Genomic DNA, 288,358 nt, shown 5'->3' with positions numbered 1-288,358 from the left:
ACAGACTGAAAAACCACTGGTAAGCATAACCCCCTGCCCTGCAGACCTGCATATAGTGAAAAAATGATACTTCACAATGATTTCGTGACCAGATTTCCTGTCCCCCCTCAGCAGAAACGTTCTAGGAATGGGAATGAATTTACTGTGTCTCTGAGGAAACCCATAACATTCCTGGAGACAAGATCCTCTGTCTTGCATAGAATCTGTGCCGGAAAGTGAAATTTCAGTAGAGATGCTTTCGGCTCCCCTCCCTTGAAGTGATGGTACCAGAAAAATAATTTCAGAGTGCGAGAAGGAATTTCAATTAGACTGCTACCGGTATTACCAAATGGCATTCATTCGGTTAAGTTGAAAAACAGTGGTGTCCTAGTGAGATCTAAGCATCTCTGAAGACGCAGAGAGTCTCTCTGTCAAACGAATCCATCGCACCTGATTTAGCTACTATACAATGTTTGGCAGGATCCCGGAGTTTATTTTCCATCCAGTGCTTAACCTCTTTTTTCCCCAAGACACAAATGTCAATATTGGATTTACTCCGCTTGAATGAATGTGTCAGAGGGAAGATTAGTGACCGGCAGTCAAAGGATTTTTCAATTGGCAAAATGAGATTTCTCACAAATGAATCCAAACAGTTTGAGAGAGAAAACAAGCAGGAAAGGAAACGTTGCCAAATTTAGTCATGATGCCTCATTAAATGGATTTGAAGACCTCAGCGTGGGCATTTTATCCAGGAGCTCCCGGATTCATCCGGCAGGAAGCTGACTTGGGCAGCAAAAGGAAATTCTACTTGCTAATCTCAACAGGGTGTTTGCCGTGAAAAGCCAATTTCTCTTTGGGGTATATTGGCCTTTTTTTTTTACAGCATAAATCAAAGCCGCCCCCTAGCTCGGACTCAGAAGATGGAGCCCTGTTTCTCTAGGCCAGTGCACAGCTCGGAGCCCTAGAAAGAATAAGATCATATGGCGACTCTCTTGTCTTTGTGGAGTCACAATCACATGCGTAGAGTTTCCTGCAGGCTGGTTCAATGGGAACTCTGCAGATGGCACAGCGTGAAATGGGAAAAATTCCCAAGGAGTTCCCACACTGTCCCATTTGCCTGCTTCTATACCAGGCAGTCTGGTTTTCGACTTGTCCATCTCAGCTGGGGTAGGGATCAGGTCTATTCCCTCTGTTCTTGCTCAACTATACTCTCCCAAGCGATTACTTGGTATGGGACTTGGCGGAGAATAAATGCTCAATAAATGTTATCATTTGAGTGATTGATCTGCCATCTTGGATACTGGACTGTTTCCCATTATGTCCAGTATTTTTATTTCAGCCATTAACCTCCCTCTGCCTTGGTCCCTCCTGCTGAGTTTCCCGGCTTGGAAGTGGCATTCATGTTTATGGGGATCTGAAGGGGAACCACATAGCTTTGAAGCACTTAGTACGACGCTTGGCACACAGCAAGCGCTCAGTGAATATCAGAGTTTGAGTGATTGTAGGAAAGAGACTTATCCACTTCTATGTCGGATCCAAAGCTGAAGTAAAAAGAGAAAACTAGAGTTATGTTTTTTTCCTCTAGGCTGTAAGCTCAAAGTGGGCAGGGAATGTGTCTGTACAGCATCAAATTGTAATAATGATAATAGTGGCATTTGTAAAGCGTATACTATGTGCCAGGCACTGTACTAAGTGCTGGGGTAGATACAAGATAATCGGGTTGGACACAATCCCTGTCCCACGTGGGGCTCAGAGTCTCAATCTCCATTTTACAGAAGGAGGGAACTGAGGCACAGAGCTGCAAAGTGACTTGTCCCAGGTCACCCAGCAGACAAGTGGCAGAGTGGGGATTAGAACCCATGACCTTCTGACTCCCGCGTCCCTACTCCATCCAGTAGGCCACGCTGCTTCTCTTGTACTCTCCCTAGGACTTGGTACAGTGGTCTACACACAGTAAGGGCTCAATGAAGCCCGCTAATCGATCGATTGTCCCGGAGCAGGGCAGCCTCCTGGATCCGCTGTAGGCGCTCGATAAATGCGACTGACTGACTGATTGCCATCACTCCTGTTCTCTGTAAGGCTGGGGCCGTTTCCTTGCTCCAGCCCTGACGGGATTTTCACTACGCAATCTCACCATCTAATGGGCTTCATTAGGAAAAATGAAAAACGTTACGGAGCCCCAAGCCTTCGTGTCCCTACTGTGCCCTTCGGTGCTGTACTTTTCCAGAACATCTGCCAACTGGATGCTGTGATGACATTCCCATTAAACCCTTGCTGAATCGGTGTGCTGGTCGACTTGTTTTCTTCCATCAGGAGCTTGACACTTCTCCCAGATCTGCAGTTTCATCTCACCAATGACCCGCCTGCGATCGAAGGAACTTAGCTCAGAGAGACGGGAAATATCGTGAGCTCCAGATTGCTCTGACTCGTAATGCGCTGGGTTTGTCGGAAGGATATGCGAGTATAATGTCAGGGGAGGAAGCAGTGTGGTCTAGTGGAAAGAGCACAGGCCTGCGAGTCAGAGGACCTGGATTCTGAGCCCAGTTCTGCCACCTGCCTGCTGTGTGACCTGAGACAGTTCACTTCACTTCTCTGTGCCTCACTTTTCGCATCTAAAATAGGGATTCACTACCTAGCCTTCCTCCTAGTTAGGTGGGAGCCCCGTGTGGGAAAAAGATCATGTCCAATGAGATTTTCTTCCATCTACCCCAGTGCCTAGTGCAGTGCTTGGCATATAGCAAGCACTTAACGAAAATCTCAGTGATCAGTAATTGATCATTTTAGCCAACTCTTAAAAAAAATAAAACCCCAACTTCTTGAAGTGTCTCATCTTTCACACTCCAAGAATATCAAAATGCAATTTTCCTCTTAGGAATTCGTTACCATTTTCTCTCCTTCGGCTTGAAAATGTCTTCTCGTCTTTTCAGAGCTTAAAGTTGTAAAAAGGCTTTTTATTTTCTCAAAGGACTTCGACATGGGGACCTAATTTTGAAAGCACGAACCCCTGGGAACAGGAGGTATTACAGATGGGGAAACTGTGGCTCCGAGAGGCTAAGTGACTTAACTTCAAGTCTCACGGCACTTCTCCCTTTCTGACTTCCACCTACCTTCTCTTGTCTTGTCTTGCCTTGTCTTTCTTCCTTCTCTCCTCGTTACTGGTACCCTGGACTCGTTTTGGTGAAATCACCTTTTATGATGGGTCTTGGCTTAGCCTGTCCCGTGATCTATGCTGGTAACTACATCCGTAACTATCTCTGCCTCATCCACTTTCCTAATATCATTGTGCTTCTAATCAATGTTCAGTAAATTGTAAGCATCTCCTATGTGTCAAGCACGGTACTATGTGCTTGGGAGAATATGATAGTGATAGTAGATATGATCCCTGCTTTCAGTGAGCTTCCAGTTTAGCTTCTCGAGACCTTTGCCTTTTCTCCCCTACAGGCCTTGGTTGATTTCTGGCCTTTTCCTTTAGTTGAAAAGCTCTGTAATGCCATGGTAGATAAATACTTTTCTTTTCTTTTCTTTTCTTTTCTTTTCTTTTCTTTTCTTTTCTTTTCTTTTCTTTTCTTTTCTTTTCTTTCTTCCTTTCCTTTCCTTTCCTTCCTTTCCTTTCCTTTCCTTTCCTTTCCTTTCCTTTCCTTTCCTTTCCTTTCCTTTCCTTTCCTTTCCTTTCCTTTCCTTTCCTTTCCTTTCCTTTCCTTTCCTTTCCTTTCCTTTCCTTTCCTTTCCTTTCCTTTCCTTTCCTTCCCTTTCCTTCCCTTTCCTTCCCTTTCCTTCCCTTCCCTTTCCTTCCCTTTCCTTCCCTTTCCTTCCCTTCCCTTCCCTTCCCTTTCCTTTCCTTTCCTTTCCTTTCCTTTCCTTTCCTTTCCTTTCCTTTCCTTTCCTTTCCTTTCCTTTCCTTTCCTTTCCTTTCCTTTCCTTTCCTTTCCTTTCCTTTCCTTTCCTTTCCTTTCCTTGGTCAGTGCTCTGCACACAGTAAATACTTAAAAAATACTATTAAAACAGTATTATTACTGATAAATACTATTAATACAGGCACTGTATTAAGCACTAGGATGGATACAAGCAAATGAGGTTGGACACAGTCCCTTGTCCCCTGTGGGGTTCACAGATTCGAACCTCAGTTTACAGATGAGGTAAATGAGGTACAGAGAAGTGAAGTGACTTGCCCACGGTCACACAGCAGACAAGTGGCAGAGCTGGGATTAGAATCCCTGACCTTCTGACTCCCAGGCCTGTGCTTTTACTATTGATTGATTGGTTGATGAGGTTGGGAATAACGTAAGTGTAAAGAGTGGTTTGGTGGGTCGATCCATCTTGAAGTGCTATGAGGCAATCGGGCAAGCCTTTCTGGAAGAGGTGGGATTTTTAGGAGGGTCTCGAAGGAGGGGAAAGCTGTGGTCAGGTAGGTAAGGGTAGGGAGGATCCACAAGCCGGGGACATGGTGTGAATGTGGGATCGGAGGCAGTAGAGTCAAGATGGAGGTACGTTTGGAAGGTGAGGATGGGAGAACAGAAGAGCCAGGAAGCCAGTAGTTAAGCATTTTTTCTGGATGCAAACAGTCAATGAGCTGAAAAGGTTGTGGCTTCCCTGCTGACTGAGAAGAATGGCACACGAGGGTCAGGAAAGTCTCTTCCGTCTTGCCGCAGCCACCCTTTGCCGCTGGAGATGGGCATGTTGGCATCAAAACGGAACAAAGGATAATCTTCACTAAGAGCCGGGGATTGCGGGAGAGGAGAGGAAAGGGGCAGGTCTCGGCGGTATAAGCATCAGAGATCAAAACATTTTACGTGAACACAGTATCTTCCTCTGCTCCCAGGGTGCCTGACATTAGGTGTGTTGGTGGCGGACCTTGGGCAAACACTGTGCAATTAGAGGTTAATTAAACCTCAAGTCAACACGCTGGAAAGAGATTTTAAAAGCGGCCAGCGGGAGAGAATGTTTCCTTTAACAAGCTTCGCGGAGAGTCTAACCGCTCTAATAATGCTCTTTCTCCTAAAAAATGGCTGATTTTTTTTTGTTATAATCTTTGTCTTCACAGGGTGAACTCCTCTGGGTTTTGTGTTCATTTCTGCAATCAATCAGACAAACAATGGTATTTATTAAGCACCTACTGTGTGCAGAGCACACTGCTGTGTGCTTGGGAGAGTGCAATACAACAGAATGAGCAGACACATTCCCTGCCCATAATGAGATTGCAGTCAAGAGGGGGAGACAGATAATATTAATACATTATTTATAATAATAGAGAGTTAGTAGACAAGATGACTGTTCCCCAGGAGCTTAAAGTCTACTGTGGATTGTAGTAAGCACTCCAGGGAATTGAAAAGGATTAGAAGACACAATCCCTGACCTCAAGTAGCTTCCAGTCTAGCAGGATTCCTGTTGAGAAACTTGAGAAGCAGCATGGCCTAGTGGAAAGAGCCCAGGCCTGGCAGTCGAAGGACCTGGATTCAAATCCTGACTCTACCAGTTCCTTGCTGTGTGACCTAGGGCAAGTCACTTGACTTCTCTGTGCCTCAATTCTCCTGTTCTCCCTCCTACTTGGACTGTGAGCCCCATGTGGGAGAGGGACTGTGTCCAATCTAATTAACTTGTATCTGCTCCAGCGCTTAGAACAGTGACACATCATAAGCAATTAACAAATACCATAAACAACAACAACAATAAAAAGCAAGCTTGTACAAATGTTGGGCCAAATATAGTAGGGTTTGAGAGGTTGACAGCGGTAAACATTCAAAATAACTAATCACCCCTATCTCACCCTCTCCTCACACCTTCTCTGTCCAGCACCAACCTAGACCCTACACTCCTGGAGGACAGGGAATTTAGGTCTGAATTCTGTTGTACTATCCCAAATGTTTAGTACAGTGTTCTGCACATAGTAAGCACTCGATAAATTCCATCGACTGATAGTACAATGCTTTGGATTCAGTAGCATGCCATGCATTGCAGGATGCAAAAAACAGGGCGGGGTATGAGTTGGAAAGCTTGCTAGATTCTCCTTCCCATATTTCCCACTTCCACTCGGATATAATCCCTGGTTCGTCAAGGACTGAGTAGATTCCGGGCTCCACACTAGGCCGGGCTTGTTATTGCATCTTATTTTCCCATCGTCAACTTTTGCCAGTGCAGAAGGCTGTGGGCATCTCACAGAAGTCCGAAGGCATCTTCCTCTCCTTCTAGGCCTGCCTCCAATATGGGCTGGGTTTCACCTTCTTTGGCTGAGGCTCTCTAGTTCACTTGAAGACCCAGAAATAGCTACTTCTCCTGCAAGCAGCCTCTTAAATCATGTGTGGACATGTGTGAAAAATCCTTACAAAGTTTGATCTTGAGGAGTAAATGAGAATTTGCAGGGAGTAGGAGTGAGGACGAAGAAGGAGAAAGAGGAGAGGGAGAAGGAGGTGATGGGGAGGAAGGAGAGGAAAAAGTGCAGGAGGAAGAAGAGGAGGAAAGGAGGAAAGGAGGAGGAGGAAATGGAGGTGGAGGAAGAGGGGAGAAGATTCTGAGCTCTTGGGAAAGAGCTAAAGTGCAAGGAAGAGATGAAGCTGGCTTCAAATGCTATTGCTTTTAATAATAATGATAATAATATTTTATAATTACCGTGTATGGAACTTTTCATTTGGAAGTCTCAAAGGGCTTTATAAACATTAATTAGTGACATTTCATAACACCCCAGTGAGACTGAAAGCTATTATCCTTTCGCTTTATGCCTCCAGGTAGGATGAAGTCCAAAGTGGGGGGGATGTGGCATCTTTAAGGCCAAGCCAGTGCTTCAGACTGGGATGTCCATCAGACGGTGAGTTTGCCTTGGGGTTCACCAACCCGATGCTCAATGGTGCAAGAATTACCCACCTTCCCCAGGCCCCTCGGCCATCTTTGAAAACCCAACCTAAGTCTAAGGAGCCCAAGCGCTCCCCTAATGGACTGCTCGAAGGGCAGAAGGGCGTTCGACTGGTAGAGCAAGGAAGTGAGATTTAGAGCTTCGAAAAGATCTCTTGAAGGAAGTCAGTTTTCCCAATCTATTGCCATCTGTAAATTGCAGTTTTTCTACTGAAGGGATTTTGCTCTTTCATCATTACCTCATGTCTGGGTCTCTGCCTCTGAGGTGTCCCGCTAGATTGATTGGACATGATCTCTCTAAAATGGCGGCAACTTTTGGGTGACTATAAGCTCGCCGTGGGCAGGGAGCGTGTCTACCAACTCTGCTATAGTGTGCTCTCCCAAGTGCTTAGTGCAGCGCTCCGCACAGCGAAAGTGCTCAATAAATACGATCGACTGATTGTGTCAAGATCACTCCAGAGAAATCCCTCTTTGGCCGATGTAGGAAGCCTCTGAAATTCTTGGTGTTTGAGGTCTTCTCATTCATTCTATCGTATTTCATTCTATCGTAGTTATTGAGTGCTTACTGTGTGCAGAGTGCTGTAGTAAGCGCTCGGGAAGTACAATTCAGGAACAAATAGAAACAATCCCTGCCCACATTGGGCTCACAATCTAGTACCTATATCAGAGGCCCGTAATAACTCCACCGGAGTTTAGCTCTGGATAATTCAGACTCCCAACATGCACTTTGGTCTCAATTATACAGATGCCTCAGGTAAAAGAATGTTTCCATACAGATGACGGAGACTAGTTATCCGGCTTAGTTGGCTAGTATTCGCCACAAGGCTGATAGACGACCCGGCTTCTAACCCCAGCCCCAGCACTTGTCTGCTGTGTGACCTTGGGCAAATCACTTAATTTCTCTGGGCCTCAGTTTCCTCAGCTGTAAAATGGGGAGAAAACACCCGTTCTCCCTCCCTCTCAGACTCTAAGTCCCATGTGATGGAGGGATGGTCTCTAAAATGACTGTCTCGTACCTACCCCAGGGCTTACCGTAGTCTTTGGCGACATAGTAAGCTTTTGACAAATACAAACATTACCTAGAGATACTGTTCATCTCCTCCCCACTTCATCCTGGATCTCTGATAAAACCACCTCAGAACATCAGGAAACTAACTCCATCAATCAGCCAGTCAATCTATGGTATTCATTGAGCGCTTACTACGTGCAGATCTTGGGAGAGTACGATACCACAGAATTAGCAGACACATTCATCTCAACCAAGTTTATGTTTCTGTTCCTTCAGGGGCCCCAGAGCCGATATCAATTCACATCTTCATTACTTTCTGGGTAAGGAGGTGAAAGTTAATGTCGTCAATCAGTGGTATTTACTGAGTGCTTACTATGTGCAGAGCACTGTACTAAGCGCTTGGGAGAGTACAGTAGAACAATATAACGGACCCATTCCCTGTTCACAAGACTGTACTGAGTGGCCGGAAGAGTACAATACAACAGAATGAGCAGACACATTTACTTCCCCTACGATAAATTTCTGTTCCTCCAGGAGCCCAAGTACCGGTGTCAATTCACATCTTAATCACTTTCTGGGTAATCTCATTAGAGATAATCCCATTTACCCAATTGTGTGGGTATCTCCGCTCCTGCAGAGGATGGGATTCCTGCGACTGATTCAGTAACTCCATCCAGCCCGAAGCTCATAAACAGCACCTCCACAGTCAAAGTCTGACTGGCTGTCAAACCTGGGGACCATCCAATAGTGGGATTTGTTAAGTGCTTATTATGTGTCTGGCACTGTACTAAGTGCCGGGGTGGATATAAGCAAATCGGGTTGGACACAGTCCCTAGCCCACGTGGGGCTCTCAGTCTCAACCCCCCATTTTACAGATGAGGGAACTGAGACCCGGAGAAGTGAAGTGACTTGCCCAGCAGACGAGCGGCAGAGCGGAGATTAGAACCCATGACTTCCCGACTCCCAGGCCAGTGCTCTATCCGCTAGGTCACGGACTCACCCACGCAACTCCTCTGCACCCTTGGTTTTAGATGAAGATGGCATATCTGGAATTTTGTTTTCTGGGAAATACAGCCGAGTCCCTCTAAGAGCTCAGTGATGGCCTTGGGATGTAAACCCAGTCATTCCACCCTCTAGTAATTATCCAGTTTTCCAGATGCAGTGTGAACTCCCTTCTCTCGATCACCCGCCTAAGAGTAAGTCATCAATTAGGCCGGATACTGTTGAATTCCAGTTCATTCAGTGCGTTCCATTTGGCAGGCAGGGAGCTGAGCTCACGAGAGGCTGAAGGTTCACCTATCACGGAGGCTGGTTGGTGTTAGCAGGACGGAGATGCAGAGAAAACCCAGGCCATATGGTGTCCTGTTTCACACAACATGTGAGTCATTAAACTGTTGTGTAGACAACTCTCACTGAAAACAAGCCAATCCCTCAAAACCCACAGCGAATCCAAATCCTTGCCTTTGTTAAGGAAAACATGCAAACAACCACACACGGACACACACACAGAGACAGACACACACACACACACGCACACCAGCAGTCACTCTCCTTTGACGGTTTGAAGGGAGAAAAGATGTTTGTACCGCTCACGGACTGGCTAATGAATAATCAGATTTCACAGCTTGAGTACTGGGGTGGTAATTTGGTAGCACACCATGCTCCAGATCCATGGAATACTGCTTCATTAATGTGAAGACCTGTATAATCAAACAATTAGCAGTCTCTCTGCTGCTAAAGCAGCTTTTCATCAGCATATATACTTCGCTGTAAAATGAGTCTCAAATTAGAGAATCTGACAGCAACTTGTCTTTTACTAACACACTGCAACGGGAAAGAGGAGGGTGGAAGCCATGTTTTCCAGCCATGAGGCGATGAACTTGAGCCTTTGAGACTTTACACATCACGTCAAGACATGGCTGGGTTAGGACTCCAGCTTCATTCATTCAGTCGCATTTATTGAGGGCTTACTGTGTGCAAAGCACTGTACCGATCACTTGGGAGAGTACAATACAGCAGTAAACAGACACATTCCCTGCCCACAGTGAGCTTACAGTCTAGAGGGGGAGGTTATTTCATTTTTCTGGATAGACTTGGGTTGTGCCACCCCACCCCCAAGCCTAGGTCGTAGCTGGAGGTGGGCAGGGGAAGGGACAAATGAGGGATTGCTCAGAAAAGAATCCCTGCATCCTTTCCCAGGGACCCCCAATTTTGTTGTTCTTTCTTATCATTTTTCATTTGAAATTGAATTTTACCAGGCAATTCATTTTTTTCTTCAAAACTTTTCATTCAGCTGCTTTTGGAAAACAACAGCGCTGTGTCCTGCTATGAAAGAAGCAGCTTGGTCTAGTGGAGAAAGCACAGGTCTGGTAGTCAGAAGGACCAGGGTTCTGCCACTTGCCTGCTGTGTGATCTTGGGCATGTCACTGAACTTCTCTAGGCCTCAGTTACCTCATCTATAAAATGGGGATTAAGACTGTAAGCCCTATGTGGGACAGGGACCGTGACCAACCTGATTACCTTGTATCTACTTCAGCACTTAGTAGAGTGCTTGGCACATAGTGAACACTTAAAAAAAACCCAAAGCAGACAAATGGCAGGACCAGGTCTGCTCTGATTGGAATTTCAGATTGTTCTTTGAATTTTCTTCCTATTTTCCAGGCACAGGGAGGCTAAAATCTTTCAATCGGTGCCTGGTCTTTGCTCCTGTCACTTTTTTAAGAGAAAGAGCCACTGTGTAGTTGTGATATAATGTGGTGCTTTGGGCTCTTCTTTGACACAGATCAGAAAAAATGACTCGGAGACCCTTTATAATAATAATAATAATAATAATGTTGGTATTTATTAAGCACTTACTATGTGCAGAGCACTGTTCTAAGCGCTGGGGTATACAGGGTAATTAGGTTGTCCCACATGAGGCTCACAGTCTTCATCCCCATTTTACAGATGAGGGAACTGAGGCAGAGAGAAGTTAAGTGACTTGCCCACAGTCACACAGCTGACAAGTGGCAGAGCTGAGATTCAAACCCATGACCTCTGACTCCCAATCCCGTGCTCTTTCCACTGAGCCACGCTGCTCCTACATTGAAATTGTCTTTTAGAATTGTTAGCAATACTCATTAGAAATGCACAGTGTGTACTTAGAACAGGGTGGTGAAGTGATTGTTCAGAGAAATCAGGATTGGGAAAAGCATATGTGCAGAGAACATACTATATTGTGCTCTCTCAAGCATTCAGTACAGTGCTCTGCACACAGTAGGCGCTCAATAAATACGATTAAATGAATGAATGAAGCCTCAGCACATAGCTCTGCGTGAGCTAAGCACTCAGTACATACTGTGGGCTGGAAACTCATTACTGGCAGAGATCGTGCCTGCTAATTCTCTTGCATTATAATCTCCCAAGTGCTTAGTACAGTGCTCTGCACGTAGCAAGCGTTCGATAAATACGATTGATCGATAGATGACAAACGGCTGTGTGTGAAAAATGACTCTTTTTCAATCAATCAAAGGTATTTATTGAGCTCCTTCATGTCTGCAGAGGACTGTGCTAAGCAACTGAGAAAGTACAATACAATAGAGTTGGTAGATGCACTCAAGGAAGGGCTCATTCGCCTACCTCTTGGTTCTTTTTTTCAACTCTTTACTTCTAATCTGGTGATATTAATGTTCCTGTGAAATATAATTTAGAAATAACTCTTATAGATCCAAATGAACCAGAAAGCCATGTTGTGGTACTCATGCCCCCTATCACAGGGACTCATTTATTCAGCTATTTCATCTTGATATATTTGTATTCTTTCCCATTATAACCTTGTCCTTCTGCCTACTCTCACAATTTGGAAATGATTTTTGTCTGCCTGCCATCCCCATTAGCTGTAAATTCTTAGAAGGTAGCATGTTTGCGTCTTCCTCCCCTCGTAGTCTCCCAAATACTTAGCACAATGCTTCTCGCTCAGGAGGCTTCGTAGAAAAGCAGTGTGGCCTAGTGGTTAGCACATGAGCCTGGGAGTCAGAAGGACCTGGGTTCTAATTCCAGCTCCGCCACTCGTCGTCCGTTGTGTGACCTTGGGCAAGTCACTTCACTTCTCTGGGCCTCAGTGACCTCATCTGTAAAAGGGCGTTGGAGACTGTGAGCCCACTGTGGGACAAGAACTGTGTCCAACCTGATTTGCTGGTATCCTCCCCAGTGCTTACTACAGTATCTGGTGCATAGTAAGCGCTTATCAAATACCATTAAAAAAAGGAGGCCCTCAGTCAACAACCCTGATGATGAGGATTATCACATCTGTATAATTCGACATTTCCCAGCACGGTTTTAGATGAAGTCGCAGTTGCTGGGATAGTGTGATTGAAAGTGTGGCACTGTGAGTTTGGACTGATGGAGCATTTGGACTTTTCTGAACGCGATTAGCTTCACTGTTTATTGATCTCAAACAGGAACCAGACCGTACATGCAGTTGGCAGGGAGCTCATTATTTGTTTTTGGTGAACCATAATGGGAAGATTAGATCCTCTAAATTAGCAAGGCCATCCTAATCCTATTAGAGAGCTTTGCTATTAGAACCACACTGGTCCATCATCCTCGCTTCAAGGTGTCCTTGTGTACGTATCTGAGACGGGACCGGTATGAACACTATCGGCCTCGAACCGGAAGACTCGATGAGGAATCGGACTCTCCCAAGGGCTTAGTACAGTGCTCTGCCCGAAGTCGACATTCGGTAAATGCCGCTGATGGATTGAATCAATGGCGAAAGGCCGGCAGAAGAATGAACAAATCTATTTCTGAGGAGAAATGATAATGGGACACGGATTGCCCCTGTTAGATTTACACGGTCAAACCGGCCTGCGTCGATTTCCAGAAGCAGCTGCGTTGGGCTGTGCTTTCAAAGTGATCAGAGAGTCGGCAGCGGCGGCTTTAAATAAACATTAGTGCCGCTGAAGTGGGAAAGAATTCAAAGATTGGGACCTCTTTCAAAAATGTGATTTCTTGGGAAATATCCACCACGGACACCCCTTTCTGTCTATAGCTGGATATTTGTGCACACCTGAACCTCAGACTTTCTGCACTGATTAAAATATGCTTGCCTCTAGAACACACCATAAACCTGTGTGACCTCCCTGGGCGTGCAGTGAACTCACACTTCTGACACTTCACTTCTGAGGTGAAGGGGATCTCTTCGAAACTGCAGACCCCTAAAACTCCACAACTTTGTCAGAAGACTTGCTCTTTTGGCCTTCTGTTCCCCAAAGCGAATTAGACTTCTTGCAGAAAACTTGTGTCTTAACAAATCACTGCCAGGAGCAACTCCACATCTGACTCCAGAAAACGCACTTGGCATTATCCTTCTCGGTTCACATATATTTGAAGCAAATTACATCAAATTGTATTTGAAATACCAAACTGGCATTAATGGAAGCTTCTTCTTTTTTTTTTTTTTTGCTCCAGGCCCCATTTTAAAATAGATGAGCATAAAAATGCAGTCTGCATCATTAAGTTTATATGAAACTAGTGAGAATAAAAATCATCATATAAGTTCTAATAAGATGTGTTTTTCATTCCGGTTTAATAACCCAAGACTATATCCATCTTCCAGGATAATAAATACACCGAAAGGAATGCATTCTTTTGTGGGTTTAGCTGGTGAGGGTTTTAGAAGATGGAGTTTTCTGAGAAGCCGGGTGAAGAAAATTCTTTAATATGGCAGTGTGGGGTATTATTATCATAAATAATTAATGTGCACAGCAGAAGAAAGCCAGGCTTCATTAATAATTCTTATTTTTAGTTGGCATAAGCTAGAGGTGCTGCATCCTCTTTCATCCCATCTATGCCAATTTCCTTGATTTTAATTTAATAGATGTTAAAAATGTTAAAGGGACGGCGCATTAGGTTTTTGTTTACGACTGACTGATAGCGTCGCTAATTCCTACCTGCCAGGGTATTTTTAGTAACAGGCAAATGGAAGGAGGGCAAGGAAAAAAAAAAGTCACCGTCAGGCAAGGTAATGTGGGTATCGATGTCAGCATCTTTCATCTTCCAGCTCCCTGTGGGACCAGTTAAGAAACCTCTTTGATTTGGACCTCAGGAAACGATAGAACGCTGAGCTGGAGGCTCAAGCTCATCAGAATGGTCTGTTGATTTTTCCGGAAAACGCAGGCTCTCTCCAACACCACCTCACGGCTGGGATCCACCGAGTCGCTTGTCAAAAACGTCCCACGATCTGAGAAGGGGCCACGCCTGCCTCTCCTTGGCCCCACGGTGGGAAGCGTCGGGGGGCATGAGGAGCCTCGGAGAGGGAATCGAGGCCTGACTTTGTAATTATAATAATAATAACTGTGGTATTTCTTAAGCGCTTACTACGTACCCGATGCTGTAGTAAGGGCTGGGGTGGATACCAGTAAATCAGGGTGGACACGGTCCCTGTCCCACGTGGGGCTCAATCCCCATTTTACAGATGAGGTAACTGAGGCCCAGAGAAGTGAACTGACATACTCAAGGTCACACAACAGACAAGTGGCGGTGCTGAGATTAGAATCCATGACCTGACTCCCAGGCCTGCCCTCTATCCACTATGCCATCTAGACCCCGGTCCAAGGAATGTGCCCCTTGAATTCTGACAGGATGGAGGGACCCTCTTCGAAGGAGAAATGTGAGCCGAGATGTTTCCGAGGGGTGTTTTTCGTTCGAACCAAGGAAGGACACCCGCCCAGGAGCCAATACGGTCTGGGTTTTCTGTTTTCGCTCTGCTGGAAGTGTGATTTGTCTGCAGAGACACAGTTATTTATTTCGTGCTTGGGTGTCATCAGCCAGTTACTTGCAGTGCCCACAGGAGACTGTGATAGAAGGAATCACATTTGTTCAGCTGTTTCTTGGCCAGTGAGAAGCGGCGTAATATGGTGGATAGAGCTCGGGCCTGGGAGTCCGAAGGACCTGGATTCTAATCCTACCTCCGCCACCTGTCTGCTGTGTGACCTTGAACAAGTCACTTCACTTCTCTGTGTCTCAGTTGCCTCACCTACAAAATAGGGATTCATTACCTGTTCTCCCTCCCACTGTGACCCCCATGTGAAACCTGATTATCTCGTATCTACCCCCGTGCTTTGGCATTTAACAACCCAAGTTCTTAGTACAATGCTCTGCACAGAGTAAGAGCTCAGCAAAAACCACTGATTGATAGGTGAAGCAGATCCTTCTCTCAGCTCTTGCCCATCACGGTCTCAGCACCTGGTCCTCGTTGGAGTCAAGAGAACAGAGCCCAGGGTTTCTTCAGTACTGAGGCATTTTCTCCTCTCAACCAGTTGCTCAGAGGAGAATTTAAGAGTGGAGGGATGTCAGCTACTTCAAGAGGCCAGACGGTAGGTGGTGGTGGGGTTGAATGCCCAAGGAAGCAGGTATAGAGCTTTTCCCTACCTCCAAAGCCTTATTAAAAAGACATCTCGTGCAACGGGGTTTCCCCCACTAATCCCTCATTTCCTCTTTTCCCACTCACTTCTGTGTCACCTTTTATTCCCCCTCAGCGCTTATATCCATATCTGTGATTTATCTATATTAATGTTCTCCCTCTGTAATTTAAGCTCCTTGTGGGCAGGGAGCTCGTCTATCAACTGTGTTATTGTATATTGATGCTATTGATCCCTGTCTACTTGTTTTGGTTAGTTGTCTGTCCCCCCGCTTCTAGACCGTGAGCCCTTTGCTGGGTAGGGATTGTCTCTATTTGTTGCCGAATTGTACTTTCCAAGCGTTTAGTACAGTGGTCTGCATACAGTAAGTGCTCAATAAATACGATTGAATGAATGCTCTCCCAAGTGCTTAGTAGAGTGTTGTGCAGACAGTAAGTACTCAATAAATATGATTGATAGGCCCTTCTGACATCCGGCTGGATAGACCAGAGCCAAAGGTGTCATGCCCTAGCCAATCCCTATTATCACTGAAATAAAGCAGGGAGGTAATTTATTGATTTTTGAATATGACTTGTTAGCCACCGTTCGAGGATGTGGGGTACATACAGACTACTCAGCTTGGACACAGTCCATGTCCTACGTGGGGTTCACAGTCTTACTCCCTGTTCTACAAACGAAGTAACTGAGGGACAAAAGTGAAGTGACTTGCCCAGGATCACACAGCAGAGAAGGGGCAGAGCTGGGAATAGAATCCATGTCCTTCAGATGCCTAGGCCCCAAGGTCTATACACTAGATTTAGTTACTTCTCCATGGGAGGCTAAGTCCTGTTTATCTCTCTCTAAGCAGTATCTGAGACGGGACCGGTATGAACACTATCGGCCAAAAAGAGAATGGGATACTTGTCACATCCCTGGGAAATTCTTCCATTTCAGTGGCCTTCAAATATCATCCAAAGTTTTGGAAACAGTCATTCAAAATTTGAGAAGTTTCTCGGCTCCAGGGCGAAGACCTGGGTTCTAATCCCTGATCTGTCACTCGTGACTTGGATCGGGTCACGCCACTGCACTTCCGTTTCCTCAGCTGTAAAATGGGGATGAAATAATAATGATGATGGTATTTGTTAAGCGCTTAGTATGTGCCAAGCACCGTTCTAAGCACTGGGGTAGATACAAGGTAATCAGGTTATCCCACATGGGGCTCACAGTCTTAATCCCCATTTTACAGATAATTTAAGTGACTTGCCCAAGTCACACAGCAGACAAGTGGCGCAGCTGGGGTTAGAACCCACTACCTCTGACTCCCAAACCCGTGCTCTTTCTACTAAGCCACGCTGCTTCCAGGGACGGTGTGTGTTCTTATTGCATTTTATCTATCCTAGGATTTAGCACATAGTAAGCACTTAAAAAATACCCCAGGTATGTTAGAAGCACTCACACCTCTGGAGTAACTTTATCCCACACCCTCTCACAGGCTCCCAGAAGAAACACCAGAATCAAGCCTCCCAGCGTGTTTGCGGAACAAAATTTATCGCCGGCGCTGGCTTTCTGTCTCCCGGACTGGCCCTTGGTTGAGCAAAGCGTCGACTCCTTCACCTCGGCCACCCTGCCCACCTCACCTGCATGTGAGGGGGGTTGAACTTTCAGGTAAACAGACTCCGTGCCTGAATCAGCTGCGAACACCCACTTCCTGCCTTCTGCTGCTTCTGGGAATGGGGGACCTCTTGTCTTATCCTCTGCTCTGTTTACTTCACCTGTTCAAAGACACTTTCATGGCCAACTCCCCACCCTTTTCAGATGCTAATCTGGCCGGGAAATGAAATGATCACTGCCTTGGCTTTGCAGCAGGAAAGGTTAGTTAAGAAGCTGGTGAAAAGTCAGACCGTGAGGAGAGGAAAAGTTGGGCTTCGGGAAAGAGTCTTTCTTTACCTTTGAGACGTGGTGGATCTCATTTGCTGGTCCATGACCAGCATTGGACCTGGATTGATTGATTAGATTGTTGTATCTGTTATGGTCTACTCTGCCCAGGGTACTTCATAAATATAATTGATCTTAGCATGGCTTCTCTGGGTGGGAATACCTAGAGGCTTTCCAAATAGAGATTATGATGATGATGATATCTGTTAAGCACTTACTATGTGCCAGGCACTGTACTAAGTGCTGGGGTGGATACAAGCAAATTGAATCGGACACAATTGCCGTCCCTTGTGGAGCTCACCGTCTCAATCCCCATTTTACTGATGAGGTAAATGAGGCACAGAGAAGGTCACTGTGTGCCCGAGGTCACACAGCAGGTAAGTGGCAGAGCTGGGGTTAGAAACCTTGACCCTCTGACTCCCAGGCCCACGCTCTATCCACTGCACCATGCAAGGGGCCTAATGGAAAGGGCCTGAGAGTCAGAGGACCTGAGTTCTAATTCAGCTCCACTCCTTGTCTACTATGGGCAAGTCAGTTAACTTCTCTGTGTTTCAGTTCCTCAGTTTCTCAGTTCATCTGCAAAATAGGGACTAAGACTGTGAGCCCCATGTAGGACTACGTCCAACCTGATTATCTTGTATCTATCTCAGAATTTAGTACAGTGACTGGCAAATAGTAAGCGTTTTACAAATACAATTTATTTTAAAAGGGGCCCCAAATAATGTGGCCTAGTGGATCAGTTTGCAGATCTATAAAATGGGGATAAAATCTGTTCTCCCTCCCTTTTAGACCATGATCCCCTTGTGCAACAGGAACTGTGTAAATCAAACAAGTGATGCTTCCAGTGCAGATCACGGTTCTAAGCCTCTGGGAGAGTACAAGAGAGTTTGGAGGCGTGATTTAGTCTAGAGGGGAAGACAGGCACTAAACTCCCAGTAGGAGGAAGAAACAGGAGAGGTGGAGCAGGAGGAGGGGTTGAGTACCCACGTGCTTAGGTGATGCACAAGTTCTGAAGCACACTTTGAAGGGGGAGGATAGGTGGGTAGGAAAATGAGAGGTTAATCAGGGAAGGTCTTCCGGAGGAAATGGGATTTCACAACGGCCTTGAAGATGGAGAGAACCATAGTATGCAGGGTGTAAGCTCCTCCTCTAGACTGTGAGCTTCTTGTGGGCAGGGAACTTGTCTTCCAAATCTATTACTGTACTCTCCCAAGCACGTAGTACAGTCCTCACTACTTAGTACAGTAAGCATTCAATAAATACAATCGATGTGTCCAATCTGATTAGCAATACTTAGTGCTTAGGTTTAGTGCATGGTGTGTGCTTAATAAATAGCAACATATTATTTTTATTGAGGAGAGCTTTAAGGATGCGAAAAAGCAAGGCTTTATAAAACAAGGTTTTGTAATTCATGCTGGGAGATAGTCTGGGGCCCTGCTAACGGTGGTGAAAAGGCAAAGCGTGAGGAAAGAAACACTTGGGTTTCAGGAAAGAGTCTTCCTTTATCTTGGAGATGGGTGGATCTCCTTTGCAGGTGGACAGGTCCAGGGACCAGCTTTGGAGCTGGATTTTACTAATTAGCTCACGTCTATTGTACTCGCCCAAGCACTAGTTCAGTGCTCTGCACACAGTAAGTGCCCGGTAAATACGTTAGACCCCGGCTTTTCTGGGCGGGACATCTGTGGAAAATAAATACCTAGAGACTTCCCAAGTAGAGATGAAGTGATCTAGTGGAAAGTGCCTGGGAGTCAGAGGACCTAGTTCTAATTAGGAAAGGTGAGGCTCTTTTTGAGAGAAAGCTTCCAGTGGGTTGGGAGACCAAGAGGCAAAAATGAAAGTGAGCAGCGGACACTGCAAATTTGCCAGCAGTAGAGGAAACAGTCTGTGACTGAGGTGGAGGAGATTTCAGATTCGCTCCCAACCATGGGTAAATATCCCCACCCATGAAAACCTGGGTTTTGAACATGAAGGAAGCCCAAGAGACAGTCCAGCAAGGGGTCTCTCCAAAGCAAATCCATTCAACCTGCTTCAGTCGTCTCTTCTTCTTAATATTAAAAAAGCATCCTCGTCAGGACAGAACAAAGTGTTCTGGGAAACCAGTAATCAAATGGCCTAAAGTTAGTGTTTGCTCTTTGGAATGTTTTAAAGAGGTATTACTTAGAGATGTAAAAAAGAGAGAACCTAATAATAGCTTTTCAGGGACAGAAATAGCAATGTAACAAGGACATGATAATCGAATTTGGTAAGGATGGTTAAAATCTGGGCTACTTCAGTTGTATTTTTCCAAACATCCCTCTTGACTTTTAGTTTGCCTTCTCCATCAGCGTTTTTGCTTCTGGCCAGATCTACTCACCTCCCAGCTGGGAAGGATCCTCTTCCCCTTCCTGGTCTCCCTTGTTTGTTATTGACTCTCTTTTGTGTTTGGCAAGATTGTGGCTGAAAAGCAACGTGGCCCAGAGGATACAACATGGGCCTTGGAGTCCCAAGAACCCAGGTTCTAACCCTGGCTCTGTCACTTTTCTGTGTGATCTTGGGGGAGTCCCTTAGCTTCTCTTTGCCTCTGTTCCCCCATCTGTAAAGTGGGGATTAAAACCGTGAACCCCATGTGGGACACGGACCGATTAGCTACCCCAGCACTTAGGATGCCTGGTTCATAGTAAGTGCTTAACAAATACCATTTAAAAATAAAATGGGGTGGTCTTTCCCTTTTTTCGGGGGCGGGAGGCATCAACCCTTGTTCCAGTAAGGGAAGGCAGAAGAAACTCTTATGGAGGAAACTCTACCCAAATTTTGGAACGTTGGGAAGACTGTGGCTGTGACTTTTGCTCTTTGGTGTTTATTGTCGTCCTTGTCTTTATATTTTTGCTCATCTTTCCTTATGTCTGCTTCTAAACACCTCCCACCACTCACCTCATTCTTCGAGGGTGAGTTCCTTGGGAAGACTAGAGACCAGCTCTATGCCTCAACGGTGTATTTTTTCCCACCACTTAGAATAGTGCTTTGCACATAGTAAGCACTTAGGAAATAGTTACTTCTTTTATAACTGTGACTTCTCCCCCTCTAGACTGTTAACTCTTTGTGGACAGAGATCATGTCTACCAACACTTTTGTATTGCATTCTCTCAAGTGCTTAGTACAGTGCTCTGCACACAAGCACTTAATAAATACCATGGATTGATTTATCGATTGCTGGACTGAGCTGACAGATTGCTGGCCCCTGTCTCCTCCTTCTCCTCTTGTATTTATCATCATCCTTGCATCGTAGGTTGTTTTTGCGTTTCTATTATGTCTCCTCTTTCCTTATCAATCTGTCATTAATCCCCTCTCCCCTGAACTTAATTCTAAGATTGGGAGCCGTAACTAGGGGCCAAGGACTGTGTCTATGAGGTTTATACACATTAGGTGCTTAGTAAATAAGTACTTCTGGTTTTTCCTCCTCCTTTAGAGTATAAGCTCCTTCTGGGCAAGGGATGTGTGACTTTGCTATCCTGTATTTCCCAAGCACCTACTACTCCACAAAATGAGCAGTCAGTCTATGCTGCTGCTTCTACTTTTATTGCTATTCCTTCTGCTTCTCTTATCTGCTTTCTCTGCTTCTGTCAGTGCATTTTCTGACAGGAGTGTCCCCCTCAACATAGCAGGTGGACAGAGGGCTCCGTGGATCGAGTCCCAAACTCTACAGAGCTGGCATTTTAGGATATACTGCTTGGGAACTGCTTGGGAATCCACACCCGTGCCTTCTCCCTCCCTCAGAGATGACTGTCTTAGGCCTGGGCCTCCCCACCCTCCGCCCGACACGCTCCAGCCCGGCCCGCACTACCCGTAAACCCTCGGAATGGCGGAATCTCTGTCGCTCTTCATCGTGAAGTGCCACTTGAATTATGGGACTGGATTCCCAAATCGTTGGGTAATTTTAGCTCATGCAGTCTGAGTTCTGACTGCGTTCTGTGTAAACATTTATGTCCAGAAGCATTTTCAAAGCAACCAAAAGGGAAAGCTTGAAGGGGGAGGTGTCTGGTTTCCACTGGGGCCATAAGAGAGACGCCCAACCCCTAGATCCTCTCACAGCCATGCTGTTTGGGGCGAGACCACCGGGAACTTTGGTTCAGTCTGGAGTTGGCGATCAGTAGCCCAGGGGTGAGACCTGCTTTTACGGAGTGTGTGTGTGTTGGGGGGTATCTTCAAACACAGTAAGAGCACCAGAGGAAAAGATCAAATCCATCTCAGCCTGATGCAGAAGAATCGTGTCCAGAGTGATTATCTTGCCTCTACTCCCAAAACTTAGTACAGTGCTTTGCATGTAGAAAGCAGTTAATGAGAAACTCTTTAGTTAAAGGACCAGCCTGTGAACAGGCTTCTCTCCCAGCTCAGGCAGCACAGAATATCCATCAGAAGATTTTCAGTACGTAAACAATGCCATATTGGGTCAAACATCGAACTGGCCAGCTGGAAAGAAAGGAAGTTTGTAGGGACCTTGAGATGATGATAATAACTGTGGTATTAAAAGTTTACTAAGGGCGAAGCACTGCACTAAATGCTGGGATAGATGACAGGATTCCCAGTCTAAGGGAAAAGGAGAACACTTATTTCACTCCCATTTTACAGATGAGGAAACCGAGGCCCAGAGAGATGAAGTGATTCGTCCAATATCCGATATGTGGCGGAGCCGGGCTTAGAGCTCTCCTGATTCTGTCCTGGGCTTTTCCCACTAGGCCAAACTATTGCCGTTCCAGTGTGGGGTGTCCGGCGAACAGGTGTGTACTGATTTCCCCGCTAAGGAGTCCGAGGAATGATTTCTAATCAGTTTAAACATCCGGAATGGAGCAGTGACACCTTGATACATAATGGAAGGAAGCCAAAGCACCTCGGTGATGCAAGAGGGGAAGACAAGCAGTTAACCCCAGGAGACATTTGTCAAGGGTTGGGGGGCAGAGGGGGAGAAAGGCAAAGTTAATTTTTTCAATCTGGATAAATTGCTGCTGTGGAATGCTCCCTGGGTGGCTGAATACTCGTGGGGTCTCTGAAGGAGTCCAGAGTTCCAAATCCATCGCTAGGAATGGGCCTACAGCGGTTCAATAATGGCTTATCATGCCCCGATACTTTTAGCCCCAGATCCTCTTGTCCTTTCAGTCAGTCAATCAAATTTATTGAGCACTTACTGTATGCAAAGCACTGTACTAAGCAATTGGAAGAGTACAATATAACAATAAACAGACGCATTCCCTGGACACTACAAGCTTACTCTCTAGAGGGGGAGTCGGACATTGACAGAAAGAACTTTATGATGGTGGCCACAATTGAACACCTGTGGGGAGAACCGGGATGAGGGTGACCAGGTGTCCTGTTTTAGATCGAACAGTCTGCTCTTCAGTTGGTATTCCCCCTGTCCTGCTGCCTTTCTGACTGTTATTTTTAATTTCAGCACCCAGCTTCCCTCTGCCACGGCTACTGAGGCCAAGGCCCACAGCTTAGATATGGCGCTGGATTCACGGGACTGGGAGAGAAATTAAAGTGCTTTGGAGCAGGTGGAGAGGAGTCAGTAGTTCCCTTGGTGAAACGTTCTCGGTTCCGGTTGACCCATTGTGTTAGATTGAGTGTCCAGAGCCCTGTATGTGATGTTGGTTGCCTCTCGGCCCGTATTTTCAAGGGTCTTCAGTGGCTTCTTTGGGCAGAAAGTCGTGGAAAATATTAAACTATGGGAATCCTGATTATATTCCCATTCACTTTTCTCCCTTCTGGCCCCTTTCCCCTGAGTACTCACTTCAGCAGAATATTAAAGTGTCTTCCGTGGATTGCAGTCTCCCTGGAAATGACTAAGAGGTGATATTTTCAATTTAGATGTCTCTTCTTCTATAGTAGAGAATTATACCTATAAATGACTTCTTTTTTTCAAACAAAGGTGTAGGTGATGGGGAGGAGAGGTGGAGGAAGATTTCACCACATACGGAAAATGAGTTCTTTGCAGCTCTCTCCTCACGTTCAAATCCTTCCCCCAAATTTCCCTGATTCGTTTCCCAGCACCGTGAGCCTTATCACCTCTTCAACCAACTCTAGCACTTTTGAATTTATTAACACCCTCTTTAGCATGTATGTATGTATATGCTTAGTTTATTTTGACTACTCTAGTTACAAATTTTAGTATGTCTCCTCCGTACAGTGGAAGCTTTTTGTGTTGTTGTTTTTTTAAATGGAATTTAAGTGCTTATTATGTGTTGGACACTGTATTAAGCACTGGGGGAGATACAAGATTGTCAGGCCGGACTCAGTCCACGTCCCACACAGGGCTCATAGTCTTAATCCCCATTTTATGAGTTAACTAAAACACAGAGAAATTAAGTGGTTTGCCCAAGGTCACACAGCAGACAAATGGCAGAGTCAGGATTAGAACCCAGGTCCTCTGACTCCTAGGCCTTTGCTCTTTCTACTACGGCCTGGTGGTGCTCAGAGACTCCCCATGTACTTCACTGAGAGAAAATCCACAACTCGTTGGTAATAATGATAGTATCTGTTAAGCGCTTACTATTCATTCATTCAATCATATTTTTTGAGCACTTACTGTGTGCAGAGCACTGTACTAAGCGCTTGGAATGTACAGTTCAGCAAGAGACAATCCCTGCCCAACAACAGGCTCACGGTCTAAAACAGTGTCGAGCACCATTCTAAGCCAAGCCAAGGCCGACGAGTCTATTACCACTCAACCTGGGTAGATTTTCCCAGTTTGTCGCGGCCAGAAGACTTTAACAAAGCGGCCACGGAAGCAATCCACCAATCAATCAATGAATGATATTCACTGAGCACTTACACTGTGCAGAGCACTATACTAAGTGTTTGGGATCAATCACTGGTATTTATTGTATTGGCAGATCACTGTACTAAGCGCTTGGGTGGGTATAATGCAAATGAATTAGCAGACACGTTCCCTGCTCACAACGAGCTTACAGTCTAGAGGGGGAGACCGACATCGATATAAACAAATAATTTATAATATAGAATTTAAAGATATGCAAGTACCAATTAACTTCCTGGGCAGGCAGCAGAGTAGAAACCTCAGTTTCATAGAGGGACCAGTGAGCTTTGCGAAAGGCAGCGATGCGGAAAAGAAAATACAAGCTTAGCTGATGCTTGCTCTCCAATTCAGACAACTCCAGGGTATTAAACCAATGGCCATCTGCCAGTGTTTGTACTGGCAGGTCACTGTACACTGACATCAGGCAAATTGATATTATCTGTTCTACGTCTGTGTTTTATGAGTTTCTGCTCTTGCTTTTCAAACCTAAATGCATCAGCACCTTCAATGTCTCAGCACCACGCACAGTGCACGGCTAAAAAGATTGGACCCCGAATGGAAAATCTCCGTGTGACTACAGAAAACCATGTTTATAATTATTATCCTTATGGTCCTTGTTAAGCACTCACTATGTTCTAAAGGCTGGGGTGGATGCAGAGTTGGTCAGAGTCCCTGTTCCACATGGGGCTCCCAGGCTAAATGAGCTCCATTTTTGCACAGGGCATATTTTTCTAGGTTATGGTACAGGCCGTGAACCTTAAATATTGCTTCTCCTTTCAACTGAGAACCATTTTATGATCTAGCTCCAAATAGTTGGACCAGAGACCTTGTGGTTGGGGTTGGGGTGAGGGTGGTTATTGAGAGGGTGGGGCAAGGAAAAGAACTAGTTTGCACCATAAAGTTTAACAAGGAAAAGTCAAGCAGTAGGAGGACTCTTAAATCTAAGGCTTGACGAGCTACATGGGGCTTCGTCCTGAGCGGTGCCCTGATGTGGAAGGGAGGACATAAAAGACAGTAGTATTCACAGATAATGATAATAATGATGGCATTTGTTCAGAGGCGCTTACTAGGCGTCAAGAACTCTTCTAAGCACTGGGGTAGGTAGAAGCCCATCAGATTGGATACAGTCCCTGTCCCACATGGGACTAATAGTTTTAATCCCCATTTTACAGATGAGGTAACTAATGATGATAAATTATAACAATTGTGTTATTTGTCAAACGCTTAGTTTGTGCCAGGCACTGTACTAAGCACTGTGGTAGATACAAGCTAATCAGGTTAGACACAGTTCCCATCCCACATGGGGCTCATAGTCTTAATCCCCATTTTACAGATGAGGTAATTTAGGTACAGAGAAGTGAAGTGATTTGCCCAGGGTCACACAGCAGATAAGTGTCAGAGCCAGGATTAGACTTGAGGTCCTTCTGACTCTCAGGCCTGTGCTCTTATCCACTAGGCCACACTGCTTTTCACAGATCATCCCAGTGGACGGGATGACAGCAGAATATCCATGTAGTTTCTTACTGAGGAGCTGTATTTGGGGGACTGTAAGATGGCTGACGGGCCCTATTTCTGTCTAGATGTGGGGAGAACTGAGTAGACCCAGTGAGAACTCCTCTACCTTGAACAGCATCCAAAGCCATTCAAGCTCCCACAACATCAGCCATTTCTCCTTTCCTCCCCCGCCTGCCTTTCCGGAGATGAGGTCCCGGAAATGGGGCATTCAAAATGGCCAACGGTTCTCGCTGAGCTACACGTCTAATGCATCTTGCGTGGAACCGACTTGCAGACAGGGCCAAGCTCTTGTCGCTGTGGAGAGTTTTCTGTTTGCTCTGTACATAAAAGGGAATTAGATTTCTGACAGAATGTCCACAAAGGGCCTCTTGACTTATTTGCTCGATCCTTGCCCTGGGCTTTCTAGATGGCAGCGGTTGGTAGTCGGGAGGTGATTGTATGTCTTCAGATGGCTGAGAGGGGGCAAATTTTCCCTCCAGGAACAAGCCACCTTCATCCGCAGCTTTGAGACAGGAAAGCTACTTATTTGGAACAACTCCTGGCTGCTTCAAGGATTGAGGCAGAAAAATACAAAAGGGAAATGGAACGGGTCGGGGACGAGTGAACCTTTGCCTGTGGTCGATACACAAACGCTCTCTAGGACGGGATTTTCGGTAGCATTGAGTGGAACTGCGTCCAGGCCCAGAGCAAATTGATTCAGCGGAAACCAGGTTCTTCGAAGTTGGCCATGTGAGGGAAGGAGGGGGAGGTCTAATTTGAGGTATGTTTTAAATTTCCCCGCTGGTCTCCAAGCTCCTCCAAGGCAAGGATGGTGTCCACCAACTCTATTATATTCTTCCAAGCACTTAATACAATGCTGTATACTCAGGAAGCACTCAGTAAATACCATCAATTGATGAATATTTTTATCCAGATATAATAGTCAGGCTTGTCTCTCGGGAAAATACATGGGGCACTGGGCTAAGGTAACGGAATGGACACTCAGTTCAAAATCTGCCTTCTTGTGTTATAAACAGTCAGTTGTATTTGAGTGCTCACTGTATGCAGAGCACTGTACTAAGCACTTGGGAGAGTACAATATAACAGACACTTTCTCTTCCCACAACGAGCTTTCAGCTTAGAGCAGGAGCAGACATTATTATAAATAAATAAATTATAGATAGGGACAGTGGGACCGGGGGGCGGTGGTGAATCAAGGGAGTAAGACAGGCTAATGCAGAAGGGAGTAGGAGAAGAAGAAAGGAGGGTTTAGTCAGGGAAGGCCTCTTGGAGAAGATGTCAATAAGGCTTTGAAAGTGGGGAGAGTCATTGTCTGTTGGATATGAGAAGGGAGGGTGTTCCAGGCCAGAGGCAGGATGCGGGCCAGAGGTTGGTGGTGAGATAGAAGAGATGGAGGTACAGAGAGTAGGTTTGCATTAGAGGAGTGAAGCGTGCAGGTTGGGTTGGAGTAGGAGAGTAGCGAGATGAGGTTGGAGGGGGCAAGCTCGTAGAGGGCTTTAAAGCCAGTGGATAGGGGATTTTGTTTGATGCGGAGGTGGATGGGCAATTACTGGAGGTTCTTGAGGAGTGGGAAAACATGGCCTGAAATCCCAAACGCTTAGTACCGTGCTCTGCACACAGCAAGCTTTCAATAAATACAACTGATTGTCATATTTGGGCATGCCTGCATTGACTTGCGGTGGGGAACTCTCCCTTTCCACTTGCCCTCCTCTCCTTGTTTTTTTTTTTCTCCCCCATGCATCCTGACATTCCTGCTTGGTGGGCAAACTCTCTGGCCACCGCTTGCAATTCCGGTCCTGATTTCGTAGCGGTATTGAGGATAAAGTTTCCAGTATAGATGGAGGGGGTTGGGAGGTGATTGTGAGAGGAGAGAAAGGAAGGAGAAGTTGGAAGAAGGTGTTAAGGAGCAGAAGAGAAAGTCCAATTCTGGGCACAGGTTCTGTGGCGGGCAAGGCCCAAGATGGGTGCGTTCAGCCATCACTTCTACTATCAGGTATTATCAGGTATTTGGTGGTGTTATTGAAACCTCAGCTGCATCTTGCAGAGTAATGACCATGGCAGAGAAAATGGCGGCAGATAGGGTGACACCCCGCTTTTTCCTCCTTGGTTCATCCTTCCCCCACCTTCACTCTCCCACCTTTCTTTCCCTTCTTTCTATTTCTTCTCTCCGCCCCCTTTCTTCTCTGTCCCCTCCCCCAAACAAATTTAGTAATAATAATAACTGAGCTAGGGTAGTTACAGAATAATGTGACATGCCCTGTCCCACATGGGCTCATATTCTAAGCAGGAGAGAGAATGGGTATTGAACCCCCGTTTTACAGATGAGGAGAAGGAAACACAGAAGTCAGATGACTTGCCCAAGGTCATACAGCCTCCAAGTGCAGGAGCAGACATTAGAACCGAGGCCTTCTGACTTCCAGGCCCCTGCTCTTTCCACTAGGACACACTGCTTCTCATGCTGCTTCTTTCACTGCTCATTCTAGGCAGAGTGCTGTACTAAACACTTGGGCAAATACAGTGCAATAGAGCTGGTAGACATGATCCCTACCCTCGAGGAACTTAACCTCTAATGAGAGCCCTTGATCAGTTCCAGATTTTTTTTTTTTTATCAAGTAGCGTTGGAATTATCTAGCTGAAAGTCTGTGCGTCCTCTATGTCTGTGGAGCCATGATTACAAAGGAGCCACCCTGCCATTTAGCCTTTTTATGGAACCAGTTCTATAGAAAAGACATTTTCCTCACGTTGATTGGCTCTCAAAGATAGACGCAGACCCACAGCTCGAGCACCTTGTGGGTCTTTATTTCTACACCCTCACATGCTCCCTCATACGCTTCCTCTCACGCTCCCTCACATGCTCCTTCACATGCTCCCTCACTCCTTCACTCACTCCTTCACTCACTCCTTCACTCAACCCACTCGCTTTTTTACTCACTCCTTCACACACTCCTTCACACACTTCTTCACTCCCTCCTTTACTCCCTCCTTCACTTCCTCCTTCACTCCCTCCTTCACTCCCTCCTTCACTCCCTCCTTCACTCACTCCATCATTCCTTTACTTACTCTGTCCTTTACTCTCTCCTTTACTCCCTCCTTTAAACCTTTCTTTACTCCCTCCTTCACTCCCTCCTTCACTCACTCCATCACTCCTTTACTTACTCTGTCACTCTCTCCTTTACTCTCTCCTTTACTCCCTCCTTTAAACCTTCCTTTACTCCCTCCTTCACTCCCTCCTTCACTCACTCCATCACTACTTTACTTACTCTGTCACTCACTCCTTCAGTCCCTCCTTTACTCTCTCCTTTACTCCCTCCTTTACTCCCTCTTTTATTCCCTCCTTCACTCCCTCCCTCACTCCTCCTTCACTCACACACACATAGACTACGTCACCCTTCTTAAGAGCAAAAAACACATTTCTTTTATCTACAGCCCCACATGGTTTCCTTCAGCATACCCGGCAATCGCACCTAATAGAAACCTAGATCGCGTTGACGATCAACTAGGGCCACGTTTCTGTCTCATTTCCCCATTCCCAAGCCCCCCGGGAGACCCCTGGGGTCCCGCTCCCCTCCGTAAGCCCCCGCTCCGAAGCGAGCCCACGAGGAGACGGCCCGTTCGGTAGCCGGCTCACAGAGGTCGATCATTCGCGGGGCCTATTAAATTAATGAGATCGAAGTCAGCCGCCAAACCCGTTATTGGTGTAGAGCTCTGGGGCAGCTACAGTGTGCCTGCTCTCTCTCTTGGGACATTTAATTTCCGCTTCTCAAATGAGCTGCAAAGCTGTGAAGTCTGGCACTGTTCTGCCTAGACACTCTGATGCAGATAATGAGAGTACTGATAGGTGCCTAGGAGACAGCCATAGCCCCGCGCAGAGCTACGGTCTGATAATGCTTTATGCCAGTAGTATCACAGTGGAACCCGCTATCACTCCTCAAGGAACGGTTCATCTTTATGGGTAATATAGCAGCTGTCAACTAAATGGCTAATGGGGAAACCGAGTAGAACCTCAGCGCTAGTCATCTTTGTCACTTAATCATTTTAAAGGGATCGAGTCCCCGCAAGTTCGAACGGAAGGGCGCTTGCCATTTGGAGGGGGCCGACGACGGGTTCGCTGCCGCTGGAGGAAATCCACCGGGCCTCTCTGGGCGGATCTAATTTAGCGTCGTCGGCATAGCCGGGCCATTAAAATATATTAGAGGTAGAAGATCCCGGGATGGTAAAGCGCCCGCCTTTCGGGAGATTTTTCGGGCTCGGTGCGTAGACGGAGAACCGACCGTACCCACGTTAGAGGGACCATCTGTTGGAAAATGTTGGGTCGTGGGGCACGAATGTCCACGTCGAATGCAGGCTGGAGGGTCTCCGAGACCCCAGAAAGGTGGAGCTGGACTCGTAGGTTAGACTAATTAATAACTGGATCGGGGCTGCTGCCCCGCGCACACGGATGAGTACGTGCCAAGCGTGTCACGGGTGGTGTTTCTGCACGTGTGCTCGCAACTATGCCTTCTTTCGGGTTCATGGTGGTCCCTTGCAGTCCCCACGTTGCCATTTGACTGGATTTAGGAAGCTAGGTAATAATAGTGGATACAAACATGTCTGTGTTGACATGACATCATTAGTGTTTAGTGGCAGATTACTTTGTTTGCTTTGCCTAAATGCATGAGATTAGAGGGGGTGATTTAAGCGGGACAGGGGCCTGAATTGTGAAGAGAAGCCAAGAGAATTGCTCTCACATCTTCAATTGGACTGTTACTCTTTAGGGAGTGGATGTGTTTGGCAGAAGAAGGGGAGGAAAGTGAGGGAATACAAAAATCCCACTCTTGACCAAAGAAGGAGCTAGGGATCCCCACATCCCATAGTCCCCTGGATGGGATCAATCGAAGGCTATTTCTGCACGGCGATTATAAAATCAAAGTCTATTTCTGGGTTGGGCTCTTATCATCCAACTCTACTGTCTTCTCTCAAATGCTTAATCTCTGCTCCCAGTAGATGCTCAGTGATAATCATAAATAGGTTATTTATTAAGAACATACTTTATAATTGTGGTATTTACGAAGGACTGTACTAAGCGCTGGGGTAGATTCAAGCTAATCAGGTCCCACCTGGGCCTCTCACCGTCTTAGTAGGAGGAAGAAGAGCTATCAATTCCCCCCCTTGTAGATGAGGGAACTGAGTCACAGAGAAGTTAAGTGACTTGCCCAGTGTCACACAGCAGATAAATGGTGGAGCTGGGATTAGAAGTCAGGTCCTTAGCACAATGCTCTGCACACAGTAAACATTCAATACAGACCACTGACTGTTTTTCTCCAAGTAGCAATCGCTGACTCTTTTCCTTCCATACTATATCACCCATGCATCCCCTAAGCACTTAAATGCTCCCCCCAACCCTAGTCCCCCCAGAAGCATTTTTGTGTGTATCTTTATACTCTGTCGTTTCCTCTTCCTGTCACTTATTTTAATGTCTGGCTCCTCCACTAGATTGTAAACTCCCTGAAGGCAGAGATCAAGGCTATTTTTGAAATGGTATTTAAACGCTTACTCTGTGCCAGGCACTGTGCTAAGTGCTGGGACAGAAACAAGCTAATCAGGGTGGACTCGGTCCATCTCGTACTCGGGGCTCACAGTCTTCATCCTCATTTTACAGATAAGGTAATCAAGACACAGAGAGGTTAAGTGACTAGCCAAGGTTGCATAGCAGACAAGTGGTGGATCCGGAATTTGATCCCAGGTTCTTCTGACTCCCAGGCCTGTGCTCTATCATTTATTGATTCAATCATAATTATTGAATTAAAAAAAAAAACAAGAACTCTGTGCATTAGTTACTTCACCTGTAAAATGGAGATTAAGAATGTGAGCCCCGTGGGGGAGATGGACTGATCTACCCTGACATTTAGTACAGTGCCTGGCAGATAGTAAGTGCTTAACAAATGCAATATGAAAAAAAAAAGTCAGCCCTTCCGCGTGATTCGGATTACGAGTGCCACCCCGGCCCTCAGAGAAACGTTGAAGAAACGTTGCAGAAGCAGGGGCGTAGTCAGGATTGTCAACATAAAAAAAATGCTCACGAAGCAACCCCATAGCTGATTCTTTTTAATTTTCTCAGACCCAGAGCTCTGCGATACATGTAGTTCTGTGGTAATACGGTGCATCTGTTGCCATAATACAGCAAACCGATAAGAAGTAACTGTGGGCAATTCAATAAAAGTATATTTAGCCAATTTTCACTGCACAAAAATATCAGCTGACCCCCTTCTTATTAGTATAAATGGCAGAGATTAGTGTCAGGCATTGTCAACAGTGAAGAAATTACAGGAATCTGTTTGCTTCATTAGGCTCTTGTTCCATATGAAGGAGGGCCAGATCTTATTAATAAGTGGAAAAGAGAAAAGTAAATGAGGATATGAAAAATCCACACCCTCTCTTCAAATTCCAAACTCTTCAGAATGAGAAATTATCAGGACCGAGTGGTTTGTTTGTTTGTTTTTTGATGGTATTTGTTAAGTACTTTCTATGCGTCGGCACTGGGACAAATACAAGCTAGTCAGGTTGGACACCATCCTTGTCCCACATGGGGTTCACAGTCCTAATCCCCATTTTACACAGAGAAGTGAAGTGACGTTCCCAAGGTCACACAGCCGATATTTGGAGAGGCTGGGATTGGAATCCAGGTCCTTCCGACTCCCAGACTTGTGCTCCATCCACTAGGCTACAGTGCTTCCCTTTGTACTTGCCTACTGTAGATATGAGGACCTAATGGTTGGATAGATTTTTCAGCCCAAACGACTTGACTCTGTCCCTCTTAAACCATGATTCCCAGGGGGGCAGAGAGCATGATTAGGCTGTGAGCCCGTCACTGGGCAGGAATTGTCTCTATCTGTAGCCGAATTGTACATTCCAAGCGCTTAGTACAGTGCTCTGCGCATAAGAAGTGCTCAATAAATACTATTGAATGAATGTCTGACTCCTTCCTGGGTATCCTCTCCCAATGCTTAGTGCTCTGCACGCAGTAAGCACTTAAAAACTATTATGACTACAAATAGTGAATTGGTTGGGCAGGGGAAGAAGCAGCAGACTCTTCCTGCTGCCCGAAACGAGGAGAGGCGAGCCGGTTTTTCCAGAGCTTCCCCGCTGCCCCTCCACACAGCGGACCTTGCTATTTCCACGTTTGGATCTGAAAATGAAGAAACGGAAAGATTTGACTGTCAACGTCCCCGGCTTCAGTTTCAAAAGACCCAAACAGGGCCCAACCTGTTTCTCTCCTCTGTGCCGGATCTCTTCTATTCCTCAGGCTCTCTAACATACCAAGATGTACATTAAAAATATTTCTCTTATTGTTACATTTCAGGCACGTTTACTGTTAGCTGCTTAGCTTCATTATGTATCATAGTCTGAATCTACAAATCAAGTATAATTAGACTTAGAGAACTGATTGGATTTCTAATTAAGCTACATTGGAAACAATGCACAATCAGTAAATATTCTGACTAGGTACATTTTAAAGAGCAACTCTTGGGCTTTTTGCTGATACTAGACACCAATGTCATTAAATTTGTTGGTGGCAAGCAAATTTTAAAGCTAAAATAGAGGCAATTAGTAAAGATCTTGAAATATTTAATCACGTTTGTTCCAATTAGTGTGCAATTAGGCAGTGGCGTGGTGGGGGACAGGGTATTCAGCTTCACTGCTTGGTACAGAAGGGTCCCTTTGAAATTTTGCTGTTTAGTTTATTGATATATAAAAAGGAAGTTATGGTTGTAATTTCCAATTTAAAAAAAATACCGTGCAGATGGTCTGACTATATATTTAACAATGTTAAACAAATCTAAACAAGAGAAGCATGTTACCTGAAATTACACAGCTGTGATCTGTGAGTAGGCTGCAGATCACGGTAAATTACAGCTGTGGATGTCCTGATGGAGGAAACAGCAGGGCAACTTAGACTGGGGGAAATCGGAAACTCGACGAGCTTTGCTCTGCGGGAGCTCTGCGTGGGCGGTAGCTGATTTCTTGACCAGATGGCCCTCTGGATTGTAAACTCCTTGTGGGCAGGGATCCCACCTACCCACTCTGTTGGGCTGTACTCTCCCAAGCGCTTAGTACAGTGCTCTGCACACAGGGGCTCAATAAATACCATTGATTGCTCTGTATACGTAAGGGCTCGAGAAACGCCACAGATTGATAACGCTGTTGGATTTTTCCCAACCGCTTAGTATCACACAGTAAGTGCTCAATAAATACCGCTGATTGCTCTGTATGCAGTGATCCCAACCTCACCATTTGTTTGCTGTGTGTTCTTGGGCAAGTCACTTCACTTCTCTGTGCCTCAGTTTCCTTCTCTGTAAAATGGGGATTGAGACTGTGAGCCCCATGTGGGACAGGGACTCTGTCCACCCCCTTCTAAACTGTGAGTCTGTTAAGGGCAGGGAATGTGTCTGATGTTATATTGTACTCTCCTAAGTGCTCAGTACACTGCTTGGCACACAGTAAGCACTCAATAAATACAATTTTTTTTTAAAAAAAATTGCCCCTATTCACCCCAGCCCTTAGTACAGTGCCTAGCACCAGTAAACACTTAATAAATATTTATCTATATAAATGTCTGTCTTCCTTTCTAGACTGTGAGCTCGTGGGCAGGAATATGTTATATTGTACTCTCCCTAGCATTTAGTACAGTGCTTTGCACACAGTAAGTGCTCAATAAATATGATTGAATGAATGATATACCACAATTATTATTATTAAAGGAGTAGAGGGGAGGGCAGGAGGAATTAGGGTATGATGTCAGATAGCTGAGATTCAACAGAATGACAATGGAAAAGCTCTCTGATTTAACCACCAGGCTGGTACCATTCAGCTACTGGAGGACCAAGAGTGGATTCTAGTAGTGATAGTGGTTCTTTCTGGCTCAGAATTTATGGTGGGGAAGAGGAAGAGAGGGAGGGAGGAAGATATGGAGCAAAGAAGGGAAAACAGGTAGGGGAGAAAGAGACAAGTGGAAGAAAGGAAGAAAAATGGAAGGGAGGCATCAAAGGAGAGGGAAAGAGAGGGGGAGAACAGGTGTCCCAACATCCAACTCTTAGCTCCCTATTTCATCACCTCTCAAGCCCCCCAGGTGACTCCAGACCTGGAGATGGTGGTGGAGAGTGAACTTCCTGATAAAGAATAATAATGACTGTGGTATTTGTTAAGCACTTACTAAGCACTGAGAGGGAATACAAGCAAATCAATTGCTCCCATATGGGGCTCACAGTCTTTATCCCCATTTTACAGACGAGAGAACTGAGGCCCAGAGAAGTGAAGTGCCTCGCCCAAGGTCGCACAGCAGACAGGTGGCGGAGTCAGGACTATAACTCACGTCCTCTGACTCCCAGGCCCGTGCTCTTTCCACTAGGCCACGCTGCTTCTATTTCCCTGTCCCCTCCCTCCCCCAGTAGCAGACAGAACTCAAGAATTTGCAGAAAAGGTCTGTGAAATTAATTATACTGGGAGTGCTTGATAACCAATGAATTGTAAATTGGGGATTATTAAAACAGCATCAGAGCCCTGACTGGTCTATTATTCTTTGGGGAATGAGTGAAGATAAGAGCTTTATGGGCTCTGGGAATCTCTGTGGTCTCTCTGCGGCAGGCGAGGGGTGGAAAACAGTATAGCGATTTGGGTTTGGATTCTCTGTGAGAACGAAACAGTGCTGAATTGCTTGTGACTAGGATAATTTGGGAATACTTGTCCACACCACCCATCCAGCTTTCCTGTAATGTGGTGGTGGTTTTCTCGAAGCTCCCCATGCTTTGGGAAAAGCGGTATAATGGTAAGGATTGACTCAGTGAGAATGGGTTAGGGGGCAGGTGGCTTAAAGATTCATTCATTCATTCAATCGGATTTGCCACCCAGAGCGACATTTTACAGTACAAATTCTCGTATTAGTGATTGTCATATTTATTGAGCACTTTACCGTGTGCAAAGCACTTTACTGAGCACTAGGGAGTATCCAATACAACTATGAAGACGCATTCCCTGCCCACAATGAGCTCATAGTCTAGAGAGTTAGTCTAGTAGTATTGTTGAGTCCCCCAGTAGCAGCAATCTTCCCTCTAGACTGTAAACTTTTTGGGGCCAGGGAATGTTTCTATCGACTCTGTTATTCTGTTCTCTCCCAAGTACTTAGTACAATGCTCTGCACACAGTAAACACTCAATAAATACAATGGATTGATGATTCAGTCATGAAAAGTGGCACCAAAAAGGCCTTGCCCGATTGAACCCTCTTTTCCCTGGCTCCCTCTCAAACAATTGCATTTATTAAACACAAACTGTGTGCAAAGCACTGTATTGAGAAGCAGCGTGGCTCAGTGGAAGGAGCCCGGGCATGGGAGTCAGAGGTCATGGGTTCGAATCGCAGCTCCTCCACTTATCAGCTGTGTGACGTTGGACAAGTCACTTAGCTTCTTGTGCCTCAGTTACCTCATCTGCAAAATGGGGATTAAGACTATCAGCCCCACATGGGACAACCTGATTACCTTGTTCTTAACCCAGTGCTTAGAACAGTGCTTGACACGTAGTAAGCGCTTAACAAATGACATCATTATTATTATTTATTACTTACTAAGCGCTTGGGAGAGTACCATACAACAGTAAACAGACACAATCCCTGTCCACAATGAACTCTTCTTTGATTAGACTGTAAACCCGTCAGACGGCGGGGACTGTCTCTATCTGTTGCCGACTTGTTCATTCCAAGCGCTTAGTACAGTGCTCTGCACATAGTAAGCGCTCAATAAATACTATTGAATGAATGAATCTTCCTCATCTATGCCCTTGGACCTGTGAACGTGGGGCACTTGATAGTCACACCACCCTCAGCTCCACAGCACGTTAGGTACATACCTATAAATTACATATTATGCATTTATTTATATTAATGTCTGTCTCCCCCTCTAGACCGTAAGCTCAGTGTGGGCAGGGAACATGTCTGCCAACTCTATTATGTCGTACTTTCCCAAGCGCTTAGTACAGTCCTCTGTTCATAGTAAGTTCTCAAATACCATTTATTTTAACCACGGAGATACACAAAGTCCTATAATAGTTGCGGTAAGATCGAGGTGAAGTCCGGGAAGCATAGCAGCATCGCACCCTGGCTAGCATCACTCTCAGCCCACAGTGGTATATTTCCATCATCTACTACTGGGGTTTGTGAGCCCCATGTGGGACCTGATTTTTTTGTATCTCCCACAGCGCTTAATAGAGTGCTTGGCCCACCTTAAGCACTTAAAAAATACCACGGATACTTGTACCAACCCGGGGATTCTATAATTCTAGAACAAGCTCATGTCATGAGAAGATTACTGCCTAGTTCTTCTACCGTGCCCCGTCCAAATCGGGAAATGAAATTCGGGTTATAGGGGAACCGATTGTCGGGGTCTGCGATGTGTCATGGTGCCATTGGCTATCCAAGAGATGTTTGTTACTTGTATCTGTGAGGAAGTAAGTTCAGATGTGCTAAGTTCTCTGTCCACTTAGTGGGAATGAGTGACAGTTAACATGTCGCCCGGCAGAGCGATAAAGCATCCCTCTGCCAGAGCTCAGAAATCACCCATAGAAACTCATGAATTAGCTCTCTCCCACCCGCCCCCTCTTTTAATGATATCTGTTAAGCTCTTGCTATGTTTCAAGCACCGTTTCAAGGACAGATGTGAGGCAATCACGTTGGACACAGACCCTGTCCTACATGGGGCTCCCAATCTAATCAGACTTCTGCATTTTCTGCCTCTGCAATTGTTTTGTTTTTTTTTATTTTGTTGGGTTTTTTTGGCATTTAAGTCCTTACTGTGTATCAAATACTGTTCTAAGCTCTGGGGTAGGTACACGTTAATTAGGTTGGTCACAGCCCCAGTCCCACACGGGGTATACAGTCTAAGTAGGAAGGGGAACAGGAGAACTGAGGCGCAGAGAAGTGAAGTGATTTGCCCAAGGTCTCAAAGCAAGCAATTGGCAGAGGTAGGATTAGAACTCAGTCCCGACTCTGAGCCTGTGCTCTTTCAAGTAGGCCACTTGGCTTTTCAGTATGTTTAGAGAGCTAATTTCTCCAATTACTGGCTCGGAATTCAGGAGGACAGAGGTTCTAATCCTGGTTCTGCTCCCTGTCTGTTGAGTGATCTTGGGCAAGTCACTTAACTTCTCTGGGCCTCAGTTACCTCATCTGTAAAACGGGGATGAAGACTCTGATCCCTATGCAGAACTGTGTCAATTACCTTGTATCTACCCCAGCACAGTACCGGGCACATAGTTTAAGTGCTAAACAAATACCACGATGATCATTATTATCATTATTATTATTCCCTTCTGCAGCCCACGGAACCAACCTGCAGTCCGGCCCCACCCCCACCCCCAACCTCTAGCAGCCAGGCCCTCCCCGGCAAGAATTGGGAAGGAAGAATGCCCTACCTGATCCCACCATCCTAGTGGGAGGGAGGATTCTTCCCTCTGAGAGCAAACCTAGAAAAAGGCAGGGCAGGGGGACTTTTGCTTAAGCCTCCCGAAATTCCACCTCCTCCAACAGGCCTTCCTAGATCACTTCCCATAAAAACCCTCCACCCAACTCCAGGACTTAGGCTGTTATTTATAGCCCTTCTCAGCACTCTTAGACCGTGCGTTCAATTATTTCCTCTGATTACATTCTCGCTAAATATATTTTTAGGGCTGCCTCATTAGAGCGTAAGTTTGTCGTGAGCAGGGAATATGTCACTTCTCTGTTTTGTCCCTCTCAAGGGCTTAGTTCAGTGCATTAAACCCAGTGGAGTCATTCATTCATTCAATAGTATCTATTGAGCGCTTACTATGTGCAGAGCACTGTATTAAGCACTTGGATAATCAGTAAACACTTCTGCTACGACTCTTACTAGACCTACTGACGGATACTGATTCACTTAGACAAGAAGCAAGGAGTAGGGGGTGTCTAAGACCAGACTGAGGTGCGTATGTGGGGTGCATGAACGTTTTGTGGTGTGTTTTTTTTGGTATAAGTGTTCTGGGTGTGTGGGGTATGTATATGTATATGTACATATATGAATATTCGTATATATGAATATATATATATTCATTCAATTGTTTTGAGCGCTTACTGTGGGTAGAGCACTTTACTAAGCACATGGGAGAGTATAATTTGTACATTTGTGCCAATTTGTACATTCCAAGCGCTTAGTACAGTGCTCTGCACATAGTAAGCGCTCAATACTATTGAATGAATACAATACAACGACATTCCCATATATAGCTATCTAATATAGTGAGTGTCATGTGTGAAGTGTGTTTTGTGTGGGTGTATAGTGTATTTGTGCCGTGGCTGCAGGGAAGTGGATGTGGTGTATCTTCTGTCTGTGGTGTGTGTGTGCCGTGTTCGGTGTGAGCGTTCTGAGGGAATGTATGTGGCATACAAGTGTTTTGTGTATTTATGTGGGCGCGTGTGTGTGTGTATCTAGACGGTAAGCTCAACGTGGGCAGGGAATGTCACGGTTTATTGTTGTGTGGTACTTTCCCAAGTGCATAGTAAGGTGCTCTGCCCACAGTCAGCGCTCAATAAATACAATTGAATGAATGAATCTGTCCGTGGGCTGACGAGGGACAAAGCTGGTCTTCTTCGGCCTGATGATTTGGAGGGCCAAGTCAGGCAGGGTGGGCCTTGCAGTCAGACCCTCTTCTTGCTTTTCCCTCCCTGCAGCCTGAGGGGGCCTCGGGGACACCCACGTTCGAAAGCTTTTCAGTCAGCTGGGCCCGAGGGACCCCAAACGGGGGAGAGACGGGATGCGGGCCAGCAGGAGGGAAGGCCCCGAAAATGGCAGGGCTGCTGGGTGAGCGGTTGGATCGCTGCTCTCTCCTTTGCAAGCTGTGGAAGACCACCAGTCTAGGAGGAAGACCTGAAAGGCCCGAGTTGCGGGGGAGGGGGTTAAAAAAATCTTCCTCTGTCCTCTCTCCTTCGCCCTTCCCAAAGAATCCAGAAATGAGGAATCCATGGAGGGCAGTGGGCTCAATGCAGTGAACCACGAGACTCAAAAGAGGGCAGTAGATAACTTGGGCTGCTTACGAGGAGGGAGAAGCCGAGTGACCTCAAGGATTTAATAATAATAATAATAATAATAATGTTGGTATTTGTTAAGCGCTTACTATGTGCCCAGCACTGTTCTAAGCGCTGGGGTAGACACAGGGGAATCAGGTTGTCCCACGTGGGGCTCACAGTCTTAATCCCCATTTTACAGATGAGGGAACTGAGGCACAGAGAAGTTAAGTGACTTGCCCAAAGTCACACAGCAGACAAGTGGCCGAGCCGGGATTCGAACCCATGAACTCTGACTCCAAAGCCCGTGCTCTTTCCACTGAGCCACGCTGCTTCTCTGATTTCAGAAGGGAAACTTCCCACTTGGGAAATAAACCGCCTCCTTTTCCCCAAACCGACCAAAGGTATTAAGAATCTCCACAGTGACGGAGAGGCTGACCTCTCTTCGAGCGGCGATGACATCGTGCAGGACGATTCCCAGGATCCTCAACCCTTTGGGTGATGCCGAAACGCAACAGGGACAAAAAGCGGAGTTAATCTTAAAGGGAGAAGAGTCGGGCAATGCTCAATAAATATCAAATATCAACGGCGGAGAATCGGCATACCCCGGGAAATAAGCGGAGGGAAGGTGTTTTTAAAGTCACCCTTTCCCCTCTTCCCTATTTCCCCGCTCCCTTCTGCGTCACCTTTGCCTTGGGTTCGTAACCTGTACTCACCCCAGCCCCACAGCAGTTGTGTACGTATTCATTATTCGTTTATATTAAAGTGAGTCTCCCACTCTACACTGTAAGCTCTTCAAGGGCAGAGATAATCTACTTTCTTTTACTATCTCAACTGTTTAGCACAGTGCTCTGCACACAGGGCGCTCTCAATAAATACAATTGATTTCCCAGCCACCGCAGGAGGCTCTCAGATTCAGGTTTGAGACAGATATCATTAGGGGGTTTAAAATCTCACCTCACATTATTATGCCTCTCCCCTTCCTGCCTCTCCTCATTGATTTCAGAGTCAGGTTGATACCCCGGGGTGGAGCAAAATGACATCTTTTTTTTGGTAAAATTTATTTCTTGTAGATTTCCTGCTCCTTGTTGCACTAGTGCACACCTTTTTTATACTCTGCTGCTTCCTCCTATCTGTAATTTATTGTAACATCTGTCTCCCCCACTATATTATAAGCTCTCTGAGGGCAGGAATCACGTCTATTAGTTTTATTATACTTTCCCAAGGGCTTAGAACAATGTTCTGCATATACAGTAAGCCCTTAATGCCACTCACTGATTGAATCTGTATAATGCTTTTTTGGATAGTTTTCCGTATTACTAGTCCCATTTTTCCCTTCTCAGTAGCCCTGTGAGATAGGGAAGGCGTCATTATCCTCGTTTTTCAGATGAGGAAAATGAGGGCTAGAGAGGTTGTGATTTTCTTGAGGTCACACAGTAAGTGGTGGGGGGAGGTTGGATTAGAACCCAGGTCCATTGACCCAAAGCCAACTGCCTTCCTAATACCTCTAAGCTCTGAAACAGTCTTAGTTATCTGAATGACAAGGAAATAGAAGGTAAGACATGGAACATGATGCCCGAAGAGGATTTTAAAGATGATTGGAGAATTAAGGAGTCTGATAAGAGCACAGAAGAGTCCAGAGACCCAGATCCTAATTCCAGCTCTGCCACTTGCCTGTTCTGTGACACTGAACAACTCACTTAACCTCTCTGGGCCTCACTTTCCTCATCTGTAAAATGGAGATTAAAAGCCTCTTCTCCCTCCCCCTTAAACTGCGAACCCCAAATGGGACGGGGCTTCCGTGGTGTTTTTTTAAAAATTTTCATTTTTTTAGTGATTTTTGTTAAGCGTTTACTATGTACCAGGCAATGCTAGGGTAGATACAGGCAAACCCGGGTTGGTTACGGTCCCTGTCCCACATAGGGCTCACAGTCTTAATCCCCGTTTTACAGGAGAGATATCTGAGGCACAGAGATGTGAAGTGACTTTCCCAAGACGAGTGGCGGAACGGGAATTAGAACCCAGGTCCTTCTGATTCCCAGCCCTGTGCTCTAACCACTAGGTTACGATACAGTCAGCTCAAATAGAGAAGCAGTGTAGCTACCCCAGTGCTTAGCACAGTGTTCTAAATACCACAATCATTCTAGCCTCAGGACTGAGATTTGAAGAAGATTTTAAGCTATATTTTGAGGAGCAGACTGTCCTGTATTCAGACCTGAAGTCTCTTCTCCTCCCCTCAATCTTTTCTCTATTTCTTTTCCACGCCTTTCTCTCCTCATTGCTATCTCTCTACTGGCCTCCTAACGGCCATTTGTGAGGAGAGAATGGAAGTATTATTCAGAAATGAAAGGTTGGATACCCTGACAAACCAGGAACTTCTTGACCCAAATCATAACTTCCCTTCTGGGTCCCTGCTGCTCAATAATCTTGGAAGTCAGTTTATTTGAAAGGGGAGCGTATTGCATAGAAGAAAGCGATCTTTGGCTTATTAAAAAGAGGATACCTTCTCTCCCGCTTTAGCGTCTGTTCATTATTTTGCGAAATTTGATTTCTGTCAATCATAAGCCATGTTGTTAACACCTCTGACGAGTTAGACAACTTGAGATGTTAAAGCGCCTCTGCTAGGATGTGGAAGATATCCATTATGGTGCTGCTTTTTGTTTTCGGTTTTTTGTTTGTTTTTTTCCTTTTCCAAGAAAATAACAGATGCTATGTGTCTGGGGGGATAGACCTGATGCTAGGCAAAGACTTTCCAAGAAACATACCCTAAAATCTTGAAGAATTTGAAACTGACCTATTATTCTAGAGGACGATAAATCAGTACTTTTGGAGAATATGGTCGCCAAGGTATTACTCTCGGAGGTAAAACAGTAAAAACCAGGGTCAGTTAAGAGCCAACAACCTGTGATGATTGTGTATGTCTTGGTATTTCCTAAAATCTTCCAGAAGTGGGTTTTGGGTTTTTTTGTGGCTTTTTCAAGAGACGCAGCTTGGCTCAGTGGAAAGAGCACGGGCTTTGGAGTCAGAGGTCATGAGTTCGAATCCCAGCTTTGCCACTTGTCAGCTGTGTGACTGTGGGCAAGTGACAACTTCTCTGTGCCTCAGTTCCCTCATCTGTAAAATGGGGATTTAGACTGTGAGCCCCACGTGGGACAACCTGATTCCCCTGTGTCTACCCCAGCGCCTAGAACAGCGCTCTGCACATAGTAAGCGCTTAACAAATACCAACATTATTATTATTATTATTTTCACCTGCTCTGAAACAGAGGTGCCATCTTTCCACTTTAACCTGAGAGCAAAAAGAGGGGGGGGGATAGTTTTTGGATGGGGAACGAAGTGTTACTCTCCAACTACAACCTAGCCCTCATACTTTGCTCCTCTAAGGCCAGTCTACTCACTGTACCTCAATCTCACCTATCTCACAGCCGACACCTTGCCCACGTCCTGCCTCTGGCCTAGAACTCCCTCCCTCTTCCTCTCCGACAGACAATTATTCTCTCCATCTTCAAAGGCTTTCCCTGACTAAGCCCTCTTTCCCTCTTCTCCCATTCCCCTCTGCATCACCACTATTTGCTCCCTTTATTCACCCCACACACTTACGTATCCGTAATTTATTTCTGTTAATATCTGTCTTCCCCTCTACACTGTAAGCTCGCTGTGGGCAGGGAATCTGCCTGTTATATTGTTGTACTGTATTCTTCCAAGCATACAGTAAGCATCAATAAATACGATTGATTGATGGATTGGAGGGGCCAGGCTTCAAAGAGCAAACAGGCCAGAAAGCTGCCATTTTGGATCCCTTCAGCCCCGATGGGAGACTCTTGGGTCTCGTCAGAGGCCTGGATTGAGCGAGGCTGGAAATCCAGCTCAAACTCCTGCGAGGGTCCACTCTTCCATCGCCCCCACAGAGTGACCACCTATATGCCTCAACATGAAAGCTGCGAATTGATCACTGGGTTGATCAATCAGCGGTATTGATCGGGTGCCTACAGAGAGCTAGGCACTCTCCGAAGCACTCATGAGAGAAAAATGACAACAAGACCCTTTCCTCACCTCAAGGAGCTTATGATCGAATGGGAGAGAGAAGCCAAAATTATTTACAGAGAGTGAACGCCATAGAAAGAGGAAGGATAAAGGGTGGCCTAGTGGATAGAGCATAGTCCTGGGAGTCAGAAGAATCTTGGTTTTAATCTCATCTCTGCCACTTGTCTGTTGTGTGAGCTTGGGCAAGTCTGTGCCTCAGTTACCTCATCGGTAAAAGGGGGATTAAGAAAGTGAGCCTCATGTGGGGCAGGGACTGTGATCAACTTGATTAACTTCTATCTAACCCAGCACTTAGAACAATGCTTGACATATACTAAGCAAATACCTTTGTTACTATTTTTCAATCAATCCTATTTATTGAGCACTGACTCTATGGAGAGCACTGTACTAAATGCTTGGGAGAAAATAATATAATCTATCGGACACATTCCCCGCTCACAACAAGCTTACGGAATAGATGGGGAGACAGACATTAATATAAATAAATGACGATAAGAGCTGGGGGCAGGGGGTGAATAAAGGGTGACTTGCTAGTCAGAAAAGAGCGGGAGGAAAGGAAATGAGGTCTTAGTCAGGGAAGACCTCTTGGAGGAGATGTGCCTTCAATAAGACTTGAAGGTGGGGAGAGTAATTGTCTGTCGGAGATGAAGAGGGAGGGCGTCCCAGGCCAGAGGCAGGATGTGGGCGAGTGATCGGGGGCGAGATAGACGAGATCGAAATACAGTGAGCAGGTTGGCATTACAGGAGTGAAGCGTGCGGGCTGGGTTGTAGTAGGAGAGTAGCAACGTGAGGTAGGAGGGGGTGAGGGGATTGAGCGCTTTAAAGACGACTGAATATTCCACCGAATATCCTTGCCCCAAACTGCGGATCACGTTATACCAGAACAGACTCATGTTGAAGGAACCAAGGTTCCCTAATACTTCCTTTGTGTTAGATCTACACTGCGCAATCCAGATCCAGGTTATATTAAAGCCGATGGTGCCTTTACTCACCGTTCCTTGATCAAGATAGGCTAGGGAGGTGGGCTTTGCTTTTTAATTATATTTCACGGGGCTTATTCGATCTCTGAACCAGTAGTCTAGCTCAGATCCGTCTTCATGTTTAGAATTTTCTTCAGTTTGAGGAGAGAGGGAGACGAAATCAATTTGCAAATATCTAAACTTGGGAATTTCGGCATTATTCTGGTAACTGTAGTAATGGATTTTATTGCGCCCCTGCTGCATGCAATGTACTGTTTGTTCTCAACCTGAAAGGTCACCTTTTCCAAGCACTGACCATTTTTGATCCAAATGTGGATCACTGGACCATTAGCTGCCTTGGCATTCAGTACTAATAATGTCTTGCACTTTGTTGGATGTTTTTATTATTGCTAAAGCACTTCTACCTTACTTATTTTATCTTTCCAACATCTCTGTGCGGTAGGATTTATTAGCCCCATTTTACAGATAAGGAAACCAAGGCCCAGAGAGGTTAAGTACCTTGCCTGAGGTCACGGAGCAGGGCGGTGGCAAAAACTGGAAGGAGAGCTCTGATCTCTCCATTAGACCAAAGAATCAGTCCATGACAGATACATCTACTCTATCCCCACTGCGAGAAGCAGCGTGGCCTAGCGGAGAGACCACGGGCCTGGGAGTCGGGAGTCAGGAGGACCTGGATTCTAATCCCAGCTTTGCCACTTTTCTGCTCTGTGACCTTGGGCAAATCACTTCACTTCTCTGGGTTTCATTTCCCTCTTCTGTAAAATGAGGATTAAGACGGTAAGGTCCATGTGGGACAGGGACAGTGTACAACCCAATTATCTCGTATCATTCATTTTCAATCGTATTTATTGAGCTTTTCCTATGTGCAGAGGTCTTTACTGAGCACTTGGGAGAGTACAGTACAACAATAAAGAGTTACATTCCCTGCCCACGTCAAGCTCACGTAACATTACGATTATTATTATTATTACTTTAATGTTCACATGTAAAAGTTAACACACCACAAGAGACTGAACAGCATCTAACTATAACATAACCATAGTGAAAAAACATTTTGTATAAAAAGATAATCCGGAATCGGTCATAAGATTTTTTCTTTTGGTCTACTCCGTCTGTTGTTGGTGATAAATGACGACAAACATGTCTCAATGGTTGGGCTTCGAATATCCTCTCATGGCGCATTCCACTTATCTACGTAACACCTAGTGAAGCAGATCAAGAGAGTATGTGAATCCTATACCTCTCATTTCTACCATCTTCATAACCTTTCTTAGATTTTGAACCCTTAAGGACCTGGGGTGCGTATAATTTCCACCCATGTACTCTTTCCCAGCACTTAGTATAGTGTTCTGCACAGAGTAAGAGCTTAATGAAAATGATAATAATAATAGCAATAATTGTATTAACTTTTTACATTGTCTGTCTCCCCCGATTAGACTGCAAACCTGTCAGAGGGCAGGGATTGTCTCTATCTGTTGCCGAATTGTACGTTCCAAGCGCTTAGTACGGTGCTCTGCACATAGTAAGTGCTCAGTAAATACTATTGAATGAATGAATGTGTCATGTGCTGGAGTAGGCACAAAATAATTGGGTCGCACATGGGGCTCACACTCTAAGAAGGAGGGATAACTGTTCTAAGCTCATGGGAGAGTGCCTCAGTTACCTCATCTGTAAAATGGGGATTAACTGTGAGCCTCACGTGGGACACCCTGATTACCCTGTATCTCCCCCAGCGCTTAGAACAGTGCTCTGCACATAGTAAGCGCTCAACAAATACCAACATTATTATTATTACAAGATGTTCAATATAACAGACACATTCCCTGCCCACAGTGAGCTTACAGTCTAGATGGGGAGACAGACAATATAAATAAATGACGGATCTGTACGGAAGTACTGGGGTGGTGGGTGGGAGTTAATAAAGGGAGCAAGTTGGGTTGACAGAGAAGGGTGTGGAAGGAAGGGAAAAAGAGGGTTTAGTCAAGGAAGGCCTCTGGGAGGAGATGTGCCTTCAATAAGGCTTTGAAGTGGGCGAGAGCGGTTTTCCGTCAGAGATGAAGAGGGAAGGCGTTCCGGGTCGGGGGCGGGATGTGGGCGAGAGGTCGGCGGCGGGATAGATGGAATCGAGATACGGTGAATACGTTGGCAATAGAGGAGTGAAGCGTGTGGGCCGGCTTGTAGCAGGAGAGTAGCGAGGTGAGGTAGGAGGGGGCGAGGTATCTGTGACGTACCTTTACAGTGAATTAAGTCCCCAGGCGAAATTTAAACGAGGGCATGAAAAAGGAGAATTGGTTTCACGTGTAGCTTTCAATGTCATCATTTTCTTGTTAGGATGTGTAATGTGTTTCTGAAGATACATGGCTTGACGTAAGAGCTAATTATTATCGATATCATTACTGGTACAAGTATTTTATTTCGCTTATCTAGAAGCGTTCTCTCCTCAGCTCTCGAAGCTGAATCTAGACCCGGTGCCTAATCCCCTGCTGGATATGAGAACCGCTGCCACATGCTTCCGCGAACTAGATAATTTACTATAGTAAACCACCAATTTACTAAATGCTGTAATTTACCTTAACGTCTGCCTCCCTGGATAGAGTATAAGCAGAGATCACGTCTATTCATTGTGTTGTACTTTCTCCTGCACTTAGTACAGGGCCGTGCACAGGGTAGATGCTCAGTAGATGCTCAACTGATCGATCGATAAGGCAGTATGTAAAATGCACCCGGAGGGACCTAACAATTAAACAGAACACCTTTGGAGTCCAAGCACAGCTGGACATTTTCAAGAGAGGTGAAGAAAATTGGAAAATGACAACTACCTTAAAGACAGACGAGTTAATGTCGATGGGAAGATATCTCGCTATGAAACTCCCTCTTTAAAGATAATTTTGCATTTCAGTCCACCGCACTTACTGAGCGCTTACTGTGTGTAGAGCACTGTATTAACTGCTTGGGAGAGTACGGTGTAACGGAGTTGGATTCCACTGGGGGAAAAAAATGACCTAAAATCACATTTATATAAAAGCTCTATCTTCCGAGTTATCTTTTAGCAAAACAGCTTGTATTTCTAAAAATACAAATTTACACAGAGGGATCCCCGGGGGGCCTCCAAAGAACCAATGACTGACAGCTTCACTTGCCACGTTAAAAAAAAAAAAAGCAAAACCAGTTGAAATTTGATTTTCATAATGTACAGACAGGGTGACGAGTCTAAAGTCTTTAAGGAAATGATGTATGTGTTGTAAAAACGCTATAAGGATTTATTTCATCGAGGACTCCACCGCATCTGACATCCTCCTGCAACGTATAGATGGGTCTCATCTTTTTTACGAGAGCATTCTGAAGAGACAATTCCAGACATCCAAGATACATTCATTTGGAAGGATTTTTGCTTCAGAAGGAAAGCCCTAAATTGAGATTCTGTGTTTCCACTCTATTCTGAGTTATGCGAAATACTTCTAATGCTGCAGAGGAAAATGTCTGTCCCACCTTCTACACGGGCGAGGGCCATGTGGAATGGAGAGCGCCTTCTCGGTCAGCGGGGTCAGCGTTAGTCGGATTTGCAGGACTCACCTCTGACTTAGAGAGGGTTGGTACAGTGCCACCCTTGATCTTTTTTGGGCCGGTCCCCTTTCCATATTACCGATGGAAGGTAGCCCACCGAGGCCTAAAATCGGTACTGAATTGCCAAGCCGGTAGTGGGTACCGGGATAGCAGCAAGAGAAGTTCCCAAGGGAAAGCAGGTGATAGTAAGCTTTGATACCCAAGTGGAACTGCTTAATAATTTATCAAGGCCGGGCTCCCGGGCTTACCTAACTGGCAAGTGCATTTTACTGGGGCACCTTCTGAAAAGGTGCAAATGTGAGCTGATTTTTGACCAGATTTGGGAGAGGGCAAAGAGGCAGCGATTAGATCCAAAAAAATATTTCAGCCCGGCCCCAGGGAGGCATTCAGTGGTTTTCGTTTTTTGAAAAGACTACTCTATGCTCTGCCTAATAAACCTCTAAATCTGGTTTCTTTCCAAACGGCGCAGGTTTCTTTTAGTCCGTCAAACGTGGGAAAAAGGCGGGAAGACCGTAATGTCGTGACAGGGGATTTTAGGTCACGTATCCCAGAAGTTTGACACAGCCAGAGTAATGATCCCCAAAGGAAGTTTGATTTGTATCTGAAACAGGGTCCATCAGTATTTGTCCACAGGCATCTTCCCTATTAGGAGGTATTTTTCTATTCTGATTCCAATCCCTTGACCACAATTCTCCCACACTGACCCTCTGGTCGGGTGATGAACAGCAAACCGATCTCACGGATGAAAACCACCCCCCTTCTCCACTGATATCCGACTGGAGCCTCCTTTCTTTTGTATCGTGTCTGAAAAATGCAGGTAGATTTTTTTTTCCCATCTTGTAGGAAAAGGCACTGTAAGCAGTCGAGCTAATCAATCAAGCAAGCCCTTTCTTGAGCACGAAAGATCGTATAACTCTGTCGAAGTCAATTAAAACCCACAAACTTACCAAAAATCCTTTGCACTGGAAGTTCATTGTTCTGGAAACGGTGAGAACAATGTGTGTTCAGAAGAAAACGGTCTTATAAAGCTGTGAGGAAAGCTAGACGTGGAATCTGATAAGAAAAAAATTGCCCAAATGGAATAGTTTCTAAAGCAAAAATACCACTGCTTGCGAGTCTTTTTTTTTTTTTTTAATCTTAGATTTTTAGGGTGTCATTGAGTTTCCTGAGAAATAACACCGGGAACAGCATCCACTGCTGATGTGGTATATTTTTTTCTCTGAGACAAAGGCCTTTGACTCAATCAAGTTTTCAGCTTGAATAGGACTTAGTCTTTAAGACACTGGCTTACTGCACAGATAGTTAATTCAGACGGGGACAATTTATTCTGCGTTGCTTACTCAAGAAGGGGCTTTCATAGTTTTCCACAGGCTGTTTTCCCACACATTCCTCCACATTTTTTTTTTTTAGGAGAGGCAGGTTAGGGGAATAGCCCAACTCTTTGAGAGGGCACGCACTCTATAACTTTTATCCCCCCCGCCCCCCGATAGACTGATGGGACAGGGACAGGAAAGCAAAGGGCAGAAAATTTCATTTGAAACGAAGAATGAGCCACCCCGACATATAAACCGATTCCAGAGAGCGCTGGAATCCGATAGTACTCAGCAGCCGGGCGCGTTTGAACGACGCAGTGAAGGAAAACACACCGAACCGTTTCAAAAGGCAGTCAACCCCCACCCCAACACAACTGTCCACTGAAAACGCTCTGCTCAAGAAGAATTAAGGAAAGAGACTCCCTGCTGGAATGCTTGTTGGTCTGTGTCTTCTCTTGCTGACACTTGGATAAATCAGTAACACTACAAGGTAAATTGCCAGCAGTAGTGCTTAGATGGCCTTGAAAATATCTTTGATTCTGTTAATATCTAATGGCAGGGCAATGTCACAGCTAGAGGAGGCAATCGGAGGTGTTAAGTGTTAAAAACAACAAATGTTTTGGCCTGGCTTGATCCTCCGCCACTTGCTGTGTTTGATTGCAAAAAGGACCCAAATTTTGTTTGTCCTTCTTTTTCCACACACTGCCACTTTAGCTGATAACTAGTGACCACGGTATTTAATTTCCTCATAAATATTTAACTTCAATTTCCAATAAAGGGTCCCCTGGGCCTATAATACTTCTGACACTCATATAATCTGAAACAAATCCCCTCGCTTTTTTTAATCAAACAGACCATGTTACACACACAGTTGACTAACTATTTACAAAGCACCCAATTAAATCCTACTTAATTCTCTCCCACTCTGAAAATTCCATCTGACTGGTGCGCAGATAAAATCCGCCACTTTCTCACAGCCTTGTCAGTTTCTCCATAATCCAAAAAAACCCACCCAAACCAACCAAACCCCCCCCCCCCCCCAAAAAGCAAAAAAAACCTTCCGGCAACGAAGAAACTGGGAAAAGGGAAAGAAGACTACGCATAAACAGTTTAAGAGTAGAAAAATAAAGCCAAAGAATCGGTCCGTGACAGATAAATCTACTTTAATGTTCACATGTAAAAGTTAACACACCACGAGAGATTGCACAGTATCTTAACTGTAACTAACAAAGCCATAGTGAAAATCATTTAGTATAAAAAAATAATCTCGATGCGGTCGTAAGTTTTTTTTATTTTTTGGTCTACTTAATGTTTTGAAAACTCTTTTTTATACCCCTGCTTGAAGACTTCACCATTACACTTTTTCCACCATCAGCTATCAATATTCTTTGGAGGAAGGAAAAAAAAAACCACCAGTATTTTCATTTGAAAGAGTTTGCCCTTTGGTTGCAAGCAGAGTACAATTTTCCATTTCTATAATTGAATAATGCTGTACAGACATGAAAGCTTGCGATATTAAGCTTTAGTGTGAAATGAAGTTTGATTGCAATTTCTTTTCATTTTGATGCAACAGAGGAGTTCACAAACCGCTTAACCCCCTCACCTCATACGCAAAATGTATTTTGATTCCATTTTCAGTTCTCGGTTAAAAAATAAAATAAAATAAAATCCCCCCCCCCCCCAACCCCTCCCCACCGGATTATCCCTCAGGTCGTTCTTATATAATCGGCTAAAGGAAGAAAAACAAACCCCGTCTGTAAACCGAGAAAGCCTATTTTCAAAACGTATGATACAGATACAGATATCTTCGTCTAGATGAAAGGAAACACATTTGTCGACTCAGAACAAGTTTATTCGCAATGAAACATCTCATGCAGCCATGCAGGACCCCTAGCTATAACTGTTAACTTCCGAGTTGGGCGAAACGAAAACAAACCAAACCGAAGACATTCAAGGTATTTTCGCCGGGGCCGCCCCGTCCCCGAGCTGAAACACAATTTTCCAAAAGAAATATTCCCACATCTTAAAAAAAGCACACGTGGAATATTTACAAAAAAAATATTTAATTAAAAATATCTTATAATTACAGGAGTCTATTAAAGCATATACTCTCCTCACACTTATAGAACATCTCTATATATACACAGTATGAAATGTCACTCAATCTATACAGTATGTAACATTCTTGCGGAGGGAAAGGATTTCCCTCCCTAGCCCCGATATAAGCATCTATTTTAAACAATAGATGTCCCCCCCCCGCGTCCCCCCCGCCCCCAAAATTATCTACAACGCTCCGGTAGATTAGTAAAGCTTCGAAAAAAATCGACTTTTCGGTCACACTTAAAAAGTACGCTTAGAAAGTCGGAACTCTTCTGGATCCGGCCTACCCTCCCTTCCCGCCCCCAGCGCTCTCTTGGGTCCCAGCGTGCTGCTGCAGAGATGCCCACCCCTCTCTCCCAAATCCCCTTCCCGGGACCGGATTTTTCCAAATGGCGGCGATGGAAGGATGGACACGCGGAGGATGGGGGTGGGAAGGATCCTGCTGGATGTGCAGGATCGCCTGGGTCCTCTCCCGGATCGGGGGGGGGGGGGGGGGAGGTCTTCTCCCCTCCGACGGCTGCGTTTTGTTTTGCACCCCCCTCCTCTTCCCCCCCTAATCTGTCTCTCCGGGCTCCTTTGGCTCTGCCGCCGCACACCTGTGGAAGAGGAATGAATAAGAGGGGGTGTGTGAACCATTCCGCTCCAGACTAACTGGCGCCACCAACAAAACCCAAGACATGCTTGATCAACAACCCAAAACAAACCGGGTCAAACAACAAGCCCGGCTCCCAGGCTGGGCCGGGGAGAGGGATGCACACAGCTGCCGGCCCCCGCCAGGAGCCCCGGAGGGGAGGGGGCGTGTGCGTGGACGTGTGGACGTGTGCGCTCGTTTCACCGGCCCCTTGAGAGGGGTGCACGCAGCCACTGGACCCTGCTAGGAGCCCCCGAGGAGAGGGGTCGTGTCCCTGTGTGCGTGTACACGGGTGCTCATCTTACCGTCCCCTCCCAGAGAGAGGGGTGCACGCAGCCGCTGGACCCTGCTAGGAGCCCCCGAGGAGAGGGGACGTGTCCGTGTGTGTGTGTCCATGTGTGCTCACCTTACCGTCCCCTCCCAGAGAGAGGGGTGCACGCAGCCGCTGGACCCTGCTAGGTGCCCCCGAGGAGAGGGGACGTGTCCGTGTGTGTGTGTCCACGTGTGCTCATCTTACCGTCCCCTCCCAGAGAGAGGGGTGCACGCAGCCGCTGGACCCTGCTAGGAGCCCCCGAGGAGAGGGGACGTGTCCGTGTGTGTGTGTCCACGTGTGCTCATCTTACCGTCCCCTCCCAGAGAGAGGGGTGCACGCAGCCGCTGGACCCTGCTAGGAGCCCCCGAGGAGAGGGGACGTGTCCATGTGTGTGTCCATGTGTGCTCATCTTACCGTCTCCTCCCAGAGAAAGGGGTGCACGCAGCCGCTGGCCCCTGCTAGGAGCCCCCGAGGGGAAGGGACGTGTCATGTGTGCGTGTGCGCCCGCCTCGCTGTGCCCGCTAAGAGCCCTGGAGTCGAGGGGGGGGGGGGGGGCACGTGTGCACGTGTGTGTGTGCACGCACATGCAGGCGTGTGGGCGTGTGGCCGCTCGTCTGGCAGACCCCTCCCAAAGAGAGGGACGCACCCAGCCGCCGGCCCCCGTTGGGAGCCCTGGAGGTGAGGTGGCGTGTGCACGGGTGTGTACACGTGTGCGGCGGGGGCAATCACCTCGCCGGCGTCTCCCCGTCGACGCCGGCGAAGCCCGGCGGGGGTCCCGGCCGCACCTGGCCCCCGACCCGCTCCGGAAGGCGGTCGATCGGTCGAGCGACGGATGATGGATCGATGGAGGGCCGGACCCGGCGGTCACTCACCTGGAGGGCGGCTCAGCGGCACAGGATGCTGTCCCCTTGCTTGTTAACCGGCCCGGCCTGGATGGGACGATAAGAATAAGAGCCATGGGGCCTACCTCTTAACCGCTCACCGGGTGCCGAGCCCTGTTCTAAGCGCTGGGGCGGACACGGGTGGTCCCGCCTGGGGGGCTCACGGTCTTAACCCTCCTTTGGCGGATGAGGTGACCGCGGGCCGCTGGGGTTCGGCCAGTCGCCCCAGGTCGCACAGCGGGCGCGTGGCGGAGGCGGGATTGGAACCCAGGTCCTCCCACGACGACCCCCACCCCCCCCCCCCGAGCTGTCGCCACTGAGCCTCCCTGCAACACGACGGGGGCGTTAAGGGGGTGGGGTGGTCAGCCCCTGCCCGAGCCTCGCACACGCGTTTGCACACGCATGCCTGTGCACCCAGCTCCCGGGAGGAGCTGGGCATGGACGGGGAGGGCGGGGGAGGGGTTGGGGGGGGGGGTCCCCGGTGGGCAGGGCCAGCCCCCCGCCACCTCTCTGCCCCCCCCCCCCAGCACCTCCTCCCCCTCCCGCACAGGCACGCACACATATGCACACGCGTGCACACAAACCCGTGCTCGCGCATGCACGCACACGCGTGCAAACCCATGCTCACCCAGGCGCAGTTGCACCCGCATGCACGCCCACCCATGCACACCGACGCCCCCCCCCCCCCCCCACTATGCCCGCTCACACGCACGCTCACGCCCAGCTGCACACGCATGCTCAAGCCTGCACATGCGTGCACGCACCCCCATGCTCACCCACGCCCAGCTGCACACGCATGCATGCACACTAACGCTCCCCCCCCCCGCACGGCCGCACACGCTTGCACACGCTTGCACACGCTTGCACACGCCCGCCCGCCCCCCCCCCCCCCCCCTCCTGCTTACCGGGTCGGCGTTGAGGGCGGTGAGCGGGGTCCGGGCGGGGGGTCCGTTGGCGGGGGCGTGGGGAGGCTGTGCGGGGGGCTGCGGGGACCTGAGCAGCGCCGGGTGGGTGTCGAGGGCCAGCTGCAGGTCGAGGATGTAGTCGATGACGTGCTGCAGGATCTCCACTTTGCTGACTTTCTTGTTGGGCGGGATGGTGGGCACCAGCTTCTTCAGCCGGCTGTAGCAGTCGTTCATGTCGCACTGCAAGCAGAGGGTGGCGGCCGCCGCCGCCGCCGCCGCCTCCTCCTCCGGCCCGCCCGCCGGCTTGCAGCGGGCCACCGCCTCGCCCGAGCCCCGCAGGCCCGGCTCCCCTCCCGGGCCCGACGGGGCGCGACGGCCCGACGGCCGCACGGGGCTCACCGCCTTCATGGCCGGCCGGGGGCGCCGAGCCCTGCGCTGAGCGCTGCGGCCGGCCGGGAGGCGCCCCTCTCCTGCGCCCCCGGGGAGGAGCGCCCCCTCGTGGCGCTCTTCGGGCGCCCCCTCGCGCCCCGCGGCGCCCCCTGGCGGCGCCCTGCTGCGGCGCCCGGGTGCGCCCCCTTGCGCCCGGGTGGCGCCCGGGTGCTCCCCCTTGCGCCCTAGTGCGCCCCCTTGCGCCCCTGGTGGCGCCCCGGTGCGCCCCCTTGCGCCCGGGTGGCGCCCCGGTGCGCCCCCTTGCGCCCGGGTGGCGCCCCGGTGCGCCCCCTTGCGCCCGGGTGGCGCCCTAGTGCGCCCCCTTGCGCCCCTGGTTGCGCCCCGGAGCGCCCCCTTGCGCCCCTGGCTGCGCCCTAGCGCGCCCCCTGGCGTTCCCCCTCTCCCTGCCCCGCCCTCCCACCTTGTCGCCCAACCCCCCGGGTGGATTTTCGGGGGGTCGCGCAGAAGCGACCGAATCCGAGCCCCCTCCCCCCCCCCCCCCCCAAACAAAGAGACGCCCCCCGGGCAAGCAGGGCTCCCCGCCCCCCCCCCCCCGCCGCCGTGGGCCTCCCCGGCCGGCCGCCTCTCGCCCCCAGCCCCGCCGCGCCGCCTTATTTCTAGGGGCCGGAGTCCGGGGCGGGGGCAGGAGGGAGGCGGACGGACCAATCGGAGCGGCGGGGCCGCCTTCGGGGGGGACGGCCTTTGGACCAATGGGAGCGAGGCTTCATTCCGTCAACGCCGGGGGGCCGGGAAGAAAGGGGGGGGGGAGGAGGAGGAGGAAGGGGAGGGGGTGGGAAAAAGGAAAAGGGGGGACCGAGCGAGGACGGGCCACCAGCGGGTGAAGGGGAGAGGGACGGAGAAGTTCCCACCGAGAACCGGGGATGGGGTCACCCCGAGATCGGCCCGTTTCCCCCCTCCGCATCCCGGCCCTTCCAGGGGCTCTTCCGTCCTTCCCGGATCCCCGCTGTCCAGTCCCTCCAGGGGCCCTTCCGTCCTTCCCGGATCCCCGCTGTCCAGTCCTTCCCGACGGGCCGCGGCCGGGCGGGAATCTCGCCTCCCCCTCCCCCGTGTCGGCCCACCTCCAGGCCGCTTCGCCCGGCACCGCTTTCCCCTCCTCTCTTTGGCCGGCGTCCCCGGCGTCGGAGTCGAGCGCGTAGGCTAGCCGGGGATTCGCGGAGGATGGAGGATTTAAAATTCCACCGCCGCGTCGGATATCAGTCCCTTTTATGTCACATTCATGCCGGGAACTTCGTCGAGTCCATCGAGGCCCCGCGTCACGTCTGGGCCGGTGTGCCGAGCTTAGACGGGGGAGGCCGGGAGGGTCCCCGTTCCTCCACCTCGCCCTAGATCGCCTCGAGAGTGGGCATTTACTCTTTCGACCGTATTTATCGGGTGCTTACTGCGAGCAGAGCGCCGTACTGAGCGCTGGGAAAGTGCAGCGGGGCAACAGAGAGAGACGATCCCTGCCCGAGAACGGGCTCGCGGTCTGGAAGGGGGGAGACGGGCGACGGAACGAGTAGACGGGGATCGGTGGCGTCAAAGTAAATACCCCCCCCCCCCGCCCCCCGACACACACACTCGACTTACCCCCTCCCCTTCCGGTCCCTGGATCCTGCCCTGTATCCCACTTGGGTGATAACCGCCACTTTGCATCGCTTCTCTGTGCCTCGGTTACCTCGTCTGTAAAACGGGGGTGAGGATCGTGAGCGCCGTGGGGGACGGTGTCCGACCCGATACGTTCGAATAGGAATAGTAATCATTATTCTGACGTTGGTTAAGCGCTTGTGGGGTGCCGGGCACCATCCTGAGCACCGCAGGTCGGTCCCGGTCCCGCGGAGGGGCTCAAGGTCTTAATCCCCATTTCACAGATGAGGAAACTGAGGCACAGAGAAGGGAAGTGACTCGCCCAGGATCACACAGCGGACGGGTGGCCGAGGAGGGATGAGAACCCACGGCCTTCTGCCTCCGAGGCTGCTTCCCAATCTTCCCCGGCGTTCAGTACGGCGCCCGGCCCGTACTAAGAGCTTAACGAATGCCACGATTATGATTATTCTCGGGCACAGGTTGGCCCCGGGTTTCCACCTTGCGCTTGGCAAAAGGCCATCTACACCTGGCGGGGAAGTGAACCGTGGGAACAGGGAATGAGACTGAGCTCCTGGACGATACGTGCACCCGTGCCCTTGCCCGCCCCGAGTCAGAGCGACACGGCCGCGATCGCGAGGGGCACCCGAAGCGGCGTGGCTCGGTGGCAAAGAGCCCGGGCTTCGGAGTCAGAGGTCGTGAGTTCGACTCCCGGCTCTGCCCCTCGTCAGCTGTGTGACCGTGGGCGAGTCACTTCTCTGTGCCTCGCTGACCTCATCTGTCAAATGGGGATTAACTGTGAGCCTCACGTGGGACCACCCGATGACCCTGTATCTCCCCCAGCGCTTAGAACGGTGCTCTGCACATAGTAAGCGCTTAACAAATACCAGCGTTATCGTTATTATTACTATGTCCCTGTCGCCCAAGAGCGAGAGTCGATTCTGGTCTCTTCCATCGCCTTCACGCCGAGCGGGCGGGCTTTCTTACTGCCTGTTTATCGCACACAGGTCTTCGCGCCGTCTGTGCCGCTTGTGTACGCTATAACGGGCACATTTCCCCGGAGCGTTTCCTGTACTTCTGATGAAATGACGAGTAACCATTCAATGCAGCTTTCAGGGGTTGATAAGTTAACGCTATCTATCCTCCCCCTCTCCTCCCAACCTCCTCCCTCTGTGTGGAGATCTTCTAATTCCACGCCTTGGAATTTCACCTCCCCGGGTCTTCAGGAATACGACCGATGGGCCTCCGTCGAGCCCGTTTCCCCGGCACTCAGTTATCGAGCTTTAAAATTCCAGTTTCAAACCTTAACTGGGCGAGAGCAGCTAGGTGAGAGCCGTCCTTAGGCAGCGAATGTCGGACCATCTCGACTTGAGTTAGAAAGCGGAGGGAAAAAAAAAAATGAGTGGGTGTAAGGAGCTGTTTTAGAACCCGTCTCATTGATATAAATCCTAATAATGACAAGGACGCTAATAATGAAATAATAGGAGCGCTAATAATGTTCCAACGGGAACACTAATGATACCGTAACCCCTTATATTTATATGCAACACTGCTTTTCTTCCACAGAGCTTAAAAGTACTTTGCCGGGCTCACCGTATTTAATCCCCTTCGAATCTGTATTTCGAAAAATTTTGCCGAGTTGATAGAGAGATCAAATCTAGATGCATTTAAAATATGCTCCATGCAATATATGAGGCTTAGATTTCTACATCTCCCCCTCTGGACTGTGAGCTCACTGTGGGCAGGGACTGGGTTTGTTGTATTGTTAGATCGCAGTCGCGCAAGCTCTCCGTACAGTGCTTTGCGCACAGTAATAATAATAATGATGATGTTGGTATTTGCTAAGCGCTCACTACGTGCAGAGCACTGTTCTAAGCGCTGGAGAAGATACAGGGGAATCAGGTTGTCCCACGTGAGGCTCACAGTCTTCATCCCCATTTTACAGATGAGGGAACTGAGGCCCAGAGAAGTTAGGTGACTTGCCCACAGTCACACAGCTGGCGAGTAAGCGCTCAGGAGATACGATCGGTCGATTGACCTCCATCAGTCCCGTTTCCCTGGCTCTCAGTTATCAATGTTACTCCCTCCTTCAAAATTCGAGTTTCAAACCTTAAAGGGCAAATATTCACAGCCGCTTTCCTCTTCTACTTGTTTCTGCCGCTTTTCTGAAACGCGCCTCTCCTAGGGAGGCGGTTAGGGCCAGAGGTTGGTCTCTTCATTCCGCAGGTGGGGAAACTGAGGCTCGAAGAAACCGTCGTCGAGCTCCGCGTCGGAATCACTGGGTAATCACCGGAATTACCCAGTGATCCCGGTTGAATCGGGGACCGGCCGCTCTCCTTTTAACTCTCCTCGAACTCGAGAACTTCTGAAAAACCTCAGAGTACCATCCGAGGCGTACTAATACCGGCCTCATACGAGCCTCTGAGAGGGAGAGAGTAGATTAGCTCGTGGTGGGCAGGAATGTGTCTCTTTTTATATTGTACTCTCTCCCGCGCGCTTAGAACGGCGCTTTGCCCACAGTAAGCGCTCAATAAATCCGGCTGAATGAATGAGTGAATCGGGGAGACGCGAGCTGGGCGATTTGCAGGCACCATGTCGGGGATTTGAAGTCATCGGCCTAAAGTCCCTCTGCAGATATAGAAGAAGGGAGTCCGAGGGACCCGGCGAAAGCGGAGCGTGTGGCCGAAGGAAATGGCCCTTTGAGCCTTGAGATCGGAGGCACAGCTAGCTTAGCCACTTAGAGGGGGGAGCAAAGCTTCCGGAAATAAACCACGCAGAGGTGTGTCTCACCCAGAGGGAAGAATCGCATTAGTTTCATTCCCCTGACCAGACCTAAATGGCTCTTTACCCTGCAAGACTGCCTGAAAGTCTACTTTGCACGGCTGCCCTAGTCGTCACCCTTTTTTTAAAGAAAAGGTGAACTCGAAGAAACAAAATGAAATCACAGTGAAAAATGGCCTCAACTCCCGGGGGGGAAGATGCTAAGGCAGCCCAAACCAGCGGTCTCTCTGATTTTCATATTGTGGATGCATCTGAGAGTGACAGGCTCTTAGCGCGGAGATAAAACTTTCTCCTGGTACTTTTATCTGGGTCATGGCTCCTCGGTACAGATATGACGGCTAGGAATAGTTGCAATTCTCCCAAGCGCGAAGCGGGAGGCTTATTTTCCATAGGCAGGGCCCCGTACATTCCGTCCTGGGGTACGACGCGTGGTGCAGCGGATGGAGCCCGGGCCTGGGAATCAGGAGGTCATGGGTTCTAATCCCAGATCCGCCTCTCGCCTGCTGTGTGACCTCGGGCAGGTGACTTCACCTCTCTGTGCCCGTTACCTCATCTGTGAAATGGCGATCGAGACCGCGAGCCCCACGGGAGACGCGGACTGTGTCCGGCCCGATTTGCCTGTATCCACCCCAGCGCTTAGTAAGTGCTGAACGGATGCCGACCGCCATTACTGCTATTATAGTTATTATTGTCGTTATTAATGTTGGGTTACGGAGCTGGCAGCACGATGACAGTGAACCTGTTATTATTAATGTGTTGCAGAACTGGCAGCAAGATCCCAGTGAACTGGCAGTGTGATCTCAGTGAACCGGCAGCGTGACTGCAGCGAACTGGCAGCGCGATCGCAGCCGGCAGCGCGATCGTCGCGAGCTGGCTGTGCAGTCGCGGTGAACCGGCGATGTGATTGTATTCGTTCATTCATTCGATCGTTATTTATTGAGCGCTTCCTGTGTGCAAAGCACTGTACCGAGCGTTTGGGAGAGTACGAGGCAACAAGAAAAAGACACATTCCCTGCCCACAAGGAGCTTAGACTGTGGATTGTGGGTGTAAATTGGAGATTATAGACTCTCGACTGTAAGTGCGTGCTGGGCCAGGAACTTGTCTACCAACGCTGTTATACTGTGATTTTATACTCTCTCAAACGCTTAGTACAGCGCCCTGCACATAGCAAGCACTTGATGGGTTGCCTGGTGAACCGTCAGCGTGTTTGCAGTGAACTAATAGTGCACTCGGCCTGCAGAACGTTTACAGTGGTGACTCAGAGCAGAGAAAACTTTGAAAAACTACCTCTCGCCCAGAGCGTGGGCTATAATGAATTTAACATTTGCGTTCTTACAGACACAATCCGATACCTGTCTTGGCGTGGTGATAAATGCATCAGATAATTTCCTGGACCCAACAAGGGGTAAGAGCTTGTTATAACAATATACAATATTATCATATAATATCGGAGAGGGGTTTAATGCTTGAATCTCCGGGCTTGGAAAGTGGGTATAGAAGGAAATAATAATGTTGGTATTTGTTAAGCGCTTACTATGTGCCGAGCACTGTTCTAAGCGCTGGGGTAGATGCGGGGTCATGGTTTTACTGGGACGACTCTCTAGACTCGATCGGTTCCTGAAAGCTGAGTGTTAAATTGGAACCAGTGTTCCCATAGAAAGAGTGTGATGAATGGGTGATTAGAATCTGAACCGATTCTATTTATTGTGATTAAGTTGTCTTGTTCTTGTCCGTCTGTCTCCCCCGATTAGACTGTAAGCCCGTCGATGGGCAGGGATTGTCTCTATCTGTTGCCGAATTGTCCATTCCAAGCGCTTAGTACAGTGCCCTGCACATAGTAAGCGCTCAATAAATGCTATTGAATGAATGAATGGTCATGCTGTTCTCCCTCCTACTTAAACTGTGAGCCCCGCGTGGGACAGGGACCGTGTCCGCCCTGATTAACCCGTACCTAGCCCAGCGCTCAGAACGGTGTTTGATACCTAGTAAGCGCCTAACGCATGCCATTAAAAAAAATGAAATTTGTATTTTAATACTGCTAAAGTAAGTTTTCATTCCCAGGAAAACATTAAGTCAAAGCGTTTGCGGACGCTGCCATTTTTAGGGGATCGGATTAGAAAGAAAAGGGCCAGAAGCGGCCCCAGCCCCGCTTCTTTTCGACCGGGTGATGGGAAAGAGCCCAGTTCAAGCAGATCCAACTTTTTTTGTGGGTGTGAGCGGGATTATTGGCCGGGTGAGTTTCATCTGAGTGAACATGAAGCTATTTGTAAATCTTCAGGGTCCAGGAGCTTACTGACTGACTGATAGTTAGATAAAAAGCTGTCTGTTTGGACTGTTCAAACTCACATTCAATGGCAGCCCTTCCCCAGATTGGGATTGGCTGGCTCGAAACACATGTGGTGTTTTAAAAACATCTTGTCCTCCAGATGGGGGATTTTGTTCTTTGTTTACTCTGTGTTTTGGGAAACGCAGGTAAAGCATGCGACAACAAACAGTAATGGTCATTTACTGTTGTTTAGTGCAGAAATACAGCATCTTTGTTAAGTGTCCAATTTTCCAGCTTTAAACCGGACAGCCTGCTTTTCAGCCGACAGTTCTCCTGTATGATACAGATAGGGCCCTGGGTGCCTTTTTTTCCTACTGTTTTTATTTTCGGCGCATGACTTCCCTCTGGCTCAATGCCTGCTACCAATTTCCCACTAGATTGTAAGCCCCTGCTGGATGGGAATTGTGTCATTATTGTTATTATTATTACTATTAACGACGACGATACTAATACTAACAATCACAATAATAATCTAAATTTCAAGCTCCTTGTGGGTGGGGGTTGAGTCATAACAATAATAATTGTGGTGATAATTCAAGACTTACTATCTGTCAAGCCCTGTACTGTGCTGGGGTAGATTCAAGGAAATCAGGGCCCCCATGGGGCCCACAGTCTAAGTAGAAGGGAGAACAGGTATTGAATTCCCATTTTGCAGATGAGGGAACTGAGGCACAGAGAAGTTGTATCTTGTCCAAAGTCACGCAGCGGATGAGCGGCTCCCAAGGCCCGTGGTCTATTCACTAGGCCACACTGCTTCTTCTTCTAGTGTACTTTCCGTAGTGCTTAGCTCAGTTGCGGTACGTTTAGGCAAAGAAACTGGTTTGGTTGAGGCCAGAATTGGTTTTTTTTGTTGTCGTTTTGTGTTTTTTTAATGGATTATGTTAAGGGCTTACTATGTGCCAGGCAGGCACTGTACTAAGCGGTGGGGCGTATACGAGCTGATCGGGTTGGACGCAGTTCCTGTCCCGTTTAGGGTACCTGAGGCTCAGAGAAGTCAAGTGACTAGCCGATGATCCCACAGCAGATAAGTGGTGGAGCAGGGATTAGAACCCGGATCCTCTGACTCCCAGGCCCGGGATCTTTCCACTAGGCCAAGCTGCTTCTCCTCAGATTATCTTGTCAGGCCAAATTGGCTTTGCAGAAGAGAGCTGACAGTTTTCCAACGTATCCACCAGCCTGCCACACTAATTAAAGGAAACATATCCAAGCGATATCAGCACAAGGTACTCACCGTCCAACGAGCGGAGAGCCGCTAACTCGCGCCTCGCAAACTCAGGGGACGTAGGCTGGTTCTTTCACCAACCAAATAAAATGACATGCGTCTCGACGTGGAGATCGCTCTCTACCTGGAGGAGCCATGTTGAAATGGAAAGCACACCTGATCTCTCTCAGGCATATTGTACGCTCTCAGAACGAGTGAAAACAAAAGAAAACGTTCTTTAGTATCAGATGCCCTATGAAGTAGAATTTCCCAGAAGTTAAAACGGCCCTAATATTTGCACACTTTGGATCTAATTAGGGTTTTAAGACCGGTTATCAGGGTGCCCATAACCTACCACTCCAAATTAGAGGTAATTAAAGCTCTAGGGTCTGAAATCTTTTGTTGATCAACAGAAGACTGTCTCATCTCCCCAAACCCATGAGACCTAAAGGATTTCAGGGGAGTTGGATCACATGTGCGCACACACACGTGCGCGCATCTTCTTTTCTAGGTCTCTGACGAGGTGGAGAATTTTCTGATAAAGGTGAACTGCAGGAATCTGGAAACAGAGGAGCGTTTTTGTCTGGCAGCCCAAGAGACTTCATGGAACACTGGGCCTCTGTCCAATCTATTTCCATTATATCTACCCCGGCACTCAGTACAACGCTCCACGTACAGTAAGCGCTGAACAAATATCACAGTTATTCATGGTGGGTAAAACAGATTACAGACAGTGGCCCCCCACCCCTTGTCCCGGCATCTCCTAGGGCTGCCTCTGGCTCACAAAGCTGTTCCTAGCCGCAGAATGCCCCAGCGGTCAGTCATTCAGTCGGTCGAGCGTTTTGAGCGCTCAATAAATACGCTCGACCGACTGAACGACTGATTGATCGACCGGGGTCTGACCAGCTGAAAACTGGACAACTGGTCATCCTAGACCATCTGCTCCCCCCGCGGTCTGCTGGCTGGGCTTCTGGGACGCTAAGGAGAGCTTTTAGTCAAGGAATTTAACACTTACTGTGTGCAGAGCACTGTACTAAGTGCTTGGGAGAGTTCAACCCAACAGAGTGGGTAGACATATTCTACAGTCCGGAGGGGGAGAATTTAGACCTACCTAAATGTCTGAAAGGCAGACGAGATATGCAATCACCCAGAATCCCCAGGAAGAAAACCAAAAGTTAAGGAGCCCAGATCTGCCCCTGCAGAGAAATGAGACCAATGAGGCCAAAAGCCATTAACCAGGACAGTTGAGCCTACTGGCTATTTTAACTACAGCAGCTGAGAACATGACTCAGTTGCTTTCCTGGAAGACTAGCGGGAGGGAGAAAACATCAGTCGGGATTTTCCCTGTTTTTTTCCATCTCCTGGGGACACCTGGTGAAACTCTTGGGTCCCGGGGCTTCCCCCAGATCCATCTGGAAATCATAGGAAGGGAAGCTCGGGGAGGGAAGAACTCAGTATCGGTCACCTCCTTGATCCGGCCGACAGCCTCGCTCTCCTCCTACCCGGGATGGCAAGAATGGGCTTCTTAAACCTGGATGTCTGGCCAGGGGGTGGTCAGCTGAAAAAACTGCAGCCTGGTGGTCTAGCCAGGTGAGGTGGGATTTTCAGAAGGCTTTGAGAAGCAATGGGTCCTAGCAGAAAGAGTTTAGGCCTGGGGGGGTCACAGGACCAGTGCTCACTACAGGTCTTGGCATATAGGAAGTGCTTAACAAATACCTCAATTATATTATTGTTATCATTATGATTAGGAAACCAGAAGATGGATTTAAGAGAGTTCCAGGATGAGGACAATGACCGCATTCACCCTCCCTTAGGGATGGCCCCGTTAGTACAGTCTCTGGTCGTTTGCATCTTTCTCCCTTTTTTCATGGTATTTGTTAAGCACTTACTATGTGCCAAGCACTGGTACTAAGCGCTGGGGTAGATACCAGATAATCGGGTTGGACACAATCTGTGTCCCCCATGGGGCTCACAGTCTTAATCCCCATTTAACAGATGAGGTAATAGTGGGATCTGTTCAGCGCCGACTACGTGCCAGGCACCACACTAAGCTCTGGGGTGGACGCAAGCAAATCGGATTGGATGCAGTCCCCGTCCCACGTGGGCTCACAGTCTAATTCCCCGTTTTCGACCGATGAGGGAACTGAGGCACGGAGAAATGAAGCGACTTGCCCAAGATGACCCAGCAGACAAGAGGTGGAGCCGGGATTAGGACCCACGACCTTCAGGCCCACGCTCTATCTACTTGGCCACGCCGCTTCCCCTTTCCAAGCCCCATTGCAGCCGTCTCTTCTCCCCAACGGAAGGGTCAATCGATCAGTGGAACTTACTGGGCATTGATTGCGTACAGTTCAAAACAGCACCGGAAGGCTGTAGGACTGGTATTTTTATTTCCGGCGTCCATGTGGGCAGACCATGCCGATGCCCTTCTCACGGCCGCTGCCATACTTGGCAAACTTGGCTGGCTAAGCCCTCATTTCCTCTTCTCCCACCCCCTTCTGCGTCGCCCTTGGATTTGCTCCCTTTATTCACCCACCCGCAGCCCCACAGCACTTCTGTCCACATCTGTAATTAAATCATTTAAACTGATGCCTGTCTCCCCCTCTAGACTAGAAGCTCATTGTGGGCGGGGAACATGACTACCAACTCTGTTATCTTGCACTCTCCCGAGCGCTCACTACGGTGTTCTGCTCACAGTGAGCGTTTGATTAATGGATTGACTAGGGCGCTCGAGCCTCGCTTCTCGCTGGGGCTGAAAAGCAGTGTGGCTTCGCGGAGAGAGCACGGCCCGGGGAGTCAGAAGGATCTGGGTTCTAATGCAGGCTGCCACGTTTCTGCTCTGTGACCTTGAGCAAGTCGCTTGACTTTTCCGTGCCTCAGTTACCGCCTCTGTAAAATGGGGATTAAGACAGCGATCCTCATGTGGGACAGGGTCTGTGTCCAACCTGATTACTAGTATCTACCCCAGTGCTTAGTACAGTGTCTGGCGCACAGTACGTGCCTAACGAATGTCGTGGATCGTGGATTTTTTTTTTCCAGGACACAGATTATCTTTTAAACAGGAATCACTGGGGAACCTCTATTGTTTGCAGGAGTAAATTGTGCCTTCTCCAACTTAGCATAAATAAATCCAGAGGGGGCTGGAGGGGGAAATTGTTCAAACAAACCCCAGCAGAGAACCGAGTTAGGCTGGGAAAACAGGTTTTCCAAACCCAGTCATCTCGCTGAAGAAAGAGGAGAGTTGAAGCAGCTTCCTTTCATTTTGGAAGAGAAATTAATCTCTAACCATAGTTTGGGCTGTGTCCTGGCTTTTTATACCTCCCACAGGGTGTGTAGACAGGTCTGTTTTCTTTCTGGAGAACATTTAGATGTGAGGACCTTCTGTTACCTAAGACATTAAAACTCCACCCTAAGAAAAAGGTCAAAGCTAGGACAGTTCTTCAGAAGTCAGTTGTGAACCCAGCTAACAACTCTTTCTGGGGTCAAGTGTATATTATTACTTTTATTATTGTTATTAGGCAAAGTTGGAGGAAGGTCCAATTTTATCCATCTGATCTTAAAATATGATTTTTTTCTAATCTCCTCCGGACCTGACAGTCTCTGGGAGAGGTACCGAAAGACTGACGGTGTCATCCTAGGTCATTTTGACCTTCAGACCCACTGAGGAAGAGAACAAAGCCCAAAAAGTGGGCTTAACCCCTGAGTTGCGAGTTTCCACGAAGGGCAACAGATTGCCCAGAATCCTGCCCAGAATCCTCCCCAGAATCCTGCTGCATTTAATCAATCAATCTTATTTTGTGAACATCTACTGTGTGCAGAGCACTGTACTAAGTGCCTGGGACAGTACCATATAAATGAGTTGGTAGGCCCGTTCCCTGCCCACAACGAATTTACAGTTCGGGGTGGGGGAAACAGGAATTAATATAAATAAATGAATAATGGAGGAATACATAAATTTTATGGGGCTGAGGGAGGGATGAATAAAGGGAGCCAATCCAAGTGCAAGGGCGATGCAGAAGGGAGTGGGAGAAGAGGAAATGAGGGCTTAATCAGGGAAGGCCTCCCGGAGGAGCTATACTTTCAGTAAGGCTTAGAGACTGGCCTTCCCATTAATAAAATGCCCCAAATCATGCCCTGGAATTGAGGGGGTGGGGCCGGGAGTGGATGGTGGGGTTTTCCTACTGAAAAGTCTCGGGAAATGTTGCTTTTGGGGTGTATCTGCGAGGTGGCACCGGGAAGGGAAAGAAGAGGCGAAATCTTGAAGTAATGACTTGGGGGCTGGAGGCGGGAGCCTTGGGGCTCTGGACCAGCTGTTTAGAAATGCCCAGGGCAGAACTCGGTCTTCCCACTCTTTATGTCCCTTTGCGTAGGACTTGGCTCTCCTGGGTTTGATTGTTTATTGAGCCCTGTTGAGACAAGAGAGGTCTAACTGAAGGGAGTGAAGCCGTTTGTCTGGAGAGCTGAAGGCCCAGGGGTGACAATCCATCTTCAAGAACACGGCGCTATCGTAAGCACCTTGCGGGCAGAGTTTGTACCTTTAACCTCCCCTGCGTGCTTCCAAGCCCGTCCGCACTAGGTGACGAATAAACACTAGTCTTTCTATTGGAAGGATCAACATGGACTTAGGGAAAGAGCGTGGGCCTGGGCATCAGAAGACTGGGTTCTAATCTGCCTCTTGCCCGGTCTGTGACCTTGGGCAAGTCACTTAACTTTTCTGTGCTTCAGTTTTCTCATCTCTAAAGTGGGGATTCTCTCAGTGGCATTTATTGAGCGCTTACTGTGTGCAAGACAATTCGCTGAGCGCTAGGGAGAGCACAAATGATAATAACGATAATTATGGAATCTGTTGAGCACTTACTATGTGCCAAGCACTTTCCTGAGCACTGGGGTAGATTCGAAGTAATCAGGTTGTCTCACGTGGGTCTCAGTCTTAATCCCCATTTTACAGATGAGGTAAGTGAGGCACAGAGAAGCAAAGTGGCTTACCCAAGGTCACACACCATTTTGGGCACGCGAGTGGCAACTTTCAAAATGGCACCTCAGTGGACTGGGTCAGTCCCCCCGGCTTCCTGGTCACCCTGGGGCATAACCAGCCTCTTTCTTAGGGGCCTCTGTCTTTGAAAGCTCATTCCGCTTAGCATTCAGGACACGGTGTTCTTGGACTTCCTTGCCACCAATATACAAAAAGCGGAGGATGAATTGGGGTCAGCTGGGTGTTTGGCCTGGTTTGTACTGAGAAGTACTGAATCACCCCATGGATCCTGCCTGAGCTTCTCACCCTCCCAGGGGCCTTCTGTGAGTTCCCGCCGTCTCCGCGTAAGCCACCCTTTGACCTAATAATACCAAGTACGGCATTTGCTAAGCACTCACTCGGTGCCAAGCACTGTAGTAGATAGAAGATACTCCATCTCAGTAGGAGAGAAAACATATCTCGCCCCTTTTTACAGAGGCTCAGAGAAGCGAAGTGATTTGCCCAAGGTCACACAGCGGGCTCATCTATCTCACCGCCAACGGCTCGCCCACTCCCTGCCTCTGGCCTGGTTCGCCTTCCCTCCTCAGACGGGCAATTTATTCTCCGCCCCTTCAAAGCCTTATTGAAGGCCCATCTCCTCCAAGAGGCCTTCCCTGACTAAGCCCTCCTTTCCTCTTCTCCCACTCTCTTCTTCGTCCCCCTGACTTGCTCCCTTTAATAATAATGATAACTATGTGCAGAGCACTTTTCTAAGCGCTGACGTAGATACAGGGTAATCAGGTTGTCCCACGTGAGCCTCAGAGTCTTCATCCCCATTTTACAGATGAGGGAACTGAGGCACAGAGAAGTTAAGTGACTTGCCCACAGTCACACAGCTGACAAGTGGCAGAGCCGGGATTCCAACCCATGACCTCTGACTCCCAAGCCCGGGCTCTTTCCACTGAGCCACGCTGCTTCTCCAGCAGCTTTTATTAATGAATGCTTTATTCATTCCCCCCCCCCCCCCAGCCCCACGTCACTTATGCACATATCTGTAATTTATTTCTATTAATGTTTGTCTCCCCTTCTGGACTGTAAGCCCACTGTGGGCAAGAAATGTGTCTGTTTACTGCTTGATTGTACTCTCCCAAGTCCCCATTACAGTGCTCTGCACACAGTAAGTGCTCAATAAATACTTTTCAATGAATAAATAGTGGTGGAGCAGGGATTAGAACCCCAGTCCTCTGACTCCCAGACCCGTACGTGGTCTTTTCGCTAGACCACACTACTTCGCCCAAGCCGTTCGTTCATGTATGCTTCCTTCCCCAAATCAGCTGATCACTTACACCTTCGAAGCTTGCACCCCTTTAAATCTCCCAGGACCAGGGATCCAACCTATCTCCTTTGATGGTCCAAGGAGCGGGAAGCCCATGGATATTTGGGTGTTCGGGCCACTAAAACCCAGAGGTTAACAGGGCAAAACCTGTTCCCAGAAACCCTGAATTGCCAGGGTTCACCTGAGGTTTGACTGTTCAGAGATATATGCGCATAAGAAACATCTGATTATCATAATAAAAACCAAAACCTTTCATTGCAGGGGCTTTTCCCACCCACTTACTCAAATGTCATTGGGGGCTCCGAGTTAAAGACGGGAAAGAAAAAAGGAAAGTTTTTCCTCTTACTGGTTTTCTTAATTAAAAGAGAAAAAAAAAAAGCACTCCAAAGAACTGTCTGTTCTCTGGGCCCTAGCTAAGTGTGGTGATTCAAGAAGAAATGCTTTTCACTCCGTGGCTTTTTTTCTAGCCTAATGAGGGATCCTGGGAATAGAAGCCTTGGGGTATCGGTAAATGAATAAAAACAACAACAACAACAACAAAAAAACACACAATGCCTTTGAATTTTCTCTGGCACCAGGACTCAGCCCCACAGCACTTATGTACATAGCTGGATTTCATTTATTTATATTAAAGTCCGCCTCTCTCTCTTTCTCTCTCTCTCTCTCTCTCTCGACTGTAAGTTCACTGTGGGAAGGGAATGTGTCTGTTTGTTGTTATATTGTACTATCCCAGATGCTTAGAACAGTGCTCTGAGTACAGGCAGTGTTCAATAAATCGTTAGACTGACTGACAAGAATATAAAATTCAGGAAGGTCAGAAGGTGGGCATCTGTGGGGAGAGTGGTCATGATAATAATAATAGTAACTGTGGTATTTTTTAAGTGCTTACTATATGCCAAGCACTGGGATAGATAGAAGATCATCAAGACCCACATGGGGCTCAAAGTTCAAAGAGGGAGCACAGGTATTGAATCCCCATTTTGCAGATGAGGGAACTGAGGCCCAGGGAAATAAGTGACTTGCCCAAGGTCACACAGCAGTTCATTCATTCAATAGTATTTATGGAGCGCTTACTATGTGCAGAGCACTGTACAAAGCGCTTGGAATGTACAAATCGGTCACAGATAGAGACAGTCCCTGCCCTTTGATGGGCGCACAGTCTAATCGGGAGCAGTCCAGGGGCAGAGCTGGGATTAGAACTCAGATCCTCTTGACTCCCAGGCTCGTGCTCTATCCACTAGGCCATACTGCTACTTCTTTGTTAAGCACTTCATGCCCAGCACTGACTTGAGTGCTTGGGTAGATCCAATATGAGCAGGTCCGAACCAGTTCCCCGTGGGACTCGTGGTCTACGGAGAAGGGGCAACAGGTCCTGGAGCTCCATTTTACAGATGAGGAGACTGAGGCCCAGAGAAGTTAAGTGACTTGCCCAGCAGTCAAGGGGTGGAGGTAGGAATAGAACCCAGGTTTCCTGAGTTCCGGGGATGTGCTCTTTCTCCAAGACTGTACAGTTTGAGGCACTGAGCATAGCTGAATATACATAAATGCTAACGGGTTCGTGATTGAGTCTTCCCAGGTGAGTTTGGCATGGCATGGTGGATGGAGCACGGGCCTGGGAATCAGAAAGGTCGTGGCTTCTATTCCCGCCACTTGTCTGCTGTGTGACCTTGGGCAAGTCACTTCACTTCTCTGGGCCTCAGTTACCTCATCTGTAAAATGGGGATCGAAACTGTAAGCCCGATGTGGGAGTCAGGGCCGGTGTCCAACCGGATTCGCTCGTATTTAGTACAGTGTGAGGCATGTAGTAAATGATTAACCAATACCGCATTTATTATTATTATTGTTATTCTGTTTCTACTCCTGGGTGGGTGGAGGGAAGGAGGGAGCAAGAAATCATCTTCTATTCCACAGATGGTCTCTTCCACGGCTAAGCATGTCTGGGAAATCCAGCTATATATAGTGATGATTTGCTCTGTACTTTTTTTTCCCACATGAGTGGTGAATTGCCTGTTAATATTTACCATTCAGCATGTAAAGTTTGCCATTTCCTGCGCTACTGGACATCCTGTACTTTGGAAATGCTAAAAGCCCAAACACATTTTTCACCCTCTTTCACACACATCTATTTAATTCATTTTATGGGGAAAGAATCAGGAAAATAACCTAAAAAGGCACCTTGTGTGCATATGTTTGTGCATGTATATATCGATAGAAATGTGGAATCCGTACTGTGGAGTCTCGCAACATCAACATCGGAATTGATTTAGCATTACTGGGTACAGGCGCTGTACCGAGCTTTTGGGAGTATGTAGTAAAAATAGAAATCAAGAACCATCTCTGTCCTCGAAGAATTTACGAACCAATGAAATCCTCTTTAAACCCCAGAAATAGCAGGGACATTGCGTTGAGGATGAGCAGATTTTTTCCCATTAGATGGTAAAACCCTCAAGGGCAGGGCCACATCCTAGCTTCTTTTAGAATTGCCCATCGTGCTCCGCGCTGAGCTCCCGATACGGTACGTATTGAATAAATACTGTTGTTGATGATGATGAAGATTTAGCAAATATCATGTGCGAATAAACAGAAAAATGCACAAAAGCGCCTTACGGCCTTTCAAAATATGAAATTGATTCTCTCAGGCCCACTGGTTTATTTTTAATCAAGAAGTATAGTTCATAGTGTAGTAGCAAATGGATTGTAGAAATTATTAAAAGTAATGAAATCGGTAACAGGAGACCTTCCTAATGCTCTCTGCAGTACTAAATATCTTGACTGAAAAAATGAAGAATCACTAGGTTTTGACATAAGGATTATAGGCATCAAAGGAAAAGGAGAATGAAATGAGAAGCCCTATTACCTTACCCTGGATAGCATCTATTTAAGTCAGGACCAGCTAATCGAAACGGAAAATCAAACTCACTCGTAAAATAAACTTCTCAGAGAAACTCAGCTTCCAAACGAGCCTCGGCTATTTAAACGGAGCCCCCGGAAATGGAGACTTTTTTCCGAGTCGCACTTTGTTTTTCCTCACTCTTGCCCAAAATCATATCTGGTGGAGGGTTGGATCAGTTAGTGGACGAGTCATCCAGTGTGGGTTATCGGAGGGGAAGTTAGGGATGCCAGATGGAATCGTCCAGTTATTTTAAGGAATGAACTCACCAGGCTCACCATCCTCTTGCCTCAGAACTCTGCGATGCCCGGAACATGGCTCTGACCCAATAATCACCTACCTGATGTTCATATACTCTTATTAGAAGCATCGTGGCCTAGCGGAAAGAGCACGGGGCCTGGGAGTCAGAGGGCTTCGACTACAATCCTGATCCTGACACTTGCCTGTTGTGTGACCTTGGGCAAGTCACTTAACTTATCTGTGCCTCAGTTTCCTCCTCCGTAAAATCAGATCAAGAACCTGTCTCCTTACGTAGGTTGTGAGCCCCATACGGGACAAAAACTGTATCCTAGCTGATTATTTTGTACCTATCTAGTTACCTGCTCCCCTACCTACCCGGAACTGGTGCAGACTGATACAAGCTGGTCTGTTCTGGGAGAGAGGAAAGTCTGTTCCTGGCACAGGATGTAGAAGGATTCTTCAGCCAATCAATCAATCAACTGTATTTATTGAGAGCTTACTGTGTGCAGAGCACAGTACTAAACCCTTGGGAGAGTACAATACGATAAAGTTGGTTGACCCACACCCTGCCTTCAAAGAGCTTACAGTCCAAAAGGGGAGGTAGACATCAAAATCAATTGCAACTAAATTACAAATAGGGGAAGAATCTGCCCATTCCTCTTGGCTACTTAAATGAGTTCTTCACTGGAAAGAGGGTTTAGATCCTAGCTCGGCAAAAGATACCGATCTAATTATTGTAAATCATTTCTAGGCTCTGATGGAAATAAAATTCCACTCGAAAAAATGTATTTACGGTGACCCTGAATTGTGTGAATAACATTATTTGGACAATTTCTACGCCCCTAACCTGTCATTTGAACACTTTCAGGCCTCAGTCTGAGCATTTGTAAAGATGTTCTGTTGAGTGCACTTGAAGAGCACATTTCTTTTTCATATTAAAAAGTGTATCAAAGCCGCATTTCCCTCTCTTAAAGGTTCCGTTTATTTAGCCTTTCCACCGGTAGCCTTCTTCTCTTCATTCTGACTGCCTCCTCTAGTATCATTTTTCTCTGGTTTCCCCAAGGCAGGGAAAGCATCTGCAAAAGTGGGTATTCACTGCTAGATTCTATGCTATGTCTTTATTCTTAAGAGGGATGTAGCAGTGTCTTGTCACCCTAGATTAGCTGTGAACCTGGCTTCCCACACAAAAATCAAAGCGACTCCCTGCACAGCTCCAAGAAAATGAGCAATTATCTGGCTGATTTGCTCGGGGTAGATTTCGGGGCCCTGAATGATCCAGTTACCCAGTGTACACAAAAGCAAATCACCTAATAATTCAGTCCTCGTCACTTGGGCTGTGAGGGTGGGGCTATTTCATTGGGCCCTAAAGGAATCTTTTCTTTCTGATTCTAGGATGTTACCACTGAAGACTCACCTCGCCACCAACAACGATCTACATTATGACACAGGCGGATATTCCTACCGCCCCACCAAGGAATATTTCTCAGGAGTCCATGGTAGGTCCCTCATGCTCAAAGCATTCCTCCAGAGGACTCCCTGGGCCCCCTCCCCACAAACTGGCTTCAGAACATCTGCTTTCCCCTCCCAGGTTCCTGTGAACACGGGATTGCTAATACTAACAATAATAATAATTGTGGTATTTGTTAAGCATTTACTAGGTGCCAGGCACTGTACTAAATGCTGGGGTGGGGCCCTCAGTTATGGCTTTAAAACATGGAAGCTATAAAACGTAGATGTGGGAGAATGTCTCCGGGAATGGACAAATGTTAGAGTGAAGTTTAGCGACATTTTCAGGGGTCATTTGTAGACTTTTGACACGCTCACTTCTCAACTCTTACTGTGCGGTCACCAGTAATGTCAACTAATAAATGTCAGTGGACAGGGTCCTGATGGGTGAGCTTCTTGTGGCTCGGAGGGGCCTGGATCATTTGATATACATCTTTATTTGAATCCGCATACACAGATTCATCCAGTCGGATTTACTGAGCGCTTACTGTGTGCAGAGCACTTGGGCAAGTACCATACAACAGTGAACAGTGACGTTCCCTGCCCACAAGGAGCTCGCAGTCACTGGGAAAGCAAAATCTTTAGGTATTTGTTCCGTAACCTTTAGAAGTTTCAGCTTTCAAGAGGAAGGTTTTCTTCTTTTCTTTACTAAAGGCATTTCAGAGAACCGTCCCTCTAATTTATTTATAAGAGTAAGTCTCTAGAACAAGGTAGCATTACAACACTGCCCTACTAGTGCTTTTATACACATAAATCCATTCATAATTAATGGAGTGGACTCCAGTGCCGCTGCTAGGAGAAACGTAAGGTCAGGTCTCTGGGAGACGAAATCATGCCATTATTCTTGACGAGAAATAAATACGTGCAGGAACTAAAAAGTACTTAGCTGAAAGGAGAAGGAGGGGGAGGGGATTTGAGTCCATAAGGGCACTTTGAACAATTCATTCCTAAATGAAAGTGCTTTTTCTTGCTTTTCTGAGTTGCCTTGATCTGCCTAAAAGTGTTGTTGGGACAGGTTAATGATTGACCTTTGAGGGACCCACATACCACTCTTTGTTCTCTAGCCGTCAGGATCTCAAAGAGCCTGGAAGCCTCAGAGAAATAAAGGATTAGTTTGCGGAAGGAAGTCCGGTGCAGGTGACCCATGGGTAAGAACAGAAAAGTGAGTTTTTCCCGGGGATCTCTCTCCTTCTGCTTTCTCCCTCGGGTGAACTTTCTCCGATTCGCCACTCTGGGAAGCGATGGGGCGGAAGCTGACCATCTGGGAACCGATGAGATGCAGCGTGGCCTAGTGGGAAAGGTGCGGGGTTGGGAGACGGGGGGCCTGGGTTCTAATCCTGACTTCTCTAGTTGCCTGCTGGGTGATCTGGGTGGTAAGGGATCAATGCTTCTGTAAATGTCCTTATGCTCTATTATTTCCCCTACCCCTAATCTGTTTTAATGTCTGTCTTCCCCTGTAGACTGCAAGCTTCTTGTGGGCGCGGATTGTGTGTACCAACTCTATTGTATTATATTTTCCCAAGCACTTAAGTACAGTCCTCTGCACACAGTAAGCACTCTAATCAATACCACCGATCGATTGACCTTAGGTAAGTCACTTAATTTATCTGGGCCTCATTTTTCTCATCTGTAAAATAGAGATTAAATGGCGATTACAGGGACTATCTAATGTGATTGAATTTTATCTATCCCTGACCATAGTACTATGTTTAGCCTATAGCGCTTAACAACTACTATCATTATAAACGATTCAGTATTTCTTGAAATCACAGCCCTGATTTCCGGAAAAGCAGAAAAGTGAAGATAATCTTGAACGGGGACTCAAGCAAAGCTTCCCCCTATCCTGTTTAAGAATTGACCTCTTTCACTCGTCCCGTTAAGAGGCCTAGCGGGTATATCTTATATGGCCCATTAAAGCTGCGCAAAAACCAAGCGAACAAAATGCATGTCGACACAGCAGCAATTCCACGGTGGGGATAGGTTCATAAACCAAGTTTATCACTTTTCTCCTCCTTAATTTGTCCAGTCACTTTTGCTTGTGTGCTGACTCTTGGTCTCCGAATGCAGAATGCGGTGAGCTGGGACAGTCAGAATGGGGCAGCCATGTGATTGATGGTGTCTGTTTACTTGTTTTGATGAGCATAGATCTATAATTCTATTTATACCAGTGCCTGTTTACTTGTTTGATGTCTGTCTCCCCCATTCTAGACTGTAAGCCCGGTGCAGGCAGGGATTGTCTCTATTGCTGAATTGTACTTTCCAAGGGCTTAGAATAGTGCTCTTGCACACATGACATGAAACCCACCAGAAAAGCTCCATCTCTCTGCATAGCTAAATAAAACCTGGAATGATAAAAGAGGGAGTCAGGGGACCTGGTTTCTAATCCCGTCTCTGGCACCTGCCTGTTCTGCGACTTTGGGCAAGTCACGTAAATACTCTTGGCCACAGTAGCCTCGTCTTTAAAATGGGGAATAAATGCCTGTTCTTATTGGAGGCCCAGTGCCTCCAAGAGACCTTCCCTGACTAAGCCCTCCTTTCCTCTTCTCCCGCTCCCTTCTGCGTCACCCTCACATCCTCCCTTTATTCACCCCCACCTCCCCAGCCCCACAGCACTTATGCCCTTATTGATTATATCAGTGTCTGCCTCCCCCTCTAGACTGTAAGCTTGTTGTGGGCAGGGACTGTGTCCGTTTATCATTATATTGTACTCTCCCAAGCGCTTAGTATAGTGCTCTGAACACGATAAGTGCTCAATAAATATAATGGATTGATTTGTATCTATCCCAGTTGAAAGCACTTAACAGATACCACAATTGTCATAATTATGATTAGAGAAAGTGGACTGGAAGTAGTAAGCTCATCGTGGGCAGGGAATGTGTCTGTTCATTGTTATATTGTACTCTCTCAAGCGTTTAGTACAGAATGCTTAGTACAGTGCTCTGCACAGAGTAAGCACTCAATAAATACCACTGATGGATTGCTCGGCACACAGTAAGCGCTCAATAAATTAGATAGACTGAGTGGAGGAGGGCGAGTGTTTGCAAAGATCTTTGTGTGCCCAATTCCCCAGAACTGGTCTGATTTCCGCCTCTGCCCGGAAGGCTTGGCACGGATCGAGCTGTTTCCCGCAGGGCTCTGGGAATGCGATTCTTTGACTGAGCCCGTCCCGTGACCCAACACGCATCCCGGTGCCACTCTCGGGGATGGAATCCTGGGCCGGATGGACCACTGGCCTGACCCTGGAAGATCTCACGCTCTCATGAGATCGCTCTGGGACTGGCCGGACCCCTCCAGCCCCTGGGGTCAGGGAAGCGAGGGCAGAGGTGGCTGGATTTTTGCCGGCCAAGACAATGTTTTTGGCCCCACAGTTTCAGCCTCGCTCGGTCCAGGGTTTCTTCAAGTTCTGACGGCTTTAGTGCAGGGCTGAAAAGGATTTCTGGATGGGGCTGAAAAGACCCCGTCGTCACTCCCTGCCAAATCACATCTTCCCACCTGCTTGCCCCCACCCCAGCCTCTGGTAATTATCCTACTCCTTCTGATCGCCACACTAAAAATGACAACGGGCACCTCATGCTCAAAGTGGGCAGGGAATGTGTCTGCTTAGAGTTGAATTGTACTCTCTCAATGCTTAGTATAGTGCTCCGCACCCAGTAAGAGCTCAATAATATCATCGGATGATTGAAGCAGTTTGACGATGACTTCTCATCCAGCCTCTTGTCCCTGATTTTTCTGCCTCTGAAATCTGCCCACTAGTCCGAGCTGCTTCCCCAGTTTTTCCTGCAAAAAGGGGTCGGGGGGCTGCTGTGGTTGCTTCTGGTGCGGTTGGTGGGGAAACGCTTAGGGTCTCGCTCTGCTGTTCTGTGGAGAGAGCTCTTCTCGACCACCAGTGCAATAAGCAAGCTCTCCTTTCCTTTAGCCTTTCCCTCTTTTTTAATAATAATGGTAGTATGTGTTAAGCATTTACTATGCTCTTACTGTACTAAGCGCTGGGGCGGATACAAGCAAATTGTGCTGAGAGCGGTCCCTGTCCCACGTGGGGCTCTGTCGCCTGTGAGAGGATGGAGAGGAGAGCAAGCTCTTCTTTCCCTTATCCCTTCCTTCTTTTTTAATAATAATGGTGGTATGTGTTAAGCATTTACTATGCTCTTACTGTACTAAGCGCTGGGGAGGTTACAAGCAAACTGTGCCGGGAGCGGTCCACCCCAGCTTGTATCCTTGCTTGTATCCCCCCCAGCGCTTAGTACAGTAAGGGCTTAGCACATGCCAGCACTTAACACATGACAGTTATTATTGTTATTATGATTGATGATAATAATAATAGAGGGAAGGGATGGGGAGAAGCAGCGTGGCTTAGTGGAAAGAGCCCGGACTTGGGAGTCAGAGGTCATGAGTTCTAATCCCACTTGTCAGCTGTGACCTGGGGCAAGTCACTTCATTCCTCTGGGCCTCAGGTCCCTCACCTGTAAAATGGGGATGAAGACCGTGAGCCCCACGAGGGGCCACCGGATGACCTCGTCTCTCCTCCAGAGCTAAGGACAGCGCTCGGCGCATAGTAAGCGCTGAACGAATACCAACATTATTATTATTATTATCGATCCCACTGGTCGGCTGTGTGACCTGGGGCAAGTCACTTCATTCCTCTGGGCCTCAGGACCTGTAACATGGGGATGAAGGCCGTGAGCCCCGCGTGGGACCACCGGATGACCTCGTCTCTCCTCCAGGGCTTAGGACAGCGCTTGGCGCATAGTAAGCGCTTCAAGTTATCAATGTTAGATTGGGAAGAAGAACTGGCTCTCCTCTCCATCCTCCCAGGAGAGGCCGAGGGAGTGTGTGGGAGTGTGTGTATGTGTGTGTATATTTGGTGCACATTCCATCACTGGCCCCCCCAGCTGATGCATTGGCCGGGTGGCCCAGACGGGCTGGCGCCAGCCCCGTGACGTCACCCCATTGAGAGAAGCCGCCCAGCTGGCGCCGGCCGGGGCGGTTGCCATGGTAACGCCGACGCCAGCTCCCGCAGCCAATGACTTCCAGCTGCGGGACCGGCCCGAGCATCCTCCCCCGACCATCCCACCTCTAAGCAGAAGGAGCAAGAGTTGCCATCCGTGCCCCACCGCCTCTCCCCCCCCAACGACAACTTTTGGGGGGGTTGCTCTTTTAATACTCCGCAAAAGCAGAATAATTTTTTTTTGGGGGGGGGGGGGTTTGCTTTTTTAATACTCCACAAAAGCAGAATCAGTTTTAGGGGGTTGCTTTTTAAAATACTCCACAAAAGCAGAATTTTTTTTTTTTTGCGGGGAGGGGGTTGCTTTTCTAATACTCTACAAAAGAATCCGTTTTGGGGGGTTGCTTTTTTAATACTCCACAAATGCAGAATAAGTTTTGGGGGGTTGCTTTTTTTTAATACTCCACAAAAGCCGAATCAACCTGGGGGGGTTGCTTTTTAATACTCTACAAAAGCAGAGTAAGTTTTGGGGGGGAGTTGCTTTTTTAATATCCAGTTGGGAGGGTTGCCTTTTTAATACTCCAAAAAAGCAGAATAAGTCGGGGGGGTGTTACTTTTTTAATACTCCACAAAGCAGAATAACTTTTGGGGGATTGCTTTTTTAATATTCAACAAAAGCAGAAGAAGTTTGAGGGGGTTTGCTTTTTTAATACTCTACAAAAGCAGAGTAAGTTTTGGGGGGGTGCTTTTTTAATATTCAACGTAAACGGAATAAATCTGGGGTGGTGCTGCTTTTTTAATACCCAACAAAAGCAGAATGAGTCTGGGGGGTTGCTTTTTTAATATTCAACAAAAGCAGAATAAGTCTGGGTTTTTTTTTAATACTCGACAAAAGCTAAATAAGTTTTGGGTTTTTTTTTTCTTAATAGCCAACAAAAGCAAAATAAGTGTGGGGGTTTTCTTTTTTAATACTCAACAAAAGTAGAATAAGTTTTGGGAGGGGTGAGGGTTGCTTTTTAACATTCAACAAAAGCAAAATAAGTTGTTTTTTTTTTAATAGTCAACAAAAACAAATTAAATTTTTTGGGGGGTTGCTTTTTAATTTTCAACAAAAGCAAAATAAGTGGGGGGTTGCTTTTTAATACTCAAAGAAAGCAGAATAAGTTTAGGTGGTTGCTCTTTTAATATTCAACAAAAACAAAATAAATCTGGGGGTGGCTTTTTTAATATTAAAAAAAGAGACTGAATTTATGTGAAGTGCAAAATCGTAAGGGATCAAGACGAAATTTCCCTGAAAAGACAAACCGACCCAAATGCATTTCTGAGATGTAGCGGGGTGGGGGACACGGTGGGGTTTGGAAAAAGTAAGTGGCCTCGAAAAGACAAACCAACCCCCAAAGGCTTAAAGTCGGAAAAAAGGAGGCATTGTTGGATCACCACACGCTTGGGTGGGAGAATCTTTGCGATGCCTCGTTTTCCCTTTTCTGCCAGCTTCCAAGCAGTTGCGTTGCTGGAAGCCACAACTGAGAAGCAAGCAAAATCTTTTCCACTCCTCTCCACACCCCTCTGAGAATAAATCTGCTTTGTTGCTCATGTGGAAAGCAGAGAGTCCAAAAGAGTTTAGTTACTCCCTCCAGGTGGAGCAACCATCCCTCCCGTAAAAATGATTTCCAGCCTCTACCTAGGCTTCTCCAAGTAGAAAAAGCTCCACGAAGTTGGAGTTCACCTCAGGAGAACTAAAGAACCCAGGAGTTTGTTTTTCTTTTAGCTATTGATTCACGGTGAGAGCTCAACACGTCACAATAACAGTGTTTATGAAACGCTTCTTAGGTGTCGAGTGGATCCAATTCAATCAGATCAGACACGGTACCTGTCCCGCACATCCGAGTCAATCAATCGTATTTATTGAGCATTTACTGTGTATTCGGCTCTTGGGAGAGTACAATGTAACAGAGTTGGTAGACGTGTCTCCTGCCCACAGGGAGCTTACAGTCTCGGGGGGAAAGGAGAACAGATATTGAATCGCCACTTGACAGATGGGGAAACTGAGGCACAAAGTAATTAAATGACTTGCACAAGGTCACACAGCAGGCATGGGGCAGAGCTGGGGTTAGAAACCCGGGTCTCCTGACTCCCAGACCTAAGCTCCTTCCACTGGGCCACGCAGCTTCCTCATTTTCAGAATATTCCTCCATATTTTCAGAATAATCTTCAGAATAGGCCACAGTATTCCTCAAAACATTTAACAAAGGACATGGAGCAAAACATGAATCAAAACTTGGACTTCATCAATCAATCAAGAGTATTTATTGAAGGCCCATCGCTTGGAAAAGTTCAGTTAAGTAAAAGAGGCATAATCTTTACCATCATAGAGTTTATAATCTTGTGGGGGTGGAGACAGAGGAGAAGATCAGAAAAAAATGATTTTAGATAGGCAAAATAAAATGGTATAAATAAAAATAAAGATGAATAAATGAAGTGCTTAAATGGTAGAGCATATGCATCAATATGAGAAGAAGCCTGACCTAGTGGAAAGAGCAAGGGCCTGGGAGTCAGAACACCTGGCTTCTGATACCACTTCTTCCACTATTTCTGCTGTGTGACTTTGGGTAAGCCAGTTGACTTCTTTGTGCCTCAGTTTTCCCATTTGTAAAATGGGCATTGGATACCTGTTCTCCATCCTACTCAGCCAGAGCCCCATGTAGGACAGGAACTGTGTTTGACCTGATTACCTATCCCAGGGCTTAGTACAGTACTTGGTATATAATAAATGCATAACAAATGCCACAATTATTATTATTAATTTATGAGAAGGGCAGTTGATGCCTGTGAGTGCATAAATACTGAGATGAAACTCTCCCCACTTTCAAAGCCATATTAAAATCTTATCTCCAAGAGGGCTCCCCTGACTAAACCCTCATCTCCTCTTGTTCCTCTCCCTTTAACATCATCCCTTGGCATTTGGATTTACACCCTTCATTCACCTCACCCTCAGCCCCACAGCACTTACATATATATCTGCATTTATTCATTTATATTCATGTCTGTTTCCCCCTCTAGACTAGGCTCCTTGTGGGCAGGGAACTTGTCTACCAACTCTGTTGTACTCTCTCTAGCACTTTAGTTCTCAACAAAAGCAATAAATAGGATTGATTGATATCATCTGGGAAGAAAAACCGAATCCAGGAAAGCTTCCTGGAAGAAGTGGGCTTTCACAAGGGCTCTGAAGATGGGGAGAGCTGTGAATCGGAAAAGGCGGGGCAGGAGGCTAAGGACATGTTTAACAGAGAGCTACCTTCCACAAGCCTTCAAAAGTTAAGCCTAATATTATTCAGCACATTGTTACAAAAATCAAATTCATTTTGTTATCCATCAAAAATGAGGGCTCAGTGAAACATTAATTTTCTAAAATTGCTGCACATTTGAATGCAATTGTAATTGCTCTTTTGTGCTTTTAATTTATAACATTGATACTAAATGCTTTAGATTCGTAAGAACCAGTCTATCAGAACTGGCATCTTTGAATAAAACGGCCTAGAACATAATAGATGGTTGATTATCTCAACCACACTATTTGGACTCTCTTAAACACTGGGTTTCCAAGTTTTTCGGGTTTTTTTCTTTAAACACATCACGTATTTCCTTTTGTGTAAGTGATTTTTACCTGCACCTCCACCCACTTTTCTTCCCTCTCCAATCTGGGGGTTACTACTTTCCTCTCCTATTCGCCTAGTACCTTGTTCTGCCCACAGTAAATGCTCCATCAATACAATTGATTGATTGATTCTCATTCAGCAGCCACTGCTTCATTCACCTGGAGCCTCTTGCAATTAACTGAGGCTCTGACACTGTTTGCATGCTTTCTATTACTCTTCACTTCTTAGAAGGGCATCCACGGGCTTTCAGGAGTTTGAAACCGTTTCCATTCGAGTTTTCTGAGAGCCCGGGGTTCAAAAAGACCAGATCCACTCTGTTCTCCTATAAAACGTTCTTGACCGTCTCCGCTTTAAGGAAAAGTCGCATTATATCATGTGAGGATGCCTGCGTAGGAGCGCATCCTTGTCCTTGGTCCGTTCTATTAGAAAGGTAATTGAATTATCCTCATCAATTTAACACCAACCGGCCTTCTGGAGGACTGAACGTTTTCTCCCAGCCTCGGGGCTTTGCAAATAGTCCCCTTTCGGCTCTTCCCTCTACCAGGTAACAACGTATTCAAGGTGAGTCTTTGAGAATGCTGCTTTCAGGTAGATTGGTAAAGGGATATTTTTTCTCCTGGACTTATTTAAACCAGCCTGAGACCTTTCAACAGTAAAATGTTTCCATTCCAGGGTGGATGGAAAGTAAGGTTAAAATGGGAAAACTTGACTGTTTTAGAAACTTGTTTCCAAGGGAAATAATTAGTATAATAATAGTTAAGGTACTTATTAAGTGCTTACTGTGTGCTAGTCGGGGTGGATACAAGCCAATCAGGTTGGACACAGTCCCTGTCCCACAGGGGACTCACAGTCTCAATCCCCATTTTACAGGTGAGCTAACTGAGGCACAGTGAAGTGACTTGCCCAAGGTCCCACAGCAGGCAAGTGGCAGAGTCAGGATTAGAACCCATGCCTTTCTGCCTCCCGGACCAGTGCTCTATCCACTACACCATGTTGCTTACAATAGTAAGGTGTTCTGTTCCACTTTCTGATCTCCAGTCTCTAGGCTGCAAACTGGGCAATTAATCAATCGATTGTATTTACTGAGAGCTTACTTTGGGCAGAGCACTGTACTAAACGCTAGGGAGAGTACAATTCAACAATAAGCAGATCCAATCCCTGCTCACAGTAAGCTTACAGGCTAGAGGGGGAGACAGATGTTAATTTATTTCTTATTTATAGTACAGATATGGGCATATCTGGAGCTGGGAGGGGAGGATGAATAAAGGGAGCAAGTCAGGGTGATGCAGAAGGGAGTGGGAGAAGAAGAAAAGAGGGCTTAGTCAGGGAAGCCCTCTTGGAGATATGCCTTCAATAAGGTTTTGAAGGTGGGGAGAGTATTTATACTAATGTCTGTCTTCCCCTCTAGATTGTAAACTCATTAGAGGCTGGGAATGTGTACGTTATCTCTTGCATTGTACTCTCTGAAGTGTTTAGTACAGTGCTCTGCACACAGTAAGCATTTAATAAATATCACTGATTGATCAACCGCAGCAGACAGCCCCAGATGTGGTGCAGAGACTGAGACCTGTCAAGATGAACCCAAACCGTTTTCTAGCTCTCTCTGTTGCCCAGTGACACGAGAACAACTTTCTGGATTTTGCTGACCCTGAGCAGGTGATCAAAAATGGAAGATTGTAGTACCTGTACTTGGGTCCCCAGCCATTTTGTGTTGGGGAAAGGGAAAAAATTCTGGCTACTATATCTTAAACCACATCTCCTCCCACTCCCCACCCCACCTATAACAATACTCTCTTTTTTTTTAATGGTATCTGTTAAGCCCTTACTATGTACCAAACACCATATTAAGCTCTGGGTAGATTCAAGATATTCAGGTTGAACACAGTCCCTGTGCCTCAGTGGGCTCACAGTCTAAATTTGAAGGAGGAGGATTTAATCTCCATTTTATAGATGAGGTAACTGAGGCACAGAGAAGTTGTGACTTGCCCGAGGTCACACGGCAGACAAGTGGCGGCGTCGGGATTTGAACCCATGTCCTCTGACTCCCATTCCTGTACTTGTCCTACTCTGCCAAGTCTCACGTGCCTGCTATGTGGGTTCCAATCCCGGCTCCGCCGCTTGTCTGCTGTGTGACCTTGGGCAAGTCACTTAACATCTCTGTGCCTCAGTTCCCTCATCTGTAAAATGGGGATTAAATACCTGATAATAATGTCAATTACGGTATTTGATAAGCGCTTACTAGCTGCCAAGCACTGTTTTTTAAGCGCTGGGGTAGATACAAAGTCATCAGGTTGTCCCACGTGGGGCTCACAGTCTTCATCCCTGTTTTCCAGATGAGGGCACTGAGGCACAGAGAAGTTAATGGCTTGCCCAATGTCACAGAGCAGACAAGCGGCGGAGCCGGGATTAGAACCCACGTCCTCTCACTCCCAAACCCGTGCTCTTGCCACTAAGCCACGCTGCTTCTCACGCTGTTCTCCCTCCCTTTTATACTGTGAGACCTTTGAAGGACAGGGACAGGACTGTATCCTACCCAGGTATCTTGACTCTACCTCAGTGCTTAGTACAGTGCTTGATGCCTAGTAAACACTTAGCAGCTACCACAATTATTAGTTATTGATCCGTGCACTGGGTCCATCTCTAGCCTTTAGGACTTTCATCCACTGGGGTTAGAATAGGTGGAACCCTTTCCAGTACCCATGAATAAAAATGAAGGAATGACTGCACTCATTGGGAGCAAAACCAATTATTACTTTTAAAAAGCTACCTGCTTTCAATTAAGCAGGAAATTATCAAAGAGGCCACTTAATTTGCTTTGGTCCATAGTCCCTCAACTGCTTTATGCTGAGTGGAGCATGAAATTAAATATGGAACAACTATCCTGGTGGTTGTTTTAGAAAGCCAGTCTTTTAGAGTCAGGGGCATTCTGTGTGCTACCAAAAATAATAAAAACATAAAACGAAATGAATTGCTGTTTCAGTAAATTCGATATGCAAAGAGACCTGAGATTCTTATCACCATCCACTCCATTTTCTTGGAGTTAACTGATGGTAATGCGCGCTTTTCGTTTAAAGTATTAATTTATCCTTCAAGGAAAAAATGGGTGTTTATGTGACGGGAAAGTCCTATATGCAAACACAAAGAGACAACAATGTGCACTGGAAGTCCCTGAAATTTTCTTTTTTTGCAAATGCTTTACAGTTTGATGCAGTAAAATGCTGAACCAGGATGTCCCATAGCAAATTTTCCTATCTGTCGAAAACCAAACAAAAGCTTCTCCTGATCCCTTTGCTCGGGACTGACCTCGTTAATGTTAAGAGTTAAAGGTTCGCATTCTTTTCATCATGTGACTAAAACAGAGCAAATGAGGGCACTGATTTCCATAGCAGATTTAAAATAGCATCACTGAAGTGATATCTATAGCCAACGCTGTTCTTATTCTCTAAAAATGCTATAAATGTTAGATAAGTATCACAATCCTCCATATTTACAGTAAAGCATTATACAAATTAGGCAATTTTGCAGTTTTCGTAGCTATTTTGCCATTTGATGATATTTTCAAAACATTACCCATGCAGCGAGTAAACACTCTTATAGTCTCCTCTCCTTGAATGTAGCCAAAAGCTTCTCTGTTATTTTAGAGTTACAGCATTTCAGACGGATCCCTTTTCGACATGGTTAGGCATTCCACCCGTTTTACCACTAAATTACAGCAAAGCAAATACTCAGATGAGTTTGATTAGATTTCTTCCTTTCCCCTCTCGGTGTAAGGCAAAACAAATTTGGGCTGAAATTGCTAGTAAGGTTATGAGTGTAGCATGGTTATTGCTATGCTCCGTACTAAAAGTATGCAGTATTCCAGTGTCTGTATTTGAACTCACACTTGGTTTTTGCAATTTTTGTATTCTTTGACTTGTATGAGAAATATCATGCCCAAGTCATACAAAGAGAGGAGAGGGCAAATATCTACGACTTGTGGAATCTCTTCCAGAGAAGCAGCGTGACCTAGTAGGAAGAGCATGGGCTTGGGAGCCAGAGGACCTGGGTTCTAATCCTGACCCTGCTGGATGCTCCCTGTTAGTGACCTTGGGCAGGTCGCTTCACCTCTGTGCATCAGTTCTCCTATTCTCCCTCCCTCTTAAACAGAGTTCCATGCAGGACAGGAACTGTGTCAATCAATCAATTTGGGATCCAATCCTTGAAGACAGGCTATAATGGTGAAGAGGGGTAGACATAAATAGAATGCATATGCTGAATGGGGGAATTACTGTAGAGACAGTGTTTCCTAGTTGAATGACCACGGGCTCGGGAGTCTGAGGACTTGGGTTCTAATTGTGGCTCTGCCGCTTGCCGGCTGGGTGACCTTGAGACGTCACTTCACTTCCCTTTTTCCCCAGTTTCTTCATCTGTAAAATGGGAATTTAATGCCTGTTCTCTCTCCTACTTAGCTTGTGAGCATCATGTGGGACAAAAACTGTGTCAGACCTGATTATCTTGTGGTTTTTACAGTGCTTAGTACATGTAGTAAATTTACTTGGTGCATAATAAATGCCTACCAGATACCACTATCATTACTAGTAATTGACATTCAGATTCTTAAACGCCGAGAGTCTTATTTCTTCTCCCTGGCATGACACTCAAGTGCTTAGTACAGTGTTCTGCACACAGGAAACACTCAGTAAATGCGACTGACACCCTCAGAGGAGAAACAGGGCCCAAAGAGTTCACGAGCTAAAGTTTGCATTTCTGTTGCCTGAGTAGTCAAAATGTCTCTGTGCTTTCCAGAAGGATAATTTGGGGAGATTTTATAAACTTTGCAAAAGGGATTTAAAAGAAAAAACAGAGTGCAAAGAAGTCTGAATTCAAAGTAACAGGAATAAATATTCTTAAGGTAGATGGATATATGAATATTTATACAGAAGGGGATTTGCTTTTACCATTAATGAGCAGGGAATTTATGCCCACGATGTCCATTAAAGTTAACGAATAATGTGTGCATGGTAGAATAGATTGCCGTATTTAACATACAGCGCTCCAGGCCAGAGAGCACATCTATATGTTGTAATTTGTAGGTGTGATACCACATTCATAAAATCAAGGAGATGAACTAATTTAAATTCACAAAAGTGTGGGGCGTTAATGGATAGCAAGAGCCCATTTTTCTTAGAGTTTATTGTATCCTCACAGCACGTTCAGAAATGGCAGCTTTTGGAGCGGATCTTTTACTTTTCCGTTATTCTTAAAGGGTCCATTTCCTGGGAGGAATCAAAATGGATAGCAATAATAATAACTGTGGTGATATTCGTTAAGTGTTTTCTATGTAGCAAGCACTGTAGTAAGCGCTAGGGTAGATGCAAGCTAATCAGGTCACTTGGTGGGGACTACTATTCCTCCCCCGCCCCCCGCCAAATTCCCTTCGGATGACTTAACAAACACAAAGCAAGAGGGGAAAAAACAACAACTAGTAGACGGGAGATTGAAAAGCGGGCTAATACGGTTGAGGCTGAAGGTTTAATTCTCCCTCAAGGTTGTGGCAACTAACTTAAACCACACAGAACTCAAATTAAAGGTCTTTGGTCTCTACATCTCACCCTCCTCAAAATCAATCAGTGTATTTATGGGGCGCTTACTATGTGCCGAGCCCTGTCCTAAGCGCTTGGGGGAATACAAGGTAACAGAGCTGGCAGACGCATTTCCTGCTCACAGGGAACTTTTGAGCTAAGGGGGAGACAGCCATTAAAATAAATTACGGATAGGTACGTAAGTTCTGTGGGGCTGAGGTGAATATCAAGTACTTCACTACAGATTCAAGTCCGCTAAAGGGTGAGCAAATTGGGGAAAAGAGAACCTAGTTGGGGAAGACCTCTTGGAGGAGATATGATTTTAATAAGACTATGAAGGTGGGGAGAGTGGTGATCTGTCAGATATGAAAGAGGAGGGGGTTCCAGGACAGAGGGAGCACGTGGGCGAGGGGTCGGAAGTGAGATAGTTGAGATTGAGGTTGTGCACAAATGGACTGGAGAACAATTTTGAAAACTGAAATAAATGTGTGTTTAGGAGAGACAGATGAAAGGGATGGAATGGGCAAAAATCAGCAAGTATTTCTTCAGTAGGGGTCTAATGATGTTAGAATAATAATAATAATAATGTTGGTATCTGTTAAGCACTTACTATGTGCAGAGCACTGTTCTAAGCGCTGGGGTAGACACAGGGGAATCAGGTTGTCCCACGTGGGGCTCACAGTCTTCATCCCCATTTTACAGATGAGGTAACTGAGGCACAGAGAAGTTAAGTGACTTGCCCACAGTCACACAATTGACAAGTGGCAGTGCTGGGATTCGAACTCATGACCTCTGACTCTTTCCACTGAGCCAATGTCCAGTTCTGGGCCTCGTCCTTTACAGAGAATGCGGAGACACGAAAGAAGGTCCAGAGAAGAGTAGCACAAATGATTAGAGGGATGGGAAATAGTGCCTGAGAGGAAAGTGTATTATACTCTCCCAAACACTTAGCACAGTGCTCTGCACACAATAGCCACTCAGTGAAGCCCATTGATTGAAGAATCGCTTATGCACTTGAGTCTGTATCCTCCAAGTGCTTTGATACCTGCTCTGGGCAAATGGTACCCCAAGAACGGGGCTTGATGCAGAGTAAGTGCTAAGTAAGTAATCTGATTCCCTTGTATCTATCCCACACTTGGTACAGTGCCCGGCACATGGTACGTGCTTAACAAATATCACATTAGAGGGGAAAAAAAGAAATGGGAAGTTGTTTGCCTGAACCAGAATGAAATAGATGAATAAATAATTGAATGTACAAGTAAAAAGAGACAGAGGTTCATTAGGGCTGAGGAATGGAATGTGATGCTTAAGTGCAAAGTGTGACTGTAGTGTTGTGAATCAGGGAAGACTTGTCTACAATTTTTATTTCAGGAACATCTCCATATTCATCTCTTGTCATTCCTCTTGCACTATCACCCCTTTATCTTGCTCACTGAGTCATTAATGAGAAGCGCAGACCCCAGCACACTCGGCACTTCAGATTATTTTCACATCAAGAATAATGCATTCATAATTACAAATCAGCTGGCCTCCTCACTCCAGCCAATTAAGGATGTCACATATTCATTAGTGCTATTTACGGAGTTAGAAAAGCTTCTCTCAGAAACATTTGCGGTCCACCTATTTTTAAATGATTTAAGGAGAGTTGCCCTTCGCTTCGAAGAGGATGCTGCCAGCAGGCGTAAACCTATTTAATTCCCATTTTGCTGAGGAGGAAACTGAAGCAAAGAGAAGTGAAATGACTTGTCCAAGGTCACACAGAAGACAAGGGGCGGAGCCAGGATTAGAACCCTAGTCCTTCTGACTCTCAGGCTCCTACTGTATCCACTAGGCCTCTACTTCTAATGGCTTTGTCTCCATCCTCACATTTCTTGGCAGTCCTGTTGGTTGAATATGCTCTTACCACTCCCCAAACCACTCCACAGCACTTGTGTATATATGGACGTATCTATAATTCTATTTATTTATACTAATGCCTCTTTACTTGTTTTGATACGCTTGTATCTATAATTCTATTTATATTGATGCAGTTGAGGCCTGCTTATTTGTTTTGATGTCTGTCTCCCCTCTTCTAGACTGCACGCCCGTTGTGGGCAGGGATTGTCACTCTTTATTGCTGAACAGTACTTTCCAAGCACTTAGTACAGTGCTCTGCACTCAGTAAGTGCTCAATAAATGCAATTGAATGAATGGATGCATGTATCTGAATCTCACTCTAGGGTGTCAATTTTTAGCTCCTGTTGTCGTCCTTCAGGTGGATAGATCTGGTCTGGCTTTAAAGCACTCAATCACCTCGCCCGCTCCTACCTCACTTCACTATTCTCCTCCTACAAGCCAGCCCGCACACTCCCCTCCTCTAATGCCAACCTTTTCACTGTACCTCGAACTCATCTCTCTGGCCACTAACCGCTCGTCCACATTCTGCCTCTGGCCTGGAACACCCTCCCTCCACAAATCCCACAGACAATTATTCTCCCCCCACTTCAAAGCCTTATTGTAGACCCATCTCCTCCAAGAGGCCTTCCCTGACTATACCTTCCTTTCCTCTTCTCCCACTCCCTTCTGCATTCATCCCCGCTACCAGTCCCACAACACTTGTGAACTTATCTGTCGTTTATTTCTAGTAATGTCTGCCTGCCCTCTAGACTGTAAGCTCGATGAGGGCAGGGGATTTGTCTGTTATACTGTATTCTCCCAAAGCTCTCAGAATTCATTCATTCTCATAGTTCCAGGGTCTCTCTTTCCTCAGGGAGGGCAGAGCCCAGGCAGAATTGACGCATTGCGCTGAGTTTCAGGTGGAACCCGTTCATTTCCCCCAGCTAAGCTCTGGGGAGAGTAAAATACAACAGTAAACAGACCTTCAGAGGCCAGATCAGTGTCAACCAGTGCTCTGCACACCGTGGTGACTCAAGAAATGCCGGAGTTGGAGGTGGAGTTTTGATGAGGATGATGTGATCTTTCTCTTTCGGCCAGAACCCCTGGCTTTGATGCTTCTGAAAGTCTGAAGGTCTCAGGGACTGTAAGCTTGTTGTGGACAGGGAACATGTCTACCAATTCTGTCGGTTTTGTACGCTCCCAAGCACTTAATACAGTGCCGTGTACAGAGTTTGCGCTCGGTAAATTCCTTTGAAAAATGAGAATGCCTTTGTGCGTTGGGGGTGGGGAGGGGGTCTTTTTTTTTTAATTTTTTCTGGAGCTTCATGAAATTAACTTAATTTCAAATTTGTCTTAATTACTATTGCACCGGGTCATTGAATTTAACAAAGTCAACAAGACTATCCCATTTACCGTAATTTGTTTCATTGAGAAACAGGCTCGTACGTTTTGGCTCTTAATAAATAGAGCAGCTTTCTAATTAAAAAATGAAAGTGAAGATCTGCACTTAAGACTCTCTCTTTCATCCACATTCACCTCAGAGTGTACCTTAATAATAATGAGAAGGATAACTGTGGAATATAAGCATCTACTATATGACTGGGCCAGTAAGCGCTGGGGTAAGTACGAGGTAATCAGACTGGACATAGTCCATGTCTCACATGAGACTCAGTCTAGGGGAAAGGGAGAACAGATGTTGAGTCCCCATATTATAGATGAGGTAACTGAGGCCCAGAGATAATAATATTGGTATTTGTTAAGCGCTTACTATGTGCAGAGCACTGTTCTAAGCGCTAGGGGAGATACAGGGTCATCAGGTTGTCCCACGTGAGGCTCACAGACTTCATCCCCATTTTACAGATGAGGTGACTGAGGCACAGAGAAGTGAAGTGACTTGCCCACAGTCACCCAGCTGACAAGTGGCGGAGCCGGGATTCAAACCCATGACCCCTGACTCCCAAGCCCGGACTCTTTCCACTGAGCCACGCTGCTTTGTGAAGTGATTTGCCCAAGGTGTCACAGCGGGCAAGTGATGGAGCTGGGATTAGAACCTAAGGCTTTCCTGTCCCAGTCCTGGCCTTTTTTTTTTAATTTAATTTTTTAATATGGTATTGAGTGCTTACTATATGCCAGACACTGTTCTAAGCACTGGGATAGATACAAAGTAATCACTCTGGACCCGATCCCTCTCCCAAATAGGGCTCACAGTCTTAATTCCCAATTTGCAGATGAGGTAACTGAGGGCCAGAGATGTGAAGTGACTTTCCCAAGGTCCCACAGCAGACAAGTGGCGGATCTGGGATTAGAACCACAGTCCTTCTGACTTCCAAGCCTGTGGTCTATCCACTAGACAATGCTGTTTCTCTTTTATTAAAATCACTTCTCTTCCAAGAGGGCTTCCCTGACTAAACCCTAATCTCCCCTAATCCCTCTTTCTTCTACGGCTCCATTGCACTTGAATTTGACCCCTTTATTCACCCCCACCCTTCAACTCCACGCCACTTATGTCCTTATCCATAATTTATTTCAATGTCTGTCTCCCCCTCTAGACCGTAAGCCGACTGTGGGCAGGGAATGTATTTACCAACTCTTAAATTGTACTCCCCCAAGTGCTCAGTACACAGCTCTCTTGTACCCAGTAAGTGCTAATAAATACAATTGATTTTCCCAAGCTTTTGGTCACCAATTACCTCATTCTATCTTCCCCCAGGTCCCTTTGGAGGTAGGGAGAGGCAGATATAATCTTACCCTTCAGAATTTCTGGCAGGGGAGGGGTTTCTTTGGGATTAGAGAAGCAGCATGGCATAATGAATAGAGCACGGGCTAGGGAGTGAGAAGGTCATGGGTTCTAATCCCGGCTCCACCACTTGTCTGCTGTGACCTTGGACAAGTGACTTCACCTCTCTGTACCTCAGTTACCTCATCCATAAAATGGGGATTGAAACTGTGACCCCACATGGGACCGGGACTGGGTCCAACTTGATTTTTTTGTATCCACCCCAGCGCTTAATACAGTGCCTGGCACATAGTAATCGCTTAACAAATGCCATCGTCATCGTCGTCATTATTCTTGGGCCGGAAACCATCGGCCGCCAGCATTTTTCTTTAGTAAATTGAGAGGGACTGAGACTAACAACCAAATATTTTTGTGTTGGCGGCACCAGCACGGGCTTCGAAGATTGCCCCTGTGCCCCGAGAGTCGGGAGCCCGGGATTGAAGACAGATGTTCCCGACGACTGCTGCTTATCTGCCACTTTCTCAGGGCCTCGACCAGAGTCTCTCTGTCTCGTCCCCAGCCGGCGGAGCCTGTTCTGTGCGAGGGATCGCCTAGAGTTGTGCGGGAGAGACCCACCCCTGCCGCCCCTCAGGCCCCTTTTCCGGATCTTCCTGGTTCCCAGATCTGCACGTTAAAAATAAGGAAACCAGATATAATTTGTTCGAGATGCTGGAAAAAAACAAATGTAACCCACAGCCTCCATAGCCTGCCAATTCGTCCTTTTTTTAATTTATTTGTTTGTCAAAGCCAAATAGGAAGGGGAATCAGAAGCTTGGGTTTCCAGGAAAAAAACGGTCCCCATTTGACCGTTTTCCTTAGAATGTAGACCGATCACCTCGTCTAGCTGTTGGTCAGGGCTCTCGTGGTTTTACCCGGTTTTTTGCCATGCCTTTCCCGGGGCTTGGGTTGCATTCTGTCTCGGTCTAAACTCCTTAGGCCATTTACCTCATCAAGCCTGTCCCCTGCCGATTTCCGAAGGAGGTGAAATGAGCTCGCCCGGGAGCCCTTCAGATGCTCCCTTGCTCCCAGGCCCAGGCTTTTCATCAAGCCTGGCCTCTGACAGGCTATAGAAGCCGTCAGCCAGAGGTGTCACACCAGATGCCACCAGAAAGGTCATTTTCTTCCGGATTTGAAATAAGGACCTGGAATCGACCTCTGACCCCAGCATGAGGAGGGATTCACGATCTTCTATTTTGGAAGCGCCTGAGCAAGTGAGATTATTGTGTGGGCCAGATTGGTTGGGATTTTATTACATTCCAGGCAAAATCCTTCTCCCCCTCCCCCGCCGAAAAGAGCATGCTACAGTTTGTTATTTTCTAGTCATGGTTTTCTAGGCCCACAACCTTTCCTCAGATCGACACTCCCCTCTAAGTATTGTGGCTTAACTCTGGTGAAAGATAGCCCTAGGTCAGTATTTTGGGATCGGGGGATTTATTCTGTCAGCCAGTCGTATTTATAGAGTGCTTACTGTGTGCAGAGCAGTGTACTCAGCGTTTGGGAGAATACGACATAACAATAAACAGATGCATTCCCCGCCCACAACAAGCTTACAGTCTAGAGGAGGAGACAGATAGTAATAGAAATAAATAAATTACAGATGTGGACATAAGTGCTGTGGGGCTGGGAGGGGAGATGAATAAAGGGAGCAAGTCAGGGCGAAGCAGAAGGGATTGGGAGAAGAGGAAGGAAGGCTTAGTCGGGGAAGACCTTTTGGAGAGGATGAGTCTTTAATAATAATAATAATGATAATAATGTTGGTATTTTTTAAGCGCTTACGACGTGCAGAGCACTGTTCTCAGAGCTAGGGTAGATACAGGGTAATCAGGTTGTCCCACGTGAGGCTCACAGTTAATCCCCATTTTACAGATGAGGGAACTGAGGCACAGAGAAGTTAAGTGACTTTAATAAGACTTTGAAGTTGGGGGGAGTAATTGTCTCTCAGAATTTGCCACCAAAAACAGTTTTCATTTTCTGGCCAATGAGGATCCAAACTGCTCATGATACTTCGCAGGTAGGCTGAATTCTCGATTTTGTATCCATCTCGTTGCTTAGCAAGGAGTAAGTGCTCAGCAGGTGGCGAAGTAGTGTGGCCTGGTGGAAAGAGCCGGCACCTGGGAGTCAGAGGACCTGGGTGGAAGCTGTGCTGTATGACCTTGAGCAAGTCACACTACCTTCTCAGCGCCTCAATTTCCTCATCTGGAAAATCAGGATGAAATGCCTTTTCTCCATCCTGCTTAGATTGGATGCCCCATGTGGGGTAGGGACTTTGTCCAACCTGATTATCTTGTATCTACCCTAATGCTTAGTACAGTGTTTGGCACACAGTAAGCACTTAACAAATATTATTTTTTATTACTGTTGCTATTGCTATTATTATTATTACCATTACTGTATTTAACTTCCTAACTAGACACACCCAGATGTGTCCTAGGGAAACCAAGATATGGGTCTGGAGTCAGGACAGCTGAATTTGTGTCCCAGCTCTGTCCCCGTTCCGCTGTGTGACCTTGTGCGAGTCACTGAACTTTTCTGTGCCTCAGTTCCCTCAAACCCACAACAGGGATATGACACCCACTTTTCCTCCCTTTTCAAGCCGTGAGCCCCTGCGGGACAAGGGCTGGGTCCGATCTGATCAACCTCCCAGCTCTCCTAGCATTTTACGTAGTAAGCGCTTGGTAAATGCCTTTCTCCTTAAACTGTTGAAAATAATCTGTGGATTCAACCTGTGGTTGAAAGGGAAATGTCCTCTGGGAGCCCCATCCGATATCCTAACAAGGGCTGCCTCCCGCTTAAGCTGGTGGAAGAAGCGATCGTCCAGCCAGAGTTGGGTGGGCTCCTGAGAAAAAAAAGATTTATGTGCGGCATCTGGATTCTGAAGGTGGTCAGCCAACCCTCTCGACCCTCCCCCTCCCCTGCCTCCCAGGCCTGTGTGTGCCCCCCTTCCCCTATACAAGGACAATTTGCTTTTCATGTAGTAATGAAGAACAATGTTTAGCGGACAAAGGAGCTTCTAGTTTATTATTGTGCTGGCTTCGGCTAGGGCTGGAAGCTGGGAAAAAATGGTAATTCACAGTGTGAATGCTTCTTTTCCAGCCATCCGGGTTCCGTCTGAGGGTGGACATTGTATGTTGCAGATGGGACAATGGGGGACGCTGTGAGAACGAGGCGGATGTGAATCGCCGCTATCTTTCCGATCCAAGCGCGGTGAAGAAACGTCTTCCCCGTCCGCACATCTGGGCGGCTTGCCCTTCTTCCAAAATGTCCCCGGGGCAGCGTTCGGATTCAAGACGCGGCGTTTCGGGGTTTGCGGATCTGACCGCTCTCGTGGCGGAGCCCATGTGCCGTCCTGCTTCCTCCAGTGCGCCGCTAATGCTAACAGTGGTATTCGTTGAGCGCTTACTAGGTGCCAGGCACTGTACTAAGTGCTGGACTGCTAGCGGGCACAGGTGGTGCCTCGTTAACTGATTTCACGCAAATACGAAACATATTGCCTGATCTCTTCTCCTTAACGATGTAATCCCCGAGCCCCGGCGATGCCGCTTAATACGACGAACTTGGGGTGGGCCGTCTTTGGCCTCCTTTTGTGAAGAGCTCTTTTCTAAGGGGATTTTTCCCTCCACGGAAAGCTGATTTAAATGGGACAGGGCTGGAATGTGACTCTCCTACTTAACCTATGAAAAAATCCATATTCTCCCACCTAGATCATCCCTCTGCTGACGGGCTCTCAGCGCTCAGACTTGGTTAAGGGTCGGGATGGAGATGGAAGGAGTAATTCAGGGTCCCAGCAACGAGACCGGCTCGTGCGTCTGGTTTCCAGGTTGTCTGATCGATGATTTCCAGAAAGCGGCGGGGGTCTGCCGTCACATTGGGATCTCTTTTGCCTTCTAAAATCTCGCTTTAAGATGTCCGCGCGAGTCAGGCCGAGCTGTGTTTACAGCAAACGGCAAATGTGTTTTCTCTTAAAAAGCCTTTGGAGATATTATTTCTGAGTTTTAATGTAGTGAATGAAAGCCAGATTTATTCAATTAAGATAATTCACTTCAAGGTTAACTATCATTTGCTGTTCACTTAGGCAAGCTATTGTACAGTTATGTAAATTTCACAAACAGAGGCACTACTTAAGTGTCTTAATTATGAGCCCAAAGTGTCATTTAAATATGAATAAGTGAATAACGGTGCCCGTATTTCCTGTTTACATTTTCCTACCTTCTTAAAACCCAAGAGCCAACCTCGTCAACGATATTCATTCAATAGTATTTATTGAGCGCTATGTGCAGAGCACTGTACTAAGCGCTTGAAATGAACAAGTCGGCAACAGATAGAGACGGTCCCTGCCGTTTGACGGGCTTACGGTTGTATCCTGAGCTTTCTCTTCTTTCCCGGAAAGAAAACCACTGTTTCATCCAATGCCTAGAGGAGAGGTTTGATGTGTGTGTACGTGTCTGTGCGTAAAACGTCACAGTTCCCGTCCCGACCGAGAGCGGTATGAAACTGAACTTTTTCCGATGGGAGGTTTATCCGGGATGTCGGTGGGGGGGATATGTGGGTTGATCTCTCACTGTCTTGCCCTCAACGGTTTCGTTAAATAGTGCAGTAGATAGGGAGTCCCATCTGTCGTCCTTCAGGAGGCCGGCTTGCTGGTGCCCTCTTTGAAGAGGACACGTGGCCAGTTACGCATCCATCCTGGAGTCTCACCCCACGGACGAGCAACGCCCCCCCAACCACTGAGGGTCCCCAAATCGTCCCCCGAAGGAACTTCCTCTCAGGTTCACAGCGGTTGAAATCGGTATGAACCAAAGATCCCAGAATCTTTTGTTCCTTGTACTCTCCTCCGACTCCAAAGCCCGCGTTCCCCATGACCTGTCGACAGACTGTAGCTTTGTTAACGATGATGATAATACTTACGGTATTGGCCAAGTGCTTACTAGGTGCCAAGCTCTGTTCTAAGCACTGGGGCAGGTACAAGGTAATCGGGTTGGACACAGTCCCCGTCCCACCGGGGGCTCCCAGTTTTAATCCCCATTTTACCCATGAGGTAACTGAGGCATAGAGAAGTGAAGTGACTTGCCCCGGGTCACACACTAGACAAGTGGCGGAGGCGGGATTAGAACTCATGACCTTCTGACTCCCAGGCCTATGCTCTCTCCACTTCACCGATGCTGCTTTTCACCCTTACTTGTTTTCCTCCCCCCCGCACCCAACCATTGTTTTGAGATTGCTTATGTGTCTAAAAATGACCTAGAAAGAAATCTGGTCTTAATCGCAGGCAGAAAAAGGGAATGTGCAATTAGTTAATGAAAACCGTGTCTCGGTTCGGGGAAGCCAAAGCGCTCGCTCCTGCCCCGGAGCCGCGAGGCGGAAGTCCGGATCGGGTGTCCCCCGCACCGAAGTAGCCTCGGTTTCCCCCTCTCCCCGAGGAGCGAGGCGCTAGCTATTCACTCCCAGGCTTTCTGCACCGTCCTCTCCAACGTGTTCCCACTGATACATTAAAGGAATTAATTGCTCATAATGATCTCACCATCTGTTAACAGAGGTTCATACCTAGAGGCTGGTGGCATGCAGTGGCTTCTATTCAGGAATCAATAGGCCAGGCCGGGACAGCGCTTTCCCACATTGCAGCCTGTGAAGGAGAGGAATCCTTAGAGCCGACCATCTGCTCTTTGTCTTTCTGTGAGAGACCTTGGGTCCAGCTCAGCTCTGATCTGACTTCAATCTGACTGGAATGGGGCTGATCCGAGAAGACTCTCAAAGCTGTGAAAGTGAGTCAAAAGGAGATCCCCATTGTCCGGCCGGGCTGAAAGAAAATGATCACTTTAAAATTCATAACTCCCAGGTGCCTGCCATCTATTCATTGGGGGGGAAAAAAAAACTCTCTGAACTTCTTCATTAAAGAGAGGAAAAGGGGGGTTTGGGGGGTGGGGGGAGAGGCACAGAGAGAGAGAGAGGGGGCAAAAGAGAGAAAGAGCAACAGAGAAAGAGAGAGGAGAGTCTTGCTAAAAAGAGAAAAGGAAGTCGTTTGTGGGAATGGCAGGGGATTTTCAGGCTAAACAAATGAGGAATTTGGCCATTTTTTTTTCTTGCATTAAACGGGCCGTGTGGGGAAGGGGAAAATGTCTGAAAAGCGGGGCACCAATCGATGCTATAGAGGGAGTTTGGGACTTTCCTTCAAGGACTTCGTTCTCCTTTCTCCTCTGCATTCCTTATTCCCTATTATCTTCTGTATCTGAAGGCGATCGGTACCGTCCCTTTTCACCGGGGGGTTCGAAACACGAGCCGATGGGGTCGAGGAGGGCCGGCTTGGTCCTCAAACCTCCACCAGTCAGCGGTGGGGATCGAGGGGCGGGCTCTACCCTATCTGACTTAGGACTGTCTCTGTCGTGTCCCTCCACCTTTTAGTTAGACTACCGATTAAGCGCTTTTTACGTGCCAGGCACTTTGCTCAACCCTGGAATTGTTCCAAGATCATCCAAATAAACGGAGTCAGTCCCACCAGAGGCTCCCAGCCTAAGAGGGAGGGAAAGCAGGGAATCTTATCCCCATTTTACAGATGATGACCCGGTGACACAGAGAGGTTAAGGGTCTTGGCAGAGGTCACACAGCAGGTCAGGAGTAGAGCCAGGAAAAGAACTGCTGACTTCCTCCACTAGGGCATCTAGCTTTAATCCCACTGAGGAGAAGTGGTCCAGATTTTTTATTTTTCTCAGTTCCCTCATCTGTAAAATGGGAATTAAGACTGTGAGCCCCATGCTGGACAGGGACTGTGTCTAACCCGATTACCCCAGTGCTTAGAGCGGTGCTTGGCACATAGAAAGCACTTAGATACCATAATTATTATTATTATTATTATTATTTCATAGGCAGTTGGAAAGCAGCATGGCCTAGTAGAAAGAGCATAGGATTGGGAGTCAGGGGACCTGGGTTCTAATCCTGGTTCCCCACTCATCTGCCGGGTGACCTTGGGCAAGCTAGTTAACTCTTTTGGCCCTCACTTTCCTCATCGGCAAAATGGGGGATTCGGTACCTGTTTTTCCTTCCTCTCTTAGACTGTGAACCCCATGTGGGACAGGGACTCTGTCCAATTTGATTATCTTGCATCAACCCTGGCAATTATCCCAGGGCTTGGGACATAATAGGTGCTGAACAAACATCGCTGTTATTTTGATTGCTCTGTCCTTCGCGATATTCGGGGAGAGGCCTGGCTCGTGGTGGGAGGCACGGAGCAGGGCAAGGGAGGGCAGGGAGGTGTTCAGTACGCTTGCTGGGTTTTGACCTGTGAAACAGGAAACTTGTACTTTGGCCTGGAACAGCCTCCCTCCTCATATCCGACAGACAATTACCCTCCGCCCTTCAAAGTCTTACTGAAGGCACATCTCCCCCAAAAGCCTTTCCCCTTTTCCCACTCCCTCCTGCATCACCCTAGCTTGCTCCCTTTATTAACCCCCACCCCTTGTCTCACAGCACTTAGGTACACATCCATAATTTGTTTATATTAATATCTGTCTCCCCCTCTAGACTGTAAGCTCGTTGTGGGCAGGGAATGTGTCTGTTCCGTTGTCATATCGTACTCTCCCAAACGTATAGTACAATACTCTGCACACAGTAAACGTTCAATAAATACCGACTGATTTTTAAGTCACCCTCCTAGAGTTATTCTGAAACTCAGGGAGGCGCACGGATCTGTGTCAAATTGCTTTGCGTTTTTCAGTCCGGGAGGCAGGTTGGAGTATTGCCTCCCTCTCTGTCCTCTTTTCATTCATTCAGTCGTATTTATTGAGCACTTACTGTGTGCAGAGCACTGTACTAAGCGCTTGGAAAGTACAATTCGGCAACAAATAGACAATCCCTATCCAACAACGGGCTCTTTCCCACAGGCTGCCTTCAAGAGTCACAGATGCCTTCCTACGTGCAGAGGCCTTCAGCCGCTTTTCAAGCGTTTTTTCTAAGAAATTTTTCTCCGCTCCTTAAATCCTCCCGTGTCAGAAGCTCGTTTTCTTTCGAGGCAATCATTGCCATTATGGACACTTCAAGTCTACACTGCCGTCTGACCCTTTGCTCGACGCTCACCCAACCGGGATGCAGATTGGGTCCGAGAGATGTTTTTAAAACCGCTTTAGCTCTTCTCCCTGGGTGTGCGTTGAAAGCGAAAGTTGGACAGAAACAGGGCAGAGTTTACGACAGCTATTCCTTATGCCCCTCTCTTCCCCTTCCCCCACCCCGCACTTCAGCAAATCAGTTTTATTTAACTGCATTACGAAAGCCCCCTCAAAAAGAGGAAATCACTATTGGGGTTCTGGTTTGGGACGATCCACAGTTAGAGATTTTTCAATTAGCAGAGCCTTAAAAGAGAGGGTTCCCCTCCATGCACCCCCCTCCCCCCCACCAAACTCTCTGCCTTTGTCCATGGGTGGGAGAAGAAGAAGAGCAAATATAGATCGGTAATGGTGTGAGGCTGAAACTCCTGGGAAAATGTAACAGGTGTCGGCACTCAGCTGGGTGTGAGATTTATGAAAAAAAAAGGAGAAAGGCCCACTCAGACTTTACCAATGGAATTCTCCTTTCGAGCCAGGGTTTCAAGTACGAAGAAACTAATGACTTCATTATCATCTCAATTCTGGGAAAAGCTGGCTCCCGGACCTGCGTCCTGAAAGGAAAGGTACAGCCTCCATGTGTCCCTATGCGATTAAAATAGTGTTTAGAGCAATTCCATTAGTCAGGGCTATAGACCTGAAGGAACACACCCTTTCGGACCGATGCTGGGACCAAATAATACCGTTTCTTTTTTTGAAAAAGAGGTGTCGGGCTGGGGGAGTCGGAGGAAAAACAAAACACATGTTCCGTAGTCATTGTGCCGTGCTATTTCCTCTGCTTTCTTTGAAGAGGTTTTCCTCCTGGCTTGTCACCTCTCCTCTCTATGTGGTGGTATACTTTAAATGGTTCTTGTTACCATCCCACTTCTAGTGGGTTATAATTAGGAGACTGGGGAGGGGGGAATGAGGCCGAAACCAAGGGCGGCGTCATATTTTCAAGTAGACCCGATGAAATGATCTCTTCGGCCTCTTTTAGGACTCGAGAGCTCTAAGGGTCGCCAATCTTTACGGCACTGAAGGTAATAATCAATCAAAAATTGTATTTATCAAGTGCTTACTGTCAACTAAGTCCCTTCTGCACCGCCCTGACTTTCTCCCCTCGTTTATCCCCCGTCCCCCACCAACCACACAGCACTTACATCCGTGTCTGTAATTTATTTATATTAATGTCTGTCTCCCCTTCTAGATTGTAAGCTTGTTGTGGGAAGGGAATGTGTCTATTATATTGTTATACTGTACTCTTCCAAGCACTCAGTACAGTACTCTGCACACAGTAAGCGCTCAGTAAATACGATTGCCTGATTCCCCCCTTCTAGACTGTGAGCCTGTCGTTGGACAGGGATTGTCTCTATCTGCTTCTGAATTGTACTTTCCAAGCGCTTAGTGCAGTGCTCTGCACACAGTAAATGCTCAATAAATACGATTGAAGGAATGAATGATTAACCTTAACTTTAAGAAGACATTGGATAATTCCTTCTAACTCAGAGTGAATGAGGGGCCATCCTTATTCTTGTCGGGCAATTAATCAAACGATCAATCTGGTATTTATTGAATGTTTTGTCCGTGCAAAGCACTGTGCTAAGTCCTTGGGAATGTACAGTGAATTAAGTAGGTGCAAACCCAGCCCTCAAGGAGTTTATAATCTGTATAGAGCACTGTACTGAGCACTTGGTAGTATAAAGTAGTTAGTAGACATGATTCTTGCCTTCAAGGAGCTTGCAGTCTACTCTGTGCGGAGCACTGGACTAAGTGCTCTGGCAAATACGGTAGATTTAGTAGAAGCCCAAGCAGACAGGCTTTCAGAAAGCATATTTCTACATGCCAATAGGGGAGATGAGCTGGAGAAAGGGGGATCACATGCTTGCAATATATTCTTTCCCATATCCAGATCGCGGGCCCTTCCTCCTCGAATTCACAGCCGAAGAGAGGGAAGCCAGGAGTTTGCGTTTCAGAAAGCGTGAGACTTCGAGAAGCCCTCGTGAAAATTTGCCCGATTGGATCCAATTTTAAACTTGGACGTTTCTCCGTGTGAACCCGGTTGTACGCTGCTAACGCGGAAACGTTCTTGTCCTTTGGGGGGAAGCTTTCTCCAGTTTTCTAAGAAATGTAGGGGCTAGTCACTGCCTCCCTTCCCCAGTTACCCGTGGGCCGGGGAGGGGTGGCGGAGGGGGAGAACCAAGGAGCGTGACCAGCTGAAGATGACACTGAAGCAGGTTCTTGGGGTAGCAGGAAGGGGATTTCAGTCCCATATTCCGTGGGAAGCAACGTGCCCTTGTAGATAGACCAGGGGCCTGGAAGCCAGAAGGACCTAGGTGTTAATCCTGACTCCGATACTTGTCTGCCGTGTGACCTCGGGCAAGTCCCCTTCTCTGAGCCTCAGTTACCTCATCTGTAAAATGGGGATTAAGACTGTGAGCCCCATGTGGACAACCTGATTACCTTGTATCTACCCCAGTGCTTACAACAGTGCTTGTCACATAGTAAGTGCTTAAAAAATGCCATCATTATTATTATTATTGTTGTTTCTCTGTCTCTCTGACACTCTCTCACTGTCTCTCTGTCGCGGCTCTCTCTGTCTCTTTTTCCCTCTCTACCCCACCTTAAATTCCCAAACCACCAAGGAGGCATAAATCAACTCCTCATCATTCATGGAGTTTGTGGATCCCGTCATAAACCCGGCTTTGGGATCTGCTCTGGAAAAATGGAAAAAAACCACAACCATGGGTGTGTTTTCTATAGCAAGGCTAGTGGACCACAGTACTGGAGGCCCTGTAGCCCTCACTGCCCCCCCACCCCCATCCCACCCCTTCCCTCCTCCTGCCCCTCCCTTCTAGGAAGTCTCATTCGATCGAGTTTTCATGGAATTTCTTAATTCTCTTTCAGCAAGGGGACTGGCTTCTGTTGGTTCCCTTTCCTCATTTTGCTCCTGGCAAAGGAAGAGGGGAGGGAGAATTGGGGTGGGGGATTGAAGGCTGAGGGAGAGAGGGAGGGAAGGGAAGGCACATAGGACCCTCCCAGATGGTTGAGGACCCAAAGAAGGAACATTTTCTCATGCTTTTAAAAAGAGACTTTCTTTCCTGCCTAATATTTAGCTCCTTCAAATGCAAATGGAGAGGGTTTTGCTCCAAGGTTAGCATAACAATTATGGGAAAGCTTTAAATCTGATGCGTTTGTTTACATGATGAAAGGAATTCACTACCCAAAAGCTCTGAGTCCCAGCTTTTCACCAGCTATTTTCTGACTAAGTAGTGAACGGCAAGTCAGTTTTAGACCACAAAGAAAACCAATTTATATCCCGGTGTAAGCTAATTTTGGAGGGAGACCTACATTATTGCCGATGGAAAAGGGGGGAAAAAATGACTGCTACCAAAATAGCGATTTCTTCTTTCTCCTCCGCTTCTTGACGTTTGCCGTGACTCCCGGCCTAATTGGTGTCAGTGATCAAGCGGCCCGGTCTTCGTTACTGAGGATCATAAAATTTTGAAGGGCACGGTGAGAGCAAATGGAAAAGAACAGGGAGGAACTTCTCCTTTGAAGGCGGGTGAGAGGGGAGCTATGGTTCTGTTTTGGGCCTCAGTTTCCTCATCGGTAAAATGGGGATGAAATACCTGTTCTCCTTCACCTTCGGCTGAGAGCCCCATGAGGGACAGGGACCAACGTCCAATCTCCTTACCTTATATCGACACCGTGGCTCAGTTCAGTGCTTGGCACAGAGTAAGCGCTCAACAAATACCACAATCGCGGTCCTTAGAATTCTTACTGTTCTTCTTCTCCCACTCACTTCTGGGTCCCCCTGACTTGCTCCTTTATTCATCTCCCCCTGCCAGCCCCACAGCCCTTGTGTCCGTATCTGTCATTTATTTATGCTGATGACTGTCCACCCCCCCAGACTATAAGCTCAGTGTGAGCAGGGAATGTGTCTATTGTTCTACTCTCCCAAGCTCTTGGTACTGTGTTTTGCACACGGTAAGCGTTCAAAAGGTGATTGATTGAATGGATTATTATTGTTATTATTACTCATCCAGTTTTCAGCTGGGCCAGCCCCTGTCTGATATGAACACGGAACTAGATGCCTGTATGTCTAGTATCTTAATTTTAAGGGCTCAGCTTCCCTCAGCCTTCCAGTTCCTGCAGCTGAGTGCCACGGCTCGGAAGCGGCCCCCAAGTTCGCAGGGACCTGGGTGGGCAAAGCAACGGCTCTTTGGGATTTGTGCCAGTCTGCTCGAACCCCAGCAGTGGCTCTGTGGCACTACCCGGTGTCCCTGGGCACAGCTCTTTTTTATTGGAATTTAAGCCCTTACTATGTGCTAGGCATTGTTCTGAGCCCTGGGGTAGATGCAAGGTCATCAGGTTGTCCCACGTGGAGCTCACAGTCTTCATCCCCCTTTTGCACTTGAGGTAACTGAGACCCAGAGAAGTAAAATGACTTGCCCAAGGTCACACAGCAGACAAGTGGAGGAGCCGGGAGTTAGAACCCATGATCTTCCGACTCCCAGGCCCGTGCTCTGTCTGCTATGTCATGCTGCTTCTCTGCCAGTACGAGGGACACTGTACTAAGCGTTTAGTCTCTCGATACCCATTCCCGTGCCCTCTCCTCCAACCAAGAAAGGCAGTCGGCCAGTCGGCCTGCGGAATCCTGCCGATGTCGGGGCCCTCCCATCTCCTTGATGAGGATTCTGGGGGATCCAAGAAGCCTGACGCCAGGCCAGCGAGGGCACCCCGAACTCGGACCTAGGCAGGTCTGGCCGGTAGCCTTGGCCCCCCTCTCCTCCCCAGGTCACGGCTGACTGCTTTCGTAGCAATAAAATACCAAGGGCTTCAGTTTACAGAGGAGCAAAGTCATTCCTATTAAATATTAACAACATTTACGGAGAGCCTAATTAGAAATTAAATAAACCGGCATACAAAATTTATATTTTAATCATCCTCGGCTTCGGAGCAGGTATCGGGGGAAGATATTGCTGGGTGCAGAGGTGGTGTCTGGGGATTTGAGAGCCGTCAGAACAGAGCGTAGCGATCGGACTCCTCCTTTCCCCCTCCGACTCACCCACCTAGAAAGACGCCCCCAGACTCCGTGAGGGTCAAGAGGTCCCAGGCTTAGGGAAGTTTGTAGAGTGGACAAAACTCTGGTGATGCATATTTGAAGCTCAGCCTCTAGACTGTAAGCTTGTTAAGGGCGGGGAATGTGTCTCTTTTATTGGACTCTCCCCCACTTGCTCACTTACTGCATATAGTAAGTGTTCAGTAAATACGTTTGACTATTGCTGTTGTGGTTTATTAAGCGCTTAATGTAAGACAAGCCCAATGCTAAGCGCTGGAGCAAATACAAAATTATCAGTTGATTATCGGTTTGCAAGGTTGATTTTAAATTCCAGGTTCCTTGAAGGGCAGGGATAATTTCTTCTATTTTACTCACCTAAATGCCTAGGTTCGGTGTTTTGGGCATAGTAAGCTCTCAGCCCATCAGTCAGTCATATTTATTGAGCTTTTATTGCATGCAGGGCACTGTACTACTACTTGGAGAGTTTAACATAGATGATAAAACTGTTCATTCATTCATTCATTCAATAGTATTTATTGAGCGCTTACTATGTGCAGAGCACTGTACTAAGTGCGTGGAATGGACAATTTGGCAAAAGATAGAGACAGTCGCTGCCCAGTGACGGGCTCGCAGTCTAATCCCTGCCCACAAAGAACTTATGGTCTAGAGAGGTGCTTACAGTCTAGAAAATGATAAATATTATTAACTGACTTATTAAATTGGAAATGGTTCACGTGCCCCACTCAGAACTCACATTCGAGGGCTCACAGTCCTCCTCTAGACTGTCAGCTCCTTATGGACAGGGATCTTATCTGTTTATTGTTGTATGGTACTCTCCCAAGCACTTAGTACAGCACTCTGCACACAGTAAGCGCTCAATAGATATGTCCGAATGACATTCTAAGAGGTAGGTAGAGAAGGCGTCCTAGCTCCATTTTACGGATGAGGAAACGGAGGCTCAGAGAACTTAAGTTCCTTGTCCAAGGTCACACAGCAGGCCAGGGGTACGGTGGGGACTAGAACCCAGTCCTACTGACTCCCAATCCTCCGTTCTTTCTACGGCACGTTCCCTCCATGTCTCTTCCCTCCCCTGCTGCCCGAGCCTGCTGTTTGGTTCTTCCCAGTGGGAAACTAGATTGGGCGAGCGATTAAGGCACTGAAGATGGGGACTCCCCCCTTACATAATAATAATAATAATAATAATAATAATAATTATCACATTTGTTAAGCGCTTACTATGTGCCAGGCACTCTTCTAAGCACTGGGGTAGATAAAAGATAATTGGGCTGGACACAGTCCCTGTCCCACGTGGGGCTCGCAGTCTCAATCCCCATTTTACGGATGAGGGAACCGAGGCACAGAGGAAGTGAAATGACTTGCCCAAGGTCACTCAGGAGACAAGTGGCAGAGCAAGATTAGAACCCATGACCTTTTGACTCCCAGACCTGGACTCTATCCACTAGGCCATGCTGCTTAATAAGACCAAATTGGAGGGGGAGGTGCCAGACGCAGGAAATGCCCTCTTTGTGGAAACGGGCGGTGAGAAAACTCGAGTTTGGATTTTCAACACGTAAGTCCCGGCTCAGCGGAAAGTATTTGGGCCATTTATATGGGGAAATTCGGAGCTGTCGGCTAGGCAAGCCGGCATTCTTTGCCACATTTTGCCAGGGACCTGGGTCCTAATCCCCGCTCCGTCATTTGTCTGCTGTGTAACCTTGAGCGAGTCACTTCACTTCTCTGGGCCTCAGTCCCCTCATCTGTAAAAAGGGGAATCAGTCTGTGAGCCCCACGTGGGACAGGGACTGCGTCCAAGCTGATGAGCTTGTATCTGCCCCGGCACTTAGAACAGCGCTCAGCACATAGTGAGCACTTGACAGATACTGTCATCATCATCGGTCTCCCTCGCCAGAGGCCAGTTTGGCCTTCCGAATTTGCCAAGACGTTAATGATGCTGCAGAGCAATCGCCCCTCTAGGGAAGGGAGAGAAATCGATTTCTCTGGCCGGAGAAGAGCGAGTGGATCCGATTTCTCATGCAGCTATTTCAGGGCAGTGGCTATATTGATAATGGGTAGGGATTTTTAATCATGGGGGTAATAAACCTCATGGTTTTTTATTAGTCTCTTGGCTTTAATAGACCATTCAAATAATGCTTTAGCTAATAGTCTTGTTGCTTTTCAGAGAAAAAGAGAGAGCGATTTGTCAGTGCTGTGAAAAAGAATATTGCCCCTTAATGATTCCTTTATCGACGGGGGGTTTGCGCACTGCCGTTTTGGTTGGGCGGGGAGCAAGGTCAGTCAGTCAATCATATTTATTGAGAGCTTTCTCTGTGCAGAGCACTGTACTGAGCGTTTGGAAGAGTACAATGCAACAACCGAGACAACCAAGTTTCAATGCCTCTGGCCTGGAATGCCCTCCCTCCTCAAATCCACTAATTACTCTCCCCCCCTTCAAAGCCTTACTGAAAACACATTTCCTCCAAGAAGCCTTCCCTGATTGAGCCCCACTTTTCTTCATCTCCCACTCCCTTCTGCGTCGCCCTGACTCGCTCCCTTTGCTCTTACCCCCCCCCCAGAGCATCTATGTAGATATGTCTGTAATGTAATTTTATTTGTATTGATGTCTGTCTCCCCTCATCTAAACTGTGAGCTTGTTGTGGGCAGGGAGTGTCGCTGATTATTGTTGTATCGTACTTTCCCAAGCTCTTAGGACAGTGCTCTGCACGTAGTAAGAGCTTAATAAATACAATTGAGTGACTGAATGAAGTGGCGGAGCTGGGATTAGAACCCAGGACCTCCGAGTCCCAGTCCTGTGCTCTTTCTACTAGACCACGCTGCTTCTAGGGGCCACCGAGTCCCTCGCGGCAGCCGTATCTCGCGTACAAAGAGATGCCTCTTTGTTCTGCCATTGCATCGTAGCCAAAACGCTTAAGGTTTGCTGGTGGGGCAAAAGGATGAAAGAACAGCTATATTTAATTCTAGGGCTTCTAAATGCAGCTCTTAGTGGGCAGGATCTGTGTCTACCAACTCTGTTACGTTGTTCTGCCCAAAGCGCTTAGTATAGTATTGTATAGTATAGAAAGCACTCAATAAATATCGTTCACTTATTGACTGATTGATTGCAGGGGAATTTGATGAGAATAGGGCGGTAGGAAAATGGTGTTTTCAAAAGCGGAACAGCACCGAACTTCCGGGATCTCACAGTCTTTTCAGATAAGGCAGTCTTACTCCACTTTTCCTCCCTACCTGAAGGAGTGAAAGAGACCCAGACAGAGTAAATAAAAGGTCTACGGGTTCAAAGAGGCGATGAAATCGAGACTTTCCATTTCTTCACGCTCCCCTTCTACTGGTCTGAGGTCTAAGAGAGACTAATGTCATTGTGAAACAATGATGAGTAAATAAAATACACATTTTTGTCCCTGGAGGTTCAGTTTCGCAAGAGACAGTGAGAGATTTAGTAAAGAAAAAGCACCCTTCTCTTGGAAGTCCATTAAAGGGAAGACATTCCCGAGCTGAGGGAGCGTGTCTTGGACGTGTCGGCTTCTTATTCCTAGTGAAATTCCTGATCGGCATGCTGGCATGACGGAGTACGCACTGTACGGATTGAGGAGCATGTCCTAGGCAGTCAGGAGCCAGTTGCCTTGGTTTTCCGGTGATTGAAATTCAGCAAGTGCTGAGACACAGGCTCAGACTTTCTTCCCATGCCTTTAATGGATCAGGGAAGTCCGAAGACCAGAGGGAGGATGAGAAAGTTTCACGGTGGACAGAAGCGGCATGGCGTAGTGGATAGAGCACGGGCCTGGGAGTCAGAAAGTCACGAGTTCTAATTCCGGCTCCGCTGCGTGACCTGGCGCAAGTCGCTTCATCTCTCTGGGCCTCAGTTACCTCATCTGTAAAATGGGGATTGAGACTGTGAGCCCCACGTGGGGCAGGGACACGATTTGCTTGTATCGACCTCACTGCTTAACACAGTGCTTGGCACATAGTAATTGCTCAACAAATATCACAATCACTATTATTACCTTCAGGGGCAGGACAGGCAAAACACTTCTGCTTTCTTGGGGAGATGAATCTTAACTCAGTGGGCTAGGAGCATCACGGAAAGCCCGGTGGCATGTAGCAACTGGAAATGGGGTGATTATCTCAGGGAAAAAAAAGATTTTGGGAAGAGAGGGAGATGCAGACCGTCGACCCCAGGGCCACGTCCTCCCACTCTCCTGGAATGTCCTCCCTCCTCACTTTCGCCAAACTAATTCTCTTCCCCTCTTCAAAACCCTACTTAGAGCTCACCTCCTCCAAGAGGCCTTCCCAGACTGAGCTCCCCCTTTTCCCTCTACTCCCTCTGCTCCCCCTTCACCTTCCCTCAGCTAATCCCTCTTTTCCCCCCTTTCCCTCTGCTCCTCCCCCTCTCCCTTCCCCTCCCCTCAGCACTGTGCTCGTCCGCTCAACTGTATATATTTTCATTACCCTATTTATTTTGTTAATGAGATGTACGTCACCTTGATTCTTTTTATTTGCAATTGTTCTAACGAGATGTCCATCCCCTCGATTCTATTTATTGCTACTGTTTTTGTCTGTCTCCCCCGATTAGACTGTAAACCCGTCAAAGGGCAGGGACTGTCTCTGTTACCAGTTTGTACATTCCAAGCGCTTAGCACAGTGCTCTGCACATAGTAAGCGGTCAATAAATACTACTGTATGAATGAATGCAGAGGGGAAAAAAAGAAAACAGCGTCAGACTTTGAGTCTGACAGCTATAACAGTGCAGCACATGGGGTGATGGTGATCTGCATCTGAGTTATGCACTGATCTTGTCAGTCAACCCACCTACCCATTGATAAAATTCTCACCCTTATATCTTCCCCTCCTTATAATTTATTTCAGTATTTGTCTCCCCCAGTAGATTATAAGCTCCCTGAAAGCAGGGATCCTGTCTACCAACTCTGTTGCATTATACTCTCCCAAGAGCTCAGTACAGTGTTCTGCACACTGCAGGGGCTCAGTACGTAACATCGATTAATTGCTTGATTCAGTGGAGGTGACACTGTCCCAGTCCCGGGGTCAGGGATCCCAAGATCAACCCCCCCCGCCACCCCCAGCCCATAACGCGTATGAGACGCCAAGGGTAATTGAGAGACTGAAATGAAAACCCTCTTTCGTCTTGGCAAGGGGGAGATTTGCAATCACATTTGAATTCTTGTAGCACCGCTTGATTGGAGATTAAAGCGTGGGTGGGTTGGCCTTTCTTGCAAGAACTGTTGTTTTTGCACTAAACGTGTGAAAAACAAATTTCAAATAGCTGGCCTCTTGCACTTCTCTTTGTGATTCATATTATCAACCCTTTAGATTTCTCAGTAAGAATGGCACTCATTAAACTCCACAGCACATTTTTTTCTCTCCGTCTTCTCTCCTTGTTGCGGGGGTGGATTCTCTACCTACAGGAAGGTCAGCGTCTTCTTACATCACGCTGTCATGGAACGTGAAATTCCTTGAAGGACTGGCGTTGTAGAAAACGCTTTGCGTGTTCAGACCGCTCTTTCCTGCCTGCCTCTTTTTCTCGCCCACCCAAAAGGATCGCGGTATTGATTAGGCGCGTGACACCTATTCAGGTTTGCTACTCTTTTTCTCATAAATTACACGCTCTCCCTTCTTTTCCCAGGACAGACTATCGGAGGATTCATTTGCTCGGTCTCCGAGTTATCGGGTGACGTTAGATTGCTTTACCTTGGAGTTCCTCTCTGGACTAAATTTTCTTGGAAGAAGAAATAGAATTTACGGTGTCAGTGATAAATAGAAATACCCGCTCACTGGTGGGATGTGAGTGATGATTTGAGGTGGTCGGCAGTGGTAGAGCACGTGGTGGGTTCGAGAGCGTACAACTAACACTGCTCAGTTCTCTTTCATCCGTTCGTCCCCATCTATCAGTGACATTTATTGAGCTCCTGCTGCGGGCAGAGCACTGTACTACGTGCCTGAAAGCAGTGTGGCCTAGGGCACAGAAGCCCTTTCTACTGAGCTCCTGCACACAGTAAGCTTTCAATAAATAGGATCGAATGAATAATAATAATATCGGTATCTGTTAAGCGCTTACTATGTGCAGAGCACTGTTCTAAGCGCTGGGGACGATACAGGGTAATCAGGTCGTCCCACGTGAGGCTCACAGTTAATCCCCATTTTACAGATGAGGTAACTGAGGCACAGAGAAGTGAAGCGACTCGCCCACGGTCGCACAGCTGACAAGCGGGAGAGGCGGGAGTCGAACCCATGACCTTTGACTCCGAAGCCCGGGCTCTTTCCACAATTGCAACTCCTCCACTCGGCTGTGAGACCTCGGGCAAGTCGGCCAACTTCTCCGTACCTCGGTTTCCACATCTGCAAAAATGGGGATTCAGTACCTCTTCTCCCTCCTAATTTTACTGAGGGTCCCATGTGGGTCCCGATTATCTTGTATCTACCCCAGTGCTTAGTACGGTCCTTGGCACACATAAAAGCTATTATTATTACTATTACTAATCATACAAAATTATTAGAGCACAATAGCGTTAGACGACAAGCTCCCCGCCCTCAAGGAGCTTCCAATCTAGGACCGGTGGAATGTGGTTAAGGAAAGGAGAAGAAGCCCGGCTTCTAGACACCTATTATTAAATTATTAAATGCTGGCAAGCCTCCTGAGACTCAATTACTCAGCTGCTCTGCTGGAGCCTCCCCAAGTCTGGGTGGGAGGGCTGGGTGGGCCGTCTGGGGTAAGAACCGGGTCTGTCTGGTGTTCCCTCTCTATCGGCCTGGGATTGGCACGGCGGCATATACCATCACTGACAAGCTATTGTCTTTCAAGAAAACGCTGGACTGGATCCAGGTCTGCGGAAGGAAAGTCTCTATCGCTTCCAGAAGGTAGAAGCCCGAACAAGTTTTTCTTTACTTCCTAGGGTGCCTGAGGCCTTTTTTTTTCTTTCTCCCTTTCTTTCTTTCTTTTTTCCTCCTCTTAAAAGGGGGTTAGCACAAACATCTTGAAGGGAGAAGTTGTTCACCCTGCGGGTGACCTTTTTGCCGTTCCTTTCTGGGAGGAATTCGACAGAAAGAAGTGAAGCCTTCCCGGCAGTTTGGGGAGAAGATATCTGATCCCAAGACCTGAGTTCTCCCTACATACTCTCCCTACATACTCACACAAATTGGCTTTAAGTTAAGTAGCCGAGGGGCAACCTTAGACTCCCTGCGGTCAACCTCTAAGGGCAAAGATCCCATCTACTTATGCTGTTGTGCTCTCCCAAGCACTTAGTACAGTGCTCTGCACAGAGTAAGCGCTCAAAAAATACCACCGATTGATCGGCGCGGTCTATTCTTGTATTCTCTCCCTCCAGTCAATCAATCGATGGTATTTATTAAGCACTTACTGCGTGTAGGGCCCTGTACTAAGCACTCAGGGAAGAACACTAACACAGAGATAAAACGTGATCTCTGCCCACAAGGAGCTTACATTCTACATTCTACAGTCTCCATCCCCACTCCCACTTCTCTCTTCTGTTTTTGCTTTTTCTCAAGTGAGAGTTGATGGAGGATTTGTCAGTCCTCCCTATAACGTTCTCCACTGTCCGCAGGTAGCGACGGGATTCAGCGTGGCTCAGTGGAAAGAGCTCGGGCTTGGGAGTCAGAGGTCATGAGTTCGGATCCCGGCTCTGCCACTTGTCAGCTGTGTGACTGTGGGCGAGTCACTTAACTTCTCTGTGCCTCAGTTACCTCATCTGTAAAATGGGGATTAACTGTGAGCCTCACGTGGGACAACCCGATTACCCTGTAACTACCCCAGCGCTTAGAACAGTGCTCTGCACATAGTAAGCGCTTAACAAATACCAACATTATTATTCATTAAGCTCATGAAATGCTGGTTCATCAACCACTAACAGTTGGTTGTTTTTTTTTCACTGGTGGTTTTTTCTTGTTTGAATTATTATTACGGTATTCGTTAAGCGCTTACTATGTGTCAAACACTGTTCTGACCATTTTGACACACTGTCCGCATTCAAAGAAAACACCCTTGGTCTCAAGTAACATGCCTACCAGTTCAAAGACCCATTTCCTTCAAGATGCTTGACTCTTCTATCTTGACTCCTCTATCTTCTGGGAAGGAAGAGCAAGATGGTCTGAGACAGATGCTTCATCAGAGGATTTGGGTCCCAAACCCAGCTCTGCCACTTGTCTGCCATGTGTCCTCAACTTCTCAGGGCCTCAGTTTCCTCATCTGTAAAATGCAGATTAAATACCTGTTCTCTCTCCTGCTTTGATTGTGAGCCCATTTGGGACAGGAGCCGTTTCCAACCTGATTATCCTGTACCTACCCCAGTGCTTAGTACAGTAATTGGCCCATCAATCAATCAATTGATAATATTTATTGGATGCTCGGTGGGTACAGAGCACTGTATTAAGCACTTGGGTGAGTACAACGTAACAGAGTTGGTTGACATGTCCCCTGCCCATAAAGAGCTTACATTCTAGAGGCACGTAGCCCGGGCCTGGGAGTCGGAGGACCTGTGTTCTAATCCCAACTCCACCACTTACCTGCTGTGTGATCTTGAGTAAGTCACTTAACTTATCTGTGCCTCAGTTCCCTTGTCTGCGACATGGGGATCCCATACCTGTTCTCTCTCTTACTTAGCCTGGGAGCCCCAGATGGGATCTAATTATCTTGTATCTGCCCCAGTGCTTAATTACAGTGCTTGGCATATAGTAACCTCTTATCAGAAGCTTATGAGAAGCAGCGTGGCGCAGTGGAAAGAGCACGGGCTTTGGTAGTCAGGGCTCATGAGTTCGAATCCCAGCTCTGCCACTTGTCAGCTGTGTGACTGTGGGCAAGTCACTTAACTTCTCTGTGCCTCAGTTCCCTCATCTGTAAAATGGGGATTAAGACTGTGAGCCCCACATGGGACAACCTGATTCCCCTGTGTTTACCCCAGCGCTTAGAACAGTGCTCTGCACATAGTAAGCGCTAAACAAATACCAACATTATTATTATTATCAAATGCCAGCCTTGTTGTTATTATTATTATCGCCAATAATAATTTTTGCCTGCCCTGATTGGTTAACTCTCATTTTAAGGTAAGGCCAGTCTTTTGCTGTGATCCAGTGAATGTTCTGCTTGGTTTGCCGTTGGATTGTAAGCTCCTTGTGGGCAGAAGACGTCTACCAACTCTCTGAAGCACACAGCTAGCCCTCAATAAATACCATTTTTTAACTGACTGATGGAAGGGGTCGAACACCATGATTGATTGATTCAAGGGGTCAATCACAGTAAAGTTCTAATCAGCTTCATTGATACACAGCTAATAATACCGTGGGCTTTTAGGGCAGTGTCTACAGCCCAGGTTGGAGCTCTTTAAATCAGAAGTCAGCCCGAAGAGGCTTAGGCATATCAAGTTGCGTACTGTGACCGGGGAGGGCAGTCCCTGGTGCTCGCCGAAACACGGCATAAAGCCACGATTCCTTCCTGTGCTGATGTGAACTCTCTTCGCTCGGACTCCCTGGCCCACCTATCCACATCCCTGCTCCCCCGTGGCATCGGACAGGGTTGACTAAATGTGTCTCGGGGCTGAAATACGTTCGGCCGTCAGATTCTGCTCGGTTTCAGTCGCATTGGAACCTAATTGCCGAGCTGATTCCCATCTGTAATAACTTTTAACATTTATTTTTCCCAAAGGGAAAAATGGTCTTCTCTGTATTCTGCAATTAAGAAGGTGATGAAATATTCAGTGTATGCCTCCACTCTGACTAAATTCTTTTGTTAACTTTATCAGATAAACTATAAAATATTAACCAGGCTTTTCTGTCTGAGCATGTGCAGGCTCCGTAATGTTTGCCAGGCGTATTTTTAATACACATTTAATTTTTAAAATTGAATTAACTATTAAATGGATCGTCTTCTCATCCCGCCTCGAAATCAATGGGACAAAAATCAGTGCTGTCAGTTGCACGTGCTAAAACCCTTGTTTATTGTTGCACAGACTGGGCCCTGGAGGAAATAAAGAATGTTTCTTCCAAATTTAGCAGCATTAATGCTATTTTCTGGGCAGAATAATGCCAGGGACCAATGTTTAATTTCTCCAAGAGCTAATTTCTAGACTGTTTCCATTAAAGTCCCAAATATTTGCTCCAACTCTATTCTGGAGGAGTGCCTTTTTGTTTCCTTCATCCAGGACGATTGGTGGTACTCTTCTCCCCCGCCCCCCTTATCAAAACCTCGGGCCCTGCAAAACCTCTAGCCAAATGTCATACGTAGTTAATAAAGCCCTTCACTGAATCTGTCCATGCGTGGTCTCCGGACTAAACCAAGGTCACGATTGGAGTCGTGGTGTAAAGTCTGTTTTAATTAGCAGCCGTTAAAAAACACCCTACCTTGCATTTGCAAAATTAGGGCCTGGGACGGGATGTGCTGAGAGAGGGAACATCACATCCCTCGGTGAAATCACTGTTGCTTGCAGAGAATATCTAACTCGGACCCTATGCTGTGATTGACAGAGGAGGACAGATTACAGTCGGGCGGCTCCGTGCGCAGTAAGCGCACAATAAATACGATGGATTGATTGACTTTGCACAGGTTCTCATTCGCGAAGTCTCAAGCCCGGGTTTCATCCACGTTCCCACCGGGAGGCTCCACACCATGAGACTCACTCTGAATCGGAGACGTTGACTTAGCCAAGAGAAGCAGCGTGGCTTAATGGAAAGAGCCCGGGCTTGGGAGTCAGAGGACGTGGGTTCTAATCCCGGCTCCACCACTTGTCTGCTGTGTGACCTTGGGCAAGTCACTTAACTTCTCTGGGCCTCAGTTACCTCCTCTGTAAAATGAGGATTAAAAGTGTGAGCCCCACGTGGGATAACCTGATTACCCTGTATCTACCCCGGCACTTAGAACAGTACGTGGCACATAGTAAACGCTTAACAAATGCCATCATTCATTATTATTATTATAATGGTCCAAACGCGTAGTTTTAAGGGGAAAATTTGAGTTCAACCTGAGGGCAGCGATAGATGATATTCAGCAAAAATTTGCACAAGCTTCGTTGGAAGTTTCTAATAAAACGTATCTTAGGAATCCCTTATTATGGCCACAAGCATAGCCTTCGTTCCTTTTGTTGGGCTTGTTCTCTGCATTTCAGAACGGAGGAAAATTATAGCTTTGGTTTGGATATTATCGACGCATCTGCATCCGACCATTCCGTTGACTTCACCTGGCAAAGGCGTCTAGGCCCGGCATATCATTTATAGTCTTCTGATAGCCGGGTGGAGAAGCCATCAAGCTGTCCGACTGTCTTCCGGAATTTAGATTCCCCGTTAAATTCCCAAGACCCCATTTTAAAGATTTCCCTGATAAAGAACCTGCTTGTTGGGTGGTTATAGTCCATTTGTGTCCACTGATCAGATGTTGATATACACTCCAACCTTCCAAGCCCTGGGTGAAGGATGGAATGGGGGATGAGTTTTGAGGGTAAAATATGATGCTTAAATTCCCCTCGTGACCGGATCTGACTGCCTGTGACAGCATCCTCCATTCCGTGATATACCTTGCTGAGAATTGCCTTTACACTTGCAGTAAATTTACCCACTGAATATCCATTCATCTGCATCTTCTGCATTTTATGCATGACAGAAGAAGGCAGGTGGAGAAGTCACCTCGGAAAGCAGAAGTAGCAGTGAAGATCACAGAGAGAACTGCAAGCTTTCAGGAGGGATTTTGGCTGAGATGAGAAGGCAGAGCTTGAGGGTGACTTTAATTTGTTTTCCTTTTCCTGTTTAGTAGCCTCACCCCATCATGAAGTGTGTAGATTGTTGGGGATTAGGCTTCTCATTTAGGGGATTTGCAGGAGTGGGGGGTGTGGGGGTGGTGGATGGATGATGGCGGGACACTGAACACCTTCTTTATGGGGAACTGGAAGAAGAATAAACCATAGGTTTCGAATCACTCAGTCACCTTGCCCCCTCCTACCTCACTTCGCTACTCTCTAGATAGGGATTATGTCTGTTATATTGTTACATCGTACTCTCCCGGGTGCTTAGTACGGTGCTCTACACACTGTAAGCACTCACTAAATAGGATAGACTGACTACTCTCCTACCCCAACCCGGCCAGCACACTTGGCTTCTCCGATGCCAGCTTTCTCACTGTACCTCGATCTCGCCACAGACCTGTGGCCTCAGTCCCGGAACACCCTCCCTCTTCGTATCTGTATCCGACAGATGATTGCTCTCCCCGTCTTCGAAGTCTTACTGAAGCCACATCTCATCCAAGAGGCCTTCCCTAACTAAGCCTCTAAACTGTGAGCCTGTTGTTGGGTAGGGATCGTCTCTATCTGTCGCCGAATGTTACTTTCCAAGTGCTTAGTACAGTGCTCTTCACACAGTAAGCGCTCAATAAATGCGATTGAATGAATGAATAAGCCGGCATCTCCTCTCCCACTCCCTTCTGTGTCGCCCTGACCTGCTCCTTCATTCACCACCCTGCCCCAGTCTCGCGGCAAATAGGTACCTATCCGTAATTTATTTATTTCTACTAATGTCTGCTTCCCCCTCTAGACTGTAAGCTCGTTGTGGGCAGGAGATGTGTCTGGTATATTGTCATAATGAACTCTCCTAAGTAAATTACAGGTAGGGAAAGCAACAGAGTTTAGAGATACAAGGCCAGGTGCTGTCTGGGGGGGGACGAGAGAAGTGGATGCCTAAGTTCAAGGGGTTGAGGATGCAATTGAGTAAATGATTCAGTGCAGAGAGGGCCTGGCAGCCTGAGATTTCTCTTAGAGCAAAGGTTTCACGAAGGACGTGAGGAGGGAGGATTGAAAATAAAGTAGGCCTTAGGTGCCCCAACCTGCCAGCACAATGATGACCGATGACCACTTTTTTCTTATGTATTCAAGAGAGCGGGTAGACCGTCTAGACTTTGAGTTCCTTGTGGGCAGGGATTCTCACTGTTTATGGTTGTATTGTTCTTTCCCAAGCCCTTAGTACAGCGCTCTGCACACAGTAAGCGCTTAAAAAATACGATTGAATAAATGAATGACCCCGCATTGGTCTTTTCACTTACGATTGTCCCCTTGAATAAGACCTCGCCATCAGGCAAGTTTTATAAATGTTAATAATAATGATGACAGTATTTCTTAAGCGCTTACTATGGGCCAAGCTCTGATCTAAGCTCTGGGGGAGATCCAAGGTAATTAGGTTGTCCCACAGGGGGCTCACAGTCGTAATTCCCATTTTACAGATGAAGTAGCTGAGGCACTGAGAAGTTAAGTGACTTGCCCAAAATCACACAGCTGACAAGTGGCAGAGACCTCTGACTCAAAAGCCCATGCTCTTTCCACTAAGCCATGCTGCTTCTAAATATACATATATATATATATAATCCCATATATTAAAAACACCCATATATAAAAATATATATGTATGTGTAGAGATATACGTCCTTCATTTTTGAAGATAACTCTACTGTTGGTGAAAGCCTACCCACAGATGTGCATGGAACAGAAAAGATGAATGTGAGCTCTCTATTACATATAGTTTGCATCCAGAAGCTGTATACATGTAATTGAATATATAGAGATATGTTTGCATATAAAAGGAAACCAACATAGAAATGTTTACTCCGGTAAACAGTTGAAAATACACACACACGGACACACACACACACAGAGCAGGTTTACCGTTTCTTCATCGCTGGGCGGGGAATGTGTCTGTTTATTGTATTGGACTCTCCCAAGTGCTCAGCACAGTGCTCTGCACACGGAAAGCACTCAATAGATGTGATTGAATGAAAGAATGAACGAATCCCTCGTTTATGATCGGATGCTTTTCCACACAGGCAGCAGCCCTGGAGGTTGAGAAAAGGGAAAATGAGCCAAGGGCTCGATCTAGGACTGAGGTGACACCTTTAAAGAACCACAGTAGTAATAGTTGTTGTAGAAGTGGTAAGAGCCTTTATTAAGCACTTACTATGTGCAGAGCACTGTACTAAAAATAGTGTGAAAGAGTATACAAGTGGGATTTAGACAAGGACCCTGGCCAAAATAATTCTTGCATTCGAAGCTGCTTCACATTTCCCCGAGAAGGTCTGCTCTCTGAAGGCAGGCTGTGGGCCCGCTTAACTTCATGAGGGGACAGGGAACCCAAGAACCCTCAGGACATTTTAACCAAAGCCGATTCCAACCTACACATTTCTGTTTTCCACAAGACGTGGATAGAGAAGCAGTGTAATCTTGTGGAAAGAACACGAGACTGGGAGTCAGGACATCTGGGTTCTAATCCTGACTCTGCCACTTACCTGCTGATTGACCTCGGGGAAGTCATTTGACTTTTCTGTGCCTCAATCTCTTCATCGACAAATGGGGATTAAATTCTTGTTCTCCTTCCCTCTTAGCCTGTGAGCCCCGTGGGGGAAAGGGACCCTGGCCAATCCGATTATCCTGTGGCAACCCAGAATTTAGCACAGATCGGGCATTACCAAATGCCACTGTTATCATTATTATCACCCTTATTAATGCACCTGCTCAGTGATAAATATAGACCAGAAAGCCTCCTGGCACAGTATCCAGGGACAAAGCTGAAAGAGAATTCTAACCTGAAGTGTTAGGATTGTTGTGTTGTGAAGTGTTGAGAGGCAGCGTGGCCTAACGGAAAGAGCACCGGCCTGGGAGCCAGAGGACCTGGATTCTAATGCCAGCTCCTTGTTTTGTTTTGCTGTCTGTCTCCCCCTTTTAGACTGTGAGCCCGTTGTTGGGCAGGGATCGTCTCTATCTGTTGCCGAGTTATACATTCTGAGCGCTTAGTACAGTGCTCTGCATACAGTAAGCGCTCAATAAATACGATTGAATGAACGGTCTGCTGTGTGACCTCGGGCAAATGACTTCACTTCTCTGTGCCTCAGTTACTTCATCTGTAAAATGGGGATTAAGACTGTGAGCTCCATGTGGGATGTGGATTGAGTGCAACCTGATAACCTTGTATCTAACCCAGGGCTTAGAAAAGTGCTTGGTATATAGTAAACGCTTAATACATACAATAATAATAGTAATAATAATAATAATGTGATTATCTAGTATCTAACCCAACCCTTACTACGGTGCCTGGCACATACTAAGAACTTAACAAATCCCATTAAAAAAGAAAAGTGAAATTCTCCCCCCTATTGCAGGTGATGGAAAGTTCCCAACGATATGTAACATCTGGATCAGAGCGAAAATGTGCTCCAGAGAGTAGAAAACAAGCAAGATGAGACAGCAGTGGGAGAGAGGAAGAGGAGTAAAGCCTGGATAAAGCAGAAGAGACGGCTTCCTCCCGGAGTAGCGTCAGAGCGGAGGTAAAGATTTGTTTTCCTGATCTCTTTTAGATCCACCTGCAGATTCCCATTTCACCATATTTCATTATTTTCCATGGAGCTTCATTAGTGTGGGTTCTGGGTAGTGTCCCTGAAATAAAAAAAAGACAAACACTCCAGTTTTCATGTGCCTGGTTCTGTTTTCATGACCTCTGGTCATTACCATTGAAAGCTGAGCAAAAGTGGTTGTGTGAAATGTCACATAGCAACGTGTTCCATCTGCTTAGCAACAGGGACAGGAGAGGTATCAAAAATACATTTAATAAAAGAGAATTCAATGACCAAAAATAAAATCCCTAACTGGAAACCCACCCAAACTTTAAAAAAAATAAAATAGAGATGGGAAATTGATGGATGAAGATAGCACTTTTAGGGTGAGGGAGAGGAGAGGGAACTGTTTGTGAAAATTAACAAAATTTGAGAAGGCACTCAGGCGATATTAACTCGCTGGGCATATGAACTGTATACGTTATTGGGTTACAGATTTGAAAACCTTTGAAATGACCGAGAAAGGTAGGCTTCCTTTAGCTGTGGTGAGATGGACACTGTGGTGAATTAAGTTGAATACTCCCCCATTAGACTGTGAGCTCACTGTGGGCAAGGAATGTGTCTACCAGCTCTGTTATATTATATTCTCCTAAATGCTTAGTACAGTGCCCTGCACACAGTAAACTCTCAATAAATACGATGAATGGATTGACTAAGCTGTGCTTTTAGAGACAGAAATTCACCCCTGGGCAGTGAAGTAACTTTCCTGACCATTAGTGGCCATTTTGTGCTCAGTAGGAAGTTGTGTATTCAGGGGTGTGTTGAAAGGCTTAATTCACCTCATAGAGCCAGGTAAATTTGCTCCACGCGACTCAACTTTGGGATTAGAGCCATTAAAGTTTTCTCTTCTTAGACATTAAAGGAGCAGTCTAATGCCCTACTGGCAACAGCCCTTCAAAGTCTAACTAGTTTTTGGCTCCCTATTTCCCTCAGAATACCGCTGAGACTCTCTGTTTCTCTTTGGTCCTGTGTTCAGGGGACCGTATTGATGTGTATGTCAATTCCCAATAAGATGTGTGTTTCCTTGTGTTTTCTTTCTTTTTAATGGTATGTGTTAAGCACTTACTATGTGCCAAGCACCGTACTAAGTGCTGGGATAGATACAAGCTCATCAGGTTGGACACAGTCCATGTCCCACATGAGGCTCACAGCCTTCACCCCCATTTTACAGGTGAGTTAACTGAGTTCCAGAGAAGTAAGGTGAAGCCCAGGTCACACAGCAGACACGTGGAGGATCCAGGATGAGAACCCAGGTCCTTCTGACTCCCAGGCCCTGGCCACGCTGCTTAGTGTGTATTGTGCATATTGCCATTTGGCCTAAGAATGCCAAGAGAAAATGGATTTGTGAATTATGATGGCATCAAAGCCTAGGAAGTTTCTGAATTCCTGTTGGGGCTGGGATGAGTTGCTAAAATCTGATATCCCTGGGCCAGTTGAGAGTTTTCAGCCAGTCAACTCCCTCTCTTATCCTGGTTTATATTCTTATATGTCTGGTGATTTAGGTTATTAATTCTCAAGGTGGGTTTTGGGATCTTTTATGAAGAGCACAGAATAATCGGCCATTTCTGCCTCAGGCCACCCACCCCAAATTACTTAGCATTTCAAGTGTCCATTTTCTGGTCTCTCAATGGATCAGTCAGTTTGATTGATCAACCAGTGATTGTTATTAAGCACCTGTTGAGGGCGAAGGCCTGCATTCAGCACTTAAGAAACTTCAGTAGGAAAAAGGTCCAGATTCCTGCCCTTAAGGAGCTTGTAATCTGAGAAGCGGCATGGACCTAATAGATAGAGCAGAGGCCTGGGATTAAGAAGGCCTAAAATGGAGCAGAAAATATGTCCAATCTGATTATTTTCTGTCAATCCCACTGCTTAGTACTTACTGAGCACACATACTGTGTGCAGAGCACTATACTAAGCCCTTGGGAGAGTACCACACAACAGAATTAGCGGACACATTCCCTGCCCACAACGAGTTTACAGTTTAAAGGGGGAGATAAATACAGTTAATGCAGGCAATAAATGCAGTTATTATTACTATTCTCTAATGGAACTTCTCCCTTCATGCTGAAGTCCTTACTGTTCTCCACGGACTTGTTTCCCAGCATGTAACATGGCTCGTATTGTTTTGAAACCCCTTTCATTACGTTATGTCACTTCTTTTTTTCTTTTCTCGAAGAAGGGCTTCAAATCTTACCTCCTCCAGAGAGCCTTCCCAGATTGAGAAGGAAGTGCAGGAAGGAATTCTTTTGTCCAATCTGCAGTTCTCCTCACCCCCGTCCCCTCAAAAGTCAGGACCATTCTGAAAATATTTTTCTATATTTTTCTACCAGTGTCATTCTGTCAGTGTCGCATGTGAAACACTGGAGAGAGAGCACTGGCCTGGGAGATGGGAGACCCAATCCTGGCACTGCCACTTGCCTGTTGTGTGACCTTGGGTGAGTCACTTAACTTCTCTGATCCTCAGTTATCTCATCTCTAAAAATGAGGACTAAATATTTGTCCTCGCTCTCCTTTAGACTATAAGCCTCAAGTGGGACAGGGGCTGTGTTGGACAATAATAATAATAACGATAATGACGGTATTTGTTAAGCACTTACTATGTGTCAAGCACTGTTCTAAGCTCCGAGATACATAGAAGGTTATCGGGTTGTCCCCCGTGGGGCTCACAGTCTTAATCCCCATTTTACAGATGAGGTAACTGAGGCACAAGCGGCAGAGCCGGGATTAGAATCCACGTCCTCTGACTCCCGAGCCTGGGTTCTTTCCACTAAGTCACGCTGCTTCTCTCTGCTTGATCTGATTGCACTGTGTCTAACTTGAGGTTTGGAACATAGTAAGCTCTTTCTAGACTGCAAGTTCATTATAGGCAGGGAATATGTCTGTTTATTGTTGTATTGTACTCTCTCAAGGGCTTAGTACAGTGCTCTGCACACAGTAAGCATCAATAAATCCCCCAAAACGAAGCCCATGAGAAATACCCAAATCATTCTTAATTTCTGAGCTTGATCCTTACCTTCTCTCAGTCCCTGTTTCCATTTCACGGAAACTTCATGTTTGATTTTTTTCAGTTTTCAAGTTTTCTTGAAACTCCATGAGGGCAAGGACTCCGTCTTTTTACTGAATTCATACTGCATCCAACAGAGCACTGAATCGTTGGGTTTTGAATCCAAACTGGGTTTGTTTTTTTGTGTGGCTTTTGCACTGTTAGAATTCAAACAGACTCTTTCCCACAGCATTGTCTGAAAACATGCTTCTCTTTACCAGTGTAGAAACATTTGGAAAATTTCTTTGTCCTTTGTCCTTAGTCTGGACTCCAACGTCAGAAAATGACCTCTAAGACTTGCCCTCACTAGGGTCAGGCTGCTTAAAACACAGTCAACTCTTGTTTTACGGAATCCCACCGCAAGAAAGTTTCCCTTTTGACGGTGTTGAGATCCCTAGAGAAATCCAGTCTTTACTTCCAATATTTTTTTCCGTTCAAATTATTAGAAATTTTGCAATAGCCAACCTTTCAAATTTAAGAACCACCTTCTCCTGCCCAAGTGAAAATGTCACAAGCCAAAAAAGCGAGTTCAGTGCTGCCTTTGAGACTTAAGGTCCTGACATAGGAATGCAAAGTTATCATCAGCACATAGTAAGCGCTTAACAAATACCAACATTATTATTATTATTATTATCAGTAGCCAGACCGCGGCCAATTCTACATCAGCCAATGACCCAATCAATCCAACGTTCCGTCTCCATCAGTGATTAAAACGGAGTCAGCGGACACGATTCCCTGCCCATAAGGACCTTACGTTCTACCGGAGATTACATAAACTCCTAATGGGTGGGGAATGTGTCGTTTTTCCCAAGCGCTTAGTACACCGTACCACACCAAATGGGCGCTCACTACTATTAGTCAGCAATATCTTTTTAGAAACGGTAGACTTGATTTAATGTTCTAAATCAACCGGGCATTGCTTCCACTCCTCTCTCCCTCTCCCTTCCTCTCCGGTTGGATTTCAGTCCGGTTTCAGTAGGATAAGGCTCACAGGGTGTCCTTTGAAAGACCCCCATTTGCAGGATACCATTCTTTTAGACCACGGACAAAAAGGGTCTCCCGGCGGCCATTTTTAATTGGTCCAAGTCTCATTCATATCGTTTGAATTGGCCTAACAAATGAGGCCAGACTGCCTGCCTACCTTCCACTGTTCCAACGCCATAGTTCACTCTTTCAGTCGTCTTTTCTGGGCGATTCAGAAAAGAGTCCCTACACGCAAAGCTTTTTTTTTTGTTTTTGGCGGCCAACTCTTTTGATTCCCCAAATCCTTCACAGGGCCTTAACTCTCTCCCCATTACCTGATGGTGGCTCTTTCATGTGGGATTAGGGTTGGTACTTCTATTGACCCTCCTCTCTGGAGCTGAAAAGAGTAAATGAGCCTCAGAGCTCACAACAAATTTGCATGGAATTGCTTGTCCGGAGCGGAACCTTGAATATGGAGCTGAGAGAATCTCTCAGGCCTGGACAGAGGCCAACGCGTTTGTCTTTGAGAGATTGGGCTCCTTTGAGAAAGCGGGGTCTTGGGGAAGAATCAGAAAGCGCTCCCGGGTGTGGGGAACGAGGAGGGAATCTGGGGAAATGGAACTCAGGGAAAAGGATGAGGGCTGTAGACGTTGGACTATAAGGCCCCTCTAAATTGTAAACTGGTTGTGGACAGGGAATGTGTCTGATAATTCTTGTGTAGTATGCTCTCCCAAGCGCTTAGTACAGTGCTCTGCACAAAGTGAGCCCTCAAAATGTACGACTGATTGGTTGATTGATTGACAAGGATGTCCCACCTGGGGTGACCACTGATGACACTGAGGAATTCTGGGATAATCCTGTCAGTCAAGCTGTCAATCCCACCTTTGTCCCCTCCGTCATGTAACTTGACTGAAGACGGTAGGCTATAAGCTCATCCTCTAGACCGTAAATTCACTGTGGGCGGGGAGTGTGTCCGTTTATTGTTATACAGTACTCTCCCAAGCGCTTAGTACAGTGCTCTGCACACAGTCAGCGCTCAATAAATCCGACCGAATTAGTAACGTCACTTAACAAAACGGCACTGTTAAGGACTTGCCCCCAAAAAGTTGTTCGTGGGAACTCGCTGAACCTCTCCAGCTCTTCTTGTTCTCCTCACCTGCTCCAGAGCTGGTGCCTTCGCCTCCCAGATCCCAGTGAACATGGGCACCGCTTCCGAGCCGGGACACTCGGCGGCAGGACCCAAGGCACAGGTAGGCTTCCGGTCCTGTATCGCTACCGGCAGTCAGTCAGTTGTATTTATTGAGCGCTTACTGGAGCGTTCTACTAAGTGCATGGGAGAGTACAATATAATACTATAACAGAAACAGACACATTCCCTGCCCACAATGAACTTAAAGTCCAGAGGGGGAGACAGACATTAATAGAAATAAATTACTGATATGGACATCCAGCCCAAACCCCCACTGTCCCGTATGAAACTCTCAGTCAGTGGTATTTACTGAGCACTTACTGTGTGCAGAGCATTGTACTAAGCACTTTGGAGAGTACAATATACCAAACACATTCCCGGCCCACAACGAGCTTACAGTCTAGAGGGGTTGAGTTGTCTTCCAATTTCCCCGCTTTTTACACTGAGAAAAAGACCAGATTTTATTTTTAGGTAGGGAAAAAGTTCCCCTTCCAGTTCTTTCGGAGGGAGTTTTTGCCCCGCTGCAAAGAATTCAGGGTCTCCTTTAAAGAGTCATCCTTCCCGCCCCCACCTCTGGAAGCCTAACTGCTTGTCCGTATACAGAGTGCACCGGAGAAGTAGTGTGACTTAGCGTATAGAGCACGGGGCTGGGAATCAGAAAGACCTGGGTTCTAATTCTGGCTCTGCTGCATGATCTTGGGCAAGTCACTTAACTTCTCTGGGCCTTAGTTACCTCATCTGGAAAATGGAGATTAAGACTCTGAGCTCCATGTGGGACAGGGACTGTGTCCAACCTGATTAACGCATATCTACCCCAGTGCTTAGAACAGTGCTTAGCATATAACAAGTGCTTAACAAGTACCATTATTATTGTTATTATGGAAGCTTTAGAGTAAAAAATCATTATTCACCATTACCTGATATAGCATAGCAGAATAATAAGATATATTTAATAGTCGTAGCAGTATTTATTAAGCATCTACTATGTGTAAAGCACTTTAATAAGCGTCGGGAAACAAAGACCTCTGATGAGCTGTAGACAGAGGTTTTTCCCTGGCTAGGCTCTCATTTCCCCTTCTCCCGCTCCCTCCTGTATCACCCTTGCCCTTGAATTTGCACCCTCGATTCACCCCTCCCTCAGCCAACCTGAGAAAGCTGACAGGATCAGTCCAATAAATCATATTTTTTGAGCACTTACTATGTGCAGAGCACAGGAGGAGAAGGGTTCATGGAATTATGTGGGAATCCCAAGTCCCACAGAAACCTGAGCCTGCATTTTCCTCTCCCCCCGGAGGCAACAAACCCAGCTGGGTCAAAAGACGGATTTTCCCAACTCTAGTGGAAGATGCTTCCCCAGCATGCGCTTAGGTTTCCTGTTAATCAGGGATATCCACCTCCGGACCGGAGCAACGAAGATGAGAAATCCGTTCGAAAATCCGTCTTCCGTGGAAAGCGCTCGGCTCCTGGAAGTTCTGGCTTTTCACTCCTCAGTCCTAGAAATGAAACACAGACAGGCAGCCCTGAGAGAGTTCGTTAATGAGAGCACGCTCATTTATTTCCAACTGGAATTTTCACTGCCCCCCCATGGGTTGCAAATTAGTCCTAAAATGGCCGCCTCGGCCTGCACCGCCTCAGCTTTCTCTCCTAAAGTTACCCACGGAATGGCCATTCCAGTCAGAGAAGAACGATTTGACGCTGGGGTTCATGCAATACTTTCACTTTACGGCTCGGCGCCAAGAGGGCCGAAATTAGCCAACCCCAAGACAGGCCATTACTGTCCTGGAGACTCCGCATCCTCTCATTTTCGGTGCTCAAATTTTTCGTCACGCCATTTTGAGTTAGTGAGATCTCACACGCCAGTCGCTAATTTTATTTTCTTCTCCTCTGGATACGAGGGAATTAGTTGGCTGAGAAATCACAGGATTCACTTCGCAGGAGAAATGTTAATTTCCCTATTAAAAATGTCCCCGCTTTGTGATACGGGGTGATTGATATTTCGGCAGGATCGGCTGAACCTTCGTCATGGGGTTTATTTATTTAGCTGCCGTTCAACGACAGAGAGGGGAGGGTCTCCAGGAGGCCTGTGGGAATGATCCATGAATCTTCCGTTCCCACGGGTGGGTGACTCTGAATGAGGCAAAGACCAACGTGTGACCGATCGGTCAGTCCATCGGTGAGCTGTATTGAATGCTTGTGTGCAGAGCACTATGCTAAGCGCTTGGAAAAGTATAATATTAAAAGTATAATGATATAAAAAATATAGATATAACGCTACCCGCAGAGCGCTTACAGTCTGCAGGGAGAGGCAGCCATTTAAGTAGATTAGGGTTAGGGGATGTAGTAGAGTAATATCCTCTGACCATGGAGCCCCATAAAATCACCTCCTTGTGTCATCCAAAACGAAGATGGGGTAGATTCAGTTGGCAACAGTGTGGGTTAACCACTCTCTCCTTATCAGGGGGCAGCGTAGCTTAGCGGAAAGAGCCCCGGCTTGGGAGTCGGAGGCCGTGGGTTCTAATCCCAGCTCCGTCACTTGTCAGCTGTGTGACTTTGCGTAAGTCACTTAGCTTCTCTGTGCCTCAGGCACAGAGAATGGGGATTAAGACCGTGAGTCCCACGTGGGACACCCTGCTTACCTTGTATCTACCCCAGCGCTTAGAACAGTGCTTGGCACATAGTAAGGGCTTAACAAATGCCCTAATCATTATTATTATTATCATTCAATCAATCGGTTAGAGAAGCGGCAGAGTCTAGTGGAGAGAGCCCGAGCCTGGGGATCAGAAGGATCTGGGTTCTAACCGTCACTCCGAAGCAGCGTGGCTCAGTGGAAAAAGCCCAGGCTTTGGGAGTCAGAGTTCATGGGTTCGAATCCCGGCTCCGCCACTTGGCAGCTGTGTGACTGTGGGCAAGTCGCTTCACTTCTCTGGGCCTCAGTTACCTCATCTGTAAAAATGGGGATTAACTGTGAGCCTCACGTGGGACGACCTGATCACCCTGTATCTACCCCAGCGCTTAGAACAGTGCTCTGCACATAGTAAGCGCTTAACAAATACCAACATTATTATTAACTGCTTGCCATGTGATCTCGGGCAAGCCACTCAACTTCTCTGTGGTTCAATTTCCTCAACTGTAAAATGGGGTTACCTGTTCTCCCACCTACTTTAGTCTGTGAGCCCCATGCAGGACAGGGACTGTGTCCAACCTAATTAATTAGTACCTACCCCAGTGCTTAGAACAGTGTTGGACACATAGTAAGCGCTTAGCAAATGCTACAAAAAAAACCAGTCGGTGCTATTTTTTGAGTACCTCCTCGGGCCCAAACACCATTCTTAACTCTTGGGAAACTATAAGCAATTCTCCCGCCCAAACATTCAGGTTTGCACTGCTTGAATTCCACCTTAATAACAACAATAGGAGTTATTCAACATTTACTCTGTGCTAAGCACTGGGGTAAATACAATAATAACAATAAAAATAATTGTGATATTTCTAAGAGCTTACTCTGTTTTAAGCACTGGGATGGATAATCAGGTCAGGGAGTCTCGGTCCCAGATAGGCTTTGCAGCCTGAAGAGGAGAGAGCACATATTTAATCCTCATTTTACAGATGAGGAAACTGAGGCCCAGAGAAGTTGAGAGGCTTGCCTGAGGTCATGAAGCTGGTGAGTGGTGGAGTCGCGATTAGAAACGGGGCTCCTGACTCTCAGACCCATGGTCTGGGTCAGTTAATCGTGATGATGGTATTTGTTAAGCGCTTACTAGGTGTCCAACACTGTTCTAAGCGCTAGGGTGGCACTTCACTCCTCTAATGCCACCCTTTTCATTGTACCTCAATCGCACCCATCTCACCACTGACCGCCGTCCTCCCTCTGCCCTGGAATGCCTTCCCTCTTCATATCCCACAGATAGAGAAGCAGCGCGGCTCAGTGGAAAGAGCGCGGGCTTGGGAGTCGGAGGTCATGGGTTCGAATCCCTGATCTGCCACTTGTCAGCCGGGTGACTGTGGGAAAGTCACTCAACTTCTCTGTGCCTTAGTTACCTCATCTGTAAAATAGGGATTAAGACTGTGAGCCACATGTGGGACAACCCGATGACCCTGTATCTCCCCCAGCACATAGTAAGCCCTTAACAAATACCAACATTATTATTATTATATATTATTATATTATGATATTAATTATTATATTATTATATTAGGTCTCCCCAACTTCAAAGCCTTATAGAAGGCCCATCTCCTCCAAGAGGCCCTCCCTGACTAAGCCCTCATTTCCTCTTCTCCCTCTCCTGTGTCACCCTGACTCGCTCCCTTTATTCACCCCCACAGCACTTATGTACATATCTGTAATTTATTTATTTGAAGATCTGTCTTCCCCTCTAGCCTGTAAGATCACTGTGGGCCGGGAATGCATCTCTTATATTGTCATATTGTACTCTCCCAGTCGTGTAGCACAGTGTTGTGCACACAATAAGTGCCCACTAAGTACAACTGATCGACTGATTTACTGAGCCTTTTCTGTGTGCAGAGCCCTGTAGTAAGCACAGAGAAGCAGCGTGGTTCAGTGGAACGAGCACGGGCGTGGGGAGTCAGAGGTCATGGGTTCGAATCCCAGCTCTGCTACTTAGCTGTGTGACTGTGGGCAAGCCACTTAGCTTCTCTGTGCCTCAGTTCCCTCATCTGTAAAATGGGGATTAAGACTTTGAGCCTCACGGGGGACAACCTGATTACCCTTTATCTACCCCAGCGCTTAGAACAGTGTTCTGCACGTAGTAAGTGCTTAACAAATACCAACATTATTATTATTATTACTTATTTTTATGCAAGCTCTGCACACAGTAAGCATTCAATGAATATCAATGATTAATAATAATAATAATAATAACGATAGTATTTGTTAAATGCTTACTATGTGCCGAGCGCCGTTCTAAGTCTCATGTCTCTATGGATTTGACTGTACATCCAGTGATTTACTGTGATTTCTCCAAATGGAATAGAGTCTACCAAATCGAATGGATTGTGGTCTCCAAAGCGCTTGGCCCTTAGCGCAAGCTTAACAAATGCCACGATTAATATGGTGAAAAATGCTTTATGGCTATCATTTTGACCCCAGGCAACCATCTCTCCTCACATCTCACAGCCTATAAATCCTTCGTTAAAACATTAGGATGCACAGGACAGATTCCTTTCTCTGCCTTTCTGGTCCCGGTCCAGGGTACTTGAACGTACACTGGCTGGCTCGCTTAAATATTCATAGCCTCCCAGCTCACAGTACGGTAACTTAATAATAAAATATTTTGAAGAGCGAATGATGCCATGGAGCTTGTGATACTACTAATGGATTTGAAGAGGATGCTAATGCATTGTAGAAGGAAGTGAATTGAGCTCTCGTGTGTAAAGGAGGATTATAAAATATAATTATGGAAGAGCAACAGTAGCGGGCTTGAGGAAGTTCGGCCGACGCGTGGGCACTACAGACGACGTGTTTCGTTGATGAGAAAGGAGACTTAGATGGATAGTCGCCGTGCCGGGCGTCTTTTCGACTGGGCGACGTGGAGCGTGTTATAGAAATAGCCATTTTGTGAACTCCGAAGTGAAAATTAAATGGGGCAAGATGGATCCTGACAGACCCAGTGTAGCCTTTCATCTGGAGTAACAGTGGTCCAGAAAGACTAAACATGAGTTTGAGAACTCCGTAAGGGCTTGGAAAACAGAATACTGGGGGAGAGAAGCATCGGAGGGGAGGTAAACTATTTTTTATTTATTTTAGGAGCTAAACAAAACCGGGAGATTAAATAATTCATGGGTTCCAGCTGGGTGCGGGAGAAGCCAAAGAGCCTTTTGAACATCATCTCCCGGGTCCTTGCCTAGACGGGCTTGTGGAGAGCTGGGAGATCAAAGAAGAGGCAGACGGGGAGGGCGGGGAAGGGCTAAGTCATGAGAACGGGTGGAACCGGAGAAGGGAGCGGGCAGTCGTAGGAAGTGTTGTATTTGTTAAGCGCTTACTATGAGGCAGGCACTGTACTAATTGCTTCGAGTCCAGGCAGCAGGGGTTGGTGTTCCCCGAGGGTCCCGAAGGAGTCATTCTATCCCCCTGAGAGGCGTTAAGGGAGAAGCAGCGCGGCCTAGACCGTAGGGCCCGGGCCTGGGAGTCAGAAGGACCTGGGTTCCAACCCCGGCTCCACCACTTGTCTGCAGTGTCACCTCGGACAAGTCATTTCACTTCTCTGGGCCTCAGTCACCCCATCTGTAAAATGGGGAGAAGGCTCGTGAGCCCCATGTGGTACATGGACTGTGTCCAACCTAATTAGCTCGTATCTACCCGAGTGCTTAGCACATGCTTAGTGCTTAACAAATACTATTAAAAAACCCCCAAAATGAGCAGGCAGAGGTACGGAGGTTCAGAGCTCGGGTGCGGTGGTGGCTTGGGGGAGCAGGGGGTGGGGGAGGTTGTAGCCAGGGGCATGCCAGGGCCAGAGGAATTCCCAGGTGGTTCAGAAGAAAACAACCGATATTGTCCTGAGACTACCCCGCCCACAGGGAGGTGAGCTCACAGTGGTGGTGGAAGAAGGGCCAAAAGTTTATTTCCTGCCCCTGCAGGGATTGATTCACGGCCTCAACCCCACACCTTGATTTACCTGTCGGAGTGTGTCTGATAGGTCTAATTCTTCATTAAGAGAATTAAACAGGGTGCCTCATCAAACTGGCCACCCCTCTCAACTCATTCTCTCGCTCCACTCTCTCGCCTCTTCATCTCTGTCTCTCCATCTCTCTCTCTCTCCTTTCCTTCCTCCTTCCCTCCCTCCCTTTCTCCCCCGCTCTCCCTATTCCTTTTGCCCCGATAACAGAAACAAGGAAGCAAGCTATTTCTTTCCAGTGAATAGTTTGGGTCTTGAGAATGCACTGGACATTGCCTTTCAAATGACCTCTAGGACATTTTTACTTGGCACCCTGCAAGCCTCAGATATTTCCACTTGGGTGTCTCATAGTAAATCTTTCTGATGATGATGATGATGACGATCATAGGACAGGGCTCATCCAGAGCCGTTTTTCTCTTTTGCGGCGCCTGACCCCCGGAGAGATACTGTTTCCTCCTAAACTTGGGTCTCGACCCTTGGGGAGGTCATGCAAATAACGATTATGATAATAATAATAAAAAATAATAATAATTATGGTATTTGTTAAGCGCCCACTATGTGCCGGGTACTGTACCGAGCGTTGGGGTAGACATAAGTTAATCGGGTTAGACACAGTCCCCATCCTGTGGGGTTCACAGTTTCAATTCACATTTTACAGATGAGGAAATGGAGGCACAGAGAAGTGAAGTGACTTGTCCAAGGTCATACAGGAGGTAAGGGGTGGATCCGGGTTTAGAACCCAGCTCCTTCTGACTTCCCGTGTTCTACACACTAGGCATTTCTGCCATCCAACTTGCTGCTTAGAGGCGGCCCAGAAATGGTACTCATGAGGAGATAGCCTATTTTTTTTTTTTATGGCTTTGTTAAGCACTTACTATATGCCGGGCACTGTATTAAGTGCCAGGGTAGATACAAACTAATCTGGTTGGACACAGTCCATGTCCCACATGGGACTCACAGTCTCAACCCCCATTTTACAGATGAGGTAACTGAGGCCCAGAGAAGTGAAGTGACTTGCCCAAGGTCCCACAGCAGAGAAGCGGCGGAGCTGCGATTAGAACCCATGACCTTCTGAGTCCCAGGCCTGTGCTGTATCCGTGACACATTCCCATACATGAGCTTGGGTGCATATTAATCGCTTCTTCCGTTAATAGCATCCCATCACCGTCCCTCTCCTCGAATGCGCAACCTACCCGCCTTGTACAGGATGAGTCCTGGAAAATGCTCAAGAAAGGCAAACAGAATCGATTTCTTAGCATATTTGCCGGTGGCACTTAGCAAGCAAGAGGGAAAACCAGTGAGGAGATGCCGGGAGCAAATTTTTATTTAGACCTCTTTCTGGAAAGGTAAGAGCAGCAGCAATAATCCCTTTACTCAGCATCTTTTAAGGAAGCGGCAGCAGAAACAGCCAGGTTCTTGGCAACATTCTCCAAAAAGGACTTTGGAACAGGCTTGTCCATTACATTCCCCAAGCTTCACTCATTTTGGGAAATTTGGAATCGTGTTTTGCCACTTTAGAGATAATCCATGAAAGCTTCCTCCCTGCAGACAGTAATAAATCATTCCCTCTACTAAAAGCCTTGATGTCATTTGAAATTTATTGCACAGAGCCGGTAGTGGACTTAAAAGCCATTTCACGTGTCTTATTACTTCAATCATCTAATTTATGGTTTCAGCCTCCATTGTAGTTGAAAAGGAATTTTCCTTCTCCTGATCAATATGATTTTTGTTTGGCGTTCATTTCCCGCTCCACCTCCTCTCCTGAATTTCACGGTACCCGGAGTCGTCACAGTAATGTATAGTCTTTGAAATGCAGCCGAGAGAAAGGGTCTAGCGAGGTGCATGTCGATGAACTGAGCTTCAGCGGCTCTTACCTGCATTTTAGCCTAATGAAAAGAGCCTGGGTTTAGGAATCGGGGCCCTGGGTTCTAATCCTCCGGCCGCCAGTTGCTTGTGCATGGTTTTAGGCGAGTCACTTGACATCTCTGCCCCTCAGTTTCCTAATCTCTAAAACGGGGAGGAAATATCCATTCACCCTCCCCCTTCGACTGTGAGCCCTTTCTACAAGAGGGACTGTATCTGATTGTATTATGTCTGATGATGTATTACGGCACATGTCAGTGTTTAACAAATACCGCAATTATTATTATAATATCTTAGTTGTAAATTGAACAAGCTCGCCCTAGGGCAGGAGAAACTGTGACGAGCTTGGGAAGAGCTCGTGTGGAATCAGTCTCCTCAGAGGGAGTAGGAAGGAAGCCTGCCCAGAGAAGCAGCGTTGCCTAGTGGGCTTGGGAGTCAGGAGGACCTGAGTTCTAATTCCGGCTCTTCCACCTGTCTGCTGTGTAACCTTGATCAAGTCACTTCACTTCTCAGGGCCTCAATGACCTCATCTGTTAAATGGGGATTAAGAGCGTGAGGCCCATGTGGGACAGGGACTGTGTACAATCCGACTGGCTTGTATCCAACCTAACGTTGGAACAGTGCTTGGCCCATAATAAGTATTTAAAACATACCACAATTATTATTATTACTATTATCACAATATTATACTAATTATATTATCAACATCAATATTTAAGTATTATATTAGCGATATGATTATATTATATCAATGTGATAATTATTATACATTAAGATTGGCATATATTAATAATATCACTATAATATTATTATAATAGTGTCCGGCTAGTGGCCGGTACCCGCCAGTCAGCGGGGAGAGTAGCACGCTGCTAAATCAGTGAGGCTGTGCCTAGATTATAAAGAAACCCATCCATTCATTCATTCATTCAATAGTATTTATTGAGCGCTTACTATGTGCAGAGCACTGTACTAAGCGCTTGGGATGAACAAGTCGGCAACAGATAGAGACGGTCCCTGCCGTTGGACGGGCTTACGGTCTGATCGGGGGAGACGGACAGACGAGAACGATGGCACTAAACAGCGTCGAGGGGAAGAACGTCTCGTAAAAACCGATGGCGACTAAATAGAATCGAGGCGATGTACAATTCATTAACAGAATAAATAGGGTAACGAAAATATATACAGTCGAGCGGACGAGTACGGTGCCGTGGGGATGGGAAGGGAGAGGTGGAGGAGCGGAGGGAAAAGGGGAAAATGAGGCTTTAGCTGCGGAGAGGTAAAGGGGGGATGGCAGAGGGAGTAGAGGGGGAAGAGGAGCTCAGTCTGGGAACGCCTCTTGGAGGAGGTGATTTTTAAGTAAGGTTTCGAAGAGGGAAAGAGAATCGGTTCGGCGGAGGTGAGGAGGGAGGGCGTTCCGGGACCGCGGGAGGACGCGACCCGGGGGTCGACGGCGGGACGGGCGAGACCGAGGGACGGCGAGGAGGTGGGCGGCGGAGGAGCGGAGCGTGCGGGGTGGGCGGTGGAAAGAGAGAAGGGAGGAGAGGTAGGAAGGGGCGAGGTGACGGAGAGCCTCGAAGCCTAGAGTGAGGAGTTTTTGTTGGGAGCGGAGGTCGATAGGCAACCACTGGAGTCGTTTAAGAAGGGGAGTGACATGCCCAGATCGTTTCTGCGGGAAGATGAGCCGGGCGGCGGAGTGAAGAATAGACCGGAGCGGGGCGAGAGAGGAGGAAGGGAGGTCAGAGAGTCCACTGGACTGTGGAAACAATCACTCTTCTGCCCACCACCCTGTGCCATTTTTTTTTTTCCAAATGCTATCCGTTAAGTACTTACTATGTATCAAAGCCCTGTTCTAAGCACTGAGGTAGATACGAGTTAATCAGGCCAGATACATTCCCTGTCCCACTTGGAACTCACGGTCTAAGAGGGAGAACAGTTTTTGAATCCACATTTTGCATTTGAGGAAACAGAGGCACGGAGAATCAATCAATCATCTTTATTGAGTGTTTACTATCGTTCATTCCCATTTATTGAGCTCTTTCTGTGTGCGCAGCACTGTCCTAAGCGCTCGGGAATAAGTAGACACATTCCCTGCCCGCAACAAACTTACAGTCTAGAGAAGCAGCATGGCGTAGTGGATAGAGCACAGGCCCGGGAAACAGAAGGTCACGGCTTCTAATTCCGGCTCTGCCGCGTCTGCTCGTGTGACCTTAGGCAGGTCACTTCACTTCTCTGTGCCTCAGTTACCCGGGGAGGGTGGCGTGCCAACCGAACACCTGTCCCGCCATCTGACCCACCGCGGATGGGGTCTCGTGGGTGAGGGCGGGATGAAGAACAATGGAGAAGATTGACGGTGCCCAGGTGCTCCTCAGTCAACCTGTGACTGCATTGATTTTTATAGTCTGCCCTAGGGGTAGCCCCAGGGTCAGATTGCGGACATAACCTCTGTCTCTTCTGCAGCAGTCACCGATTGGCTCGGCGTCTCCCTGTCTCTTATTGGGCGGTCCTACTTCCTCCCAGAAGGTTCCACATCTCATTTGAGTCCCTCACCCCCTAATAATAGTCATAATAATAATAATGATGATGGTGTCGAGCACCTACTACGTGCCAAGCGCTGCTCTAATCAGCTTGTCCCACATGGGGCTCACTTGGGGTTCACAGTCTTCACCCCCATTTTCCAGATGAGGTAACTGAGGCACAGAGAAGCTAAATGACTTGCACACAGCTGATAAGTGGCAGAGCCGGGATTGTAATCCTGACTCCCAAGCCCGTGCTCTCTCCACTAGGCCACGCTGCTTCTCGTAAGAATTTAGATATTCACCCCACTCATTCCCCAACCACAGCATTTAGGTAACAAAGTTTTAAACTCTGTTGCTGCCCCGCTACCTGTAATTTATTTTAGCGTCCCCCCTGCTAAACTGTAAGCTCCTTCAAGGCAAGGATCGTGTTTGAGAGAGGTAGCGTGGCCTACTGGAAAGAGCACGAGCTTGGGATTCAGAGGACCTGGGTTCTAATCCCCGATCCGCCACTTGTCCGCTGTGGGAACTTGGGCAAGTCACTTAACTTCTCTGTGCCTCAGCGAGGTGTTGGTATCACGGTCCAGAGCCTCTTTCGCTCCCGCTGCCAGGATCTGGGGCCACCTCACAACGGGGCAACTAGGTGTTGCCGGGATATCCGGGAACAGGCAGACCGACCCGGGACCAAGTGACCTCCGGCCTGTCCAGCATCACGTGCGACGCTCTCCCAAAATCCACACTCCATCCCGGCCCGCGGGCAGAACATGGCGGCTGTTTCCCCTTCAGGTCAGCCTCAGCTGAATCTGCGTCTGGAAGCGGAGCTCACGGTGTCGAGAGAGGTTTATGACTCCCCCCAGCATCCTCAACAGCTACTTCAGAGTGCAGGAAAAGCATGTACTTCAGGGGATGTAGCAAGGCACACTTCCCACGAAGCACCTCTTGAGAACTTTCTCTCTTTTCGTCTTGGCCTTATTAGTTCTTAGAATCAAACCAGAGACGTATCTTGATTCCTTCTGACTTCTTTCGCCGGAAGAGCCCAAAGGTTCCCGTGTTTGACCCCTTTATTTTGATTTTGGTTCATCCCCTTCCCTCAACCACTATCTGGATACCATTTCTACATCTTAGCTCAGGGAGGAAGACAGATCAGGCAAGGAGGAGATTTGGGAGCCGGAGTGGGTCTTTTTTTTTTTTAAATGGTATTTGGAAGCGCTTACTCTGTGTCAAGCACTGTTCTAAGTGCTGGGGTAGATACAAATCGATCAGGTCAGACATGGTCCCCATCCCACGTGGACTAAGTAGGAGGGAGAACAGGTCCCTCCCCATTTTACGGTTGAAGAAACTAAAACACAGAGAAGATAAGTGATTTGCCCCAGGTCACACGGCAGACAAGTGCTGAACTGGGATTAGAATCCAGGTCTTTTTTTTAAGGTGATTTGTTAAGCGCTTATTATGTGCCAGGCAATATACTAAGCGCTGGGGTAGTTACAAGATTGGACACAGTCCATGTCCCAAATGGCGTGCAATCTTAATTACCATTTTACAGATGAGGTAACTGAGGCATAAGGTCACACCACCGACGAGTGTTGGAGCCGGGATTAGAACCCAGGCCTCGCTGATTCCCAGGCCCGTGCTCTTTCCACTAGGCCAACCCTTCTTTTCGAGTCTGATCTTTCATTTGCCATCTTCTTAAATAAAGCAGGACAGGGAGAGGGGAAATAGAGGAGGGCAAGGAAGAGCTTCCTTCGACCGGGACTCAAGGGGAAGGGAGAGACCTGGGCTTCCCGGGATTATGGGTAACATCCAAGTGTGATACGGAACATGGTAGAAGAGACAGAACTTCCTCTGTTTCTGAAAGCGTCTTCTCTTTCCCTTCCTCCTCCCCCACCGCCCTATTAATTAGAAGCCGCCAGAGACGTTATCTGCCACACAATGAGTGTTTGTATAGGCTGCATTCTTGACAGGGCAGGCGAGCCATTTGAGTGGTGGGTAGTTAATTGGTTTACGCAAAGTGTCTGGACTCGCACCCGAGACATTTCCTAACTGTTCCTCCCGCAGCTGGTCTCCCCGAGAGTGGGTTGGAGCCAAGAGGTGGTGTAGAGGCTTGGTGATCCCCTTTCAGAACTCCACCACACTCCTGGGGCTCTGGAAATCCAACCGACTGGCTTTGTCCTTCCTTTGTCTAGTCCCTCACGTGGTTGCTGGGAAGCAGGAGAGGACTGGAGGTGGAACCGGGGTGGCCCTCTTAGTCTCCGTTCCTCGAGTGCCCCTTTGGACGTCACAAGGATCATCCGAGCGTCTCACTGCCGCCGTCGGAGACGTGTCCGTGGGCCAGATACCTCCGGGTCAGACTTGGTGCCGGCATCGTGCGGTTTCTGATGTTCGTTGACAGAAAAGCGATCGCTGCTCTCTTTTCCTAAGGGAAATCTCCTTCGGAAAAAGGAAGGCGCGAGGAGGGATTCAAGTTGGGGCAGCTTATATTCTTCTAGGGGTTGAGAATTTGTCGTGCACAGGATGACGTTCTTTTCGTTTTGTGCCTCCTGGATCACACATACAAATGGGGTCATCAAATTAATATCTCTACTCTCCAGTGCCTCAGGATAATGTTAATCGATGGCATTTGAGAGCTTACTATGTGCTGTACTAAGCACTTGGGAGAGGGAGCCCCAGCTGCTCCACCCCAGTGGCCCACTGGAAAGAGCGCAGTTCCAACCGTCAGGGGCCCAGGGTTCTAATTCCGAGTCGGCCGCTTGCCTGCCCTGTGACCTTGGGCAAGTCACTTCGCTGCCGTGTGTGACCTTGGATGAGTCACTTCACTTCTCTGTGCCTCGGTTGCCTCATCTGTAAAATGGAGTTAGAGACTGTGAGGCTCAAGTGGGACAGGGACTGTGTCCAACCCAATTTGCTTGTATCCACCCCAGGGCTCAGTGCAATGTCTAGCACATAGTAAGCGCTTAACCAATACCCTTATTATCATTATTCTTCTTATTATAATTGTCTGGGCCTCAGTTTCCTCATCTGTAAAATGCAGATTCATTACCCATTCTCCCCGTTAAACCATTGATCGGTCTGTGAGGTCTGCATGGGTCTGACCCAGTGATCTTGTTATCTACTCCAGCGCTCAGTACAGTGCTTGGCGCATAGTAAACACTTAACCAATAGCGCATTTATTGTTATTAATAGTAGTAATAAATGTCGCCTGTGTGCAAAGCACTGTCCGAAGCACTGAGTGAAAGCAAAAGGGAGACGCCTCATCTCGGACCCTCCCGGAGTTCACAGTCTAGGAATACGTCGGGGGAGGTTCGGTGACAGACGCACGAGGAAGGGAGACGACGTTAGGAACAGAACCTAAGCAACCTGGAAGACAAAGCTCAGGGTCCAGAGGGTCTGATGGCATAGGGAAGCCGTACGACACCTCCACCTCTGCCCCCCAGGATATCCAGAGTTCAGGGTAAGTGGTGGACGACTCGTCTGATGTGTGTGTCTCCGTAGGAGGAGCCAGTGGGGAGTGGAGTCACACCAGTTTTCACTGAGGAGGAAAAATCGTCTCACCCCTTACCCCTGAACCCCCGCAGAGTGTCGCTTAGAAGGCATGCCATCCTGAGGCCTCTCACAGGTAGCCCCTCTAATGCTCAATCTCGCTGGTAGCTTCACGCCTCCGTTCCTTTGGATGCCTAGTCAGTCAATCAGTCGGTCATATTTACTGAACATTTTGCGCGGAGCAGTGTATTAAGTGCTTGGCAAAGCACAAGCGAATAGGGCATGGTCCCTTTTGTATCATTTGTGTTAAGCACTTAATATGTGCCAGGCACTATTAAGCACTGGGATAGATAGAAGCTAATCAGTTTGGACGTAGTCCATGTCTCACATGGGGCTCACAGTCTTCAGCCCCATTTTACCGATGAGGTAATTGAGGCATGGAGAAGAAGAAGAAGAAGAATGACGGTATTTGTTAAGCCCTTACTACGTGCCAAGCACTTTTCTAAGCACTGGGGCAGATACAAGGTAACGAGGTTGTCCTATGTGGGGCTCACAGTCTTAATTCCCATTTTACAGATGAGGTAACTGAGGCACAGAGAAGTTAAGTGACTTGCCCCAAATCACACAGATGACGAGTGGCAGAGCCGGGATTAGAACCCACGACCTCTGACTCCCAGGCCCGGGCTTTGTCCCCACTAGGCCACACTGTTTCCCTCTAAGAAGTAGCAGTCCCTGCCCTCAAGGAGTTTACACTCTGGTGGGGTGAGGTGGGGGGAAGGGCAGACATGAAAATAAATTACAGATAAGAGGAAGCTCGTCAGAGTTCTATTCCACACTTTCTGAAAAGTTGACGCTATGGCTTTTCCAGAGCCAAAAATGATGGGCAGCTTTTAGGGGAAATCTAACCCCCATTAAGCCCTTTTCCATTTTCTTATATTAGGTGTTATCTTCCGTATTGTCCGAACAACTCCTCCAAAAGACAGAAACTGTGAAATGAAAAACAACGGAGGCTTTCACCCTCCCGTCCCTTATTTACCCGGTAAATACATCCCTGGCTTCATATGGGAAAGGGGATTAAAATCCTCTTTTAATTTTTCTCTAACATGGCTTTCCAAGAACTCGGCTGGTAGGAGGGACATGCCGATCTCCGGGTCCTCATTCTAGATTAAATTGTCTCATTAAAATACCCTGCTCATGTAAGCACTATTTCACAGTTCAGGCACCTCCGGATTCTATGAAACAGCTGTGCAAAGGTCAAGTCTAGGAGGGCAATAGCAGAAGAAAGCACACCATCAAAATACGGTTCTTAAGCTTTCCCAGTCACCTCTGTTTACAAATTTCCTGACACAAGGTGGAATTTTTCCTGACGTGGTCCATTTTTCACCGAGACTGTCTCCAGGACTCCTCTGGGAACCGACCCTGACATCTCTCTCACTTTGAAGACTTCCCGGCTGGCAGCGTTTCTGGGGAGGGAGGAGATGCTTGGTGGGGAAGCCGTGGGTCGATATTTTCAGCGAGGAGAGCGAGGGTGCCAGTGAGCTGTTCGATTTTAATGGAATGCTTGTTTAAGCTATCGCTTTATCTCCTCTTCCTGACTGCAGGCTCGTTTAGGGCCAACCGGTATACCGGGACCTCTCCTCCCTTCGAAGGGGCCGCCTTCCCCCAGATCAGAGCCTGCCCTCCATCTCCCTGGATTGGCCGGTTTTCTGTATCTTCACCCAGGTCCAGGGTGAGAGGAAATCTCCAGCTCCGTTCCTCCTCAATTCTCCCTCTTCCCCGTCCCTCTCTCTCTCCCCTCGCTTCTCTCTCTCCCTCCCCCCTCTTTTTTCTTCCCCCTCCCCACAAACATCTGGGGGCGCTTGATATTTTAAACCTGGTCACCCCAGCTGGGCTCCCTATGTTGGCATTTTTTCATTTTCTTTTTTTCTTGCTGCTCAAATTCTCCTTCCGTTGTTGACTGTGACTGGAAAAATAGGCGTACAAAGCATTTTGCATTCTCTGAATGTACCACACAGTAATTCTGCTGTCTGAAAACTCTGTAATGTCAATAATTGATGCACTTGAGAAGTGGTAATTAAATTAGTTAATTATGCTGGTAAAATTACATGCAATTATGTGACTGCAGGGTATGTTTAGTAAATTAGGCTTTCCCATACTCACTACATATTGTGGTGCCAATTTTGTTCCTTGATGATTAGGTAGCTTTTGATACTTCTTAATTGATTTAATACCTGGATCTTCATTAACTCTCGATTGCTATGCTGTGTACGTCTGTCATTTTTCTCTCCGATAGTTTATCGGGTATCATTCGGTGAGAGAAAATATACATTCACCACCCAGGCCAGCAGATAACTTGAATCCTCCCACTTTAACCCTCGTGGATTTAAAAATCTCGAGTCTTTCGGGAAATCATCTGGTCTAAGCGTGAGGTGACTCATGGAGTCGTCTGTGAGTCTGATCGAGGAAACATCCCTCGGCCCCTTCAGAACCAAAATGATTCGTTTTGATGTTTCTCACTCTGGAAGAACAAAATAAAATGAATGTTTCCAAAAGAGAAGGAAAAAAGAAACCTGAGGACTGTCACTATTTGGCATCGGGGTAGCCGCCTTGAGGAAATCTGGGGTGGTGTCAAAGGTAATAGATCTGGGACAATATCGTGCGTGAAAGAAATCTTTCGATTTCTAGAAGGGGGACGTCCAGGGGAGCTAACAGGTTGGTGAGGGTGTGGATGGCGATGGTGAGGATGATGATGATGATGATATGGTGATGTGGATGGCGATGTGATGGTGAAGATGAGGAGGATGGTGATGAGGGTAGAATGACATTGGTGATGATGATGAGGAAGGTGATGAAGATAATGATGGTGATGGAGTGGGATGGGGATGATGATGATGATGGTGAGGATGGTAATAGTGAGGATGGTAGTGATGAAGATGAGGACTCAACCAAAAAGCCTTCCCTGATTAAGCCCTCTTTTTCCCGGCTCCCTCTCCCTTCATCACCTCTGGGCTTGGATCGTTGACCTTTGGGCATTTGGTATTTTCCCCACCCTCAGCCCCACGGCACTTATGTACACATCTATCATTTGATATTATCAATTATTAATATTAATGTCTGTCTCCCCCTCTAATCAGGTCAGACACAGCCTTTAAGAGCGGCGTCTAGGAGGGAGAATGGGTATTTCACCCCCATTTTACAGATGAAGAAACCGAGGCCCAGAGAAGCCAAGCGACTTACCCAATCACACAGCAGGCAGGTGGCAGGACGGGAGTATTAGCCAGGGCCTCTGCCTTCCAGACCTGAGCTTTTTCCTCTAGGCCTTGATACCCCCTAGGGAGAACATCTTCAGCCACTGCTAGAGCAGCGGGAGTGGCACTGTATGGCTTTGCCATGGGTTGGCACCGCCCTTCCCAGACCCCCCCGTTGGTGTTCCTTGCATTTGGTTCCCAGTGCTCCCTCTGGCAGGGCAGCGGCTCGACGGGGAATCGTCCCCAGGAATTACCGTCTATTCCGACCCCAGCCCTGATTCCACCCTGAGCATGGCCTAGTGGATCGAGCGCGGATCTGGGAGTCAGAAGGTCAAGGGTTCTAATCCCAGCTCCGCCCCGTGTCTGCCGTGTGACCTCGGGCACGTCACTTCACTCCTCTGGGCCTCGGTTCCCTCATCTGGAAAATGGGGATTGAGACTGTGAGCCCCACGTGGGACAAGGACTGTGCCCAATCCGATTTGATTGTATCCACCCCAGCGCTTAGTACGGTGCCTGGCGCAGAGTAAGTGCTTTACACATACCATGATTATTATTAGTAGTAGTAGCGTTAATATCACCTCCGAGCTGAACTGCCAAGGAACGGGGCCTGACTGTCAGAGGGCCCTGCAGGTGCGGGAGGCGAGAGCCAGGGACGAGGCGAGAGAGGGCCCCGAAACGCATCACGGATTTCCATCGACCCTGCCAGGGAGCCTGCAAGACGGCCTCCCCCGCCTCTCTTGGCCACAGGATGCAGAGCCTCGATCTTCTTCTCCTTCCCCGCTCTGCGGCCCGGCTGCCCCCCTGACCACAGCCCCCTCAGACGAGAGGAAGGAAGGTCCGGTGATAAGCCCCGAAGGCATTTCGGTCAGGGATGTTTGTGAGGGGCGAGGAGAGGGGGCTTTTTCCAGGTAAATAATACCTGAGAGGTGGATGGCAGCTGCAACTCTAAAGCTCTTTGCTTGGCACCTGGGTTTCAGCAGAGCTGGCCTGATACCTTGCAAGCTGGCTCTGGTCCATCCCCACAGATGGCCAGGAGCTCTGGCAGCCAAGACACCATGTAGGAGCGTCAGAAATGGGTACCGAGGGCGGGATCTCTGTCCAGGTGCCCGCGGCCTGGGCCTAGCTGTCAGTCTGTCTGTCTGTCCTAAGCTCCCGCGTCCCCCCAGAAAAGGCAGCTGGGTGGGATGAAGGGCCGCTTTTAGTGAAATCCATCTCAGGTGGAAATACTCCAGTCCCGTTGTATCTCTCCCTTCCACTCCCAGCGGGGACGCAGGTTGGCTTCAGTCAGTGGTATTTATTGAGCGCTCACAGTGTGCTGAGCGCTGGACTGAGCACTTGGGCGAGAACAGTCGAGGAAGGAGGCCCGATTCCTGCTCTCCAGGAGGTGGATTTCTTAGGTGATTCCCACGATGGGCAGACCACCTTCCTTAGCTGGGCCTCTGCCAGCTAATTCGTCGACTTAGATGCAAGGTTTACCATGCGGCGGGAGAGAACTTCGCATGCTTCGCTGAGGAGTGTTGTGTGAGTTGGTCACAGTAGGAGGTCGGCAAGTTAAGGTAGGAGAAGCAAGGTGGCCTCGTGGAAGGAACATGGGCCTGGGAGGCAGAGGACCTGCCAATTACTTGCCGTGTGACCTTCGCTTAACTTCTCTGGGCCTCGGTTTCCTCAACCGTGAAATGGGGATTCATTACCTGTGCTTCCTCCTACTTAAACGGTGATCCCCGTGTGGGAGAGGGACTGTGTCCAAATGGATTAACTTGAATCTACCCCAGCGCTTAGAACAGTGCTTGACACGTAGTAAGTGCTTAACGGATACAGTAATGATGATAACAATAACGATACTAATAATAAGCAGGCGGAAGGGAGCTGATCGAGTGCTTTAAAGCCGGTGATAAGGCGTTTCCGTTTGATGTGGAAGGCCACCATTGGAGGTTTTTGAGGAGAGGGGAGACGTGGACCGAAAAGACTTTTAGAAAAACGATCTGGGCAGCCTAGTGAAATGTGGACTGGAGAGGGGAGAGACAGGATTAAAAGAGATCAGCAAGGGAACCGATGCAGTAGTCAAGGCCGGAGATGATGAGTGCACGAATCAGCAGGTGGAAGCAGTTGGATTAAGCAGAAAGGGCGGCTTCTAGAAATGCTGTGAAGTTAGGCCCGAAAAAGTGTTGTGACAGATTGGACGTTTGTAATACAGTGCTCTGCACTTAGTAAGCGCTCAATAAATACCATTGAGCTGAGAGATCTGACCGAGAGACTGATCGATCGAATTGAGGCCCCTGGTTCCAGGAAGAGTCACTCTAGGTGAAGCCGAGTGTCAATCCAGTGAATTCCGTTCAGCTGCATAGCTCTCGTAGTCTTCACGGTGCCTCGTTTCTGCACCCGGAAGGGTGGCGATGGGAAGATGAAAAGGGAGGACCCTCCAGCCCATTAATCAAATCCCATTCGCCCCCTCCCCCCCCCCACCTCACACAGGTGAAACAATCAACTGAACGAAAGAAAAATGACTTGCAGAATCCACCGTCGGGCCGAGATGCGGCTTACAGAAGGTGCAGGTGTCTGTTCGCCCTCCTTCGGAGGAGCTGGTCGCGTCTGCCAGCGGAGTAAAGGAGAAATGTTGGGTACTCTGTGCCAAGCACTGGTCTGAACGCTGGGGTAGATACAAGTTCATCAGGTTGGACACAGTCCCTGTCCCGCATGGGGCTCACATTCTTCCAGGCGTCGGAGGTAACCCTAACTAAATCATGTGAAGGCTGACCAAATCTTTCAACTCTGTGACTCTCTGGTTTCTCGATCAGATGCCAAACCGCCATTCCAATCTTGTGTCGGGCCTACCGTGGCCATGGCTGTTGATTCTCCGGATTCAATCAAAAAATACACTTAATAGAGAGAAAACAGATTCTCTCTTTTTATGGCCCCACTAAATACTTCTGCTGGCAAATGCGTTTGGGGGGGCTTTTTATTTATGGATTCGCAAGACGCCGTAGCACTTTTGTCTTTTTAAGTGCTGTGCATTTATAGAGCGGGATGATCGTTTTCTGGTTGATTTCACAGTGAGCTCTTGCAAAACTAGTTGGAATAGTAATAGTTTCATACTGTTATGTACTTTCCCCCCCTTGAGTCCTGAGTTAAATCTCTTGCAGTCTTCCAGGGGACGTGGCAGAATATTATGCCGAACGCTCTTAGGCTATTAACTTGGGTGTTGCTATTGATTTCCTTTCTCCATGCAGCACATAAAGCATGTAAATGTTTCCTGTTAAAGAAAACAAAATCTGAACAACCAACAGCCCTAGCAGCAAAATGAAGTTTGGGGAATTTTCTACCAAGAAGTAGTGTGGGGAGCGATTCTTCCTAGGAATGACGAAATGAGGCTGAAAGGGAGGGTTTAGTCCGCGTGGCAGATAGTAGAGGGTTTCAGAGCTCTAAAACACTGTTCCATTTAACCGTCGGTCTCCTTAGGGGCAGGGGATGTGTCTGTTCATTGTTACATGGTACTCTCCCAAGCGCTTAGTACAGTGCTCTGCACACAGTAAACGCTCAGTCAATACAATTGAATGAATGAATCAACCAATCCTATTTTTGGAGGACTTACTCTGTGCAGTCCCCCGTACTAACCTTTCAGGAAAATACAATACAGTTAGTAGGAGCTTACAGTCTACCTCGGGGGGAGTCAAGCACAAGAATAAATTAGTCAGGGGTTTTCGCTTGATGGAAGGAGGACTGGGCAGCCATGGGAAGTTTTTCATTCAGTCGTATTTACTGAGTGCTTACTGTGTGCAGAGCCCCGTTCTAAGTGCTTGGGAAAGTACGATACAGCAATAAATAGACTCACCCTGGATCACAAAATAGGAAGTGTTTTTTTTTCTCTTCCTCCTGCATAGCCTTATGGATAGAGTATAAGACTGGAAGCCAGAAGACTTGACCTTGGGAAAGTCGTTTAACTTCTCTGGGCCTCGGTTTCCTCATCTTTCTCTGCCTTTTCCTCCCTCACTTTCTCCCTCAATCTTTCCTTTTATTTCTCTCTCCCTCCCATTCCCCTTTCCTCTCTTCTTTGCTCCCTCTATTTCCCCCTCCATCCTTCCTCCTTTCCCTTATTCTCATCCTTTTTCCCTTTCCTCTTTTCCTCCCTGGACATAGACAGACACCTCTCCTTCTTCGCGTTGCGTCCACCTGCTCCCTCCTCTGTGGCCGGGAGGGGAGAATAGTTCCCTTCTCCCTGCCCAGAGAGGAGTCCTGAGCTCCCAGCCTCTGATTCTCAGCCCCCCCACCCACCCCCACGACCCCCACCCCGCCACCCCCTCCTTCCCGGCAGCAGCTGGGTTTCCCAGGGTTCACCCTCCCCACGAAGACTGGCGAGCCACAGGAACCGAAGCCATCCTTTGAGGGGCTTTGGCTGCTGGAAATGGAGAAAAGGCCTACAAATAGACACTTATAAAGAAAGGGAACAGGGGCCAAGCCCCTTCCCTGGGCGGTTGCCATTTCTTTACTGTGGGAACTCGGTTCAGCTATTTCTTCTCTCGGTGCCCCAAGTCCACCCGCGTTTCCAAAACAACCACCGAAACTCGCTGTTTGGGAAATAAAAAACAACCTCTCGGTAGCGATGTTGGCTCCGCGGGTGAAGCCATTTGAAACTCGCAGTTGGGACACGCTCACCTCACTCAGACGCTCCAACCCTGTTTGTGATGCGAGACTCTGTCAGAGCTGCTCAAATCCACACAATCCGGTTGGTAATAATAATTGAAGCATTTAATAAGCTCTTATCACGTGCCAAGCTCAGTCGGGGAGATGAAGGGTAATCAGATTGGAAAAATCCTCTGTATCTCATGGGCTTCCCAGTTGAAGGAGAGAAGGTATTTAATCCCTATTTTACAGAGGAGGAAACTGAGGCACAGAGAAGTGACCAGCCCAAGGTCACGCATCAGTCAAGTGGCAGTGCTGGGGTTGGAAACCAGATTTCCTGATGAATCCCAATCTTGTGCTCTTGGGAAAGTCACTGTACTTATGCAGCCTCACGTGGGACAACCCGATTACCTTGTATCTACTCCAGCGTTTAGAACAGTGGTCGGCACATAATAAGCGATTAACAAATACCATTATCATTATTATTACTCGACCAAGTTACGGGAAGCAGTGCGGCCCGGTGGAAAGGATACAGGTCTTGAAGTCAGAGGACCTGGATCCTAATCTCGGCTCTGCCATTGGCTTGCCGCGTGACCCCTGGGCAAGTCCCTTGACTTCTCTGTGCCTCAGTTTCCTCTCCCTCCTAGTTAGACTGTGAGCCCCATGCGGGGCAGGGATTGTGTCCTACCTAATCTACCTGTACCTACCACAGTGCTTAGAACCGTGTTTGATACACAGTAAGCGCTTAACAGATACAGTGAAGAAACCTTCTCTGTGCTTCAGTTTCTTCATCTTTAAAATGGGGATCGAAAAGCTGTTCTCCCTAGAGACTGTGGGGCCCACAGCACTAGTACGACGCTCTGCACATAGTAAGTGCTCAATAAATACCATTGACCGATAGAACAGTTCTTGGAACATAGTAAGCGCAGATACCACAGTTACTATTATTTCTGGGAATGAAACGCTTATGTGAAAGGAGTGAAGGTCTTGAGAGTTTGAGGACAATAACTGTCGCATTTGTTAAGCGCTTACTGTGTGCCAGGCACTGTACTAAGTGCTGAGGTAGATGCAAGGTAAATGGGTTGGACACCTTCCCTGTCCCACGTGAGGCTCACAGTCTAAATCTCCATTTTACAGATGAGGTAACGGAGGCCCAGAGAAGTGAAGTGACTTGCCCAACGTCACGCAGCAGACCAGGATTAGAACCCAGGTGCTTCTGACTCTCAGGCCCGTGTTCGTTCCACTAGGCCATGCCAATTATTATTATTATTTTTACTGTTAGAGAGCCTAGCTGCAATTCACCATTGGTGCCAGGAATTGGGGGTGAGTGAGGGGCTGGGAGTAAGGGGGCATCCAGGCCTTGGGGAGAAGACCGGTGAAGGGTGGGAAACGGAGGGAACTGTTGGAGCTAATAATTGAACGTACTCTGCCCTGGGGTGTGGGGGCTGAGAGAAGGTCACAGAGACAGTGAGGAGAGGAAAGGGGAGGAGCAGTGACGAGCAGGGGCTTGGGAGTCGGGGGACCTGGGTTCTAATGCCGCCTTTGCCACTTGCTCACCGCGTGATTTGGGCGAAGCACTTCACTTCTCTGTGCCTCAGTTTTCTCATCTGTCAAATGAGGATTCAACGCCCATTGTCCTTCTTTAGACCGTGAGTCCCATGAGGGGCAGGGACTGTGTCCAACCTGAGCATCTGTGTCTCCCCCAGCAGTTAGTACAGTGCTCAGCACATAGCAAGTGCTTAACAAATATCACAATTATTATTATTGGTGGAGGAAGGAAATGGAAAGGGAGTCGCTGTATAGTCTGAGATGGGCTGGATCTGTTTCAGACTTACCACGTTCATTGTGTTGGGGGGGTAGGGAGAACCATGGGGTCACTTAAAAACCAAACTGTTGCCTATGACTAATTTTCTTTTCTGGTAACAATTTGCGCTCATGTTCTGAGGGTTTTATTTGCCTAAATTAGGTTGTAAACTTTTTGGGCCTGCGACCAATTCTGTTTTTATGGGTTTGGGAAGACAATGGTGAGTATTTACTGTCTTTCTCCAGCTGGGTTTTGCAGCTTAGTTTGATGGGAGGGGGTAAAGAGTGGGGGGGGGGCGGGGTTCCCACAGGACCGGAGACAGGAGAAAAAGGAGGTTTGGTGAGCTACTTTATTCATTCATTTAGTCCTATTTATTGAGCACTTACCGTGTGCGGAGAACTGTACTAAGTGCTTGGGGGAGGACAATATAACAATTAACATTCCCTGCCCACATTGAGTTTACAGATTAGAGGGGGAGACAGATATTAATAGAAATAAATAAATTACAGGTTTGGACATAAGTGCTGTGGGGCCGGGACGGGGGGGGATGAATACAGGGAGCAACTTAGGGCCATGCAGAAGGGAGTGGGAGGAGAGGAAAGGAGGGCCTAGTCAGGAAATTCTGGTGGTGTTCTGGCCTGTGCCATCTTGCAGGGCAGTGGGGGCTCCTGTCCCTCAATAAATCCTTCTTTGGCCTTTCCTGAAACCCCCCCTCCCCCCTCATTTTTCTGAGAGAGCTGTGTCACTCACCTCTTCCCATCACCGAAGGGATCTACTTGTCCCCCTTTCAGGGCTGCACAGCTCCAGAGACGATTCATCATCGAATCCTCAAACAATCCATGGTATTTATTGAGCACTCACAGAGCGCAGCGGACTGGACTAAGAGCTTGGCTCCTCGATCTTTTTTGCCTGGGCCGTGAGCTCTGGAGAAGGGGCTGGAATTGAGATACAAGTCGAAACTCTTCAGCGATCCCAGTTGCTTTGAATTTGATCCCCAGGAGCATGGTTTAGTGGCTAGAGCCTGGGCCCGGGAGTCAGAAGAACCTGAGTCCTAATCCCGGCTCCGCCACTTTTCTGCTGTGTGATCTTGGGCCAAGTCACTTCGCTTCTCTGGGCCTCAGTTCCCTCATCTGGAAAATGGGGATACAGACTGAGAGTTCCAGGTGGGACCGGGACTGTGTCTAACTTGATTAGCTTGGTCTACCCCAGAGCTTAATACAGTGCTTGGAACCTACTAGGCACTTAATAAATGCCGTAAAAAACTGTTCCTGCCCACAAGATCACAGTCTAGAGGGGGAGACGGACATTAACATAAATAAATTAATGAATTACAGATACATACAGACCTATACATATATGCTGTGGGGGTGGGAGGGAGGACGAATGAAGGAGCAAGTAAGAGCGGCACAGAAGGGAGTGGGAGAAATGGAGAGGAGAGCTAAGTCAGGGAAGGCTTCTTGGAGGAGATGTGCCTTCGATAATGCTTTGAAATGGTTGGCCCCCTGGACATCCTAATTAGATGAACCTTCTCGATCATCTAAACTTTCTCCCTCTGTGACCTTGAGTTTCCCTCTAATGCCCGACAGCAGACCTGTGATCCACGACGTTATCCAAATCCCTCTTGAACCCATTAATAGTTTCAGCCTGGGCAAACTTCCTGTGGAAACAGATTCCATCTGCTTACCACCCACTGGTGAAGGAGCTGTGTTAACTGATGAAAACTGAAAACAGGATCAAGTCAAGAAAGACAATGAACGCTACATAGCCCAAAGGGAAATCAGCTTTACCGCTTGTTTTTAGTTTCAAAGTCAAGTTTGGGGTGTGCTCTCTGCCCCAGAGCATTTTCATAGGTTTAGAGTGAGGAGGTAAGGAGGGATCTTTCCGCTTCTTGATTTTAATCCAGAACCTGAATGTGACCCGAGTCCTCTTCCCTGGAGCTGGCTGAACTTCCCTTCTCACCTCATGCCTCCAGCTCCCAGAGGCTTCAAACTTGCAGCTACCTTTCCTCTGCCCCTTTCCTTTGCCCGTTTTCTCTGCCCCTCCTTGGATCTGCTCAATGCCACCGCCTCTGCCGGCTCATTACCGCCTCCTCCCTAACGTGTCTCTCCTTCAGCATCACCCTTCCCAAACGGCAGAATCCCCAGCTTCTTCCCCGGGAAATGGAGGCAAGAACACGAGAGGAAGGCCACCCTGTCCATGACAGATTCTGGTCGAACCAATCCTTCGGGAGGCCACGGGTCCCAGCGTAACCGTCACAGGACTGGGAGTCGGGAGGTCGGGTCCCGGCTCTGCCAATTGGCTGCCGTGTGACCTAGAACAAGTCACTTAACTTCTCTGTGCCTCAGTTACCTCATCTGTATAATGGAGATTAAGGCTGTGAGTCCCATGTGGGGCAGGGTCTGTATCCTACCTCATTACCTTGTCTCTACCCCAGCAATCTCTGCCTCAGTTACCTCATCTGTAATATGGGGATTAAGGCTGTGAGGCCCTGTGGGACAACAGCAAGCTTGGAACAGTGCTTGGTATGTAATAAGAGCTTAATACCATAATTATTATTATTATGAGAAGCAGCGTGCCTTAGTGAGATGCAGCGTGGCTTAATGGAAAGAGTATGGCCTTGGGAGTCAGAGAACGTGGGTTCTGATCCTAGCTCCGACGCTCGTCTGCTGAGTGACCCTGGGCAAGCCACTTAACTTCTCTGGGTCTCAATTCCCCCATCTGTAAAATGGGGATGAAGACTGTGAGCCCCACGTGGGACAACCTCATTACCTTGTATCTGTCCCAGTGCTTAGCACAGTGCTTGACACATAGTAAGTGCTTAACAAATACCATAATTATTAGTATTGTAACAGTGCTTGGCGTGTAGTATTTAACAAGTACCATTATTATTATTATTATTGTTACTATTTAACCTCTCTGGGCCTCAGTTTCCTCATCTGTAAAGTTGGGCTAAAACGCTGTTCTCCTTCCTTCTCAGATGGTGAGCGCCATGTGGGACAGGGACTATAGCCAATTCAATTATTTAAATCTATCCCAGGCACATAGTAAATACTTAATGCCATCATTATTATTATATCTTACCCAGTTTTTAAGGAATTGGTCTTACTACAGTTTCACGTTTTGCCTTAGCATTCATTAAACTATATCCTGGTCTTAGCTCGTTGTGGACGGGAAAGTGTCAACCAACTCCCGAGCGCTTAGTACAATGCCGTGCACACAGTAAGTGCTCAGTATACACCATTGATTGATTGATTGGAATAGATTTTTGGAAGTTTGCCTGAAGTTCTAGTTCCAAGCACCTACACAACCCTGAGTAATTAAATGGTATTAGTTCAGTGCTTACTATATGCCAGGCACAAGATAATCAGGTTGGACACACTCCATGTCCCTCATGGAGTTTACAGCCTTAATCCCCATTTTACAGATGGGGGAATTGAGACCCAGAGAAGTAAAGTGACTTGCCCAAGGTCACAGAGCGACAGAGTCGGGATTAGAACCTGGCAAAAGAGCAAAACCTAATGATACCTTTGGTGGGAAGGACCCAAGAGCTTCCTTCCCCCTCATCCGCAATTTCAACTGGTCCTTTATTTTTCTTCCAAAACTTTGGTATTTTCTTCATAAGTACACGCCGCCTTGTGCATCTATATGCACAACCGTTTCTTCCTTCCACGCATCACTCACGTTGTATCCACACAGACGCACGTCGTCGGAAGACCGTTCCCTAATTCGACTAATTCAGCCATCACGCCTTAGCCAAAATGCGGCATGAAAACGTGCATTCTGTCAGAGATGAGGGTATTTCTTAATTTTTTTTTAATGGCATCTGTTAAGTGCTTACTGTGTGTCAAACACCATTCTAAGCACTAAGGTAGTTACGAGTGAATTAGGTTTGTCACAGTCCCTGTCCCACATGGGGCTCAAAGTCTGAACGGGAGGGAAAATACAAGAACTCAGGAAGAGAGAAGTTAAGTGTCTTGCCCAGAGGTCATGCAGCAGATAAGTGGCAGAGCTGGGATTAAAACCCAGGCCCACGCTCTTTCCACTAGACCACGCTGCTTCTCATAATTGCTTTGAGCAGAATATTGTCCTAGGTGCCTCAGAGTATACAATAAAAAACACTGTTCCTGCACTTGAGGTGTTTACAATCAAATGGGGAGAGAAATCCTTTCAAGGAGCTAAAGATGAAGGTAGCAGAAATTAGAAGAGCAAATGGAATATCTGGGATTCTTAAAAAAAAAAAAAAGATGGCATTTATTAAGCACTCGCTAGATGCTAAGTGCCGAAGCAATTACAACGCAATTAAATTGGACACAGTCCCTGTCCCCGGTCCAAGAGGATAAAAAAAGATAAATCCTCATTTGCCTGATGTGGCTTTGTGTGTTTCTGCAGAAGGCAGGGGCATGGATGAAATGACCTTTCAATAACCTCCCCAATCCGGAGATCCCAGGATTGGGGTGAAACTACAACCTGTGAATAAATAAAAATAGGTCTGACTACCGAACCGGGAAAAGGATGAAGCCCTGTAATGGGACATGGGCAAAGAAGATAACTCTTGGGAAGTTTTGCTAATTCTTACTAATTCCCTATCAATCAATCGATAGTACTCATCGAGCGCTTACTGTGTGCAAAGCACCGTACTAAGCACTTGGGAGAGTACATGGAACAGAGTTGGTAGAGTCACGTTCCCTGCCCACAGTGAGTTTACAGTTCAGAGACTATCTAGCGATTCCATCCGAGTCATCGAATGAGGGAATTCGAACTGAGCTTCCACATTGGCCTAGTGGATAGAGAACTTGCTTGGGAGTCAGAAGGACCGCGGTTTCAACCCCGGCTCTGCCACTTGTCGGCTCTGTGACCTTGGGCAAGTCACTTGCCTTCTCTGGGCCTCGGTTCCCTCATCTGCAAAACGGGGATTAAGACGGTGAGCCCCACGTAGGACAGGGATTGCATCATACCCGACTAACTAGAATCTACCCCAGCGCTCAGAACAATGCCTGGCATATAGTAAGCGCTTTAACAAATACCATTTTTAAAAAGAGATTTCTGCAGATTCATGAAAAATGGAAGATTTATTCATTTTACATTAAAGCCTCTTGCAATGAGGCCTCCAAGATTCTCCCACTTGTCCTTTTGCAACTGGAGGTTGAGATTTATTTTGGAAAAACAATATATTTCCTGTTTCTTGGAAATTCAAAACTCTGAAGCAGATTGTTTCTGGGAAGAAATAGTGGCGGGGGGGAGGGTGTGTGCCTGCGGATTTGACAGGAATCATCGGATATGATGGCCTTTGATTCAAGCCTGCAGCTGGGAGATAATATAGGCGAAAGCAACTCTGAAGACAAATTCAGAAAGCTGGACTTGGAAAACCATCTCCAACCTTAACGGCCACCAACCCCCTCCCCGCAAAACCGGAATGTCAGTGAGTGAATGCAGCTTTGTTTGCTGAAACGGATCCTTCGCAGAGAATTCAAGACCTCAGAAAATACATCAGCCCACATTGTCCCACAGATCTGATGAGGGAAGATGGACTCCATTTCATGAATAATGATTTTGATTTTAATTTAATTTTTATAGCCTCTGGAAGATAACCATCAACCCCATTTTACAAGCGTGCGAGGAGGAAATGGATTTTAGGGGGGCAAATCTGTTGAGTTGGGGAGATGTCATTATTGGAGAGTTCTGAGTGAAGAATGGAAGCCAAACTCGCCCTGGCTCCTCATTCTCAGACCCTTTTTTAATTTTTTTTTACATCTTTTGTATCGGGTAGCTAACGACTAGCCTCCTTTGTCAAAAAAAATAAAAGGGAAAGCCTATTTTGTTTGTCCACAGAACTGTATTACTCAGTGCTGAGCAATGAGTTATCGCAAGATGATAATCCAATTCTTTGGAAACAAGTCTATGAATCCACAGGCATTTCCACAAATAACACACTGCAGACTTTGGAGCCGACACTTTTATACCCTTTTGAAAGCTGTTTATTAAATCTGGAGAGAAATGGGCCTACCGAAAGAGAAAGCCACCCCAACCAGCATTTCCCCCGTGCCCGGAGATTAATTTTCTGCTCCCGTAAGGAGAAATTTCCATCAGAAACCTTAGAAACCATACGAGCTGTTAGCTGGGATTCAAGAATTGATTTGTAATCATAGAGAGCGTCCCAATTAGAAGAGATTTGGGGGAGAACTTTTTAGAACTTCATTTTTTTAATATAATGGTTAATGATGTTCTGGGCTCATTTTGAGGGGTCATTTTGGTTCATTTTTATTTTATGGTTAGAGATCGTCTTTTTTTCAAGTCCAGTTATTCCATGTAAATGAATGAATGATTGAATGAATGAGTCAATCGATAGTATTTACTGAGCACATCTATTAAGCTCTCGGGAGAATACAGCAGAGGAAGCGGATACATTCCCTGTCCACAAGGAACTTACTGTTTGATCGATCAATCAATCACTGGTACTTATTGAGGGTTTGCTTACTGTGTGAAGAGCACAATACTAAGCACCAGATGACCAAACGCTTCCCAGACCAAAGGATTCCTAGATGAATCTTGAAAAGTAATTCTGTTGGGAAACGTATCTCTTTAAAATGACCCTTGAAGGCGTTGGTTAAACACACCCCTTTGGAACTTACCTTGTTGTCCTGATTGAAATTCACAAACATCCCTGAGGAAATCCAGATGGAGCTGAAATCGACCTGACACGAGTGTGTGTCTGTGTGAACGAGGTGGCTGTGCTATTTGTCCCAAGGTGACTTGCTCTCTTTTCGGTGTGATTGTCCCAAGACCTGAAGAGAGGCATGAGTGAAAAAGCGAAGAGGAAGAACTTGTCTTTCCTGGCTGAAGCGCGTTCCATGTGGGACAGGGACTGTGTCCAACTCGATCAACTTGTGTCTACCCCAGTGCTTGGTACGGTGCTTGGCACAGACTGAGCGCTTGACAAATACCACAGGTATTAAGTCAGTAGATGGAAAAAGCCTGAATACCCAAAACCATTTCCCAGGAGCACAAGCAGTGGGACCAGTGAGCAAGAAAGAACCAGATGGAAACATCTGGTTCATTACGGAGGCAGGACTGGAATTTCGGGAACCAAAGGGGAAGTTTGATTTCCGAGACTGGAGATGACCCCAGGTCTCTTTATGATGCTCATAGTCAACTGAGTTTGGAAGAGTTTTCCGAGGGATGAGGAGCTTATCCCCATGCCATCTTACATCAATCAGTTAATGGTATTTATTGAATGCTTACTCTGTGCAGAGCACTGTACTAAGCACATGGGAGAGTAAAATATGGTGGGTAGATATGATCTCTGCCTTCAAGGACCTTACAGTCTCTTAGGTCCGTTTTCGTATTCTCCTATTGGGTAGCAAAAACAAGCTCAATGCGACTGGATCTAGCACGTACCTTCGCTATATTTCAATGGAGAAAAGGTCTTTTAAGTTGGTCTTAACTAAAATTCCATCAAGAAGAGAAGCAGCGTGGCCTGATGGTTAGAGCAGAGGTCTAGGCATCAGAAGGGCCTGGGTTCCAATCCCAGCTCCACCACTTATCTTCTCTGTGACCTTAGGTAAAGTCACTTCCCTCCTCTGGGCCTCAAAATGCCCGAGAAGCTTTAATTATAAAAACACATTTTCCTTCCTTGACTTTCTCTACAAAAGTAATGGTATTTATTCCGTGCTTACTGTGTGTTAATTGCCAGAGGAGATGCAAGAAGATGATATTGGTGTCCCTGTCCCATACGGGATTCATAATCTATTTTATGGATGAGGCACAGAGTGGTTAATGACACAGCAGGCCATGCCGCTTCCACAGAAATTCCATTCTCAGAGTGAAGCAAGGAATGGGAAAGCAGATACGAGACTTAGCCTCCTCCTCCAGGAAACTCTTCCAAACTAAACAGAAACAACGTGACCTAGTGACAGAGCACGGGCCTGGGCGTCAGAAGGACCCGGGTTCTAATCCCTGCTCTGCTACTTTGTCTGCTGTGTGACCTTGGGCAAATCATTTAACTTCTCTGGGCCTCGGTACCTCATCTGTAAAATGGGGATGAGGACTGTGAGCTCCAAGTGGGACAGGGACCCTGCCCATCCTGATTAGGTTGTATCTACCACAGCACTTAGTACAGTGCCTGGCACATAATAAGTGCTTAACAAATGCCATAAAAAAAACCCATATACAAAAAACAAAAACAGGCAACAAGTATCCTCCAAAGTCTGATGAATGGGCTGATGAATGTGCTATGAGAATGTGTATATGAGAAAGACCAAAGAAGTTATTCAGTGCTTTTAAGAGGCAGGATATTGGATAATCGGAATCAATCAATCAGTGGTATTTCTTGAGCGCTTCCTCTGAGCGGAGCACTGTATTAGGTGCTTGGGAGACTACAGTTCAACAGAGTTGCTAAACATGTTTCCTGCCCACAGTGAGCCTACAGTGTAGTAAGCACTTAATAAATACTATTCCTACTAATAGATCCACAGCTCCACCCAGACTTTACTGTAATAATAATGATAGTAATGTGTGACATTTGTTAAGCGCTTACTACATACAACCCACTGTACTAAGCCCTGGGGTAGTTACAAGATAGTCAAGTCTGACCCAGTCCCTGTTCCACAAGGGGCTCACAGTCTAGGAGGAGGGAGAATAGGTGCAGAATCCCCATTTTACAGATGCTGTGACAGAAGAGTTAAGGACTTGCTCACAGTTTCACAGCAAACAAATGAAGAATTCAGGATTGGAACCCAGGTCCTCTGAGTCCCAGGATCATGCTGCTAGGCCTTGCAGCTTTCTTCTCGGGACCCCAGTGGAGGTCAGCCAGAGTAGAAGCTTCTCTCTCTCTCTCTCTTTCTCTCTCTCCATCTTTCTGTCTCTCTTTGCATCTCTCTATCCGCTAGAAAATCATTAACAGGCTGGCGTTTCCCTTGACATTTTTATGACGTTAGTTATTTTAATATATGGGACACTATTCATCTTAGAACTGACCTCAGAAACATTCCCATAAATGCCACATCAGCTCCGTTCAGGCTACATTTTCTCATTCCTGTCAGGTCTCTGAACTTCGAAATCTATTCAGGGCCTGCAAGAGCTGCTGATTGGCGATACAGTACATGGGGGGACAAGGAAACAGGTCCCCTCCCAATCAATCCATCAAGGCTATGTATTGAGCACTTGCTGTGTGCAGAGTACTGTCCTAGGCACTTGGTAGACTACAGTATAATACAGTCAACTGATACAAATCTGGCTCTCAAGAAGTTTACCCATCTAGTTGAGCAGCTGGTCACTAAAATAAGGTACAGACCGAGGAAGCAACAGAGTAGTAAGATAGGTATTTATGTACTGTGGGAAGCAGCGTGGCTCAGTGGAAAGAGCCCGGGCTTCGGAGTCAGAGGTCATGGGTTCGACTCCCGGCTCTGCCACTCGTCAGCTGTGTGACTGTGGGCGAGTCACTTCACTTCTCTGGGCCTCAGTGACCTCGTCCGTAAAATGGGGATTAACTGCGAGCCTCACGTGGGACCACCTGATTACCCTGCATCTACCCCAGCGCTTAGAACAGTGCTCTGCACATAGTAAGCGCTTAACAAATACCAACATTATTATTACTGTGGGGGGCGGGGGTGAGAGTTAAAGTGCTTAATCAACCAGTCAGTGATATTTATTGAGCACTCCAGAGCACTGTACTAAGCCCTTGGGAAAGTATAATGCAACAGAATTAGCAGACACCTTCCCTGCCCACAAGGAGTTTATGATCTAGAGAGCGTAAGGGATACGTAAGTGATGCAGAAGGGAAGGAGATTGGGGTACAAAGATTAGGGGTTAATCAGGGAAGACTGTGCATAGCGAGTGATTTCACTGACTGGGCAATAGCTTCCAGATGGGTTATTTCCTCCACTCTGTTTCCCACCTCGCAGGGAGGAAAAGAATGGCTCAGAAAAATGGGGATATGGTACCTAAGTGCTGTGGGACTGAGGGTGCGGTGAGTACCGGATGTCCAAAGGACACAGATCCAAGTCCATAGAAAAGCTGGATGTGGGCAGGGAATGTATCTGTTTATTGTTCTATTGTATTCTCCCAAATGCTTAGTACAGTGCTCCGCACACAGTAAGTACCCAATAAATATGATCGACTGACAGTCCATCTCAGAAGGGAGAGGGAGCCGGGGAAAAGAGGGCTCAAGTCAAGATAATCAGGCCAGACCCAGTCCCTGTCCCTCAAGGGTCTCACCGTCTAAATAGGAGGGAGAACAGATGCTTAATCCCCAGTTTACAGATGAGGCAACTGAGGTACAGGGAAGATAAGTGACTTACCCAAAGTCACCCAGCAGGTAAGCGGCAGAGCCGGGCTTTGAATCCGGATCCTCTGGCTCCCAGGTCCGTGCTTTTCTTACTAGGTCACGCTAACATATAGACAAGATTCCGAAATCGTTTTCTTCCCCCATCTCCGAATGTGTGTCTCTGTTTCCAGCCCAAGGGCTTCAGTGTGATTCCAGTCCCGCGTGTGATTGACTTAGCCCCCAAAGCTGCTGTTTACACTGTTGTAGTCATCTTGCTCAGACGACTGTGACATGCAACTCGGATGCAGTGGAGCTGACAGGGCCTGTGAGAGGAACCAGGAAGATGACAGCTTCTCCGGTTTGCAGAGCTGATACAGAATCATCTGTCACTTGATGATAGGCCACAGCCTGTCATTTATCTACTTACCGCTTTAATGTGGGTAAAATGAGCAGGAAAGAGAAAAAAAAAAGTGACAGGAGGGAGAGGTGGAGAGAGAGGAGAAGGAGGAAGAGAGGGGGTGAAGGAGAAGAGAGGGGGATCGAAGAGGAGAAAACAGAGAGGGAGAAAGAAGGGGAGATGGGGGAGGAAATGGAGCGAAAGAGGGACGGACACAGAAATATAAAAAGAATAATTCCAGGAAAGAAACCTAACAGGTCTATTTTTGGGGTTTTTTCGCTTCAAAAATTTCAACTTCCAATATTTTATGTATTTGAAAGTGTTTGCTTTCCAGGAATCAACAGTAAAAGATGCAAGTCCTAAAAACCTTCAGTAAGAGGGCTGGCCACTGGAAACACAGAAAGGCCAAGTGGCCCGGTGGATAGAGCGCGGGTCTCGTTGGCAGAAGGACCTAGATTCTAATCCTGCCTCTGCCACTTGTCTGCTTTCATTCATTCCCTCAATAGTATTTATTGAGCGTTTACTATGTGCAGAGCACTGTACTAAGCGCTTGGAATATACAATTCGGCAACAGACAGAGACAATCCCTGCCCAATGACTGTGGGACCTTGGGCAAGTCACTTCACTTCTCTGTGCTTCAGTTCATCTATAATAAGGGGATTAACACTGAGCCCCTTGTGGGACATAGACTGTTTCCAATCTTGTACCTATTCCAGCACCTAGTGCAGGGCCCTGTACTAAATGCTTGGGAAAGTACAATACAGCAGAATTAGGAATGGGACCAGTCTCCTGCTGCCATTTTTTCCCTAATAATTGTGGCATTTTTTAAGCGCTTAATCTGTGCCAGACATTGTTCTAAGCACTGGCGTAGGTACAAGTAAATCAGGTAAGACACAGTCCCCGTCCCACACAGCACTCACAGTCTTAATCCCCATTTTACAGCTGAGGAAACTGAAGCACAGAGAAGTTAAGTGTCTTGCCCAAGGTCACACAGAAGACAGGTGGTAGAGCCGGGATAAGATCCCGGGTCCTTCTGACTCTCAGGGCCACGCTCTATCCACTAGGACAGATCAGTCGGAGTGAGTGTTTACGAAAAGGGCGAGTGTTGAGCATTGGAACTGGATTTCCGTTCTGATTTAAAAATCCTTGTGGTCATCTGGTTCATTCATGGCCCCAGGGAAGATATCTTTCTGAACTAGTGAGGAGGGAAGGAAAGCAAAGGAAGGAGAGGGAGGAAGAGACGGATTTCTCAAGGATTCCCCCCTCTAGCCTGCTAGCTCGTTGTGGGCAGGGCATGCTTTTATTATATTGCTGTATAAGCACTTAGTACAGAGCTCTGCACACACTAAGCACTCAATAAGATTGATTAATCAAGAGTTAACCCTGTGACTTTTCGTGCCCTTGATGTGCATTTTGTGCATATCGCCTCTGCCGTATTGTACTCTCCCCAGGGCTAAGTACAGTGCTCTACACACGGTAAGGGCTCAATAAATACGATTGATTAATTGATTTGGTCTAGTTTGCAGATGTCAAATTTTTAGGCTGTGCCGTATTTTCCAGCCTCCCTAATGACACTCTTCCCGCCCCCTCCCCCCGCCCTTCTACTGTACTGTGAATCAAATTTAAAATTAGATGAAGTTTGATGGCAGATAATGCGTGGCCCCCAGGCACACCTCTTGAACTGCAACAGCTGCTTTTTGGAGGCATAAAAATAGGTTATTTATGCATTCGCACTGTGCCCTCGTATATAGCGCGGCTACTCATTTTTTCCCCTTCCTTGCTCACTGCTAGTGGCGAAGGTGCAAATTAATGGTAATTAGCATCCACAGGGGCCCCTGTTGGGGAGGGGGGGACAGTCACACCTCAGTCACTAGCTGAATCCACTGGTTTTCTCTGGAGTGTTTCCTTCACCTTGGTCAGGTGGCATCAGACGAGGTTGGGCAACGAGAGGACGTTCAGAATCCAATTCAAGGCCGCTTCCTAAAGCACGGAAATCCCAGGTGACCAAACAGAAACCCCATTCATTCAGTCGTATTTATTAAGTGCTTACTGTGTGAAGAGCAATGTACTAAGCGCTCGGGAGAGTACGATACAACAATAAGCAGACACCTTCCCTGCCCACAACAAGCTTACAGTTTACGTCGTGCTTACAATAAGCATAGCTGAACAGCAATGTGAAAGGGGACATCAATCGATCAATCGTGCTTTTTGAGCATTTACTTGGTTCAGCACACTGTACTAAATGCTTGGGATAGCATATTATTATTATTATTAATAATAATAATAATGGTGGTACTTGTTAAATGCTTACTGTGTGCCAGGCACTGTATTAAGAGCTGGGGTAGATACAAGATAATCGGGTTGGACACAGTCCCTGTCCCACATGGGGCTCACAGTCTAAGCAGCTTGACCTAGTGGCTAGAACACAGGCCTGGGAGTCAGAAGGTCATGGGTTCTAATCCCCGCTCTGCCACTTGTCTGCTGTGTGACCTTGGGTAAGTCACTTTACTTCTCTGTCCCTCAGTTCCCTCATCTGTAAAATGGGGATTGAGACTGTGAGCCCCACATGGGGCAGGGACGGTGTCCAACCCAATTTGCTTATATCCACCGCAGCTTTTAGAACAGTGCCTGACACATAATAAACACTTAACAGATACCATAATAATAATAATTATTATTATTAATAATAATCCCCATTTTACAAATGAGGAAATGCGGAGCGGTCGGTAGAGCAGCAGACTTTTAATCCGAGGGTCCAGGCTTCATGTCCCTGTTAGGGCGGTCGCTCTCTTCTCCCCCGATTAGACTGTGAGCCTGACAAAGGGCAGGGATTGTCTCTATCTGTTGCCGAATTGTACATTCCAAGCGCTTAGTACAGTGCTCTGCACAGAGTGAGCGCTCAATAAATACTATTGAATGAATGAAGCACAGAGAAGTGAAGTGACTTGCCCAAGATCAGTCAGTCAATCAATTTATTGAGGACTTACCGTGTGAATCACACAGCAGGCAAGTGACAGAGCCGGGATTAGCACCCAGGTCCTCTGACTCCCAGGCACATGCTCTATTTACTAGACATTAGAGATCAGAGATGCGATCTCTGACTTCAAGGAGTTTACAGTCTGCTGGGTGTAGAACACTGGACTAAGCACGTGGGAAAGTATTAAAGGTAGGAGATACAATCCCTGCCCTCAGAGAGTTTACAGTCTAGCCGGGGAGGAGAAAACGTCCTTTAAAAATAGAGATTTTTGACCCCATTTTTTACAGGGGAGGAAAGTGACTCAGAGAGAAGTTAAATGACTTGCCCAAAGTCCCTCAGGCAGATGGTGAATCTGGGATTAGAACCCAGGTCTCCTGACTCAGTCCCATGTACTTTCTACTAGACGACTTGATGGAGAGGTGTAAATAGCAGAGTCACCCAGGAGTTGGTGACTGTTTAACCTGTTCCTAAATGATAAGGGAGAGGCAGTGCCCATAATAACAATAATAATGTTGGTATTTGTTAAGCGCTTACTATGTGCCGAGCACTGTTCTAAGCTCTGGGGGAGATACAGGGTCATCAGGTTGCCCCACGTGGGGCTCACAGACTTAATCCCCATTTTACAGATGAGGGAACTGAGGCCCAGAGAAGTTAAGCAACTCGCCCACAGTCACACAACAGACAAGTGGCAGAGCTGAGATTCCAACCCACGATCTCTGACTCCCAAACCCGGGCTCTTGCCGCTGAGCCACGCTGCTTCTCTGCAAGTACTTCTGGCTGGTGAAATGCAAATGTTGGTTTGTTTTTTATGGTATATGTTAAGTCCTTAGAGAAGCATGGCCAGCAAGGGGCTGGGGAATCAGAAGGACATGGGTTCAAATCCCTACACCGTCATTAGTCTGCTGTGTGACCTTGGGCTAATCGCTTCACTTCTCTGGGCTTCAGTGACTTCACCGGTAAAATGGGGTTTAAGGCCGGGAACCCTATGTGGGACATGGATCGCGTCCAACCTGATTAGCTTGTATCTACCCCAGCGCCCAGTATGGTGCTTGGCACATAGTAAAACACTTGACAAATATCTCCATTATTCATTTTTATTATTCCCGAGTAACTCCAAGGCATTTCACTTTCCTGAAGGTAAAAGGCAGACATATGACCTGGTCTGGGTTCCACGAGCAATGGAAATGAGTGGAATTTTTCTTGGGCTCTTCCAAGCTCATTCAAGGTTAGCCTTTGAAAGCTTCCCTTTATCTCCCTGCGAACGACATCTGTGTAATGTTCAGACTGAGGAACCCTTTGGAGATGCCATAGAAATTTGAAACAAAAATCACAATGTCTCTAAATGGTTTTCAAAGAACAAAACACTGTCAAAACAAGATGGATTTTTTTTAAAAAACTTCTTAAGATCTGTTTATTAAAAAATGGATGCCTGTGTTTAAGGATTTTCTACGGAGGAGGCCACCCATTGACACAATCCAGTGTGTGCGTTTGTGTTTTAAACAAGTGCCTTTCGACAACGCGAAAGCTCTTCTTTCCTCTTGTACAAATGTCTGCCTCTCTACCAAGTTCCCCTACGATGTTTATAAGCCAAAGGCAGATGGAGACAATAAGACGGTCTCCGTTCAAATGAACACACCAAGTTCATTTGTCAGAAACTGTGGAAACATTTTCGTGAAGGCTGATTTGCGATCCAAGCTGGTACAGAGCACACAGGCCTGACGCTCCAGCCTTTTATGTACAAATTCTACAAGGATCTAATACGCCATTTACACAAAAATTAATACTTAAGGCAATATTTACGGGAACCCGTTCCAAATCCCAATCCCCAGGCAATCTTCGTTCTCTCCCTCTCTTTCCTTCTTCTAAGCCCTTGCTTTCTTTTCAAGATCCTTTCTGCACTCCAGGACTCTTCCTTTCCTCTTTTATATCTGCTATGCCCTCCGTCCCTTCTCAGCGTATGGACTCTTGACCTCTCTCCAGGAAAGCCAGCTGGGATATCGACTTGCACAATTCATCCTTCATTCCTCCATTATTTTGAGTTTTTAGAAAACCGGGCGAAACGTACGGAATTCACAGCATCCTTTGCCATCACTGAACCAAGCGGTGTGGCTCAGCGAAAGAACACGGACCTGAAAGTCAGAGGACCTGGGTTCTAATCCTGGCTCCACCAGCTTGTCTTCTGTTTGACCTCTGGCAAGCCATTTGACTTCTCGGTGCCTCCGTTTCCTCATCTGTAAAATGGGGATTAAATTTTACACCCTCTTACTTAGACTGTGGGGCCCAAGTGGATGCCTGACCTGTGTCTACCCCAGTGCTGAACTTGACTCATAGTAAGCACTTAAGAAACAAAGGAACAGAAACAAAGCAAAATAAATACTATCTTGGAGGTTTTGGTCAAATGCAGTTCAGAGTGCCAAACTTTTCTGACGCTTGTTAAACCAGACGGCTGTGTTGAAACAGGACTGATGACGGTGCAAACGAAGGGAGTCAAGGAATGGAAGGGCTTCAGAGACACAGAGAGGCCAACCTGGTAAAATCGTCTCGACGCTGCTAACTAGCGTTGTGCCGAGTGAAACGAGACCCAGACACGTCGAGCACACATTTCGTGGCTTCCCTCTGGCTTGGGATTTATGTCGATGGATTAAAAATAAAGGCTGATTTTAAGAAAGAGATCAAGTAGGGTTTTAAATGAAAATTTGGTACAGTGCTGGAAAAATACCAAGATTGTTTTTGTGCAAAATCTGTGACACAGTGAATCCTGTGCCCCTCAGGATTGTCAGGTCATCTTTAATGAAATGTTTTAGGACTAGTTTACTGTAGGTCGAGTCCTGCATTCGGGCATTATGGGTTTTCTAGGATCTTCTTTCTTCAGTAAGAAGAGGAAAAGGAGATGTAGGACTGGAAGCTTTACCTTGTCTGGTGCCGTCGAGTCGTCTTCAATGCGTGGCAATGCCATGGACACATCCCGCCCAGAACGTCCCACCTCCACCTGCATTCGTTCCGGGAGTGGATCCATAGAGTTTTCTTGGTAGAAATCTGGGAGTGGGTTACTATTGCCTCCTTCCGCGCAGTAAACCTGAATCTTTGCTCTTGATTGTCTCCCATGCTGCTACTGCCCAGCACAGGTGAGTTTTGACTTGTAGCAGATTGCCTTCCACTCGCTAGCCGCTGCCCAAGCTAAGAATGGAATGGGTATGTCTCTGCCTGACCCTCCTGTAGTCGAGACCGGTAGAGTAGTGGGAACTCTCCGGCTGTGACCCTGAGAGGGGGAGGTTCACCTTAGAAAATTCCTAAAGCATCTCTGAGCCGAGACAGCCTGTTTTCCACGGTCAGAGTTTACGTGCTTGTACGCAGTAGAATGTGGGATGAGAAAGACAGGCTGGATCAAGTTATGGAGCATTGCTTTTAAGACAAAAGTGTGGACTTTCTAAAACTTTTTTTTAATTGGTGTTTGTTAAAGCCCCATATGACAGGTACCGTACTAAGTGCTGGGGTGGTTACAAACTAATCGGGTTGGACACAGTCCCGGACCCACATGGGGCTCACAGTCTTCATCCCGATTTTACAGATAAGGTAACTGAGGCACAGTGAATTTAAGACACTTGTCCAAGGTCACACGGCAGGCAAGCGGTGGAGCCGGGTTTAGAACCCAGATCCTTCTGAAACCCAGGCTCGTGCTCTAACCATCAGGCCCTGCTGCTTCTCTAAAACTGAAATGGAAACCTATGCCTATGTTTGAATTGTGAATAATATGCATTCAAAAAGTGCTGTTCTGGAGAAACCAGAGATTAGATCACCCTTTTTTGACTAGTGATTTCAAATGATTGATTTAAATCAAATCCACCTGAGGTGGAAGGGGCTGGTTCATCTCTCTCTGTCCTGAAAATGATTCAGGAAATCATCTTCCTGAATGAAATGAATGAAAAGGAAAAGGAAAAAAATAAAGAAAAGAAAGCCAAACTGTTGTATCTTCATCACTGCGACGAGGTCATCGTGAGATTTAACTTCAGGATAACCTGGTTTACCATGTAGGTATTTCCTCATATTTTCATTTACCACTGGAAATGGAGAAAAAGCAGGCTTTCAGTAAATATCGTTAATTAACCCAGAATCCTGGCTTTTTCAGGTCATATGGTCAGTTTATATATCATGGCAATATCATCTTTGCGTCCCCTCGGCCATTATCACGACTTCAGTTTTGAGTCACAGGATTATTTGCCACATCTCCACTTGTCCGTATATCCTTTAAGCCCTTTGTTAGTCACCCCAGTCTCACAATACTTACGGAAATACTCTTGTACTTTACTATTTCCCCTAACCATAATCTATTTTAATGTCTTCCTCCCCCTGAAGATTGCAAGCCTCCCGTAGGCTAGTATACCATCTACCAAGTCTGTGGTATTGTATTATTATCATTAATGTTATTATTATTGTATGTGTTAAGCACTTACTGTGTGTCAAGCACTGTTCTAAACGCTGGGGTAGATACAAGCTAGTCATGTTGGAAAATGGGGATTAAGACTGTGAGCCCCACATGGGACAACCTATCTTTTATCTACTCCAGTGCTTAGAACGGTGCTTGCCACATTTTTATTATTATTAAGTGCTGTCGAGTCGATTCGTAGCGACTCCATGGATATACTTTCTCCAGAATGTCCTGTCTGCTTGGCACATGGCAAGTGCTTAATAAATACCATAATTAAATCAGGTTAGACATAGTCCCTTTTCCCATATGGGGCTCACAGTCTAAGTAAGAGGGAGTAGGATTGAATCCCCATTTTGCAGTTGAGGACACTGAGGCACAAATAAGTGAAGTGACCCGCGCAAGGTCACACAGCAGACACTTGGCAGAGAATACAGGATAGTTGGCTCCCAGGCCTGAGCTCTTTCCACTAGGCCGCACTGCTTTCCCGTATACGGCTCTGCACGTAGTACGTGCTCAATAAATAGCCCCAAGGAATTTATCTGAGGCAGATGATCTAGGCCCGGGATCCCGTAGTGGGGCTTCTCGTTTAACATCCGCATTGTGCTGACATGAACTGCTTTCCTTTCCTATTGAAACAGAAAGTTTCCCAGTGAATTTACAGCAGAAGATAAGCTGAGAATAGAGCTGCTATCTGCGTCTGTGCAGGTTCCGTATGTAATATCCCAGTGCCTGGGCATTGTGTTTTGGCAAACACAAAGATAGTCCGGGCTGGGGTTTTTCGAGTGTTTTTTTCAGTATTTCATTGCAGTGGGCAGTTCATTCCAAGGTCTGGACAAAGCCCTGTAGGAAACAGAGAAGACTCATGTTCTCTCTTCTGTATCTCGAACAAGGTAGCCAAGGGCAGCATTCGCTAATTCCGACGCCGACCTGAACCGAATGAGTACACGTTACGTTACATGCGGAGCACAGTTCAATTAATCAATCGATCGATTGTATTTATCGAGCACTTATCAGGTGCGGTGCACTATATGAAACATTTTGGAGAGTACAGTTGTGAGAAGCGGCATGACCTAGTAGTGGATACGGCACGAGCCTGGGAGTCAAAAGGACCTGGGCTCTGATCGCAGCCCTGCCAACTTCTCTGCTGCGTGACCCTAGGCAAGTCACTTCACTTCTCTGGGCCTCAGTTACCTCATCTGTAAAATGGGGATTGAGATAGTAAGCCCCATGTGGAAAGGGGACTGTGTCCAACCCGATTCGCTCGTATCTACCCCAGCGCTTAGTACAATGCCTGGCACGTACTAGGCGCTTAACAAATGCCGCAATTATCATTAGTAGTATTACAGTATAACAGAGTTGGTTCATAGGTTCTCCTCCCCCAACAAACCTACGGTCTAGTGGGGGAGACAGATGGATTTATTGACATTAAAATAAATGACAGCTTTGGACATGAGTGTTGTGAGACTAAAGGTGGGGTGAATAAAAGGTACAGATCTAAGTGCAAAACCGGGTTAACATAGAACGTAACGATGTCATACAGAACCTTGTTCTGAAATCGGTAGAACTTGAAGCATTTCTCTGAGGTTGGCTGGGGGGAAGGCCTTCCCTCATATCTCACTCCAGAGCTCTGGTGTCTCCCTCTCACGTCCAAATCAATCACCTTGCCCCCTGCTGTATCACCTCACTCTTCTTCTATTACAACCCAGCCTGCACACTTTGCTCCTCTAATGCCAACCTACTCACTCTACCTTGATCTCATCTATCTCACCGCTGACCCCTCTCCCACATCCTGCCGCGGGCCTGGAACGCCCTCCCTCCTCAAATCCGACAGTTTACTCTCTCATCTCAAGGCCCTGTTGAACCCCGTCTCTTCCAAGAGGCCTTCTCTGACTAAGCCCTCCTTTCGTCTTCTCCCACTCCCTTCTGCGTCATCCTGACTTGTTCCCTTTATTCATCCCCCTCCACCAGCCCCATAGCACTTATGTCCATATCTGTAATTTATTTATATTAATATCTGTCTCCCCCTCTGGAATGTAGGCTCACTGTGGGCAGGGAAGCTATTTATTTATGTGGGGTCTGCACACACTAAGTGCTCAGTAAATACGATCGATTGATTAATCGACACCGGCGGTGGGAGCCGAACACTCATCTCACTTCAGTCATATTTATCGGGCGCTTACCGTTCTCAAAACACTGGACTAAGTGCTTGGGAGAGTATAATAAAACAATAAACAGACACGTTCCCTGTCCGTTGCGAGTTTACACTCTAGAGGATGAGCTTATGCATCGAGGCAGTTACAAGATACCCAATATGGCCACTTAAGAGACACTTCTCTCCCCTGTAATCTCATCATCCCAATTCATCTCGTGAGATTTTTCAGCACGCCCAGTCCGCATTCATAAGCGAAATCAACCTCTTCATAAAAATCTCATAAATGTTCCCCTCTGTGCACTTCGGCTAAAACCCATTCTCTCCTTCCTCCTCCCCCACCGCCTGAGCCCCGACCCCTCATCCCCTTCCCCTCTGCCTGTTCTGCTCTGCAGGGGATTCTGCAAAAATCAACTTGTGAGATCAAAGTAGGGCACTCTGCCCATCTCAGAATTCCTAATGTGTCCATGTAATGTCGATAGCAGGCATTCAGAGTGCTGTCTCTTTCAAAAAGCTAGGGGGAAAGGGCACTTTTATCACAAGACATAATGCATTCAAAATTCGATGCGGTTTTTAGAATCAAAAATAATTATCCCCGCCACAGATAAAATGACTTTGTTGTTTCCTCCTGTTCTTTTTCCTTGCATGTCAGGGACTGTCAGTTATTTTCATGGTGCGCTATGTTCCTTTTTCTTTCAATCTGAAAATTGCTACCTTGATTTATAGCTCGTAAGCCCCATCACTCCCATTGTCCTTTAAAATACATTTTTTTTTCTCATCTGCTGCAGAGCAGAAAGGGAGGGCTGATGTTCTCGGGGTAGAAGAGGAAAGTCAGAGCGGCCATTGTATTCTGAACCCCTTTCTGGGTTGACCGGTCTTTGCCTTTTCCTCACGGAGTCTGGTTGTCCTCACTCCTGATGGGAATTTGACATAGAGTTCTATCTCTGCTCCGCCCAGGATCTGAGTCCAATCTCTCCCTCCATCGTGGCTTAAACTGAATGGGCACCGACTCTACTGCTCATCAGTCCCCAGTGCTCCTCCCCCTTGGTTCTCCAGTGCTCCTACCCCTCGATTCCCAGTACTCCTGACCCTCGGTCCAAGCGTGGCTTTCTCCACCACCCCCATGGCCAGTCAGACCTCCCCCTCTGATCCTTCGCCTGCCTTATCCCCCTGTCTTGCTGTTCTGTCTCTCTCTCTGATCCGATTCTTCCCAGTGCTATCTCAGACCTGGCCTTTTCATCTCAATGTAATAATTGTGGTGCTTGTTAAGTGCCTGTGAAGTGCTAAGCACTGGGGTAGATACAAGACAATCAGGTCAGTCCTCGTCCCGTATAGGTCTCCCAGTCTTAGTAGGAGGGAGAACGGGTATCGAATCCCCATTTTACAGATGAGGAAAACAGGGCTCAGAGTAGCTAAGTGACTTTCCCGTTAGGATTAGAACCCATGATCCGGGATGTTCCATAAACTGGGATTAGTAGACATGTTCTTGGCTCCTCCACACGCCTCACTGCATTTCCATGTGGGGGGTTGACGGATTGAATTGAGGAACCGGGTGGACCCCGAGGCGAAGATCTCTTTTCTAGCCAGCCCTCGGCGACAACCGGAGAACCCTCAGCTCTCACCCGGCACTGCACGGTGCCACGGGTTGTCCCTGCAGCCCCCAGAGCGGCATGGCCTAGTGGAGAGAACATGGGCCTGGGAGGCAGAGGACCTGGGTTCTAATCCTGGCTCTGTCACTTGTTTGCTGGATGACCTTGCGCAGGTCACTTTTCCTCTCTGGCCCTGTTCCCTCATCTGTAAAATGGGGATGAAATTCCCTTTCTCCTTTCCCATTAGGCCGTCACATTGGGCAGGGACTATGTCAGGCCTGATTATCTTGTAATGACCCCAGTGCTTAGTACAGTGGTCGGCACAGGGTAAGGGCTGAGCACACACCACCGTTGTTATTATTATACCGAAACTGGGGACCGTGGGGGAGCAGGGGCGGGTCCAAACCTGACCCATAGCATGGACGGTGACAGCCCTCGATAAAACCGGGCCCCCAAATGCACGTGATGTTCCATGTATGCAGTGTAAAATGACGTGGTCGCACAGCGCCATTTTCTACCCTATCCCGTCCGCATCTAGCCAAACCTAAAAGGCTTCTCCGGGGCAGCCTGATATCCTCACTTGGTCCAGAGCCGGTACATTTCCCCTCCCAGACTCCTCCAAACAGGGGCACCGCTTCCGGACCGTGGCACCCAGTGGCAGGACGTGGGGCAGAGAGCGCCTCGGTGCTGAAAATACAAATATCAGATAGAAAGCCACCTGGCACCTAATCCGTATTGGACCACGGGACAGTCCATCTGAAAACGAGACTGTCCGACGTGAAACGGGATGAACGTCACCCTACCGCTGCAATCCATCCCGGCTCCACTACTTGTCAGCTGTGTGACCTGGGCAAGTCACTTCACTTCTCCATGCCTCAGTTACCTCATCTGTAAAATGGGGATTAAGACTGTGAATGTTATGTGGGACGGGGACTGCATCCAACCCCATTATCTTGTATCTACCCCAGCACTTAGTACAGTGCTTAACCCAGAGCTTCCACATCCCGTGGGCTGGGCCTGGCCTGGGCAGAATTTCAGTGTATGAGATTCCTTGATGGACCAAGGGAGACCTGATTCTACCCTTTGGGAAACTCAGATGGAATTCTAGTTCTTGATGAAGGAAGGAGACCCTTTCACTCATGGAAGATGGTAGCTGCCTTCCCCTTCTCCACCTCTAGACTGTACACTCGTTGTAGGCAGGGAAAGAAGCATCTATCAAGCTCACTGTGGGCAGGGAACACAGGTACCCACTCTGTTATATTGTACGGTCCCAAGTGCTTAGTATAGTGATCTCTGCATACAGCAAGTGCTCAATAAATGTCACTGTCTTTGGGAATCCCCTCATAACTTCTCTCTCTCATCAAGATGTACTGTGTAAAAGCAAGGCTCAGTCACCGCTGCCATTCAATAAATGTCTAGCTTTTGGCTTCTGTTACTAAATTCCTTTCATTCTCTTCTTAACCTTGCAAAAATGAGGATAATTGCTTAACAAAAAGGATGCGGAGCTATTAATTACAACCTTAGTTGTTTCCAGACTTGATTATCGCAATTCATTGCTTCCTAGTTATTTGGTTAGTGCTGTCAGGAGATTGGACTTGGTGCATTATGCCATTATCAGTTTTTACGAGACTTTGCTTCTACGGTTACATCACTCTGGGTTTTAAAATGTCTTTTATTTCACGGAAGCTGTTGAACTGACTTTGAGAACTCCATCTAGTGAAGTGGAAGTTATGAATCCAACTTTCTCCATAAACATTTCCAAATCTCTGCCCGGAGACAGTGTAATGAACTTGGCATGGACCTCTTTTTTGGAGTAACCATTTTTTGGATCTATCTTGTAACATAAGTGCTTTGGGAAGGGGAGGAGGAGGTCCCCCAAAGGCTCAAGTGACATGGGAGTACTGGAGTGTCAGTAGAAATAATAATAATAAATAATAATTATGGTCTTTGTTAAGCACCTACTATATGTCAAACACTGTTCTAAGCACTGGGGTGGATACAATGTGGACAGAGTCCCCGACCCACATGAGGATCACCGTCTGAGTAGCAGAGAGTAGGATTTAATCTCCAATTTACAGGTGAGGTATGTGAGACCAGAGAAGTGATAAGACTTGCCCAAGGTCACACAGCAGACGTGGCAAAACAGAGATCAATAATATTAATAATAATAACGATGGTATTTGTTAAGCACTTATTATGTGCCAAGCACTGTTCTAAGCTCTGGGGTGGAGGGGATACAAGGTAATCAGGTTGTCCCACGTGGGGCTCACAGTCTTAATCTCCATTTTACAGATGAGCTAACTGAGGCACAGAGAAGTTAAATGACTTGTCCCAAGTCACACAGCTGACAAATGACAGAGCGGAGATTAAAACTCAGGTCCTCTGACTCCAGGTCTGTTCTCTTTCCATCTGAGAGATTACTCAGGGAAGGCTTTCTGAAGGAGATGTGATTTCAGATGGCCCTTGAAGATGGGGAGAGCAAGGGTTGGTTGGTTATGCTGTAGACTACAAGCTCCTCTCTATAGAGTGTAAGGTCCTTGTGGGCAGGGATCGTGTCTACCACCAACTCTAATGCATCTTTTACTCTCCCAAGTAACTTAGTCCGGTAAGTACTCATTAGAAACCACTGAAAGATTGATTGATTAAAGCGGCAGGGAGTTCCAGGCTGGAGGGAAGTTGTGAGCAAGGGGTCGATGGTCAGAGAGACGAGAGCAGGGCACAGTAAGATGGCTTAAGAGAAACCGAGCAAGCACCGAGTGGGCGAGATGAGGTGTAATTATACAGGAATAAGAGTAGGGAAAGAGCTGATTTAGTGCCCCAGATCTGATGGTCTCCTATATTTGTCATGTATAAGGGGCCAAATACACAATTCTGGGTAATTCTGGTAAGACTACAGAGTCCAAACTTGGTTTAGAAGTCAATTCCCCATTGGTCCTGGGAGAAAATTGGTTCTGACTGGCGAATTTTGGACTTAATGTGCAGTTTTTAGGATCAGACAGTATGTGAGTGTGTGCGTGCTCAGTGCTCAAAAGAGACCCCACTGACATTATTTATCTTCCCGGCAACACATTTGCCCACTGATTAACGTCGACTAGTTTTATGTGACCTTTTTCCATTTCGGAAATCAAACCTACTATTCGATTTTCCATCCCCAGTGGGTAGGAACTGTGTCTTGTGTGCCAGTGTACTCGCCCAGGATCTTGATACAGTGTTCTTTCTACACCCAACAGATAGTAAATATCATCAATTGATTGATTACCAGCAGTCCAGTCTGCCCCATTTGGGGCATGTTACAGCAAACCCATGGTGAGAGAGCCATTAACACAGACATCTCAGGGTCGCTGCGCGCAGGGAATGTGTCTGTTTCTTGTTGTGTCGTACTCTCCCGAGCGCTTAGTGCAGTGCTCCACAGTAAGCGCTCAGTAAATATGATCGAATGAATGAATGGTTTGTGAATTCGCTCAATCCATCAATAGTATTTGTTGAGCGCTTATTATTAAGAGAAATACCTGCGTGACTCTAACTGGAAGGAACTCTGACTGCAGACTCTGCCTCAGCCGGCATTTCTTGGCTCCGTTCAGATTGTTTCACATCCTCGCTGTTCTTCGTTTTCCATTTCGTAACCCTGACAAACAGAACTGTTAATTACAAACGGCCCCCTCTCTCGGAATCCCATCCGATATGAAGCTGCGGTACAATACCCTGCTCTATTAAATTTCAATTTAATTAGCTTTATGGCATCACCGCCATCCTCCACTCAGGAAATGGCGAATGTAGGGCGAGAGGCTTGGATTGACGGAAGCGGGATTGCAGGAAACCTCATCCTGAGCCGTAGGATTCTGCCTCCCGAGGGCAATAGTGACGTGAAAATGGTGAAATCGGTCACCTCTGCTCCCCTTCCTCCTCCATGATCCTTGTTCTTTCACAAAACAGCGAGTCACCCACGAAGCTGGACTTGGTATGAGATTTATTTGTTGTATTCTGGGGTTGCAAGCAAGGAACACCTCTGAAAATCATTAGGACAGCTCTGGAAATGGAAGAAGTCTTTGGTCAAAAAGATTCCCTCTGTAATGATTCATCTTTTTAGGGTCAAACTGGATCTTGCACTCATTGCAAAAACTAAAAAAAAAAAGGAAAATTTCAATTAAAAGTGCATTTTGCATTGAAGGATAATTAGTATCAGCACCAATCTGCTTCTTCTAAGTCTTGATGTGAAAATTAAAGAGCGGCACTTTCCTGATTCCCAACTTTAACTGTCTCCCATTATAAGTGCTGAAGGCCTAGAGCTCACACCAAAAAACTCAGGCAACTGTGATATTAAAGAGGAAACAAACCAGAATCTCAGCTGATTGGATTTTTTTATGGAATCTGTTAAGCCCTTATTATGTGCAGGCACTGGGGTAGATAATTCTAATTCTATTTTTCTATTTTGATGCTATTGATTCCTGTCTACTGGTTTTGTTTTGTTGTCTGTCTCCCTCTTCTAGACTGAGAGCCCCTTGTTGGGTAAGGATTGTCTCTCTCTGTTGCCGAATTGTACTTTCCAAGCGCTTAGTACAGTGCTCTGTACACAGGAAGCGCTCAATAAATAGGATTTAATGAATGAATGAATACAAGGTTGTCAGATTGGACATAGTCCTGCATGGGCTCACAGTCTGAATCCCCATTTTACAGATGAGGGAACTGAGCCACAAAGAAGTGAACTGACTTGCCTAAGATCACACACAGCAGACAAGTGGCAGAGTGAGGATTAGAACCCGGGTCCTTCTGACTCCCAGGCCCCTCTCCCAGCCTCACTGAAGCACAGGTCCTCTACAAAGCAACGCGAGCGGGGACTCTTTTCCATCCAGAGCAACGGCGGCGCAGAGGGTTACGGCAGGTTGCGATGGGGCTCCGAGGGCGGGGAGCCCTGGGCAGTTCACCCGCCGCCTCCTCTAAGAGAGAGCTCTGAACAATCCATCTCCTTCTCCATCCCTCACCCACACGTTCAGTTCTTGCCCGGTGCTGGAAAGCTTGGGTTCTTTGGAAAGCCAACCGGAGATTCCAGGAGCCTCTCACCAACACCAACCCACCAGGACGAGGGGTTTTTAAGGAGACAGATTTCGGCTTCGAGCTTCCGAGGGACGGGTATATATATCATGGTTAGGGAGGAGAAGGAGAAGCGAACAAACGGTGGAAGGAGCCTCGGTAGAAATGTGTCCCCTGGCCTCTGCCTCTCACAAGGGCTGAGCCTAAGAACTCTTTCCTCTGAGGACCATCTTTGGTAGCTCAAGCTTCCTCGGGGGCTGAGCGGGGCTTCCTCTTCAGCTCCTGGTGGGATGAATGCCCTTCGCCGCAGGGCAGCTCTCCCCGCTGTATTAGCTTGAGACTCAAGAGGCCCCGGCCTTCCAGTTCCTTTCCTCGCCCAATCATCGGAAGGATTTGTGTTTGTGGAGATTTCCAGAAACTGGCACCCGGGTTTAGAGCTTGGACCTCACCCCAATTAACCAGCTTCTAAAGGAACACTGAATGCAACGTTCATTTTTTTTTTTTTTGGAGTATTGAAGTTTCTCTTAGCCAAACCCTCCAGCCGACAATGACCTCTCGTTGAGAGCCCTATTGGCTAATTGCTCTGTTGCCAGTGATTACTAAATCTCTCTCTTTGGATCTAGAAATTTCATCCGTTTGGGTTGCAGACTGATTTTCGAAAGGAGAAAAGTATAGGAACACAATCGCTGCATTCCCCCTCTCGATAGTAGGGAGTATCTTCAGTTAGGAGATGTACAAACCAGCTGTTCCTTTTCCCGAACGTTCCATCAGCCTTTCTGCACCTCCATCTTCAAATTTCCCTCTTTCTTCTTCTCAAAGAGCAAGTGAGGGTGGCCGTTTGAACAGATTCTGAAATCAGCCCTTCAAATAACCCATTTTTGTTTCCCGGTCCATTAGATGGAAAGCTTCTAGAGAGTGAGGACCATGTCTTCTACCTTTTTTAAATTTTATGGTGTTGATTAATCACTTACTTTGTGCCAGGCACTGTACTAAGTGCTGGGGTAGGTATTAGCTAATCTGGTTGGACACAGTCCATGTCCCACATGGGGCTCACCGTCTTAATCCCCACTTTACAGATGAGATGACTGAGGCACAGAGAAGTGAAGTGACTTGCACAAGTGTCAGAGCCAGGGTTGTTTTCATTACCCTCTCAATAAGTCAGTCATCAGTGGCATTTATTGAGTGCCTACCATGTGCAGAGCATTGTACTGATCAATCAACCAGTCAGTGATGTTTATTGAGGTTTTACCATGTGCAGGGCATTGTACTAAGCACTTGGGAGGGCACAGTACCATAGAGTTGGTAGATACAATCCTTGTTTTCAAAATGTTTACCATTTCTTAGCACCTAGTAGCCGTGTGGAGCAGCCGAGTGGCCAAATTGAAAGAGCATGGGCCGGGGAGTCAGAGGACTTGGGTTCTAATCCCAGTCCTGCCATTTACCTTCGGGGTGACCTTGGTCAAGTCACGTCACTTCCCTCTAGACTGTAAGCTCTTCTGGGCAGGGAATGTGTCTGTTCACTGTTATATCGTCCTCTCCCAAGTGCTTAATGCAGGCTCTGCACCCAGTAAGCGCTCAATAAATACGATCGAATGAGTGAATGAATGAATAGTAGTCTCTCTGGAACCTAGAACATTCTTGCCAACTTGGGTAAAGTGAGTTCACCCACCTCACCTCACTGCATCTAGAGATGCAGTTCTCTAGAATAGACTCTAACTGTCTAAAATAGACAGTGGGTTTGTCAGCCCCCATGTCCATATGCCTGATACCCAATATCTATATCCTTCTTACGTAGCTATCCTCACCCACTTGAAATCTGTCCTTTTTTTTTTTATGATATTTGTTAAGCACTTACGAGGTGTCAAGCACTGTTCTAAGTGCTGGTATAGATACCAGCTAATCAGGCCGAATACAGTCCCCATCCCACATGGGGCTCACAGTCTAAGGAGGAGAGAGAACAGGTATGGAATCCCCATTTTCCAGATGAGGAAACGGAAGCAGAGTGAAGTTAAGTGACTTGCCCCAAATCACACAGCAGGCAAGTGGCGGAGCCAGGAGGAGAACCCCGGTCCTCTGGCTCCCAGGCCTGTGCTCTATCCACTAGGCCATGGTGCTTCCCGGACCGTGCTCTTCCCATTTCTTCAGGAGTCAAAGATTTCCCTTCCACCCCCACCCAGGGGCTTCTCAATGAGGGAAGCTGTTTCCTTCCACGCGTATTTCTCTGCCATCCAGAGAACTCCCTCCACATCCGAAACTTCTCCTTCAGGTGGGAGACCATCGACTCCATCCTATCTCCCTCTCCTTTCCAGCCTGCACTTCTCCCCACTGACTCAGAACCACCTCGGAGTCGGTGTATGGTTCTCTCACATCTTCTGCTCGGGAGCCGCTTCTCCTCAAGCAGCAACAGTTTTCTAACCGACGATCGATCTCCCTCCTGTTCGCCCAGCGAGGATGCCGAGAGCCGTTGCAGCCAGTTTCCATCAGAGGATGAATTCCTTATTGAGACGTATTTGCTGTAACATTCGCTGTTTCAAGGACTGCTCTGTCGGGTGCTTGAGAGCCTCGGTAAAGGAATCCATCTCTCTCAACATACCTCCTCTGGCTCTGGACCCCCTCCCGGTGTAGAGGATAGACCCTTCCGGCAGTTAAGGGCTTTCTCCTCACCAATTAATATTTCCAGAGCGGGTTCCACCGGCTAAACGAGAATTGGGAGATGTGGACCGCCACCCTCCACACGCTCAGTCGACGTTGTCGTACAGGTTGCTAAGGAGAGCAGGAAACCGTCTCCATCCATTGTTACCTTCCGGCTCCCTCCCGCCTGTGGAGTGGGGTGGGACACAGTAAGCCCTTAACAAATACCGTAAAAAAACTGTGAGTGGTATGAAATTTTTATTGCGTACTTTCTGGGCATCCAAGCCCATGCTAAGCCCTAATAGAGATATAAGAGTTCTCTGTCCTGAAGCTGAAACTTCTAGCTCAATCTGTTGGCCGTGGTCTATCTTGGCCTTTCCCTTCTCCCTTCAGAGCTCGGAAGGCCGAACTACAGACTTTTCAGGTTCAGGGATCTGGAATCGGTGATGATAACGCCAGCCATCGCCCACGTGATCGGATCATTTTGACTTGGGGAGGAAACAGCTCTCCACACATTGAAAATGTCTCTCAGCAGGGGACTTTCTTCTCGTCCCGCTTCCAGCATCTTCCTGTGAGTTTTCTGTAATTATCCAAGCCTCAGGATGGAGGAAGTGGGCAGACATCTGTCGCTCAGCCTCCTTCTGACCCCTCCACCTCTAATTAGCGCATGGAAGGCCAATGCGCTTAATATGTTGGATGGTATTCACAGTTGGCAGCCAGAGTCCTGCAAGATTCTGGTCCAGAATCTGAAGTTGGCAAAGCACAGAAGGGAGGAGGAGGACGAGGGGGAGGAGGAGGGCGAGGAGGAGGAGGAAAGGAAAAGGAGGAGAAAAAGCTGGAGGAGGAGAAGGAGGTGAAGAAAGGAGGAAGAGGAGAAGAAGAAAGGAGAAAAGAGAAGAGAAGGAGGAGAAGGAAAGGGAGGAGGAGGAGAAAAAGGAGGAGGAGGAAAAGAGGAGAAAGGGGGGAGGAGGAGGAGAAAGAAGGGGAAGAGAAGGAGGAGGAAAGAGAAGAGGGAGGAGTAGAGGAGGAGGAGGAGCAGAGGAGTTGGAGAAGGACAGAGAAGAGGAGGAGGAAGAAGAGAAAGAAGAGGAGGAGGAGAAAGGAAAACAAAGGAGGAGGAGAAAGGAAAAAAGGAGGAGGAGGAGGAGGAGGAGGAGGAGAAGCAGGAGGGAAGGGAGAAAATGCATAGGGGGAGTCCTATGGGATGGATCAGCCAATCAATAAATCAGTGGTATTGACTGAGCATTTACATTGTGCAGAGCACTGAACTAAGGGCTTGGGAGAGTACATAGACTCAGTAGCAACAACACCTTCAGATACGGGACATGATCCTAGGACTTATCATCCTCATCATCATTATCATCATCGCTCTCACTATCATCCTTGATACCATCAATCAGTCAGTCAACTGAGCACTCACTGTGTGCCAAGCACTGTACTAAGTGCTTGGGAGAATACTGTATAACAGAGTTGGTTTTCATTCATTCAGGCATATTTACTGAGCATTTCCTGGGCGTAAAGCACTGTACTAAGCACTTGGGAGAGTATAATATAACAACAAACCGACAAATTCCTGCTCACAACGAGCTCACAGACTAGAAAGGGCCGATAGCCATCAACATCATCCTCGTCATGACATAATCAGCATCACCCTCATCATCGTGGTCATCATCAGGAAGTGTCTTGTGGGCGGGACCCTGTCTTGAGCACCTACAGAGCACTGTACTAAGCCCCTGATGAATGCAGAGAATGCTACCAAGCACTTACAGTGTGCAAGACAGTGTACTGAGTGCCTATAGGGTACAGAGAACCTGTGAGGAAATCGAGAAAAAGGAAGCATTGATGACACCAAGCGTGTGACCTTCTGAGACCCGTTAGTGATAGGAAAGGGAGAAGATTCAAGAGGAAGAGAAGCACTTCGGGTAGTCTAATGCTCTGCCCGCAATAAGCATTTGATAAATACCATCGATTGATCGCGTAAAGTGCCAGGAGATCATTTGAGCTGTGATGGCCAGAGGAGGGAAGGGGTGAGAGGGGTTTGCAGACTGCTTTGGGAATCTCTGAGCTCTAACTAGTTTGAGCCAGCAAGCAGTAAAAGGAACTCACCCAAGACACTGTGGGAACAGTACTTTAATTATGGTATTTGTTAAGCGCCTACTACATGCCAAGCACTGTTCTAAGCGTTGGAGTTGATACAAGGTAATCAGGTTGTCCCACGTGGGGCTCACAGTCGTAATCTCCTTTGTACAGATGAGGGAACCGAGGTCCAGAGAAGTGAAGTGACTTGTCCAAAGCCACACAGCTGATAAGTGGCAGAGCCGGGATTAGAACCCACGACCTCCGGGTCCCAAGCCCGGGCTCTTTCCACTAGGCCACGCTGCTTCATCCTTCCGAAAAGAGCTAGTAATAATAACTGTGGTATTTGTTAAGCGCTTATTATGTGCCAGACACTGTACTAAGCACGGGGGTAGATATAAGCAAATCAAGTAGAACAAAGTCCCTGCCCCACATGGGGCTCACGGACTTAATCCACATTTTACAGATGAGATAACTGAGGCACAGAGGAGTTAAGCGACTTGTCCAAGGCCACGCAGCTGACAAGTGGCAAAACAGGATTAGAACCCAGGTCCTTCTGACTCCCAGGCCTGTGTTCTATCCGCTAGACCACGCTGAGCGGTATGTAGAGCCAGGAGCTTGCATATCCCACTCTCGAGAGGGGAATGCAGGCCTCCATTTCTCTCTCCCACTCCACACCAGATGATTAATTGATTTAATAAAGTCTAACATCTGGACCGCTTTCAGGGCATGCCCTCCTTATTAAACGGGTGACGATGCTGAAATGCAAAATGCAACCGCTCCCCCATGTCTGGGAGGCTGGTGGTCTGGGCCGTTTGTCGGGGTTGGGGAGGAGGAGGGCCTAAACCCCTCCCTCCAGGGCTTGAGAAGCAGCGTGGCCTAGCGGAGGGGGCTGGGAGCCAGAGGATGTGGGTTCTAATCCCGGCTCTGCCACTTCTCTGCTGTCCAGGCTGGGAAAGGTGCAGCAAAAACAGCCTTGCTTTGTCTTTTGCTGTCGAGTCGTCTCCAACCCGTGGACACATCTCTCCCAGAATGCCTCACCTCCATCTGCGATCATTCTGGTAGTGTATCCATAGAGTTTTCTTGGTAAAAATAGAGAAGTGGTTTATTGACGTCTTCTTCTGCGCAGTCAACTCGAGTCTCCACCCTTGACTCTCTCCCATGCCTCTGCTGCCCAGCATGGGTGAGTTTTGACTGGTAGCAGGCGGCCTGCCACTCGCTAGCTACTGGTCAAGCTAAGGATGGAATGGACAGGCCTCTTCTTGACTCTCCCTCCCATAGCCGAGACTGGTAGAGGACTGGAAACTCTCCAGGTGTGAGCCCGAGAGGGAGAAAAGCAGGCTACCTCACCCGAACCAGGCTCAGCAGAGAATTGCATCTGGTGAGCTTACCCTTTTCTTATGAAAATACATAAAAATGAAGACGTAATAGACTTTAAATTTCTCGAGGGCAGGGAATGTGCCTACTATTAGACCGTAAGCCCGTCCAAGGGCAGGGACTGTCTCTATCTGTTACCGATTTGTCCATTCCAAGCGCTTAGTGCAGTTGCTCTGCACATAGTAAGCGCTCAATAAATACTATCGAATGAATAAAAGTGTAATTGATTGACTGATTGAATGCCTGCTGTGTGACCTTAGGTAAATCACTTAACTTCTCTGAGCCTCAGTTTCCTCATCTGTAAAATGGGGATTAAATATGTTTTCTCCCTTCCACCTGTGAGCCCCAGCTGGGACAGGAACAATGTCCAATTTGATTATCTCTATTCTATCCCAGCATTTAGCATATTTGGCGTAGAGTAGGTGCTTAATAAATGCCATTATTATTACTATCATCAATTCATATATTTATCTTATGTTTTATATGCCTTTGTCCTTTCTCCCCTATTAAATGGGAAGCTCTTCAGGGGCAGAGTTTGTACAACTAGAAAATTTTTAATGTGATAAATGGGATTTTCCCTGAGTAGTGAAAGGTGAAGGGTTTTTCTATAATGTTTTTCTTGTTTTTTTGCCAAAATGCCATCCTTCATGCTAACAAACTTTGAACAGAGTAGCCAGTTAATGAAGACATCAAGGAAAGCAAAACACATAAAACTCTAAAACAAGAAATTGAAGATAGCTCAGGGTATTAAGACACGAAAAAAAGCAAACAAAAGAAGAGGAAGAAAAACGTCTATAATTGATTAGAGGCAAAAAAGATGGAGTTTGGACAGGGAAAACCAAGTAAAAGAGGGAGCAAAGTCTATTGAATTTTGAATCTTCAGGGTCATTCATTTATAAAGCCGTTGCTTTCTCGAGACTCGAGACTTTTAAGGAAGCTTAAAAAATAGCACTCATTATGTAGCTGACCCAGAATTTTTGAAAAGACATGACGTTGATGATATTGAAGGGCAGTGTGGCTTAGCGGAAAGTCTATGGGCCTGACAGTCAGGGGACCTGGGTTCTAATCCCAGCTCTGCCGCTCGCCTGCTGTTTGACTTGGGGCAAATCCCATAATTTCTCTATGTCTCAGTTTCCTCAACTGTAAAATGAGGATTCAGTGCCTGTTCTCTTTCCTACTTAGACTGTAAGCCCCATGCGAGACAGAGACTAAATCTGACCTGATTAACTTGAATCAGTCCCAGCTCATAGAACAGTGCTTGAAACATAATAACCGCATTTATGAAACCATCTTTCTGGGAATTTTTCATGGAGCGTTGGCATAGATACAGGGTTGGACACAGTCCATGTCCCACATGGGAGTCACGGTTTTAATCCCTGAGGGAAATGAAAGAAGTGACGAGACTTGACCGAGGTCACCGAGCAGACATGTGACAGAGCCAGGATTAGAACCCAGGTCCTTCTGATTAGGCCATGCTTCTTCCCCCCTTCCTGATTCTCAGTCTAGAGCTGGCCATTTTATAAGATCAATGCCCAGCCCTGCCTTTTGACCCTAGATTTTTGCCTGATCCATCATGCTGATGAGTCGCTGAATGAATGACATTTTCCATCCACGTAGGATTTCAGCGGGTACGGTGATGTGGCCAGGCTGTGGGTGACTTTTCTTGAACTGTTTCTGATTGTCTTTCGAGATTGTGAGGTGCATTTGCTGTGCCATGTAATTAATTACCGGCAGCTCACCATTATGTGACGAAGTCTTTTGGGAGCTTATGCCACGGAGAAATGAGGACTGATTAGTTACCTGATTTGTGGAAGGGAATAGAAGCTGAATACATTTCAGGAAGTAATGAATGACTTGGGAGAAACCCTTTACAAGTAATTCTTGTGAGTTATCGCTCTAACACGATGGTAGTTTTTGTGAGGTTACTGTGGTTTTTGATCTATCAGATACCATCCATCCACACCAATATGAAAGGCTCTAGTTAAGACCACCTTTTCTCCCGAGGAGTCGTTGGCTAAAAGAAGAATAACCGACTAATCTTGATGTCAGTTCGATCGAAATTGGTCCGAGCCTTGTGGATTCCGACTCGAGAATGCTCCTTGGCTCTCATAGAGCTGTTTGCTTCTTTTCCAACATTCCCTGAACAATGAAGTCATGAATCCTCACCACATCTCGTTAAAGGTGGATAATTCTTGCTTAATTTTAGCTTTTTCTCACAGCGATGGTGATATCATCCTCTTTCTGAACTAATTAGATTAGTGGCAGTCTGTCTCCAAGTAACAGAAGAGAACGAAGCCTGCTCTTCCCAGTAATTTTTGACCTCAGAGGCCAGATTCCCTTCTCCATTAAGGAGTTCCCCGGAATCGCGGGGAGGGGACCGGGGCGGGGTGAGAGAGAGAGAAAGAGAGAGCGAGTGCCTGCACGCACTAGATCCTTGTTTGGGAGGGAGAATAGATTGACAATCCAGAGAGTCAGAGGACCTGGGTTCTAATGCTGGGTCTACCGGTTGCCTGCTGTGTGACCTTGGGCAATTCACTTCATTTCTCTGTGCCTCAGTTTCCTCATCTGTAAAATGGGGATTCAATGGTGTTCTCCCTCCTTTTTAGACTGTAAACCCCATGATTGACTTATACCTGCCCTAGTGCTTAGAACAATGCTTGATACATAGAAGACACTTAACAAATATATTAATAACAGTAATAATGCTATCAATAATACACTCACTTGAGATTGACCCACTTTCCTGAGATAAGGAGAATCTCTCCATCCAAGCAGTAAGTGATTTAAAAGGGCAAACGTTTCATCCAATCAATAAGTAGAATTTACTGAGCCCCACTGGGGGTATAGAACACTGTACAAAGCGCTTGGGTGACTACAGGTAGAATAATCAGAAGATGGGATTCCAACCCTCAGAGAGCTCCCATATCTTGATCTCATAATTCTCATTTTGCAGCAATAAGCCTACCATTATATTTTGGCCTCCCTTCTTTTTTGAAAGACTGTAAAGATAATTCCTAGGAGAACATAACTCTTCTATTTATTAGGAACACAATGGCTCTCAGCGCTCATATTTCTTTAAGAGGACAGCGGGGGGAGAAAAGGGGTGAATTTTTAGGGTGCAACTGTTTGAATGTCTATCTTTTCCTAAAAAATCTGAAAAAAAAATCACCCCTCAAAAATTCAATTAAAAATTGTTTTTAACATTTTCACTGTCAAAACTGACTTTCTAAATCCATGCTAATTCATCCAGAGCAGCTCAAATCAGTTCGGTACATTTGTGAAAGATATCAATATATCAAGATATCACTGTGTATCAATGTCCTCACAGAAGTGGATAGAATTTGTACGTTTTGGACCGGCTATATGGGGTACCTGGGAATTTTACCCTTTTCTCAGTGCACCATAAATATTTCGTTTCTGGAGGTTTAGCCTTCTCTCCACTCAGAGGAAAGTCAGATTTTGTGATCTCCTGGACAAGGGTCATGCCCTCGTGTCAAAACCAGGATTTGGACGCTCGTTATTATTGTCTGTCTATATTATATTATAATTGGGAGTTATAATCGAGTTATATATGAGTTATATTATACTCTCCCAAGCTCTTAGTATAGTGTTCTGCACACACTAAGCACTCCGTAAATGTGATTGAATGAATGACTGATGAGAAGCAGCATGGCCTAGTGGATAGAGCACGGGCCTGGGAGTCAGAAGAACCTGGGTTCTGATCCTGGCTCTGCCACTTGTCTTCTGTGTTACCTTGACAAATCACTTCACTTCTCTGTTCCTCAGTTGACTCAAATGTAAATTTGGGATTAAGGCTGTGAGCCTCATGTGGGGACAGGGAACGTGTCCAACGTGACTGGCTTGTACTCACCCCGGCATTTAGTAACAGGCCTACCTCACAGTAAGTGCTTAACAAATATTATTATAATTATTATTATTGCTATCACCATTATCGTTACTACTGGTTTGGGAGCGGTCCAAGCTAGGCTAGGTTGTCCGGTTAACCCTAGGTACATCGATGAATAACCTTGATGTGGATTGTTCGTTTATTCCATTTTATCACTTGCCCATGCTGGAAAGGAGGGTTAATACCTAAGAATCACTTGTCATGTCATGATGATTATGTTATCAAGTTTTTACTATATGCAAAGTACCGTGCTTAGCACTGGGTTAGATACAGTACAATCAAACCAGATGCAGTCCCTGTCCGTCATGAAGCTCACGGTCTAAGCGGGAGAGAGAAGAGCTATTTTATCTCCATTTTACGGAAGTGGAAATTGAAGCATATTTTCCAGAGGTCACACAGCAGGCCAGAAGCAGGGTCAAGAGTAGAACTCAGGTCTTTTGATTCCCAAACCTAAACTATTTCCACTACAACAGGCAAATATCTCCCTCCCTTCCTATCCATCAGACCACAACTCTTCCCAACTTCAAAGATGTTTTGAGATCATACCTCCTTCGAGATACCTTCCCTGAATAATCTCTAATCTGTCCACCCTTCCAAGGGTCACTTTTTCCCTTCTATGCCAACTAAACATTGTTACTACAACTCCCGGAGTACTATATACGTATTTTGCGCACTCTATTATTCCTCCTGTCTGTAATTTATTCACGTGTCCGTCTCCCCTGAGAGCAGCTGTCTCTCCTGCTAGACTGTAAACCCTTGGAGGGCAGGCATTATGTCTTCTAATTCTTTGGTGGTCTCCCAAGCCCTTAGTACAGTGTTCTGTACACAGTAGGTGCTCAATAAATGCTATTGGATGACGATGAGTGTCTCCTTGGAGAGAGCAAGTGAGATAATGTAACATTGGCTAACACGAGGAAGGAGAAATTTTGGTTTTCTTCGGCCCTGAGGATGAATTCCAGGGAGGAATCCAGCCGACTGATGGATTATGGGTACTGTGCAAACCCAATAGATGGAGAAGCCACCAAACCTACACAAATGCACTCATAAACTCAGATGATGAAGTCCCGTGGAAAACTGTAGCCGATAAATTCTCCCTAAAACAGAAAACGTTCGCAGGGAGAGGCCAAATGTTTTTGGCTCCATTTTTATGAGACCATTTCCACAGTGAAATATTCCATTACTATTTCTGTCAGTGAAGATGTCACTAGTAAATATGAGCAAGTGCTTCTTTGGCAGTAGGAAGGAGGGAGGAAAAGTTTGTGGTTTTATTCCTTGCGTAGTCATTCCCACAAACCAGATTTACGTTTGAGAAGTCATTTGGTTACTGAAGTAATTTATTTAGACCCACAAAATGGCTGACTCTTTACCCTTCTCCCCACAACCTCGTTCTCATCCAACAAGCCACAGTGAACGGCCACGGAGGTCTCCACCGTTTGGGGGACCGGAGTGAAGAAATTGGGGGTATATGTGAGGCAAATGGGAGATTTGGGGGGTAATCATTTTACCACTTTGGAGCCTCGGAGAGTTAATAGTAGTAATAGCATTTATTAGTTAAGTGGGGGCCTTGAAAATTGATTCCCCCTGCCTATCTTCAATCACATCTATTGAACAACTACTGTGTATAGAACCCTGTACTAAGCGCCTTAGTGGAGGTAGCATCAATCGATCAATGGTACTGATTGAAAGCTTACTATGTACAGAGCATAGTCTAGTGGATAGAGCACGGGCCTGAGAGTCAGAAGGTCATGGGTTCTAATCCCAGCTCCCTCACTTGTCTGCTGTCTTGGCCAAGTCCCTTCACTTCTCAGGGCCTCAATTACTTCATCTGAAAATGGGGATTCAGAACGGGAGCCCCACGAGGAAGAGAGATTGTGTCCAACCTGATTTGCTGGTATCCACCCCAGCGCTTAATACAGTGCCTAGCACACAATACACCCTAAATGAGTACCACAATTATTACTATTATTATTATTAAGCACTTGGGAGAGTACCATACGATCGAGTAAGTCGAGAGGGGAAGACAGACATTAAGAGAAATTACAGATGGATATTGACAGAAGTTCTGTTGGGATGGGGTGAAAATCAAAGTGGTTAAGGGGTACAGACTCAAGGGCGTAGGCCACGCAGAAGGGAGGGCAAATGGGATCAACTCGATTTGTTTGTATCCACCCCAGCGCTTAATACAGCGCCTGGCACGTAGTAAGTGCTTAGCAAATACCATAATAATTATTATTATTAGAGAAAAGGATGTAGAACAGTGGGCAAATAGCGGAAGTGAGAGCTTAATCGGGGAGCGCCTCTTGGGAGAAGATATGATTGTAACAGGACTTTGATGTTGGGGAGAACGGCTTTCTGTCGGATATGAATGTAAGATTGTTATGGGCAGGGAATGTGTCTGCTGATTCTGTTCTTTTGCACTCTCCCAAGTGTTTATTGCAGTGCCAGACAGCCAGAGAAATTTGGCCTCCAAAATACCTTTTTTCCTTCTCTTCTATGAAGAGTTTCACCTGCCACCCTCCCCCGTAGCATCTAGAACCGTAGAGACCAGCTCAGGAAGGCGGGTTAAACACTATTCTGTTTAATCAAGAATGAACCAAATGTCAGAGACTCGATGTTCTAGATCAATGATTTCCAGGATTGATACATCTTAATCAAGTAATTAGGTGACTCTCTCTCTCTTTTCTCTCTCTCTCCCTTTCTCTCTCTCTTTCCCTTTCTCTCTCCTTGGTGTTTTCCACATCGGAGAAAGGAACAGATTGGCTGCTTTGCTCTGATGACTGCTAGCAACAGTGTTTGTTGTTAACAGAGACATTTACACCTAACCACCAGTTGGCAGGTGTTAACACTTTGTTACTTGCTATTCCCACATGCTGAGGATTGTGGGAAGGCTGCCAAGCTTTCCTGTCTCCTGTAGCACTTGAGTTTTACAACAACAAGAAAGAATAATTAAAAAAAAGGAGGGGGATGAGAAAAGGAAACATCAAGTAGCTGGTTTTCCAATCTTACCTGGAAGGAAAATTAGACCTTCCATCCTGCTAGTGATAATGAGCGTGCAATTTATTAGGCAATGAGATACATCACGATCTAGTGGAAAGAAAACGGGCCCGGCAGTCAGAGGACTCGGGTTCTAATCCCAACTCTGCCAATCGCTTGCTGAGGGAGCTCGGGCAAGTCGCTTAACTTCTCTGTGCCTCGGTTCTTCTGTTCTCCCTCCTACTTAGACTATGGGCTCAATGAAAGACAGGGACTGTGTCCAACCTAATTAACTTGTATCTACCCCAGTGCTTAGAACATGTTTAGACACATAGTAACTGCTGAACAAATACCCCTCCAAAAATCTCTGTCTGTCCAGCACTGTTTTCTAAGCACTGAGGTAGATCCAGACACGGTCCATGTCCCACACGGTGCTCAGGGTCTAAGAGGAAGAGAGAGCAATTATTTATTCCGGCATCTTTTGACAGTAACGCCTCTGCTCTTTCCAGGAGGCAGTAAGGCTCTTCAGTGTGTCTGTCAACTCTGTTATATTGTACCCTCCCAAGTGCTTAGTACAGTGTTCTGCCCACAGTAAGAGCTGAATAAATCTGTTCGAATGATTGATTCATTCATTCAATAGTATTTATTGAGCGCTTACTATGTGCAGAGCACTGTACTAAGCGCTTGGAATGTACAGTTCGGCAACAGATAGAGACAATCCCTGCCCATTGACGGGCTTACAGTCTAATCGGGGGAGACAGATGGACAAAAACAATAGCAGTAAATAGAATCAAGGGGTGTTGTACAACTAATTTACAAATCGCTCTGTACTAAGAACCCGGGATAACACAAAGAAGCATGAGACATCGTCCCTGACCTCAAGGAGTTTCCAGTCTGAACAAGGAGATAGACATAAAATTATTTACAAACATTGAAGTCAGAATAAATAAGAGGAATGTTTAAATCTCTAGGCAATTTGGGGAATTCAGGGTGTTTAAAACGAGGGGGTCCAACGCCCACCTGAAAGTCATGGGTTCATGTACCTGGGGAAAGTGAGGGAAGACCTTAATCCCAGGGAATGAGAGGCAAAGTCCACTAGACTGTAAAATCCATGAGGGAGAGGAGTGTGTCCACCAGCTCTATTGCACTGTACTCTTTCAAGCACTTCATACAGCGCTCAGTAAACACCACCGATGGGCCGATCGAATGAAATCGTTTAGCTTCCATTTGGCTTGGCCCATCTGGATCCAGGAAAGGATTTGGCCTGTTCTCCCTTTGTTGGGGAAGGAAAACTTGGGTAAGTAGGGACATAGAGCTGGGGCTAATTTTAGTGTAACCTGCATTTATTAAGCACTTTCCAGGTGCCAACCACTGTATTAAGCATTGAGGTAGAGACGGGATACCGTCGATTCTCCTTTACTACAGGAGCTATGTCTTTGAGTCGATCGCTGGTATTTACTGAGGGCTTCCTGTGTGAAGAGCACTGTACTAAGTGCTTGGAAAAAATACAACAGAGTCGGTAGACGTGTTCCCTGCCCTCAACAGGTTTACAGTCTTGAGGGGGAAAAGACCATTGGTTGCTATTCTGCTCTCCTCTCCTCCAAACTGTGAAAAAACGAACCATGATAAAACCAACAGGAGAGGAACAAAAAGGCTGCATGTTCAAATTTGGGATCCTTCTAAAGTTCCTTTCCAGCTTCGCAATTTTTTCCGATGCCCCTGCTCCCCTTGCCCTCTCGGGCACATAAAACACGAAGAAAAGGATTTCTGTTGACTTTGGCTGGTCGGCCACTTACGAGACAGGCAATAAAAGTAATTCTGTAAATTCCTGTTAGGATTCCTGGCCCACGAGAGGGATTGTCAATTTTTTTGTTCATTTCTCCCCTCACGTACATAAAGTGCCCATGGCGGAGCCAGAACTAGAACCCGGGTCTCTTGAATCCCAAGCTTGTGCCCTTTCCCAACATTCCCATGGGTGTAAACACCAGTACATGAGTCTGTTCACTAGGTAATTCTTTGTTTAAATGCCACTTTTGATATTATAACTTCCAACTAAATGCGTCAATATACGAGGCTCTTGTCTCCCCCGAAGTTCTTCTAGGGCAGGGCAGATGGCGGAATGGATAAAGTACGGGCGTGGGTTCTAATGCCGGCTCCACCCCTTGTCTACTGTGTGATCTTGGGCAAGTCACTTTGCTTCTCTGGGCCTCAGTTCCCTCATTTGTATAACGGGGATTGAGACTGTGAGCCCCGCATGGGACGGGCATGGTATCCAACCCCATTGGCTTGTATCTACCTCAGCGTTTAGTACAATGCCTGGCACATAGGAAGTGCTTAACAAATACCGGTATTATTATTATTTGTTTTTCTGTTGCAAAAGCCCAAGTGTCTGGTACAGATCTCTTTTCTCCTGAGGCCCTCAGCTGGCGCTACTATTTACGACGGCGACGATACTGTTGGAGAGTTAGGACAAGCAGAGCTGTGGAGGCTAAGGCCAGAACTTGCCCTCAGTTAGCCTGGCTTGGTTTCCTTCTGGAAAGGGGAAACTAATTCAACGAGGAACCTCAGGGGAAGTGAGCAGGGAAAAGCACCAGAAGAGAATATGGAGTACCCAGAACCCAGTGGCAAGAAAACATCACGCCTGTCCTCATGAATATGTGTTGACACCGATCATTTAACACATCGTTCCGCATAAATTATTTTAAGTCCCATCTTGCTCCCGGAACCCTTTGCGTTTTCAAGCCACACTGAGAGAAACGACTGCGAGCCAATTATGTGGCCCGATCCGGTGCTCCCCTTTTCTCCCGGTGGCTCCCGGTTCGTCTCTGTTGAGCTAGTGGTTCAGACAGCCCAAGCCTGGCTCTAATAATAATGATGGTACTTGTTAAGCGCTTACTATGTGCCAAGCACTGTTCTAAACACTGGGGGAGATACGGGGTGATCAGTTTGTCCCACGTGGGGCTCACAGCCTTAATCCCCATTTTACAGACGAGGGAACTGAGGCACAGAAAAGTTAAGTGACTTGCCCAAAGTCACACATCTGACAAGAGGTGGAGATGGGATCAGACTCCTATTAGAATACCATTAGAATACTATTAGAATAAAATATACTATTGAATTAGAACCCACGACCTCTGACTCCCAAGCCCGGGCTCTTTCCGCTGAACCATGCTGCTTTCAGGCTCATATCCTGGCAGGGAAGGATTTTATCTCTCGATCTGCTTCGGTACTCAATTTAATTAATTGTGGTATTCTTTCAGTGTCTATCATGTGCCAAGCACTGGGGTAGATACGACATAAGCAGATGGTACACAATCCCTGCCCCATGAGGCAGCAGCGTGAAGCAGCGTGGCTCAGTGGAAAGAGCCTGGGCTTTGGAGTCAGAGGTCATGAGTTCGAATCCCAGCTCTGCCACCTGTCAGCTGTGTGACTTTGGGCAAGTCACTTAACTTCTCTGTGCCTCAGTTACCTCATCTGTAAAATGAGGATGAAGACTGTGAGCCCCACGTGGGACAACCTGATTCCCCTGTGTCTACCCCAGCGCTTAGAACAGTGCTCTGCACATAGTAAGCGCTTAACAAATACCAACATTATTATTATTATTATGAGGAGCTCAAAATCTAAGGGGGAAGGGAAAACCCATGTCTTATCCCCATTTTACAGACGAGGATCAGAGGCACAGAAAACTTAAGTGACTTTCCCGAGCAGGCAAATAGAGGAGCTGGGATTTTTTTTTTAAATGGTATTTTTTAAGCATTTAGTGTTCCAGGCACTCTACTGAACTCTGGGATAGGTACAAGCAAATCGGTCTGGTCACAGTCCCTGTCCCACCTAAGGCTCACAGTCTTAATCCACACTTGTCAGATGAGGTAACAGGCCCAGAGAAGTGAAGTGACTTGCCCAAGATCCCACGGCAGACAAGTGGCAGAGCTGGGACTAGGACCCAGGTCCTTCTAACTCCTAGGCCCTTGCTCTTTCCACTAGGCCACACTGCTCTGGAATAGCATCAGGTGTTTCTCCCCTGAGGCGGTGCCCAGCCAAGACCCTGGGGCTTTCCGGATGTGTGTGTGTGTCTGTCTGTCTGTCCGTCCACCACACCTGCAGTGGATTCAGGACATGTCTCCAACAGGCGTGGGAGGGAGCCGCCATGCCTCTGAAGCGTATCCCGCCCCGGGTCTCTCTGCACTACAGATGTTCCCAGCTCACCACCACATCTGTCACGTCCCTGTCAGAACAGAGGCGTCTGGGAGCCGCAGGGCAGAAAGCTGAGCGGACGGGCAGCTCGGCGTGCTGAGAGAGGTCTCTGGTGAGCCCGTCTGCTCATTGAAATGCGAGCCCGCTACTGCCGGGAAGCCATAGGCTACGGCAGAGGGAGTCACAGAAATACCCTTCACAAAACAGGGGCCATTTCTCGCGTGTCAGCGGGCTTCGCCGGGGTGGGAAGATGGTCTGCCCTGCTCCAGGGCCTGATCTTTCCTCGGCTGGGTTACTGATTTGCCATCGAGTGCTTAGAGACTCAAGGCTCCAAGATGTCAAGGGTTAACTGGTACATAGGTAACAGAAAAGTAGCATGAACTCCACTTTGTGGGGGTTTTTTTTCCTGGAAACTTAAAAATTCCAATCCCGTTACGTGAAGGTAAATCATGCAGAAACTCCCCAGCTGTTGATTGCATTGTGGAAGTCAAATTCAGCATTTCCGTGCCTTTGTTATCGGAGCAGAGTTGCGAGAGCATCCGAATGAGACTCTCTTTCACTTTACTGTTAAGGGCACATCTTTCTAGCAACATGGCTCTGCGGCTTCCTCCTCCAGCAATCCTTCGGAGACCCACTGATGTGGTGACGATGGGCTGTATGCGTTTGTTGCCGTGGGTTCTCATCACCGATCGACTCCTCGTGCCTCTGCTCCTCCATTCAGAGCTCCCTCTCCCATTTTTGGTGCTAAACTACATTCTCCCCCATCTTGAAAGCCTTCCTAAAATATCACCCCCTCCCAGAAGCCTTCCCTGATTAATTGCCTCCCTCCCCCGCCCCCAGTCATGACTTTCCCGCAGACCCCTCAATACCTAGGCATTTTTCTGTTCATTGATGATTTGTTATTTCTTCACTTGGGACTGATTCGTCCATAATAATAATAATAACTGTGGCACTTATTAAGCACTTACTACGTGCCCGACACTGTTCTAAGTGCTGGGTTGGATATAAACTTATCGGGTTGGACACAGTTCCTGTCCCACATGGGGCTCGCAGTTTTAATCCCCATTTTATAGATGAGGTAACTGAGGCCCAGAGGAGTTAAATTACTTGACCAAGGTCACACTGAAGATAAGTGGCAGAGGTGGGATTGGAACTCAGGTCCTCTGACTCCCGGGCCCATGGTTTATCCATTAAGCCGCGCTACTTCTCATCTAAGTAACATTCTAAGTAACAATCAATTTACATCTAAGTAACAATCATATGTTTTTCATCATTAGCAGCAGCAGCAGCAGTCACATAGAGGATGGTGGTATGTGAAGCGGCATGATTTAGTGGCAAGAGCTTAGGCTTGGAAGTCAGAGGATGTGGGTTCTAATCCCGACTCCACCTCTTGTCAGATGTGTGACCTTGGGCAAGCCACTTAACTTCTCGGTGCCTCAGTTCCCTAAACTGTAAAATGGGGATAAAGACTGTGAGCCTCACGTGGGACAACCTGACTACCTTGCATCTATCCCAGTGCTTAGACCAGTGCTTGGCACATAGTAATTGCTTAGCAAATACCATTATTATTATTACTGTTGTGGGGCATCAAGCTTCAGGCCAAATAGGCCTTCTATCTGTACAACGATTTCTCTAGCTAGTCACATCTGTGCTTTGGTTGTACTATCCCAAGTGTTTAGTACAGGGCACAGCACCTAGGAGACACTCAATAATACTGCCCTCCATCTCCCTTCCTCTCCTTCCTTCTTTCATGTTCCTTCTGCCCCCCAAAACTGGCTTTTGAGATGTGAGGGGACAGAGATGGAGTTCAAACAGCTATGTGTTGTTCCAGTCCCCCTCTCCTAACTCTTCCTCTAGTTTCTCAATCCCATAAATCTAGCCCCCTTCCATCACCCCAGTCTGTCCCATATTTGCGGGGGGGAGGATCTCAAATAATAATAATAATGTTGCTATTTGTTAAGCGCTTACTATGTGCAGAGCACTGTTCTAAGCTCTGGGGTAGATACAGGGTAATCAGGTTGTCCCAAGGGGGCTCACAGTCTTAACCCCCATTTTAAAAGATGAGGTAACTGAGGCACAGAGAAGTGAAGTGACTTGCCCACAGTCACACAGCTGACAAGTGGCAGAGCCGGGATTCGAACCCTTGGGATCTCTGACTCCCAAGCTCATGCTCTTTCCACTGAGCCACGCTGCTTCTCTAGTAATATAGTAAATAATATAGTAATAATATAGTATTTTATATATATATCGCTATATTATTACTATGTATATAATAATGTAATATAAATAAATAGTAATAATATAATAATTAAAAGGTAATAATGGTATTTGTTAAGCACTTACTATGTGCCAACCACTGTGCTTAGCCCCGGGGTGCTATATCCCTTTCATACACGTGGTTCACAATCCAAGGGGATGGAGAACGGGGATTTAATCTCCGCTTTACAGATGAGGAAACGGAGGCAGAGAGTTGTTAAGTGATTCGGTCACACAGCAGATAAGTGTGGGCAAGAGATGAAGCTGGGTTGGGCAGGTGATTGATTCCCATTTTTAAGAGTGACGGAACAAGGATAAAAACCCCCTTTAGAGCAGGAAGAAATCAAATTCTCCCCACTGAACTGAAAATCACAATTCATAGACATGCAGAAGATGGTAAATTTTCTCCTTTTTCCAAGGGCTCCACTTTGGAAGACAGCAAAATCTGCTCGGAGCACCATGTTGAGAGACTCATCTACCGGAAGGACATGTGAGCCGCCAACACACAATTTTAATTTTTTGTGAGTAATAATTATTGGGTCAAACGATCCCCAAGAATAGATAAGGCTTAATTATTCCGATTCAATAATTATTACCCATCAAGAGTCAAACTGGGGGTTTGGCATATGCATGTCTGCCAGGTGAAAGGCATTCTAATTCCTTCCTATTTTCAGAAACTCATTACCTTTGTGTTGGGTTACAATGACTTCTCTGACACATCTTCCTATGACACAGCTTCCTGTCTAAGCGAATAGTGAAAGCGCTCCATAACCAGAATGCATTATCTTAGGGTTAACGTATCTGCTGCTTTTGTACTGCGACTCTGAGAAGGAACCTATCGATTTAAGATAGAATAGATCGGAGGAATTGCTCGTCGGAAGTCTCTTGCTGTTAGGTGATACCCGATTCTCGCTCGCAAAAAGGCGTATCCTTTATTTTCCGAGATAAGTAGCCGCGATGGTCTTTGAGTGCCCTCAGGTTACATTACGCTGTGCTGAACACTGGGGAAAATATCAGAGAACCACCAGACAGGTTTCCTGCCTACGAGGAGATCACACTCTAGTAAGATGGAAACAAAAATATTTACAAATAGAGGAATTAGAATAAATGATTAAACGGGCAGTCGAATATACATTTTTGCATTTCTTTTTCTCTTACAACTCGGAGAAATAAATCAAATCAATCTTGCTGTTAGACCGTCTTGCTGCTTCATCAATCCATCAGTCAGTGGTATTTATTGAGCGCTAATTGTGTGTAGAGGACTTTCTAAGCACCCGAGAGAATACAGTACAACTGAGATGATAGCCATGGTCCCTATCCACAAGGAGCTTACAGTCTAGAGGAGGAGACAGATATTGAAATAACTTATGGATCTGTACCTGAGAGGTGTGGGGCTGGGGCTGGGGTGAATATCAAGTGCTTAAAGGGAATAAATCCGGGGGCATAGGAGATACAGAAGGGAGAAGTAGTAGAGAAAATGAGGGCTTAGTCAGGGAAGGCCTCTGGGAGATATGATTTTAGTAAGGCTTCGAAGGTGGGTCTTTCATAGCAGAGAAGCCATGTCGCCTAATGGGTGGGGCACAGCCCAGGGAGTCAGGGCTGGGTCCTAATCCCGGCTCTGCCACTTGTCTGCTCTGTGACCTTGGGCAAGTCACTTCACTTCTCTGTGCCTCAGTTACCTCTCCTGTAAAATGGTGATTAAGACTGTGAGCCTCTTGTGGAACATGGACTGCGTATCTACCCCAGTGTTTAGTACAGTGCCGGGCACATGGTAAATACGTAACAAATGCCATTTAAAAAAGGGGGGGGGGGAGGGTGTATTCCACCCTTTTGGCAAGTGAGCGCCATTGCATTTTGTATAAGAACTTGAGGCCGTGAGCCCTGCCTTTCCTGGATCGGAGCAGTGATCCGTCCATCCCAGGATTCAGCCGCTGACAATGGCAACCCCAGGACATTTAGAAGACTAGTATGTGGGTTCTTCTACGATATGGGCTTTCTGTATACGTTTCCGACAGAATGCAGTTAGATACCTAGAGAACATTCTTCCCAAAATGTCCACCTTCCTGGAAAGAAAGTTCAAAGTGTCCCAGTTCAAAGTGTGCAAACTACGAAGTGAATTTTCCTTAGCATGAAGTTCGTGAAGAATGGAGTCCAATTGATCCATCGGTGGCATTTATTGAGCTCCTACTTGTGCGGGACACTGTACTAAGCACTCGGGGGAGTTCAAGAGTCTGAAAGCGCATTGTAGGCAAGGAACCTATCTGCCAACTCTTTTATATTGTATTCTCCCAAGTGCTGAGTAAAATGCTGTGGACACAGTAAGTGGTCAGTAAATTTGATCGATGGATTTCTTGATACAATATAGTAAGTAGAGGGGGATCCCTGCCCTCGAAGAGCCGAGAATCCAAAGGGGGAGACGGGCATTAAAATACATTCCGGATAGGGGAAGCGGTCGTTTTTAAGACTCTGCAAATGGTCAGGTCAGCGTTCTGCACACAGTAGTCGCTCGATAAATACCGTTGATTGATCTGTGCATAAGTGGTGGGGTGGGGATCTAAATACTTAGGAGGCCGGATAAAGTGCATAGGTGCTGCAGTAGGGAGGGAGAATAGTGTGGGGAGAAGAAGGATCAGTCAGGGAAGGCTTCCTGGAGGAGATGAGATTTCAATTAGGGGGTAGCGTTTGAAAAGAGGAGGGAGATTTCTTCTTGAGCAGTGGCTGGGAAGGATGAGAAAACAATGAGGGGGTGAAGGAGAAGGGGTACTGGAGAGTTGAGGGGGAAGCCCTTGAGATAAAGGAGTACTTAATATATCTCCTATACAGCCCCAATCTTTCCATTTTCATCCCTAACTTTTCCTCACTTAGCCCTTACGGACCTCTCATCCGTGAATTCACTGCAATCCCTCTTGAACCTACCAGTATTCTCTGCCCGCGCCATTTCCTGTGAGAACAAATTCCATCTGCTCACCACCTGCTGTGTGAAGAAGGGTCTCTCATTGTTTGTGGTGAACTTACCCCCTTGAAGCCTCATCGGGTGTCCCCTCGTCCTGGTGGCAGGGGTCTTGGTGAACAACAATTTGGTTTGCCTTCCTGCGCCTTTCTCGATTCAGAACCTCACACGGTCCGGGTTCACTCGCAAAGAGAGGCATCGAGAGAATCGGTTTCCAAGAAGTTGAGCTTTCTCCCCAAAGGAGAACAGAGCGGAGTTCAGGAATGGTCTGATTCTAGTCTGTAAGCTCTCTGTGGGCAGAGAATCCATCTCTTTATTGTTAGAATGTACTCTCCCAAGTGCTTAGTACAGTGCTTTGCACACAGTAAAAATGAATGGATGAATGAATTTTCACCTGAAAGACTTAAGGGCTCTTTGCAATGTGGCCGCCGCCTTGGCTCATGTTCCGCTCCCGATTCCCCTAAAAGTAGGCTGTCTTCTTTCAAGGTTGGGGAAGCATCGTGGCTTAGTGGAAAGAGCCCGGGCCTGGGAGTCAGAGGCCTTGGGTTCTAATCCTGATCTGCCATTTCCCTGCTGTGTGACCTTGAGCAGATCACTTAATTTGTCTGTGATTCAGCTCCCTCATTTGCAAAATGGGGATTCGATACCTGTTCTCCCTCCTACTTAGACTGTGAGCTCCAAGTGGGACCTGATTATCTTGAACCTACCCCAGTGCTTAGGAGAGTGTTTGGTACCTAGTAGATGCAGGGCAGAAAGGGCAGAAGAAGAAGCAGAGAGTGAACCTACACCGAATTCTTCTGTGGGGTGAGGGAAGGGAGGAGGGCACGACCGTTAATAAACCCATTAAACGGCAGAGGAAACATTTTCCCCATCCCTCTGTGGCTGTGACTTGGACTCTGATCTTTAAGGAGTCTGAAATTGGGCAATTTTTTTTTTAATGACATTTGTCAAACACTACGTGCCAGGCACTGTTCTAAGTGTTGGGGTAGATACGAGCGAATCAGGTTGGACAGGGTCCCTGTCCCACATGAGGCTCACAGTCTTAATCTCCATTTTCCAGATGAGGTCACTGAGGACCAGAAAGGTGAAGTGACTTGCCCAAGCTCACCCAGCAGACGAATGGCGGAGCCGGGATTAGAACCCAGGTCGTCTGACTCCCAGGCTCATGTTCTGTCCTCTAGGTCATGCTTCTCTATCCAATAGCAAGCAATAGTTAAAAAAACAAAGCCACCCCTCTTAAATCCAGACTTTTGGTGGGTGTCACTAGCCAAGTAGAGCATCTATCCAAATGGAGTTTGCTAGTGAACCAGAATCGTTCTGGTTCTAATTCTGGAAATCACAGGATAGGCTTATTTCCCCTTCATGTGCTCCCTTTCACTGGTGATCCAATGCTCCCTGTCCCTTGCTCCTTAGCACTTGGGGGAAAGAGACTCTCCTGAATCAAAGGCCCCAAAGCGAGAAAAGAACAAAACAGCTCAACCTGCTGTGCTTTGTAGATCTAGGCTTCTCTCCCCCTCCGGGCAATGAAGACTTTTTCAGGGAGCTGCATGAGAGAGGGTCTGGGAAAAAGAGGACACCGAGTCAGAAAGACAAGAGCAGTGAGATAGATGTGACAAGGTACAGTGAGTAGGATGGCAAGCGAAGAACCCCCATTTCCCCAAAACACATCTTGACCTCCGGCTAGAACTGTCCCCTTGGAGGCGACCGTGCTCATTGACCCCCGAGCGTGGAAGAAAACATCTCCATAGCGTATCAATCATATTTATTGAGCGCTTACTGTGTACAGAGCACTGTACTAAGCGCTTGGGAGATACAGTATAACAGAGTTGGTAGACACATTCCCTGCCCGCATTGAGCCCGCAGTCTAGAGCGGAGACAAACATAAATAGAAATAAATCACGATATTCGCATAAGGACTGTGGGGCTGATGGAGCGATGGATAAAGGGAGCAAATCCAAGTGCAAGGGTGACACAGAAGGGAGTGGGAGACGAGGAAATGAGGGATTAGTCGGGGAAAGCTTCTTGGAGGAGATGGGCTTTCAAGAAGGCTTAGAAGATGGGGAAGAGTGGTCGCCTATTGGATACGAAGAGGGAGGGCATTCTAGACCAGAGGCGGGAGGTGGGCGAGAGGTCGGCGGTGAGATAGATGTGATCGAGGTACAGTGAGTAGGTTGGCGTTAGAGGAGCGAAGTGCATTCACCAACCAGGTCGGGTGTAAGACCTGGAACCCTTGTTTCTGGCAGAGATGCCATAGTGGACCCAATGCTTCCTCAGCTCAGTTTCCAAATGCCAACGGAACACCTCAGCATCCTCTGCTAGAACCCTGGTCTGTCTCTCACAGACGTTATTCCCAACTCTTTATAGGGTTCCTATTTACAACAGTGGAGCTAATCCACGTATTAACTTGAAATCCAGGCCTGTGAAATTCCCATTTAGCAGCCAATTAATCGCGCCTGTGACTCTGATCGGCGACCTTACAGGCTTTTATTCTCTAAGTGACCTCGCCTGGTGGGAAACTGGGCAGGCAATGTTCCAAAGTGTCCACCTACTTCAAGAAGAGAGTGAGCAGTGGGAATTGAGGTGGGGATCCCTGATAATCTTGCTTCCGCCTCCCAAGGATACTTGATCAATCAGTGAATGATATTTATTAAGCGTTCGCTCTGTGCCGAACACACTGCTAAGTGTGTACACCAGTGAGTAAACTCCTTGGGTCGGGAACTTGTCTACCATCTCTCTTGTACTGTTCTCTGCCAAGTCCTTAGCCCAGTGCTCTGCACGCGGTAAGCGCTCAATAAATACCACGGATTGATTGATTGGGAGTGGACAATAGAGTTAGTAGACACGATCCCTGCCTTCAAGAAGCACACAGTGAGGTGGAGGAGCTTCATAATTGTGGTATTTGTTAAGTGCCAAGCACTGTACTAAGCGCTGAGTTAGGTATAAGATCTATTTATAAGTCTAAACAGAAGGGAGAACAGGTCTTGCATCCCCATTTTGCAGATGAGGGAATCGAGGCACAGAGGACTCGAGTGACTTGGCCAATGTCAGACAGCGGTTAAGTGGTGGAGGCGGAATTGGAACCCAGGTCCTCAGACTCCAGTCCAGAGTTTACAACCTCAAGCACTGGGCAGGAGCGATGGGTTCACTAACACCAATGACCCCAGGCTCACATATCCTAACGAGGCCCGTGACCATCGGGAAATAACCCCAAGCCTCGGGGTTGAATCGGGAAGAGCCGAGACAACTGTAACATATTTTCAACGCTAAGCAAATGTGAACTAATCACCGCCACAGCCTGGTTGAAACATAATGTCTTCGGAGACTTTTCAAGGGGGGTGACTCTTTGATTCTATGAAAAATGATCATTTCCTCCAAAGGAGATCAGTGCCGTTGCTGCCCTCTCTGTTCCAGCTGCGTCCAAGGACATCTATTAAGAAACCTCACTGTGAGGAAACCGCTCTTGACGTCTGTCCCTCTCCGACCTGGGGTCAAGTGTTCCTGGACGGCAGGACGTGGATCGGGCTGCTTCGTCGGGCTTGAGTTACTGGAAACGCTTAGAACGAGGCGAAATGTATTTTAAGAAGTATCTAGGAATTCATTTTTTTAGGTAGCGTCAAGGAGACGCTGTGCCAGGTTTTTTTCATATATAAATTGGGTGAGGCAGATATACTAAGGGGACAAGAACATTATTGACACGTTAATGACTCATTAAGCTTTTCCCAAGTGCTGCTAAGCGTTGCTTTGTTTCTAAAGGTTGGACCAAAGTCAGGGACATAATCCTCACAAGCTTGTGGAACTTGAAGCCACCACCCATATTTTTCTGCTATTTAATTAACTCCGCAGAACATAATCCATCTAGAATGCATTTCTGTCGGAAAACCGGTGAAGACAGCTCTTTTCAGACTCCCTCTTGCTGTCTCTCACTCACACACATTCACACCCACATGTACACCGTCTGAAAAACACGCTCACGCTTTGTTCATGGTATCTGTGAAATGCTTACTATGTGCCAGGCACTGTACTAAGCGCTAGGGTAAGATATAAAAATTATAATAATAATAATGTTGGTATTTATTAAGCGCTTACTATGTGCAGAGCACTGTTCTAAGCGCTGGGGTAGACACAGGGGATATAAGCCAATCAGGTGTTCCACATGAGGATCACAGTAATAATAATTATAATTGTAGTATTTTGTTAAGCGTTTTCTCTATGCCAAGCACTATTCTAAGCGCTGGGATATATAAAAGGTAATCAGGCTGGACACAGCCCATGTCCCCCATGGGGCTCACAGTCTTAATTCCTATTTTACAGACGAGGGAACCGAGGCGCAGAGAAGTTAAATGATTTGCCCGAGGTCACACAGCCGACATGCGGCGGATTAGAACCCAGGTCCTCCGACTCCCAGGTCTGTGCTGGGCTAGGCCACGCTGCTCCTAAACTATTTCCAAAATCCATTTATGGGGAGAAAAGACCCTCTCCGGGATTCGTCGCGGTCACTGGTTTCCGCGAAGAGCCAGGAAGGAGTTCCAGATTCTCATGGTTTCTCCGGAGTTGGAGTGGGGAGAGTCCTTCTGGACGGACCCCTCGAGGAATGAAGGACTCCAGACTGCAAACTCACTGTGGGCCGGGAATCTGTTTATTATTATATTGTACTCTCCCAAGCGCTCAGTACGGTGCTGTGCCCATAGAAAGCGCTCAGTAAATACGACCGACTGAGAGATGGCAGCTCAAACCCCGGGTCCGAGAGACCAGCTGAGCAGATCTCCGAGAGGGGCTGGGGGCAGAGGAGGAGGCTGACTGGTGAAGCCAGAGGGTGTGAGGATGAAAGAATCATTTTCATTTTACCCCGATTTCCCTCCCTTCACATCCAATGGGACAACAGCACTTAGCAGATTCATGGGCCTGGATTGTCATCCAAGTCGGAAAAAAAAAAAAAGCAAACCAAGGGAATCCATTAGAAATTGCTTCTGCTACCTCATTAATCTTTTACAGCAAATAATGCATGCACAGCCATGCTAGCAGGGTCTCCGAAGAATAACATTTTTTGTGGGGTTATAACAAATTAAAGAAATAAATTAAGTCACCAGCACAGCGGGGAACTTCTTGAAACCTCAGGCTTTGCAGACATTACTATTGTTCCAAAAATCAAGACACACAAAAGGAACCTTTTCCGGAGGAAGAAATGCTATAGGGATTGCTTGTATATTTTCTTTTTTCCATTTTCGTTGCATTTTTCCTCTAGGATTTCCTCCTGTCCTCCCCCCTAAGCCACGACTCCTGTTTTCACCACTCTTTATAAGGGGTTTTGAAGGAAAATACTTAATGGTCCTACTTGTGGGTTAAACACACCCAGGTTACACACTGTCCATCGAGGAAAGGTTATTTTTCGCTCAGGCTTGCAGCATGTATGGAGACTGGATTGAGTCCTACGAGAACAGTAGAACAGGAGATAAGCTTTCAGTCTCTCAGCTTCCTCTCCGATTAGTTGGGTGACCTGAGAAGTTATTAATATTATCACCTAGTAAGTGCTTAACAAATACCGTTACTATTATTACTGTGTGCAGAACACTGTCCCAAACGCTTGGGAAAGTACAATAGAGTCAGAAACGGCCGAGCTGCTGCTGATTTTAGAGGCACAAGAAACCTGGGACTGAGGTCAGAAGGACTGGAATGAAGACAGCTGTCTCCAACCTCTTCCTGCAGAGGAATACAGAGAACCCACCCAAATCCCGCTGTCGTAATTTAGTGCACATGGACCGAAACTATTAGCAGGCCAACTCATTTAGAGAGTCATAAATCCTTTCTTCCTCCCAGGGAACACCACCTTCTTTCTGTTGACGTCCGGGGGAATTTTCCGCTGGAGAGACCAGCCCTGAATCGGCACTCCGCATTCCTGCCGGTCGACAGGTAAAATCGGTGCCCTAACAGTTCTGAAAGGAAAGCTCTCTCTTGCAGGTTTGTTCATTCAGTCAGTGGTATTTATTGATTGCTCACGGTGTGATGAGCACTCAAATACCACAATTATTATATGAGAAGGAGCATGGCCAAATAGAGCACGGGCCTGGGAGTCAGAAGGAGCTGGGTTCTGATTCCGGCTCTGCCACTTGTCTGCTGTGTGACCTAGGGCAAGTCACTTCATTTCTCTGTGTCTCAAAGTTACCTCATCTGCAAAATGGGGATTCAGACTGTGAGCTCCACATGGAATAAGGACTGTGTCCAACTCAATTTGCTTATTCCCACTCCAGCACTTAGTACGGTGTCTAGCACACAGTATGTATTTAATAAATGCCATTATTATTATTATCATTACTAAGCACTTGTCATCCTCCCTGGTCTTTGGGTGCCTTAGGGGCCAACTTTTTCTGACCCTCGGAGTTGGCCCATGAATGTACTGAAAGAATTTGAAAGACTGTATTAATTAAGAATTTGATCACCGGCTTGACATTGAAATCACTCAAAAACAAAACATGCGTTGCCATAGGAGACAATAATTGAAAGCATAAAATCGAAATACAGTATGACGATTTCAAAAAATGAAGAGCTCCCCGGTCAGATGGGTTCATTACTTCCCAAAGCGGGGACATTTTGATTCTGCCCATGTGGAAATAAACGCAGGGGAGTGGGCAGAACCAGTTCTAGGAGCGAACTCAGGCGTGTGGTATCGGAGATTCCAGGAGAACCTGGATTCTGGTCTAAAGAGTTTCTTGTCTGGAGCAAAGTTGTGAGAGGGATTAGAGGATTCTGAGAATTCGATTGGATTAGCCAAGGACCGAGGCAGAAGGCACCGTGGATGAAAGAGAAATCTAGGCTGAGAACAGACCGTGGAGTGGCTGGCTATCAGAACTATGTCTGGATTTACGTATTCACCCACTCAATCGTATTCACTGAGTGGTTATTGTGTGTACAAAGCGCTTCTGAGAGTGCAGTCTAACAATATAACAGACATTCCCTGCCCACAACAAGCTTAGAGTCTGGAGTTCAGTTCAGTTTAGACTTCCGTTCAGAGAAGGGCCGCGGTGGTGTCTGAGCCGCCCAGAGCTCAGGACACTGTGTGAGAGAGAGTTAGCACTTAGCAAATACCACAACCATTATGACATCCGTTTCAGAAAGGAGTACAGGAAAGTTATTCTGGAAATGAAAAGACCTGGATTCTAGTCCCTGCTCCACAAGTAGAGAAATTCCTACAGGGATTGTGTCTTCAGGAGGGAAGTTTTCTCAGCCAAAAAAAACACCCCAGGGGGTTCCACAAGGTGGACAGTCCCCCTGAGGGAGGGAAAGACCACAGTGGCTATCAAGACAACTGCCTGCTGGGTCATGGTTCCGTGGCAAATCATTGGTCCCATGTTATGGGCACTTTGGCCATACATGGGTCTTGCATAAAATCTCAGGGCTGAGGTTTTTTTTTTAATTTGTTTTTTATGATAGTATTTAAGTGCTTACTATGTGCCAGGCATTAGATAGACGCTAATCCGGTTGGATACCGTCCATGTCCCCCTTGGGGCTCATAACTGAGGCACAGAAAAGTGAAGTGACTTGCCCAGTGTAACACAGCAGACAAGTGGCAGAGCCAGGATTAGAACCTGATTAGATTTCCAAGCCTGTGGTCTATCCACTAGGCCACACCGCTTCTCTTCTGACCATACACTCTGTCTCCTTCTCCCCCTACCAGCAGACCCATAAGAAACCTAACCCACTCAAGCCAGCTCCAGCCACGACCTGGATTGAGCAATGATTTAGTGATTCCAGTCAGAGTAAACTGTCAATCTGGAAGATTGAACTCAAAAGAATCCCCTCTGGGGAGTATCTGGATTAGGCCTCTGTCCTGCCCAAATTCACCTGATAATTCCTCCACCTCTTCACTTGGCTGTGGAAGCCTGTTCCCCTTCCAGCAAGGCTTCCCATGAAAACCTAGCAAAAACCAGTAGGACAGAGAGGCTGTCCAATTTTTTTTTCTGGTGTATGTTAAACTCTGGGGTAGATATAAGGTTTAACACGGTCGTTGTCCCACATGGTGCTCACACTTTTAATCCCCATTTTTTCAGATAAGGTAATTGAGGTACAGAAAAGTTAAGCGACTTGCCCAAAGTCACACAGTAGACGAGGGATGGAGCTGGGATTAGCACCCAGGTCCTTCTGATTCCCAGGCCTATGCTCTATCCACTGAGACTGTAAGGTCGCCGTAGGCAGGGAAGGAGTCTGTTTATTGTTGTATTGTACTTTCCCAAGCACTTAGTACGGTGCTTTGCACACAGTAAGAAGCTCAATAAATACAGCTGAATGAATGAATAGACCACACTGTCTCTCTGTTCTCAATTTCACTTACATACTCTGCTCTGATTTCTTTTTAGCTTATACCCAAACCCTCGGAGTATAAATATGCAGCTGGCTAGTTATACATTTTGACAAGAACATTTGCAGGCCTGGACTTGTCCTGACCAAAAAAAAAACAAAAAAAAAACCCACCCCGACCCCCTTTGCGAAAAAACCCAGACTTTCAGTAGTTGTGATCTTCTCTAAGTATTCTGAAAAATATTTTAGTCCTTCTTACACATTTCTGCTTTAATACACATTTCTGCTGGAGAAGCAGCATGGCTCAGTTGAAAGAACCCGGGCATGGGAGTCAGAGGTCATGGTTTCGAATCCAGGCTCTGCCCCTTGTCAGCTAGGTGACTGTGGGCAAGTCACTTCACTTCTCTAGGCCTCAGTTCCCTCATCTGGAAAATGGGCATTAACTGTGAGCCTCACGTGGGACAACCTGATTACCCTGTATCTACCCCAGTGCTCAGAACAGTGCTCGGCACATAGTAAGTGCTTAACAAATACCAACATTATTATTTAATACCCGCTCTATGCACTTTTGGGGAATGGTAAGAGTCTCCAAAGCCTCTAGAAGGAGACAATGCAGTACTAATGAACTTAGAAGTCATTAGGGCACAGCCTGCAATATCTTCTTTTTCTCTCGTATTTTCATCCCAAGGAACTCCTGAAAAAGTGATTGTGATTGTCACTGGCGGGGGCATCCGAATGGAAAGGCCAAGGTGGCGGGGACAGTAGGAATGAAATGTGATCCAACAGCTTGAAAAGGGCAGAGCTTGGACGGTATTACAGCTCAAGTGTGTGTGTGCGGGTGTGTGTGTACGCGTGTGTGAGCTGTGTAGTGCCCAGAAGGCAGATGTGGCTGGCTCCGAATCATGGAAAGTTCTCAGAAATCTGCCCGCTGCAGTAAACATCTCCGAATTGGAAGGGTGGCGAAAATGTCAGCGAATTTCCAACACGCTCTACTTTAGGTGGCCGGGCAGTGCCCAAATCAAGCGATCAATCAGTGACATTTACTGAGTGCTTGTTTTGCGCAGAGCACCGTACTGAGTGCTTGGAAGAGGACGATCAGTCGGTAGACATACCCCCTGCCCTCAGTGAGCTTATAGTCTACTTTTTGCAGAACACCGTACTGAGTGTTTGGGAGAGGACAGTTCAGTTGCTGGACACGCTTGCCCAGATGCCCAGATTAGGCACCAGACCCCACAGCTACCATGACTTCGGATCTCCCCGGGACTACCTGGTGGTTTGAAACTGCCCTGAGTGGTTACGGGATGCTCGGAGGCGCTGCCGGTACGGCTTGGAAAAGTAGGGTGGCGTAGTGGATAGAGCAGGGCCCGGGAGTCAGAAGGTCATGGGTTCTAATCCCGGATCCGCCACGTGTCTGCTGTGTCACCTTGGACAAGTCACTTCGTTTCTCTGGGTCTCATTTACTTCATCTGTGAAATGGGGATTAAGATTGCCAGCCCCGAGTGGGACGTGAACTGTACCCAACCGGATTATCTTGTATCTACCCCAACGCTTAGTACAGTGCCTGGCACATAGAGAGCGCTTAACAAGTCCCATGATTATTATATTATTTGACACAGGTGCCAGTTTAGAGGTGCTCTCTGTGTGAACACCAAAAGAAAGCTCTCTGGCTTCTGCTCCACCTTGAGCAATCCTTTCCAAACTCCCAAATTGAGTCACCCTGCTGAACCCCGGTTGAATTTGCCAGTCTTCAAAATGGTGGCAGCCAGTGGTTTCTAGGATGCCACTATCCAGTTGGGAGCCATTAGGCCTTCCTGTCCCTTTTTTAAAATTTTCAGCCCTCAGCCTTTCTCCACCTTCTCTCCTCTGCCACCGAGTTCCGTGGTTCGGAAGCGGAACCCGTGTTCGCGGGAAGGGAACTCAACAGCTCTGGAGTGATGAGAAAGGACAGGGTCTCCCCTCTGCTCTACACTGGGGCAGAACTCTAAAACCCGACACTTTGGTGACGTCTGTCAATCAGTGGTATTTATCGAACGCTTACCTGTGTGCAGAGCACTGTACTAAGAACTTGGGAGAGTACAGTGGAGTGCGTAGACACTTTCCCTGCCTACAACGAGCTTACAGTCTAGAGGAAGGCAAACCAGAGGCTTGCTCGAGTCCTTTCTTAGCTGAAGAACTGAGGGCAAGAAAGTCAGGATGCCTGGGTTCTAGGCCTGGCTCTGTCACCCACTAGCTGGGTGATTTAGGCAAGTCACTGCTCCCTCTCTAGACTGTAAGCTCACTGTGGGCAGGGAATGTGTCGACCAACCCTGTTTATAAAGTCCTCTCCCAAGTGCTTGGTAAATACCATCAAACTTGAATTTTACTGGCAAGAAAGAGTTCCCATTTCCTTCCAGGTCACAGAAAGGGGATATCTGGCGTCCAGCGAGAGATCCGTCTCCCTCCCAATACAAATTCAATTTCCCACATAGCCATGAAAATAAAGCTGGATTTCAGAGCCACATAGGATGGGATGACATTGTCTACAGACACTTTGAAGAACTTCCCTTTCATTAGTCATTCTATAATCACATTAACTTAGACGGAAAATCTGAACTAATTCTTCCCCCAGAGGCCCGGGGCGGAATAATTGTAAAAATCTGTGAAATCGGATAAATACAATTCAATAATTATATTGATAAATAAAATGAAAATCAACTAATTGTGTCATTCACTCAGAAGCTCGCCTCTGCTATTGCCAGCTTTCTGCTTCGGTGCCCGCTAAACTTTTCTGTCACACTTCAATAAATTTAATTGTGCAGAATAAATGAGCTAATTTTTGAAGTCACGGGCTCTGTTTGCAAGATAAGGGTGGTGATTTATTGACCTCCTGCAGCTCGCTATGAGTGTCACCCTCATTTTCTCCTGACAACCTGGGAAGAATTCCCCCTTCTCCCTCTTTCCTTGTCTCCCCACCTCACTTCTTGAATTAGCTCAGTGCCTTTCTCACGACTGGGAGAACAGAACACCCTGGGCTCAGGGTAGTCATAGTAATAGTAGTTTTAGTATTTATTAAGCACTTATTGTGCGCAGTTTGGTTTCTTTCTAGAGAAGCAGCATAGCCTACTGGAAAGAGCACGGTCCTGGGAGTCAGAGGACCTGGGTTCTAATCCTGAATCTGCTACTCGTCTGCTGTGTGACCTTAGGCAAGTCTGTTTGCTTCTTTGTGTCTTAGTTTTACCTCATCCGTAAAATGGGGATGAAGACTGTGAGCCCCACACGGGACAACCTGATTACCTTGTATCTACCCCAGTGCTTGGAAAAGTGTTTGACATATAATAAGCACTGAACAAATACCAACCCTTTTTTTCCTCACTTGATGATCTCTAGAAATATGTTCTCCTTAGAGCTATCTGTACCCACAGACCTTGGATGACCCTATTACTTTCTCGTGCACTCCACCTTTCCCCTCCATCCTCTCACCTTTTTTTCTCAGAATCTTTTTGCCCCTTGCCTAAGGGTTCCCTTCCCCCTGCCTCTCCCCGTGACTTTAGAAGCTTGGTTTCTTGGCTGAGGAAGGCGGGAATCGGAACTTATCACTTGGAAAGGGGCCATTTCATTTCTAGACTCGATTTATTCCCGGGCAAATAGTTTTCAGGCTCACTCCAAGTGGGCCGCGTTGAAAGGTTGAAGTCAGAATTGCTGGAGAGGTGAACTAGGGTCTACTTGATTCCAAAGATCCCCAAAGCTGGGGATGTGTTGGGGAGGGGAAATGGGAGGGACGGGCAGGTGGGTTTGGGTGGGAAAATGTAATGTTAACGTCTTGTAATTGATCTAGATAGGTTAGCTGCCTCGACCTGAAGATCTCAGAAGCCCTCATTCTCCCAGGAACCCACATTCTCCCAGGAGCCCCTAATCTCCCTGAAGCCCACAGTCTCCCAAAAGCCTACAGTCTCCCAGGAATTCTTCCAGGAGCACAAAATATCCCAGGGACCCACATTCCCTCGGGCCCACACATCGGGAAGCAGCGTGGAAAAGTGCAAGGGTTTGGGAGTCAGAGGATCTAGCTTCAAATCCCGGATCTGCCCCTTGCTTGCCATTCTGACCTTGGCAAGTCACCTAGCTTCTCTACGCCTCAGTTTCCTCATCTGTAAACGTGGAAACTCAATACCATTTCTCTTAGACTTAGAGACAGTGTGAGACAGGGACTGTGACAAACCTGATTATCTTCTACCTACACCAGTGCATAGTACAGTGCTTGGCACCCACTAAACGCTTAACGAATGCCGCCAATATTATTATGACATTCTGCTAAGATTGGGTAGTGCCTGAGGCCATGGAAATTGCCTTGTGGGTTGTTGTTAAGGCCTCAATCAATCAGTACTATTTATTGAGCGCATACTCTGTGCAGAGCACTGTAGCAAGGGCTTGGGAGAGTACAGTATAAGAGTAGAGCAGACACATTCCCTGCCCACAACGAGCTTACAATCCAGAGGGGGAGACAGACATTAACGTAAATAAATAAATTACAGATATGGACATAAATGCTATGTGGCTGGTGATGCATAAGGGAGAGGAAGAAGAGGAGGTTAGAGTGGTGGCTCCAGCCAGATGTCACATTGCTGAACTTTGGCGAGATTCTGTAGAAATTCCCGGACTGAGCCCTCCTTTCTTTTTCTTCGGCCCCCTTCTGCATCTCCCTGACTTGCTCCCTCTAGTCATCGCTCCTTCCCAGACCTACAGAATTTATGCTCATATCTGTAATTTATTTGTTTCTATTAGTGTCCGTCTCCCCCTCTAGAATGTAAGATCACTGTGGGCAAGGAATGTGTATGTTATATTGTAATATTTTACTCTCCCGAGCGCTTAGTACAGTGCTCTGTACACAGTAAGCACTCAGTAGACATGTCTGACTGACTGATTGACTGACTAGAACCCCTGAATACGGAATGCATTTCTGGGCTCCTGGGGTGAATCAGTGATAGCAATTCCAGGAACCCCTTCCAAAATCAACAGGTGAAGCTTCCAGAGCCATGAATATGTCTTTTGTAGATCTGCTGATGTGAGCTAGAGTCTAATTTAATCAATTTTTGTTTTGCTCTTCAATTAGGAAGACTAAAACCCCAAACTTTCCTTATTTTGGCTACCGATCAGTGCCTTGATAAAGCGCCAGTAATGGGAAATAATCTATACTCTAAGTTGATCGAGAACTGAAATTCTCAACAGATAATATTAAAAATGCTTGTGAAGTTTGTTAGGCTCTTACTTTGTGCCGAGCACTATGTTAGGCACTGCGGTAAATATAACCACATTGGATAGTCCCTGACCCACACAGGGCTCACGGCCTAAGGGGGAGGGAGAACAGGTATTGAATCCCCATTTTACAGGTGAGGGAACTGAGGCCCAGAGAAGTGAAGTGACTTGGCCAAGGTCACAGACAGGCGAATGGCAGCACAGGGATTAGAATCTAGGTCCTCTGACTCCCAGTTCTGTGATTTTTCCACTAGGCCAAGCTGCTTAGAAAACACGATAGTGGTAATGGTTTTGTAAGTAGATAGGAATTACGAGACTCACACGACTACAGATTTTGAGAAAGAAGTCATATTGTTCAATCAGTCGATAGTACTTATTAAGCGCTTACTGTGTGAGTGCTCGAGAGAGTATAGTGCAACAGAGTTGGTAGGTACATCCCCTGCCCACAACAAGGGTTCAAACGTTAAAATGCCGGAGATTGCTTTAGCCAGCCCTTCCTAGTATTTGTCAAGCATCCACTGTGGGCAAAGCACTGTACTAAACACTTGGGAGAGCACCACTGAGGTAAAGCAGAAGCAGCGTGGCCTAGGGGAAGGAGCACGGGCCTACGAGTCAGAGGTTCTAATCCCGCTTCCGCCAATGGCCCGCTGTGTGACCTTGAGCAAGTCACTTAACCCCTGTGCCTCAGTTACTTCACCTGCCAAATGGGACAAAACGTGAGACTGTGAGCCCCAAATGGGACAGTGACTGTGTTCAACCTGATTTGCTAGGTTTAGTGTTCTGCACACGGTAAGTGCTCGATAAATGCAACCGATTGATTGATTGATTGTCGCTTTCGCCAGTAGATCCATGCGCTAAGATCTGGCCACGACTACACTGTAATAGTTTTAGAAGAAATAGCAATAGTAGTAATATTTTCGAAGTGCTTTCTGTGGGCCGTACACTGTACTAAGCACCGGGAAAGAATACATGGATAAGAATTCGACAGGGATCCGACCCTCAATTAATCAGTTATATTTATTGAGTGCTTACTGTGTGCACACCACTGTCCTAAGCGCTTGGGAGAATAGATTACAACAGAGTTGGTAGACGTGTTCCTTACCCATAACGAGTTTACAATCTACAGGGGGAGACGGACTTTAATCTAAATGAATAAATTACGGGGTTCATACTCTAACAGTAAAGGTTGGGGGGAAGGGGTCTGGTAAAAGATGCATAAGGAAAAAATAAAGGAATGAGACCAGAAAAACAACATAAAAAATGAGGACAGGAAAAAATTCAATTAAATAAAAGTCATAGGGTACCGTAGCTCTCTTCCCAGCAGACTTGAGAGGCATCCAAACGTTTCTCCTGCTATAATGTTGAGTCCCTGTCCTTTGTCTACAGTCCTGAGCCCTCACCCTAATAATTACGATTAAATTTTAACTGTGGTTTATGTGGATCACCACCGTGAGGATTTTCAGAATATTATCCCGTGAATAAAGCAGACCCACCCTACAGTTACTTTCAGGCTTTTATAGGCTTTACTCTGGGATTCACAGGGGCAGAGATTTATACTTGGAAATAGACTTCCAGGGAAAGTAATGGAATCTGGAGAAGCAGCGTGGCTCAGTGGAAAGAGCCCGGGCTTTGGAGTCAGAGGACATGGGTTCGAATTCCAGCTCTGCCACCTGTCAGCTGTGTGACTGTGGGCAAGTCACTTCACTTCTCGGTGCCTCAGTTCCCTCATCTGTAAAATGGGGATTAAGACTGTGAACCCCACGTGGGACAACCTGATTCCCCTGTGTCTACCCCAGCGCTTAGAACAGTGCTCTGCACATTGTAAGCGCCTAACAAATACCAACATCATTATTATTATTATTATCTTCTTTTCTTTTTTTACTCTGGTATTTGTTAGGCGCTTACTGGGTGTCAGGCCCTTCATTAAGCACCGGAGTAGATACAAGCTAATCAGGTTGAACACAATCCATGTCCCACCTGGGACTCACAGTCTTCCCGCACATTTTATAGATGAGGAAACTGAGGCCCAGAGAAGTGAAGTGACTTGCCCAAGGTCACCCGGCAGGCCAGTGGCAGAGCCGGATTTAGAACCCTGACTCCCAAGGCTGTGCTGTTTCCTCTAGGATACCTGAGTGGGGCTCTTTGAAAAAGTGTACGAATCTGAAGGATAAAAGTCCCAATTCCCCAGCTGATAGCTCGGCGGGCTGTTGGTGCAATTTCACTGACGCGTTTTCACGTTCCGTTCTCGGACAGACTGGTTTATGCCAATTCTATCCTCCGTGGCAGCAACTACCAGATTCCAATTATTGAGGCGAATGATCCGACGGGTTGAGGGGTGGAGAGGCATGTCCAACTCTGTCTTGTGTAGGACTCTGATGAGAGAAGGGTATTATTGCTGCAATTCATTTGGAAAGTTTTCCCTCCCCTTCAAAGCTCTCTTTATTCTAAAGTTACAGCGTATTGCATAATAGTTGTGCGGGCAAAATTAAGTACCTTCGATCCAGCCTCGTAAATAGGTTAAAAGAAAATCTATCAGCTTGCAGACATTTCCACCAATGTCTTCCTTTCAAGAGAGGGCTGGATTTTGAGTTACGGGTCAGAGTTGCCTTTTTTAGTGATGTTTCCTCCTGTAGACTGTGAGCTTCTTGTGAGCAGAGGTGTCGTCTATCAATCCCGTTGTATTGTATTTTCCCAAGCATTTAGTACAGTGCTCTGCACGTAGTAAGCCCTCAGTAAGCACCGCTTATTATTCAAGATTTTAATTGCCCGCAGTCTGATTTTTTTAGAGGTCTGTTCTGATTAATTTGTTTAGCTGCTTAGAGCCCAGTCTTTCTATTTATTCGTAACCGGTCTATAAACTTCGGTTGAAGGGAAAGTGGTCGCTCTCACGGTCACCGGCTCTGAGCGTCCTGATTGGGTGAGAGGTGGCTCCCAAGTGGCGATTGTCCAGGAAGGCTGGGCCAGCAGCGTGCCCTAGTGGTAGATGCAATAATAATAGCAATAATAATAACAATAATAATAATAATAATAATGATATTTGTTAAGCGCTTACAGTGTACCAAGCACAGTTCTAAGCACTGGGGTGGGGGGATACAAGGTAATGAGGTTGTCCAACATGGGGCTCGCAGTCTTTATCCCCGTTTTACAGATGAGGTAACTGAGGCACAGAGAAGTTAAGTGACCTGCCCCAAATCACACAGCTGACAAGTGGTGGAGCGGGGATTAGAACCCATGACCTCTGACTCCCGAGCCCGGGCTGCCTCCACCGAGCCACGCTACCTCTCTAGGTGACGTTTAGGTAATGCAAGGTAATCCGACCGGACCCAGTCCCTTTTCCATAGGGGGTTCACAGTCCAAGTCAGTCAGTTGTATTTACTGAGTGTTTACTGTGTGCAGAACACTGTGCTAAGTGCTTGGGAAAGTACACTATAACTAGGACAGAGTAGGATTTAATCCATCAATCGATTGTATTTATTGAGTGCTTTCCATGTGCAGGGTACTGTACTAAACACTTGGAAGAATGCAAGCAGCAGTATTCATTTATTCATTCATTCAATCGTATCTATTGAGCGCTTACTGTGTGCGGAGCACTGTACTAAGCACTTGGAATGTACAATTCGGGAACAGATAGAGACAATCACAACAACGGGCTCACGGTCTAGCGGGGGAGATGGTCATTAATAGAAATAAACTCCCCATTTTCAGATGATGGAACCGAGGCCCAAAGAGGTGAAGTAACTTGACAGGGGATAAGTGGCAGAGGTGGGATTAGAACTCGGGTCCTCTGACTCCTAGGCCCGTGCCCCATCTGCTAGACCACGCTATTCTATCTTGGCCATGCGAATTGGAACATGTCATTGCAACAGCCAGGTTGGGTTACGAGCTGAAACTGTGGGTTCCATCCACCTAAAGGGTAAACTCTTCATCATGCGTTTAAGTCGTTCAGAAAAACTCACCCCTGCGGTCATCCCTGCATCCCTGCGGTCAAAGAAGCAGCGTGGCTTAGTGGAAAGAGCACAGGCTTGGGAGCCAGAGGACATGGGTTCTAATCCCGGCTCCGCCACTTGTCTGCTGTGTGGCCTTGGGCGTGCCACTTCACTTCTCTGGGCCTCAGCTACCTCATCTGTAAAATGGGGATGAAGACTGTGAGCCCCATGTGGGTCAACCTGATTACCATGTATCTACCCCAGCTCTTAGAACAGCTCTTAGGGAGCGCTTAACAGATGCCATCATTATTACTAGTATTATCCCATTTCTAAAAGTGCCAGGTGGTGCTATCTCGCTTATTTTGGCGTCAGATTGCATATTGAGTTCATACTCCTAATTCTGAGTTTATGAAATAAAATAATCAGTGCCACCTGCCGGACTTGCCCGCCAACCCAGACACTGGAAATACCATCCGCGAAGCGGAGAGAGATTTGAAAATGAAACACTTCGGGGGCCGTGATGTCTATAAATGTTCAGCGATACAGGCTAGTATCGGGAGGGCTGTTGGAAATATTGGGGCAGGCCGAGGAGGGTGAAGGTCTCACCTTCTCCTTCCCCTTCCCAACACCCATTCCATCCCCTAGATGTGGGAATTTCAAGCCAAGGAAGACACTTATGTATAAATTTCTATATTTATATTAATATCTGTCTCCCCCTCTGGACCGTAATCTCAATGTGGACAGGGAATGTGTCTGTTTATTGCTATACTGTACTCTCTCAAGTGCTTAGTAATGATAATAATGATGATGATTGCGGTATTTGTTAAGCGCTTATCATGTGCCAGGGACTTAATAGGTTATGGGTTAGATACAAGATAATCAGGTTGGAAACAGTTCCTGACCCACATAGGGCTCACAGTCTCAATCCCCATTTTACAGATGAGGAACCGAGGCACAGAGATATGAAGTGACTTGCCCGTGGTCACAGAGCAGACAAGTGGCACTCTGTACAGTGCTCTGCAGAGAGTAAAGACTCCATAAGTATTATTGATGGATTGATTAAGACAGTGAGGGGAAAAGGAGGAAGATGGAGAATTCACAAGTCCTTTCCAGGTTGTTTTCAAAGTGCATCTCTCTTACACTAAACTGGAAGGAGAGGTTGTCAGTGGCTATTTTTCCTACCTGCCCAAGCTCAGGGCTTCTCTGCTTTTAGAAAGTGGCTGGTCCAACTAGCGGAAGGCTACCCTCGCTATTTTTCTATCCGAAACGTGACGCTTTGAGGTCCGGCCACAGTGGATCCAAAGTCAAGGCAGTTCAGAAGTGGATCAGACCCCTTCCCGACATGAGCAAACAGATGAAACACACCCGCCAGTGTTCCCAGAGGCACCCGTCCACTAGCAAAATCTTCCGCTCGCATTTCGAAACAGCTGACATTTTTACCTCTCGGAGGTAAGTCAAGGGCATCTCACTGCTTCCTGGTTTTCAAACTGGGTGGAAATAAGGGGGATGAGAGGGGAGCCCCAGCTAATTTCCTTTGTCTTCTATTCAGGAGATGATGGTGTTATGTAAGGGGATGTTAAAGGCCAGGCAGAGGGGTGACCTGCACACGACTTCATTCTTCTGAGGTTTATCAAAGGCTCCTGTCAGTCAAACCCATGCTGGGAGATTGGGGATTGACCATCTGGTCCAGAGTTAATCAGAGAGGAGAAAAGAGAGAGAAGATGTTAAAAAAAAAAAAAATGCTCCCTGTCAGCTCCCAGAGAAGGAGAGGTGTGAGTCTCATCTCTGTCGATCGGGAGTGGTCTGTGATCAACACACACTCACACCCACACCCACACACACACATACACGGTGCTGGCCATGGGGGCTGTCGGTGAGCGCACGAGTGAGGAAAAGTTGGGGCAGAGAGAGGAAGGCAGAGGGGCAAGAGGTGGGGATTTTTATTCATTCAAGTCGGTGCGATGATCTTGAATCGATTTCAAGTGGAAAGACTGAAGGTCACTCACGCTGCTAACCATGCAGAGAAACAACCGAATGTCTTGGTTTGCTGCGGCGAAGAGAGGGAATCAGCAGGGAGCTGATTTAATTTAAAACACAACGTTTCTGCGCTGAGGCCAGAATTCTTTTATCCCCACCATGTTGATTACCTGGACTAACGAGGCCCTTCAAACAAGAGGCCCCGCTAGAGAGTCACCCCTTGTCCTCCTCCTCCTCCTCCCTGACCACCCAATAACTATGCAGTTCTCCAGTCCTCACTGCGCCGGTTTCAAAATGATGGGGTGATGGCCCTACATGCTTGTATCTCGCTCTGAGCAGGAGAGGAGAGGGACGTAATGGAGCGTTGATGGGTTTGGGGTCACCGGGGGTGTTCATGCCCGCCTCCCAAGGAGAGAGACAGACGGGTGATGTGTTAGGATGCCGAGGCGGCACTGGGGTGTTTTAAGATGGCATCAGATCGGAGGTATTCCGAAGTCTCGGGATTTCTTTTCCCCCATGAGAAATAGAGCGGTCTAGCGGAAAGAGCGGACCACCTGGGTTCTAATCCCGGCTCTGCCACTTGCCTGCCGAGTGACCTGGGGCAAATCGCTTCACTTCTCCGTGCTTCAGGCTCCTCCTCTGTAAAATGGAGATTCGATTCCTGTTATCCCTCCTCCTTAGGCTCTGTGCCCGCTGTGGTACGAAGAGGGAAACTATCCATTTGTTGTTATAGTATACTCTCCCATGTGTTTAGTACGGTGCTTTGCACACAGAAAGCACTTAGTAAATACGATCGAGTGAATGAATGAATGATTGTGCCTGTGCTATCTAGGATTCTATTCCTCTATTTTGATGGTATTGATGCCTGTCTACTTGTTTTGCTGTCTGTCTTCCCCTTTTAGATTGTGAGCCCATTGTCGGGCAGAGATCGTCTCTATCTCTTGCCGAATTCTACATTCCAAGCGCTTAGTACAGTGCTCTGCACACAGTAAGCGCTCAATATATACGATTGAATGAACGAATGGGCTGACTATCTTGTGTCTACGCCGATGTTTGGCACCTAGTAAGGGCTTAACAAATATCATTATGGTGATATTTACTTGTCTTCTTAGGGCAGTGGAATAGCATCCCTTTGAAGCAGAAGCCGCTGATGTCTCTGTTTCTAGAAGATGGGTATTGGCAAGCCCCAGTGAGAAGCGGCGTGGCTCAGTGGAAAGAGCCCGGGCTTAGGAGTCTGAGGTCATGGGTTCTAATACCGGCTCCTCTACCTGTCAGCTGTGTGACTTTGGGCAAGTCACTTCACTTCTCTGGGCCTCAGTGACCTCATCTGTAAAATGGGGATGAAGACTATGAGCCCCATGTGGTACCTGATTACCCTGTATCTACCCCAGCACTTAGAACAGTGCTCGGCACCTAGTAAGCGCTTAACAAATACCAACATTATTATAAACAAGGGGAAAAAGCTAGTTCAGGGCATTGAGGGAAGCTCGCCCCAGAGAGCACAGTGCCTCTTGAACTTAGTACAGTGCTTGGCACAGCATAAGTGCTTAACAAATACCCTGGTTATTGTTATTATTAGCACAGTTCCTTTTATCTCCGGGGGCCATTGGGGTAACCCACCCATCTCCAGCCTTGAGAGCCTAATGGAGGCCCAAGCTTGGAGAAAAGTCAACATAACCCTCCACATAAACCCTCCCCACGTCCACTCCTCTCTATTCCGGAAGGCAGGAGAGACCCTTGGGGCCTCGAGAAGAGTGCAGGATAGCTGTCTGTCCAGTTTTACATTCATTCGATCGTATTTATTCAGCGCTTACTGTGTGCAAAGTACATGGGAGACGCCAGTATTCAGCTGCCAGGAACCAACCCCAAACCAGACCTCTCTGTGATCGATTTTTAAATTTTAGCACCGAGCCTTCCTCCGCCATGCTCCCGCTGCCGGTTTCCGTGGCTCAGACATTGTCACCATCAATAATCAACAGTGGTATTTACAGTGTGCCTTCTGCGTGCAGAGCACTCTACCAAGTGCTTGGGAAAGTACTAAATAACAGAGTTGGAAGACACATTTGCTGCCCATAGTGAGCAGTCTAGAGGGGGCACTTGGTGTCAGAGTTCATATGGGGCCGAGAGGGGAGAATAATGGCTCCGGAGCAAAGGAGGGGTTCGGGGGATCCCCAGGAAAATCACTTTAGGAATACTCACCATCAGCATCCTTCCGCAGAGCGATGCACGCGACGCCGTCCCGTGACGTGACGTGTCTGGCCTCCCCGCCAGGGTCAGCCTCTCAGCGACCCTTTGGGTGCCTGGCGAGGTAGCCAAGAAGTGGGGCTCCCCTCCCCACACCCCTCGTCGATTTTGAAAGTAACAGTCTGTTTCTCTCAAAATGAGGATCCACGCTGGGTTCTCTCCTCTACTTATAAATTATGCCGTATTAGCCCTGGCAACAGTTTCATTTGAGCTGGGTAAACACAAGGCAGCACGGAGCGGGCAGGCGGTGAGCCAGAGCCCGACGGAGAAGTGAGAGCCGATTCTTTGCCTGCGGGACTCCAGGCCCCAAGACGGGAGTGAACGGGCTCGGCACAGCAGCACAGGGACAGCCAGAGGAGGCCCAGGCCCGGCCCCCGTGGGCTCATCGTGCCAGCCCGCGGCACGAATGCCAGGGGTCGGTGAGGAAACCCAGTGGAAGCCACCCCTTCCCAAACAACCGAGCTCCTCGTCGTTGGCTTTAAAGCCCTCAGTCTCTTTGGCCCCTCCTACCTCACCTCGCTACTCTCTTACTATGACCCAGCCCGCATTCTTCGCTCCTCCAAAGCCAGCCTTCTCACTGGACCTCGTTCTCATCTCCCCGTCGGCCCCTCTCCCACTTCCTGCTTCTGGCCTGGAATGCCCTCCCTCCTCCTTGCGACACACAATTACCCTCTTCTCCTTCAAAGCCTTGCCCTTGATCCATTTCCTTTGTCGTATTGTTCTTTCCCAGGTGCTTAGTACAGTGCTGTGCACAGAGCCCACGCTCTGTGAGAGAGAAGGCATCTTTGGGGAGATGTGCCTTCAATAAGGCTCTTAAGCTGGGTAGAGCGATCGTCTGGCAGATACGGAGAAGGAGGGCGTTCCAGGCCAGAGGCAGGACTTGGGCGAGAGGTCGGCAGCAAGATAAAAGCGATCGAGTGTTTTGGTGGGTTTTTAAATCAAAGGATTCATTAAAACATAGAAGACACTAGCCTTCCGTTTTGTCAGAATAACATGACCCGGGACTTCCTTACCTCAGTTAATTCCTTGTGCTTTATTTGCCCATGTCCTTCAAGGAAGACTCCCCAGATACACTCCAACATGTTGAGTCTTCTCGTGCTCATTTTAAGGAGATGAAAGTAGACTGGGGAGCTGAATGATAGAGATTGATAGGAATTTGACAGTATCCACAAAAAAAATCTGCTTGCCCCAAGTTTGGCGGTAGTATTAGGGTTATGATGTTATTTACTAAGTGCTTACTAGATGCCAAAACACTTGGCTGAGCACTGGGGTAGATGTAAGATCATCAGATCTTGAAAAGCAGCGTGGCCTAGTGGATAGAGCCCAGGCCTGGGAGTCAGAAAGACCTGGGTTCTAATCCTGGTTCTGCCACTTGTCTGCTGTGTGACCATGGGTGAGTCACTTAACTTCTCTGTGCCTCAGTTCCCTCATCTGTAAAATGAGAATTAAGTCAGCCCTATGTGGACAGAGACTGTATTTATCAAGCACTGAGTCCAACTCGATTATCTTGTATTTACCCCAGTGCTCTGAACAGTTCCTGGAACTTAGTCAACACTTAACAAACACCGTAATAATAATTATTGTTATGTTCTTGTATCCACCCCAGTGCTTAGTGCAATGCCTGCCGCATAAGTGCTTAACAAATACCGGAGGTATTATCGTTATTATCATTATTATTAATAACTTCAAGAGGAATTGCTGAGAGCCGGCAGTCCCACCTCCAATCTCCTGCTCAATAACCTCTGAATTGTACTTTCCAAGCGCTTAGTACAGTGCTCTGCACACCGTAAAAGCTCAGTAAATACGATTGAATGAATGAATGAATCGGTGCTCATTTTGGGTGAATAAATGGAACGGCCATTTCCCCCAGTGGGTCTCTCTCTTCTCCCAGTCCTCATGGATTTCAGAAGTTCCCCTGAGCAAAAACAGAACCTAGAAAACCAAGAAGTTTGTTTGAATTCTGTTCATGTATTTAAAGAGCAGATGTATGGATTCTTTGCGATTTAGACCGAAGGGGACTCATGGCCTCCATTTCCTTTTAAGACGGTGGCAGAAAAAGCATGTGATGGAATGTTTTGTGGGGCACCACCAGTAGCAGAAACCAGGCACAGGAGAACCGTCAGAATCAAAGGAGCAGATAATTCCCCCCGTCCCAAAAACCCTCTCCCCCTCCATCCTCCCAACTCCTCTCCACTCCTCAAAGAGGGAAAAAGTCTGAATTGAATATTTCAAAGTACTGTGGAGAGACTGAAAATTAAAAAAATATATATATACTTTCAAATCCTCAGGGACTTTCCAATTTATCAAGAAAGACACATTCTTCCTAATGAAAGGTTACTGACCTTCATGAATGTGACAGTTCAATTATAGCCCATTCATATGCAGAGCAGCCGTTGATAAAGGATTTAGCAAATGTGACTGGCATAGCAAAAAACAGAAAAATGTGTAGAAATTTTTTTTTTATCGTGAAGCAAGTCTAATAAATAAGTTCCGCTCAGGTACGAGAACCTTCTTCTTCTGTGGACCCTGCAACCGTAAGCTTTGCTTCAGTGAATATCCTGGATTCCCCATCTCTTTCTTACTAATATTTCTGCTTTTTAATCCTCTGCACTTTGAGAGCTAACAATTCGTAAACCCCCCACCCCGGGTCCAGAGATGCAGCGTTTGAAGGCATTTTTTCCTTCTGAGTGGGAGAAAAAGGGCTGGAATGAATCCTGGTGTTATTTTAAGTCCCCGACTAGATTCTAAACACTCGAATAATAATAATAATAATATTTTTATAGCGCTTTGACTCCCAAAACACTCTTACGTTACTTAGCTCGCTTTCATCTTCCCAACATTCCTTTAAGCAGGGAAATGAGAGCATTACTATCCCCATTTTACAGATGAGGACCCTGTGACAAAGAGAGAGGTTAAATGACTTGGTCAAGGTCACTCAGCAAGCTGGGACTAGACCCATGTTCTGTCCACTACACTGCACTATCTTAGTTGGAATGAAAATTAAAGGGCGGGAGAAGGCTCACATCCTCCCACTTTCCCCTGTAGACTCTCTGGCAAACACACGTCTTTCTGGCTGATAAGTAAGCCAGCCATTGGCTAGACGCCTGGAGTCTACCCGGAGCCAATGGAGGGAGGGATTTGGGAGAGAGTGGTGCTGTACTGGGCTCCTCCAGTGGGGGAAGAAGCAGGGGGAGAGGGCGCTCAGGATGTCACGGTAGCTCTATGCTGATGGGGTCCCCCCACCATGGAGAAGACTGACTGAGCCTCGACCCTGAGCCTTCAGGATCGACAATCTGCAAGGAGTTTACCCGCTGCCCTTGTGCTCTCTCATCCCTGCAGGGTTTCCCGCATGGGGGATAATGATCAGGGGTGCAGCTTGTGGCAAAATGCCCGCTAGGGCTCGGAGTATAAGATGACCAAAGTAAGTAATCATATTTGTAATGATATCTGTTCAGCGCTTACTATGTGCTGGGCACTGTCCTAAGTGCTGGGGTGGATACCAGCAAATCGAGTTGGACACAGTCCCTGTGGGGCTCACAGTTTCGATCTCCATTTTACAGATGAGGTAACTGAGGCACAGAGAAGTGAAGTGACCTGCCAAGGTCACGCAGCAGATAAGTGGTGGAGATAGGATTAGAACCCATGGCCTCTGACTCCCATTTTTGGAGCACTGTACCAAGCGCTTGGGAGCGTACAACATAATGTAACAGACACATCCCCCGCCCACGGTGAGCTGACAGTTTAGAGGGGGAGACAGACATTAATAAAAATAAACAAATTATGGGTAAGTACATAAGAGCTGGGGGCTTACGGCGGGAGGCCGTGGAATAAAGGGAGCATTTCGGGGCAAAGCAGAAGAGCGTGGGAGGAAAGGAAATGAAGGCTTAGTCAGGGAAGGCCTCTTGGAGGAGGTGGGCCTTCAGTAAGGCTTTGAAGGTGGGGAGAGTCATTGTCAGGTATGAAGAGGGAGGGCGTTCCAGGCCGGAGGCAGGAGGTGGGTGAGGTGTCAGGGGAAAGATAAATGAGATAGAGGTTCATTGAGGTAGGTTGGCGTTAGAGGAGCCAGGTGTAGTAACCACGCTGTGCTGATGTTCTGCTGCATTGCCATGGTCAGGCAGGTAGTTGCTGACTGTAAATTGTAAGCTCCTTGAGGGCAGGGCATGTGCTACCAACTCTGTTGGATTGCACTTTCCCAAGCGCTTAGAATGATACTCTGCATTCAAATCAATAAATAGCGTTTATTTCGAATATAATATCGAATGATTATTATGGTAACTGAAAAACACAAAAAGGCTGTCTCTCCAGCAAGGATTCCCTGGAATAACCCAGTCCCCTCAATCAGTCAATCAATGGTATTTATAGATTGCCTACTGTGTGCAGAGCTTTGTATTAAGTGCTTGGAAAAGTACGATACAAGAGAGCTGGTGGGCACAATCCCTGCCCACAAGGAGCTTACAATCTGCAGAGGGAGACGTACATTTAGATAGATTACGCACAGGGGAACTAATAGAATATAGGATTCTTGATATTGACATTTCCCAGTCCCCATTTCCTCTCTCTGGCATGGAGCTGCCAAAGCTTTCTTCAACCCCAAACACCTTGAAAATTGAGCTAAAGAGATCACCATTTTCAAGCGCCATCTTCAAGCCCTCGCTTTATCATCGTGGCAGGAAAATTCTTCAGTTCTCACGTACGGGAATTTTGTAAACCTCATTGCAATTCCTTTCAGCTCCTCAGCTTGCCCTCTCTATGCAGAACGATTTAGTAATTGGATGGCTTTTCGCTCACCTTTCCCCTCCCTGCCTTCCCTTCAATTCTCACGGAATTTTGGACTGCCAGCTTCTCAGATGCTGCCTTCAACTTCACCCCTTAGCTTCAGCCTTTCTGAGACAGTCTACCGCCGACAGCTTTCTTCTGAAGGGAAAGGGGGGAGGAGAAGAGAGAGAAGGCGCAAAAGTAGAATAAAATCCCCGTCTGTTGCTCGTTCCAAAACTCACCTAATTTTCAAATAAACCCTTCCCGACCCCTTCCTAGATTTATACTCAGAGTAGGTCAGTGTTGCACTTGGGATTGAAGTAAAGTTATTTTTGAGCTGTCTCCCTTTGGCAGTTTGGAGATTCTCTGTTCCATACCACTTCTATTTCATGTAATTATGTCAAGAAGTTGGGATCATCATAAGAATTTAAAGGCTATTTACTGTGTGAAACCCAAGACTGGCTATCAACTACACAAATGCATCCATAATGAATATTTTAAAGTCCCCTTGGACTCCTATTTTCACTTGCTTCCACAGGTGAATGAACTTTTGGCTTTTTCTAACTGGACAGGTGATGAGATATGGGCAGAGAATGTATTTACCAACCCTGTTGTATTGTACTCTCCCACCCAGTAGGCACTCAGTGAATACTATTGATTGTTTAAGAGGAAATCTATACCCATCCAGGCTTGAGTTTCATCTCTTGAAAGTCTCAGAAGAGGATCTAGAACAGGAAACTAGGGTCTGAACTCAGGGATGTCCCCCTTCTCTTTCTCTTTCTCACTCATTTGTCTTTACTCACGTCCACTCCCTCCCATATTCCCACTAGTTTTCTCACTAGTTTCTTTCCTTTTTCAACTCTGGCTCAATTTTCACACTCAACACCATCACTAGTGGTTGAGTACCTCCTATGTTCAGCACACTGAAGTAGATTCCCTGAGGTCACCCTGAAGAATTATAAAATGTTCCCTTATCCCCAGGGGAGATTACAACCAAATGGGGGAGATGTGTGGTCATAATTGGCAGATAATCTCATAGTTGGAGGTGAGAATAGATTAAAAATGCAAAGCATCAGTGGATAAATACATCAAATAATTGAATGACAAAGTATGAAAGAGAGCAATGTGGCTTAGTGGAAAGAACATGGGTTTGGGAGTCGGAGGACATGGGTTCTAATCCCGGCTCCGCCACTCGTCTGCTGTGTGACTTTGGGCAAGCTACTTAAGTTCTCTGTGCCTCCGTTATCTCATCTATAAAATGGGGATTAAGTCTGTGAAAATGGGGATTAAGTCTGTGACGCCCACGTGGAATAACCTGATTACCTTGTATCTACCCCAGTGCTCAGAACAGTGCTGGGTTCATAATAAGTGCTTAGCAAAAACCATTATTATTATTATCATTATTATCACTGAGGGGGCTGGTGAGAAACACATGATGAGGTAGCGGGAGAGTGAGGGGGAGGCTTCCTGGGGGAGATTGCTTTTTTCGGAGGGCTTTAAGACAAAACTGAACAGGTAGGGCCTCTCAGGACCCTTCCGTGAGGCATCAGGAACTGAGCAGCTGGCTAACACTTCAGAGAAGAGGACATCTTTTTAGAATCTCCTCAGTAGTCGTATCCGCGGTTTCTCAGTCAGATCTAGCTGGAGGAGGAAGAGTTTTTCCCCACAATTCCACCGCTTCCTCCTCTGCCCCATTAATTACCCACCGGAAAGTACATCCTGGTGAAACTTGGTTAAATCTTCTGAATCTAAGATTGTAGTTCTTTGTTTTAAGCTGGATTCAGGTGGTTCAGTGCACTCTACTTAATTGGGGCACACTTCATCAGGGAAGCTGCTAAATGGGACATTTCTTTGGGAAACAAATTAAACCTAATGACACTTAACAAGAGCTGCTGCTTAATTGGGACGGTCGGTCTGTTTAATTGGGGCAACTGCAGGTAATTGAATAGTGTTCAAGAAGACAGAGATAGAGATGCATTTTTGTAATACTAGTCAAGGCTGTAGGCTGCTTGTCTCTGCTTTCCAGTGTGCTTCTGTCGGTGGAACAATACCAGTCTTAAAGCAGCCTTTCTAATCCCTTTAAACAGGCTCTAGGTTATTCTGATTAACAATGATGTGATGTTTATATAACACATTTCATCCAAAAAGTTGGAAGTTTTTTCATCCGTGTGTCCTCCTAGATTATCATTAGGAAAAAAAAAAACCGGTTCTGGTACAATATACAAATACATTAAAAGAATCCTCTAACGTCTTTAAAGTATCTACAGGTTCAATTATCTTCTTGCATAAACACACTGAACGCATTCCGAGTGAATTACCATTTCAATCAGCTAACAACTCTTCTCTCCTTTAAACACCAAATTTAGAACCAGCGCATAAAAGACACAGTCTCCCTGTGAGGGATGTAGAGGCAGATACCCCGGTCCCCTGCTCCAGGTGAGGAAACTGAGGCCCAGAGAAGTTAAGGCAGGTACCAGAGATCACACAGTAAATAGGCAATGGAACCAGAAGTAGAAATTTAGTCTACTGTGTCCCCGGTGCCTACTGCTTTCTTCATCAGACTCCCCAGACGTTTTGGCTCTTCCTCTGCAAGTTCTATAGACTTTGTGAATATTTTATGGCTGGCAGAGGAATGGAGGAGGCTGCTACCTAAGGCTTGAGAATCAGTCACAAAAGCAAGCAATTGTTTCAAAGAAGCTTGCACTGTCACAGGGGGAGATGGGGAGACGGGGATCTTCTTGACAATTGAAACCCTCCTTGGAATGATTTGACGTGTTAAGAGAGACTCGCGGTCATAAAAGAGCAAAGAAAACTGGAGAGGGTAGATCTGAATGATGCTGGGAGATTGTAATCAACTAATTGATAGAGACAAGATCATCAGATCAGACACAGTCCCTGTTCCACATGGGGTCACAGTTCCAAGTAAGAGGGAGAACAGAATCTTCACGAGGAAAGTGAGGCACAGAGAAGTTAGGTGACTTGCCCAAGGTCTCACAGCAGGAAGAACCAGGATTAGCAGGAAGCTGAGGGAGGAAGAGAGTGGCCTTATTCCCAGCCCTCTGCTCTTTCCCCTAGGCCATGCTGCTTCTCTATTTAATCAGGATAGTTCATTGGAATCAATCAGGTGATCAGTGGTATTTACTGAATTCTTTCTGAGTGCCAAGCACTGGGCTACACGTTTGGGAGAGGACAACGGAAGGACCGTACGATGGGCACACATCCCCTCCCCTCAAGGAATTTATCATTAAATGGGGTAGACGGAGAAATTTCATATTCAGGTAGAGAAAATATATGCACCTAGAAATACCTAGAAGATGTATCTGTAAGTAAGGAAAATGACAGAAGACGGGAAGACCACACAAGTAGCGCAAAAATAGAGCAATAGAGACACCCGCTTGTACATAGTTAAATCCCTGCGTTTAACAAGTTATGCGTTCATTTAAACAGGCAGAACCTGGATTGGTTATCAGACAATCAATCTACCTATCAATGGTATTTATTGAGCACTTATTATGTGCAGAGGATTGTACTAAGTGCTTGGGAGAGAAGAGACATGATAGAGGCTCTTTTTGGATGCTTTGACCTCTACGGACCACTGCTAGGATCTTTTGATTAGAGTTGGGGTTTTGGTCTCCATCTAACTATTAAATTTCATTGTTTTAGGCAGAAAGGGCAGGGCTTTGTATGAGAACTCCTGGGGGCAAAGGAGAACTCCTATTTTGTTACCCGTGCCCTCCTTGTAGCAGAAGTGTAAAAGCAGAGAGGATTTTTCATCAGAGAGAAATCGTGTAGGTAGAAGAATCTTCATGCTGTCAAGCTCTTCGTGACTAATAAATATTACCTGTATCAAGCCTTCTAATTATCTGAAAAAATTTGGAATCCCGAGCCAACCATTTCAATATTTTCCCATCTGCCAAAGCAAGCTTTTGGCAGGTTTCTGTAGGAAAATAAGCAAGGGGGGTGAAAACTTGAACAATTAAATCCTAAACCTCTGATCAAGTGATAAATGATCTTACTGGTTTTACTTAAATGAATAAAGGTTCTGAGCTCCCAGGCTTTGCAGGGGTGAACATTGATCAGCAAGATGATTTTCAGGGAAGAGACAATTCTCTAGACTGTGAACTCATCGCGGGCAGGGAATGTGTCTGTAATATTATTACTCTACTTTAAGCGCTTAGTACAGTGCTCTGCACACGGTAAGCACTCAATACGATTGAATTGAACTGACTATTGTGCTTAAGGCTACAGACCCAAGTGCATAGATGATGCAGAAGAGAGGGCAAACAGGTAAACTGAGGGTTTAGTCAGGGAAGGCCTCTTGAAGGAAAATCAGTCGTATTTATTAAATGCTTATTGTGGGTAGAGCACCATATTAAGTGCTTGGGAGAGTACAAAGTAACAATAAATAGGCACATTTCCTGCCCACAATGAGCTTACAGTCCAGAGGGAAAGGGAAAGGAAAGAGAACTGGCAACCCCAAGTCTTCCTTACTAAGGAACATAAGGAGTTGATTGAATCTTGAATGAAATGCAGCGGGCTAGTCAATCACCCATCTAAATTCAAATATGCCATTCTCTGACAGCTTTCCACAAGAGCAAGGGAATGGCCGTCTAAACCAGTGGCGGGCGATTCCTGACAGTCTCTGCAGGGACAAGAAACAGCTGCACCCCCTGTGCGTAAGGATCCCGAACCTGCCGGAGTCCTTTGAGGCAGCAACGAAAGTGCGACATGCTTAGTGTCTGAGCAGCTTGTTGCCTTATGTACAAGAAACCTGGGCAGGGAAATTCTCCAGTCCTGCAGGGAATATTGACAGTGAATACAATCCTCTCTCAAGTGGTGATGGTTTTTCAGGAGATCCACGTCGACCAGTGATGGAACAGAAGCGTGAGTCTGGGGGCACCTCCTCTGACTCCCTAAATTCTGCAGGGCTGCTGTCTTTCTGGGGCTCGCCTCCTCTGGCGATATCGTCTTCAGGAGGACTATTGTTTAGCTTTTCGTTCCCGTGTTTCCTGTCGCACTTTGGTTAAATTTAAAGTAAACTGCCTGCCTGCCAAAAGCTAATTTATAAATAAACAGCACTGCATGAAGTGTAGACAGTGGAGTGATGAGAATGTGGGGGGAAAGGAAGCCATTATGAAGAGTGGGATCCATTTTTTTATACATTATTTGTTAAGCGCTTGTTATTTGCCAGGCACTGTACTAAATGCTGGGGTAGGTACAAGATGACCGGGTGGGACGCAGTCCCTATGCCACCTAGGGCTCACGGTCTAAATTCCCATTTTACAGGTGAGGTAACTGAGGCACAGAGAAGTGGCTTGTCCAAGGTCGTACAGTAGACAAGTGGCATAGCCGGGATTAGAACCTAGGTCCTCCGATGCCCATGCTCTTTCCACTAAAGCCACGCTGCTTCTAATTCCATTCTTGGCCTGTATAGGAATGTGATCCAATCTGGTCCTTTAGAGGATTGGGATTCATCCTGAGCCTCAACTGAAGCTGTTTCTGGTGTAATTTTAGTTAGCTAACCCCCACCAAGTCAGAAAGCAAATGTGTGGTGTTGGGGAGGAAATCAACTCTCCTGAAATTCCCAGAGAGTAGTTCAGCTACTACTCTACTCCTGCTCCTCCTCCTCCTCCTATTATTGATTACCCTATTTATTTTGTTAATGAGGTGTACATCGCCTTGATTCTATTTATCTTGATGATGTCTTGTTTTTGTTTTGTTCTGTTTGGCTTTACTGTCTGTCTCCCCCGTTTAGACTGTGAGCCCATCATTGGGCAGGGATTGTCTCTATCTGTTGCCGAGTTGAACATTCCAAGCACTTAATACAGTGCTCTGCACATAGTAAGTGCTCAATTAAATACTATTGAATGAATGAATGAATGCTACTACACTAATATCTTTCTTTTTACATGGCAGTTTTATTTTTCCAAAGAATTTTTGCATGAGTTTTCTCACTGGATTCTCACAGTAAGGGAAGCTGGGTGGTCTAGTTGATAGACCATGGGCCTGGGAGTCAGAAAGACCTGGGTTCTAATCCTGGCTCTACTACTTGTCTGCTATGTGACCGGGGGCAAGTCATTTCACTTCTCTGTGCCTCAGTTCCCTCATCTGTAAAACGGGGATCAAGACCAGAGCCCAAGGTGGGACAGGGACAGTGACCAACCTAATTAGCTTGTATCTATCCCAGTTCTTAGCACTTAAGAAATACCAAAAAAAAAAAATCCTAGTGAGTTAGGGAGAGGCATGGATTATTATCTCCCTTCTACATTTGTGGAAACTGAGACTCAGAGAGGTTAAGCGATTTGCCCATAATGACACAGCAAGTCAGGGTAAAGCCAGGACTAGAAGCCTTAAAACCCTGGGTTAATTAAATGTAAGAGCACAAGCCACTTCATCCTTTTTGAGATCCAGCATCCAGACATCATAGGTCAGAATCTGAACCATGCTCCAAATCGAGGGTTTAACAGGTAATCATTCCTCTTCGTGAATTCAAACAGTTTTCAGTTATCCTGCCCCCTCCAACTCGAAATAAATACTAATTGTATATATTCTGAGAATTCCAGTCTTACAGATCTTTTTCGTATAAGTAGCTCAAGGTCGAACGCCGCAAAAACCTTTATACGCCTTCTGGGATATTCTGGTAAGGGTTTCAGCTCTCCCAGATTTCACGCAGTTATGCTGACAAAAGTTTTGCTTCTCTCCCTTCCCCCAGCCCCATTAAATGTTCATTTATTCGCCAATTGTCTTTCTCTGTGACCACAATCCAGATTGAATTTGAGAGGGGAGTCACCTTGCTATCTCTTTATTTGGCAGATAACTTCCTGGTGCAAGGTCTTTGAACAATCCGCACAAAGTCAGATGTTCCTTAACGAGACCTCCTCTTCCTTAGTGCAGTAATGGGAACCTTCTTGAGTAGCAGAAATAATAGAATTAATGTTGATTGAGACTCACTAGGGACAGTGAACTGCATGTACTAAGCACTTAGGAGAGTGTAAATTCCTTGCTAGAAGGGAACATGTCACTTCTTCATCCTGTATTTGCCAGGTATCATTGTGGCACATGGACAGGGTGGGGAGAGGAAGGAAGTGACTTGAACTCAAGCTGTGTCTCTAGTTGTCTCCAGAACATTCCTTCTCCTCGGTCCCATTCTAGACCTGAGAGAAGCAGCATTGTCTAGTGGATAGAGTAACAGGCCTGGGAGTCAGGAGGAACTGGGTTCTAATCCCAGCTCTGTTCCTTGTCTGCCGCGTGACAGTGGGAGAGTCACTTCACCTCTCGGGGCCTCGGTTACCTCATCTGTAAAATGGGGATTTAGACTGTCATCCCCACGTGGGACGCGAACTGCGCCCAACCTGTTTAGCTTGTATCTACCCCAGTACTTAGTACAGTGCCAGGCACATAGCAAGCGCTTAACAAATACCAAAAAAAAGAAGTGTCCAACCCAGGTCTCTTCCCTCTCCTGTCTTTCTTCTTCCTGATCTCCACTCCCAGTGTAACCTGCTCGGACACCTACCAACCATTTATGAGGCCTCCTGGTCTGTCGCTGTGTGATGCTCAAGGTGTGACTTAATATGGTACAATCCACCTCCTGCCACATCAGATTGCTCAAGGAGAAAAACACCTATACATAGCTATTTACGTGCGTTCCCGGCGTCTCTTTGAAAACCGCCCGAAAGGACGCAGACACTGTGCAGGCAGACCTATTTTCGACAGATCCCATCTAGCATTAAGTAGAACATCCACCCAAACCCAAAGATTGCATTATGGACTTTGGAAACAATGACTCTTGTGTCAAAGCACTCTCTGTCCCCTTCCTTCCCACCCCGACTTGGCAATTCTCCCAACCGAAGAGGACTTAAGTCTAGTTTGTTTGTGTGACTAGATTTTATTTATTTATTTTTTCGTAATTAAAACATGGTTTCTGCATTCTTATTTTCACCCCTGGGAGATGTCTCCTCGAGGAGGGAGAATGGGAGTGTCTGATAGATGCTTCTCCACTGTCACACGTGGTTCCCATACCCGGCTCTTGGAAACACGTTACAGAAGTCACTGACCAGATCCCTACTCTCAAGGAGCTTACAGTGTAATAGGAAAGACCAGCAGACACACATTATGCATCAACAAGGTGGCATCCGTACAAATCACAAACACCAAGATATCCGATGAATTTAAACAGAACGGGAAGAAGGCCTAGTGGGTAAAGCATGAGCCTGGGAGTCAGAGGACTTGGGTTTCGAATCGGTTCCGCCACTTGGCTGCAGCGTGACCTTGGGTAAGTCATTTAATAATAATAATGTTGGTATTTTTTAAGCGCTTCCTAGGTGTCGAGCACTGTTCTAAGCGCTGGGGGAGATACAGGGTAATCAGGTTGTCCCACGTGGGGCTCACACACTTTTAATCCCCATTTTACAGATGAGGGAACTGAGGCACAGAGAAGTTAAGTGACTTGCCCGCAGTCACACAGCTGACAAGTGGCAGAGCTGGGAGTCGAACTCATGACATCTGACTCCGAAGCCCGGGCTCTTTCCACTGAGCCACGATTTAACTTCTCTGTGCCTCAGTTTCCTCAACTACAAAATGGGGATCCAATTTCTGTTCTCCCTCAATTCCTGTGAGCCCATGTGGGACAAGGAGTCTGTCTTACCTGATGAACTTGTACTTTACCCAACGCGTAGAACTTTGCTTGACATATAGTAAGAGCTTAACAAATATGGTAATGTACACGAGTGCTAAGTGTATGCAGCATGCATACATTGCTACATAAGTGTTTACATAAATATGCAACTGATTTTCATTGATTTTTGCTGAATAGGGATAAGAGTTGTAGTCCACAGAGAACCGGAAACTTTTCCTTTAACTCTATCAGTTGCAGACTTTTCCCAACACCAAGTGTCCAGGTTTTCCAATCAGTTGACCAAAGTAAGTATCCCATTCATTCCCTTTCTTTCCCTTCACAAAGCAGGCCACAGACTGCTTAAAAATAAGCTCCCCAGAAACACCAACATCGACGATTCCGAAAGGGGAAATGAAGTTGCTCAAGACAGGCAGGAATCCCAATAGCTGCCTTAGTTTCCTTAGTTTCAATTCAATGATGAAGTCCATTTTCCAAAGGGGAAGAAAGGAGCAGACAGTGAGTCTACTGACTATCCCCGCAGCAACTTCCAACATCGACAACTGCCCCTGCTCACTGCTCTGTTTTTTCAAATCCTGCCCAATTTCCAAATGCCCTTCTTGCTATCTCCTCATTTTAGCCCTTTCCACCCAACCGGGCTGTGTATACGACCACTAGCTGTAAGACAGCTTCCTTTTGCCTATCAGTGCCCCCTATTAAGGGAGGGGGAAAGAAGGAAAGAAAGGAGGAAAAGAGGTGAAGTGGAGAAGAGACCAAAATGGAGTGGGGAAAGGATAGAGAAACAGAATAAAGACAGAAAACATGAGGGTGGTGAGAGGGGGAAGGAAGCAAAAGGAAACCGGAAGGAAAGGAAAGAGAAAGAGGAAGTAGAGTAGGAGGAAGAGTCGAAGGGGAAGGAAAGAAGGAAGGGAAGGAGAGGGAGGGAGGGGAAAAAGGAGAAGGAGGAGGAAGAGTAAACTCTTTGCAGGTGGGGAATGTATTATATTTTGCTTTCCCAAGAGCTTAGTGTAGTGCCCTGCACCCGGCAAGCCCTCGATAAATATGACTGACCTACTGGAGATCAGAAAAAGGAGAAAGAGAAGGAGGAGAAAAAGGAAGGTTAAGAGGAGGAGGAAAAGGAAGAAGGGAGGAATAGGAAGAATAAGAGGATAAGAAGAAAGAGGAGGAGGAGAGGAGAAAGGATTAGAAGACAGAGGAGAGCTGTGGATTTGCTGGTCTTTAGGTAAGAAGGAGTCGATGGGGAGGCGGAACCCAGGGCATTCCCTGGGCAGAGTCCGGAAGGGCAAAGGTGGCAGACAGCATGGAGACCGTGGGGAAACTGGACATGGCATCGGTGGGTGCCCGGAGTGGGTCAGGGAGCGTGTTGGGTGGGCTGACTGGATTCCCATCTGCTCCTTTCTCCCATTTAGGAAAACAAAGTCCTTCAGTTTGTTGAAACCGATGTGGTTGGGGTGGTATTTGAGGCTCCGGGCAGTTACAATGAAGCTGAGGTCGTTTGGGGGGGTTCCAGCTGTTTTCAATGAGTGCTCAGACCGAGCCCAGACCTCCCCACAGGAAACAAAGAGTCTTCAGAGGGTCTGGAGTCATACGGCGCCTCTCCCCACCACAAGGTAATGGATCCCTGTCCTGTCACCGACTTCCTGTAAGTGATTGGCACCGCAGATGATTGACCTGCCGGTGACTGGACGTAGCAAAGTTGGTAGACACGTACCCTCCCCGGAGGCCCCGGCTGCACCGGGCACACAAAAAGACCGTCCCTTCAGTTGTCGTGCTTAAATGTTGGCAGCACCTGGAGTTGTTTCCTCTTCGCCCTCCTAGGGAGCTTTTGCCCCAAAAGAGACATTCCTTTCTCGATGGCAGCGAACCGTGTTGTTGTTTTTCCTCAGCGACTGCCTCCCGGTTTTCAGCCGGGACGCAGCACTGTGTGAGGGTTTATTTCACTGTGTCCTTAAAACACGTCAGTTGTCCTTCCGGCTTTTGGTTTCCCTGTTTCCGCTCTCCATTCGGCAGTTGTTTGGCTAAGTAGTTATGGGAGTGCTAGTTGTCATAGTAATTGTAGTTCTACTGTATACCTCTTCTAGTAGTAGTCAACACATATTCACTCTGCCACCAAATCTTGTCTGTTGGACCTTCACAAGGTCCCTAAAATCTGCCATTTCCTCTCCACCCAAACTGTCACCAAGTTAATCCGAGCACTTATCCTATCCCGCCTTGACTCCTTGCCGACCTTCCAGCCTCCTGTCTGGCTCTTCCCCCTCCAGTCCACACTTCACTCTGCCACCCGGATCATTTTTCTACAGAACTGTTCCGGCCGTGTTTCCCCACTCCTCAAGAAACTCCAGTGGCTGCCCAGCCAGCTCCTCATCGAACAGAAACACCTCACCATTGGCTTTAAAGCACTCCACCACCTTCCCTCCTCCAACCTTACCTCCCCGATTTGCTACTTCGACGCAGCCTGAACACTCCACCCCATTAATGCCAACCTCCTCACCGTACCTCGATCTCGTCCATCTCGCCGCTGACCTCTCACCCCTATGCTGCGTCCGTCCGGGAACGTCCTCCCTCTTCATATCTGACAGACGATCACTCTGCCCACCTTCAAAATCTTATTAAAAGCACATCTCATCTAAGAGGCCTTCCTTGCTACTTGCTACTCAGGTAACAACAGCAGTAGTAGCAAGTAAAAGTAGCATTTATTGAACACCCACTTGATGCAGTGCACGGAACCGGGGCCTGGACCGGGAAGCTTTCACGTGGCCTAGTGGAAAGAATACAGGCCTGGGAGTCAGAAGGACCTGGGTTCTAAGCCCGGCTCCACCATGTATCTGCTGTGTGACTTTGTCACTTCACTTCTCTGGGCCTCAGTTATGTCACCTGTAAAATGGGGATTGAGAGTGGGAGCCCCTTGTGGGACAGGGACTTTGTCCAAGCCAATTATTTTCTATCTACCCCAGCGCTTAGTACAGTGCCTGGTACATAGTAAGTGCTTAACAAGTAACACCCTGGAGCTTTAGAACAGTGATCCAGGGAAGATCCTGGAGTCATGCAGAGCTTGAAGTCTCCTGAACTTGTCTGTTCTGGGCTGGGCTGGCCCTGGTCCCCAGGATCAGAGCAAGCGATGGGGCTGGAATTTGAAAAGATACATCCAGTGAACCTTAGATTGAGGGGTAAAAAAATCACAGGGACAACAGAGTACAAGAAATGCAATTATCTTTTTTTTTCATTCATATTCCATTTGGTCAGAGAAAAACGAGAGGCTGTTGGTCTCAGTATCCTTTAAGAACATCGAAAAATCCATCAGTCAAATAAATTGGGGACTTTTGAATTTTATAGCTGATGCCAAGGACCCTCCGGAGGGATTGCTTATGCATTCAGGACGGTGCCTTAGCCAAATATATTGCATTAAAAAAAACATTTTGAAACAATTGATTGAACGCCAATACTCTAAGAATAACTGTCGGCGGAGATGTAAACACATCCAGCGGGGTCACTGTTTGCAAAGAAACAAACTCGGCCCCGCTGGATTTCCGAAGCTGGGTTAGAGCACGGGGACTGGGAAGAGGGTGAAAAATCTCTGCGGCTTTGGCTTCGGGTAAGGGCCAGCTGAGGCAGCCGGTCTCCGTTCAGTAGGAGAAGCTTTTAAGGGAGAGTCTGGAGGGGCACCCTATTGCTCAGACAGCGCTTTCCTGGGCCTAGCTCCAAGACAAGAGCTTTGTTCAACTGCTAAAATCAAGGGAACGTGAGAGTTCCACGTGAACCTTCCCCGTTCTGCACTTCCCATATACAGTACATTGCTTCCAGTGGACACCCGATTTCTATCACTATTATTATTATAACCTAATAAGGTCACAGTTGGAAGCGGGGATTTCTGGTCAGGCTAAGGAGGGCAGAATTGGGGTTCAAAAAAGGCCGAAGCCGCCAGTAAGCGGTGGAATCTGTGACCTTCGGGCGTTTGGTTTTCGACCCACCCTCGACCCTACAGCCCTTAGGTACCTATAATAATGATGATGATGATGGTATTTGTTAAGCGCTTACTATGTGCCAAGCACTGTTGTAAGCGCTGGAGTAGATACAAGGTAATCAAGTTGCCCCACGTGGGGCTCACGGTCTTCATTCCCATTTTACAGATGAGGGAACTGAGGCACAGGTAAGTTAAATACCAACATTATTATTATTACTGTTAAATGGCTTGCTCAAGGTTACACAGCGGACAAATGGCAGAGCCAGGATTAGAACCCACAACTTCTGACTCCCAAGCCTGGGCTTTTTCCACTAAGCCACGCTGCTTCCCCCCAGCTTCCCATCATATGAGAAGCAGCATGCCCCCGTGGAAAGACCACTGGCCTGGGAATCAGAGGACGTGGGTTCTAATCCTGCCTCCGCCACTTGCCTGCTGTGTGACCTAGGGCAAGTCACTTCACTTCTCTGTGCCTCAGTTTCCCCATCTGTGAAATGGGAAGTTAGACTGTGAGCCCCACGTGGGACAGGGATGGTGTCCAACTCAATTATTTTGTATAGCTGTGGGCAGGAAATATGTCTGTTATATTGTACTCTCCCAAGCATGTAGTACAGTGCTCTGCACACGGTAAGTGCTCAGTACATAAGATTGATTGATTATCTACCCTAGAGGCTATACCCTTGGCACATAGGAAGCACTTAAAAAATACCACAGTTTATTACTATTATTATTACATACCATTAAATTATATATTATAAATTATTTACTTATATTAATGTCTGCCTCTATAAGCTCACTGTGGGCAGGCAAAATATCTGCTGACTCTGTTGCAGTGTAGTATCCCAAGAGCTTAATACAGAGCCCTGCACGTAATAAGCACTCAGTAAATAGTACCGATTGATGGACTGATTGGAAGAGAATGTCTGGGCTGCAGAGAAGGTGGGTTCTAGCGGGAATCAGGTGTGCAGACCAGCGATGTGGTGCAGCTCGGTATCAGCCAGGTTCCTATCGGACAATAAGACGCTTCTCTATTGCATGTTCCTTGGAAATAGGCCTTCAGGGGAACCTGATGTTCCCGCCTGTTGATAAGCAGAGTGAGGTTTCTTAGCCTGTACCCTGCCTTCCTGCCTCTCCCGCTGCCTCTGTGACCTCCGCTGTATTCTACCTGAAAGGAGGGACATTTTTCTTAAATGCCAGTCTTGATGGGCGGACATTTTTCTACTGGAGTTCAGATCGGAAACCCTGGGAAAAAGCACCGCAGGTCTTATCAGGGAATAATAAAAAGAAAACTCAGAGAGAAAAAAAACAGGTCACCTCGGACGCTGAGAAGACTCCTAAGGGCCTGTGGACCTTTTAAATTTTATTTTATGGTACTTATTAAGCTCTTACTATCGATCAGTGAATTGCATTTATTGAGTGCTTATTGCATTCAGAACCCTGAACTAAGCTCTTGGGAGAATGTGACATAACAATATAACAGAGTTGGAAGACACATTACCTGCCCGTGATGAGCTTACAGTCTAGAGGGAAAGACAAAATTATATAAATACATAAATTCTGGATATGGACGTAAGTGCCGTGGGGCTGGGGAGTAAATCAGGGCAACACAGAAGGGAGTGTCGTTTATTTAATTGCCTTGATCTACAGTTCTATTTATTTATATTGGATATTGATCCCTGTTTACTTGTTTTGATGTCTATATCCCCCCTTCTAGACTGTGAGCCCGTTGTGGGCAGAGATTGTCTCTCTTTGTTGCTGAATTGTACTTTCTGAGCACTTAGTACAGTGCTCTGCACAAGGTAAGTGCTCAATAAATACAACTGAATGAGTGGATGGGTGCATAAATACCATAGATTGATGACCGGGTGCTCTGATGAGCAGCATCTCTCAATTTCCATAGTAAAGTCCTCTAGTAATTCCGTATATAGCATACTTAGCTGATTCCTGCGGCAATTACTCACATTACCTAACCGCTTTACTTTCTTCTTCCTCTCTGTAATTTATTTTCGTGTCTGCCTCCCCGTCTAGTCGGTAGGCTCTCTGAGAGCAGGGACCTTATGTACCAATTCCATTGCCTTCTCTTCAGTGATTACACAGTGCTCCGCTCACAACAGGTGCTCGGCAAATACCAGTGATATAGTGACCAACAGAGACTCATCTGCTCCTAATTGTAGAGTTCGTGACTGATCCAGGCAGGTCTGATGGAAACGACGGGAGTGTCGCGTTGTGTCCATGGTTACTCGCAGGGGTTTTGACCAGGGGTCCATTTTGACTAGGCCTTGATGTTTGGTGGCAATTGGAAAATTCAACTTGTAAGTGTGTTCAGGACTTGCACTTCTTTCCCGTGCCTTAGAGAGACTGCATTGCCTTAAAACATGCCTTAGGGAAGCAGCGTTTCCTAACGGAAAGCACACGGGCCTGGGAGTCAGAGGATTGGGGTTTTAATCCCAGCCCTGCCAATTGCTGGCTGTGTGACCTTGGGTAAATCTTCTCTAAACCTGTTACCCCAGCTGTAAAATGGAGATTAAATTACCTGTTCTCCCCGCTACTTACACTGTAAACTTGTTGTGGGGAAGGATGTGTCTGTTCCTTGTTGTATTGTGCTCTCCCATGCACTTAGTAAATACCACTGAATGAATAAACTGTGAGTTCTAAGTGGGCCGGGGACTGTGTCTGTCCTGATAAACTTGTATCGACTCCAGCGCTAGGAACAGGGCTTGATACATAGTAAGCGCTTAACAAATAGCATAATATTAATAATAATAGTGATAATAGAATAGTGCCATCTTATTTTTTCTGCAACTGACCCTGTGAATGCTGTGAATGTGCTGGGCGTAGGGTCAGGAACTGAATTTCTAAAGAAGAGGGCATCCCGGGACAACCAGCAGCTTCTTCTTGCTCACCTCGGCCTCTCTCTCACGCGATTGTGCTTGCCCTCTGCTCTCTCTCAATCTCTCTCATCTTCTTTTGATCTGTCATTTGGCAACTCTCCATAATTATTATATTTATCAAATGTTTACTATGTCCCCAAACACTGCCCTAAGAGCTGGAGTAGATGCAATACAGTCAGACTGAACACAGCCCCTACTCACACCGTGCAGCACGTAAGTCTAAGGGAGAGGGAAAACACCCATTTCCAGCCCATTTTGCAGAGGATGAAATGGTCACTCTAGAGGCAGATGGCGGAGCCGGGGTAATGATAATAATAATTATGGTACTTGTTAAATGCTTACTATGTGCCAAGCGCTATTCTAAGTGCTGGGGTAATTGCAAGTCCATCGGGTTGTTCACAGTCCCTGTCCCACATGGGGCTCACAGTCTTATTCCCCATTTTTCAGATGAGGTATCTGAGACCCAGAGAAGTGAAATGAAAGTCACATAGTAGACACCTGGCAGAGTAGGATTAGAACCCATGTCCTTCTGACTCCCAGGCCCGTGCTCTCTCCGCTAAGCCACACAGCTTCTCTTGTTTCCTGAGTCCCAGTTCTGTGCTCTTTCCACTTGGCCAAGATGCTTCTCAACCTTCTCATACCTTGAATCCTTTGGGTAGCCAGTCCCTGTCCCATATAGGGAATTTCTTCACCTAAGAGAAGGGGGGAATTGGTATCTTATCCCCATTTTACGGGAGAGGAAACTGGGGTCCAGAGGGGTGAAGTGACATCCTCCAGCGGGTCAAGGGCCAATCCGGGCCTAGAACCGTGTCTTCTGACTCCTAGCCCGGAGTTCTGCTTGTCTCGCCCTGCCCTTGAACTACATCTCGGGGCCAGCTGCTTCCCGTAGAGACAGAGGAGTGGACCTAATCTCGCGGAGCCGACTGGCCGCCTGCCCCCCCGGAGCCCCGGGAGACTCCCGTGACACCGCGGGTCTCTGGGCGTCTTCGCCAGGAGCCTGGCTCCAGGCTGACGCTGGGGCGGGGGCCTCTCATCTGGCGGCGGGAGGGCCCGGCTACGGGCCGCTGTCCCAGCCGTCCTCGGAGCGGCGGAGCCCTGGCCGGGGCAGCGGCCAAATCTGTCACCCTCGGCCAGGATTTGTGGCTCCGGCCCTGTGACATCTGGCAGAGAGATTAACCGAGTCCGGTTCTGAACTCGCTGAGGTTACGCATGCACATCTGGAGTCTAGACTTACTGACTCTGCAGGCCACTGTGGAAGCCTCAAACACCCCCTGCTTCTCTGCTCTTCTTCCCGCTCCCTTCCATCTCGCTCTCGCACGGGGGTGAGGGCCTGCTCTCAGCTCTCTCCCATTCTCCCTCGCCTCCCCTCCCTGTTTCTCATTCTCTCTCTCTCCCCGCTCGCTTACTCTCTGAGTCTCTCTCCCCCACTCTCTCTTTCTCTTGTTCTCTCTACCCCTCGTCCTCGCTCGCCCTCCCTCTTTCTAATTCTCTTCAGATTCTGTGGGTTTCAGAACCAGGTTCTGAATGACTTTATTATGTTTTATGTTGACTAGCCTGTCGCTGCACTTGGATCTTAGTGGACAGAGCATCGGCCTGGGAGTCAGAAGGTTATGGATTCTAATCTTGACTCTGCCATTTGTCTTCTGTGTGACTTCAGGCAAGTCACTTCACTTCTCTAGGTCTCAGTTACCTCATCTTTAAAATGAGGGTCTAAACTGTGAGTCTCCTGTGGGACGGGGATTGTGCCCAACCTGATTTACTTATATCCACCCAGGGGCTTAGTACGGTGCCTGACACAAAGTAGGTGCTTAGCAAATGCCACAATTATTATTATTTCTACCCTTTATCCACCCCCGCCCCAGATCCCTCATGTCCACATCCTTAATTTATTTCGATGACTGTCTCCTCTTCCTTCTGGACGGGTAACATGTCTACCAACTCTCTTATATTGTACTTTCCCAAGTGTTTAGTACAGTGCTCAGCACACGATAAGCACTAGGTAAATGCGATTGATGGATGATATCCCCTTGAACACAGGAAATTGATTCTTCTATTGCATTCTTCCAAATGTTTGGGACTGCAAGCTGCCTCTAGATTGGATGTTCTTTGTGGGCAGGGAATGTTTCTGTTCATTCTTATATTATACTTTCCCAAGCGTTTAGTGCAGTGCTCTGCACACAGTAAGCACTCAATAAATATGATTGAATGAATGAATGAATGACCCCAAGTAGGGAAGTTTCCTGCTTGATCCTGAAGCCTGAAAAGGGGGGAAAGCAGCCCAGCCAGCGGGCAACCGAGGCAAACGAAGCCTCCACCAGGCTAGTTCCACTTCTGTTTGGCCTCTAGCCAGTTAGTGGTATTTACTGAGTGCTCACGGTGTGCAGAACACTGTTCCAAGCGCCTGAGAGAATACACTGTAAGAGAATTGGTAGACATATCCCCTGCCCGCAACGACTTTACAATCTAGAGGGGGAGACAGACATTTATGCGAATGAAGAAATTATGGATATGTACGTAAGTGCTGTGGGTCAGGGTGAATAAAGGCTACAAATCCAAGTGCAAGGATGATGCAGAAGGGAGAGGGAGAAGAGGCGATGAGGGCTTAGTCAGGAAAGACCTCTTGGAGCCTCTTGGTGAGGTTCTACGGGGATTCCGAAGTGATTAGTTTAGGGGATCCATCCTGTCCCTAGAGCAGCAGGGACAAAACAGTGGAGGTGCGGGAGAGTGGAGGCAGGTCCCACCCCGTCACCCCCAGTTGTCGTGTGACCCTGTCCTCAGATCAGAGTTCAAGTGGACGGAAGTGTGCCTCTCCCTCCGTGTTGACGACTTCCTCCCCTCAGAGCCGATCTCACTACGGAATGTCGGTCTTGTTTGTCCAGAGGGTTTCACAGCCCCTTGGGGTAGGGGCATTTCGGCGAACAGTTTGCTTCCCCAGGAGCGAGGACCACATTTTCCCCGTGATTGATTGACGGGTGTGTTGACGGAGGAGATGGCAGGCCGCCCCTGGGGGAGCCTGTTGACAGAAGAGATCTGGGAGTTGTCTTCAGCAGATGTAAATAACAGCAGGAGTTTGTGTTCGTCTGTTCCTGGGGAGGAAGGCCAGTGGCATCTCGAAAACATGCAAAAACAATCTGGATTGTTAGGCGGAGAAGGTTTGGAAAGGGAGGAAGCAGCGTGGCCTAGTGGAAAGAGCACAGACTGGGAGTCAGAGGACCTGGGTCCCGATCCTGGATCCTCCACGTGCCTGCTGTGTGACCTTAGCTTAGCTTTCCGGCGCCTCAGTTTCCGCATCTGTTAAATGGGGATTTTATACCTGTTTTCCCTCCTTCTTAGACAGCGAGCCCCCGTGGGGCAGGGACTGTGTCCGATCTGTCTATACCGCATCTGCCTCAGTACTTTGTGCCTAGCAAATACTGAACAAGTACCACTTTTGCTGTTAAAGGTGGCGATGGAAGACTTTATATACCATTCCAAACTACTTGGATTAGCACTGATTAAGGTTTCCCTCTAAACCCAAATTTATAAAACCTAAAATGTGAAATTTGCAGTGTAGTGGCTGCCAGTAGAATGGGAAAACGGGATCAGTCAAATCGTATTTATTTAGTGCTTATTTGTACTAAGTGCTTGTGTGCTGGATTTTTCTCTTCTGGTGACAACAGGACATGGATGGGAGACTATACGCGTGGGGAGCGGGACCTTGGGGGAAGGGGTGTTGAAATGGACAAGAGGAGGAGGAGCCACAGGCCAAAAAATCCAGTCTTACTGGAAATGCAGAAATAATCAGTCAATCAATCAGTGGTATGCATTGAGTACTTACTATGGGCAGAGCACTGTACTAAGGTTCTTGGGAGAGTCCAATACATCAGAATTAGCAGACAGGTTCCCTGCCTGGAACGACCTATCTAGAAATAGCCCTATTAACCCATCATTTCGAAGGCAATTACCCTCATTCAGTCAACTAGTCCTACTTGCTGAGCGCCTTCCGTGGGAGAGTTCAGCGAACGTAAGAAAGGTAAGAAGTGATTCAGTCCTCGCCTTCAAAGACCTTACAATAGAACTGGGAGGCCGGGAGAAGGATGGGAGACAGGTGAATTGCAGGAATTGCAGGAAAACGAAACAACACGTCAACTGTTGCAGCATGAAAGGGAAAAGAGTAAAATAAATATGTATAGATTAACATAAATCGAGAATAGCTCTGTTAGGGCAGGGATTGTACCTACTAGTTCTGTTGTACTGTCCCAAGCGCTTAGTACAGTGCTCTGCACCCAGTAAGCACTCAATACGTACCACCGATGTACGTAAATGCTAGGAACAGTTATTGGAATAATATAGTGTGGAGTTCATTTGGGAAGGTGGGCTTTCAGGGAGCATTTGAAGATGGGGAGACTCGTAGTCGAGGGATTTGAAGGGGAATGGAAGTTCCTAAACAATAATAATGACTGTGGTATTTGTTAAGGGCTTATTATGTGCCAAGCACTGTTCTAAGCGGGTTGTCCCTCATGGGGCTCACAGTCTTAATCCCCATTTTACAGATGAGGTAACTGAGGCACAGAGAAGTTAAGTGACTTGCCCAAGGTCGCACAGCAGACAGGTGGCGGAGCTGGGATTAGAACCCACGTCCTCTGGCTCCCAAGCCTGTGCTCTTTCCACTAAGCCACGCAGTAATGATAACGATAGTATTTATTAAGCATTTTCTGTGTGTCAAGCACTGAACTGAGCACTGTGGTAGATACAAGTTAATCAGGTTGGACCCAATCCCCGTCCCACTTGGGGCTCACAGTCTCAGCTGGAGGGGGAACAGATATGGAATCTCCATTTTATAGATGAGGAAACCAAGGCCCAGAGATGTGAAGTGACTTGCCCAAGGTCACCCAGAAGGCAAATGAAAGAACTGGCTTCAGAACCCAGGATCTCTGACTCCCAAGCCTGAGCTCCTTCCACTAGGTCACACTGATGTGGGGAGGATGGAGTTCCGAGCAGGGAGAACAGCATTGGCAAGGGGAGGCTCTGAGAGAGAGGGAGGAGAGAGAGAGAGAGAGAGAGAGAGAGGAAGAACAGGGATTTTATCCCTTTTTTATCCCCAGGTGAGCAAATGGATTCATTGATGGGATACAATGAAATAACAGACACATTCCCTGCCCACAGTGAGTTTACAATCCAGAGGGGGAGACAGGCATTAATAGAAATAAATAAATCAAGGATAGGGACATAAGTGCTCTGGGGGCTGGTTCGGGGAGCGAGAATAAAAGTAGCGAGTCAGGGCGCTCAGAGAGGAAGCCCCAAGAGGTCACATAACCTAGGACACACAGCAGGAGCCGAGGCTGATGATTCATTCAATCGTATTTATTGAGCGCTTACTGCGTGCAGGGCATGGTACTAAGCGCTTGGAAAGTACAATTTGGCAACAGAGACCATCCCTACCCACCAATGGGCTAATAATAACTATAAATGTGGTATTGCTGTGTGCCAGGCACTTTACTAAGTTCCAGTATGGATAGAAGCAAATCGGGTTGGACAGAGTCCCTGTCCCACATGGGCTCATAGTCTTAATCTCCATTTTCCAGATGAGGTAACTGAGGCCCTGGGAAGTTAAGTGACTTGCCCAGAATCACGCAGCAGACCCGTGTCACCTGACTCTCAGTCTCGGGCTCCTTCCACTAAGTCCAATATTTTTATTTTTCAACATCTAGCCTCCCCTCCTCTGGAGGCTCCCGAGATGGGGAAGGACATTTCAGTCCTGAAAGGATTTCCCCCAGTTGAACTGAGGTCAAATTTGGGCTTTGAACCCGCGTAAGGATTCGGGTCCCCATGGCTTCCATTTCCCTCTGGCGTTATCAGATGAGTCGGCCAACGCGTGACCCCCTCTGAGGTCCCAAGCTCCCTGGCCACTCGGCTGACTACTTGGCTCCCTGGATTCGAGCCCTTCCCGTCCCATTTTTAACCAAACATAAATCCCGGCCGGCCCATCTCGTCGGAGCCGAGTGGGTTATACAATCCCGCCCGGCGTTCCCGGTGCCGTGGCCAGCCTCTCGGAGGGAAGACCGAGCCAGGAGCTTTCCAGTAAGTACGCTGACCGTGCGTGTGGAATGAAACCAGCATTAATGGAGTTCCGGGAATCTGAAACGCTTTGAGGACCCAAGAGGGAGACTCCTGTTCAAGGCTTGCTCCGCCATCATCCGTCCAGTGGGAATCTGGGAAAATGTTTGATGGGGTGGAGAGTTGATCGCTGGAGACTATGAGCTGGTTGACTTGAGCCTGGCCGGAATTCAGAATACTCCCCTGGTGTGGCGAATTACAGACATCTCCCTTTCCTTCCCCTCCCCCTACCTCTCAGTCAGTCTGCCCTGGTCCCGACACCCTCATTAGATTATCTAAAGAGTTGACCTTCATAAGAAAAGGAGACACCACTATTTTTAATTTTTTTTTCTTTATATAGCATTTGTTCAGTGCTTCCTACGTGCCAGGCACCGTACTAATCGCTGGGGTGGATACAAGCATATCAGGTTGGACGCAGTCCCCGTCGCACATGGGGCTCACAGTCAAAGTCCCCATTTTACAGATGAGGTCACTGAGGCCCAGAGAAGTGAAGTGACTTGCCCGAGGTTACAAAGCAGACAAGTGGCAGAGCCAGGATTAGAACCAGTGACTCTCTGACTCCCAGGCTTGTGCTCTATCCAGTAGGCCACGCTGCTTCCCTAGAGGGAACATAACAGGCAGAGACGGTGGCAAGACCTCCATCCATCCTCATCATCTGTGAGTTCTGGGCAACGCAGCTGTGAAAGGTGGCTGAAGGGAAGCTGAACTAAGAGAGTCGTATTAAAAGCATTTTGTCCACATCCCTTTAGCCTTAAATGATGAACTAGGTCCCGGGCTACTTCAGCCCAGAGCCAAGGTTCTAGCCTTAAGAAGCCAAGTCGCAAAACATCAATGTTCTTGTCTCCTTTCACCTTTGTAGCAAAGAAAATGACAGAATTTGTCAATATGTCAATATGTTTGAGGAGGGAAATATTAGAAGTAAGAATTCCGAAACTTTGGAGCCGACCTTTGGTGTAGCTTGGCATGATGGCACAAGTTACTTCCGACACGATTTTCTTCTTCTTCTTATTATTAGTATTAATAATGGTATTTATTACATGCTTACTATTTGCCACTGGAGAAGAGTAGCACTGGAGTAGATACGAGACAATCGGGTTGAACCCAATCGTTGTGAGCAGGGAATGTGTCTATTGTTATATTATACTCTCCCAAGTGCTTATTACAGTGCTCTGCACACAGCAAGTGCTCAATAAATATGTTTGAACTGAATGAATGAATGAAAGGACTCACAGTCTTAGGTGGAAGGAGAACAGGCAGTTCATCTCCACTTTGCAGATGGGAAAACTGAGGCATAGAGGAAGAGAGGTGACTTGCCCAAGGTCACACAGCAGGAGAGTGACAGTGCTGGGATTAGAATCCGGTCCTGTGACTCCCAGGCCCGTATCGTGCTGTTTTTCTTAATAAATAGAAATCGGCAGCAGAGTTTACCTCAGATCTGTCTCTCATTACAGCAGTACAGAGAAGTACCATGGCCTCATGGAAGGAACGCAGGCCTGGGAGTCAGAGAACCGGGGTTCTAATCCTGACCCTGCCTCTTACCTGCTGTGTGATGTTGGGCAAATCATTTCTCTGTGCCTCAGTTTCATCATCTGGATAATGGGAAGTTAATTCCTGTTTCCCCTCCCCCTTAGACGGTGAGCCCCGTGTGGGACAGGGACTGCGTTTGACCTATTATCTTGCACATACCCCAGTGCTTAGTATGGTGTTTGGCATATGCTTAACAAATACCATAGTTGTTATTATACCACCAAATCCCCACCTCACCCCAATGGTGGGGATGATATAAACAGAAATAGGACATGCCTTTAGGCCAGGCCATCGGTGGTGAAATTTTCTGCCCTGAAAATCCAACTCAAGTACCTCACCCCGTGGACGAGCTCAGTAGGAAACTCCACGGCTAAACTGGATGACCGCAGTGGCTACTGAGGCTGCTCTCTTGGCAGCTGCCTGAGGGTCTACAACGCTGTGGCCTTCAACAAATGTTGAGGATGGGCAAAACAAATAAATATAGAAGTGCAAGGGTCAGCTGATATGATTCAAAGGCTTATGCAAAGAGGTGGGAATCAGCTTGCCCCCTTCCCCCCCACGACCTTCCCGAGGGTCTTCCCAGAAGCTCCAGCCTCCAACATTCATGCACCCCTCCCTTCTCTCCTCTCCCTCCCCTACGTAAACCGCAGGGATTCGCCATACCCCTATAATTCTTGAGGGCTCCCTGCAGCTACACACCAGCGGGGGATGGAAGCAAGCTGAGTTTATCACTGTGCCTTGAGTGAGGTAGTTCTGTGTTGTATTTTTAGTTTTTTTTTTAAATGAGGAGGCTTGTTGGGAAACAGATGAGGGAGAGGCTGACTGGAGAATCTGGAAGGGCAGAAAAACTGGTCACAACGGGGCAGAACAGGAACTGAATGGTGAGAGGAGAAGAAGGGGAGGGGAGGGACTTGAATTCGTGCAGCGATTCGACACAATATGGGACGGGGATTTTGGATCCCGGGCCACAACAAAGATCAGTGCTTGACGTAACTGCGGATTTTATGCGTTTATGTTGATCGGGACCGGAGATATGCCTATATTTCTCTCTGTACTTAGTACGGGGCTCTGCACACAGAGAAGGTGCTCAATAAATGCTATCGATTGATAGATTGACTGATGCTTTTCAGAGCATTTGATCTACCGGCAAAAATGCTATTGAAGAGTCACCCCTTTTGCCTCCCACCTGCCTCCCCTGCTAGAAGCCACCTCTCCTCTCTCAAATGCTGCCTGGAAGTTGGAATGAACCAAGAGAGGTCAGAGAGCCTTTACTGACTTCTTACCAGAAACACGCTGGCCCCGGTCTCTCCCCAACAGTGAGGACCGTGATAAGAAGCCAATGAAAATGCTCTGGGCGTTACAGCGGCCACATTGGAGGAATTCTTGCTAAATAGATACCATCTGTAGCCCTGAGCCTGAATGCTTCATCCTGCCTTGGGCCCGCTCTGAAGAGCTTGTTCCCAAGATTCAGACCGATCCAGTTGTGCAATGTGGACTTGATGAGAACTGTGTTTTGTTTTTTTTTTTAAAAAAAAAAAGAGGACTGAAGTCCATCCCGAAGAACGCATTTTCTCCTAATATAGAAAAGTCTTTAGCTGCGGCTGCCTGTTTGCATCAGCTTGCACTTGGGAGGCTTGCAGGGCAGGGGGGAAGCACGAAGCGGTGGTGGTGGGAAAGGAATATTTCTTAAAAATAGCACGTGTCATCTTTCTACCCTCAAATTTTACCTGCGGTCTGACAATCTGCATCTATTAAAGTGCCAGATTCTCGAGGTCAGGCACTATACTTTGTACCACTGCTGAATTCTCTCAAGCCCTTAGCGTGATCTACACACTGTAGGTATCCAGTTCAGTGATCGGAATACAGGAAGCCGAACGTTCCCTGCTCTGCACGTAGCCAGTGGCCAGGTAACCGGTCCGAGCGCAGTGATTGCTCAGAATAGTGCTCTGTACACAGTGAAAGTCTTCTGCAGAGGGAGATAGACGAGCTTTAGCCAATCTCTCGATCCATCGACCATATCTATTGAGGGCTTACTGTGTGCAGAACACTGTAATAGTAATAATCATAATAGTATTTGTTAAGTGCTTATTATGTGGCAGGCACTGTTCTAAGCACTGAGGTAGATGCAAGTTAATCAGGACACAATCCCTGTCCCTCATGGGGCTCACTGTCTTAATCCCCATTTTACAAATGAGGGAACTGAGGCACAGAGAAGTGAAGTTCATTCATTCATTCAATAGTATTTATTGAGCGCTTACTATGTGCAGAGCACTGTACTAAGTGCTTGGGATGAACAAGTCGGCAACAGATAGAGACAGTCCCTGCCGTTTGACGGGCTTACAGTCTAATCGGGGGAGACGGACAGACAAGAACAATGGCACTAAACAGCGTCAAGGGGAAGAACATCTCATAAAAACAATGGCAACTAAATAGAATCGAGGCGATGTACAATTCATTAACAAAATAAATAGGGTAACGAAAATATATACAGTCGAGCGGATGGGTACAGTGCTGTGGGGATGGGAAGGGAGAGGTGGAGGAGCAGAGGGAAAAGGGGAAAATGAGGCTTTAGCTGCGGAGAGGTAAAGGGGGGATGGCAGAGGGAGTAGAGGGGGAAGAGGAGCTCAGTCTGGGAAGGCCTCTCGGAGGAGGTGATTTTTAAGTAAGGTTTTGAAGAGGGAAAGAGAATCAGTTTGGCGGAGGTGAGGAGGGAGGGCGTTCCAGGACCGCGGGAGGACGTGACCCGGGGGTCGACGGCGGGATGGGCGAGACCGAGGGACGGCGAGGAGGTGGGCGGCAGAGGAGCGGAGCGTGCGGGGTGGGCGGTAGAAAGAGAGAAGGGAGGAGAGGTAGGAAGGGGCAAGGTGATGGAGAGCCTCGAAGCCTAGAGTGAGGAGTTTTTGTTTGGAGCGGAGGTCGATAGGCAACCACTGGAGTCGTTTAAGAAGGGGAGTGACATGCCCAGATCGTTTCTGCAGGAAGATGAGCCGGGCAGCGGAGTGAAGAATAGACCGGAGCGGGGCGAGAGAGGAGGAAGGGAGGTCAGAGAGAAGGCTGACACAGTAGTCTAGCCGGGATATAACGAGAGCCCGTAATAGTAAGGTAGCCGTCTGGGTGGAGAGGAAAGGGCGGATCTTGGCGATATCGTAGAGGTGAAACCGGCAGGTCTCGGTAACGGATAGGATGTGTGGGGTGAACGAGAGGGACGAGTCAAGGATGACACCGAGATTGCGGGCCTGCGGGACGGGAAGGATGGTCGTGCCATCCACGGTGATGGAGAAGTCTGGGAGCGGACCGGGCTTGGGAGGGAAGATGAGGAGCTCAGTCTTGCTCATGTTGAGTTTTAGGTGGCGGGCCGACATCCAGGTGGAGACGTCCCGGAGGCAGGAGGAGATGCGAGCCTGAAGGGAGGGGGAGAGGACAGGGGCCAAGTGAAGTGATTTGGCCAAGATCACACTGCGGGCAAGTAACAGATTCAGGATTAGAACCCAGGTCCTTCTGACTCCCAGGCCCATTCTCTATCCACTAGACCAAACCGCTTCTGGCCTATACCAAGCACTTCAGAGAGTTAAATAAGAACAGACTTAGGAGGCACATTCCCTGCCCATAACGAGCTTATAGTCCAGAGGGGGAGACAGACGTTAATAGTCTTGGGACTTAAGGGCCGAGAGCCGGTGAGGAGGAAGTGATTCAAGTGGCAGTGGCTTGCTCAGCGGCCCTCGCACGCTCTCTTCTCTGACTGTCGTGTTTCCACCGAGGCAGAGTGCGACGAGGGAGAAGGCGGACAGAGGTGCCGCAGAGAGTCAGGTGCCCATACCGGGCCACGAGGTAACCCCCACGCCGAGCCGGAACCACCACCGGGCAGGACGTTGCCTCCGTAACTGTGGCGACCTCTGCCACTTGGGTCAGCCGGTCAGCTGGACCCGCCGACCCCGGTTTACGGCCCGGGTGGTTCTTTAATCAGAAACCTCCTCCTCCCTCCCCACCGATGGTACGGCCCCAGGACGAGAACCCGGGAATGTCCCGTAGGAATGTAATAATAATAATTATAATGTTGGTATTTGTTAAGCGCTTACTATGTGCGGAGCACTGTTCTAAGCGCTGGGGTAGACACGGGGGAATCAGGTCGTCCCACGTGGGGCTCACAGTCTCAATCCCCATTTTACAGATGAGGGAACTGAGGCACAGAGAAGTGAAGTGACTCGCCCACAGTCACACAGCTGACAAGTGGCAGAGCTGGGATTCGAACTCATGACCTCTGACTCCAAAGCCCGTGCTCTTTCCACTGAGCCACGCTGCGTCTCCCCCAAGGGTTTAGTACAGTGCTCTCCACACTGTAAGTGCTCAATAAATACGACTGGCTGACTGACTGATCCAAAGAAGGGCTTTGGCACCACGATAGGCTCTGCATCGGGACGACCGATTGATGGATTGACAGTGAGCTCTTTGCAGGCGGATTCCACGTTTTCTTTCTATAGTGTATGTTTGGCCCTGGCCAGCCTCGCTCCCCTTCTCCCTCTCCCCACATTCCCCTTCCCCAACTGATTCCCAAACTGATGGACGCTACTTAGGAGGTGGAGCAATAGCCGCCTCCACACGAGCCGGAGATTTACCACCCCGGCTGGGATGGATGAGCCCAGGATAATAATGGAGCTGAGGACAGATGATTAGCAGTTTGGATGGGTGTTTTCATGGTGCAGCGGTTTTTTCCCCGTTTATTTCAACTTCCATTGAAGGGGGGTTGGTTCCGATTAGTTCCTCTGATAGGATTTGCTCCCTGCTTCCTGGAGGAACTTCACTGTCTCATTTGGGGAGTTTAAGCAGGCAGCACCCAATCAATCAATCGGTCGATCGTATTTATTCGAGTGCTTACCGTATGCAGGACGTTTCCATTATCATCGCGACTGTAACCGTTCACTAACTGCAAGTTTCCTATTGCCTCCCAGATCTCCAGTCCAGGCAAGGCCATGTTATACGGGCTGTCCACTTTTATCCATTTTAGTCAGACTCACACAGAGATCTACGGTCTAACCGCAGTCCAGCACGCTGCAAAATCCAATCTTTGCAAATACTACCTGCAGTGCTCTAAGAGTTTCAGAAGAAAACACCAGAAAGCCAGGAGCGTAGTTCCCGGAGTGCTGAGCAGAGTTGGGGAGATTCAGACCTGAAAGAAGAATTTTAATGTGACGCATGCATTAACTTTCACCTTTAGGGCGAACAGAGAAAAGAGGGAACTCGTTGGCTTTGATGAGCCGGGTGGACGCGACTGAAAATAACCCTGGGATGAAAAGCCAATGATTTCGTGTCAGTGGCGCTCGCTCTGTCCACGGTTCTCGTCTCTTGTTTATGTAGCCCACCCGTCCCTTCCGAGAATCGCTCTTGCCTTTTGACTCATGGACTCCTCGGGGTCGACGTGACCTATGGAAATCGATTCGCTATTGGACAGCATCCCCGAACTCCACAGAGAGGAGCTGGGAAGAGGCAGGAAAGCTCACGTCACTCCCTCGGACTGCACTTCGGGCCCCAAGTTGGGGTTTCAGAAGCCTCGCTGGAATGATCTCGGATTCGCTGTCTTTGAAAATGGCTGTCCCGCAACTTGACCCGAGAGCGCAGAGCCGGAGGGATTGACGTGGTGCAGAGAGGCTTGGCAGTAGCCATAACAAAAAGGAGAAACGACGCGAGAGGGACACGTCGAGTGTAGCTTCGACCCCCTGGGTTTCACTTCCGAAGGACTTTTTCCTATGGGGCCTCGCTGGAGTCTTTCCCCTGTCGCCACGCCAACTTCAACTTACTCGGCTGCTTCCTCCTCTGGGATGCTATTTGCATAGCGTAATAATGATAATAATGGTATTTGTTAAGGGCTTACTATGTGCCAAGCACTATTCTAAGAGCTGGGGTAGATACAAGGTAATCATTTGCCCCACGTGGGACTCACAGTCTTAAGCCCCATTTTACAGATGAGGTCACTGAGGCACAGAGAAATGAAGTGATTTGCCCAAGGTCACAGAGCAGACAAGTGGCGGAGCTGGGATAAGAACTCACATCCTCTGACTCCCGAGGCCACGCTCTTTTCACATAGCCATGCTGCTTTCCTAAGCGGCATAGGTAGACCGCATTCCTGCCCTCAAGGAGTTTACAGTCTAGTGGGAGAAACAGACATTAAAATAAATTTCAGATAGGAGAAGTAATGGAGATTAAAGACATGTACATAAAAAGTGTTACGGGGATGGAGGGTAGGGTGAGTACTTATAAGTGCTTAAGCGGTGAAATACCTAGAGAAGCAGCGTGGCCTAATGGAGTGAGCACAAGCCTGAGAGTTAGAGGACCTGGGTTCTAATCCCAGCTCTGTCACTTGTCCACTGTGTGACCTCGGGCAAGTCACTTGGCTTCTCTGAGCCTCAGTTACCTCATCTGTAAAGTGGGGGTTAAGACTATGAGCCCCATGTAGGACAAGGGACCGCATCCAACCAGATTTGCTTGCCTCCACTGCAGTGCTTAATACAGTGCCTGGCACATAGTAAGTGCTTAACAAATACCACAATTATTATTATTATTATTATTGTTAATGATGCAATAGGTTCATTTGGCAATGGAGCCGAAAGGTAGCTGTGTCTATGCTCTTAGTCTCCAGAGTCTAGACTTTTTTTACGGTATTTGTTAAGCACTTTCTACGTGCCAAACACTGTAATAAGTGCTGGGGTAGATGCAAAATAATCAGGATGGACACAGTGCCTGTCTCACGGTCTTAATCCCCATTTTACAGATGAGGTAGCCGAGGAATAGAGAAGCGAAGTGACTTGCCCAGCATCATAAACCGCAGAGAAGTGGCGGAGACGGGATCAGAACCCAAGTCTTCTGACTCTCGGGCCCGTGCTCTTTCCTCTAGGCCACCCTGCTTTGCTATGTTTTCAGGACATTGGAAAGGGCCTTGATCAATCATCGGCCCAGTCTCCCGTTGATGGGGAAGAAATCCGAGATCTGGATTAATGTGACCCTGGAGGGAGGAGGCTGGAGAGCTTGAGATTGTCATGGGGAAGAGGAGGATGGCAAGGATTTGGGAGAGAACTCATTGTGAGCTCTTTGAGGGCAGAGATCACGTCTGTGAACTCTGTTTTATTGTACGCTCTGTTTTATTGTACTCTCCCAAACATTCAGTACAGTGCCCTGCACACAATAAATAGTCAATATACACCATGGGGAGATTGAGTCCTTCATTGGAGGGGCATTAGTGAATGACCCCTGCTTTTCTCTGGGGAGGGGAGAGCCGACAGGATCCTGCTCACCCCGAAGGCCATTGCCCTTGGGGTGCCCCTAAACACGGACCCCAAGTGCTGCATAGACACCCCAGGATATGTGCACAGGTCATGGCCGGGAGCACAGTAAGGGGAGCAAACTTTCCGACGGGGAACTGTCCTGACACATTTAGGACAACTTCAGCACATGATGTACCCAGATAAAGATCGCCTCTACCCGTTCCATCATAACACTGACCTTCTAAGAAAATCCCACATGAGAATGTGGAAGAGACTGAAAAAAAAAATCCACCCAAGTGAAATACCGTATGAGGGTGTAGGAGTGAGTTCGGGGGAGGGAGGGGAAAGGAGAGGCGGTTTGATAGTTAAGTGTTTCTAATTCAAGGGATTTGGAGGCATGTTTGTTTCCTAGTTTTAATGGTGTTTCCCGGTGAAGTTTGAAAGCTTTTTCCTTATTTGTGCTGAAAACGCCACCCTGGGCAGTTTAAGGAGGCGAGAAGGAGACTGCAGCGAAAATTTTCCTCCAGGCCTTCTGGGCTTCTGCCGATGACAGTCTCCAGACCCGCCCTTTGCAAACCAAATGCCGGACGGGTCCCGGTCCTGCCCAGCAGATTCCCAGGGGCTCCAGCGGACTCCGACAGCCACGAGTGCCGTGTCCAGAAATAGACCCCTGGGCCTCCGAGATGGAACATGCAGTGCCCGCTTGGGAAATTGAAGTCACTTGTCCTCTACGAGGACTGGGGATAGCAGATGGATGAATCAGTCATTAAAGAAGGCATCGGTCAGTCAATCGCATTTATCAAGCGCTTGCTGTGTGCGGAACACTGTACCGAGTGCTTGGGAGAGTACGATATGACAATGTTACAGACACGTTCCCTGCCCGCAGTGAGATTACAGTCTAGAGGGGGAGAGAGACATTCACGTAAACAAATAAATTACAGGTATGTACATTGCTGTGGGGCCGGGACGGGGGCTGAATAAAGGAAGCAAGTCAGGGCACCACAGAAGGGAGCTGAAGGAAAGGTAAAGAAGGCTTAGTCGCGGAAGACCTCTCGGAGGAGATGTGCCTTCAGTAAGTCTCTGAACAGATGTAAAGAATCATCTGTCAGATATGAAGAGGGAGGGTGTTCCAGGCCAGAGGTAGGTGGTGGGCAAGAGGTCGGCTGCGAGATGGACAAAAATGAGGTACAGTGAGAAAGTTGGTATTCCAGAAGTGCAGTGTGCGGGTTGGGGTGTAGTAGGAGAGTAGGAAGGTGAGGTAGGATGGGGCAAGGGGATTGAGTGCTTTAAAGATGATGGTAAGGAGTTTTTGTCTGGTGCGGAAGTGGATGGGCAACCACGGGAGGTTCTTGAGGAGAGGGGAAACATGACCTAAAAGTTTCTGTAGAAAATAATCTGGGCAGCAGAATGAAATATGCAATTTATAATCTGGGGCTCGAGTAGACTGTAGACCGGAAGCTCTACGTGAGCAGGGATCATGTTCACTAACTCCTTGGCACTGTACTTTCCCAAGAGCTTAGTATGGTGCCCTGCACACAGTAAGTACTCATTAACGTTATGTGGTCAGTAAGTACCACCGGTGGATTGAGTGAAATCTGGGTACGATGGCAGTATTTGGTATCGGTATCATTGCAATGGCATTGTGATGGGCATATTTTAGGAAATATTAAAGGAGTCCAAGGGAGCCCTTGGAATCACTGAAAATGGGCCCGCCGCTTTCCCGATAAAACTTGAGCTGACCTGCGTCGTTCAGAGATCTGCCTAAGCAGAACTCCTCATCTACCTACCCAAACCCTGCCCTTCCCCTGACTTTCCCATCACTGTGGATGGCACCACCATCCTTTCTGTCTCCCAAGCCCGTAACCTTGATTGACTGATGGATCTAGAGGGGGAGACAGACATTAGCATACATTACAGCTCCGTACGTAAGTACTGTGGGTCCGAAGGTGGGGTGAATAAAAAGTACCGATCCGAGTGCAGGGGCGATGCAGCAGAGAGAAGGAATAGAGGAAATGAGGGCTTAGTCGGGGAAGGCCTCTATTATCTGACGCGTAGGAGAAATTAATCTGCCACGGGGTCCGGGGTACAGAGCAGGCTGGGGAATGACATTGCAAACCTGGCAGCACTGATGGGATACAGCGGACACAGCTCTGTCTGAGACAGCGGATGCGTCGAGGTGACTGCACTTAGTAGGTTACGAGAGGATCAAAAGATGCCATTATGCAAAGCAGGTTTAGATAACTACATTGACAGGAGAGGCAGGGTTAGGACAGGCAATTAATAAAATGGCATTGAAAGGACGTGGCACAGTAGGACGAACACCGGACATGCGTCTGGGCTAGCCGCTCCAAACACGCACTGCGGGATGAGCGGCTTGAAGATATCCTTGTCCCGGGGCGAGAAAAGAATGTGCTTTTTGGGAAAAGAAAAACCTGTAAGTTATTTCGTCGACATAATCATCGTCATCATAGCCTGGACTGAGTTAGAACACTGTACCAGACAGCTGAGAGAGGTGCAGAAGTAAAAAAAAACTCAGTCCCGGCCCTCGAGAAGCTGATAGTCGTAGGGGGAGACGCGCCGACAAACTGGTAAACGTACAATAGTTAATCATATGGCATTAGTTAAGCACTGTACTAAGCGCTGGGGTACATAGATGTGGGTTGATAGAAATAATAAACACAAGTGGAGGCATTGCAGTTTCCATTGCAGTGGGGGAAAAAAGTCTATATCATTTCAAGATATATCTGGCTGGATCTTTCTGTGTACTAGGCTAGTCTCCAGAACAATCAGTTAAATGAAGGCATTAATTTTTTATTGGTTTCTAGTAATAATAACAATAATAATAATAATGTCAATGTTAAGCTTTTACTATGTGTCAAGCACATAGATATTTAATTTTTATTGGTATTTATTAATAACAACAGTAATAATAATGGTATTTGTTAAGCTTTTACTATATTTCAAACAGTGTCCTAAACTTTTATCTAACCCAGCGCTTAGAACAGTGCTTGATACATAGTAAGTGCTTCCCAAATGCCATAAAATGAAACAAAATCGAGGAACCAGGATTAGAGCCCAGGTCGTCAGAATCCCAGGCCGGTTGCTTTTTCCACGGAGCCTCGCTGCTTGTCACGATATCGGAAGTCCACAGAAAGTGACTTGGAGTTCCTTGCAGGCCGGCCATGACTTCACTTCTCAAGGTGGCGGTCTTTCCTCCCTTCCTGTGGTAATGTTTCTGAGCCCGGGGTCGGTGATCGGAAGGATTCAGAGGGTAAGGGAGAGAGACAGTTGCCTCAGGGCACATCAAAGAGGTGGGTGACGGCCAGCGAGGCAGCCTCACCAACTCTGGAGGTTCAAAGGCCGGCCCAAACGGGAGTGTGCCTGCTTTTAACAAGTCGCGTATGACAAGCACTGTGATAAATGCTGGGGTAGAAGCAAGATACTTCATTCGGACACATTCCCTGTCCCACACTGAGTTTACGACCTAAGGTAGAGTTTAGGGAGAGCAGAGATCTTATCCCAAATAGACAACCAGAATTAACAGACGGACAATTATTCTCACCTCCTTCAAAGCCTTATTGAAGGCGCATCTCCCTTAATTAGGACCATTGCTCTTCCTTCTTCTCCCACTCCCTTCTGCACTGCCCTGACTTGCTCCATTTATTCATCCCCCCTCCCAGACCCACAGCACTTATTTATATATCCGAATTTGTTTATTCCTATTGACGTCTGCCTCCCCCTGCTAGACTGCAAGCTCGTTGTGGGCAGGGAATGTGTCTTTCTATTGTTACATCATACTCTCCCAAGCCCTTAGTAAACACTCAATAGATGTGATTGACTGAGGCCTCGAGAGGTTAAGTGACTTGCCCAAGGTCACACAGATGGCCAGTGGCAGAGCTGGGACTAGAACCCAGGTCTCCCGTGGAGGGATTTTTCTCCCCATTGGCACACGAGTTCAGAAACAGAGCAGAGAGCACAAACACCAGGAGTTCCCTCCTCGCTGCAGATACATTATGTTCTTACATAACCAGAATGACTCTGCCAAGACACCCCTGGTGCCTGGTGTAAATGCTTTTGGCAAAGAGTGCGGAGGGATTTTCTAGACTGGCAAGCAGGCAAACCAGGTTTACATATGGGCCACCCTTGGTTAATTAGTGACAGTGTTGGCTTTTAATTGAATTTGAAGCAACGTGAAGAAAATAATCAGGGAAAAAAAGGGGGCATAAACGAGGCCACTATTCTCTCTGCTGGAGGAACGGAGGTAGAGAAGCATGAATGATCCAGTGCATTGATGGATGGGATTAGTTCAGCTGAACCGAAGCATCTGTTTGGGCTAAACAACGGAACAAAAAGAAGAGTCTGGGAACACCTCAAAAACCACAGAACAGTGTCCGTTCAAGAAGTCGCCGACAGCCGACGGCGTTAGATAGAGTTGGACTAGGCTGGAGTCTTAAAGAGAGGTTCACTAAGCTGTCTAACCACAAAATGGTGGCCGACCCAGACCTTAGGTAGGGCCAGCCTCCAAAGCAGAGTCACCCATCCGCAAAATGATGGCCACCCCCGGCCCAGAGGGAACAGGTTCGTTTCAGTGGTGGTTCTCCGAATCCGAAGAACTGAGAAAATCCAGAACCGGTCCAGTATCCTCAGTGAAAGCTCAGCACCTAGGCTGACTTGATTTCTGTCAAGTATCGCACTCAGGAGGTTAGCTCTTGTCTCTCCGGGAAGTCAGAGCGAGCCTGCTTCTACAACAGGCCAGGAGTGGGAAATCCACCCAAAGTAACATGAGCTTCCCGCAGATAATGGCTGGGCCTCTGGAAATTCTCTCTTTCAGAGTAACAAGCCCTTCATTGCTGAAGGGTCCTTGATTCCTTCTGATTTTCTCAGCTTATTTCATCAATTTTTTCCCTCCAAGGAATTCATCAGGATTTATTACTTCAGCCACAATGTGGGTGGGTTCGATTTAAGAATCAATTTCTGGGTAAATACGGGGACTGATATGGGGTCTAGAAGGAGTACAGTGCTCTGCCCACAGTCAGTGCTCAATAAATACCACTGATGATGATGATGAAAAGAGATATTTGCCTTATACAGGATGCTGCTGGGGAATGTTCCTTGAACCCCAGTGGAGGTTTTCCTTCACAACTTCTTCCCTGGCCATTTTTTGACTTAGTAGATTTAGCATCTACTTATTTTTAAGTAGGGAAGAGAGAGAGAAACTCTACTGAGCTCACTTTGAATGCAAATAGTTTTTTCTATGAAAATCCTTCGCGTGTACTTCGCTGTGTGTTGCCCACTTACGTGACTGCTCAAACATTGCACTCCGTGCCCTGGCAGGAGGGCAAAGTTGAGGGGAGAGCTGTGTGAAGATCTGTGTGGGGAGTTGCGTGGGAAGCTGTGTGGAGAGCTATGTGGAGAATCCTGAGGGGGTTCGTGCGGACCGTCGAATGGGGAGTTGTGTGGAGATCTGCGCGGGAGCTAGGGCGCCGAACTGTGTGACCTTTTGGAGAGGTGTGTGGAGAGAGAATTGTGCGGGGGTATAGTTGTGACAGACAAAGCTGACAGAAAAATGAGGCAAGGTCAGTTACCGCTAACCACTCTGCCAAGCCCATTGCAGATAACCTCACTGACTGCTCAAGCTGCAGCACAAAGCCAGGGTTTGACTGGCAGACGATTTGCCGACGGGAAACAATAACCCGTTGCATCTCTTCCTCCAGCACAGGATTCAGACACGACCACTGCACTGACCCTTTTTGTTGCAAGGTGCGATGGCAGGTGGGATTCCTCCTCCGCTTCTCCGTCGTACCCTCTCGAGCTTCCTTCAGCAGTCACCTTGAGGGAACCTCGGATAAAATGGCACCTTTTTCTCACCTTAAGAAAAGTTCTCAAGGTTTCCGAGGGCTCAGGGGTTTTGGAGGACAGCGGGACCAAGTGGAAAGGGAGCTCTGCATCCGGGCTCCCGGGCAACCCGAGCGTGCCGTTTTGTCTCTCTGGGCCTCAGTTTCCTCCCTTGTAAAATGGGAAGAAGATAATTGCTTCCTCTGTGGGACTGGGAATGCGCCTGATCTGATTCTCTTGTATCTACTCCAGGGCTTGGCGTGTAGTAAGTGCTGAACGAACGCCCTAAGAATTCTGCTGCTACTTATTACCGTAAGTCTCTGTGTCCTGGGGGAAAGACAGAAATCTGCTACCTGGTGAAGACAGGTCCCTGACTGAGCTGAATTTTGCTGCTGCTCTGGTCCTGCTGACTGTCATTTCAGGCCAGGTTGATGACACTAAAGAACCGTTCCTCCCTGGGCCAGGCTTTCTCCTTGACGATAATAATAATAATTATTATTATTCCTGTGGAATTTGTTAAGGGCTTACTATGTGCCATTGTGCTGAGATAGATGCAACTCAATTACCTCTAACACAGTCCCAGTCCCACAAGGAGTTCACAGTCTAAGAGGGAGGGAGAACAAGTATCTCACTTACTTCTTAATATTATTATCAGTATCATCATTATTAATAACGTTGATGATGATAATAATATTATGGTATTCAGCTAGCCCAGGGCTTAGAACAGTTCCTGGCACGTAGTAAGCGCTTAACAAATACCATAAAAAATAAATAAATTTGTTAAGCGCTTATTATGTGTCAATACAAGTTAATACAAGTTAATCAGGTTGGACACAGTCCCTGTCCCACATAGGGCTCACCGTCTAAGTAGGAAGGGGAACAGGTATTTAATCCCTATCCTACAGTTGAGAAAACTGAGACACAGAAGTTAAGTGACTTACCCGAAGTTACTCAGCAAGCAGTTGGCAGAGTTGGGATTAGAACCCAGATCCTCTGATACCTCAGCCTGTGCTTTTCCCACTTGGCCACGCTGCTTCTCTGGACTCGTACTACTGCCGTTCAGAAATGTCAACCCTAAACAGAAACCATTGCTCGAAGGGAAGACGCTGCATCATTACCAGATTTTACAGATGAGGAAACCAAGGGCCATAGAACAAGCATAGTGACTTGCCCAAGGTCACACAGCAGGGAAGTACTGGAGTCGGGATTAAAAGTCAGATCCCTGACTTCCAGGCCTGTGGCCTTTCCACTAGGCCACATTGCTTCTCAACAGTGGTAAAACGTCCTGAAAGAGCCAGGCAATCAAAGGAGCTTCTGGTAGAAATGCCAGACGAAAAAGGAGAAAATAAAGAAGATAGGCAGATTGGAAACTCGTACGGGGTCTCCAAATCGGAATAATATGTATTTGCTATTGTCACAGAGGAAAATAGGAGTCAGAGGGAGAGGGCTTTATTCCTCCTCATAGGTGCTAGGCATACATTGTTCCAATTAGAAAAAACCCCTTTACATATTTAGCAGTGTTTGGAGTAGATCGCACTGAAGAAGCTGCAGACTGCTTCAGGCTAAACCAGGGCTTCCAAACCTGCTTTTCTTGCCTTGATGTGATTCACTTAATAATTCATATTTCAGAATACATTAATGCAAATGATAACTTTAGCTTGCTGTTGAATTTTTAAATACGTAACCCAAGACATTTACGTTTCTGTTCATTTTCTCAGGTAACGTCGCTTAGACCCTTCTAAAATAAGCTTGGTTTCACTTAAGGTAGGTCATTCAAATTATGTTCATTTCCAGTAATGAAGAATTAAGGAAATCACACGTGTTTCCCGTGGATTTGTGAGTGGCGTATTTCTGGGAAAAGATAGGTTCAAAATGTCTCTTTCATGTGGAAAGTTCAAAATAGGGTTTCGGTCCTGGACGATATTTCTCAGGTGCCTGGTTCCATCCGAAGAATATTTTCAAAACAAATGTCTGCGTAGGTAAGATTTTGTTCTTTGTGTCCCTGACAAGTAATGGGCCAAATGAGGTATTTCCTTGAAGAAAGAATCTTCTGTATCAGTCAATCAGTTAATCAGGGACATTTATTAGTGCTTACTGCATGCAGAGTACAGCTTGGGAGAATAAAATGGAGTTGGAAGACATGATCCACATCCTCAAAAGCTTAAAGCCTTGAGGTCTGGTTACAGTTGTGTTGAGTTTTGTGTCAGATAGAATAGAAAGATCCCTGGATTTCGGTGAACAGGTTAGAGGCTGTGTCTACAAACTCTGTTGTATTGTACTCACAAGTACTTAATACAGTGCTCTGCACACAATAAGCGTACAGTAAATACAACTGATTGATGGCCTGATGCTAAATTATCAGAGTTGTGGTCTTTTTCCAACGACCTGAGATTAGATAGATTATTTTCCCCATCGAACTATGAGGGCAGTTTTATTTGGAAGGGTTTTCGAATCTTTATTGACTAGTTGGATTGATTGGTTAGACTATGGCTATATAGCAAGATGGACTAACAAAAAGAAAAGTTAAAAAAAAAATTAACCCTGCAGGGACCATTGATAAATTCTTATTTATTGCTATTGTTCGTGTCTGTCTGTATCCCCCTATTAGACTGTAAGCTCGTCAAAGCGCAGGGACTGTATCTATCTGTTACCGATTTGTACATTCCAAGCGCTTAGTACAGTGCTCTGCACTTAGTAAGCGCTCAATAAATATTATTGAATGAATGAATGAATGAATGAACACTTTCATTAGAAGTATCCTGAGCCACAGCCCCCACTCTACAATCACCGTTCAGTTGAAATAATAAAAATTGCAGTATTTGTAGTGTTTACTAGGTGCCAAGCACTGTACAGAACGCTGGGATGGATATGCATTAGGCAGGTCGAATATAGTACCTGTCTCACAGAGGGCTCACGGTCAAGGAGGAGGGAGAACAGGTATGTAATCTCTATTTTACAAACGAGGAGCCCGGGGAAGTTAAGTGACTTGCCCAGGGTCACACAGCGGACAAGTGGCAGAGCTGAGATTAAAGTCCAAGTCTCCTGACTCCAAAGTCCAGGCTTTTTTTCCTTTAGACCACTCAGCTTTTCTCGTCTTATGCCGTCAAGTCGTCTTTGACCCATAGCGATGCCGTGGACACATCTCTTCCAGAATGCCCCACTTCCATCTGCAATCGTTCTGGTAGTGGATCCACAGAGTTTTCTTGGTAAAAATCGAGAAGTGGTTTACCATCGTCTCCTTCCACGCGGTAAATTTGAATCTTCGCCCTTGATTCTCTCCCATGTCGCTGCTGCCCAGTACAGGTGAGTTTTGACCTGTAGCCGATTGCCTTCCACTCGCTAGCCACTGCCCAAGCTAGAAATGGAAGGGATATGCCTCTGCCTGACTCTCCCTCCTGTAGTCGAGACCGGCAGAGTACTGGGAACTCTCCAGGTGTGACCCCGAGAGGGGTCAGCTTTTCTAGATCCCGCGAAATGAAGGTTCTCGGATGCCTCTAACACACAGAGGTAGATTGGTCCAGGGGATGGAGTAGAAGTGTGGGTCTCCAAGACCCAAGCCCTAGTCCCAGTTCTGCCCTGGTTTGTTGCGTGATTGGATAAGCCACTTAACTTCTCCATGCCCCAGTTCTTTAGCTGAAAAATAAGGATAAAACCACCCTCTCCCTCACTGAAATGTTTGAGAGATCAAATGAGATAAGTGATGTGACAGCGCTTTGGGAAAATAAAAGTACTTTCAAGTACAAGGTATTATTATGAAAACACTGTGCTCTATTTTGTATTACAACACACACACACACACTAGCAGGGCCTTATACAGGTGACATCCAGCAGGGAAAACCTTTGCCCCAGATTTATTAAATAAAAAAGAAAGGCAAAGGAAAGGAGAGAAAAGCATTTTAAGGAGAATCAAAAGAACGCACTGCAATTGAATATTGCAAGCGAGGGCTATAAATATAACAGATTATTGGAGCACATTTCCCATCATTAAAACCACTGCACAAAGCATAAAACTTCCTGTGACATGCAGGATTGGTCAATGTGTCTCTGTAAAAAGGTGTTTTGTATCTCAGAGGTAATATAAGAGCCATTAGCTGTGGGGGTTGCTATGGCAACTGGTCTTTTTTTTTAATTGAATAGCATAGTAAGTAGTCTTGTAAAACCCACCAACCCGTAACTTGCCACTGCCCCAAGGCAGCCTGAACTGAAGTGTCTTCTCTTTGTCTTTCTTTTCTCTCTCTTAGAGAAGTTCTCATCTCTGAATGCACATTACCTGGTTAAGAGTGTTGACCTGTTCGGTGACTGAAATCCTTAGATGGTTTCCGTGGGTGGTATTCCCTACCCTCGGCAGTTCCAAACGAGACGAAGAAACTCGGGAGGAGAACTAAGTCAAACTCCTATCGATGGCTTTGGATGATCGCGTTCAGAACCTGGCCATCTTCTCTAACTTTTTGAATTCATTTATTCAGTCAGTCGTATTTATTGAGCGCTTACTGGGTGCAGAACACTGTACTAAGCGCATGGAAAGTATAATTCAATTTGAATGTCTCTGGGTCAGGCCCAGAAACTAACTGTAAGCTCTCTCCAGACTGAAAGCTCCCTCTAGACTGTAAACTCACTGTGGGGAGGGAATGTTTTTGATACATCATTATATAGGACTCTCCCCAGGGCTTAGTACGGTGCTCTGCACACAGTAGCACGGCTCAGTGGAAAGAGCCCGGGCTTGGGAGTCAGAGGTCATGGATTCTAATCCCGGCTCCGTCACTTGCCACTTTGGGCAAGTCACTTCACTTCTCGGTGCCTCAGTTACCTCATCTGTAAAATGGGGATTAAAACTATGAGCCCCACGTGGGACAACCTCATCACCTCGTATCCCCCCAGCATCTAGAACAGTGCTTTGCACATAGTAAGTGCTTAACAAATACCATTATTATTAAGTGTTCAATAAATACGAATGCTAGGGATGCAGAATCAATTCATCAATTAGTGGTATTTAATGAGTGTTTACTGTGTACAGAACACCAAATTAAATGTTTGGGAGAACACAATACAAAAGGGTTGGTAGACGTGTTCCCCGCCCACAAAGAGCTTACAGTCTAGAAGCAGAAGTAACTTAAACATGAGAAATAAGAGGGCAGACTCTGTGGCTGGTACCTCAGTCTTCCAAGCTGTACTATGGGACAGTGTATTTTTTTTAATCTATCTGGGATGGTTTGGTGACCAGGTTGGTCCGAGCCTTTATAATTTCTCTGATGGAAAGGTCAACTTTATTTTGAAACTAAGAAAGTTTGCATTTTCTTCTCCACTAGATTGGGAGCTCCTTGACGGCAGGGAACATGTCTGTCCACTCTATTGTACTGTACTCTCCCTAACGCTTAGTCCAGTGCTCCTCGAAGAGTAAGCGCTCAGGAAATAGCATTGATTGATCGATCGAGTTATGGGGAAAGTGATGAGGAAGGGCACGGTTGAAATATTGGTCCTTTGAACTCACAGTCTAAGAGGTAGGGAGAAAGGTGCCACAGTTCCATCTTTTTGAGGAGGAAACTGAGGCCCTTGACTTTCTCAGATCTATACAGCCAGCCAATCTCAGAGCTGGAATCGAATTTGAATCTTCTACATCTCTTCCCACTAGACCACCCTGCCTTTTTTTTCTCCTTTTATGGTATTTGTAAAGTGCTTACTACGTGTCAAACACCGCACTAAGCGCTGGGGTAGGTACAAGATAATCAGGCGGGATACAGTCGCCCCTGGGGCTCACAGTTTAAATACTAGGAGGGTAGGATTTAATCATTCAATCATTTATTGAGAGCTTACTGTGTGCAGAGCACTGTACTAAGTGCTTGGGAAAGCACAATACAGCAATAAGGAGAGACAATCCCTGCCCACAACGAGCTTTATATTTGAGGTATTTATTAAGCACTTTCTTTGTGGCAAAGACTGTGCTAAGCACTGGGGCAGACACAAGAAAGCAGATTGGACGCTATCTCTGTCCCACATGGGAGTCACAGTCTAAGAGTGACGGAGAAAAGGTATTTTATTCCCATTGGACAGATAAGATAACTAAGGAGCAGAATAGTTAATCAACCTGTCCAAGAAGCCACTGCAGGCATGGTAACGTCTCTTCTTCCTGATTTATGACTTTTCCAACTTTTCCCACTTGTGCCCTTTCCCCAGTTCTGCCTCAAGGCAGCAGGGTCAGGGGCAATCTGAGGAATAAAGAGACCGTGCTCCTGACCCCTTCGGGCAGCAGCTGTCAATCAAAGCGACTCCTGGACCAATTAGGAGGAACTCCTTAGGCAGTTATATGGGTAAGATACATTGTATCAGACTGTGAGCCCGTCACTGGGCAGGGATTGTCTCTATCTGTTGCCAAATTGTGCATTCCAAGCGCTTAGTACAGTGTTCTGCACATAGTAAGTGCTCAATAAATATGATTTATTCATTCAATCATATTTCTTGAGCGCTTATCGTGTGCCGAGCACTGTATTAAGGGCTCGGGAAAGTGCGATACAACAATAAGCAGATATATTCCCTGTCCACAAAGAGCGCAGCTTAAGCTCACATTTTCGAATCCTCCTGTGATGAATTATAACCAATAAATAATTCTTAGATTGCAAGATCACTGTGGGAAGGGAATGTGTCTACCGAATTCGTTGTATTGCACTCTCTCAAGTGCTTAGTACGGCGCTCTGCAGTCACTAAGTGCTTAATACATACCATTGATTTATTGATTGATTAGCTGGTTAACATTTGAGGTATTGGTTGGACTGTGGACCCCGGAAAATGATTTCGACCACAGGAGTAGACTTCAGGTATTCAATACGCCTAGATGGTGGACTCACTGAATACAGTTGCTCTACCTACCACCGTAGGTCTCTCACTTTCTCCTCTAAGTATCTATTGTTTCTCAATCCCCACCCTGACTGTTGACATCTAATTCCAAGGATGGAGAAGCAGCACGGCCTAGTGCTAAAGTACGGGCCTGGGAGTCAGGAGACCCGGCTTCTAATTCTGATTTGGCTACTTGCCTGCTCTGTTATCTTGGGCCAGTCAGTTAATTTTTCTGCGCCTCTGTTTCCCCAACTGTAAAATGGGCTTGAAATAGGTGTTCTCCCTCCTCTTTAGAATGTGAGCCCCACTTAGGACAGGGGCCGCGTCTGATCTGATTGTATTGTAACCACCCCAGAGCTTAGCACAGTGTTGAGTGATGAGCAAATACCATTACACTAAAGCAGGGGACAGGAACCCTCTTAAGTGGAGTATGGTCTCTCAGCTGTCAATACCAGGTTCTTTCTAGGGTGGCTAAGGGTTAATTCCTTACATTATTCTATTTAAATTAGCACTACATATTCAGATAGTACAGATGTCGTCATTCAAAAAGGATCAAAATGATCTCCACAGACCAGAAATAGATGTCAGCTATGTGCTCGCTATAGACAGACAGACGCTAACCTGACATCATGTTGTCAGGAACTTCTGTATCACCTCTATGTTCAAATCATCATTTCTCAGAGAAGAGTCACCGGGCCACTTTCTAGGACACAGTCTCTCCTTGATTGCATAGCTCCTCCGAGGCGAGGTCAGAAGAAAATTTGGTTCAGAACCCTTTGGTCTGAAGATTTAGCGGACAAAAGAGGATACTGTATACCCAGAAAGGGCCTCTTACAATTGCATTTTCCAGGAAAAGATGCCTTTCCTTTCAGATTTCTGAATTAAGATGCACTATTTTTTTGGCTGAAGGCTATTTGAAATTAGAGTAATAAATTGCTGCTCTCTGCCTTGCGTGATAATGCATTACATTATCTACTGATGTACACGTATTGTTTGACTCTAATGGTGTGGAAATTAAATGTTAGACGTGGGCCAGATGTTCCTATAGATGAATATGAAGTATGACTGCATTGGAGATGGGTCATGCTGGGACAGAGTTATGGGGTGAGAGACAAGCAACAATAAGAGCCACCGAAAATTGATCCTCTAATATGGAAATGTATTATTATTAATCTCATTATCGGTAGTAGTTGTAATATTACTTATACGTGGATTTGCACCCTTGATTCACCCCTCCCTAAGCCCTACAGCACTTAAGTACCTATCTGTAATTATTTATATTAATGTCTGCCTCTCCTTCTAGACTGTAAGCACACCATGGACAGGGATGGTGTCTCCCAATTCTATTATAATATACTCTCCCAAGTGCTTAGCCCAGGGCTCGCCAAATAGTAAGCACTCAGTAAATATGATTGATCGATAGTAGTAATATCAGTACTAATGATAGTTGTCTTGTGGTCGGAATTGTTGTTGCTGTTGTTACTGTCATTTGTTAAGCACCTAAAAAGTGCAGAGCACTGTGCTAAGAGCTGAGAAAGGGCCGCAGATATTAACTGAGACATGATCCCTAACCCCCCGGGAATTCACAGTCAACACAGCGTGCCGAAGAAAGAAATAAACCACTTAGCCTCTCTGTGCCTCAGTTCCTTCATCTGTAAAATGGGGGATGAAAGAGCTGCTGTCCCTCTCTCTTAGACCGTGAGCACAGTGTCCAACCTGAATGATCTCTCAACTACCGCGGCGTTCAGCACAGTGCCATAATTATAATTAAAGAGGAGAAATCTGGCCAATTATAAGAATCAATATCACGCCATCGTAGAACCGGCCCTCTTTCAAGAAGGCTGACGCGCACTGAAAATGTTTTAGGGTTGATTCTTCTTTTTCAGGGACCCTCAAAACCCCCTCGGAATTCGATTCTGCATGGAGAGAGATGTCCAGGGATGGTAAACATGTGCTTGAGGGATTTCTCTAGAATTTGGTCATAAACACCCTCAGAGAGTAAGAAACTCCCAGAGGTGATGCCAGGATGCTTTCTTCTTTCTGGGTGCCTTTCGCGTCAGGTTCGGCAGAGCCAATGAAACGTGCTTCTCGCGGGCCACTTTCCTATGAATCAACCACAAGTATCGATGCATTTCAGCACTGTGGCCGCGACGAGATGGATGTGTGGTCTCTGGGAAGATGCGGGCCGTGTGTTTCAACTTAAGGATGATATAGGATGGGGGAGAAATAAGTGCATAAGGACGTAATAAATTGTGAGGGTAAATGGAAAGGCCACAGGCAGAGCAAATATAAATAAAACTCCCCCATAAAGGGTGAGCGGGACATTAACAGTTATTATTCTTTTTTAAAAATCCCTCCCCCCGCCAACTCCAGTGGTTATGACTTGGCTCTCATCGCTAGTGAGTGTGGTGAGTGTGGGAAGGAATCATGAACGATTATTCCTTTACGAGATATTTCAGCCTCCGATTTTGCTCTTTCTCCCTCCCTCTCGTGGCTCCCGTGAAATATGGGGTCCCGATGGATTCATTGCTTTGTGCACTGAAGGTCTTCCTGTGAGCTGCTCTTCATTATCGGTGCTACTTCCTGGATGATTTATGGAGGTTCGTTTCTCAGGTCCTTTATCAGTCGCGTTTCTGATTTTCAGCCCATTAAGCTCTGACTTCTCCAAAGCGACTTAGCTTCCGTTCCTTCGCCTGGTTGCCTCTGTGGTGCCTGTTTTAAAAGTCGTGCCTCGAAAATCTTGTCATTTGGAATAATGAAATTCAAGGGTAGGCTTCTCTGCTCATAGACCTCTTCGGTTCTTCTCCCTGCAGGATCGGTGAAATACCGTTCTATCCTACGCTTCCAGGCTCTCGGTGTGCGGCCCGATGTAGGTGCTCGAGAAACTCCGACGAATGGCATCGTTAAAGTCTTCGTAGTCGTCGCTGGTTGGAGGTTGTCCTCTGCTCACTTGGAGCTTGATGGGATGGAATAGTTTAAGGTTCCCGTTTTCCTGCCTGGAGGGGCCCCAAAAATCTACTGCCTCCTCTCCCCACTTCTAATCTCACGTCATCATCATCACCAAGGTGTACTGAAGGCCTATTAGTTGGACAGTATGAGCGTACTGTACTGAATGCCTATTGTGTACTCAGCCCCTGCCGCTTGCTTGCCGTGGGATCTTGGGTAAATCAGTTAACCTTTCCAAGCTTCAGTTTCTTCACCTGCAAAATAGGGATAAAATTCCTGCTCTTCCTATCTCTGTGGTTGTGACCCCCATATTGGGATCAATCAATCCATCGATAGTATTTATTATGTGCCAGGCATTGTACTAGGTGCTTGGGAAAATACAAGCCCTTGAGAAGAGGAGGAGGAGGAGGAGGGAAATAGAGAAAAGAAAAGGGAAAAAGGAAACTGCGAGAAGCAGTGTGACCTAGTGGGAAAAAAAAGATCCTGTAAATCAGAGGATGTTGGTTCTAATCTCAGTTCTTCTACATGCTTGCTATGTTACCTTGGGCAACTTCTCTGTGCCTCGGTTTCCTCATCTGTAAAATAGGTTTCAATATCTGTTCTTCTTTCTGCTTAGACTGTGAGCCCCACGTGGGACAGGGACTGTGTCTGACCTGATTAACTTGTACCTACCCCGGCACTTAGTTCACTGCTTGGCATATAGTAAGTGGTTACCAAATACTACTATCATTATTACTATTATCATTACTAGGTGGGGGGAAGATATTATTATTATTATTACTAGGTGGGGGGGAAGATGGAGAAAGAAAAAGAGGGAAAGGAAGAAGAGGGGGAAGAGAAAGACTCAGACTAAGGAGGAGGGAGAGGCGGAGAAGTCCTTAGACCGAGGAGGAAGAAAAGGAGACAGAGGAGATGAGGAAGAAAGTGATGAACAGGCAAGAAGCCATGGGAATTATGGGATGTGGGATTAAGAAAAAAAAGAAGTGGAAACGAAAACATTCCTCTGGTCTTGGGCTCATTTGAGGCCTACTCTCGTCCAAGGCCTGGTGAGGCCTTAGACAGGATGTGGAAGGAAAGCTTAAGACCATGACACATTCTCTTATTTAAGAAGGGGGCTTCCCCCCCTGTGGCCGTGGGGCAAATACGGCTATGTGGTGGCATTTCACCTTCTGCCACGTGGGCATCTGCCTGCATGGGAAAGAGGGCCCAGGCCTGCAGGTGGAACAGAAAGTGACCACCCCCACCCTCTCTAGGTCCAACAGGCAGCAAGAGAGAAATGGAATGTGTCTGGCTCCGTATTCTCCTCTTTCCCCCTGCCCCAGCCTAGGAAAGGAGAACAGAAGCCCGGGAAGCTTGCTGATGGCGTCAACCAGATGGAATTTAAATCTTCGCGTTTTCGGCAGCCATTCCTCTTGTGACCTTCGGATTTGGCCTGGCTCGGCGTGGTTCAAGAACGGGGAACGACAAATGACGCAGCCCATTCCCAATTTACTGTTGTCACGTGGGGTTGAAGGTCAGCTCTGAGTTCATGCCTGACGAAGCCCCCGGAAGCGTGAGTAACTATGACAATCACACCAAGACGCTTTCAGCCAGTCACGTCGCTTCGACCGGCCTTATGGCTGGAATTCCAAACCTTTGTGGAATGATCTTTCCCATCACAGATCCGCCTGTTGTATAATCCTGTGGGAAGGGCCCGGTGAACCCTCGATTTTGAATTCCAGGGCCAGTGTATTCAGGTCTTTTTCTTCATTGAAAATGAATTGCTCACAATTCTGGCAGAGTGGATAATATTGATTTTTTTTAAAATGGCATTTGTTCAGCTCTGTATTTGCCGGTCACTGTACTAGACGCTGAGGTAGATACGAACTAATAAGGTTGGATACAGTCCATGTCCCACATGGGGCTCACAGTGTCATTCTCCTTCGTAAGAGAAGTTGAGTGACTTTTCCGAGGCTACACAGCAGACAAGAGGCAGAGCGGGGATCGGAACCCAGATCCTTCTGACTCCCAGGCCCGTGATCTGTCCGCTAGGCCACGCACCTAACTATATGCCAGGCACTGTACTAAGATCTGGGGTGAATACAAGCAGATCGGGTTGGACACAGTCCCTGTCCTACATGGGGCTCACAGTCTCAATCCCCATTTTACAGATGAGGTCACTGAGGCCCCGAGAAGTGAAGTGACTTGCCCAAAGTCACACAGCAGACAAGTGGCAGAGCCGGGATTAGAACACCATGACCTTCTGACTCCCAGAACCGTGCTCTAGCCACTACCCTGTGCTAATGAAGATGCCGCTGCCGAGGAAGATAATGTTAAGCCGGGTTCTACCGACTGCCGGTCGATCAGTCAATCGATCAGTGATATTTATCTAGGGCTTCCTGTGTGCAGAGCACTGAACTAAACACTTGGGAGAGTAGAATACAACAGAGTTAGTAGACGCGATCGCTGGCCTCAAGAAGCTCGTGCTATGAAGTGTCAGTAGATTATAAGTATATCCCAGACCGGCCCACAGAAGGATCAATAAGCTCGCTGCGGCAGGGAATGTATCCGTTTATAATTATTTTGTCCTCTCCCAAGTACTTAGTACAGTGCTCTGCGCATAGTAAGGGCTCAATAAATACGACTGAATGAATCGATAGCGTTAGCAGAGCAGAATACCGGAATATCTGCAGAGAGAGGAAGAGGTGATCCCTTCGGCTCCTAAAACGTTCCCTTTGACTTCCGGCGGAACGTCGTGGATTGTGGGCAGATTCATTCCCCAAAGTTGCCACGGCAACCGCCCCGCCGATGACATCGTGCGGAGAACAGGTCGCCGTTGCCGAAAAGGAGTTGGAATATTTCACTTCTGTCTTGTTCGGTTGAACAAACCAGCCGGCCATGAAATGCCAATTCCCAGGAAACCGGGGCCCGTGTCATTCGGAGCCTTTGTTCCTCGGACCTGAATTTTTAGGCGTCGTCCTTTCTCGGCGGATCCCCACGGCCCAGGGAAGGTTTGGAATTCGACTGATACTCCCTACCTCGGTCTCCTTGACCTCGGGGATCTTCGAAACTCTAGTGTTGCTCGGGCTGTTCCTGCAGGCCTCCCTCGCCCTGGGGCGGAGAGGTTGATGGAGACGGAGGATGGTGAGAGGCGAGGACCACTTACCTGCCTTGGGCTGCCCCCTTGTGGAACCGGCTTGGGTGTCGGCCATCTCAGTTCCCCCCAAAGGGATGCTCTGATGAACCCCAAGGATGTCCTGGGTCCCGTCCCCGCGTGGGGCCGGAACTCTGCGGTGGTCTCGGACCACCGCAAGCCGTGGGTGGCGAGCATCTAAGAGAGGTCTTGATGATGTCTGACTCTGCCCCTTCGCCCCCGGGGCAGGACGTAAGGCATCCGACGGCGGAGGGAGCCGATGCGAAGGGCCAGATATTTTTCAAGCCAGATTCCTGCTGGCAATTAGAGAAGCAGCGCGGCTCAGTGGAAAGAGCCCGGGCTTGGGAGTCAGAGGTCATGGGTTCGGATCCCGGCTCTGCCACTTGGCAGCTGTGGGACTGTGGGCAAGTCACTTCACTTCTCTGAGCCTGTTACCTCATCTGTAAAATGGGGATTAAGATTGTGAGCCTCACGTGGGACAACCTGATGACCCTGTATCAACCCCAGCGCTTAGAACAGTGCTCTGCACATAGTAAGCGCTTAACAAATACCAACATTATAATCAGGGCTTGGCAGGTGTTCCCCTGCGTGCCCAGTAGAAATGGATAATCTCCGTTTGAAAGGGGTGGGGTATGTTTTTTCTTGCAAATAATTTCGATGGCTTTTTTTATTGATAAGGTCAAACTGGGTCTCAGCGACAACTCCGGGGACTTCGAAGGAGCCAAAATCCAGCCAGGGAGGAAAACAAACAAGTCTGAATTTCCTTACCCCATCATCGTGTCGGAGAAGAGGTCCCCGTTCCTATCTGGCTGCCCCCTGACTGGTTTGTATTTTTAGCGTTTGGTACAGGGCCTGGCACATAGGATAAGCACTTAACAAATACCATGAAAAAAAAAAGGAGAAGTAGAGATCTTCCCAACTGGGACAGAGAGAGCTTGATGAGGCAGAGGAGGGGAGATAAAAGCTGGGAGGTGACGGTGAAGTCACCAGATATCAGAGAAGGAAGGAGGAAGATCGGGGGAGAGGTTCATTGGTTTCGATCAATCCGTGGTATTTATTGAGCGCTTACTGTGTGGAGAACCCTGTTCTAAGCACTTGGGAGAATACAAGAGAGTCAGTAGGCGTCGTCCCTGCCCTCACTGAGCTTACAGTCTAGACAGGGAGTTTTATATGAACTTGTCAACACTCATTCATACTTAGTCCATTTGCTTCTTTAATAATAATAATAATAATTATGATGATGATGGCATTTGTTAAGCACTTACTATGTAGATACAAGATAATCAAGTCCCACGTGAGACTTACAGTCTATGTGGGAGGGAGAACAGGTATTAAATCTCCATTCTGCAGATGAAGGAGCTGAGGCCCGGAGTAGTTAAGTGACTTAACCAAGAATCCAGCTCCTCTGAGTCCCAAGCGCGGGGTCTTTCCACTAGGCCATGCCGCCTCTCGCTTGTTTGTAATGGCTTAGATCGTGTTGTCTGTTTGGAAGGGTCTGTTCACGCAAGAGAAGGGATGAAAGTAGCGTGGGCTGGCGGAAAGAACATGGGCCTGAGAGGCAGGGCATCTGGATTAATAATAACTGTGGTATTTGTCAAGTGCTTACTAGGTGCCAGGCACTGTGCTAAGCCCTGGGGTGGATACAAGCAAATCGGTTTGGACACAGTCCCCATCCCACACGGGGCTCACGGTCCTAATCACCGTTTTATAGATGAGGTGACCGAGGTCCAGAGAAGCGAAGTGATTTGCCCAAGGTCACGCGGCGGACAAGTGGCAGGGCCGGGATTAGAACCCATGACCTCCTGACTCCCACGCCTGTGCTCTATCCGCTACCCCACGCTGCTTCTCACCCCACCTCTGCCACTCGTCTGCCGTGTGTCACCTTGGACAAGTCACTGAACTGGTAGGTGATTCAGTCTCTTCCCCTTAAAATGGGGATTCGGTGCCAGTTCTCGCTTCTCATTAGAACTGTGAACGAGAAGGTAGAGTGATCTAGTGGATAGAGCACGGGCCTGGGAGTCAGAAGGATCCGGCTTCTAATCCCGTCTCTGCCACTTGTGTGCTGTGTGAACTTGGGCAAGTCACTTCACTTCTCTGGGCCTCGGGGACCTCCGCTGGAAAATGGCGATTGAGCCGCTGAGCCCCACGTGGGACGGGGACTGTGTCCAACCTGACTGGCTTGTATCTAAAGAAGCAGCGTGGCTCAGTGGAAAGAGCAGGGGTTTTGGAGTCAGAGGTCATGAGCTCGAATCCCGGCTCTGCCACTGGTCAGCTGTGGGCGAGTCACTTCACTTCTCTGTGCCTCAGTTCCCTCATCTGTAAAATGGGGATGAAGACTGTGAGCCCCACCTGGGACGACCTGATTCCCCTTGTATCTACCCCAGCGCTTAGAACAGTGCTCCGCACTCTAACCCTGTGCTTCGTCGAGGGCCTGGCCCGGAATAAGCCCTTCGCGGATACCATGAAAAACAAGACAACAAAACCCATGTGGGACGGGGACCGAGTCTGACATCTTGTATCTATCCCCGCGCTTAGTAGATGCTTGGCTCACAGTAAACGCTTAAATGCCACAATTATTATTATACAGTTAACTATCTGTCGAGTGGATTTAGACCCCGGAGGTTACTTTGTGCTTTCAGGTTATATGCAGGAGGAGTGTTACTATGGGAACACGGCTGGTCACGTCTTCCCGCTCCTGAAGAACTTCCAGTGATTGCCCCTCCACCTCCACATCAAGCAGAAACTCTTCACCGGCAACTTTAAAGCACTCATTCGGTTCACCTCCTCCCACCTGACCTCCCTGCTCTCCTACTGCACCCAACCCACACTCCGCTTCGCTCCTCTAACGCCAACCTACTCACTGTTCCTCAGTCTCGTCTGTCTAGCCCCCGCCCCCTCGCCCACATCCTCCCTCCGGCCTGGAAGACCCTCCCTCTTCACGTACGACAGCCCCCCGTCCTTTCCACCTTCGAAGCCTTATTCGAAGCGCTTCTCCTCCAAGAGGTCTTCCCCGTCTAAGCCCTTGCTTCCCCTCCCTTTAGCACGCTCTTGGATCCGTCCCCTTTAAACTCCTGATATTCATCCTCCCTTCGGAGCCACAGAAGTTATATTCGGATTCGCGATTTATTTATTAGCGTTAATCTCCGTCTCTTCCCCGGGACCGTGAGGTCCTGGTTGTCAGGGAACGTGTCTACCGACTTTGTCGTTCTCCCAACGCAACCGGGTTACTGCTCTGCACAGGGTAAACGCTCGATGAGTACCGTCGATCGATCGATCGGTCGATTGAAATTGCCCACTTGGTCTTTCGGAAGCTCTCCTTTCATTACCTACCGCATTAGTCATCCAAGGGAGTCATGAATCTTCTCTGCTTAAATGCGTGGGTCAATAAGCAGTGTATAAAGCGAGTCTTCTTAACCCTTATGCAACTCGCCCCTGTACAGCAGCACAGTGGAGATCTGAGGACGATTTCTTTGTACGAAGCACCAAGGTTTCAGGCGTGCGGCCTCTGTCCCCGGACCCTGAAAATGAACGGCGTGTCATGGTTTTCTTTCCCTGTCTTGCGTTTTTTGCACGGCTGCTTTGTTCACAGATTTCCACCAGATTGGCCCTGATGAGTGGGGTTTCTCCCACGTTCTCCCATTTTGCAGGTTGGTGAAGTCCTGCTGTGGGCCACGGTGGGAGGTGACCTCCGATGAGTTTACTGGAGAGAGATGCCGAGGAAGCAGACGGTACAGTGCTCTGCCTGCAGGATAGGCGCGGGACAGTGCTCTGCATTCACTAAGAACTCGGTAAAGTGCTCTGCAGGGAATAGGTTTTGGTGCAGTTCTCTGGAGGGCTTAAGGGCTTGATTCAAGAACTCCACCTGCTTTAGGTGTTCAATACAATGCTCTGCACGCATTAAGAACTCAGTAAAGTGCTCTGTGGGGAATAGGTTTGAACGTACAGGGCTCTGCGGGGCGTAAGGACTCAGTCCGCCGCTCTTCCTGCTGTAGGTGCTCGGTACAGTGTTCTGCATGCAGTAAGAACCGAGTTCGGTGTTCTGCGGGGAATAGGTTTTCGGGACAGGGCTCTGCAGGATGTAATAATAATAATAATAATGTCGGTATCTGTTAAGCGCTTACTATGTGCAGAGCGCTGTTCTAAGCGCTGGGGGAGATACAGGGTAATCAGTTTGTCCCACGTGAGGCTCACAGTCTTCATCCCCATTTTTACAGATGAGGTAACTGAGGCACAGAAGTGACTTGCCCGCAGTCACACAGCCGACAGGTGGCAGAGCCGGGATTCGAACCCATGACAGCTGACTAGGACTCAGTCCTCTGCTCTTCCTGCTGTTGGTGCTCCGTACAGTGCTCTGTTTGCAGTAAGAACTCAGTAAAGTGCTCTGCAAGGCATAAGAACTCAGTACAGTGCTCTGCCCGCAGTAGACGCTCAGCACAGGAGTCTACGTGCAGTAAGAGCTCGATACTGTGCTCGGCAAGGGGTAAGGCACAGTGCTCCATCTGAGCAGGTGCTCAGTATGGTACTCCGCATGCAGTAAAATCTCAGTTTAGTGCTCTGCAGTGGGGAAGCATGCAGGACAGTGCTCTGCGGGGAGTAAGCACCCAGGACGGTCCTCTGGGCAGTAGGCGCTCAGTACACTGTTCTGCACGCAGCAGGCACTTAATACAAATGCCCCGCAGGTAGTAGGTGCTCAGACCAGCGCTCTGCAGGGGTAAGCTTTCGCTACAGTGCTCTGCTGCTGATGAAAGGCAAGAAAGCGATGACGACGTCCGAATTCTGTCCTCGGGGGTGATGGTTCTGGTGAATTTGAGGGATGACTTGCTTTGAAGAACATTTCTTTTCCAAACACACTGAACGTCCCCTCCGATAAAGCCAGATCTTCCCGGCAAGTCCCGTTCGCAAGCTTCCCCTCTGTCTTTGACCAAGACGGTTAAATTCCTCTTCCCGGAGCAGGGGCTCTGATGCCGCAGCAATCGCCCAAGCCGGAAAAAGCAGCCTCTTTGAGTAGAGACAGTCCTGGCTTTGCCACTTCTCTGCCGTGTGACCTTGGACGAGTCACTTCATTTCTCTGGACCTCCGCGACCTCATCTGTCAAGTAGGGATAGAGACTGTGCACCCCCACGTGGGACACGGACTGCGTCCAACCTGATTCGCTGGTATCTACCCCAGCGTTTAGAACGTAGTAAGTGCTTAACAAACACCGTGATTTGTTCACTGGACCCAGGAGAGGACGTTGCAGCTCAGGAGCGAGGCGGGAGAGTCACAGTCACCTCGATACCTGTCCTGGGTTCTACAGATTTCCATAAACTGCTCCGTAAGGCATTATTATTAATAATAATAATAATGTTGGTATTTGTTAAGCGCTCACTATGTGCCCAGCACCGTTCTAAGCGCTGGGGTAGACACAGGGCAATCAGGTTGTCCCACGTGGGGCTCCCGGTGTTCATCCCCATTTTACAGACGGGGGGACTGAAGCACCGAGAAGTGAAGTGACTCGCCCAAAGTCACCCAGCTGACAAGAGGCCGAGCCGGGATTCGAACCCATGACCTCCGACTCCAAAGCCCGCACTCTTTCCACTGAGCCACGCCGCTTTACGTAATGCCGCAAGGCCCGCGGAACTCACAGAACAAAGATACTATTTCCAAGTCCCCCGTTAGACCGTAAGCTCCTCTGAGGGCAGGGATCACGTCTACCGACTGTCCTGTACTCTCCCGAGCTCTGAGGGCAGTGCTCTGCCCAAAGTACGTGTCCAGGGGATACTACCGGTCGATTCCAGACCGGCCAAAGGCCGGTCCATTCCCGTCTACGTCAACCTTCCCCTCTTATCGGTGTCGGGGCTGGGGGAGCCGGTGAAGGTGGCGGTGACAACCGCGAACACGCCCACAGTCTCCACCGGCAACCGGGAGCGGAACTGCAAATAGCGGTTCAGCCGCCGAGGCGCAGAGTTTCCCCCGACACAGGCCCGTCTCCAGCCCGCCTCGGACACTGAGGGCAAACCCCGTGATTCCCCTCTCCTTTGTTGGTTACCAAATGGAGATGGGTGAAGCACCGGACCTTTTACATTTAAAAATACGCCCTTATAAGTTTGGATCCAAGCTGTGAGAAAGCCCATTGGCGACAACCGTTCTGCCACGGACCGGCCTCGAATAAACAATCCCAGCTCTGTGCGATATCACTTCGTAACCAGATTCTAGCACGGAACCGGGGGCTCGCCATGGTTACTTGAATTTAAAACCAATGGTTCCTTTGCCTTCCCTCTGGCAGAGATTCCTGCTGGCTTGGCAGGGAATCGTGTCACCCCGTGAACTTTTGCCCTCTTTTAATCCCGACCAAATTTTCCTCAAAAAGATCCTTTCACTGATACCTTTTGTTGTGTTTTCGCGGGTGAAAAGCGGCTTGAGGAACTGGTCACTGAAAAGGGCTCAGATGGCTCGCTCTCCTCTTCTGAAGAGCCAGAAGCCAGCCAGGACAAGATGTTTTTGTGTGTGTGCCGTGGCTTTTTTTTCCCCCTTTAAATTAAGGAAACACAAGATGCTAGCTGTTTCCTAAAATGAAATAAAACATTTTCTTAAAAAAAAAGTGCACACACACACACACACACACCACACACCACACACGATCTACTTAGTCATTCAGTGGGAGAGTTACTCCCTCCTGTCACTCGGGGAGGCTGGCCCTTTAGAATTTAATAGGACTCTGGGAAAACAAACTCATTCGGGCTACCCTGCTGATACTGGAATCCTCCATCCAAGATGGTACCCGGCTGTATCCCTCTCCCCCGGGCCTGAGAGGCAGGGGAAATCAGCGTCAGTGGGTTCAGCTCTTGATGGGGCATGAGAAGCGGCTTCTGTTCTTTTAATGGTGTCTGTCGATGGTTTACGCTGAACTAATATCAGCTTGGCTGCGGTCCAGGTCCCACGTGGAGCTCACAGTCGTAATCCCCATTTTACAGTTGTGGTAACTGAGGCACAGAGAAGCGAAGTGACTCGCCCAAGTTCGCGCAGCAGACAGCGTGACGGAGTCGGGTATGAGAACCCTGGTCCTTCTGACTCCCAGGCCCCGGCTCTATCCACTAAGGCCACACTGCTTCGCAACTCACTCTCTCCCCAGTGCCCTTCCCAACTCCTCCTTCCCTCTTACTCCAAACTCTGAGTGCCCGCTCAGTGTGGCCCAGAGGAAAGAGTACAGGACCGGGAGACAGGAGCACCGGGGTCCTAATCCCAGCTCTGGCACTTTCCTGCCGTGGAACCATGGGCAAGCCCTTTAACATCTCTGAGCCTCAGTTTCTCATCTGTAAAATGGGGATTCAATACCTATTTCTCCCTCCTACTTAGGCTGTGAGCCCCACGGGGGCCAGCGACTCTGTACAACCTGATTAACTTGTATCCTCCCCGGTGCTTAGAACAGTGCTTGGCACATAGTAAAAGCTTAACGAATACCAACATTATTTAGGACTCGGGTTCGTTTCTCACCTTTGCCTGACCCATTGTTAACGGGTGAGTAATCCCCCTCTCCCTTGACTCTGAAAATATAAAATTCTCCTTCACCCACCCCCAGACACCGCCTCGCCGCCTTTTATTACTGCACTAATAGTAAAACCCTCAGTTTCTCCGGAACTCGCGGAGAAGCCACGTTTTCAGCTCAACGAAATAATGATCCACCTACTTTCTAGTTCTGTATAAAGAAATATTCTATATTTCTGTGAGCCTCGTGCGGGAACGACCTGATTACCCTGTTTCTACCCCAGCGCTTAGAACAGTGCTCTGCACATAGTAAGCGCTTAAGAAATATCAACGTTATTATCATTTCTTCCAGAGGAAAAGAACCCCAGTTGACCGAGAGACACGACAGCTCACCCTTCCGGGCTTCGTACTCCGAATCGCTTGGATTTACGAGTCCTGTGGGCAAACACCCCAGGCCGGCAAAAGCCCATTTTAACGCTACGGGCCGGCAAGGTACCTGATCGACGTGCGAAATAACGGACATCACAGAAGGCGGCGGCTGACGCAGAGCCCTTAGAAGGGTCCCGGCTTGTTGCTCAGCCACCCGCTGCAGGCCTGGCTGGATGTCACTAACACCCCCGCTGTTTGGTAAGGAGCACAGAGAGACCCAGCCAAGAGATTAACCAGCCTCCCAAACGAGTCTAAAACCAGAAAAACTGTGGTATTTGTTAAGCGCTTACTATGTGTCAAGCACTGTATTAAGGAGCGGGATAGACAGAAGATAATAATAACGAGGACGGTATTTGTTATACACTTAGTACGTGCCAGGCCAATCGGGGCTCACGGTCTCAACGCCCATTTTACAGATGAGGTAACTAAGCCACAGAGAAGTTCATTCATTCATTCAATAGTATTTACTGAGCGCTTACTATGTGCGGAGCACTGCACTAAGCGCTTGGAATGTGCAAGTCGGCAACAGATAGAGACGGTCCCTGCCCTTGGACGGGCTTACGGTCTAACCGGGGGAGACGGACGGACGAGAACGATGGCGATAGATAGAGTCGAGGGGAAGAACATCTCGTGAAAACAATGGCAACGAAATAGAATCAGGGTGATGTACCTCTCATTAAACAGAATAAAATAAATAGGGTGATGAAGATATAGACAGTCGAGCGGACGAGTACGGTGCTGAGGGGGTGGGACGGGAGAGGGAGAGGGGGAGAGGGAGAGGGGGGAGAAGAAGGTTTAGCTGCGGACAGGTGAAGGGGGCGGTGGTAGAGGGAGCAGAGGGAAAAACGGGGGGAGAAGCGATTGGCCCAAGGTCACACAGCAGACAAGTGGAGGAGCCGGGACTGGAACCCATAACCATCGGATTCCCGGGCCTGTGCTCTAACCACTACACGTGCTGCTTCTCTGCGGGTCCCACATGAATGTCTCTTTTATATTGTTATATTGTACTGTCCCAAGAGTTTAGTATAGTGGTCCGCGCACAGAAAGGGCTCAGAAATTACAATTGAGCGTGTGCCGATTCCCAGGCTCCCCTGCTCTTCCCACTCACCATGTCAAGGCAAGGTTGGAGCCCGGGGGCACAGCGTATTCAAACGGCAATAAACCAGGCCTTCCCACGTTCCAAAACCCGTCGCTCTCCATCTGTCGATTCTATGCCCAGGCCCTCCAGAGTCAAGCTGACCAGCAGAGGTTCCCTCTAGACCGTAGGCTTGTTGTTGGGCGGGAGATCAGTCTACCTGTTCTGTTGTATTCTCCGAAGCGCTTAGTACAGTGTTCCGCACACAGTGAGCCCTGAATAAACGCCCCCGATAATGCTTACCCTTTTCAGCCACATCCCATTTAGGGATTAAGTCTCTCAGGCAGCAGTGCCAACCTCCAGACTGAAAATTCGTTGTGGGCAGGAAACGTGTCCACCAGCTCTGTTATATTGCATTCTCCCACGCGCTTACTACACTGCTATGCACCCAGTAAGCACTCGCTATATACCACTGATTGATTAATCCTGGTACATGAAGGAACTATAATGGTATTATTCCTTGGCTTTGCTCACCAACAAGATTTTTGGGGTCGGCTATTCATCCCGGGCTGACGCAGCTTTTCTATCTGATGGCTCGGTAGCTCCTTTAACCTATGATAACAATAATAATAAGCACAATAACTAAGCGCTGGGGTAGATACAAAATTATCAGATCGGATGCGGTCCCGTCGCACATCAGTCTCACAATCCACGGGGCAGGAAGTTCAGGTTTTAAAACCCCATTTTACAGAGTTAAGTTACGTGACTTGCCCTAGGTCACACAGCAGACACGAGGCGGAGCCAGGATTAGAACTGAGGTTCACTGACTCCCGAGCCCGCGCTTTTGGATAGGGTATGGGCCCGGGAGTCAGAAAGTCATGGGTTTTATTCCCGGCTCCACCATTCGTCTGCTGTGTGACCTTGGCCAAGCGGCTTCACTTCTCTGGGCCTCAGTTACCTCATCTGGTAAATGGGGATTGAGATGACGATGATGATAATGAGACGCTCATCCCCTTGATTCTATTTATTGCTTTTGTTCTCGTCTGTCCGTCTCCCCCGATTAGACCGTGAGCCCGTCAAAGGGAAGGGACTGTCTCTATCTGTTACCGATCTGTACATTCCAAGCGCTTAGTACAGTGCTCTGCACATGGTAAGCGCTCAATAAATACTATTGAATGAATGAATGAATAACGGTATTTGTTAAGCGCTTACTTCGTGCCAAGCTCTGTTCTAAGTGCTGGGGTAGATACAAGGTCATCAGGTTGTCCCACATGGGGCTCACAGTCTTCATCCCCATTTTACAGATGAGGTAACTGAGACATAGAGAAGTGGCTTTCCCAAGGTGACACAGCAGACAAGTGGTGGAGCCAGCATTAGAACCCACGACCTCTGACTCCCAAACCCTTGCTCTTACCACTAAGCGCGCTTCTTCTCTATCTGATTGAGACAGTGAGCCCTACGTGGGACAGGATTGCATCCAACCAGATTTGCTTGTATCCACCCCGGTGCTTAGTACAGTGCCCGGCACATAGAGCGTAACAAATACCAGTTATTATTAATTATTATTCCCCCCCACCCCATGCTACTGGGGCCTAGTGACAGGGATCTTATAATACCGGTGACACACTTAACTGGGACCACCCAAGGCTCAAGAAAAAAAAGCTCCTTACCTGCCCACACCTTCAGCTCAAGAGATCTAATGACCTTTAAAAAGAAAACCCCCGAGAAATTGATTCCCTTTCAACACTATTTAAGCATTCCAACCTTTAAACTTATCATTGGTGAAAAAAAGTCAAATTAAAGCCTTTTTATGAGCACGGCCCTCTGAGAGGAAGGTTTCAGAAGGTTTAGCTTTGAAATTATAACCATAATTTCCTAGTTTTGAAATGAGAAATACAGAGAAGAAAGAGGGGAGGAAAAAAATGAAAGAAAATAGATTTGGAGGAACGCAAAAGCTAGAAGCAATCGATAAAGTGAGGAACAAAGTAAAGCGTGGAAACCTTTAAAGGGTCCTAACTTAAATGTCAAGAGTATTAGAACAAAACAAAAAGGCCTGGAAACCGTAACGTCTGACACGGAATGAGAGTTTCTGACACACTTCCACAGGGAAGCAGCGTGGCTTAACGGAGAGAGCCCTGGCCTGGGAATCAGAAGGACGTGTTTCCGATCCCGGCTCCGACACCTGTCTGCTGTATGGCCTTGGGCAAACCATTTCACTTCTCTGTGCCTCAGTGACCTCATCTATAAAATGGGGATGAAGACTGGGAGCCCGATTTGGGACAGGGACTCTGTCCAACTTGATTTGTTTGGATCCATCCCAGCGCTTCGTACAGAGCCTGACACATAGTAAGCACTTAAGGAGTACCACAGTTATTATTACTGGGTGATTTCAGATGGGTCTTAAAGATGGGGAGAATGCTGGTCTGGTGGATGGGAAGGGGGAAGGAGTTACGGCTAAAAAGGCAGGAATCCGAAACAGGTAGGTGGTGGGAAAGATGAGAACAAGGTGCAGCGATGCTCAGTGGGAGAGATTTCCCAGATTCTGAAAGTGTGCTCAAAGGCGCGAGACCAACGATTCGTTCCGCCCCTGAGGCACGCAGAAGCTGTCCTGGGCTACCCACGACGCCCGACGGCATTCTCCGTTCTCTTCCTTTGTCTATTCCACCGACTCCTTCTGTTTAACCCAAATCCCTCATGCTGCAACGGAAGCCAGTTTCCCCATCGTTCCTCAGGTCTCTTCCCAGGGTTAAAAAATCGACCGACGCTGTCGATGATGAAGATGAGATATATGCTGCGCATTTGGCAATGCACATATTTTTTCTTTTTTTAATGTTGTTAAGCGCTTACTATGTGCCAAGCACTGTACTAAGCGATGGGGTAGATACAAGAGAAGCAGCATGGGTTTAGTGGAAAGAGACGGGCTCGGGAGTTAGAGGTGGTGGGTTCTTATCCCAGCTCCGCCACTTGTCAGCTGTGTGACTCTGGGCGAATCATTTAACTTCTCTGTGCCTCAGTTACCTCCTCTGTAAAATGGGGATTAAGGCTGTGAGCCCCACGTGGGATAACCTGATTACCTTGTATCTATCTCCGTGCTTAGAACAGTGCTTGGCACATAGTAAGCGCTTAACAAATACCATTATTAATATTATTCTGATCGGTCCCCACCAAACAATGCCCTGCCCCGAACACAACCCTCTTATATGCCAAGCACTGCTCCCGGGGTGACTCCTTGCTGGGCATCTATTAAGGGAGGAATATAAACTAAACCAATTCACTCTCCCATCCAGGATTCCTGAGATCTTAGGGGGTGTCACGGGAAGACTAGCCGTGGCCCATGGTGGCTACCAAAGGCCATCGCCTGCTGGATTACGGCCCTGCAGCGCAGGTTTGGCACCCCGTTCTGGTCTCGTCAGCCAATAAATGCGTCCTGCACGCCAATAACCACTGGCCACGCGCTCGGCCCCTGCCCACCTCTTGGCTCGTGGTGCTCCGTACCCCGGCGGGAATACCGCTGGCAGAGACTGAGGAGCGATAGCAGTGCTGGGCACAATCGTCAGCTCCTCCACAAGAGTTCTCAGTCGTGAAGGCTCCGGACTGAGTCTCCTCCGTCATTCTCGATGAAGCTTGTCCCCCTCCTCCTCCTCCCCGCCCCCAACGACAGTAAGACCCCGAGAGCTCTGGAAGCCAACCGAAGCATGCTCGGAAGTGGACCTCACGGGCCAGAGGCCCCAAGGTGCCGCCACCCAGCAAGTGGTCGAAAGAAGCGGGCCTGTGGTTTCTTTCCACGCATCCCATATATGAGTCGCCCCTCTTCCCCAAAACGTAACGGTTTCAGGCATTCTCTTCACGAACGAAGCTGACGCTTCTACCTCATCCAGGGCTTTCCTGGCATACGCCATTACTCTCTCTTGCTCTTTTCGGCACTTGGAAAACACAGTGAGCCACGATGAATCAGTACGCGAGGTATTTCCCGGACCAGCCGTAGGCCTGAATGTCCGCGAGGTAGGAGTTATGCGTTAATGCTGGATCGGTTATCCATTTCTCCTGAGCCGACGTGGGCTTTATTTTTACTTTCTCGGAGATCTGTCATGTGCTTTATTGCTATATGGGCCTAGATCCAGATCTTTATTTGCTTTCTGGATATATATTTTCTCTCTCTCTCTCTGTGTTTCTAATATTCATTCTGCTACTGTCTCTAATAATAGTGATGATAGTAATAAGAAGAAGAACAGCGGGTCAAGCACCATTCTAAGCTCTGGGGTAGATCTAAGATAATCAGGTCCCACTGGGGCTGACAGTCTAAGTAGGAAGAAAAACAGGTATTGAAACCCCACTTTCCAGATGAGCAAACTGAGTCCCGGAGAGGTGCAGTGACTTTGCCCCAGGTCACACATCAGGAAAGGGGGAAGAGCTGGGATCTGAAGCCAGGTTCTCTGACTCCCGGGTCCATGCCTGAAAATAAGATAGGGGGAGGAGGGATTAGTCATAGAAGGCTTCCTGGAGGAGATGCAGTTTTTGTAAGGCTTTGAAGATGGGGAG

At 47.2% G+C, this 288,358-nt stretch overlaps 1 protein-coding gene, 4 long non-coding RNA genes and 2 other non-coding genes across 8 annotated transcripts; 4 read left to right on the top strand and 3 right to left on the bottom strand.

Annotated features, from left to right (window-relative positions):
• Positions 1-50,534: 50,534 nt before the first annotated feature.
• ID4 (inhibitor of DNA binding 4, HLH protein) lies at positions 50,535-54,850 on the bottom strand. The gene is made up of 3 exons (XM_029053413.2): positions 54,219-54,850; positions 53,305-53,361; positions 50,535-52,084 (listed from the first exon to the last, which is right to left on the bottom strand). The coding sequence occupies exons 1-2, from the start codon at positions 54,624-54,626 to the stop codon at positions 53,317-53,319; spliced, it is 453 nt and encodes a 150-aa protein (XP_028909246.1). The 5' UTR covers positions 54,627-54,850; the 3' UTR covers positions 50,535-52,084; positions 53,305-53,316.
• A 6,237-nt stretch (positions 54,851-61,087) lies between these two features.
• LOC114807334 lies at positions 61,088-74,612 on the top strand. The gene is made up of 3 exons (XR_003755375.2): positions 61,088-61,243; positions 73,347-73,450; positions 74,525-74,612. It is a non-coding gene; the product is annotated as an uncharacterized LOC114807334 (long non-coding RNA).
• An 18,519-nt stretch (positions 74,613-93,131) lies between these two features.
• Positions 93,132-205,281, top strand: LOC114807368. Its single transcript, XR_003755452.2, has 4 exons — positions 93,132-93,481; positions 120,562-120,726; positions 196,802-196,903; positions 205,147-205,281. It is a non-coding gene; the product is annotated as an uncharacterized LOC114807368 (long non-coding RNA).
• Positions 97,809-102,682, top strand: LOC114807370. The gene is made up of 3 exons (XR_003755454.1): positions 97,809-98,029; positions 100,837-100,923; positions 102,246-102,682. It is a non-coding gene; the product is annotated as an uncharacterized LOC114807370 (long non-coding RNA).
• On the bottom strand, positions 166,912-167,045 carry LOC114807487. The gene has a single exon (XR_003755548.1). It is a non-coding gene; the product is annotated as a small nucleolar RNA SNORA7 (small nucleolar RNA).
• Positions 205,282-265,257: 59,976 nt separating the features above from the next.
• LOC114807550 lies at positions 265,258-265,395 on the bottom strand. The gene has a single exon (XR_003755608.1). It is a non-coding gene; the product is annotated as a small nucleolar RNA SNORA7 (small nucleolar RNA).
• Positions 265,396-270,486: 5,091 nt separating this feature from the next.
• On the top strand, positions 270,487-288,064 carry LOC114807367. Of its 2 annotated transcripts, XR_003755449.2 has the most exons (7): positions 270,487-271,372; positions 271,586-271,934; positions 273,041-273,270; positions 275,530-275,674; positions 278,499-278,639; positions 282,668-282,942; positions 287,107-288,064. It is a non-coding gene; the product is annotated as an uncharacterized LOC114807367 (long non-coding RNA). The 2 variants fall into 2 exon arrangements; XR_003755448.2 differs by having other exon boundaries at positions 270,487-271,934.
• Positions 288,065-288,358: the final 294 nt, after the last annotated feature.

This window comes from Ornithorhynchus anatinus, chromosome X2 (genome assembly GCF_004115215.2).
Source record: "Ornithorhynchus anatinus isolate Pmale09 chromosome X2, mOrnAna1.pri.v4, whole genome shotgun sequence".
Classification (NCBI taxonomy): domain Eukaryota; kingdom Metazoa; phylum Chordata; class Mammalia; order Monotremata; family Ornithorhynchidae; genus Ornithorhynchus; species Ornithorhynchus anatinus.
This window is presented reverse-complemented; position numbering and strand designations above follow the sequence as displayed.

Bases quoted from the DNA above. Each gene is read 5' to 3' on its own strand.
- ID4 (XM_029053413.2), bottom strand. From the start codon at position 54,626: ATGAAGGCGGTGAGCCCCGTGCGGCCGTCGGGCCGTCGCGCCCCGTCG. The intron at 53,362-54,218 runs GTAAGCAGGAGG...CGTCCCATCCAG, and splicing joins CCGCCCTCAACGCCGACCCG to GCCGGGCCGGTTAACAAGCA.